Source organism: Rousettus aegyptiacus, unplaced genomic scaffold (assembly GCF_014176215.1).
Source record: "Rousettus aegyptiacus isolate mRouAeg1 unplaced genomic scaffold, mRouAeg1.p scaffold_m13_p_4, whole genome shotgun sequence".
Classification (NCBI taxonomy): domain Eukaryota; kingdom Metazoa; phylum Chordata; class Mammalia; order Chiroptera; family Pteropodidae; genus Rousettus; species Rousettus aegyptiacus.
The window spans coordinates 98,844,475-99,132,832 of NW_023416307.1; the positions used below are offsets into that span (position 1 = coordinate 98,844,475).

Here is a 288,358-nt window from a genome sequence, read left to right on the forward strand (position 1 = left end):
GAATGAGACTATATAAACACCTGGAAACTCTTGCCCATCAGGCACCTAGAAAATGGTAGGGTATAAACTCAAAGTTTGGGTGGCAGATATTGCTGGTATGTAAGCACAAACAATCCATTGATTCTCAAGGAAGGTGAAGTACTTTCCCGCTAAGAAACATCTGGTACTGTGGAAAGGATGTTTTGGGTTGTCACAATGATTGGTGGGTTGTACTGGCATATGCTTAACCTTCTACAATGCTCAGTACACTCTAGCATGACAAAAAATTGTCTTGGGCCAATGGAGGCTCTGTTGAGAAATACTGGGCCGGGCTAAGGCAGGATGTTTAGGCCTTTCGGGTTTAGAAATGGCCACTATTATGTTGGTAGGTGGCCTAGTGAAGTAATAATTCCCAGGCTCTGACTTACCGCCTCCCTTCTTCCTCAAGGAGACATATGCAACAAAGATAAAATAAGGCAAATTAGTACTTGATTAGTAGCTAGGGTCTAGGTCCCAAACACAAAAGTAGAACTTGGAATAGCTAGTCTTGACCAAACAGAAGACTCTGTTTTCTTAAACCCTGTTGAAGCAAAAAGAAAGGCCTAATTTAGCTCCTTCTCCTGAGTCCAAACTCAAGTTTTGAATTTTACTGCTTTGCTTACAGAAAAGTACAACCTCTGGACGTGGTTCCATAGTGTAGCGGTTAGCATGTCCGCTTTACGCACAGAAGGTCCTGGGTTCATGCTCCGGTCGAGCCATGGTCCATGATCTATGGCTATGCCACGGTCAACAAGCCGGATGTCTAATCTTGGAAGCTAAGCAGGGTTGGGCCTAGTAAATACTTGGATGAGAGACCAACTAGGAGGACCAGGTGCTGTAGGCATAAATAATAATAAATAAAAAATAAAAATAAAAAAAGTACAACCTCTAATATCATGGGGAAAATGTTCCAGAGACTACATCTATGGCTCACCCAATTTCTCACTTGGATGTCTAATACATCAAATGCTTGTTTATTTGCACTCCCCACCCCACCCCGCACCACCCAAGTAATCTATTTTTCCCTCTGGAGTTTTGACATGTCTAGATAATAAATAAGTTGCTTAAGCCAGAAATAGGTAGAAACCATCCTTGGTTTTTCTGTTTCCCTCACCTCCTCTATTGTCGCCTAACAAACTACCCCAAAATTTGGTGACTTAAGATAACTAATGCACATACAATCATATCATTTCTGTGGACCAAGAATACAACACAGCTTCACTGGGTTCTCTGCTTCACAGGTTCTCTCAAGGTTGCAACCTAACTGTTGACCCATAGAAGGCTGAATTGGGGAAGGAACTGCTTCTAAGCTTACTCACATGGTTGTTGGAAGGATCCAGTTTCTTTCAGGTCATTGGACTGAGGGTCTCTCTCTATTCTCTACTGGTTGTTGATCAGTTCCTTCCCAGGTGGCCCTTTCTATCAGGGTAAGCATACAAGAAGAGCTAGGGAGAGAATGCCAGCAAGATGAGAAGTAACAGTCTTTTATAACCTATTTTCCAAAGTGACAGCCCATCACTTTATCATGTTCTGCTTGTCAGAAGACTCCCTGTGCCTCCTCTCAGTGAATATATTCAAGGGTAATAACTAATTTCTATAATCATAGATTAATTTTGCCTTCTTTTTGAAACTATATAAATAGAACCATACAGCATGAATTCCTATTCAGCATTTTGTCTGTGAGGGTAATTTATGTTTTTTCCATGTATCAGTAGGCTTGTTTGTATGTATGTATGTATAGATACCTAGATAGATACATAGATAAATAGATAAACTAAGTAGTATTCCATTATTTAACCATACCATAACTTATTATTTATCCATTTTTCATTGTTGAGGATAATTAGATCATTTTCAGCTATTTATGAATACACTGCTATGAACTTTATTTTACAAATCTTTTGCTGGACATAGCACAGATCTCTTTTGAGTATATGTCCAAAAGGAATTTCTGGGTCACATGGTGAGCATATGTTTAGTTTAAGGTGCTGCCAAACAGTTTTTGAAAATGGTGGTACCAATTTGCACTCTTCCATTAGCAGTGTTTAAGCACTCCAGTTTTGTCCACATCCTTACTAATACTTGATCTTGTGTTTGAATTTAATTTTAGCCATATCTAGTGGGTGGGTGTCTTGTTATGGTTTTAATTCCCATTTCCCTTGAGTGTCTTTTATTTATTTATTGACCATCTAGATATTTTCTTATATGAAGTTCCTCTTCAGGTCTTTTGCCTATTTTGGGAGTAGGATGTGTTTTTCTTATTGATTTGTGGGAATTGTTTATGTATTATGGATATGCACCTTTTATCAGATATATGTTTCATAAATGACTTCTCTCAATCTGTGGCTTATCTTTTCATTCCTTTAATGATATCTTTTGATGAACAGAAGTTCTTAATTCAATGAAGTCCAACTTATCAATCTTTTCTTTCATGGTTAGTATATTTGATGTTTTATTTAAGAAACCTTTGCCTACCTCTGTCTTTGTCACAAAGAAATTGTTTTATTTTCTTCTAGAATATAGCTATATGATAGAACTTTCTGTGATGATGGAAAAGTCTTATATCTGTACCATCAACATAGTAGTCACTAAGCTAATGTGCCTATTGAGTATTTGAAATGTGTCTAGTATGACTGAGGAAATGAATATTTGATGTTATTTAATTTAAATAGCCACAGGGGGGCTAGTGGCCGCTGTATAACATAGCACACTTTATTGTTTTTTACTTTATATAAAAAAACGATCCACGATGGGTTTTAGATCTACACTTGAAAACTAACTGACTCATCTAATTGACTCATCTTTCCAATAGTAAATTAGTGGTGCCTTATCATAAATCAACTAACCATCTATAACAAAAGTGAAAAATGATGTCGATTGGCCCATTAGTAGACTGGACATAGCTGAAAAAAGAATCTCTGAGCTTGAGAATATATCAATAGAAACTTATAAAATGGGGGGGAAAAAAAGCAGAATGTCCAAGAAACATGGGACATATACAAAAGGTGTAACTCTCATGCACTGGGAATGGCAAAAGGAATAAAAAGAGAGAGAAAAAAAAACAGAAAAAATATTTGAAGCAATAATGACTGCGAATTTTTCAAATTAATGTCAGAAACAAAACCATAGCTATAGGTCAGAGAACACCAAGCAGGATAAATGTCAAAAAATTGATGCCTAAACATATCTTATCAAACTGAAGAAAATCAAAGATAAAGAAAAAATATTGAGATTTTCTTGTCAAGAAAAGTAGGTAAACACTGTGCTTACCTCATGTCATTACCACCTCAAAATGAAAACTACATTACAGAACAACCATCATTGAAAACCACCTGAAGACTAACTGAATAGAATTCCTATAATAGGGATGTAAAGAAGCCATGACAAGACTAGCAAGAGGGGTGGAGACATGGAAACAGCAGGGCCAAAGCCACAGTGAATAAGAACCTGGAAAGCTATGTCCTCTATCACATATCTCCAGGTCCAACACAATCAGCTACCTACTGCAGATCATTCTGTAGCTACTACCAGGCAGCCTGAGCTGGTCACAGGCAGCAGCTGAACTTGGAATACACCAGAGCCCCTCCCCAAAGGTCCCAGAACCAACACACCCAGTGGCTATCTTAAGAACACAACCGCATACCACACAATGATCCCACAAGTGACACAAGCAAAGAATGGTCCTAGCAGATACTAGCGCCCACTGGGTCAAATCCTCCTCCCTGAAGTCAGGCCCTGCACAGCACCTTGTATGCTGTGGTCACAGCCAATCCTCACAGCCAGTGAGCATGAGGGTCAATTCCACCCACTGACATGCCATCAGTGATCAACGCTCAAGTACCACAGCAGGGTGCACACTGTGCATGCAAGGGAAATTCCTGGAGCACCTGAGATAGTAAGTATAAAAAGGGACATAGAAACTATAAAAAGGAACCAGTCAAAATGAAGAATACAATAACTAAAATGAAAAATACACTAGAAGGAATCAAGAGCAGATTAGATTAAGCAGAGAATCAAATCAGCGATTTTGAAGACAAGGTAGCAGAAAACACCCAATCAGAGCAGCAAAAAGAAAAAAAAAATTTAAATGAATATAGTTTAAGGGACCTCTGGGACAACATCAAGCATAAAAATATTTGGGTCATTCAGTATGAGGAGAAGAGAGAGAATAACATTTTGAAGATCTATTTAGAAAAATAATGACAGAAAACTTTCCTAACCTAGTAAAGGAAATAGACATACAAGCCCAAGAAGTGCAGAGAGTCCCAAACACAATGAACTCAAAGAGGCCCACACCAAGACACACCACACTTAAAATGCCAAAATTAAAGACACAGAGAATCTTAAAAGTTGACAAGATTCTCCCATAAGACTGTCAGCTGATTTCTCAACAGAAACTTGGCAGGCCAGAAATGATGAAAAGCAAATACCTACAACAAAAACCACCCAGCAAAGCTATCATTTAGAATAGAAGGATAGGTAAAGAGCTTCCAAGACAATAAAAACTAAAGGAGTTTATTACCACCAAACTAGTATTAAAAGAAATGTTAAAGGGGCTTCTTTAAGAAGAAGGAAAAAAAAATCAAAAATATGAATAATGAAATGGAAATAACTACGTGCCTATCAACAACTACTCAAAATATAAAGGGACTAAATGCTTCAATCAAAAGACCTAGGGTGGCTGAACAGAAGCTGTCTACAAGAGATGCACTTCAGCTTAAAAGACACACAGACTACAGGAATGGAACAATATTTCATGCAAATGGAAATTTTTAAAACTGGGATAGTAATACCTATATCAGTCAAAATAGTCTTTAAAACAAAGGCTATAATAGGAGACAAAGAAGATTTTATAATGATGAAGGAATCAATTCAACAAGAACATATAACCCTTGTGAACATTTAGGCACCCAATATAGGAGCACGTAAATATATAAAACACATATTGATGGACATAAAGGAAGAGATCAATACTAATACAATCATAGTAGGAGAGTTCAACATAATGTTGACATCAATGGATAGATCATCCAGACAAGAAAATCAACAAAGAAACAGCAGCCTTCACACATTAGACTATGTGGATATAATAGACATTTTTAGAGCATTTCAGCCAAAAACTACATAATGTACAGTTTTGTTGAGCTCACAGGAAACATTTTCCAAGACAGACCACAAGTTAGGCCACAAAACAAATCTCAATAAATGTAAAAAGACTAAAATCATATCAAGCATCATTTCCAATCACAATGGTGTGAAGATAGAAATTAATTACCAGACAAAAACTGAAAAACACACAAACACGTGGAGGCTAAACAATATGCTACTAAACAATGAAGAGGTAAACAACTAGCTTAAGGGAGAAATCAAAAGGTACCCTGAGACAAACGAAAATGAAATGACAGCAACCTAAAATTTATGGGACAATGCCAAAGCAGTTCTAAGAGAGAAATTCATAGCAACACAGGCTTATTTCAAGAAACAAAAATCTCATTTAAACAATCTAAACTTACACTTAAAGGAAGTAGATAAAAAAAAAACAAAGAAACCCCAAAGTGAGTAGAAGGAAACAAATAATAAAGATTAGAGCAGAAATAAACAAAATAATGCCTAAAAAACAATAGAAAAGATTAATGAAATCAAGAGCTGGTTCTTTGAAAAGATAAACGAAATTGGAAAACCTTTATCCAGACTCATCAAGAAAAAAAGAGAGGGGCCTAAATGAATAAAATGAGAAATGAATTTTAGTAGTGACAACAGACACCATAGAAATACAAAGGATTATAAGGAAATATTATGAACAATTGCATGCCAACAAATTGGACAATTTGGAAGAGGATAAATTCCTAGAAACATACAATTTTCCAATGGTACATGAGGAAGAAGTGGATGGATAATTGCTATCAAAATCTAATTAGTTTTCAAAAACTCCCAACAAACAAAACAACCAGGTGGCTTCACAGGTGAATTTTACTAAACATTCAAAGAAAAATTAATACTTATTCTTCTCAAACCCAGAGTCTCATGCACATCTTTGAAGAGGTTAGGCATATGACTCATCAATCTCTTCAGTCATCTCAGCTAAAACCAGGAATAGAGATGACGTTTTCCAATAAAGACCTCCAGGAGAACCTTTTATTTAATGGAGTTAATCCCCATGACAGACATGAAAGACCCACATTGTTTTTGAGAAAGTTATATCAGCAGAAACACTACCAGCTTGGGCAAAAAGGGATAGGGAGAGCACTAAATGAAAGAAGGCTATTGGATCCCCAAAATTCTACAGGCAGTAAACAGGTTGACTCAGCTTCAAACATGTGCTCTCATTTAAGAAAACAGTAACGGTAATCAGAGTGCAAAATTACGGACCCAGAGGGCAGATATGAGAACCATAAAGGTTATTCTCAGGCATTGTAACTAATGGAGTTTGCCCAGTTGGATTTCAAAATTGCTTTGAATGAGTGATGTTTTTTTTTTTTCTGTTTTATCCCTTTTGGAATATAGATGTCTATAATTATTATCCTATGTTTGTCCCAGTACTGTATTTCAGGAACAGATAACTTGTATTCTAATTTTTATACATTTATAGATCTAGAGAAAATTTACCCCAGGATAGATTATACCCAGAGTCTCATCCATATCTTACTTAGATTATATAATTTGGGACTCTTGAGCTGATGATATTTAGATGAGATTTTGGATTTGAGTTGATGTTATAATGGTTTGAGAATTTTTGAGATGTTGGGATGAAGTAAATATATTTTGCTTATGAGATGGCTGTGAATCTTTGGGTGCTAGAGGCTGAATAATGGCCCTCAAGAGTATCCAAGCTCTAATCCTTGGAACCTGTAACTGTTACCTTATATAGTAAGAGGGACTTGCAAATGCGATTAAGTTTAGGATTTTGAGATGGTGAGATTATCCTGAGTGGAACCTAAATGTAATCACATTCTTATAAAGAGAGGTAGACTTCCTCCGCCCCTGAGTGGGTCATAGCATGGCCAAGAGAAAGGGACTAAGTTGAGCAATAGAGTCCCATCAAGGTTAGTGCAGACCTCTTTCCCAGATAGTCCTCTTAAAGGCAAATGCCTCTGGTATACATACCCTTAGTGCTGAGGGTGGCCAAGGGGCCAACTCTTTGCAGGGGGATGGATGAAGCTTGGATATGTGGGAAGGGGTGTCTATGAATGTGCCAGGGGTGAAGGAAAAAGGGGATGAGTCAAAGACCAGGGCTGAAAACTGGCTTTTCACCATCTCCATGTACATATCTCTAGGATTGTTTCCTTATTTGTAAAAAAAAAGAAAGTAGATTGTACTAGAGGGTTTCATAGTTCTGTTCAGCTATAGAATTATTTTCCTCGATATTCATCACCCTCGCCATTGGCCCTAAACTCCTTTCTAATCCTACTCCTTGTTGCTTCGGTTCTTGTGTCCTTCGCATCAGGTAAGATGACCTGATTCCACTTGTTTATATACACTTTTTTTCTGGGAGCCTTTGGTCAGGCCCCAGACTTTCTTATCAGAAATGAGATTTTTCTAATGGTTAAAACACCTAAGTATTTATCCATCTTTGAATCTCTCAGACTTAATTTGTACACTCTTTGCTGTCTTTCACTGTTATTATTAATTGCCGCATTGCGCACGACCCCAAAACCTACGGACTTAACAACCATTTTATTATGCTCACATTTGTGTGAGTTAGGAATTATGGTGGGCAGCATGGGGATGGTTTGTTTCTCCTCTAACATAACTGGGGACTTAGCTGGGATGGTTCAGAGGACTGGAGGTGGCTAAAATGGGGCCATAAGCCTGCAGCCTTGTTTCTGGATTACAACTAGATTCTTGTTCTTCATGTAGCATCTGCTGGGGCTTGAATGTTCAAGATGGCGTCTTCACTTACATTCATAGTGCCCCTGCTGGGATATCTGAGGCAGCTAGGGCTGGACACCTAGCCTTACCACATGGCTAGGTTGGCCTTCCCTATAGCATGGCAGTTAGATTTCTTGCACCAGTGCTGGCTTCCCTCAATGCACACCTTCTAATAGTCCATAGTAAAAGTGGCAAGGCCCTTTATGACGTGGCCTTCAGAAGTCAAGCAGTGTCACCTCTGCAGTGTTCTATTGGCTCCTCAGTGATAGTCCAGATTCATTGTGGGAAGGGACCACACAAGGGTGTGATTACTGGGAAGATGGCTCATTGTGGGAGGAAACATCTTTGGAAACTGGTTCTCACATTGCTAATTCTTCTCATTTATTTTCATAACTAAATTCTGAATTATTTGAAGTTAGCATCTTGACATATGTTGCTAAGCCCTTAGCTACACACTGTACAAAATTGTTGTCAAAAAACTTACTGGTGTCACCTGTAACCATTTTAGATTTTCTTCAGAGCTATGTTGAACTTGTGTAAAATTGGAATTGGACAAAATTCTACCCGAAATACCCATTGCTGTGATAAGTTATTGCCAGCACTATGCTTTTTTAACAACTATAACTTGAGTGTGGCTCAGGGATTGGTGCAAGGAAGAAAAATGGTTGTGCTTAACTATAAAGGGGTTTTATAAATAGTGGAGGTACTGCCAGCGTCGACTTACGGTCTGCTCGGTTTATATTCTGTTGGGACCATCCCTTAAACCTCTTTTACAACCCAGTATTTATCTGTAAGTTATTTGCGAATTCATCTAATTCCTCTTAGAAGCAATTTATAACTTGGAATTGCAACACCCAGGATATCCAGCCAGTCCTCTTTTGTTTACCACTGTTATGTAAAAGGATAATTTTTCAAACTTCAAAATGTACTATCTAGTTTGCATTTTATTTTTGTATTTTTATCCATTTTTGATCTAAGTTTTAGATTCTACTATTGATTTTATTTTTTGCTCTCTCAAACCAATCATCGCCTTGTTAATTTCTTAAGAGTTACAATAATAATACTGATAAGTATGAAGGGTAAAATTATAGTACAATATTCTTGACAAAATAGTCAAATGTAAATATTATAATGCTATATTAGTAAAAAGTGAAAATTAGAGTACAATACCTTTTTTTTTTGTTTTAAAATCCATCCATATTTTATGAGTACAATGAGTCTAAAAACATTTATACCAAAATAATAATAGTGGTTAAGGTATAGTTTGCAAGTTCTGTGTAAAATGTCATTAATTCCTCAAAATGGCTCAGCGAATAAACTAGTTATTAACAACTTATTCAGGAAGCTACTTCCACATAGGTTAAGAACTGTTCTTTAAGATAATGTTGTCTTACTCGCCTCTATGCATGTCACCTTCTGGAAACAGGGATCATTTCACCATTAGAAGACTTCTAACAATATAACACAATTTTGAACCTTGTGGATCACAATTAGGTTTTTAGACCAGAAGAGGGGCTAATGGAATATAGAGATAGCAGGTTATATACTTATCCTCAACAAATAGGCCATAGAAAAAAAAACTGTTTTTAAAATAGTAAAAGGCCCCACAAAAGTAAGTTTTAAGGAAATGAAAAAACAAAAAAATATATATGATTATAACTTTAAATGCTCATAAAAGATGAAAAGTGTCATTTCTGTTTATTTTTCCCCAAAAGCAGAGTTAACATGAAATGTTGAAATAATATCTTTATTTTTAAGCAATATCTATATCTAGAAACATGACTAAATCTGACTCAGTATTGATGTCTTAAAAAGTACCAATACAAATAATAAAATATTTCAGATTTACATTTGTATTGTAACAATGTACCCATGTAATCACTAAAATAAAATAACAAGATACCTAGAAATGTATATAGGAATATTAAAAGATCTGTAAGGGTGGCTAGCAGGATTACCCTGTTGGATCAGGTGAAATTTGAACAGTGGTCAAGATAAATTCACCTGTAGTACTCTGCTTTTTAAAAAATATAACAAACAGTTAACCTAAAATAAAAGGCAAAAGTGAGCAGCAACAAGTCTGGTAGTCATAAAATCTGCTTTCTTGTTATCTTTATAACAGTTCTTTAGGATGCAATGTTGATTCAGGCCCAGCACAAATATTTTGCCTAGTTTTTGTTTATTGCCTTGAAGCTCTTTATTTTGTAAATAACTTTTATTTTTAAATTACAGTTGATATACAAGATTATAACAACATAGTGATTAGACATTTATATAACTTACGAAGTGATCACCCCAATAGATGTAGTACACATCTAACAACATACAAAGTTATTAGAATGTTATCGACTGTATTTTTTATGCTGTGCTATACATCTCTGTGACTGTTTTGTAACTACCAAGCTGTTGTTACATACTTGACTTTGGTTGGTATGCCCACAATGCAATATACAGATGATATATTATAGAACTGTACACTTTGAAGCATATATAATTTTATAAACCAATGTCATCCTAATAAATTTAACAAACCAGTAAGATTTCATATAAAATGTCATAAAAATTGTCATCTTCATCAGTTCATTTAATCTCTAGTTATGAATTCTGGTTGATCTTGCTCTTTTTGTTAACAGTTTTATGAATCCAGTCTTCCTTAGAGTTCTGTAAACCTCTACCCAGTTAAATGTTTATGTTTTTAAAGTTATTAGAAATCTGCATTTTAGAGTACTTATCTGGGTTTTTGTTTTGTTTTGTTTTTAATCTCTTAGAAGGTGAAAGATATTTGTAGGAAATTTATTTTTTGCGATAGCATTTGAGTATTACAATAGTTGTCTGTAAAGATCTGGTGAGATTCACACATACAAACATACACACACAGATATAGTTATCTGTTCCAATATTATTAGTTTGACCATAAATAAAATCATTAATTTAAGATCTTATTACCATAAATCTGCTGCAACATCCACAAACCTTCTGCAACTTTCATATACCTTTCAGTTTTATCCTATTTTTTCATTCTTATTTCGAAACAATCATTTTAAGACAAAAACGTTTTCTCCCCTTCCCCAAAAGAAAACAAAATGACACATGCCCTTTATATCTTTCTCTATCCAGAAAGCACATTCTCTTTTTCTTCCTCTCAACAAGCTTATCCCATCTTTTAAATCTTCTATTGAAAGCATACATCCTATTTTCCATATATCATCATTTCATTTTACCCTAGTTATTTTTTAGTAGTTTTGTCAAAAACCTTAGTTGCTTTATAAATCACTTTTGGCAAATACAACAGTCTGCATTTTAAAAAGACTTTTTTTTCTTTCATTCTATCTTTGCTTAGCTCCTGGTATTTACATTTCAAAGACATGATAGGACTTATAACAGAGCAAAAATAACTTTAAGAGACAGAGGAAGAATATAAGTGTTTCAGCATTCTACCTGGAATACTAGATTTTAGAAATTTTATATAGTTTTTAGAATATTTAATAACACATCTATATAAACATAATAAAAAGTTGAGCATTATTCCTTTGATAGTGCTTTTCACGTAATTTAACATTCAAATAAGCCTAATTATGTTAATATTTCTCTTTTAAATGTGTGAGAAATTTTCTTCAAAGTGTTTCAGGGATCCTTCTGAAAATTTTCAAGTTCTCAAAAATCTTAAAGGTCAAGAAAAAGACTATTTAATTTTAAGAAGTTTGTCGAACACATAAAAGTTTTGAAACATTTGGTCAAGTAGATTCTTGAGTCATTGTGTAACAATATTTAATGAAATAATACTTGTTATTCATTTAATCATGGTGATGATTAAAGACTTCATAAGCAAAAACAAAAAGTTAAATTGTTGTAGGTAAAATTTAGTTTTTTTGTAATAGTTTACTTAAACAATACTGATAATAAAAAGTTTAAATAAAACAAAATCTTTGCTTTCTCTGAATATCTCTTATTAAAAGCAAACATATGAATAGTATAGGAAAGTTTTGTTCTTTTAATAGAAATAACATTAAGTTTCAGCTTTACATAAGCCCAATACTGATATTAAGCTTAATAACAATTTAACTTTAATCAGCATAACCATAATAGATAAAATTCTCTCGGAGTTCAGTCAAGATGATAAACTAGGTAAAAGCAGCATTAGTCTCCTCCCATGACTGCATTTACACTACAACCAAATTATAAAACAAACTACTTGGAGAACCAACTGAAGTCTAGCTGATTATAAAACATACATCCGAGGATAAAAAGAAAAAAACACATCGTGAACAGTGGCAGGGGTGGAGATGTGAAGTGGGCTGGTCTTGCACCTGCATGTGGCGGTTGAGTGCCAGGAAGGAGAGCGAGGCTGCAGAAGGTCCCCTGAAGGAATGAGGGGCCCTAGCCCCACACAGGGGCTCCCCAGCCCAGGGTTCCAGTCTCAGAAAAAGAAGTTCTCCTAAATCTAACTGTAAAAATCAGTGGGGATTCTCTCTATCTAGGTGAGATGGAAGGAACCTGAAAACCCAGATGTCACCTTTAAAGGGCCAACGCACAGACTCACTCATAGACACTCAACCTAGGCCCCGGCAGAGAGTCAGCAGCTCAGGAGACACAAGGGACATATGAGGAAAGACTAAATTGTGTGGCACTGGAGCGAGAGCGGGAGGGACAGCCGCCATTGTTCCTTTGTTGGCCCCTTCCAGGGCAGTCTGCAGATAGGCACCACCTTGCCTGTGTTGAAACCTCCCCGCTCATGGCCAATTCCGAAGCTGCATTGGCCCAGTGAGATTGTCCTGCTCCATTCCCCCCACCCCTCAACCCCATGTCTCCCTTGACTGCACCCCACCCAACCCACAAATTTTTCTTGGTGGGCCTGTTGCCAGGCAACCAGCCCCACATTGCACCTTCCCTGGGCTGCACATTAGTGGGCAGGCAGCGGTCCTCAGCTCACGTGGCCCACAATGGCCCACGCATTATAGGGGTGACTTTTGGTGGTGGACCACTGGTGCCAGCCCAAACTGCAGCATCTCTTGGGCATATCACTGAAGTGTGCAGGCCTGAGTCAGACAGTGGCTGGCCTCACTGTGACTCATGACTTTTGCAGAAGTCCACAGGCTCAATACTGGCAGCCATCTGCATTAGCCTGATGGAATTGGCTCACTCTTTCCTGTGTCTCCCTGAGATCTGCACCACCCAACCCACAAATTGCCCATGGTGGACCCATTACTGGACAGCCAGTCCCACCCCGTGCTTTCCTTGGGCATTGACTTTGACAGCAAACAACAGTCCTCAGCTTGCGCAACCTGTGCATTACCCATGAATCCTGAGAGAGACTTTCAGTGGCAGACCACAAGTTATGCTCCTAGCTACGGTATTTCATGAATAGATTTCGGTTGTCTGTGGACCTGAGGAGGGTAGCAGCTGGCCTGCTGCTGAGACCTTTATAGGAAGCCACAGACTCAGCACTGGAACAAAGCCCGATTCTGCATTGGTTGGGTTAAATCTGCATGCTTACCCTGATGACTCCCTGGGCCCCTGCACCACCCAACTCCCATACCAACCAAAGCCTCTTTCAGCTGTAGTCTTATGGGCAACTGGCATACAGTCTCAGGCTTTGAGGTGCACTGGTCCTTTGGCTGAGCTGCCATAGGCCTGGTTTTAGGGGTAACCAACACTGGCTTATAGCATGGTCTCTCCCACTTGCCTCTAGATCCAGCATATGAAGCAACTATTCATGGATCACTTTGTAGCTCCTACCAGGTAGCCCTGAACAATCAAAGGCAGTGGCTGAACTTGGCTTGCACAGGAACCCCTCCCAAGGGGCCCCAGAACCAACACACTCAGAGGCTGGAATCAGACCACAACAGAGCACCGCTTGACTAGCCCCATAAGTGGGACACCCAAGGTGTGGTATCAAAAAGTATACAAGCCTTCTGGGTTGAATCATACTCCATGGGGTCATCTCCAACACAGTAGCTCATACCCTGTGGGCATGGCCAATCACTGCAGCCAGTCAGTCCAAGAGTCAATCCTATTCACTGATGTACTAACAACAATCAATACTTAGCTACAACAGGAGAACGCACACAACCAACACAAGGAACACACCCAGAGCCCCTGGTACAGGTGATCAGGGAGATTGACCACTGGGACACACAGGACACCTATTACATAAAGTCACCTGGCCAAGGCTGGAAGACATAACAAATCTTCCTAATACATATATGCAAACACAGAGAGAGAACTAAAATGAGAAAACAAAGAAACATGCTGCAAATTAAACAATAGTAGAAAACAACAGAAAAAAAAAACTAAATGAAAAGGAGGCAAGCAACCTACCAAAGAGAGACACTTGTTATAAGGGTGCTCGATTAGTGCAGGGGGAGAATAGATGATCTTGGCGAAGACTTGAACAGTGAGATAGTAAGCATAAGAAAGGACATAGAAACCATATAAAAGAACCAGTCAGAAATAAAGAATATAATAACTGAAATGAAGAATACACTAGAAGGAATGAACAGTAGATTAGATAAAGCAGAAGATCAAATCAGTGAGTTGGAAAACAAAGCAGAAAACACTCAGTCTGAAAAAGAAAAAGGAAGCAAAAAAGATGAGGAAAGTTTAAGAGATCTCTGGGACGACATCAAATGTACCAACATCTGCATCATTGGGGTGCCAGAAGGAGAAGAGAGAGAGCAATATTGAGAAATTATTTGATGAAATAATGACGGAAAACATCCCTAACCTAGTGAAGGAAATAGACATACAAGTCAAGGAAGCAGAAAGAGTCCCAAACAAGATGAACCCAAAGAGGCTCATAGCAAGGCACATAATTAAAATGCTAATGGTTAAAGACAGAGAGAATCTTAAAAGCAGCAAGAGAAAGGCAGCTAGTTACTTACAAGGCTATATTCCCATAAGCATGAGTACTCAACAGAAACAGTGTATGCCAGAAGGGATTTGAAATGAATTATTCAAAGTGATGAAAAACAGGAACCTACAGCCAAGACTACTCTACACAGCAAGGCTATCAATTAAAATTGAAGGTGAGATAAAAAGCTTTCTGGACAGGAAAAAGCTGAAGGAATTCATCACCAACAAGACAGAATTACAAGAAATGTTAAGGGGACTTCTGTAAAAAGAAAAAGGGAGGAAAACCAGGTAAGTATAAATAATAAAACAATTATGTACCTATCGATAATCACTTTAAATGTAAATGGATTAAATACACCAATCAAAAGTCATAAAGTATCTGAATAGATAAGAAAAAAGACCAATACATATCCTGTTTATAGGAGACTCACCTCAGATCAAATGACACACAGAAATACCTAGGAATAAATCTAACATGTGAAGGATCTATATAATGAAAATTATAAGACCCTATTGAAAGAAATCAAAGACCATACAAAGAAACGGAAAGATATTCTGTGTTCTAGGACTGCAAAAAACAGCATAGTTAAAATTACCTTATTCCCTAAAGCATTATACAGTTTTAATGTAATCCCCATCAAAATCCCATCGGTATTTTTTAAAGAAATACAACAAAAAATCATCAGATTTGTATAGAAGCACAAAAGACCCCGAAATGACAAAGCCATCCTGAGAAAAAAGAATGAGGCTGGAGGCATCATTTTGCCCAACTTCAAATTATAATACAAAGCGACAGTAATCAAAACGGCATGGTATTGGCAGCAAAACAGACACACGGACCAGTGGAACAGAATCAAGGGTCCGGAAGTAAACCCATGTTAATATGGGCAAATGATTTTCTACATAAAAGCCAAAAACATATAGTGGAGAAAGGAAAGCCTCTTCAATAAATGGTACTGGGGAAAACTGGAAAGCCACCTGCAAAAGAATGAAACTAGACTGTTGTCTATCAGCACACACCAAAATTAACTCAAAATGGATTAAAGACCTGAATATAAGACCAGAATCAATAAAATGCACAGATGACGAAATTCAAGGACTGTGGACTAAAGTGGATTTTATGAATTTGACCTCAAAGGCAAGGGAAGTAAAAGCAAAAATAAATGAATGGGACTACATCAAACTAAAAAGCTTCTGCTCAGCAAAAGAAATCATCAACAAGGTAAAGAGAGAACCATCAGAATGGGAAAATATATTTGTAAGCAACGCCTCCGATAAGGGCCTAATATCCAAAATATACAAAGAACTCATATGACTCAATAAGAACAGAAAAACAAATGATCCAATCAAAAAATAAGCAGAGGACTTTAACAGATACTTCTCCCTAGGGGACATACAAATGGCCAACAAATACATGAAATGATACTCAACATTGCTAGCTATTAGAGAAATGGAAATCGAAACCACGATGAGATACCATCTCACATCTGTTAGAATAGCTATAATCAACAGAACAAGTAATAACAAATGTTGGAGAGGATGTGGAGAAAAAGAAACCCTCATACACTGCTGGTGGGACTGCAAATTGGTACAGCCGCTATGGAAAACAGTATGGAGTTTCCTCAAAAAACTAAGAATCGATCTACCATATGATCCAGCAATCCCTCTACTGGATATTTACCCCAAAGACTTGAAAACCCACATCCTAAAAGATATTCGCATGGCGATATTCACAGCAGCATTATTCACAGTGGCCAGGATGTAGATGTAACCAAAGTGTCCTATGATAGATGATTGGCTAAAGAAGCTGTGGTAGATATATACATAATGGAATATTACTCAGCTATAAGAAGAGATGAAATACTGCCATTTGCAACAACATGGTTGGACCTCGAGATAATCGTGCTAAGCCAAATAAGCCAGACAGGAAATGTTGAAAACCACATGGTATCACTTATATGTGGGATATAAACCTAAAACAACAAACAAATATAACAAATAAACAGACACTCATGGACATGTACTATAGACTAGTGGTTACCTGAGTGTAGGGGGTAGGTGGGAGTGGGGAGGTAGATGGGGTAAAGTGAGTCAAATACGTGGTGACAGAAAGAAATCTAACTATGGGAGGTGAACATGCAGTGTAAACATATATATGCCTTATTATTAAAGTGTACAGCTGAAACTAATTGGATTTTGTTGACCAATGTCACCATAAAAAGAAAAAGACACACAGAGACTGAAAATAAAGGGATAGGAAAAGGTATTTTATGCATATGGAAATGAAAAAAAGGGTGGGTAGCAATACTTACATCAAACAAAATAAACTTTAAAATAAAGGCTATATAAGAAATATAGAAAGGCATTTATTTCATAATGATAAAGGGAATAAGAGGACATACCCCTAGTAAACATAGGAGCACCTACATATATAAAGTTAATTATTGACTGACATAAAGAGAGAGATCAACAATAATACACCATAGTAGGAGACTTTTAACACCCCACTGACACCAATGGATAGATCTTTCAGACAGAAAATCAACAAGGAAACTATCCTTAAATGACACACTAGGCCAGATGAATTTAACTGATATTTTTAGAGTGTTTCACTCCAAAGCAGCTGAATATATTTTCTTCTATAGGGCACATGGAACATTTTCTAGGATAGACCATATGTCAGGCCACAAAACAAGTTTCAATAAATTTAAGAAGATTGAAGTCATTTCAAGTGTCTTCTCTGACCAGAGTAGTATGAAACTAGGAGTCAACTATAGGAAAAAGAACTGGAAAATAAACAAACGCATGGAGGCTAAGCATGCTACTAAACAATGAATGGGTTAGCAATGAGATTAAGCAAGAAATCAAAAGATACCTAGAGACAAATGGAAATGAAAACACAATGACTCAAAATCTATGGGACACAGCGAAAGCAGTTATAAGTGGGAAATTCATAACAATACAGGATTACTTCAAGAAATAAGAAAAATCTCAAATAAACAATCTAAACTTACACAAAAACTTACACAATCTAAACTTACACAATAGCTTACACAAAAACTTACACAATCTAAACTTACACAATAGCTTACACAAAAACTTAAACTTACATAAAAAGAGTAAAAGTAAAAGAAGTAGGAGAAGAACTGCCAACAAACCCAAAGTGAGTAGTAGGAAGGAAATAATAATAATAATGAGTGGAAATAAACTAAATAGAGTCTAGAGAAACAATATAAATATCAATGAAACCAAGAGCTGGTTCTTTGAAAGGATAAATGAAATTGATAAGCCTTTAACCAGACTCATCAAGAAAAAAGAGGACCAAAATAAATAAAATCAGAAATGAAAGAGAAGTTACTAACACTCCATAGAAATACAGAGGATTATAAGAAAGTACTACAAACAATTATATGCCAACAGATTAGACAATCTGGAAGAAATGGATACCTTCCTAGAAACATACAATTTCTCCAACTGAGTCAAGAAGAAACAGATAATCTGAACCTACCTATTATCGCCAACGAAATCAATTCAGTAATCAAAAAACTTCCCCAAACAAAAGTCCTGTTGTGGATGGCTTCATAGATGAATTTTACCAAACATTCAAAGAAAAATTAACGCCTATTCTTCTCAAACTAGTCCAAAAATTTAAAAGGTGGGAAGGCTCCCTAACTCTTTTGATGAGGCCACCATTACCTTGATTCTAAAACCAGACAAGGATAGTATTAGAAGAAGAAAACTATAGGGGAATAGCCCTAATGAACGTTAATGCAAATATCCTTCACAAAGTATTAGCAAATAGAATTTAGCAATACATTAAAAATATCATAACCATGATCAAGTTGGATTTTTTCATGGAATGCAAAGTTGCTTTAATATCTGCAAATCAATTAGCGTGATACATCATTATAACAAACTGAAAGATAAAAATTATATGATAATATCAAAAGAAGCAGGAAAAGTGTTTGATAAAACCCAGTATTCACTTATGATAAAATCTCTCAATAAAGTGGGACTAAGGGAACATACTTCACCATATAAGACAAACCTACAGCTAACGTCATACTCAATGCAGAAAAGCTTAAAAGCATTTTCCTAAAGATCAGGAATAAGACAAGGATGTCCACTTTCACCACTTTTATTCAACATAGTATTGGAAGTCCTACCTATAGCAATCAGACAAGAAAGAGAAATAAAATGCATTTAAATTGAAATGGAAGAAGTGAAACTGTCATTATTTGCAAATAGCATAATACTATAAATAGAGAACCCTAGAGAGTCTATCAAACATCTGTTAGAACTGATAAATGAATTCAGTAAAGTAACAGGATACAAAATTAATACTCAAAAGTCAGTTGCATTTTTATACACCAATAATGAACTATCAGAAAGACAGATTAAGAAAACAACCCCCTTTACAATTGCATCAAAAACAATAAAATACCTAGAAATCAAATCAACCAAAAATATAATTGTTCTCAGAAAATTATTTCGTTGAAAAAAGAAATTGAAGAAGATACAGGCAAATGGAAGTATATACTGTACTCATGGGTTGGAAGAATCGACACCATTAAAATTGCCATACTATCTAAAGTAATCTATAGATTCAGTACGATCCCTATCAAAACACTAATGGCATTTTCCAGAGAACTAGAACAAATAATCTTAAAATTTATATGGAAACATAAAAGATCCCAAATAGCCACGGCAATCTAGAGAAAGAAGAACAAAGCTGGAGATATCACACTACCTGATATCGAGCTATATTACAAGGCTGTATTAATCAAAACAGCATGGTACTGGTATAAAAACAGACACACAGATCAGTGCAACAGAATAGAGAGCTCAGAAATAAATCCACATCCATGTGGTCATTTAATCTATGACAAAGGAGGCAAGAATATACAATGGAGTAAAGACAGTCTCTTCAATAAATAGTGTTGGGAAAACCAGACAGATACATGCAAAAAAAAATAAACTAGATCACCTTCTTGTACCATATATAAGAATAAATTCAAAATGAATTAAAGACATGTGTAAGAACTGAAACCATAAAACTCCTAGACAGTAACTCATAGACAGTAAAATTTGATATTGCTATTAGTAATTTTTTTTTCCTGATGTATCTCCTTGGGCAAGGGAAACAAACAAACAAACAAATAAACAAATGGGACTACATCAAACCAAAAAGTTTTTGCATAGTGAAGGAAACCATCAACAAAACAAAAAGACAACCTACTGAATGGGAGAAGGTATTTGCCAATGATATTTCTGATAGGGGGTTAATATCCAAAATTTATAAAGAGCTCATATAACCCAACACCCAAAAAACAAACAATCCATCTAAAAAAAGGGATAGAAGACATGAATAAGTATTTTTCCAAAGAGGAAATACAGATGCCCAATAGACATATAAAAAGATGCTCACTAATTATCAGAAATGCAAATTAAAAGGTTACCAATCATCAGAGAGAGGCAAATTAAAACCACAATGAAATATCACTTCACATCTTCTAGATTGGCTATCATCAATAAATCAAAAAACTACAAGTACTGGCGAGGATGTGGAGCAAATGTACTCTACATGCACTCTTGGTGGCATTGCGAATTGGTGCAGTCACTATGGAAAACCATTTGCAGGTTTGTCAAATTTCTGATCATAAAGTTTTAAATTTTTTGCAAGATTTTCTCGGGTTTCAGGCAGGATAAACAGTGAGAAATATTAAAGTACCTACTGAGTTGTCCAAAGTTTCTTTTAGGATATTTTTTAGAGAAATTATTTTGTTTTTTAGAAACTTCGCTTATCAATCAAGGAATGTATTTCACTGTTCTGAGAGGGATGGATTCTTCTACCTATGAAATCTCTTTCTTTTGACAAACAACATAAGAGAGACAAAAAGAAGAGGAAACAAAAGGGTGGAACCGGATGAGTACATACCTATCAGGGAAACCCCTGGCAGTCGCTTACACACCAGGGCACTTCTTACAAGTGTGAGAGCTATGAAAAGTCTCTACTGAGGGATTTTTTATTTTTTTCCCCATGAGGTAGAGCTCCTGGGTTATCCTGCTGCCTGCCGGCACTATGACAATCATTCTGGGGCAATCACCTCCTCTCCCTAGAGGGAAAAACCTTTCACAATCTCAAATGGAGGTATTTAACCTCAATGAAAAAGGGAGAGAAGTCTGAACCTAAGAAGGCTTCAGTTAAGGAGATAGCAGTCCATGGAAGCAAGTGAGCACAAAAAGGACTCTAGTTACTATACCCAAATCCAGATTCTGCTGGTCCATGAAGGTGAAGCCATTGTAGATCCCACTCCTGACATCAGACATGTTAACCTAAAAATAAAAGATTGAAGGCAACAAGCATTTATTCGAGATTTTCTTTTTTAAAAAAATCGCTGTTTGGGAAGCACCGAATCAGGCAGAAACCCAAATAATGTCCCAATTAGGAGACAAAGGCACGGGGTATTTATGAAAAAGGGAAGGAGAACAAATCAATAGAAGGAAGGCATCTCTATTGGGGAAGACAAACTAACATAGTTACATTAATTCTAAAGAATAAGAATTTACTTTCTTATTATTTTTGTAATTATTAGAATTGGTTTATAAAGAGCTCTGTTTAATTGGCTTAAATGAATTAAGCACTTACGTAAATTAATTTAACAGAAATTCTTTTCAATATCCTATGATCTTGGAAATATTTAATATTAAAGATAATATTAATTTAGTTGGTTTAATTAAAACAGACATGTCTTTAGAGGTATTAACTTAATATAGTATTTTTATTTTATCTGGATTTACAAAAAAATAAGTTCATCTTATCTCTGTTACAGGGTTTCTCAACAGGAAATTAGCTTGGGATAAAAACTGACTTTGTCTAATGTCACTTAAAATGTTAATGAATAATGTAAACATAATTATTAAAAATTAACTAATTGTAAATAGTTCCTTGAGATGCAATGTTGCTTTATGCCCAACCCAAGGGTTATTTTGCCCTACTTTAATATTCCAAAGGTTGAGGCATAAGACATGCAAAATAGTTCTTCTGGGATGGCAGCTCCAATTCCATTTTAAAGTGACTTTGTTTATACTATCTTTTTACAGAATTTATAACTTATATAATTTACCACTAATTAGAAATACAAAACTAAAGTGAACTATAGCTTGCAAATAAAACACTACCAACAAAATCCTGTTGTATAGTTGCAGCTATCAGTATTTTGTAAATACATCAGATGCGATGCTGTATACATTTCTTATAAATAAGAGCAGCAATGAATGTATAGTTTGTTTATTATCTGTGTTGTAATCCTGTGTGTATGTGTGTGTGTTGCCGAACACAATAAAACATTTAGAAAGTGCACAGCTCTACTTTGTAATGTGTTTTCAATTAGGGTTTCCTCATGGATAGCATAGCTTCAGTCTGTTAATTTTCTCATATTAATAATTTAAAAATATTAATGCTTGTAACCTACAGGACTGAGGTCCTTTAGTATATGTAAAGATTCTTTTTAGAGAAGCTAATTTGGAATGATCCAGACAAAGGTTTATTTCAAGGGACCTTTTGAAGGCTTTGCTTACTCCAAGTTTATATCAATTTATTTACAATGTTGAGTGTCTATTATTTGTAAGGCTCACTACAGCCTAAAGTGGCTCAGAATGTGAAACAAGTTTGGTGGGTAGTAATATTAGAGAGAGTCAGTTCTTTGGTATATTAGAGCCTGGGCCCAGAAATCAGGTTCACTTGGGTTTCAATTCCCATTGCACTACTCACTAGTTGTATAATCTTGTGCAAACCATGGGGATATATAATGCCTACTTCATAGAGCTGTCAGGAGGGAAAAATTAGATCATCATAAAAGATTTTGTACAGTATTGGCACATAATGTTTCAATTAAATCCATTAATCCCTTTTCTGCTCAAGGAATAGTTGTGCAAAAAGTACTCTTTAAAATATCTTACACATGATTTCTTATTTTGTCTTTATGAAAATTCCACGATTTAACAGAGTGGTTTTATTTTAATTTTTTTATTTTGGTTGTTCTGGTTAATGTATTTTTTTTTTTTTTGAGTCTTAATTAATTTTCAAGACTCATGGAAAATTGGAAGTTGAAAAGGATTTTGAGGTAATCTGGTCCACTATCTGAGAGGATGACCTTTACCCCTCTTCCACTGATATTTAAAACCAGGAAATAAATACTATTTCCTGGACTATTCTAGCTATTGGTGGAATGAAGAAATAAAATAAGAGGAAAGGAAGGCCAATGGAATATGTAAGGGAAGACACTAGTGGGAGAGGCACTGTAAGAATGAGTATAGGGAGCATAAACTAAAGGGGGGAAATACAAGAGAAGGAAAAAGACAGAAAAGAGGACTTGAAACAAGTCTAAGGAGAAAAGTAAGAAAAGAGAAAGGGGAAAGTACAGAACGATAGCAATTCGTCAATACAGGCACTATTTAAGAGTCATATTTCTCAGTTCTGATAATTGTAAAATGCATGATTATTAAAAGGCATTTTGCTTAACTTTTCTGAGTCGTGTTCTTTGGTGTTCATAGTGTTGAAAGAGATAAGTTGAATGACGACGTTCTGTAAACAAAACTATTCAAGTAAATTATTAGGAAGAAGAGAGTGAAAAAGGAAGATGCAGAGAGGGAGAGGAAGCATAAAGGGAAGGAAGAGACATTGGCACAGGAAAACGGAGAGGAAGAGGGAGAAAGGGGAATTGGTGACTAAACAGGTGAGAACTAAAGAAAACCACAGTAAGGTTACTGCTGTGTTGACTGCTCTTATACATCCAGCATTGACAACTTGCCAGCTACGTACGTTGTTAGAGCTGTACGTAATTTCATGTTATCCTCACAGTATCTCTATGGGGTTAAGTCCTGGTGTTATTCTCATTTTATAGAAGAGATAATTTGAAGCACAGAGTGGGTTTGTAACTTTCCCGGGGTCTTACAGCTGGGAAGTGGCGGAGAAGAGATTTAAACGTAGGTCTACCTACAAAGCCAATGCTGTTAAAATCAGCTCTAAGAACCTTGAAAGAGGTTTGGTGGATCTAAGGTGGACCCTTGTCTGAGTTCTTCCAAGTTATGCACTGGGTTCAATTCCTACACACTAGGCCTTTTCACTCTCTGGCCACCCACAGCGTCCCGTCTCCATGGAGATAGGCGAGAGGCGGAACTTCCTCTTTTACGCACGAGCACTTCCGCTTTGAGCCGGAAACGCTGTGGCTAACCGAAAGAGTTCCTTCGCGTGGGGATTTCTTGGAGAGTTCGAGTGGTGGGACCGGGGCCGCAGTGAGAGCGACCGACTTAGGTACCGGAGTCCGGCACAGCGATGCTGACCCCCGCGTTCGACCTCAGCCAGGACCCTGACTTCCTGACTATCGCCATCCGCGTGCCTTACGCCCGAGTCTCCGAGTTCGATGTCTACTTCAAGGGTGTCGACTTCAAGTTCTATGCTAAGCCATATTTTCTCAGGTGAGTTCTGGATGTCTGGCCGCGGGGAGCATATTTTGGGGATTCATTCATTCATTAGCTGATTCGATAAACGCTTATCGAGGGAAGATAAAAGAACGAGGGAGCACTTCTCGATTTCACTACTGCCTTTTTCGAGATTTCCGCAGCTTCTTTTGGTGCTGATGATATGAGCTCCTCCAGGCGTGCGTTCTAGATGCTGCAGAAGCTTATCTTTTTTATTAAACTTTCTTGAATCCCCACATTCAAGAGATTTTGGAGCCACTTTAAAATGCGGAGTTTGGGACCATGCCAACTTTCCAGTTTCCATCCTGTCGCCCAGGTTCTCGTCCCTTCCTTTTTCTGTTCTTTTATTTCGCTCTGCACTAGTCCTCCTTGCTCCTGGACGGCGCGCGCTGACTTCCTTACTGACCGATCCATTTGACTTTTCTCAGACCAAGTTCTTTTTATCCACCTATGGCTGACGCTCCCTAGTTCCTGACATTCTCGCCTTACTTGGCCACCTTGATACCAGAGTAGCCTTGTTCTCCTACCTCTTCCTTATCTGCTACCTCTCTATTTGCTTGTGCTTCATAACTGTGATTGCTCTCCCTCAAGTCTCAGGGAGGGGCCTTCAAGCACTTGTCTGCGGCTTTTCCTTGCAGAACCATAATGTAACAGTAATAACAGCTAACACTACTCACTTTCCGTGTGAAAGGCAAGCAATGCGTTAAGTACTTTATTTATCTCATTTAATCTAGACAGCGATCCTTGGAAATAGGCATTATTATTAGCGCCATTTTGCAGAGGACACTGCCAGATGATTCTTCCTCAACATTGTCAATCCTCTTTTCTAGGAGGGAAAATTCATTCTGCTCATCTTTCTCATTCAAGATTCATTCTGCTAATCTTTCTCTGCTTTTCCTGCCCAAGTACTTTCCTAATAGAAACCTTTCTCCCTTGGTAAGCAGGTTCCTTCTCTGGGTCTGAACCAGTTTTGCTCAGATATCCATTAGGCTGGAGCTTAATCGATTACTTGAATATAGTGAACTTCTCTATATCTTTACTCATTTATTTCTTTAATTTATTTATAAAGCTTATGGTATATACCAGGCTCTATTTTCATTCAGTGTTGGGGCTGTAGTAGTGCTTCACGTAGTTTACATTCTAGTGGGGAAAGAAAAAGTAGTAAACAAGTAAACATATAACTACAACTTGCAGTAAATGTTCTGAAGGAATAGAGAATAAAAAAGAAGCCTGTGTTTACATAAAGTGGCCAGGGAAAGCCTTTCCGGAGAGGTGATATTTAAGCCAAGACATGAAAAAATTGAAGAAGATGATGATGGGTAGCAAACATTTATTGAATTTTTACTTTGGGTTAGTCCTTTATGTGGATCATCTTATTTGACGTTAGGGCAGTCCTACATAGTAGGTTCTATTACTTACCCATGTTTTAGGCAAGGAAACAGAGGCTCAGAGGAAAAATTGTTACATGAGATAAGATTGTGAAACAAAATGAATACAATAAATTTTTAAAGTAAAAATCACTCTGCTCAAATCAGGGCGTTTTGGTGAAAGCAAAATAAGTAATGTGTGAAACAATTTAAAGAGTACTGTCCACACTATTTTATCCGTTCCTTGAGTAGCAGGGTGTTGGGAATTGGGCATACCTGGGTCTCAGGACACTTAAGAGTTCTGTGACTTTGGGCAAGTTATTCAGTCTCAGTTTCCTAATTTGTAAGATAGGACTAATATTTGTGGTCTTAAAGAGTTGATGTGAAGATTACATACATAGTCCTTATTACCATGCCTGGTAATTAACCATGTGTTCCATAAACAGGCATTATTATTTATTAAGGGCCTGCTGTTGCAGTTATCTATTGCTGGATAAGCAAGCAAAATTAACAACAATTATTTAACAACAATTATTTAACTCCCTGTCCTGGTTTTTGTGTGTCAGGAATTTGGTGAGGGCTTGGCGGGACTGTTCTGGCTTGAGATCCTTAATTCAGTTGTGGTCACCTGGTGGCTGGATCTGGAACAGCAAGGGCCTAAGCAGCTGGGAACTGTTGAGGTGAGGTGGGGGAGGGTATCCCTCTTCCTGTAGTCTCAGGTTCTCCCTGTGTGGTCTCTTTCATGGTCTGATTTGTGATTCCTTCAGGGAGTTAAACCACTAACTGGGTAGCAGAAGGTTTCTGGAGCTAGTATTTCAGCCAGCAAGGCAGAATCCTTATTATCTTTTGTGACCTAACCTCAGAAATCAGTGTCACTTATGCTTTATTGTGTTGGTTAAAACTGTTCCAGAAACCCACTCAATTTTAAAGGGAGGGGCATAGACCCCACTGTTGGGAGAAGTGATGTGAGATGAGCCATCTTTGAAAATACAGTTTGCTATAGTATATCAAAGATAAATAAAAACTCGCCCCTCTCCTTGAGTTATTCAGAATCTAGCAGAGGAGGCAGATCTGTGAACAAATATGATTTTACTATTTCATAGTAAGAATTTATAGTTATGAAGAGTCTAGGGGAAGGGAGTTAATAATAATACCTTATATCTTTTGAATGCTTACCTTACTGTACCAGCCACTAAGCTCTTTGCATTATCATTTCCTTCTCATAGTAACCCTGGGATAGATTTTGTTAGTTTCCCCTTTTTACACGTGAGGAATATGAGCCTTGAAGTTACTTAACTTGTATAAAGAAAGTTACAGAGCTGGTAAATGGCAGAGCTGGGCTCAATTCAGATTCAGATAAAGTTTGTAATGATTACAACTGATTTATCCATAAACTACTTATATTGGGTTTAGAAGGGACCTAGATTCAGAAAATGCATTGTAGCTCCAGGAAACATTGGGATCAAAGGTAAGTAGATTATGAATCCCTGGGCCTATTTGGGGTCTGCCCAGTTGTTATTGTTGTTGTTGCTGTTATTACTGTTAGAGTAGGAAGCAAGGTAGGGGCAGGGTATGGGAGGAAAAGAGGCTCAGATTTTAAGTTTGGAATGGAATGGTGTTGGCTTGATGTGCCATACTGATGAGTTTAAATTCGTCAGTGTTGGGCAGCCATAGAAACTTTTTCGAATAGAAAAAGTGACAATCTTCTGTTTTAGAAAAATTCTTTTAAGACCTCAGTGGAAGGCTGAACCAGGGTAAAACTGGAAACAGGAAAATCAGTTCATTTCCTTTAGTATGAAAAAAGGAGAAATCCCAATATAGTAATTATGAGATTTAAGGAAAACACTTTGGTTTTTGCTTTTTTTTAGTAGCAATTTCCCAATAAAAACAATTGTTTTCATTGTTTCTTTATTGTTTCCCATTTTGTTTGTTTATTTGTTTATTTTTGGAAGCAAGTTAATCTACTTTTATTGAGCCCCTGCTGTGTCAGGCACCAGATATAAGTAGCTTTCTTATGTATTAGGAAGGGGGAAGTACTATAACAATAGTGATAGCTAATATTAATTGTGGTTCTCTTTTTAGTATCTGTTTCACTGGTGATTAGAGAGTATTCAAACAGATAAATCATCTCTGGTTTCTTTTTTCTTACCTAGGAAGAAATCTAAATTATTTAGTTTGTAAAATGTTAAAGAAATGCTGAGGGATTTTCTTTTAAAATGGTTGAAAGGTTTCAATGGGTAAATGTATATACTGTTGTCAATTGCCATTTATTATATCAATTGCCATTTATTATAGTTTGTAATTTAAGATTCATTAGAGCTTATGTTAAATCTGCAGATTAACCCTTCCTGGAAGAATTGTAGAAAATGGAAGTGAGCAAGGGTCCTATGATGCAGATAAAGGTATTTACTTCGGAATTTTTGTTAGTTTTGTTCTTTGTATTCTTCATGTTAGAATAACTACATAAAAATCTTTCGAGATGCTGTGAGGACCTTTTAGGTGTATTGCAAGTGCAATCTGTCCCTGTTACTCTCTGTTTCTCAGTGTTCAGGGCATGTTATTCATGGATTTCTTAACAGTAACAGTTTCTTCAGTCTTTTAAAGTATTTCACAATATTATTCAAAGTAAAGTCAAATTAAATAATCTGGTTTTATTTTCTACTTTCTCTACATTATTAAGTAAAAGACGTAGATGGTTTTAGCTGTGAATCAAATTTTTCTTGTACAGTTTCAAACTTAAAATTTAATATTGTTAACCAATGTCACCATAAAAAAAAAAATAACGTGTAGGTGAGAGAGAAGCTGTCCATAAGTGGCATTTGAACACTGACTGAATTTCCTTCTCATGATTGATAAGTTCTTCATTTCAGCTAGCCATGTATTTTTCCATTGTAAAAGCCCCTAGGATTTACCTTTGTTACTGGATATGGAATAAGAATACATTGTGGACTCTTGGGTAATTTATTCAGTGAATATTTATTGACCTTGGTAAACCAGGGTAAGAGAGGGAAGATGGGATGAAAGAGTTAAATGACAAAGTTCTATATTTCTTCTGTAAGTATATTTGTTTGAAGTTCTATATTGCCAATAATGCAATAATGTACAGTAATCAATGTGATAATGAAGTATAATGAAACTGCCTTCTTAGGTAGTAAATCTGCTTTTAATTTCAGATAAGTTGCATATTAAAACGAAATTATTAGATTTTAAAAGTACACAGGGGTTTAGGAAGATTGTATATTTGGAAATATTTGGGCTGAGTTGTATTTGATATATTAGGATAAGGGTCAGTACACGGAAAGAGGTAAAATGTTTTAAAATATAAGAGTAGTAGCTAATGTAATAAGTTCATAGGGGAGTCTAGATGAAGTTGATAAACCCAGCCGAGGGAAGAAAATAAGTACATAGATGGAATTTGTGTCTAAAGCCTTAGACAGACTTTAGGGGAACATCTTCAGATATCAAAGAGCATAAAGCCATAATTGCTTTATTTAAGATTTTGTACAATTTTGAAACTGCTGCCTTTTTTCATTGGATAAGATATCTTGATTTTTTTCCCCCTTACTTTGGAAATAAATTTTTATAAGTAGGTACTGGTTAATTCCAAGCTATTACCTTTTTAGGCCATTGAGTTTTAGATGTTTTGATATGGACTTTATTATTTTCAATAGTTAAGGTGATACTGCATAAGACTAAAGCATTCTGCAGCTTTAACATTCACTTCTTATAGAGATGATAGCTGAATCAGGGGTTCTGAAAAACCTGTTGGAAACTTTTTCTATTTTGATTTTTATTGTTTATGATAAAGGCATAATTTTGGAGTTCTTAAAATAGAATTCTATTTTAGTAAGATATATATTTCTTAAATATATTCATGTAGTCTTTGAATATTTTAATCTTGCTAAGCTTAAAACAAATTTATCTTTAAGGAATTTTTACCATTCAGTTGCCCAAAGAAACTCCTGGCCAGCATTTTGAGGGGCTGAACATGTTAACTGCTCTTCTGGCACCAAGAAAATCGAGGACTGCGAAACCACTTGTGGAAGAAATAGGTGTGTTTATTGCAATTGAGAGAAAAGGAAGAAAACAGTATTTGTAATGCTGTGTGTTTTTAGGGGAAAAGGGATATAGCAGACAGAAAATTGGAGAGGATACTTCAGGTGACAAGATAAAAGGTGATGTGAAATCATGTGAAAATAGCTCACTTGGTTACATATAATTTAAAGACAAACTCTCTTGAACCAGTAGGTCAGTCACATTTTTGGACCAATTGAAATAACATGTCTGTCTTTGGCAAAATATTGACCACTTGAGCTAAGATCCGAAGTATATAATGACTTACATGAAGTGAATAACCACTTGAGTCAAGAAATGGAACATTTCCATTCCACAGAATCCCACTTGGTATCTCCTCCTAGTTACTTCTCCCTTTCTCCTCCTGGCTTCTTTCACTTCTTTTGTGATTTTTATTCATCAATGGCTAAGGTCTATTTGCTTTCATTGTATTTGTTATTTATACATCCTATTACTGATTATGTGTGGGTTGTTTTCATTTTGGGGGCTATCATGAATTGTGGGGCTATGTATATTCTTCTACATATCTTTTGCTGCAACATAGGTAGACATTGTTTCCCATACATTTTCTTCTTCAAGTTGTACCTAGGAAATCCAGTACTTTAAAAAAATTAATATTAAACACATTTAGGTACTTCGGAGGTCTCTGAAGAAGGAGTAGAAGATGACGATGAGTTTGACTGGGAAATTGAACAGTTTCCCTATAACGAGGTATCAGAAAGTGCTCTCAACCCACAATACCACTATGGATTTGGAGACTTACGATCAGGAGTGTTTCAGAGGTTACAGGTATGTTGTCTGTCTAAAAGACCTGGGTATATAGGGTTTTACCACATGGATATTTTATTTTTGGTCTGCTCAAAAAAAAAAACCTGGGAGTTTTTTTTGTGTGTGTGTGAACATTATAGAGTTGATGTATTTAGCACACAAAGTACATCTCCTTGTATACATTCATTACATAGGTGTTTACTCCCTTCCATTGTAGTGACTGCTCTGCCCAGTCTTAGTATATTTACTAATGAAAGACGTTCTGTTACTTTCTTTTTTTTCCTACTTCATTCAGTATTCTAGACATAATTAAGCTTCTAAAATACAAAATGGAGCCCCCTTTCATACTTCCTGGAAAGCTTCGTGTTTTATACTTCTGAAAAATGAAAATTGTGTACTTATGGCCTGATGTCTTTTCTGTTTTATAGATAAATCAGACAGAATGTTCCTGGTGAGAATGAAGTTGTGTTGTTTGATCAAATTCTTTAGTTTTTGGTGTACAGTAGGCACTTTTGTCTGTTTACTCTTGATAGGGGTTAAATGTACTCTCTTGTTAAAAATTTATTGTATATAAGTTAGGTTAAAAAGTTATGAAGTCACTTTCTCTTTCTCAAATGATGTAGGAAATTCTACTTCATTTTGGGTATGTAGAGAGATTGAAATGAATGAAATAGGAGAGATTTTAGATTATTTTGTACTTACATTGTTTTATAGAAAATGTATCCCTAGAATATCAGGTTATGAAAGTGTTGGTGAACCATTAATTTGGGGTGTCTTAATTTTTTTTTAATGAAAGACACAACAGTGAACCTTTTTTTTTTTTTGTACTTCATCCCAGTCTGGGTAGAGAACGTTCATTCTTTTTAGAATGTGGTTTATTATAGGAAGACATATTTGAGTATACCAGGGAAAGGTAAACGATCTATGTTGTAGTCTCACTTCTGTTTCTATTAAGACTTGGGATCCCAGCCCACTTATTTGACCACAAACAAGTTTCACCTCCTTTGTAGAGATAACTTTGCTCACCTACTTTATAAGGCCATTTAGGAGACTTAGGGAGATAGTACATTGTATAAATTCTTTGAAAACAACTATAAGATACTAGAAATACCTCTGTCCTTGAAAAATATAAAATGCTATCAAGATACCTTAAAAATAACAAAATTGGGATTTACTTAGGAGCAAATAATACTGAAGAACTATTTCTTCAAAAACATGAGATAGGATGTGGTTCCATAGTGTAGCAGTTAGCTTTATATGCAGAAGGTTCTGGGTTCACGCCCCAGTGGAGCCACGGTCCATCATCTATGGCCATGCCACCCTGAATAAGCCCGATGTCTGATCTTGGAAGGTAAGCAGAGTTGGGCCTGGTTAGTACTTGGATGAGAGACCACCTAGGAAGACCAGGTGCTGTAGGCATAAATAATAATAATTTTAAAAACCCTGACATACTTTTCTGCTGAATTATGATCTCTCTGTATTCTCTCTTTCTAATCACGTTCTCTGATCATCTCTGAGGTAGTAAGAATAGAGTTAGTTTTGTCTACAGCAGAAAACCAAGAGAATGAACTTCACTTGTTTGGCTGAGAGCTAGTTTGTGGTCAATCTGTTTTGGGCTTACCTGTCTAAAGCTATAAATAATGAATGGAAAGGTTACATAGATTGTACATTCATTCAGACTAAAAATGCTTTCTGAGGACAAGGAACTTGGTTTCTTAATTGCTGCTGCTATTGAGGGAAGATCCTTGAAAGGAATTTCTGCCAGCTTGCTGAGAAGATGCAGGAATGCCATAATGTGAGCCTAGACCAAGTCCCTGTTAGGTCAGAAGTTCTTCTTTCTATTGAAAATGTTTACTAAAAAAGTAATTTAGGTTGATCTAAGAAAAAAATTATATTGAAATATTCTTTGTATCCTCTTGAATGCCTTAAATAATATACCCAATCCCTAGATAGCTATTACCTAGCTTAAAAAATTAAATATTACCAGCACAGTTGGAGCCCTGTGTATCCTTTCCTGATTACATCCCTCTGTTTCTCTGTCAGAAATGAACCATTGAATTTAATGTTTATTATTCCTGAGCATTTAGCTTGATTGTCAAAAATCATTAAACTCTTCTTCAAATTGTAATGAAATGAACATTGCTACTCTAAACAGCTTGAATGCATGTTTTTCTCAATGTAGAAAAGTTTTCTTATATTTAGTTTGGTGGCAAAACCTGATCTGAACTGATGCGAGTTTTTGACTAGTTTCTTTATTTCCATTTAGTGTACATATTCAAACATTTTGCTGTAGAAATAGTCGTGTATTTAAATATGGTTCTTCGAGGAGGTTAAATAAAATATGGCATGTATGTGTACCATATTACTTTTCTAAACTCTTCAAAGAGTTTGAATCCTGAAGCTTACCCTTCTTCAGGGAATTTGGGTAACGGATGTGAACCTCCAGTGTCTGTGTAGCAACAGCTAACATCTACTGAGTATGCATGTCCCTGTGCTGGGGGTTGTGTGAGCTCTTGTGTATATTGGTTCCACATTACTATCCTGTCATGGCATCATTGCTATTATATGTGAATATTTTACCAGTGGACTCTTCAATTGACATATGTAGTCTTTAACGAATATTGTGTTTTCTTACATGAATTAGATTTGAGGACTTTGATGTCTTTCATGACAATTAAGACATATCAGAACTTTCGAAAATTATGTGAATCAAGATGCCAAGAATTAAAAGATGCCCTCCTTGAGGTATTAGGGTAGATGTGTTTTATGAGATAATGCCACAAAAATCTTACATAAATAGTGTTAGTTGCAGAGTTCTTTTTGTGACACTCTATTTGTGACACTCATACAACGTGATTAAAAATTGAGTGATCATGTAAGATTAACAATATGACCCTTTTCCTATGACTATAGTAGCAAAAAGAAACTGAAACAATTCCTGCATAAATAAGAGCTTTGAAAACATCTCTTCTAATTTGAAATTATGTATTTAGGAGATATCACCATTTTCTCAAAAAGTATTTTCTCTTAGGTTTAGAGTTTCTCTGCTTCTGCCTTTAGATGAGAAAATATTCATAAAGTTTTGTTGACTACTCATATTTTACTATTATTATTCCAGTCTCTTTTTTCTCCCTTAAATGAAAAAAAAAAAGCTTTATTTTCTCTACCTATAAAAGCAATATATAGTCTCTATAAAAATAGAACAAAGAAAGTAAAACATAATTTCAATACCCAGTTATCTTCTCTTATTTGAATAATTTAACCATTTATGGAAGGACTAGTATAGTCTTTCATGTTTTTTTCCTCCAGCCACTTACACAGGGTTTGCATATGAAGTTTTGTATTTTATACTGATAAGAAAATGAAAATATTTTTGCCAAAACAAATATATTTCAACATTCCTCCCCTCTGCCTTCACACATATCCCCTTCTTTTTTCCCTTTCGGAAATTGCCATCAGCCACCAGGGTGCCTTTGGAAAACTGCCCCAGTTGCTCAAGGTCAGGGCTTCGCAACAGCTTCTGGCAGTGGTGGCTGCCAGCAGCACAGTCCTAGAGTCTCTGGCTGCCAACCCAGCAAGCTCTCATGACTGCTGCTGTCAGCAGCTGCAGGACTCTGGCTTGCTGGTCCTTTCCTTCCCTCAGCTATACTGGGAGCCTTGTGAATATGTTAACCTTACATGTCAAAAGGAACTTTAGATGGGGAGATTATCCTAGATTATCTAGGTGGACCTAGTCTAATCACATGGACCTTATACAAGGGAAGTATGAGAGTCAAAGTGAAAAAGAGAAGGCCTGTGATGATGGAAGCTGAAGGAGGAAAGATTACAATGTGGGGCGATGAACCGAGAAATGATAGTCAGCCTCTAATGTGGAAAAGGCAAAGAAACAGATTCTCCTCTGAAATCTCCAATAAGAAACCAGACTTTGGACTTCTGACCTCCAGCACTATCAGAGAAAGAAATGTGTGTTGTGTTAAGCCACTAAGTTTGTGGTAATTTCTTATAGCGGCAAGAGGAAACTTATACCCAGTCATAGGATGAAAGAGTCACTAGACTCATTTTTATAGTAAGGAAGCTGAGGTTCAGAGAGTTTGAGTATTTAGACTGGAGCTGGGCTTTAAATTCAGGTTTGAGTATTTAGACTGGAGCTGGGCTTTAAATTCAGGTTTGTCTGTTTTTGTTTTGTTTGTTCATTTATTTTGTTTTTTTAGATCCCACATTTGTCATTCTCTGTGTGACTTGTAGAAATAGAGACCAAAGGGATGGTTATTGTAGGGGAGGGGATGGGTGAAAAAGGTGAGGAGGAATGTAGTCAATAATATTGTGATAAGTTTGCACAGTAACATGTTTAATAGAATTAGTGGGATTACATCGTAAGGTATAAAAATGTCAGATCACTATATTGTACAACCTAAAGTAATATAAGTAATATAATATATACCAATTATACTTTAAAAAAATTTTTAAATTAATAAATTCAGGTTTGTCTAACACCAAAGTCATGCTTTTTCTATTTTATCTGACTACTTTCAGGAGATGTGAGGCTGGAGGGGGGACTATGTGTGTGTCTGTGAACATGTGTACATGTGCAGGGAACTCCTTTGGGCTAGAAAGAAGAAAGCAGTGACTCAAGGGTGCTAGTGAAAGGGACTTGAGGTCCATAGGCAGGAAATGGCTATCATAGTATTCATCTAGCTGAATTAAGTCCTGCAGGTACAGCGTAACTTGTCTACTCCAAGGCCTACCTCAATTCCCTTTCCAGCTTTATGGCTGGAGGAGCCAATTTCCGGTAGGTGAGGAAGGCTGAGAAGAAAGGAAGAATCTACCTTGCACTACTTGGGGAAGAGCTGTTTCTGGTGGATTAAACTGGAACTCTGAAAGTATTTTCCCATGGAAACATTGCTGAGTGCTTGTTAATTAATTTGCATTTTGAGTACTCTATTTCACGTTTATCGAATTGAATGAACTTGTGAGTTGTCTTATTTATAACATTATTATAGGAAAATACATTTTAAGTCTCCAAAAAGTAAATTGCAAAAGAACTTTTGGAATATGCATTTTTATAATTTTGGGGATAGCCAATAATCTAGTTTTTGCCCAGAATGTTTGTTTAGAAGTATTAAAATGTTCTGTATTGTGATTTCCAAAAAGGTCTCTGGGCCCTTTCATTGTATTAGAATGTGGTTAGATGGTTAGATTAAATGTTGTTGATATTACTTAAACTAAATGGATTATGGTAGGGATGAGAGTTTTTTTTTTAATGCAGAAATTTTGATTATTTGGGGAGTCCGTAAGTCTCTCCCTGACCAATTCAGTGTAGCTCATTTCATTGAAGTGATTTTGCTTTACAGCAGTGGACTTTAAGCCTGATTATTGGGCACTAACCTGTCATTTCATTTACAAATCTGTTTTAATAGTATGCCTGTACAACTCTACCAAGTTATTTCCCTTGATTTTTTTTCAACTAATATTCTTTAAGCTTCTTCTATTTTCTGTACTTCTCGCTTGGGGTTGCTAGTTAGAATGGTTGAAGACAAAAAAAGGTATGGTTTTAGAAATATTTTGCAGTGTATAGATTCCTTTACTTCATAATTCCAGTCAAAAGAAAAAAGACCATATGATGGTTATCCTAGGCAGTTTTCCTAATACATCTGTTTTCTATGGAATTTGCTTTAGGAAACATACTACATATCAATATGTATACACCTAGGTGAAGGTAATTACAGTAAAGTTGAATATTATTTAGGATTAGATTTTTAAATTTTCAAAAGAAAATCTTTTACATCAAAATTTCCCTTTGAGAAAAAGGAAGCCTCATACACTGCTGGTGGGATGCAAATTGGTTACAGCTACTATGGAGTTTCCTCAACAAACTAAGAATTGATCTACCATATGATACAGCAATTCCTCTACTGGGTATTTACTCCAAAGACTTTAAAACCCATATCTGAAAAGATATTTGCACACCGATGTTCATAGCAGCATTATTCACAGTGACCAGGACATGGAAGCAACTGAAGTGTCCTACAATAAATGACTGGCTAAAGAAGTTGTGGTACATATATATAATGGAATATTACTCAGCCATAAGAAGAGATGAAATACTACCATTTGCTACAACATGGATGGACCTTGAGATAATCATACTAAGTGAAATAAGTCAGACAAAGTTGAAAACCATATGATATCACTTATATGTGGGATATAAAACTGAAAGCAACAAACAAACATGACAAACAGAAAGAAACTCATGGACATGGACAATAGACTAGTGGTTACCAGAGGGTACAGGGACACAGGGAGGTAGATGGGTTAAAAGGGATCAAATATGTGGTGACAGAAATCTAACTATGGGCTGTGAACACACAATATGATATATATATGTCTTACTGTAGAATTGTACACTTGAAACTTACTGGATTTTGTTAACCAATGTCACCATAATAAAAAAAAAAATTGCCCTTAAAAATTTGTAAATCTGCTCATAAAGTAGAATGTACACAGTTTTGTGTGTAAGTTTTATATAGTGCTCCTTGTGACCAACTGAGCTCGCGCATAGGAAGAAGGAAAGTCTATGTGTAGATGTCTGATATTCAAAACTTTTTGTCTGTTAAAAAATGATTAAATAAGACAATTTAGGTGATACAAACTTTAACACTTCAAGAAGTGGGTGGTCTCCATTCAGAGAACTGCAAAATTAGGCAGAAGTCAGGAAGCTTTTATAGGATAAAGAATAAAGAACAAGGAAGAGAAAAATAGAAACTATTCTGAGGCCACCTAGTCAACCTTGTTTGGGGTGAAGAGGAATAAGTTAATATAGAATCCAGAGTTAGCTTGGCGTTTTGGGGTTGGCTGACTGAATATACTGCAATTCTGGTCAAGCAAAACATTTATAAGGACAGGAAAGTTATCTAAGTTTTGGTTCGCTTACATGGCACCTGGGATAGGAACTCCATCTTGGGTATAGAAATTTATTTCAATGTGCCTTTAATAACTTCAAATCTCTAAGAGTAAATGGAGAATGATGGAGAATTAAATGTTTCAGCTTGCTTGCAGAGGTTTATTCTATTCTTTTTGTTATGTTGAACTTTTATAGCCTTAACATATCTTTAAAAAGTTTGTTATGAGGATTAAATACAATAATTAATGTGAAAACTTCCAATATGGCTGGCAAGGAGTAGATACTAACAAATATTGCTGGATTTGACTCTAAATGTCACAGGAAGTATCATGGTTTACTGATCAATTAGATTCTTCTTGTGTTTCAGCTTTTTGTGTAAAATTTGGATTTTTTTCAGTGCTAAAATCAGAAATAAAAATTATTCTTTCTTGGTATTCTTAGGATGAATTCAGTGATGTCGTTGATATTAAGGATCCGGATTTTACTTCTGCAGCTGAACGAAGGCAGAAACGCCTGGCTGCTGAGCTGGCCAAATTTGATCCTGATCATTATCTGTGAGTACTGAGGGTTTTTTCAAAAATTTTTTTGTTTTTAATTACAGTTGACATAGAATATTATATTAGTTTCAGGTGTACAACATAGTGATTAGACATTTACATAACTTACAAAGTGATTACCCCAATAGATGTAGTGCTCATTTGACAACATACAAAGTTATTAGAATATTATCAACTGTATTCTTTATGCTGTGCTATACATCACTGTGACTATTTTGTAAGTACCAAGCTGTACTTTTTAATCTTTTCCCCTTTTTAACTCACTCCCCTGTACCCCTCATCAATTTGGCAACCATTAAAATCTCTGTATCTACGAGTTTGTTTTTGTTTTTAGTGTTCATTTTGTTTTCTAGATTCCACAGAACATAGTATTTGCCTTTCTCTATCTCACTTATTTCATTTAGCATAATACCTTTTAGATCCATCCATGTTGTTGCAGATGGCAAGATTTCATTCTTTTTTATGGCTTAGTAATATTCATCACATATATGTACCACTTCTTTATACATTCATCTGTTGATGGATACTTATGTTGCTTCTGTATCTTGGCTATTGTAAATAATGCTGCAGTGACCATATGGATACATATGTCTTTTCGCATTAGTGTTTTGAATTTCTTTGGATAAATACCAAGATTAAAACTGCTGGGTCTATTTTGCCTAATATTTGAATCTAAATGTCACAGATAGTGACATTTAGTATTGCTACCCCAGCTTTTTGTTTTGTTTTCATTTTTATGAAATATCTTTTTTTGTCTTTCAGTCTGGGTATATCTTTTGATCTGAAGTAAGTCTCTTGTAGGCAGCATACGTAGGGGCCTTGTTTTCTTATCCTTTCAACCACCCTGTCTTTTAATTGGAGCATTTAGTCCATTTACTTTTAAAGTAACTGTTGCTAGGTATGTAGTTATTGCCATTTTATTATTCATATTTTTGATATTTTTTCTTCTTCTTAAAGAAGTCCTTTTAACACTTCTTATAATACTGGTTTGGTGGTGATAAACCCCTTTAGCTTTTTCTTGTCTGAGAAGCTTTTTATCTGTCCTTCCATTCTAAAGGATAGCTTTGCTGGTAATCTTGGTTGTAGGTATTGCTTTTCATCACTTTGAATATTTTGTGTCAGTCTCTTCCAGCCTGCAGTTTCTGTTGAGAAATCAGCTGACAATCTTATGGGAGCTCCCTAGTAGGTAACTAACTGCTTTTCTCTTGCTGTTTTTAAGATTCTCTCTTTGTCTTTAATCTTTGGCATTTCAATTATGTTATATCTTGGTGCGGGCCTCTTTGGGTTCATCTTGTTTGGGACTGTGTGCTTCCTGGGCTTGTTTGTCTATTTCTTTTATCAGCTTAGGGAAATTTTTTGTCATTATATTTTCAATTTTCAATTCCTTGCTCTTTCTCTTCTCCTTCTGGTACTCCTATGATTTGAATATTGGAATGCTTGATGTCCCAGAGGCATCTTAAATTATCCTCATATTTTTGATACTTTTTTCTTTATGCTTTTCTGATTGGATGTTTTCTGTTACCCTGTCTTCCAAATTACTAGTTCAGTCCCCTGCTTCATCTAATCTACTATTGATTTCCTCTAATGTATTCTTCTTTTCAGTTATTGTATTCTTCATTTCTGAATGGTTCTTTTTTATGTTTCCTGTCTCTTTGTTGAAGTTCTCACTGAGATTGTTGAACATCCTTATAACCAGTGTTTTGAGCTCTGCATCTGGTAGATTGCTTATCTTCATTTTGCTTAGTTCTTTTTCTGGAGCTTTATTTTGTTCTTTAATTTGGGGCATGCTTCTCTGTCGCCTCCTTTTGGCTGCCTCCTTATGTTTGTTTCTGTGCATTAGGTTGAGCTGTTATGTATCCCAGTCTTGGTAGAATGGCCTTATGTAATAAGTGCTCCAGGTGTTTCCGTTCGGTAGGTTGTCTGTGCCTTCCTGTTGTAGTTGAGCCTTGATAGCTCTTGGCTAAGAGCTGATGCACCTCCTTTGGGAGTTGTGAACCTTTGGGAAATTTTTGAAAGTCCACATCATGAGCCAAGACAGTCATTTATATGAAAAAGCCACTGGAAGAGGCTTGGGTGAGCCTGCAAGTTGGGTGGGTTTGGGTCTCAGGGAATCACCAGGGCAGGGAGAAGGGTATTAGGTTGATGGAGACTCAGATATAATGCTTGCCTGCATGTGCATGGTGGGTTGGGGGCAGGTTCAACAAAGGAACAATGGCTTCTGCCAGCACTTCTGTCAGGGAGAAAGCTGCCCCTTCAGCCCTTGCCCCCCATATGTCCTCATCACTTTTCAAGCTGCTGCTCCAGTGCTAGAGTTCAGAGTGAGTGAGCCTGTCAATGAGCAAGTCTGTGCACAGGCTCTGCAAGAGGAGCACCTGGACTTTTTGGCATCCTTCCATCTCCTTCAACCATAATGTCTGTTGGTTTTCAGAACCAGAAGTCATGGGGACTTCTCTTCCCAGCACTGGAACCCTGGAATAGGGAGCCTGGTGTGGGGCTGGGCTCCTTGCTCCTTGGGTGACCTCTGCTATCAAGATATCCTTCCCGATTTTTAACCACCACACTTGGGTGTGGAATCAGCTCATTTTGCATCTCCACTTTTCTTATCAGACTCAAGGTGGTTTCTATATGTCCTTAGTTATGGGGCTTCTGTTCAGAAACACTGAAGGCAGTTCTCGAAGATTGTTGTTCTGCAGCTCAGTTGAAATTTTCATGTGTTCTGGTGTTATCGGCACAGGTGTCCTTGCCCCTCTCAGGATAGAAATCAAGAGTGGGCGAAACAGTTTTGTAGAAAGACAGGTTTTTTAAAGCGAAAGCTTGATGATATACCAATGGAGTACCCTCTGGAGGAAAATGGATATGGAGTCCCAAGATTTATAGGTATAGCAGTTTAAAGGACTTTTGGGGTTAGGGACCACCCCTTTCTTTCCTTTTTACCTCCCCTAAATATGTCGAGGTGGGTCTTACGCTGCACCTGTGTGGTGTACCTACCTGCTACCTCATGCATTGTATGTCTCATTAGCATCTTAAATCTCCACCTAGGGTTGTGTTGTTTACTTTGATAATGAGGAAAATTAACTGTAAGACAGCTCTTTTAACTGATGGGCATGTACAACATAGGAACTTTCTCTGGGCCTGCTTATCTCTCTCCTGTGACTATAGATCTATTAGTTTGTTGTTTCTATTTGGCCAAAGGATGTGACTCAAGGTTGTTTTTCCCATTGAAGGTTCTGGTTACTTGACTCCTGAACATATGAGGGGGGTACAGTGTTTTTCTACTCTGCTATCTGATGGAACTCAATTGTTGAGCTTTTGAGGATTAAATAATTTACTTGACATATATATAAAAATTTTTGAGTGTCTTTTTAACTATGTTAGATATGTGCTTTTTGGGTTCTAGAAATTAATGATGGCTCAAAACCTTAGCTGAAATTTGAATTAACCTACAACCATTATACCTCTGTGGTCTTTTAAGTTGTTGTTTTCTAGTCGTTCATTCAAGCAACAGAAAACTCTTTTAACATCTTTGAGTTTTTCCTCTCCAGGCTGAAAAATAGAACACTAAATTTGAGAACATTTGCACTTCTCTTAAGTAGGCTTTTTGTTGTGATTAATAGTCTTTAAGAATTTGAATCTACATTTACTGCATTTTTTGGCTGATCCAAGGTTTTCCTAACATTTTCATTCACTAGTATCAGTAATCAAGAATCTGTTTCAAATTGACAAATAATTATTGTTTCTAATAAGGTATAAATAAAAACTAATTTTAAGTTTTGCTATATTTTATTTTCCACCCGTATTGTGTTTCGTAGCCATGATACATCTTTATGAGACTTATGTTTGCCCAAGGAACTTACCTAATTAATGGATAAGTAAATAATCACTTGAGGAGAGACTGTGATATGTCTTATTGGCCATGATAGCAACACTTTTTCCAAGGATTTGATTGTCACCTGGCCTCTGCAGGTGTTGGGCTCTCCTAGGATGGTTGTTGTATGGTGACTTAGACCTCAATTATAATTCTTCCCAAGCTTTGGGCCAACAGTTTTTAAACTGTTATATATACAGCTATAATCATCATATCCCTTATATTTGTATAATGCTTTCAGCTTATCAAAGGCTATTCTGTTATTATTGCAGTTTTCACAACAGCTGGGAAAAGGAGGTTGAGGGACTTGTCCAAGGTCACACCATTACTAAGTGGTTTGGTCAAGACTTGAAAAAGAGTCTTTCCATTTATGATTTTTTATTTCCTTTTCATGTACATTATTTCATTTTAACTGCTGTTGCTCTTGTGATTAACATTCTATCTCCTATGACACAGTGGGAGACTAATTGGAATGGCAGAAATATATCTTGTGATGTGCAAATGCATTGAGTGATGTGTTGTGATAAGTGATTGATCTATTCAACATCCTAAGAGAAATTAGGTAAAAGCAGAGTGTTATATTTTGGAGGACATCTGAGAAATTCAAATCCATTTACATTGCCATTTCTAATTACCTTTATCTCTCCAGTTGTGGTTTTAAAGGTTCACTGAAGAATAATTAGAAGAAACCTATTTAAAAAAAATCATGCTGAATATTTAAAGCAGAAATTTCATTGTCAGCAACTTTCACAGGCAAGCATGAAAACTGAATGAGCTTTACAAGACTGAAATTTCAAGTGGGAGGTAGCTTAATTAGAAGAACTGCCTACTTCTTCCCTTTTAAAACTAGAAGAATAACTATATAGCCTGAGAGAATTAGGAAATTGGAATACTGTATATAGTTAGCAGTGCGATATTATAAGCAGCCCTTATTTTTCTCCATCTTCTGTTTCTTTATCTAGAAGCTCATTTTCTTTAATAGTATGCATGAAATGTTCTTTCCATTTCTCAAGGAAGAGTTCCTACATGAGTAATTTAAATTTAGTCATGGGCAAGTTTAGAGAGTGGGAGTCGAGTTAAAGGTACTTTGTGACTTTTCTGGTAGCTGTAAGATTTTGGTTAATTATAATTTTTGTGCTATTAATTACTCATTATTTATAGTAGCTGACTCACTCACCCAAATGCATTAATATTAAATGAAATGGAAGTAAATTCTTTAAAATTTTTTCAATTAAAACTTTTTTTAAGTCATTGCTTTTTTTGTTGTTCATAATGGTTAACACAGCAGAAGAAAAGGATTTACTTTAAATTCTTATCTACCATGCAGACAATACATTGAATATATAATATTATACATTTATGTATGCAATGTAATATACACATGTAATACATAATATAACATTAGTGTAATAGATGACATTTTCAAGTTGTTTGACTTGGCTTCCTTCCAAGTCATGATGTCTTCTCACGTCAGGTTTTCGGGGAACTTAAGGAAAACTCATTTTAATTTCATGCTAAAGCATAATGGTGAGGTAAATTGAATATATAGAAAAATTATATATTTCAGAGTTACAAATGAATGATTTTGGATTATTATTGTTTTTTAAATCCTTTATTGTAATATATAGATGAAGTGTGTGTTTTTTCTCCACTACGGTTTGTAGTCCAGCAGTATGCTGGGCATATAGATGATCCATTATTTTTTATTATCTCTTTCTTTCCTTTTGGAATTATAATTGTAGTCTTTCCCTTTTGCTAATAATAGCCAAGTTATCTTTTCCTTGCTGAGGGTATTTTTTACCTTCCCGAGAAAATAGTTTTTTATTTTTTTATGTTTTTAAAATTTTTATTTACCATTTCAATTTTAATTTTACATTTTTACTTTTTATTTATTTATTTATTTATTTATTTATTTATTTATTTATTTATTTATTTATTTTTTACATTTTATTTTTAAAAATTTTTTCCCGCTCCCCCAATCCATCTCCCCTCTGGGAACCACTAGTCCATATTCCATGTCCATGAGTGTTTTATTTGTCCTGTTTATTTGTTGCTTTTAGGTTTATATCCTACATATAAGTGATATCATGTGATTTTCAACTTGTTCTGTCTGGCTTATTTCACTTAGTGTGATTATTTCAAAGTCCATCTCTGTTGTTGCAAATGGTATTTCATCTCTTTTTATTGCTGAGTAATATTCCATTGTGTATATGTGTGTGTGTGTGTGTGTGTGTGTGTGTGTGTGTGTGTGTGTATCAATATCACAGCTTCTTTAGCCAATCATCTATCATAGGACATTTCAGTTGCTTCCATGTCCTGGCCACTGTGAATAATGCTGCTATGAACATCAGTGTGCAAGTATATTTTTGGATATGGGTTTTCAAGTCTTTGGAGTAAATACCCAGTGGAGGGATTGCTGGATCATATGGTAAATCAATTCTTAGTTTTTTGCGGAACCTCCATACTGTTTTCCATAGTGGCTGTACCAATTTGCAGTCCCACCAGCAGTGTATGAGGGTTTCTTTTTCTCTACATCCTCTCCAACATTTGTTATTGCTTGTCCTGTTTATTATAGACATTCTAACAGGTATGAGATGGTATCTTATTGTGATTTTGATTTGCATTTCCCTAATAGCTAGCGATGTTGAGCAATTTTTCATGTTTGTTGGCCATTTGTATGTCCTCTAAGGGAGAAGTGTCTGTTCAGGTCCTCTGCCCATTTTTTATTGGATCGTTTGTATTTTTGTTCTTATTGAGTCGTATGAGTTCTTTGTATATTTTGAATGTTAGGCCCTTATCGGAGGTGTTGCTTGCAAATATATTTTCCCGTTCTGATGGTTGTCTCTTTACCTTGTTGATGATTTCTTTTGCTGAGCAGAAGCATTTTAGTTTGATGTAGTCTCATTTTATTTTAGTTTGCCTTTGATGTCAAATTTATAAAATCCTCTTTAAGTCCAAGGTCCTTGAGTTTCGTTCCTATGTTTTTTTCTATGCATTTTATTGATTCCGGTCTTATATGCAGGCCCTTATCCATTTTGAGTTAATTTTGGTGTGCAATGATAGACAACAGTCTAGTTTCATTCTTTTGCAGGTGGCTTTCCAGTTTTCCCAGCACCATTTATTGAAGAGGCTTTCCTTTCTCCACTGTATGTTTTTGGCTTTTTTGTCGAAAATTATTTGTCCTTATAAATATGTGTTTACTTCTGGACTCTCGATTCTGTTCCACTGGTCCGTATGTCTCTTTTGCTGCCAATACCATGCTGTTTTGATTACTGTCGCTTTATATTATAATTTGAAGTTGGGCAGAGTGATGCCTCCAGCCTCATTCCTTTTTCTCAGGATGACTTTGGCAATTAGGGATCTTTTGTGCTTCCGTACAAATCTGATGATTTTTTGTTCTATTTCTTTCAAAATGCCAATGGGATTTTGATGGCGATTGCATTAAATCTGTGTAATGCTTTACGTAATATGGTCATTTTAACTATATTATGATTCTTCCAATCCAAGAACATGGAATATTTTTTCATTTCTTTGTATCTTCTTTGATTTCTTTTAATAGGGTCTCATAGTTTTCATTATGTAGCTCCTTCACAGATTTATTCATGAGATTTATTCCTAGATATTTTATTCTTTTTGTTGTAATTGCAAAAGGAATTTTTTTTTCCCAATTCTTTTTCTGACACGATGTTATTAGAAAATAGGAACACTGGATTTTTGAACACTGATTTTGTATCCAGAAACTTTACTGTATTTGCTTATAGTTTCTAGTAGTGTTCTTATGGAGTCTTTAGGATTTTCTGTATAGAGAATCATGTCATCTGCAAATAGTGAGAATTTGACTTCTTCGTTTCCTATTTGGATGACTTTTTTTACTTTTTGGTAGATTTTTGCTGATTGTTTCCATTTCCATTACTGCTGATGGGTCTATTTAGATTTTCCAGTTCTTCTTGAATCAGTCTAGGAAAGTTATATTTTCTAAGTACTGGTCTATTTCTTCTAGATTATTATATTTGGTGTTATATACTTTTTCATAGTATTCTTGTATGATCATTTGTGTCCTTTCTCTTCTTTCTTTAGTAAGTGTAGCCAGAGGTTTGTCAATTTTATTAACCTTCTCAAAGAATCAGCTCTTCGTTGCATTTATTTTTACTATTGTTTTTTTGTTTGTTTTCAATTTCATTTCTGCTCTAATTTTGATGATTTCTTTCCTTCTGCTGACTTTAGGCTTCATTTGTCCTTACTTTTCTAGTTTTTTAAGATGAAGCATTAGGTTATTTGGGCTCATTCTTGTTTTTGGAGGTAGGCCTGTAATGATATGAACTTTCTTTTTATGACCACTTTTGCTGTGTCCCAAAAGTTTTGATATGTTGTACTATCATTATCATTTGTTTCTATGTATTTTAGGATCTCTCTTTTTATTTCTTCCCTGACCCAGTTATTCTTCAGTAGCATGTTATTTAATTTCCATGTAATTCTGGTTCTTCCTGATTTCTTTTTGCAGTTGATCTCTAGTTTTAAAGCATTATGATCAGAGAATAAGGTTGGCATGATTTCAACCCTCTCATATTTGTTGAAGCTATCTCTGTGTCTTACTGCACATGGAACATCCTTGAGAATGTTCCATGTGCAGTAAAGAAGAATGTATAAACAGCTTTTTTGGGATTAAAGGCTCTGTAAATGTCAGTTAAGTCTGGTTGGTCTAATGTATCACGTAAGTATGTTATTTCCTTATTGATTTTCTGTTCAGATGATTTGTCCTTATCCGACAGTGGGGTATTTAGGTCCCCTACTATGATAGTGTTTTGGTTTGTTTCTCCCTTTAGTTCTGTTAGTAATTGCTTTATATATTTTGAGGGCCTCTGATTGGGAGCATAGGTATTAATTAGTGTTTGTCTTCTTGGTGCATGATTCTCTTTATCATGATGAAATGTCCCTCAGTATCTTTCTTTACCGTTTTTTATTTTGAAGTCTATTTCGTCCAATATCAGTACGGCTACTCCTGCTTTTCTCTGAATGCCATTTGCTTGAAATATCATTTTCCATCCTTTCTTTTTGAGTCTATATTGTCTTTGGAACTGAGTTGTATCTCCAGGAGGCAGCATATAGTTGGATTTTGTTTTTTGATCAAATCTGCAACTCTGTGCCTTTTTATTGGTGAATTCAGTCCATTTACATTTAGGGTAATTATTGATATGTGAAATCTTTTTATAGCCATTTTATCTTTTGCTTTCTAGTAGCTTGGGGTTTCCGTTTCTTCCTTGACCTTGGATTTCTGTTTACTTTATTTTGGTTGGCTCTTGTGCTTTTTTCCTCTGGTTTTTCTTGTTTTATATTACATACTTCAGTTCTGAATCTTTGTTGTGTGGTAACCATTATGAATATGTAAAGGATAGTTATGTATATATAGTTGTCTCTTTTCTTCTGTGCGTGCCTTACCTCCATTCCCCTTTGTGAATTTGGATCTTTGAATCCTCCCCTTTTCTGTCATTGTCTCAATTTGTCCTTATGTTTGCTGAATGCTCATTACTATCTTGCTATAGCAAATCTCTTCTTATTTTAAGCTTATGATGCCCTGTTTCTTGTAAGCGTGGCACTCCTCTGCTTTTATCAGCCTGCTAGTTTCTTACTCCTAATTATTATTATTTTTGTCATTTTGTTTTAGGTGAGGTGACCTCTTTCAGTATTTCCTGTAGTGCAGGCTTCATAGTGGAGAATTCCCTCAAGTTTTGTATGTCTGGAAAGGTTAATTTCTCCTTCATAGCTGAAGGAGAGCTTAGCTGGATACATTATTCTTGGCTGGTAGCTCCTTTCACTTAATAGTTTGAATATTTCATTGCACTTCTTTCTTTTTTATAATGTTTGTGCTGAGAAGTCTGAGGATTATCTAATGAGTTTTCCTTTATATGTACCGTCTTCTTTTTCCTGGCTGCCCTGAGAATTGTCTTTGTCATTGATTTTTGATAACTTTAATAGTGTGTCTTGGTAAAGGATTTTTTGGGTTGAGATAATTGCATGGTCTATTGACTTCTTGAAATCCAAACTCCAGCTCATTCCTTTGATTTGGGAAATTCTCATCAACTATTCATCTGAAAATGTTTTCTAATCCCTGCTCCCTTTCCTCCTCTTTGAGAATGCTCATTATTCTTTTTTATGTCTCTTGGTGGTATCACTAGTCCTTGTATTTCTCTTTCATTATTTTTCATTCTTCGGTTTCTCTCTTCTTCCTTCTGATTTATTTCTAGATTTCTGTCTTCGATATCACTGATCCTTTCCTCTATTTGATCGACTCTATTTCCCAAGCTTGTTATTTCATTTTTCAACTCTCGCAGTGTGTTATCTCCAGAAGGTGTATTCAGTCCTTTTTGAGGGTTTCGATCTCCTTGCTAAAGAAATCATTCTCGTCATGTGGTTATTTTTCAATTCCCGAAATTTTTGATATGAATTCTTTTGGATCTCACTGAGTTTTTTCAGAAGTACCATTGTGAATTCTCTTTATTTAAATCATGTATTTCTGTGTCTGTAAGCTTATTTCCTGAAAATTTTCCTCTTTGTTTCTGAGATGCCTTGTCACCTTGGTCGTTCATGGTGTTTAATGGACTATTTCTTTGCCTGGGCATTAATGGAGGTGTGTTCTGCTTTTTTTTTTTTTTTTTTTTTGACTTCTATAAGGAAGCTTTATAATATAAAGGTCCCTAACCTGTTGCAAAGAAGGTGTTTTTCTTTTAGTTTCCAGTAGGTGGTGTCTAAGCCTCTTGGATCTCTATTTTATATAAAGTCTTAATAATGTCTTTTTCCTTATTAATGTTTAATCACACTTGCTACCCTCAGTCTCAGTTCCTGTGAGTGTTAGAGACAATTTTGGGAGCATTTGCTTAGATTCCCCTAGGGTTCCACTGTGACCCATCTCAGGGGGTATTGGGCAAGGGGCCCCTCTTGGTTGAGGTTTGGGGGCTGTGGCTCAGCCTCGGTTTTGCAACTGTGGCTGGTAAAAATCAATTGTTGTTTCTCTGTTGTCCCCGCTTTTCTGCCATCCCATTTCTATACTTTCTGTCCTGATGACTGGGCACTGCTGCAGACCGCATGGAACTCACAGCACTTCCAGGCAGCGCTGTTTAGGGAAGTTGCCGTACCTTCCAAGGTGGCTCTCTATGCAAAATACCAAGCTTAGGAAGAAGGATTAAATAAAATTTCATGTATTCATTCTTTCCTGTATGCACTTTCTTATTTAACAAATATTTGTTTGAGTGAACTACGTGCCAGACAGTTTTGCCGTAATGAGGAGTGTGTGGTGAATATGATAAAGTCACTACACTCAGGGTGCTTACATTCTAGTGGGGAATTACACAGTATTTTGATTGTGATAAGTGCTATGAAGAAAAGCCAGATTAAAGATTTAGAGAGCATGTGGGCATCTTGCTGACTCTTCTATTTCAACATATCCAAATTGAACTCATAATTTTACCTTTAAAGTCTTCCTGAATTTTCTCCATGGTAGAGTCTCTCATTTTTCACTCCAGTCACCCAAGTTAAGAACCTGGGATTCATCTTTGACTTCTTTCTTATTTCATACTTCCAATCTATCCTGAGATTGTACTGTTTATCTCTCCCATTTCCTTTACTTCATCTATTTCTGGCTGTTGCCTTTGATAGACTTATTGCAGCAATCTCTTCACTTCCTAATTGACATCTGTACCTCTTTCCTCGACTTCTGAAAATCTATCAACTATAAAACTACCAGTATAAAGTCACATGTACTTAAAATAAAAATCTGCTTAAACTCTTACTGGGTTCTCCTTTGTTTATTCCTAATGATGACATATAAAGTTCTCTGTGATCTGGACCCTGCTTGCCTCTTAGTGTCTCTTTTGTCAGTCTCTCCTTCTGCTTTATTCTGTGGCAGTAATGAATGTTTGCATTTCCCGACCCGTACCACACCTCTTCTCACACACTTTGTATTCATGGTATCCCTTTGCCATCTGTTTTCTCCCCTGTCCCATCCTGCCTAAATTACTTGTAGTTATCTTTTAAGACTGGGTTCAGTTGTCACCCCCGGGCATCTTCTCTCTCAGACTGATGGTGGAAACCCTCCTCAGTGCTCCGTGTTATAACTCATCTTGTTTTTACAGCATTCTGTATGTCTGTGGTTCCTGTTAAATTGTGGAGTCCTGAATAGCAGGGAGTGAGTTTTGCCAATCTTCATCTCCCTAATGCTGCATACACGTAGAGGGCATTCGGTGAATGCTTGTTGATCTTAATGGCACTTAAAGACTCGAAAATAATTTATTCTGGAAAGATCCTGTTCATAAAACTCTTAAGTCATGACATTGTAAAAATCATCATAGTTTAATTACTGGGACTGTGTTAGTGAGATTTTACTCTAAATAATTAAACATTCTGAAAATTTTAGGGGGCAGGAGGCTGGGCATGGAGGTGGCAGAGATGCTATTTTACAGAGTCATTAAAAAAAAAATTTGTTCCCATAGGGAGAAAAACAGCATCTTTTCAGATGGACTCTTCTACTTTTGTGTTAAATGTCCTTGGTACTGCAGTGTCCAAGGCCCTTTTCGTTCACCCTGACAGTTTTCCCTGGACAATTCTGACCTCTTCTTTGGCCTCATAAACTGTCTCATGTGTCACTCTTGATCATCAGATTTGCATGTCTAAGTGCCTATTGGACAGTTCTCTCTATGTTCTAAAATGACACCTTAAATTCAGCATGTTCCAAGCAAAAGTCATTATCTCTGCAGTTATGTCTATTAACATCCTGTGTTCCTGTCTTAACAAAGGACACTGTTGTCCACTGAGTTGTTGAGACCAGAATTCTGGACATTGACTTTAACTCCTGGCTCTGTTGACTCTTACATCTAAGGATTCTAGCTTCTAACTATATGTCAAATCTATCAACTCTCTTCCTTGTCCACTGCTACTATCCTATTCTAGGCTACCATTATTTCTGTTCCTTCAGGTCCCTTTAAACCATTTTCCAGGTAGCAGTGAGAGTGATGTTTTGAAACACATTGATGTTAGTCTCCTATGCAAGAGCTTTTAGGCGTTCAGTGTTCTTAGGGATAAAAATCTTCTAGATTTTTGAATATAGCTTACAAGGTCATTGTTACCACAGCTCCAGCAATTCTCTATTCTCAATTTTTTTTTTTAATGTGGCTTCTTATTTCCTAGCTTTTCCTAACTTCTTTTAGCCCAGATAATTTTCTTCTACCTCTCTTAGTCTGGTTAACTGTTAATTATTATTCATCTGTTGGCTTAGATATTATTTCCTCCAGGAACCTTGGCCTGTCTTCCTAATTTTATTTGCCCTAAACTGTTGTACTATTCTATCATAGCTCTTATGCTGTACTGTAATTGTGTGACTCTCTCATGAGACTGTGAGTTCTGTGAGGGCCAGAACTGCCTGTGTCTTGTCAGCATTGCAACCCCATTGCCCATCATGGAGGTTGGAACATGGCACAGAGTTAGTACTTCTGTTGACTTATTTTCCATTTTAGCCATTTATTCTTATAGCTTATCCTTTTAAAAATTCATTTCCTAGAAAAAGTTCACGTCCTGATTTACAGATGAAAGTTTAATAGAATCTCAATCTAAAGAGTTTTCCTTCACTTTATTTAAAAAAATATTTTCAGTTACAGTTGAGTGCATTATTATATTAGTTCGGCCATACAGCATAGTGGTTAGACGTTTATATAACTTTTAAAGCAATCCTCCCCAGTAAGTCTAGTGTCCACTTAACATCATATGTACTTATTACAATATTATTGATGACATTCTCTATGCTGTACTTTACATCCCTGTGAATGTTTTGTAACTACCAATTTGTATGTCCTAATCCCTTCACCTAGCCTTACAACCCCCCTCCCACCTTGCGACCATCACTTTAAAGTTTTACTTCTGCGATAGCTAATCTTTAGCAGGATTAGTTTATAAAGCAACTACTTCATCCTAGTCTCCTATGCCTGTGCACCTGGCAGATATTGGTATTGAGAATTATTGTTTCAAGTAAATTGCTATTCAGTTTTTTTCTAATATGTACTTTATTTCCTCAGTCATAAAAATGGAATACATATATTAGTTAATAGCTTGGATTCTGGAGTAGGACTTACGAGGGTCCAAATCCTGACTATACTTCTTACTGGTTCTTTGACCTTTGGCCATGATATACAACTTTTCTGACCCTCTGTTTCTATTAATGTAAAATGGGCAGGGAGTATCCCCTTCCCGTGGGGATGGTGTGAAGATTCAAGAAAATAATGAATGAGAAGCACTTAGTGCATTGCTTGGTACATATGAAGAACTTGTTAAGTTACTAATTTTAAAAAGATTTTAATATCTGACTTGAAAAAAAATATTTAAGGTCATAAAACTAAAAGCTACAAAATATAATTGATAAAAACAACCAATTCCTTGAGTTTCTGATTAACTGAAAGATAAGTGAATTTTTCACCATGAGTTATACTTTTTGGCATTCTTTTCCTAAGAATACTAATTTCCAACTTTGAATGCAAGATAGCATATTTTCTGAATAAGTGTCCTCCACGTGTATATTTTGAATGTAACAGTTATTTTTCCAGTTAAAACTGAGAATGTGAAGTACAGGAAAATTAATTTTCTTTTGTGTACAAAGGGTGCTTTTATCTTTTTCAGTAGTTTTAAATTAAAGAACTATTAAGATTAACAGCTAAATAAAATAGATACATCTTGGTAGAAAATATGAATGTGTATGCTACAGAGTAATGTATGTAGAGGTGGGTGTGTGTGTGTGTGTGTGTGTGTGTGGCCTCTGTGTGGATATTTAGTATCCTAAATTTTCTCCTCATGTTTGATTTTTTTGTTCTTGGAGTTAAAATATGTTATTTCCTTTACAGTAACTTTACCAGAATCTGTGGTATTTGCAAACCTAGCATAAGTGCTAGGCTTCAGTCCATTGCGTATTCAGATATGCTTCATCACACACTGCTGTAGTACAGGGGATGGGACTTTAGGGTAAGACTGGTCTTTTGTATACCTTCCATTCGAAGAGATCATCAGTGTCAAGTATCCTTTTAGTCAGATGCTTACTTTTTGTTCTATGATGATTACTGATTACAAAGAAAGGAAATACAGTGATCAGTCTTTCTTTGAAATGCACTTGAATTAATCTATATTTTTAGTACAAATGTGATGTTATAACATTTTTAAAAAATGAAAACCAGCCTAATTCTATATAACAAACCCATTCAACATATTTTTTTTCAGAGCTGACCTTTTTGAAGATGAGGCAGTTGAACAGGTTTTGAAGTATAATCCTTGGTGGACTGAAATGTATTCAAAAATGATGGCCTCTTTGGGAAAGAGTCAGGAACAAGAAAATCATGCTGCATTAGGTAAGAAATTAAAAAATAGGCTCATTGGTTTACTGCTTTCCCTTGTTATTAAGCACATAATTGTAATGGCCTCATAGAGTGAAGATATTATTTTGGTTTGCTAATTTTGGAAATGGGATCTTCAGCTGAAGCTGGAAAATGCCACTCAATAATTAGAATGGTCTTGAAAATTCTTTTGAAGTATGTTTTACTTTTGAATCATTGGTGATTAGTTTATAAATTTTTTTTTGTTTTTAGTAAATTAGGGACATTAACACATAAGACATTTGTAGCCATTGAGGGATCCGCTTGAGAGTTCTGAACATTCCTCTGTGGGAAGGGCATTTGAGTGTTAATAATGGTGGGAGAAGACCTAGTTTTCATTCCCTTTGTTGAATAAATTTGATATGCCCTCCCCAATTTTGTCATAAGTGGTTTTATATAGAAGCGTGAATAGTTATCCTCATATTTGTACCTTAGAGCAGGTAGCCAGTTTTTACCAATGAAAGCTGAGCCTGGGGGGTTTTATGAGCCACAGGAAAAGGCCGTGCGATATTTAACATTTAGCTAAATTTTAACCACAAAGAGTTCTTTCTTAGATGGTTATTTTATTACTACCTTTTCTAAGTGGGAGGTTGGTATTTTAGGTCTGTAAGTTGGAATTATGACAGTTTAAAGTAGATCAAGAGTAGAATGTCCACGTTTCTGTTGTACTGATTTGGCTTTTATTTATATATTAAAAATAAACTTTCAGTGTTTAAATAAAAGGAACACACACACATTAAATGGAATATAGAATCTCCACACTACGAATTTCGCTTCCTGAAAGAAATCACTGTTGATAATTTTGGGGTATTTTTAATACTTATACCCACGTGTAAATATTCACTTTAAGAAATTTATACACAGATTCATATACGTTCTCTTTTTACTGTTCTTTCTCCAGTTTGTAGTATATGTTGCATATCTTACATATCAACACTTAAAATTCTACCCACAGCTTTTAATATCTGCCTGGCATTCTGCTGTATATTTTTATTATGATTGATAGACACTTGGGCTGTTTACTATTGTTGGAAATTTGGGTTGTTTACAGTTTTCTGTAGTGCTTCTTTTGACCACTCGGTCTGAAGTAGCTGGAACATCTCTGTTGCATGACATATTTAGATTTTTGTAAAGCAATGCATTAGCCTATTATTTGTTCTTTATCTGTTGTCTAGCATAGTGCCTGTTATACAATAGGTACTCAAAATATTTATAGAACAAATAAATATTACAGTAAATATTTTTGTAGTTTAGTTTTGTTAGAGTTTAGGTAATTTCTACCAGATTGAAAAATTGCTACTGTAATCTTTTAGAATTGATTCCTGTACAACAGAAACTTATTTATAAATAATGACTCCTATTACATTGTTTTCAACAAATCCTTGGTTTTATATTTGAGTTTAAGAATCTTTCAGTGACTTCCTACATTATATAGACAAAATTTTCAGGTATAATATTGCTAATTCCTTATAGATATTTAACTGTATATTCCATGTAGATCTGCTCAAAAAGTTTGCTTAGAGTTAAATCATCAAGGCTATCTACTAGTCTGAATAAGTTTCCCCAATTTTAGTGTAGTATTTTAATGAGGTGGTATGGTTGCACAGTTTTCTGTCCACAAGGGTGAGCTAGTTGCCCTAAAAATCAAGAGAAGGCATTACCTTTGATTAAATTCTAACTAGCTCATCTTTAATTAATGGTAGTTTGTTCTAGGTTCTGTTGTCTATGTCAGCCATGCTTTGAGTTAGTTCCATGTATGTTTTAACAGATTAAGCCAGTTCGTCCTTTTAACCACCAGCCCTCATGACCCTTCATTTTCATCTGACTCATGGCGTATTTCTAGAATGGTGCTTTCAAGAACAATCATAGTCTGCTAAGCTAGAGTGATGATTCATTCTAAAAATCACCTTTAAAAATAGCAAGGGCTTGTGCTCTAAGGTAGAAGAATTTTATGCTGTGTGTTGTACAGAAATACCTCTTCTAGATGTGCCACGCATTGGTTTAAGGATAAGATATAAGCTAAATATAGGACTTGGGGTTTAATGCCTAGCTCCACCACAGGCTAGCTCTTGTTGAGTTGCTGTGGAAATCCTATACCTACCTCACAGAGGTGTCATGAGGACTGAATAAGATGATATATTTAAAATCCTTAGCATATTGTAGTTGTTAGAAATTATTATTACAGAGAAAATTCAGTGGCAAAAGAGCCAGAAATTGAATGGCTTCTCTCATTTTTTCATACATTTACAAAGCTTTAAAGGGAAGTTCTTTGTTAGCAAGATTCTTCTTTCAATTTTTTTCCCCTTGTTCAAATGTTTGAGACACTCATAATTGGAGGAATAAATTGAAATATGTTTAACCAGAATAAAATATGGGAGAAAAGAAATAAACTAAGAATTAGACCTTAAAATTCTCAGCCTGCTCAAGGAACGTGCTGCTGCTGTAGTTTTTCCCTGCTCGTCTCCTTTTTTCTTTGCTTCTGAGCCTCCTTCCTCTCTGTGTCACTACAGTGATTTGCCTCTTTTATGCTCCCTTGTCCAATGTTGCTGGGCAGATATAACATTTCAAATGAGGAGTGCAAGTTTGACTCATCCTTGTAAAATATTAAGCTTGATTGTTTTGCTTCAGTTATGATCCTTGTCATTTTTATCATAGCCCTGAGTTAGAACATGGAGACTTTTATTAATATCATCAGTTTTGTAATGATTCTGATATTCATTCCAAAGGCGTGTAAATGGAAGTGTTAAATGCCGTGCTCCCACTGAGCTTTGGTTTCATATGAATGGACTTGTCACATTTCTCCTGTTGTCTTTCAGTGGTTAATTTCAGTCCAAGAATCTTGGCACAGGATAGCTTGTTATGACACCACATTGCATTTATAGTCACTGAACTTCCTAGCAGGGACATCATCCTGTTTGGCATCCAAACAGTGTTTGTAGTACGAACTGTCTGTCTCAGCTTTGAGAGTTGTAGCATTGTAGGGCTACACATTTAGGCAGAGGATTTGAATGTTGCACATTTTCTTCTCGTTCCCCTTGACCTGATTCCAGAAAGCATACAATGTAATAGTTTGCATTCTTAGAGGAGCCAGATCATGGATAATTTAATTGTCGACCCATGGAAGACAAGAATTTTGGGAGACAGATTTAGACAGAAGGGAAAACTTAAAAGTAACTAGACTAGAAGATATTCTCAGAGAAGTAAGATCACTTTCCATTTTGGTGGGAGCCTCTTTGCAGTCTTTAGGTGTATTGATGGGGTTTCTAATGTTGGAATTAAAATGAATTTAGCTTTCAGTTGGCTTTTGTATGACTGTAGATTATTTATAGAAGTATAATTAATTGAAGTGTTGTGAACTACAGAGCAAAGCTGCTTTGTAGTACAGCTAAGTCACACAAATGCTTGACAAATGTTACTCATGGCGGCAGTCATCCAAGTATTGTTGGCACTGTGTCTCTAGTTATTTTTAGTGCCGCTGCCCAGTTAGACCTGACTGTGTGCAAACCTCCCCAAGTTCCCTTTTGGATGATGTGATTTACAACTCTCATAAATAAAGGCTTTGGGGAGCTCAGACTTTTGGTTTTTCTAGCGATTTTCTGGTTTGTTGTTATTGTTATTTATCATCTCTGGTGCCTTTGCTTGAATTTCAGAATTTAAATATGTCTGTGTATTATAAATGAACTCCTTAGACCAAAATAGAACTTAAAAACACTCAGAAAAAGGTCATGGTGTTTTAAGGAAAGGCTAGGGCCACCTGGCGTCCAGTAATTCAGAAGAGTATGTTCAAATAGGCTTTTCTTGTCTGTAGTCATGGAGAGTGACCTATGGTATGTGGAAGCACTTGTGGGTAATGTAACATCACCTCCAGTTCCCAGGTCATCCTTTACAAATCATTGCGCCTATACAGGTATGATTAGTTAAGAATGAAGGAATCAACATGTAGATGAATCGATGTATTGTTTAACAGTCTGGGCGCACTTATGTTGTGATTCAGAATTATGTGAAAGAAGAAGTCTATTTGTCAACTAAGATATAAAGGCTTTTCTCTAGTGAGATAATATTATGAACATCTGGCACTTTTCTATTATTAGCTAAATTAATGAATGTCTCAAAAACTATACCTAAGGAAATACTGTCTCAGACCTTCTTGCGGTATACTAGGAGTCTTAAAATACTTTGTCAGGTATACTTCACTTTCGTCATGCAGTGAGTATTTTCCTTCTTAGAGTTTCCTTAAATCAGATTGCTTTAGATGAACGAAGCGCTTCTGTTTAAATTAAGGATCTTCATTTGTGCCTTTAATGAGACAGTCAACTCCCAGTTTATGTCATATTTTGTTTTTAAATGTCAGTCTTTAAAGAATCCTTCACCTGACACCTACCTGCATAAAGTTTTAGAATACACACATTTTTTTTTATGCTGCTGGCCAGCAAATTAAATAAATGCATTCTCATAGTTATTTGTTGTTTATGAAAAAGCAATGCTTGTATAAATACATTTTTTTTTACATCTTTTAAACATAGGATTTTTAACATGGTTGAAAAGATAATTATAAAAATACATTTCAAAACCTGTTTTGTTGTTGTTGTTGTTCTATGTATATTTTAATGAGCAAAGGAGTATTACTTCTAGTAATTTCAAATAAGTGTGTATACGATGTTTTTTTCCCAGAGGACAGGCTGCAAAACTGCTGAAAGAAAGCCTTAAAACAGAAAGAAGCCATGTTAAACTTAAGGCTCCTAAGAGAGAATAAGAGTGAGTTTGGAAAACTATGTGAAAAGGGGCCAGTCATCATATTCTCTTTCTTCTGGCTTTTGCTCAGTTGTGATTAGCAGGACAGTCTTCTGTTGAGCAGAGACAGAAAGGGGCTGGGTAGCTAGTTCTCGAGAGCATGGCTTGGGAATATTAAAAAGGCAATTTCATAATTTTTGGTCTCCAAAAAGGTGTTGGAAACTGCTAGGTGTCTTTTATTAGTCCTTCTACCCCAAGAAGCTTCTTGAGTTGGAGCTGAGCACGTGACCACTCAGCTAGTGATTACATTTCCTTTCCTTGCCTCTGGGTGTGGTCATGTGACTAAGTTCTGGAGAATGGGAAGTGAGTGGAGGTACTATGTGCACTTTCTGGAGCTAGTCTTTAGAAAGAAGGTACTTGCCATCTTATTCTGCTTTCCCATTGGTTAAAAAATGATAAAAACTTGGAGTAGCTGTCTTGAACCCATAGATGGGAGTCATATTATGAAGATGCAAATGCCCCACCAGTCCTTCATCTTTCATTCAAAATAGTAGCATGAGAAATAAACTTCTGTCTTATTTAAGCTAAGGTAAGAGATTGATAACACTTTTGTGTAGAGTAACTTAAAATATCTAGGTATATATGTTTCTTTAAAAATCTCTCTAGGACAATTAGTAGTTAATGTTTTTTACTTATACTGGCTAGGAATTTATACTATCTAGGAAAGAAGGTGCTTGCCATCCTGAGCCACATCTATGTTGTTAGCTGATATTTTTTTCTGTAAATCTTGCTATAAGACAAGATGTATTTTACTTTATCTGTGTGTAGTGGCGAGGAACCATTAATGCTCATGTTTGTTAATGTGAGAAGATACATACATTATGATAGTTTGCCTAAATTGTAGGAATCAAAGGAAATTTAGAAGGAACTACAGTCTCATACCTTCTTGCCTTACCAGTGTAGATATAATGTTTTTTTTTTTTTTAACCATTAGCACTTAAATATTTTAGTTTGCTGGTTTTGGTCTCAGTAGTTTGGGAAGGTATTTGGTAAGGTAGCCAATATGTAAAAAGAAATAGCTTTTCCCTCTTCTGTTATTTGTATTTAATAATGGAAGTGGGGAAATATCAAATGCTTTGAAGTAATTTTTAGCAAGAAAAGCAACAGATCTATTTTATAAAGTTGTTCAGTACAGTGGGAAAAGTTGGATTACTGAACAAATCGTGCTGGCACACTTTTCATGTGGAATTAACTGAAACCTTAAAACATATGAAAAGATGACTTCCAAGTGGATTAAAGTAGGTTAAATTTAGAAAAGGAAACAGTAAATCTAGAAAAAGAAACTTAGATACTTCAGGAGTTGGGGAAGCCCTATTGAAGGCTACAGATCAGACTTTTTTTTTTTTTCTTTTTTAGAGAAGAACATATTGGCTACACAAAAGAAACAATTCAGTGTTACAAGATGCCATGAACAAAGTCAGTAGTTATGCAGTAGATTTGGAGAGATGACTAGGGTTCATATCAATAATAGACAAAGAGTTCTTAATTTGCAAGCCATCCAATTGAAAAAATTAAGCAAAACACATAAGTGGGCAACTGACAGGAGAGCAAAGCCAAATTGCCAGCAAATCTTTGAAATAATGCTGGAGGTTTAGCAGTTAGAGAAATAGTAATTGAAGAAACAATGTTGTGTTACTGTATTAGTTTTCTCTTACTACATAACAAATTACCTCAGATTTGAAACAGTTCTAACATGATTTAATTTTTATCGGTCAGGAGTCAGGTATGGTTTAGTTGGGTTGTCTGTTCAGAGTCTTGCAAGGCTACAAACAAATATGACCACCTTTTTTAAAAAAAAAAAAAATTAGATGTTTTCAGCTGTTCTCAGGGTCCTCTTCTAAGTTTATGTGATGGTTGGCAGAATTCCACTCCTGAGACGTAGAACTGGGGCCATAGGACTGAGGCCCCTTGATCTTGTTGGTTGTTAGCTGAGGCAACTTTCAGATCTTAGGGATTCGTACAGTTCCCTCTCACATAGCTTTCTGACAACATGGCATCTTATTTCTTCAAAACTGGCAGGCAAGTCTCTGGCTCTACTCTCGTAATAAACTATAATCATAACAGTGACTGTCTTACTGCCTTTGCCATATTCTTTTGGATAGAAGCAATTCATGGGCTCTGTCCACACTCAAATAATGTAACTCATTGGTGGTCATCTTAGGATTCTCCCTACTGCAGTCATTTCCATTCACTAAGTTGGAAACAGTTAATTAAAGATGCTACATTTATTGCTGGGAGGGGATGACAGGTATGTGTAGGAAAGGGAACTTGTATTTATGACCATTAGAAAGGAAAGTTATAGCCTTTAAATAATGCAGCATTATTAGCAATGGCAGAAAACTGGAAGCATAGTGAATGCCTATCAGTATGGGGAGTGGCTGGATAGAGCATGCTACAACATGGAATATTCTACTCCTTTACGAAAATTAGCTAAGTACCAATTAACTTGGAGAAGTTTGCCAGAGACACTATTGGGTGAAGTGGGATAGATGGAGAAAAATAATCTAATTCTTTCGGTAGAGGGATATATAAACTGCCATGTATATATGTTTTTGGGTTTGTGATTACATGATTGTCAAGAAAAATGAACTGATACATACTAATTTTTTAACGTGGAGGAGGCTATTGATGAAGATGAAATGAGGGTGCCACGTGAAAGAAGAAAAGGAGAACAGACTATGTTGAAAAGAAGCATCGTCTTCCCATAAATCTAATATGTGTAATATGGTTATATTTGTGTATTTATAACTTTTTTCATGTATCAAGAATATTATACTGTGTACTAAAAATGTACTAATATATGGGAATATTCATTTTTTTGTATAGAACTTTCAAAATGGATAGCAAATATTTACAGTGCTTTATTTAGCTATTTTATGTTTTCTTTTGTCAAAATATATTAAAGTCAGTAACTCATATTTAGATGCCTTGACTATAAAACAGTGTAGCAAAAAAAAGGTAGAGGGTGTCTGGAAATAAGGAATAGATATTGTTTAGACATTTTTTTTTTTTATTTATCCCAACTAGGGTTTGAGCAAATGGATAGGCCTTAATAAAAAGTTGTTTATATATCCAGAGTTAAATAACTTTATTTCAGTTTCTATAATCAAAGTTCTAATTTTGACAAATCTTCAATATTGGGGGTTCTACAAAACTGAATGGAACATCTAGTTTTTAAGTACATTTTCTTCCAGTGTCTTTTTCTGAAGAAGAGAAATATCAGCTACGAAAATTTGTCAATAAATCTTACCTGCTGGACAAGAGAGCCCAACGTCAAGTGTACTATAGTTTGATTGATATTCTTCTGGCATATTGCTATGAAACTCGTGTCACTGAAGGAGAGAAGAATGTAAGTGCATTTGTGTCTGTGCTTGTTGGTATAGACTACTGTACTAAGTAAATTGTATTAAGATATCACTCTAATTGAGAGTGAGAGCTGTTATGATTAGTTACTTAAGGATTTCTACAGAAAGAGGTTCCATGTATGTTGGTGGTGGGTACCAACATGAAAACATAATGCTTACTTCATCTCTTTATCTTCTCTCTTGGCGTCAGGACCAAATAAGAGGGCTGTTGCCACATGATATTTGATGTTGGCAAGGGTAAACTTTACACATTTGTATTCTTTCTCTGAGCTGTCAATTAGCAGGTGCAAGGTATAGCATTTTACAAGAAAAGGAATCTTTCTAAAGAAATCCTGTTGTAAAGTACATTAGTATTCTTAAACGATCTTTTTAAAAATAATAACATAGACTTGATTTTATCTCTTAAACCACATTTGGTTTTGTAAGTGAAGAGCTAAATTTTTTTCTCACCTACATAAAAAAAAAAAAAAAAAAAAAAAAAAAAAAAAAAGAATGGAACACCAAAAGAAATTCTTTGAGGTTAACATGCCCCTGCAGCTATTTATAATTGTCATTGCTCAAAGGGTTATTCTTGAGCTGAGCATATGCTTTTCTTTTTTAAAAATTACACAAATAGTTCACATCATTAAAAAGGGAAATACACACATGAAGAAAATATTTAGAACTTCCTGTAATTTCAGTCATCAGCAAAAGCTACTGTTATAAGGTAATATATCTCTTCTAGTCTCTTTCATTGTGTACATGTTTGTATGTGTATTTACATTGGGTTATAACGTATGTATTATTTAATCTGCCTTTCTTAACATAGCATTAGCATGGTTTTTGGATTAGAATTATATGTGCTAAATAAATTTTTTGTTTTCATGATTCTGAAAATTTAAAAGGTAACTCATGAGATTTGCATTTGACTCCAAAATGAATATTAATGAGTGTATCAAGGGCCTACTATTATTGAAAATGCTTTTTGTTTCCACTCATTGTTTTTAAAGATACTTCAGTTGGAGAAAATGTTTTTGACAAAAAATACTTCATATTATTGAGATGATAAATGAGACTGTTTAGTTATATTTGGTGCAGTTTGCCATTTTTTATTCTTGTATTTGCATATATGAAATTATGAAGTCTTTCAACTTCAAAACCACCTTTAGAATATACTTATTCTCACACTCATTCTTTGAAAGGTCAAATTCTTAAGCAGCTTTTTGCCACACACAGCACTTCAACACTATCTTTGAGTCCTTTGGTAGATTATTTATAGCAAGTAACTTAGTTGAGAAGGACAGGAATTGATTGAGCAAGCATTGCTTTACTTTAATTTTTACTTTCAAAGCCCCTGCTTATTTGCTTTTGTGTTTTGGGATTCTTGTCAGTGGAAAAGCTTTATTTTGTAAAATCCCAAGGAAAGTAGACAGAAACGTGTCTTTGATAGCATCTGCATCAGCAAAGCAATTATTTTTTTTGCAATCATAGATACTTCTTAGTTCTCATATACATCCTTAGTTCTCATATACATCAACATTACTCACATACTAGTTGAATACATGGATATATTTGCTTTATTTTTAAATGACTATATCTATAATGAGACAATATTCTTTTCCCCAAAACAATAAAGGTTGAATCTGCATGGAATATCAGAAAATTGAGTCCAACATTGTGCTGGTTTGAGGTATGATTTTTAGTTGCAATTGTTTAGATTTTGTTTGTTTAGAGAGTTTCTTTTCTGCGTCATTAGTTCATTTTGGGTAATTCAAGCAATTCCTTGAATTTTTGAAAAATGGAAGGTTTATTGTACAAGATTTTTATTTTGTTTTTTGTTTTATTTACTATCTTTTAAATAAAATTCTGATTTCATTCATTACTCTTACTCTAATCATAGTATATAATGAAACCAGGTCAGGTATTTTGGAAATCAGGAGAGGGAAAAGAATGGGCACATAGTCTGTTGGAGGAGGATGTGGGATGGAGTTTGAGTCATGTTTGTAAGTTGGCAAATATTGAGGCTCAGAGCTCAAAAATGGGAAGCAAGCCTAGGTAATAATACTCCTAGCTGCCACTTACTGACCACCAAAGACTGCTGAATATTTTATACATATTACCTCACCAGTTCCTTTCAGTAAGTCTGTATGAAGTATTATTGATATTTTACAGATGAGGAAACTTCGATCATATAGCTTAAATAACTTAGGTTCTACAATTACTGTGATTAGATCTAATAACTTTTAATATTGTAATAATTGTTTTAACATATATTTTCTAGAAAATAGTTGTGTAGATCTTACCAAAAACATCAAAGGATGATATCTTTTACCAGTTTTGAACATTGTTGTACATCAAAACAGTAATTAAAAGTAGAAGCTTAAAAAAATGTCAGTTTAAACAATTAATAATTGTACCATCAAGTGAAGACAACTTCTTTTTTTTCCAGTTTAAATCCTAGATACATTTTAAATTGTAAAATCAAGGTTGTTTCATGGCATCACCTTGTTCAAGGATAGTAAATGTAAACATGTATAAACAGAAACTGAAACACTGAACTTTCAGAGACTCTTGCTACTCCAGGAATGGTCGGTCCATGGACCAACTGCTCGACCTCTGCTGAGAGCTTATTAGCAGACAGAGTATCAGTCCAGACCCACTGAATCAGAATCTGAAGCAAGATCTCCAAGGATTCACATTCATATTAAAGATGGAGAAGTGCTGTTCTCTAGACTTCATTTGGCTTCTACGTACTGTCATCAGCATAAAATGGAGAAACTGGTTTTTGTAGTAATTGCGTTGATTATGTTAAAAAAGTAGTTGGTGATTAATGCAATAGTTCAGTTATTAAAATCTAAATGAGTAAATTCACTTAGTTTTGATTTTATTTTGAAATTTTAATTGTTTTCGAGAACTTAGGACTGTCAACCTTTAATAAGTATTTCATTTTTTTGCTAGAATTTTTTAAAAGTTCATAATTTTTTCAATAAAAATGATTCTTTGTTACTCAATATTAATCAGATCTCTCATTTACTAAGGATTAATATACATGGAAATTATGCTACTCCCTTAGTTTTAATTTTATGTTTTAAGTTTTATATATAGGTTACCTTTTTAAATGAAAACTCATTTTAAAAACAATTTTATAGAAAATTGCCTTTGTATAGTGTTTTCAGTAAGTTTTGAATTGCTAATGGTATCTCTTTAATACTATTCAAGATAAAACACTTTTCCCCACAGAATTCACTTGTTTTCTTGTTGATTAGTGAAAACAAATTACTAAAGTAAATGTCATGTATTACTACTCATGCCTAAAGCAAAATAAAGGGGAGGCAGCAGGGTAACTATGAACATATTTCACTGAAGAGTTCTGCATCTTTCATCTATACTATCTTGAATGGTCCTAAAAGACAAAAACATGAAACATATATCATTTAGAAATGTCTTTTATGTGCATGTGTATATTGTTAGTGCCATGTGTTTTAGATTCATATTTGTAATTCTTCAGAGACTTAAAACTTTCCGCTACATATATGATTTTTAAGGAATATTTGTAATATGTTGATAAAATATGAGAAGTTATAAAGGCTAAGCTGAACTATTTTATTATGAGCTATACAGAAAGCCTCATTTTATGGTTTTATATTTCTCTTCTACATGGCTTAATGATAATCCAAACTTAAAATTTTTAATTGAGAATATTTTGTTATTTGCTTTTGTTTGCATAATATAGAAATGGTTACTTATTTAAATACTTCACAGACTTGGACTAATGTTCATGAAATCCTGGTGTCTTTTGGAAGAAGAGTTTTGTGCTACCCACTTTATCGTCATTTCAAGCTAGTGATGAAAGCCTACAGAGACACTATAAAGCTGTTGCAATTAGGTAAGATATTATTGTGCTTGCAACATTGAGAATGAAAAGTTACACGTTTTTAATCTCTGAGGAAGTAATGATTTTTACTTTTTTTTTTATACATAAGTAATGAAAATCATTCAATCCAACCACTTCTTCCTTCCAGGTATATAAAGTAATAGTCCCTCTATACAGATATATAATCACACAAATCACACATAGAGATGTGGTACTCTTTTTTTTCTGAAAGGAGTGGGGAGGTAAATAGAGAAGGTACATACCACATTCCAAACTATTTTGTATTGTAGTAGATTGCATCATTCAGTTTTTCTTGGATGCCTGTAATTTTCTAGGCACTGTACTAGGATTGTGGATATAATAATACATAAGATAAATTTTCTCCTCGTATGAAGTTTATAGTTTGGCTTGGAAGACAAATAATAATTAAAAAGCAGCTCCAGTATGTTATTGGGTAGTACAGTGATCCACTAGGATGAGTCATGAAACCTGTATTTGGGAGGTCAGGAAAGACTTTCCAAAGAAAAGCATAGCTACTCTGAGGACTTTTGACTATTGCTGAATCCAGCCTGAAAAGACAAATATTTGCTAGTTTTAAGGATGTAGAAAATTCTAAGCTCTGAAACAAATTCCAAAGTGCCTATAACAACATCCTTGGATTAAGAATATAATTTCCAAGATAATGACTTTGTCAGGAACAACATCCATTTCTATGTACTGTTCTGGCACATTTATTTAAAAGTCATGTTCTATACTTTATGGCAATTTCTTATATTCTCCCTTGGGGAGTCTCATTGTTTCTTTGTCCTTAGATAAAAATACTTCCGGGGACTTAATTTTCAGACTTCTTAATAAGAAGGGAATAGAAAGAGAGATCTTCCCTTTACACCAGGTGACTCTTTTGGATTAAAGGGAAGAATCACATCTCTAATGTTTTTTTCCTCCTAGAGGTGTACCTAGGTTTTTCTTTGACTTCTGTGTGTAACCTATAGTCTTCTTGCCCTGGGGAAGGGAGAATCATGTTTGAAGTAGATTTTTTTTTAAGTAGATATTAATTATAAAATGAATCATAGGTAAATGGGAGATAACTTTTTATTAATCCCATTTGTTTAGATTAGCTATATTTTATTTTGAAGGATTGTTGATTATAGGCTAGTGAAGCTACTATGTTTAAGAAATCCAACTTTAATTTAAATCTATCTTCTTTAATTAATAGTAGGAAACAGCTTTTTTGCATGTTGTTTCTTCTTGCCTTCCACACATAATATTTCTTAAATTGAAAAAAATCAATCTACTATAAATGACTGATTGTTGAACTTGAGTTACACATCACAATTAATTTCTTGTTTAAGTTATGCTAGATTATCTGTGCATTATTCATAGATTTAAACAGTGAGAATTCAGGTCGTGATTATTCTGTTACATCATGGCTTCCAGATGAAAAACTAGTAAAGCCCTCATGCACTTGCGTGTATGCTCAGGACCACACAGTTACTTTTTATTCTGGGAAATAATGTAGTTACCTGGATTTTTATTTGAAAAGTAATCAGTTTTGTGATTGCATAACCAAATATTTGACTGCCTTGATTTCCACTGTAACCAGTTACTCAAAACAGTTGAAATTTAGATTTAACTTTTATCATTATCAAGCCAGACAAGATCTAGTCTTAGCTGTGTTGTGTTAGTAGCAGAAAACCTGAGGTAACACACTGGAGGCTTGTCTGCTGAAAATGAATTTGAACCCTCTATAACCTATATACAGGATGTTCTGTGGCTAATTTGGATTGTGACTAGTTAGTGCTTTAACAGAGTTGAACTGTCTAGAATTCACACCATGTGCTCTGGGGATGACAAGCTCTCTGCATGAGGATTATAACCTGTATTTGTATAGGGGTACCATTATCGTCATTTAAGAGTCTCAATTATTTGGATACCCCCTAATTTAAGTGGGAATAGCTTGTTCTGGTATTTAATATTTTCCAAGAATGAATTTGTGTGCCTACTTACGATTCGAAATGCAATCACAATGATCACACTTTTATTATAAAGTTCAGTATCCTGTTTCCATAGTTGAAAGTAAAAAATACTTCTTTCCCCCAAAGAAATACTCACCTTAAATGGAACAAGCTTCCACAACCAACATAAGGAAGGATTTAGAATTCTACCTGATATTTCATCATAACTAATTGACTAAGGTCTGAGTTTGAAAGAGCCATGAATTTGCTTCACCTGACTTTACTGTAGCCTTTCAACTATTCTTTACTAGGATTTTGGCTATTTTTAATTTTGAATTTCTTCTCCCACCCCTTCGCCATCTTCAAAAGACTGTGCATTTCTCTCTCACTGTTGCTATTTGTCTAATCCAAATTCCTTTAAGGTCAGAACACCTACTTTGTCCCTTAAGTACTGTTTTAGCGTTGAACACTGGACCTTGTACATGGAATTGCTCTCCCTGGATAAATAATCTTGGGGCAGAGGATCATCTCCCATTTTTTTCCTCTGTTCCTATCCTATCTTCTTCAGCAACTTTCATTTCCTCCTCCTCGTTCCATTCTTTTAGGAAGAGTGGGTGGAATCTTTCATGGCAGCATCCCATAAATGCTGTTACTCATTGAATATAAAAGAAAAAGAGACTTAAAAGAGAGCAGCGTTTCTAATGTGTCTTCAGAAATTTTATTCCATTTAGAACTGGCATAGTTTCATATTTGATTATACGTTGTTCATACAGTTTACTATTTGTACCAAGATCTACATTTCATTAATTTTTATAATTTTTATATAGATATTCCTTGCTCTTCTTCCATACCCTTGAGTAACTACCGAACATGTAATATAACTATTAAATTGAAAAGGCTGAACATCATGGGGTGGAAGGGAAACAACTTAATTTTTTCTCTCATTCCTCTTTGATCTTATTCTGTCTTTTTTACTTTTTATTTCTGGAGGGAATATATATCTTGCAAATATCATATCACACACATAAACACACATATATCCTATAATACAAAGTAAGTATTCTGTAACTTTTTCTACCACTTTAGATTACGAAAGGAGTCTCATTGCAGTACTTAAAGTGTCCCCTTTGAACTTGATTAAAAAAATAAATCTTCCCTTCCCCTGCTCTAGCCTGGCTTGGGAAGCCAGCAATGGAGAAGTGGGCCCTGTTTGCTATTGTAGGAAATACCACTTGCTTCCAGAACAGACCCTCTCCTCAGTATCACAGGCTGCTCCTTGCTTCTCGATGGGGAGCTTTTATCAGGTATGGGTCAGACAAAGTCTTTGTACCCTTCAATTTCCAGGGTAGGTAGGTTACACTCTCTGGGGCCCCTCAAAACTCTCTTTCTCTTGGTTTAGGGTAACAGGAAAGCACCTCCTCCCCTCTCCCATGGAGTGTTATAGAAACCCCACAGCACTCCAACAACTTTATCCAGAGATTCTGGACTTCTTTACCTTTAAATTCTTGGAGGTGAATATTAGTCTAAAAGGTCACAAATCAATTTTTTATTAGTTTCTTTATAGATTAGCATAGAGAGTTAAGTATCTCTTTTAAAAATGGAGTTACTTGATATATTTTATCCTTTGTGAGCCTCATTGGAAATGAGTCAGAAAGAATCCTGTCTTAATATGCTAGTATAGTAATAAGCACACCTGTGGAATTAACTGCTTTCTGTGTGCCAGCACTAGGCTCAGTTCTTTAGATACCTTATTTCATTCCATCCATATTGTCATCTTGAGAATTAGGATTTACTATCCCCATTTTATGCAGATAGAAGATAGACTCAGAGAAGTTCAGTCAGTTGCCCAAGGTCACATAGCAAATAGTTGGTAGAGCTTGAATTTGATGCCAGATCTGTCTGACTCAAAGTTTGTGCCCTTTGAAGGTTTGAAATAGTTGTAAATGAAATTACATGAAGCATGAGATTTACTTTAAAATAATCCAGAGTAGATTGGGGCAAAGTGGGCAGAATACAGATGAAATGAGGTTGGCCACAAGTCGGTACTCGCTGAAACTGGGTCGTAAGTATGAGGGAGTTCACTGTCCTGTTGTCTCTTTTTGTATATGTTGTGATTTTTCCTTAATAAAATGATATATATTTTTTAAAAGTCTGGGCTTTTAACCGCTGTGCTTCTATGTTTCAAATTGAAATTTATTCACCATTTTATAGAAAATGTAATTTTTGTTTGAACAGTTATATAAAGATATATATATATTGCTAATAAAAACACACATTCGAAATAAGATTTCTTGGTTCTGTTTTGTTTTTAAGGCTAAAAGAAACCTTCTAGAAACATTTTCAGTCTGATGACTAGTAGCTACATGGCAAGCTATAACCCAAGAAACAGACTTCAGGAGATTAGTTATTGTTACCAATTAAAAGCTAGTTTTACTTCATATAAATGTAGGAGGCAGTCCTTACATATAGTTATCACTGGGCTTAATAATCAATTTTTCACTGCTTTACCAGCCTCTTCAGTAGATAGATGTAATAACACAATCAATATGAAAGAAAAGAATAACCCTGCCACAGGGCTTGGAACTGATCCTTTTCTTTAGGAAAAACGATTGTTCACGAAATTGAGGTATGGCAAGTGTATTGTGTAAGCTCTGAGTTCTGATACAGCCTTGAAGATAAATTCGTTTTTAGCAGTTGAATCTATTTAGTCCAAAGTCCGAATGCTTCTTTTTATTGAATTGTAAAGATTACCCAAACTTGAAAACTAAAAGATGAAGTCACTAGGATTTTCCAGTGTTGACCTTTATCTGTATTTAATTTGCATAAATTCCCAATTATGAACATTTTAAAGAATTGTTAGACTTTTTAATTTTTACTCCTTAAGTACATTTAGGTAAATTTATTTTGAGAGTGATTTAACAAGTATTTGTTGAGTGCTTGCTGACAAGGTTGCCGACCTGGATCTGGAGATGTGATAGTGAACAGGAGAGATTCAACTCATACCCCAGGGAGCTTAAAATTCTAACAGGACAGGTGGGTGGGGTGGGCATGGAATTACACAACTACCTGGTTTTCAAAAAAATTGCATTCATAATAAGTAGTTCAAAGGAGAAATATAGTGGGTGAAAATATAAAGCTAGGGAAACTGACTTACCTTTAAGTCACTTAAAACATGTAACCTCTTACAGAGGGGAGCTCTGCCTTATTTGACTTCTGATTCTCAGCTCCTACTATAATTCCCTATTGTTCTAAATACTTGTTAATTGGTTAATGAGTTTATTCATTAAGTTACTCATTCAACAGTTATTTTGTTAGTACCTGCTAAAAAGCTGTTGTGTGCAGAGTACTCTGTAAATATAAAGAGCAACAGAAAGATGAATTAGATTTCTGTACTGTATTTGGGAGCCTGTGTTCTAGTAGGGAAGCTAAGATATCCATCAAAACATAAAATACATAGTAGACAGTGGTAAGTACCTTAGATGAAATGCATACAAAATATTTTAAAAAGGAGCAGGTGTTGTTTTACTGGGGATCAGAGAAAGCTTCATTTAGGACTGGGACTTGAAAGATGGAAGGAAGATTCTAAATATTATAAGTGAGCAGCAGGAGGAAGTTCACAGTAGTATAATTTCATCAGTAAAAATTAGGAGTTGATATACTGTCTGACTTTGAAATTTATCCTCCAGCCTCTTTAACTAGTTGATAGTTTCTTTCCTATTTGAGTTAACTGGTCACCAGAATTGATTTCTCTATTTCTTTAATATTATCACTTAATTTTCTGCTCCACACACAGGAGATGATAATTCTTGCTTTGTTTCTTTCTGGCTCTAAATTGTTTTTCATCATTTTACTTCCTAGTCAGATCCCCATTGAAATGAAAATATTTCTAAGGAACAATCATCGTGCTTTCAGGAAATTTAAATAGCATGGAATTCAAATCAAATATTGAAGTACTTTTTCTACTTGTTTTTGCTGACCACTGACATACCAGTTAATCTAAGAAAGTAGGTGCTTCAGAGACCGGGAGTGTGTTAGCTGCAGCTGAAATGTGACAGGGAGAGTAGGTCTCCGCTGTGAGGTCTTGACAGAGCCAGTTATAGGCCCCACTCCCTGGATTTTCCTTCCATTAGGCAAGGCAAATTCCTTTTATTGCCATCTCTTTCTCAGACCCAAAATCTGTCTTCACAGACTTTTGAACGGCACATTCTTCCTATTTATTATTTATCATTGGAGCATTTGTGGCTTTATATCGCCATTTCTGTATAGATGGATGTTGTATATGAGCATATCATAAAAGGGTAGAAAATCAAATTCCAATTATCTCCATGGAATTCTTTTTCTCTAATAACTCTTTTAATCATTAAATATTGTTAATCGCTGACATTTTTTAGATAGCTCTTGGGATAATTTCTGGGTTACATTTATATAAAACATCCTTCGTTTTCTTAAAACACTCTGTATGTGGCAGCATTTTCTGTGCGGTTTACAATTAATAAGCTGCCTTTTAATTGCCAACATAGAACTATGGTTATTTTGCTACAAAAAAAAAAAAAAGTATCTTAAAATGTTAATGTTCTTTGGAAAGTTGAGTTATTTCCTAATGCTTACCAGTGGGTGATATCTCAGAATCAGCTAATCCCTTAAATATTTACTTATACATAAAAGTTGACCCTTGAATATTGTGGGGTAGGAGTGCAGGCCCCCTGCACAAAAATCCACATTTAACTTTTGACTCCCTACAAACTTAACTACTTACTAATAGTCTGCTGTTGACTGGATGCCTTACTGATAATATAAACAGTTGATTAACACATAATTTGTATGTTATATGTATTATATACTGTATTCTTACAATAAAGTAAACTAGAGAAAAAACGTTATTAAGAGAAAATACATTTATATTACTGTATTATATTCATCGATACCATAAGTTTATGTCATCTGTTTACAACATGAATCGTTATTTAGTACCTACATCAATATTGATACAAAACACTGTAGATGTTCTATGTATTACTAACCCTAGACATCAAAAATGAAAAGATAATATGAAAAAAAATCATTAATTTACAAGTATAACAATTTATAATGAAGAAGCAGCAATGTGATTGCTCTTTGGTAGCGTAGTATAATCAGTATGATTGTTTCATGGTAGCCTAGCCTGTATACTAGCGACTGGATTGTTATAAAATTTTTAACTTTTTGTAATAGAGTTGTGTACATTTTATGGTAATAAAAGATAAATAGACTAGTATTTACATATATCCTATGCATTGATGACATACCTGTTTCTTAGTTTTTCGATATTTCTGGGTTCAAGGTTCATCTGTGAGTTTTTTTTCATATTGTGGCAAATCCAAAAAGATACCAATAAATATATTGGAAAAAATTCATGTATAAATGGGTCTGTGCAGTTCAAACCTCTGTTGTACAGGGTCAACTGTACATCCAATTTAAATTCTATATTGTGTTTCCTGTACTATTTAAGATAAGTTCATTAATTTCTGCAGTTTTTGAACTGAGCAATGTAAAAGACCCAAAGATTAGTTACATAGTTTGAATATTATGGCTTTAAAAAAACTTATATAGCTAGTGCCTCTTAATAAACCTAAAGTCAGTTTTGACATTATTTATATTAATCTGAATTTATAAGGAAGTAACTAAGTCTAATCTCTTTAAGAGGATAAAGGCAGAAAATTGCACATATTTAAGATTGATTCGAGAGAACAAAAACATTTTTTATGGCTTTATTGAAGCATAATAGACAATTAGTTGCTCGTATTTATGGTGTGCGATTCAATGAGTTTTTTTTTTTCCATTATAGTTGGCATACAATATCTTCATTTTAGTTGTATAGTGTAGTGACCAGAGATCTATATAGCTCACAAAGTGATTACCCACTAAATAGAGAACCCCTCTTCCCTTACTTATTTATTATTACATTATTAACTATTTTCCTTATGCTACACTTTTTATCTCCGTCTATTTTGTAACTATCCATTTGTACTTCAAATCCCTTTGCCCTTTTGAGCCATCCCCCGAATCCCTCTCTAATTTAATAGCCCTCAAAATATTCTTCGTATCTTTGAGTTTATTTCCATTTTTTTTGTTATTGTTGTTGTTTATTTTGTTCTTTAGATTCCACATGTATGTGAAATCACGCAATATTTGCCTTTCTCTATTCTACTTATTTCATTCAACACAACACCCTTTAGGTCCATCAAGGCAATATTTTCCCATCCCTTTTAATCTCTGTGTGTCTTTTAATCTAAAGTAAGTCTATTATAGGCAGCATATGTAGGAGTCTTTTTTCTTATCTATTCAGCCTCTCTATCTTTTGGTTGGAGCACTTAATTCTTTTTCATTTGAGGTACTTGTTGATAGGAATGCAGTTATTACCATTCTTTATTCAAGTTTTTGATATATGTTTTTTCTTCTTAAAGAAGAAACACTGTAATACTTGCTTGATGTTGATAAATTCTTTTAGCTTATTTTTGTCTGGGAAGTTCTTTATGTGTCCTTCATCTCTAAATAATAGCTTTGCTGGATAAAATATTCTTGGTTATAGATCTTGGATTTTCATCACATTGAATATTTTGTGCCAAGCCCTTCTGTCCTACATTGTTTCTTTTGAGAAATCAGCCACCAGTCTTATGAGTGCTCCTTTGTAGGTAACCAACTGCTTTTCTCTTGCTGCTTTTAAGATTCTTTCTTTGTATTTAACCTTTAGTATTTTAATTATGCCGTGTTTTGGTGTGAGCCTCTTTGGATTCCTGGTTTTTGGGACTCTCTGAGATTCCTGGGGTTTTATGTCTGTTTCCTTCACCAGATTAGGGAAGTTTTTCATCATTATTTCTTCAAATAACTCTTCAACTTCTTATTTTCCTTCAGGTACCCCTATGACATAGATATTTTTACCTTTAATAGTGTCCCATAGGCTCCTTAAATTATTATTATAGTCTTGTCTTCTTTTTTCTTGCTGTTCTAATTGAATGGCCTTGGCTTCCCCATTCTCTGTATTGGTGATTTGAGTCTCTTCTTTATCCACTGTGTTGATTCCTTCTAATATACTCTTCATTTCTGATAATGTGTTTTTCATTTCTGACTGGTTACCTTTTATAATTTCCATTTCCATTTTTATGTTTTTTATCTCATTGTTAAAGTTCTCACTGAATTCATCTACACTTCCCATAAGTTCATTGAGCATCTTTATAACCAGTGTTTTGAACTCTGTATCTTTTAGATTGCTTGATATTATTCATTATTCCTGGATCTCTGTTCTTTTCTGTCATATGGTTTCAGCTTCTTTGTCTTACCATTTTGTCTGTGTTTGTGTGTATTTCTCTATGTCCTAAGCAAAGCTCCTGAGTCTCCTGGTCTCATTAGTGTGGATTTGTGTAGTAGGTGTCCAGTAGCACAGTCCTGAGAAGAGTTTTGCTGCAGACCAAATTTAGCCCCAGCCTGTGCCCCTCCAGGGCCACCTGTTAAGATTCAGCAAGCAATCCACAGATGCTGTGCTTATAGTTGCCTTGAGACCACACCAGAAACTGAGACTAGCTCTCACCAGTGTGAGTCTTGGTTCTGCTCAGCAAGGAGCACCAGATTTGCCAAGGACATAACCAGGTGTGGCTTGGGTGGGGCTCTGAGTTGGGGTAGGCAGAGTTTCAGGGAATCCTCTGGGCGGAGCGACCTCTGTTATCCAGTTTGATGACCTCTCAGCTATGGCAGCACTGCATCTGCACACTGAGAGGGGACAGGCTGAATATTGCTGGCTCTTCTGCCTGGGAGAGATCTTCGCCTCCGACCTTCACTCTGATAACTGAGTGTCCCCCTGCAAGTCCCTGGTGCCCATTATGCAGCCGACATGGCTTTGGTGCGCAGAGTGAGCAGGTCCATCACCTTGAAAGTCCACTTATGGACACAGCCCCTTTAAGAGGCATCTGCAACTACCATGCTGTTGCTATGGCCTCTATCTCACTCAGCCACTGGGGACTGGGAAGCCTGGCATCTTCTCACCATCCTATCTGCAAGTTGATTAATTATTTCTCTTCCTAGTTGTAGTGCTTCTGTTTGTCTAGATCCCAGGCGACTTTGCTCAGTCTTTGTTTCATGTTTCTGTCACCACTTTGATTTGGTCGCAACAGGGGCAAACAAATTCTCTATCATCTATGCCATTTTTTTCCAGAAGCCAGAACAGAAACATTTTATTTGATCCCAGTGAATGAAGGTTCTATTCCACAGTATTTTGAGGCCTAGATGAAGTAAATTAAATAAGGCTTTATATTTTATCTGGAACATGGAAGTTCATATTTTTGCAATTTAGAATTCCTTTAAATAGGGATTAATACAGAAAAATAACAAAGAGCAGACATTTTTTCAATAGACCAAATCTCTTCTCTATGCAAGGCATTACAGTAGTACCCCCTTATCTGCAGTTTGATTTTCTTTCGTTCCTGTTATCCATGTCAGCCATGTACTAAAAACATTAAACGGAAAATTCCAGGAATAAACAATTCATAAGTTTTAAATTGCACACTATTTTGATTTGCGTGATGGAATTTCTCTCTATCCTACTTTGTCCCACATGGGATGTGAATCATCCCTTTGCTCTCTATATTCATACTCGGCCTACTGGTTATTCACTTAGTAGCCCACTAGATTATCAGATCAACTGTCAGGGTATCACAGTGCTTGTGTTCAAGCCTTTAATTAATAGTAGCCGCTAAGCCCAGGAGAAGTAATGCTGGCAATTCACATATGCCAAAGACAAGCCTTAAATTGCTTCCTTTAAGTGAAAAGGTGAAAGTTCTTAGTAAGGAAAGAAATAAAGTCATGCTGTGGTTGCTAAGATTTATGCAAGAATGAATCTTCTGTCCGTGAAATTACCTGATTTGTAAATTAAACTTTATCATAGGTATGTGTGTATAGGAGAAAATGTAGTATATACAGAGTTTGGTACTATTCGAGGTTTCTGGTATCCGCTGGGGGTCTTGTAACACATCCCCCATGGATAAGGAGGGGCTACTGTATAACAAAATTAGCAAAAAGTTATAAGAATATGTACAACTTGGTTCTAGCTCTTAAGAAGGTTATTGTGTAAGAGGAATGATAAGATATAAGATACAAGATATAAGAATTTAGAAGATGCAAAATAGAAAGTCTGTTAAGAAAATACCTTAACTGTCACTCACAGGTCAAATCTATCCTGTATAGCCTGTGAGCTGTACATGCTTTTTTTCATCTTTAAATGTTGAAAAAACATTTTTAAAAATAGTATTTCATAACATATAAATTATATGAAATTTAAATTCTAGTGCCCATAAGTAAAACTTTATTGGAATTCAGTCATGCTTGTTTGCTTACATATTGCTTATAGCTACTTTTGTGATATAATGGCAGAGTTGAGTAGTTGCAACAGATTATGTGGCCCGCAAAGCCAAAATATTAACTTTCTAGCTCTTTACAGAAAAACGTGCCTCGCCTTTTTTGCAAGTATATATACAGGCTTGGAGAAGGGCCCTTTTTGGAGTGAGCTGAGGTCTTTGGGTACCTTCCATTCCAAATAGTGGCCAGTGTTGAAGGGGATCATTTCATCTGCTTTCTCCTCTCCATAAGATGAGATGTAGCTGATGTAGTTGGTTCCCATTAAAGTAGGTCCCTTAGCATTAGGAGAAGCAAACTGATGTGCCTACTTGATCAAGTGGCTGAATGAATGAAGATGGTAGTGTTTAAAAAAATTAAGAGTAATGAGGCCTGTGTGAACTGAAGACATATATGTCTCTAATTGTTGCCTATTATAACCATGTGGAGAGGTAGTATTGCCTGGTTTGGGAAAGTAGAAAGCAATGATTTTTTTTTTCAAAGTGGTAATACATAGTGTTTGCTTTATTGAGTTTTCGCCAATGAATACACAAACGGTCATATGTAGATTCCATAGAACTAGAGTACAGTATCACAAACAGGATAGTGACATTGGTACAGTAGAGACAGAACATTTCCATTCTCAACAAGGATCTCAATTTAAATATAAAAATGCTGTAATGTTTAAAATAAAACTGTAAGAATAGCCATGGCAGTTCTGAGAGTCCAAGTCAGCCTATGTGAGTAATTAGTTTTTGATTTTGAGTCCGAAGCAAACTAAGTGCCAAGCTGTGTTTCTCATACTTTCCTGGACTTGCTACTTTCCAGCTGCACTGAGGGCTTGTACCAGGTTGTCTGTTCCTTCAATCCTACCTTGTGACTGAGTCTCAACCCTATGTGGGTTCCCAGATTAGGTTGGGAAAGGAGGTAGGAGATGTCTTGCATTCTCTAAGTAGCTATGACAAAAAACCTTAAAAAAATAAAATAAAACAAAAGATCTCTTACCTCTCTTTACACTCACTTTGTATTGTTACTGTTATAATCCAGAGCCTCCCAGAGTTGAGGGTGGGTCATAGGACCATACCTCACCCTGATTCCATTGGGTGCTTTTGATTTTGGTTGAGGGAAAGGGCTTGAAAGGAAGAAGCAAACAGCATAGGCCTAATGAATAAGATGTAGTGGTAGTTACTACTTAAAAATTTGTAGGATTTAGAAAAGAGGAGTAGCAAAATGTATTCTTTGGGAATATAGAAGGTAAGGAAAATCAGGGAGAGGAAGATAAGTTACATATGCCCAAGAAAGGGCAAATATTCTAGTTTGGAGGCCTGGGATATGAAGGGAAATCATAGGAAATAGGTGGGAATGTGGTACTGGGGCAGGATTGTGAAGAGCCTGCAGTGGCTTGCTAAAGAGACTTGGTCTTGTTCAGTGAGGGACCACTAGCGAATTTGGTGTTGTGGTTTGTGACAGACTCATGAAGTCACATTCACCTGGAAGTAACACCAAGGTTAGAGTCATTGAAGGGAGTGAGTTAGTGATATGGAGAAGACAGACCACTATTCTTGCCTGAGGTTAAGTAGTTTGGGGAAAGATAATATAGTCTGAACCAGAGGCCAGCAATGGTATGGAGGGAGAAAGAATATATGGGTAGATGCCTCACAGGGAGTGGAGTACGAGTTGGTAAAAGGAATCCCAGGGCCCTTGACCCTATATGATCTGTTGTCTTCCTTCCCTTGTCATCTGTAAAGTGCTTACACATTGATTGTCTCATTTAATTCCCACAGCAGGTCTGAAACATTTCCCTCCCCACCAATTTACATGTGTGGAAAGGGATTCAGATTAAGTATCAAACAGCTAAGAAATTAAACCAAAAGCAAGCAGATTCTTGGCTATTTTCACTTCTACTTTTTAAGAGAAATTAGCTAAGAACTGTACAAGATTATTTATACTTAGTTTTTAAAATGGTCTTTCTTTATTAGCTTTTTATAATTTAGGACTAGAATTCTGAAATCTTAATTTCATAATCAAAATTTCCATGTAACTTTTTAATACAAATTAAACTTGCAATAAATTTATTTTAAACTCAGCCAGCAGGCACTGAGATGCTGTATTCATAAGGTAGAATAATTGAAATAAAATTTGAACCACAGAATTAGAAATTTTGGATGCTTATAAATTTTTTTTAATCCAAGTTTAGATTGCAACAGTTTCAAGAGCTCTTTTCCATGCATGTTCAATTTCTTAACCTTTCTACTTTTGTACTTTTTTTTTTTTAAGTTCTTCCTTGAACTTGGATGCCTCATTCTTAACTGTCTAAAGAAATTGAAATTAGTTGTGCTACCATTATGTAATTTTGATGACATCTGGGCATATATTTATAAACTAACACAACTACTGCTTTGACAGGTGACTTAAGGTGGAGGATTGAGTTAATGTCAAGGCTGTCCTTTCAAACCAGCAAATCTAGCAGGGATTGTTAGAGCAGAAAAGGCAAGAAGCAGCCTTGGGTTAAATTAATTCCTTGAACTTTTGATGGTGTAGTAATGTAAGAAAGTTGGCATAGCTACGTTCTTTTCTTGTCCGGGACATGATATAGGTATAAGAAGGGAATGTACAAACAAATTATGTACTCCACATTTGTCATGACACAAAAACTTAAATCTACAGATCACAGAGGTGTTATAACTAACACTTGTTAACTGAGCAATTTGACCAGATGTTTTTAAACTTAGGTCCTATCAACTCCAGACTGCATTAACAAACAAATGATATCATACAATCTGTTAGACATTATTCTAGACCAGAAAGAAAGTTGAAAAGCCATGTCCTTTCTCCTCAAGTTCACCACAAAAGGTTATACATACTGACACTGTATTTATTGCATAGTGACTAGGAGGCAGATGTACTTATTTTCAAGTCATGACTGTTATTTCCTAGCTGTGATCTTGCCAACTCCTTTGTAACGTCAAGGCTCAGTTTCCTCATTTATGAAATAAGCAAGAAAGTACCTAACTTGTAGGGTTAAATGATGCAATGTATGGAAAGCAGTTGGTGCAAAGCAAGGGGGTAGCTACTTACTACCTTAATAAACTAAACCTTGGGCAAGAGCTAGAATCCAGTTCCTAGAGGAAGTAATGCCTGATTTGAGACTTGATGGTAAATTAAATTGGATTGGTTGTTGAACCTTCCAGGGAAAGGGAACATTTACAAAGTATATGACTGCTTTTTGTTAATTTTGTTTGTGGGTAAACCAATAATATATGTAATTTTAATAACAGAATAATTTAAAAATTGATATAGGACAATAAATTTGTGCATAAAAATAGTAACTATTATTGCTTCAAGTGTGTTTCTTATTACAGCTCAGAGAGACAGCTCAGAACTGTAAGAGCTTAAATGGCATTTGAGGAATTTGAAGATAAAAATTAAATTGAAAAGCTTTCATAAAGCTAAATCTAATATATTGTTTGTTTTTAGGGACTTGGCTTTATGCTACTTCCAAACAGGGCCTGGTATTGAAGCAAATTACTATACTTCTAGTCTTTTAATTTTGATTAATTTGACACAGTTCTTGTGTTAATCCCTCTTAATATTCAAATAATGAAAATTAATGTTAAAAATAATTCATAAATTATCCCATCTGATAATGTGGTCTCCTCAAAATCCCAGGATTCTAGCCGGATATATACTAAGTTATGCATTTTAAATGACAGCAATGTTTTGTTTGTTTGCTTTTATTTTGAGGCGATTGTACATAAAGAGGAAGCAGTGCTTTTCTTTAGGTTTTTTGAATAACCACCTCTTTTTCCTTTACTCTTTTTGCTTATCGGGTTTGTAGCTCAAAACTTTAAAGAGCAGAACTAAATACCCAGTAAAACACAGCCACATAGCATTTATAATGTACCAATAGTTGAAAGGAAATTTAGTTCTTACTATAGAGCTAGCTATTTATATTATTTTTCCTGTGCTAGCTTTTAGGCAGTAAAAACATTCACTGTTCTAATAATCTAGAGACGGGAGCCCTTTCTTAAGTGCCTCCAACTATGAGCTTGTCTGTCATGAGAGATTATTGTTAAACTTGGTCTCTTAATAGGAAGATTTCAAATAGCCAGTGGATTCTAATTTAGAAAAGTTCAATCTTTGTTTCGGTTTTAAGATATATTAACCTGAGATGCCACATCTGTCTAAAACAGGAAAGCATATTGTTCTTAGTCTATCTTCCCTTTAAAGAAAAGCCAGAGAGTGAGTTTCCAGAGACTATATTAAATACTGTTTACTGTCCATCCTCTTGTTACTGTCCTTCATATTTTTCTTTATGTTGTCATTATGTTTCTCTGTTATTAGACAGCCATTTTCCCCGAGGTAAAACATTCATGGCACTTGTCATTTATATACCACGATACTAGTTTTAAACTGCTTCTACTAGTTTTAAACTCTTTTTTTGAGATCTTGGTACCAGAAGTCTTTCTTTCATGGATAGTTTTGGCTTAAGTGAGGAACAAGTCGATGATAGAGAATCCCTAACTTTTTGGAGATTGAACATCCTGGAGGCCACTTCATTGCTGCAATGAAAATAGTTACTGTGGTTACTGTGCAAGGTACATTTTTCCTGCTTTGGACCAGGCAGTAAACTGGCTAAAAATGATCACTTTCCTTCAGTGTCTTTGAGCAGAAATAAATCTGTAGGATTTAGGCCTGGGCAATTTTTATGCCCATGTGATATGTGATGAGCTCAGGAGCCAGATACTTTGAGTCCCCAAAGGCTTTTGGCTACTGGCCATGCGACAGCCTACAGGAGGGCCAGTTTTTTTCCTTTGCTGATAGCTATTAGATAACTGGTTGACAACCTGAGCGAGAGAGCAGTCAGTACAAAAAAAGACTTTAAAAAGTCACATGTTTCATGAATCTCTTGGCTATGACGCTATAATCATCTCTGGTGATTCAGTGGGAACAAAAGAGATCACATATGACCTTGGGGTAACATACACATTGTTGGGGGGAGGATGGCTTTAATGTATTTTTTTGTTCTAGATTCTCAACTATCAGTAGCCTAGATATCTTTTACCTTATTTTTCAGTTAGCATACTATAAAAGTAGTTTGAATAAGACCTACAATAACACAGCTTTTGAAGAATGCCTAACTGTCCCTTTCAAAATTGCCTTCCATGTTATTTTGTAATTTTCTAAAGCTACCTATTCTAAATGCTGCTTCTTAGTTGTTCAAAAATACATTTTAAGAAATTGTAAGTATGAATTAAAATTTTTAGCATTCTTTGTCAGTATTTCAAGGGTTGGTTATAAAATTAAGCATGCCTAACTTTGTTAACAAATAAATATTTATTGTGGAGAATTTTGAAAATAGGAGAAAGTGCAAAGAAGAATAAACAACTGTAACCTCATATGTAAAACAATGTCTGGCATATATCAGGCACTCACGATTTGTTCAATGAGTATAGCGACAAATATTGTTAATATTTAGATATATATATGTGTGTGTATATATATATATATATACATACACACACACATAAATATATATCTGTTTAACGGTTTTCTCCATGTGTATTTGTCTTTTTTAAAGAAAATATGGATCAAAACATGCAAATACAATGTAATTTCTCTTTAAATAAAAAATAGATAATATTTTTGACTTTTTTTTATTATTCTTTTGTGACAAGTAGATCTGATTTTACCTGTGGTCCTTAGCAAGGGAACAACCTCCCTTTAGGCATGTCTACTGAATGAAGCTAATTAATTTCATTAAGTAATGGTTGCTATAGATTCTCATTAAATATGTGAATCCATACCTTTCTTTTAATTTATACCTTAATTCCATACCTTTCTTTATGAAAATATCTAGAGTAGGGTCTTTTATCCCTACTCCCTATGCTTGCGTTTAGGCTTTCTCACCTCAGTTCTATCTAATTGTATTTGTCTCCTTCTCCTTGTCACAGTCTGAATTCTACCAAACTCACCTATTTACTCCCCTTATTTTCGTACCTGAACTATCTGCTCCAGCCGAATGTTTTTTTCCTATTATTTCCTGAATCCACTGCATTTTAAGTCCTACATCTACTTCTTTTCATACTGTCATCAAGCTGGCTGGCATGCCCAGCCCCTTTTCTTCACTCAATGAATTATTTGCTGTGAAGCCCAGCTCCAAATCCTGCATTTTTTGTTAACCTACCATTATTAGTAAGCTATGGAATTGTGAAAGGCAATATTCTGGGGTGTTATACTATAGTGGAGCTTATACAAGTTTCCAGTGAATAGTTTTTGTTTTTGTTTTTTGGTAAAGATCTGTTGTTGACTTTTAAAACTTTAAGTTGGTAGTTATAAAAATAAACTTTCGTCCTGTACCTCACCCACCCCCCAGAGGGAGAGGGAATGGGTGAGAGAGAGGGAGAAAGAAATTGGCATACGCTTGCCCCCTCATATTTTCTTCTCTGTGGCAAATAAAACTCTTCGAAAAATCCTTACAGTTCTCCCTTAATTTTTTGCTATTTAAATAATGTAGCTAATTTGATTTCATCACTTCTGTGATTGTTGATTGTGGAATCAAGTCCTCACTTAATGTTGTCAATAGGTTTGTGACTTTATGTGACTTTAAGTGAAAGAGGTTTAACAAAACAAATTTTACCATGGGCTAATTGATATAAACAAGAGTTAAATTCCTACAACGTTATAATGAAACAATAAAACAAAGTTGAACAAATGAAGTTATTTGAGGACCTGCTGTATTTCTTCTTCTTGTCATTAAACTGCCTTCAACATTACCTACCTTGTAATTAAAACTGGCCTTCAGTGGGGTGGAGAATTCACACTAATAATTTGGTATAGCTAACCTGGGCCACCTTGATAAGTCTGATCTCTGACCTTGAATTAACAAAACATAGTTTTAGGCTTTCTAAGTACAGTCATGTCCCAAATAATGATGTTTCAAGGATGGACCATGGTCCCATAAGATTATAATGGAGCTGAAAAATTTCTTTTGCCTAGTGATGTAGCTGTGATAACATTGTTGTGCAACATATTACTGACGTATTTGGGCTGATACTGATGTAAACAAACCTACTTCACTGCCAGTTGTATTAAAGTATAGCACATACAGTTATGTACAGTACATACTACTTGATAATGATGATAAATGACTTACTGGTTTATATATTACTTATTATTTTTATCATCAATTTAAAGTGTATTCTTTCTAATCATAAAAAAAAGTTTGCATAAAACAGTTAAGTCATGTTATGCAAGCAGCAGCTTCGTACGTCTCATGCTCACCATGTCTCTTGATTGCATCATTTTCTCTGCTTGATTTAATCTCATGTTTTATACAGGAACATGCTCTCTAGGCTTGTAGCCCAGGAGCAATAGGCTATACCAGAGAGCCTAGGTGTGTAGTAGGCTACGCTATCTAGGTTTGTGTAAGTGCACTCTGTGATGTTCGTATGATGCAGAAATCACCTAATGGTACATTTCTTAGAATGTATCCCTTTAAGCAGTACATGACAATTTATTTCTCTTAACCAATTGAGCATTGAAGTTTTTATTGGCATTTTTCTCAGCTGCATATAAGGAAGCCACAATTTTTTAAAGGAATGGTTCTTGCTTTGAACTTGCCACCTACTTAACTCTTGAATAATAAAAATGTTGTGATATAGACTGACTAGGCCAAGAAAATATGGATAGCATAGCACAGTGGCTAGCCTGTAGAGCTGGTAAGATCAGAATTTGGATCTTGGCTCCTCAACACAGTGACACTATGAGTATCTTACTGTCCTTGAGCCTCAGGTTCTGTTTCTATGACATGAGCAGGTGAGGTTATGGGGAGGATCAACTGAGTTTCCTTTCCACTTCTTTCCCTTGCAGGGGTTATTAAAGAGCTCTGACAACTAGGGAAGTCAGTCCAGGCTTCCTGAAGGATGAAGACAAGCTAGATCTTAAAGGCTGGCTAAGATTCCATTAAATCAAGAAAAGGCATTCTAGGTATGGGGAAGCAGTTGAGAAAAAGACCCTAGACAAGTCCATAGAGCCTTGAAAGCATGTGCAGGGAGGGGACTTGATGGAAGCAATGCATTAAAAAAATATGTCTGTCAGAAGACTAAAAGGGAAAAAGTCAGTAATGAGAGATGAGAAAGAGGAGTTTGGTAATCTAGGCTTAAAATGATGAGAGTATGAGTGAGAGTAAGTGGTCAGGGGGTAGTGGAGGAAGGGCAGTTACAAAGGTCATTTCCAAGAGAAAATCAGGACTTGGTGTGCAATTAAAGAAATTGGAAGAATTTAAATAGACGATTACTGTGTCATTCATTCATTCATTCATTCATTCATTCTTAAAATATTGAAATTGAAAATCTGCTGCTGCAAGATTCTGTTCTAGATATTGGGAATTAACTACCAAATAAAACAGAAGTCCTTGCTCTTTTGCAGCTTACTTTCCAATGTTAGTTGTGTTACAAATTTAGTGGGAGCAATTTTGGTATCTTGAGATGTCATTATCTAGTTCATCATTCTTTTATCTTATCTAAAAGTGGGAAATGTTGATGAAAGCACATCTAATATCTTCATGAAATCAGTATACAGTATTTTTATGTTTTAGCACTATAAAGAATAAAAAAATAGAAAAAGCTGTGTTTTACAGATTAAAAGAAGAAGTACTATAGATTTAATAATTTGCCTTCTAGTTAATAAATTTCAGGGACTGTCATGAAGTTTGGAACACCTAGAAAATTGTTGAGTTATGTAAATTTTTTGTGTAGTCTTTGGTTGGGATTAAAATTAGGTTCATTTAATAACCAGGAGGAAGTAATTAGGTTTAACAAGACCATAGTACTTGATAGCTTTTTTTCCAAGTGATTTTGTCTGCTTATTTTTGAAATAGTGCTATGATATTTTAGTTTTCAGTCTGAGTGTTCTTTAATTCTTTAAGATGAAAAAATTTAAGGTAGTACTAGATAATTCCTTGACCGAAAAAATGTTAACATAAGAAATAAAGAAGTTTGAAAACTAATTAATTTCCCATGGTATTTTAAAAGCTTGAATTAGAACATTATCTAATTAAAGTTATGATGCATGTAAATATTCATTTAATTTGGATTATTTCCTTTTGTTCAATGTACCTAGTTATGTTTCGGTGTTTTTATGATGACCACAATTAATTAGCTATAACAATAGAGTATAAGGATTATTTATCATTCTCAAGGAAAGAAACAATGAGCTTCGGACCTAATAATACTGATATAATTTCATGCAATAAATGAAAATTTAAAATATTCTAAAAAACGATTGAAACTCTGAACTGCTATAAATTTATTACTTCTCAGTGTCTGGATTTCTCAGTTTAAAAAAAATTACATGTTTTTTCTTAAGGATGATTTTATTTTTTTAAATTCCTTCAGGTAAAAGTGCAGTTTTAAAGTGTCTACTGGATATTCACAAAATTTTTCAGGAAAGTGACCCAGCTTACATCCTAAATGATCTCTACATCTCAGACTACTGTGTGTGGATTCAGAAAGCCAAGTAAGTTTTGAGTTACTTACAAATGTTATGTGTTCCCATTTCTGGAATACCTACTTACCCAGAAGGAAGAAAATGAAATAAAGTGAAATATAAATTGCAATGCAAGGGAAACCCCAAATAGCTGCTAAACACTTTGAGAAGTCACTGGATCGGCATGGGGACCTTGGTAAATTTCCTTATGGAGGAGGTACACATGGTGAAAAGATAATTTTACTAGAAAAAAATTGGTACAGCCCTGGAAAATAGATGTTAAAACAAGGAGTTATGAGTATTCAGTGCTATACTATTGATTATCCAATATGAAATCTCAGGACTAGGTATCTGAACCTATGTTTATAGTTTACTTAAGTGCTGGGTGTGTTTGTGTGTATACAGCATCTATATAAACATCTCAGGAAACAAACCTTATCAGTTCTAATCACAGTGAGAGCTGTGCATTCATTGGCTAGCCACTGGTTCACAGAGTCCATAATTCAGTGTATACAAAATACAGCCTTCGGAGCCTAGTAACATGATTCTTGGTAACACATGTATCTAACAGTGTGAACACTCACAAATGGGCTCCTTGCACTTGGTATGGAAAAATTTAAAAGAGTTTGCCATTGCCATTGCCTCACTCAAGGAACTACATTAGGTTTTAAAATGCAGTGAATTTTCATTCTGTGTGTGAAGGGATTATATAGACTTGATTCATATCAGACATGTCCAAAGTATCCATTTCAGTATCTAAAGACTATTAATTGAGGATATACAAAGAGAGCTCATGACTGGAATGATTCTTAGGTGCCATAGATAGTGATGGCACAATATCATTCGTGACTTAAAAGAAAAATGATCACGATATTTTTAGTATTACTATGATTGGTAAATTAATGCATTTGTATGGGTTTAATGCCTGTTTCAGTGAGCCATTATGTAGAATTTATTTTCAGTTTCTGTTTATGGGAAGCAATTATGTTGCAGACTGAAATAAAAAATCTTGCAGCTATACCTGTTGTAAGGAAAATGCTTAGGGACTGTTCAGATAGAGCCTAATAATATACAGCAGGTGGTGTCAGCATTTGTGTTGGAAATCTAGATTTTGCCAGATGGAAAATTACATCTTTAACCCCTGAGGTCATAATGGCATGTCATCACTTTATTAGATCCTCCTGCTAATTGAGCTTATAAAATACCCTGCTGCCATTTCCTGTTGTTTTTATAATAAAATTTAAATTGAAAGAGTCTATTTATATGGATTTAGGTTTTTCTTTTTTCTTTGAGGATGAGGATTTTATAAACATGTAAAGAGCATTGAGGTTGTGCCAAGATTGATCCCATTTCTGTAAGTTCTTCCTTTCTCTGTGGCATTCCTTATTAATTAGAAGATCATATTTCATTAAAGTAGAAGTATATGATATGAGAATTATTAGACTTTATTTCTCTTAAATTTTTTCTCCTTGGTTTTAAGTAGCAGCAAATGAAACGAAATTTTTAGAGTCTAATAATTGTTATAATACTAATTTTTTAAATGTGTTGGGAAGTGAGATAGGAGAGTCCAGCAGAACTCTTCAGATTACATTGTAAAATTTTTTTTCAACTCAACAATTTGACCATAAATTTCCTTTTCCTAAATAGTCTGAGTTGTTATCACTTTGTATGTTTTTATGTATTTTAACTCTGGTCTAGCCAAGATTTTTTTTCTCCCCTTTGAAATAAGAAATTTGTTGATTTACCTAATTTTTATTAATTTACCTAATTTCAACCTTAATTTTTCAAGCACAACATAATTGAACTTTCCAGTATCATTTTTACTGTGAACTTGCGTGGCTTTGAATTTATTTATTTATTTTTATTTTTATTATTATTTTACATTTTTTTATTATGTTTATTGGGGTAACATTGGTTAATACAATTATATAATTTTCAAGTGTACATTATATTTTGACATCTGTATATTCTATTCTATGTTTACCACCCAAAGTCCTGGTTCCTTCAGCTACCATATATTTGATCCACTTTACCTACTTCACTCTTTCCCCACCTCCCTATATATGACCCCTTTAACCATCTAGCTACCCCACTTCCCCCATTCCCTACCCTCTGTTAACCACTAGTCTATAGTACATATCCATGAGTCTCTATTTCTCCTGTTCATTTGTTGCTTTTAGGTTTATATCCCACATATAAGTGATATGTGATTTTCAACTTTTTCAGCCTGTCTTATTAACTTAGCATGATTATCTCGAGGTTCATCCAAGTTGTTGCAAATGGCAGTATTTCATATCTTCTTCTGGCTGGGTAATAGTCCATTGTATATATGTACCACAACTTCTTTAGCCAGTCATCTATCGTAGGACACTTCAATTGCTTCCATGTCCTCGCCACTGTGAATAATGCTGCTATGAACATCGGTCTGCAAATATCTTTTCAGATATGGGTTTTCAAGTCTTTGGGGTAAATACCCAGTAGAAGGATTGCTGGATCATATGGTAGATCAATACTTAGCTTTTTGAAGAACCTCCATACTGTTTTTCATAGCGGCTATATCAATTTACAGTCCCACCAGCAGTGTATGAGGGTTACAATTTATCCACATCCTCTCCAACATTTGTTATTCCTTGTCCTGTTGATTATAGCTATTCTAACAGGTGTGAGATGGTATCTCATTGTGGTTTTGATTTCCATTTCCCTAATAGCTAGGAATGTTGAGTGTCTTCATATATTTGTTGGCCATTTGTATGTCCTCCAGAGAGAAGTGTCTGTTCAGATCCTCTGTCCATTTTTTGATTGGATTGTTTGTTTTTTTTTATTCTTATTGAGTTCATTATGGGTTCTTTGTATATTTTGGATATTAGGCTCTTAGCGGAGGCGTTGCCTGCAAATATATTTTCCCATTCAGATGGTTCTCTCTTTACCTTGGTGACAATTTCTTTTGCTGAGCAAAAGTTTTTTAGTTTGATGTAGTTCCATTCACTTCTTTTAACTTTTACTTCCTTTACTTTTGAGGTAAAATTCATAAAATCCTCTTTAAGTCCAAAGTCCTTGAGTTTCGTTTCTACGTTTTCTTCTATGCATTTTACTGTTTTAGGTCTTATATTCAGGTCCTTAATCCATTTTGAGTTAATTTTGGTGTGTGGTGATAGACAACAGTCTAGTTTCATTCTTTTGTAGGTGGCTTTCCAGTTTTCCCAGCACCATTTATTGAAGAGACTTTCCTTTCTCCGCTCTATGTTTTTGGCTTTTTTGTCGAAAATTATTTGCCTATATGAATATGGGTTTACTTCTGGACTCTCGATTCTATTCCACTGGTCCGTGTGTCTGTTTTGCTGCCCATACAGCATTTTGATTACTATCGCTTTGTAGTATAATTTGAAGTTGGGCAGAGTGATGCCTCCAGTGTCATTCTTTTTTCTCAGGATGGCTTTGGCAATTCAGGATCTTTCGTGCTTTCATACAAATCTGATGATTTTTTGTTCTATTTCTTTAAAATATGCCGATGGGATTTTGATGGGGATTCCATTAAATCTTTATAATGCTTTAGGGAATATGGTCATTTTAACTATGTTGATTCTTCCAATCCAGGAACACGGAATATCTTTCCATTTCTTTGTATCCTTTTTGATTTCTTTTCATAGGATCTTGTATTTTTCATTATATATGTCCTTCACATGTTTTGTTAAATCTATTCCTAGGTGTTTTATCTTTTTGTTGCAATTGCAAAAGGAATTATTTTTTCTGCTTCTTTTTCTGACACTTCATTATTAGAGTATAGGAACACTTTGGATTTTTGAATGTGGATTTTGTATCTAGCAACTACTTATTTTCTTATTGTTTCTAGTGGTGTTCTTGTGGAGTCTTTAGGATTTTCTATGTAGAGAATCATGTCATCCACATATAGTGACAGTTCGACTTCTTCATTTCCTATTTAGATGCCTTTTATATCTTTTTCTTGCCCGTTTGCACTTGCTGGGACTTCCATCTTACATGAATAACAGTGGTGATAGTGGACAGCCTTGCCTCGTTCCTGATCTTAGAGGGAAGGATTTTAGTTTTTCACCATTAAGTATAATATTGGCCGAGGGTTTGTCATACATGCCCTTTATTAGGTTAAGGTACTTTTCTTCCATACCAATTTTGTTAAGTGTTTTGAGCATAAATGGATGCTTTATCTTGTTGAAACCTTTTTCTGCATCTATTGATATGATCATACAATTCTTATTTTTTAATTTGTTTATGTGGTGTATCACATAAATCGATTTGCATATGTTGAACCATCCTTGTGCTTGTGGAGTGAAGCCCACTCGATCGTGGTGTACCTTTTAAGTACGTTGCTGTATTTGGTTCATTAGTATCTTATTGAGGATTTTTGCATCTGTGTTCATGAGAGATATTGGTCTGTAGTTTTCTTTTTTTGTGTGTTATCTTTACCAGATTTTGGTAGAATTGGCCTCATGAATTAGGAAGTATTCGAAGTTTTAGAAGAGTTTGAGAATAGGTATTAAATCTTCTTTGAATGTTTGGTAGAATTTACTGGTGAAGCCATCAGGTACTGGACTTTTACTTTTTGGTAGGTTTTGATGATTGTTTCAAGTTCCATACTGCTGATTAGTCTATTTAGATTTTCCAGTTCTTCTTGATTCGGTCTAGAAAGGTTGTATTTTTCTAAGTACTGTTCTATTTTTTTTTAGGTAATTAAATTTGGTGTATAATTCTTATTCATAGTATTCTTGTATGATCCTTTGTATTTCTGGGATATCAGTCATAATTTTCTCTCTTTCACTCCTGATTTTGGTTATTTGTGTCCTTTCTCTTTTTTCTTTAGTAAGTCTAGCCAGGGGTTTGTCAACTTTATTAACTTTCTCAAAGAACCAGCTCTGTGTTACACTTATTTTTTATATCTTTTTTTGTTTTCAATTTCGTTTATTTCTGCTCTAATTTTGATGATTTCTTTCCTTCTGCTGACTTTAGGCTTCATTTGTTCTTCCTTTTCTAGTTTTTTAAGATGAAATGTTAGGTTGTTTATTTGGGCTCATTCTTGTTTTTGGAAATAGGTCTGTAATGATATGAACTTTCGTCTTATGGGCACTGTTGCCTTGTTCTAAAAGTTTTGATATGTTTTACTATCATTTTCGTTTGTTTCTATGTATCTCTTGATCCTTTTTTTTTTATTCTGTTACCCAGTTATTCTTCAGTAGCGTGTTGTTTAATCTTCATGTATTTGTGATTCTTTCGGATTTCTTTTTTGCAGTTGATCTCTAGTTTCAAAGCATTGTGATCAGAGAATATGGTTGGTATGACTTCAGCCCTGTTTATTTGTTGAGGCTATCTCTCTGTCCCAGTGTGTGGTTGATTCTTGAGAATGTTTCATGTGCACTTGAGAAGAATATGTAAGCATCTGTTTTGGGATGGAAGGCTTTAAAATGTCAATTATGTCCAGTTGGTTTAATGTATCATTTAAGTATGTTTTTCCTTTTTGTTTGGATGATCTGTCCATATCTGACTGTGGAGTATTTAGGTCCCCTATTACGATAGTGTTTTGGTGTGTTTCTCCTTTTTCTGTTAATAATTGATTTATATATTACGGGGTTTCCTGATTGGGAACGTAGATATTAATAAGCGTTATGTCTTCTTGGTGCATAATTTTCTTTATCACGATGAAGTGTCCCTCAGTATCTTTCTTTAGCTTTTTTATTTTGAAGTCTATTTTGTCTGATAGTAGTACCGCTACTCTTACTTTTCTCTGAATGCCATTTGTTTGAAATATCATTTTCCACCGTTTTATTTTGAGTCTATATTTGTCTTTGGAGCTAAAATGTGTCTTCTGGAGGCAGCATATGTTTAGGTTTTGTGTTTTAATCCAATCTGCAACTCTGTGCCTTTTTATTGGTGAGTTCAGTCCATTTACATTTAGGGTGATGATTGAAATATGAGATCTTCTTATAGCCATTTTATGTTTTGCTTTAGGGTAGCTCAGTGTTTCCATTGTTTCCTTGTCTTTGGGTTTCTGTTTTCTTTATTTTGGTTGGCTTTTGTGGGTTTTGCCTCCGGTTCTTCTTGTTTTATTTTATACACTTCAGTTCTGAATATTTGATGTGTGGTTATTATTATGAATGTTATAAGGATAGTTTATCTACACACACACACACACACACACACACACACACACACACACAGTCTTCCCTTTTCTTCTGCGTATGCCTTATCTCCATTTCCCTTTGCGAATATGGATCTTTGAATTTTCCCCTTTTTAGTCATTGTTATCTCAGTTTGTCCCTTTGTGTGCTGAACGTTCATTACTATCTTATAACAGTTCTCTCATTATTTAAGCTTATAATGCCCTGTTTGTAGTAAGGGTAGCACTGCTCTGCTTTTACTTGCCCGATAGTCACTTTACTTGTAATTATGTATTTTTTTTTTTTTTGTCATTTTCTTATAGGTGAGCTGACCCTTTTCAGTATTTCCTGTAGTGCAAGACTTGTACTGGAGAATTCCTTCAATTTTTGTATGTCTGAAAAGGTCATAATTTCTCCTTCATATCTAAAGGAGAGCTTACCTAGATACATTATTCTAGGCTGGTAGTTCCTTTCACTTAATAGTTGGAATATTCGATTCCATTCATTTCTGGTTTGTAAGGTTTTTGCTGAGAAATCCGACAATAATCTAATGGATTTTTTAAAACAAGTTACCGTTTTCTTCCCTCTGGCTGCCCTGAGAATTCTTAGTCATTAATTTTTGATAACTTTAATACAATGTGTCTTGGAGAAGGCCTTTTTGGGTTGAGATAATTGGGTGTTCTGTTGACTTTTTGAATTCCAAGCTCCAGCTCATTCCCTAGATTTGGGAAATTCTCGTCCGCTATTTGTCTAAAAATGCTTTTTAGTTCCTACGTCTTTTCCTTGCCTTCAGTAATGCCTATTATTTTTATGTTTCCTCTCCTGATGGTATCAGCTAGTTCTTGTATTTCTCTTTCATTATTTTTCATTCTTAGATTCTTCCTTCTTCCTTCTGATTTATTTCTAGATTTCTGTCTTTGATATCACTGATCCTTTCCTCCATTTGGTCGACTCTTATTTCCCAAGCTTACCGTTTCATTTTTCAACTCTTGCAGTGTGTTCTTCATCTCCACAAGTTCTATTTGGTTCCTTTTGAGGATTTCAATCTCCTTGCTCTGCTTATCTAGTTGTTTTTTCAATTCCTGAAATTGTTGATATGACTCATTTTCAAATTCACTGAGTTTTTTCAGAAGTACCATTCTGAATTCTCTGTCATTTAAGTCACATATTTCTATGTCTGTAAGATTATTTTCTGGAGATGTTTCTCTTTCTTTCTGAGATGCTTTGTCACCTTGGTTGTTCATGGACTGTTTTTCTTTCTGAAATGCTTTGTCACCTTGGTTGTTTAATGGACTGTTTTTCTACCTGGGCATTAATGGAACTGTATTCTGCTTTTTTCCCAGAAAGAAGATTTATTATATAAAGATATGTCTTTAACCTGCTGTGCTTTTCTTTTGTTTTCCAGTAGGTGATGTCTAAATCTCTTGGATCCCTGCTTTATATAAAACCTTAAAAAATCCTTTTTTTTTTTTCCCCGATAGATATTTAATCACGTTCTCTACCCTCAGTTTCAGTCTCTGTCAGTGTTAGCAACAGTTTGGTAGCATTTGCCCAGATTCTCCTGGGGCTCCACGGTATTTGATCTCGCAGGGTATGAAGGGTAGAGCCCTCGAGATTGGAGTTTGGGGGCTGCAGCTCAGCCTCAGTTTTGCATTCGCAGCCAAAAATCAACTGCTGTTTTTCTGTCCTCCTGCTTCTCTTTCTTCTGCCCTGATGACTGGGTCCTGCTGCCAGCCAACTGCAAGGAGCTCACAGCACGCCCAGGCAAGGCTGTTCAGGGAATTCGTTGCTTCTTCTTCCCTCTCCCTCTCCCTCCAAGGCGCTCCAGTGGCTCAGAGAGGCAGCGTCTTTATTCCTTCCAGTCCATTGCCCGACACCTAGGTTTCTGACCTGTGGTAGCTCTTAATGCACAATCCCACACTCAGACGTGCTTGTGTGCAGTTGGGTGGTTTTTGTTGAGTTTTAGATGTTCAGCTTATCGTTGTTTCAAGGGCAGAGAACTGGGGACATCTCTCACTTTGCCATATTTCCAAACTGAATTTATTATACTGCAGTGAGGGTCTGTGATTTTCATAACTCATTTCTTCCTCACCTTTCACCTTCTGGTTTCTTTCTTTCCCATATAATTTATCAGTGGGATTTAGCACCTTACTTTTCTGTTTTAAAATAATTTTGTATTTTCCTTAGTCTCTATTTTTTTTTACTATAACAATAAACATTATGTAAAATTTTATTTGAAATACCAGACAGTTGCTCAATTCTGACTAATACAAAGAACACCTTCCAATTTTACTGTTAGACATTTACTTTGGCAAGAACTTGTCAGAATATGGGTAGCAAAGTCATTCTTATAAGTTTTGCTTTAGTAGTGCTTAGTTATTTTTCCTTGTGTTATCTGTGTCTTGTAGAGTCTAATTACGGATCTTAAAAACTGATGCCCCTGTGCCCTTATTCTGAGTTATAGACTTTGCAATTTGTTTTTCTGAAAAAGGATGTTTCTTGCCATCCTTCATTGTAAATTTCATTAGAAGTTTCAAGTATGGTGGCCACCGCAGCAAATGATTTACTTGAGTCGTATAACTTATAAGAGGTCTATGATAGTCTCAGGTCTTCTGAGTCTGGATTTCATACTTATCCAGATATGCCATCTAGAAAACAGATTGTCTTTACCCAGGATATATGGGGTGGGGGTGGGGGGACAAAATAAAAGAAAAAAAGACCTCCCTTTAGAAAGCTTTTCCTATTGGAAGAGGAATTAAAGATTCATTTATCTTCCTCCTTGATGTTCTCATGGCACTTGGTTTAGAGATCATTTGGATACATCTCATGCTTGTCTCATGTTGTAGTCATTTAGGTGCATATCTCTCTTCCCTTCTAAAATTTTAAAGTTCAGGTGAATGAGCGCACCCATCAGAGCCTATCACAGTCCCTTGTGAGGACAGTAAATTTTAGTTAAATTGAATGGTACCTAGTAGAGCCAATTGAGGGAACATTTCTTTTTGTTTAAAAAAAAATATTTTAGCACTTTAAAAATGTATTTTTGTTGAAATTTTCAGGTGCATTCAGTATAAGCTTTTGCTCTTCCCCTGATTTCTTTGCTGGTAGGCTGCACTCATAAATAGCAGTGACAGTTCTGACTCCCTCAAAGTTTATCACTTTATACCCTTTTATATGAGGGTATAGGATATAAAAGAGTAGGATATATAAGGTTATAGGATAGAAAAGTATGAACTGTAAAATATGTGCCAGTTCTACTTCTCATTGGCTATAAGACCGTAGCATGTCACTTCATCACTTTGCCTAATATAGCCAATATTATCATTTTAATATCTCTCGTTATTTCGCAGTGCATTTTTAAGCCAGTGAAAATAATTAGCTTAAAATATACATAACATTTTGTAACTTGTTTTATATTATTATAGTGCCCTACAAATCATTTTTCTTCATAACATAATATCCATAGCATTGTATTCTTTAAAAGTAAGTTGTTCATCATTATTAAAGGAGTATATGCCTGCTGAAGAAAATTTATTACTATGTGGTTTTAACGCATGGTGTATTGTGAAATGACAAAGGATCGAGTAGGGTATTATTTTATTTTGCTATATGGAAAATTAATTTTTTAAATTAAGTTAAAATCTAAAATCTCGGCTATCTGATCTTGTGAAGGCTTTAATCACACTTTTTTCTCTCTCTAGTTTAGTTTTCTAAGGTTTTGGGAGGAAAAGAAAAAATAAGTCTTTGAAATGCTGAAAGTTTTTACACTGAACTGATAGTTTACTCTGATTAATATTTTGGTGCATCTATAGTTTTCACTACTTTTTAGCCTATTTTCACCCCAGTAATTGAAATCTTATTTTGTAACCTTTTGGACACTAATGTGGAAAGTTTGTAGATGGAAACGGCTCAGTCACTAAAGAGTTTTTATCTCATTTTATAAATCCTGGCCTTCAGCTTCCTCAGTTATGAATAAACCTAAGCCATTTCTGGACTGAAATCTTAACAGTTTAGAAAACCTAGGACCTTATCATTGCTTCACACTATTTCAGTTGCTTCCTCTGAGTAGTGTGTTTTGGTAGAGGATAGAATTATGTGTCTGAGAACAACATAGATCTCTGGCTTTTGGCTATCTTTTGTTCCTGGTTTATCTGTCAAAAGCCATGGGAGTGGGTTTAACTCAGATTTAGAGGTAAAATAATCAGCATTGACTAGGAAAGTAGAATTATTATTATTTTTTTTAACCACTGATTATTGAGCCCTACTATATGCCAGATACTGATATAGGTGATGGGGATACTCTGGTGAACGAGAGCCATCTTAAAGCTGTTCTTCTAGCGGGGAATATAGATGTAAGGGGAATATTATGCTGTAACTTAATAGCAACTAGTTAGGTGCTGTGGAAGCCACCTAGGAGGCCACATGCCTACTGTTGGGGTACAAAAAAACAGCTTCCAGAAGGAAGAATTGAAGCTGAGAGCTGAAAGATTGGTAAGAGTTCATCAGATGCAGGTAAGGAATCATGGGAGAAGAGTATTTCAGACAGTAGAGACAGAAGAATATACCCTTTTAAAGAGCTCAAAAGCTCAGGGTATATGGATCATAATACAGGAATGGGAGGAAAGAAGTGAGGCCAGAAATTTCATGTAGAGCCTTCGCCCCATAAAAGATGTTTGGACTTTGTCCTGGGAGAGTGTGAAGCAACTGAAGAGTTTAAGCTATGGAGTGTCTATATGAGTGACATGACAAGGTTCTGGAAAGATCCATCAGGTCATACCGTGGAGAATGAATTGGAGTGGGGCAGAGATCAGACTCAAGACTGAAAGTCTAGTTAGGAGGCAGGGGGATCCAGGCAAAACAAAAGGCCACTGTAGCCTGAGCTAGGGTACTGAAAGTTGGGAAAGAGACTAGTGGTCAGAGTTGAGAGGCATATGAGACAGGACTTAGTAATTGATTGAATATCAGGAGGGAATGAGACGAGGGAGGAGTCAAAGGCGAGATCCAGATTTTGACTTGGCCAATTAACTGGGCTGTTGGAGGTGCATTTGCTGAAATTAAATAATATTGGAAAGAGTGTAGATTGGAAGAGAAGTGAGAGGGAGGAAAGATGAGTTCAGTTTTAGAAATGCCAATTTAAGGTCTCTAAGGAATATCCATAAAGAGTCAGGAACATTTGGATCACAGCTGGAAATGATGTATAGAGAAGAGTTTGGACAAAGAAGGCATATGAAGGCAAAACATAAAAAATGGTATCTGGTTACATAGTACTGTTTCACATCTGAATATAATAATAATCAAGAGTGGATGCATTCCAGGCTGGGGAAATAACATCATGCAGAGGAGTAGACAAGTAAAACATGTAAGCAACATGGTGAACAGATTTCCTGATTGTAACCGTGGTGCGTTGGAAGGGCAAGAATGGATGTGAGGCTTTTTTGCATTCATAGTATCCATTTATTATTGGATAAGAGGGTCTATAGTTAGCTTGAGGTCACGATATTTTGTAACAGAGCCAGCTGTGAAAACTTTATTTCTCCATTCTATGTGCTGGAAACTTTTATCATTATTCTTGACTTAGAAATCAGTTGGTTACATAAGAGAAACCCACTTAGACTTTTATAGTAAAAATGGGGACTTTATTAGGAGGCTACAGGTAATCTTCTTGAATCCAGATGCTGAGAGTACAGCTGAGCCCCATAAGCCCAAGTCATGAAGTGTGGCAGTTGGCTTACTCTCTGGCGACATGTAGTCTCTCATGTTGGTTCTTTCTGCAAGTTATTGCCACTCTTCTTTCTTGATGCACATAGAAAATGGTTATTCCACAGCCCTGAGTTTGCATGTGCCTAGCTTCAGTAGAGATGGACTAGACTCCCTTGTTTATAATTCCAAGGGAGAGAGAAAGTGGTTGTCCCAGCATGGGTCTTTGTCTTTTCCTGGCCCAGATGCCTTGGTCACTGTGGGCTTGGGGTTGAGAATTCCCCCAAAGTTGTACACACATGACCCCAGGGCTCACTTTGTCACTAGTGAGTAGCATTTCTCAGAGAAGGATGCATATGGGGCATGCAGACACCTTAGGAGGACACTGCTGTAATTCCATGACACCATTCTGAACCATAGCTGAGGGAGAGCCCTGAGACCTACCATAGCCTGTGTCGTGAGTATTCATATTAAAAATATAGTACTGAGGTGAATTCAGGCATACCAAGTGATAATCAGACACTCTTGGTGGCTTTCTCTGACAAATGGTAAAACATTGTGTTACATTAGCTGCTAATGATTAGCATATAGAAATTTCAAGAAACAGTTGTGTGTGATTTCAGGCAAATTAAATCTCCTTTGAATTGAAATCATTCCTATTAAGGTGCTTTTTCTAGCATGTCAAGTTCCTCTTTAGTTTTACTGTTTTGTTTATTTTTAATTTAATTCACAAATTCATTTAAATCCACAAATTCATTCTGGAAGGGAGGAGGTTTTATCTTTGTAAGGAAAGATTAGTACATGTCAGTATCCATTCACTTGTATCCTTTGTGTGTGGTTTCATATAGAAAGGATTTACTTAGTGGTTCTTTACCTGATTACCAGGAGTTGAGCAATGCCCACTGGGGTCTTCATTAGACTTCTCTCACAAAAAATATGCCAATAAATCATAGGATTATGAATGTTCCTACAGAAATCAGACTAAAATAACCCTTCGTAAAGGTATGAATACTTACTATAAGTGTAGGTATTGAGAAAACTATCAAAAGAATTATATATCTGAATGTTAAAGTTTTGTAGGGGTTTTTGGTTGGTCTTCTTGCTTTTTTTTTTTCTTCCTGTAATTTCTGTCCTAAGGTAAGGTAAGTTTCTTAAGGAAGTTTTAGACTTCCAAAAAAAATTTGAAGGTAATACAGAGTTCCCAGATACCCCATATTCAGTTTCTCCTATTATTAACAGTTAATGAACCATTATTGATAAAATATTATTAACTAAAGTCCATAATTTTTACCTAATGTCCTTTTCCTATTCCAGGATATCATATTTTGTTTTGTTTTTACTAAGAACTAGAACTGAAATGCCCAGTTTCTTGCTTAAATGCTATTGAAAGACAGTGAGATAGTATTAAGATATTAAGATACTTAGGGGCTTAATACATATATTCTAATCAGTGTGAATCCAGATCTTGAAAAAAATAGATTTGATATATTTGAGAATTTTTAGAAATTTGAAAACATAATTCATTTATCTTCAACACATACTGTGGGCATCATAATTAATATATTAAAAATAGAGACAGTTTATAAAAATAAAATGGTAAAATTTAGATTTTCAAATTAATTTTCTTAAGGTGGAGGAGGTTAGAGGAGAAAGTGTAGTTAGGAGTTTTTGTTTAAAAAAAAAAATGATAAAAATTATCAGGTGAGTAGACAGACAGCTCCCAAACTGGAAAGTGCCTGCATTTATTGGTACATAGAGGCTTGCATGTGTCAAGTCCATTTTAGAGCTGTGGCTGGGTGGCTGTGTTAGCTTTTGTCTCTTTCTTTACCTGTTTTGGTCCCAGATACTTGGCTCAAGTTTTCTCAAATCCCTGGTTTTGGCTTGCAGGAGCCATGGCTTTTTACAGTATATAATTAACTACTATGTAAGCAAATCGGTATTTTCCTTCGCCTCCTTGTTCTTACGTATTTTTGTGCTTCAGAGTTCTTTGCAGGATTCTCTCTGGAAGAGACCCACATAGTCAAGTGAGTTTGGGTGGGGATTGACTTAGTCAAGTTTTGTAAATCAGCATTCTCTACAGAATTTTCACATCTTATTCAGAGAAGAGGCTTACATTGATTAATGTGGCATATGTGTGGTTATCATACTTAGTTCTCTATTTAAGGAGAGCTTTGTCAAGAGTGTCCTTTGAATGGAGTCACACAAAGCTTTTTTAAAAAACTGACAACTTCAAGTACAATTTCCTTTTTCTTCTGCCTATTATGATTGAAACCCAGTTCTTGTTACAACATAATTATCTCAACCAAAACCAGCAGGGATTTGTTGCCTTAATGTAGGGGTGTGAAGTCCCCTAAATAAATAGAGGATTAATTACATTCACAGCATGTTGTGAAAGTTGTGAGATTAATTGTGATCATTTGACGTGTCCCATTTCCTTCTCTGACTACTGCCCTGAATAAATAGATACTGGGCAATAATAGAACTCCAGAGCATGTTGTTGCACCTGGGGTAGGGAATGTTGTTGGAAAAGGGACTCCTTAAGGTATATTTCCAGATTTTAAGTGATACAAGATATTTATTTTAGATAATTTTATCATTGATTATACATTTACTGTTCTGAGTTAAACAGCTTTCCAAGAAATAGTTTTTATTTTAAAAATACAGATATTAACAGTATTGGAATAATTTGACAGATTATGTTTTAAGTGGATGGATATTAGCAAATTTCTGATCCATTTTTAGCTATTTTCACTAGGTGTAACTTTTTGGAAGGTTTAAACAAAAGGAAATGTGAGCCATTATATGTTTGCGATGTCTTTTCCTCATAGAACCCTCATGATTTAAACTTAAAATAATACATGAGTACTTTCATAAAGCATATTGTGTTTTCTGTTTTTATTTTATGTTTGCCTTACCTCCTTTTCCTGGAACGTTTTATGATATTGTAAAGTCATGATTTTGATTTTGGTTTATACATTTTTTATTGTAGTGGCTTCTAAAGTAAGGAGCGCTTACCACATGAAGCACATAAAACTATCTTTTTGGAATACAGAAAGACTATAACACCTTTCTGTTTATTTTTTTAAGAAGAATTAGGCTACATTGATATTTAATATATGGCTTAGCAAAAATATGTTTTGTGGCTACCAACCATCTTTCAGTGATGGGGTACTTGATCAGAAGTTTGGAAGAACAACCATCCTTTTTTTCCAAATGAAGCACATACATTTATTCTCATAGCCTGAATTCTGGCAGAGGAAAGGTTATCTCAGGAAGTTGGAGTTGGGGTTCAAAGAGTAAAGTCAATCTATGCCAGTTACTTGAACTAAGTCGAAGACAGAGAAACTCAGCTGTTGGAGCTTAAGATTTTATGCCAGATGTAAAATGTTCATACTCTGCTTCAGTTGTGTGTTCTATTTGCTTGAGGAAGAAATAGAAGCCTAACTTTTGCCTGCTGAGCCTTTGGCATGATGGCACCACACAACTTGGCCTTTGTTACTTTGCTTTGGGGATTCCCGTGTCATAATTTAAAATATTAAGAAACAAAAAGACAACTATCATCTTAAGAAAAAAAATTTGAAATGGACAACCATATGTCTGGGGATGAGGTATAATATAGATTTTAATCTCAAGCTATATGATTCCAGGAGGAAAGATTTTGTGATTTCATTGTTAATTACTGATTCAAGGGAAAAGAGCCCAAAGAAATCTAGACTGTGAATGTTCCAAAGGGCAAAGAGTCTTATTCAAATTAGTACCCTGGCAGCCAGCATGCCAGACAATTATTAATATTCAGTAAATGCTCATTGAACTGAAATTTTTCTAATTCAGTAAAAAGCTTCAATGAAAAGAAGCAGTTTTACTCTTTTTATATAATACTAAACCTAGTTCTTCTAGGCCCTTCAGTATATGTTCTATTCTTCATGTCCTAGTCATAAAACAAGAGTACATGCACTTACATAGATGCTATATATTCAGATAAATGACAAAGGAAACATAACTTTCTGTGAATGCTTATTTAGTTAGGGGTGGGAAAGTCAAAATAGGTTGGAGGAGTGCAAGAGAGACATGGAGAGAGAGAGTGCATGTGGATGTTTGGATGGTCAGGTGGGTGTGCATGTCACCTACTTGTTATTGAGCAGTATTGGCTCAGAGAGTGTGGTGCTGGAATGTGTGCAGCTTCTCTGAGGAGTCAGGCCCTAGAATTGATCGTCCCAGGATCTGCACTCATGTGTTGTCCCCATATCTAAAGACTGACAGAAGAAAGAAGGTACTTAAGCCTATAATTCTGGGACTTTATCCAAATTATTCACCTGTGCAGGTGGCAGATTGAGTGATCTGCAGTGTAACTGAAGGACATCATGTATAGCCATTCAATTTAATCTTGTTTACCATATAGTGTGATACCTGGGAATAATAAGTTTCCAAGATTAAACCACATTTATCTGAAATATTTATAATTGCTAAATCATTAATATAATTATTAAATATGATTATAATTATAAATATTTCTGTTCTTGTGGTTCATTTGTTTAGGGGAATTCAGTCTAATTGAATCCAAAATTTACTGAGCTGCTACTATATGGGCAGCATTGTATTCAGTGCTAAAGATAAAACAAGGTCAAGATTTCTGCGTCAAGAGGCCACTCTCTAGGATGGTTAATTGGAAATTGTTGTTTAGGAGGCAACAATACTATACTGTCATGAAAAATTATAACTGGAAAGCCAAATAGAAAAAGCAGTGAATGTAAAGCTATATATGCTGAAGTTACTCAATCACATTAAAAAATATGTATTCACAAAAAAATCCTAGGAAGAAGCACATTATGTTGCTAAAAGTTGTTTCTGTTTTGTGGATTCATAGTGAACATGTATTCCCTCCCCCCGCCCCGCCCCAGGTATGCCTTTTAAGAAATTTAAAGGAGTGATATAAATGCTTGTTATAATTTTTTCCTCAAGTAACAATATTACAGTACTGAATAAAATAAAAAGTGTGGTGGTCTGCATCAAGGCCCAATGAAATGAATGAAATGTATTAAATATAATTAGATAATTCATCAGTGCTTATTGAGATTTCTCCAATATGAACTTAGCATTTAAGTCGAGTGATAATTTGACATTATTTTCAAACATGGAGTTTCTCTCATTTATATAAAATTAGATGGCAGGAAAAAGACAACATTTCATTGGAAGTCTACTGTGCATGTATCTCCAAATTTTAAAACAACACATCAAACCCTAAAATATATCTTAAATATTATGGCATATTTGCCTTTTGTTTAGTTTAACTGCTGTTAGTCTAGTGATAATTATCACATTTCACCATAGATTTACATTTATGTGGTGTGCTTTAAATGACACAGTGAAGTGTGAAAAGTGATATCTGTTCTGATGATTTCATTTTCCCTAGACTCTTGCCCATAACCCTAGGCCACATATACACCCAAAGTAGTTCTTTGGGGATGTCTTTTTTTTGCCAATTTTTTTTTCCATTCTTATAATAGCCATTTAGTTGCTTGCATTTACATTGTACAATTCAATGAGTTTTTCATTTGTAGTTGACATACAATAATATACCAGTTTCAGCTGTATAGCATAGTGATCAGAGATGCACATAACTCACAAAGCAATCACCCCACTAAATCTAGTACCCCTCTTCCCCCTTACATATTTATTATGATATTAACCATCTTCTCTGTGCTACACTCTACATCTCCATGTCTGTCTGTTCTGCAGCTATGCATTCGTACCTCTTAATCCTTTTGCCTTTTTTTGTCTCCCCAACCCCCCTCCCATCTAGTATCCCTCTAAATATTCTCTGTATCTATGAGTTTATTTCCACTTTTGTTGTTGCTAATTTTGTTCTTTAGATTCCACATGTACATGAAAGGCAATATTTGCCTTTTTCTATCTATCTGATCCATTTCATTCAGTGCAAATACCCTCTAGGTCCGTCAAGGCAATATCTTTTTCCATCCCCTTCCTATTAGTCTCTGTGTGTCTTTTAATCTGAAGTGAGTCTCTTGCATGCAGCATATATAGGGGTCTTTTTCTTTTAACCATTCAGCCACTCTATCTTTTGGTTGGAGCACTTAATTATTGTCCATTTGAGGTACTCGTTGATAGGAATGTAGTGATTACTATTCTTTATTCCTGTTTTTGATACATGTTTTTTCTTCTTAAAGAAGTCCCGCCAACATTTCCTGTAATACTGGCTTGATGGTGATAAATTCCTTTAGTTTATTTTTGTCTGGGAAGCTCTTTATGTGTCCTTCAACTCTAAATGATAGTTTTGCCTTATAAAGTATTCTTGGTTGTAGATCCTGAGTTTTCATCACTTTGAATATTTTTACCAAGCCCTCTGTCCTATACAGTTTCTTTTGAGAAATCAGCTGCCAGTTTTATGTAGATAACTAACTGCTTTTCTCTTGCTGCTTTTAAGATTCTCTCTTTGTACTTAACCTTTGGCATTTTAATTATGACGTGTTTTGGTGCGGGCCTCTTTGGATTCCTGGTTTCGGGGACTCTCTGAGCTTCCTGGGGTTTTATGTCTGTTTCCTTCACCAGGTTAGGAAAGTTTTTCATCATTATTTCTTCAAATAACTCTTCAACTTCTTATTTTCCTTCAGGTACCCCTATGGCATAGATATTTTACCTTTAATAGTGTCCCATAGGCTCCTTAAATTATTATTACAGTCTTAGGTTCTTTTTTTCTTGCCATTCTGATGAGTGTCCTCCGCTTTCCCATCTTCTGTATAGGCCTTTTGACCCTCTTTTTTATTTACTCTGTTTATTCCATTTACTATATTTCTCATCTCAGATAATGTGTTCTTCATTTCTGACTGGTTCACTTTTATAATTTCCATTTCCATTTTTATGTTTCTTCTCTCTTTGTTGAAGTTCTTACTGAATTCATCTATACTTCCCATAAGTTCATTGAGCATCTTTACGACCGGCAGTGTTTTGAATTCTGCATCTGTTAGATTGCTTGACTCCATTATTTCTGGACCTCTACTTTGTTCTCTCATATGGTTTCTACTTCTTTCTTTGTCTTACCATTTTGGCTGCCTTTTTGTGTACTAAGCAAAGCTGCTAAGTCTCCCAGTCTTATTAGTGTGGATTTGTGTAGTTGGTGTCCAGTGGCACAGTCCTAAGAGAGGTTCAGCTGCAGGCCAAGTTTAGCCCAAGTTCCTGATCCTTTAGGGCCACCTGTTAAGATTCAGCAAGCAATTCACAGATGCTATGCTTATAGTTACCTCAAAAGATCACACCATAAACCAAGGCCAGCTGCCACCAGTGTGACTGAATCTAGGTGCTTCTCAGTGAGGGACACCTGACTAAGAGGACGTACCTAGACATGGCTTGGATGGAGCTGTGAGTTGGGGAAGGTGGAGTTTCAGGGAAACCTCTGGGCGGAGCAATATCTTTTATCCAGTTTGATGATATCTTGCATATGGCAGCACTGCGCAGTAAGAGGAGGGAGGGCGCCACAGAAGAACAATGGATAGATACTGCCAGCAATTTGGTACAGAGCCAGTGCGACTCCTGCCTCCGCCCTCACTCCGACAACTGAGCATACCCCTGTAAGTCCCTGGTGCTCCCTGCGCGCAACCGAACTGGTACTAGCGCTCAGAGCGAGCGGGTCTGTCACTGTGAAAGTCCGCTCTTAGGCACAGCTCCTTTAAGAGGCATCTGCAGCTGCTAGCTGCTGCAGCCACAGCCTTTGTCTCATTCAACCCTTCGAGACTGGGCAGCCTCGTGTCCTCACCCCATCCTACCTTCTGCCATTGCAGAGTGATTTCTTAGATTTCTCCACAGTTGTATGGCTTGTTCATCTAGATCCCAGGTGATTTTTCCTTGCTGTTTACTCCTTGTTTCTGTCATAACTTTGATTTGGTTTCCAGAGACATGAACAGAGCCTCTGTCATCTGCACCACGTTTTTCCCGCCCTTGGGGATGTCAGTTTTGATACCTTACTAGAGTCAAAGACAATTTCTTTGAGCAAAGAATAAAACACCTTGTGCCATTCCATGCTTTCCCGCCAATTTAGATTTTATTTCTCTCTGTAGAACATCTTATTGCTTCAGAAAAATTAGGGTTTAGTTCTTACTGGAGGAAATTGACTTTATTTTGAACTTGATGTTTAACATTACAGTTGTCAGCATATATCCTATATATTTGTTTTAGTGAACATAACTGTTAAAAGGATTTCACTTATACTGTAGAAGCTGAAACCTTCTGAATAAAACTATTGGCAAAGGATTGCCACTTTATTAAATGCTGGATTGATTATAAAAACCAAGCTTTCAAAAACTGAAGAAGTTGTGAAGCTTGCATTCTGAACATAGCAACACTACACTTCTGTACGTTTCAGAAGCTTTATTATAATCCGTGATGATTTCAGATGGAAATATCAAATCTAAAATTTTCACGTGGTAAATATTAGGCTTATCCAACCTATTTGTTAGAAAGATTCAGTCTTGCTACAGGTTTGTGTGAGAACATTTTTTTGTTTTTAAACCAAAGCCACACACATCTTCCCCTTATCTGAGTAGGACAATGTAACATGTCCATTGATCATACTTTTTAAAAATCACCTACCATCATAAGATGGGTTCTCTCACTAAGGCTTGAGAGTGAGAGGTAATGCTAGGTATTTACTTCATTTCACATCTTTGGGGGTTTTGTTATCCTTAAGTGATGCTCATGGTGATTTTTAAGTTGTTACTGCTTTAGGCTTGAATATCTATCTGTTTTTCTATCCATCTATTCATTCAACCAACAGTTTTGAATCCCTACTGTGTGCAACATTTTATGCTAAGGTTCTGAGACTATGATGCTAAACAAAAACCATACATGGCTTCTGCCCTCATGGAACTTGAGTTCTAACGGGAGACAGATATTAACTGAATAATCACATACACAAAAAAAGTAAAATTAAAACCTTGGAAAGTGCCGCAAAAGAAAAGATTCATGCCGCTATGAGAGCATGTGATAGTTGACCTAGTGTGGTAGGGTGATAAGAAGAGTGGAGAGGTGTGTCAGGGGATGCTTCCCTGGGGAAATGTTTGCTTTGAATATTGAAATGCAAGTAGGACTTCAGGAAGATGTAGTAGGTTCACCATGTACAGAGGCTCTGTGAAAGGAAGGAATTTTGTTTGTGTTCAAGAAAATGGAAGAAGGATAGTGAGGCTGAAACACAGAGAAAGGGGAAAGGTTTGGGGAGGGATCAAGATGAGGCTGGTTATTTAGGCAAAGTCCAGACTGTATAGTGCCTTCTAAGAAACACTAAGAATTTTTATCTATTTAAAGAGCAGTGGAAAGCCAGTGAAGACTTTTAAGCATGTAATGAGAGAAGATCACAGGCATTGTAGTGTGAAGAGCTTGTTAGGCTATATAAAAAGACCCTTACTCATGAGGGGTGAGTGTAGCCTCACCAGGGTAGTAGAATTTAGGAATTAAAATGGATTTTGGGAGAGAGGAAGGAGCAGTATAGAGCATGATGCTTGAGTTTGTGGCTTTGCAAGGTTGAATGAATGATGAGACCTAATTTGGGAAAAATAGTTCTCAGTCTGTTGGCTTTTGTTAGAGAAATTCTTCTGTCTTCATAACTTAGCTCTTTTTGGATCATCTGTTCTTTAGTTCATAATTCTGGGTAATGTCTAGTTTTCTTTCTTTCCTTGTGTTATTCTTTTCTTTATTACTTAAAGAAACTCTTGGGCTCAGTTATTTATTGCAGTTCCCTTTTGTCTGCCTTTTTTGTATGTTTATAGAGTTTAGTTATTTTCTTATAATATTTTCGTATGAAATGTAGGAATACAAGAAATATGGATGTACATTTTAAGGAATATTAATAAACTAAATATGTATGTACCTCCACCAGTCTTAAGAAAAATTACTTCCTAGAGGCCCCCTATGGAAACAGTCTCAGCTGTATTTCCCATCTCCCTCCGGTAACAACCACCCTGAATTTTGTGTTAAGCATTACCTTGCTTTTTCTTATGGTTTTACCATCAATGTGTGTATCTGAAGTTTAATTTTAGCTTTGCCTGCTTTTGAACTTTCTGTAAATGGAATCATACTGTGTTTTTCTATTACTTTCTGCTTTCACATAACTTTTTTCTTTTTTAAAAAATATATTTATCCATGATGACGCACAGAGGTGTAGTGTAGTTTATTTTTATTCCTGCTGTTTTTCATCCTTTTGCCTGAATATATTGCAATTTGTTTATCAGTTGTTCCGAGATTGTGTTGTTGATGAATTGTTTCCATTCTGGGTTATTAGGAAAATATTGCTCTGTACATCTTTGTTCATGCTTCATTGTGCACTTGTGCAACTTTTGGAATAAACTCTATATCTGGAAACGGAATTGCTGGGACTTAGGGGATGGTTATAGGTTAAACTTTACTGGGTAATGCCAAACTGTTTTCCAATAAACCTACCAATGTATTTCTCCTTATAATCCCACCAGCAGTATGAGAATTTCCAAGGTTCAAGATTCACACCAACACTTGTTCAAATTTTAAGATTTGACAATCTGTAAGGGTGTAACTTTCTTTTATAGTTTTCATTTTGTTGATAACTAATGGAGCAGAACATCTTTTCATGTATTTATGAGCCATTTTTGTTCCCTTTTCTGTGGAATGTCTATCGTATTGCCTGCTTTTTTTTATTAGGGATATCTTTTTCTTTTTGATTTTTTTTTTTTAGGATTTTTCCAGTACTCGGGATACTAGTCCTTTATTAGTTAAATATGTTGCAAACGTTCTTTCCCAAATTGCAGTTTATCTTTTAGTCTCCTGTAGTGTCTTCATAAACAGAAGTTTTTAATTTTAATGTTGTAGAATTTATCAATATGTTCTTTTATGGGTATGCTTTTGGTTTCTTGTTTAAGAAAGTTTTTTGATTTGGATGTCATAAAGATTTCTCATATATTATCTTCTAAAAATTTTTTCTTTTACGTTTAGCATCCAAGCCTTTGGTCCACCTGGAACTAATTTTCGTATATTTTATGAGATAGAGGAACCAGTTTTATTTTTTCTCATATGTATCCCAGCTTCATTTATCAAATTGTCCATCCTTTCCCCATGCATCTCGCCGTGGTCACTCAGCCATATATCAAGTTTACATATATGCATGGATCTGTTTTCTGGGTTTTCTATTCAGTTCCACTGATTTACTTGTCTATCATGTGTTAATACCATACTTTCTTAATTTCGATAGCTTTTTATCTTAGACTCAGCCTGTCAGATACCATGAGAAACATTCTTATTGGAATTGCTATGAATCTATTAATAAAGGTGGAGAGACTAAAACACTTAGTCTCTTCCAATGAAATGGTAAGACTAAGTTTTTCTTTTAGTCTTTCAATAAAAATGTATATTTCCCATAAAAATTTTGTATATTTGTTAGAGTTATTGCTTTATATTTTGTGTTACTATTATAAATAGTATTTTTAAAAAATTATTTTTAAACTGCATGTTTAAGCTATATAGAAATGTAATTCACCTTGCTGGAAAAACTTATTAACTCTTATGTATAGATTCTCTTTAGTTTTCTATATAGGCAGTAAAAATGCAAATAATAACAATTTGGTTTCTTCTTTTACAATCTTTATACCTTTTATTTCTTTTTTCTTTTTCTTTATTCTTTATTTTATTATACTGGTTAGACCTTCCAGTACAGTGCTGAATAGATATGGTGGTAATGTACTTTCCTATCTTTATCTTTAGAAAATGCTTTCAACAGTTCACCTTTAGATATGATGTTTACTACAGGCTTTTTAATATAGTATTTATCAAATTAAGAAAGGTTTGTATTATTCTTAGTTCGCAAGAGATTGATCCAAATAGTCACTGAATTTTATTGCAAACTTTTCCTCATCTTTTGAGATGATATTAAGGGTTTTGAACTTAATCTGTTAATGTAATAAATGACATTTATAAAATTCTAACTTAAGTTAGGCCTTGCATTCCTGGGATAAACCCATCTTGATTATGATGTATCATTTAAATTTGATGGTGCATTTGGTTTGGGGGGTGTGTGTGTGTGTGTGTGTGTGTGTGCGCGTGCGCGCACGCGTGCACGTTTCACATGCTGCAGGAGAGAAACAGACATACGGAGGCAAGGGGGGAGGGAAGGAGGTTGGCTTATGATTTGCTTTCTTGTATTGTCCTTTTTTAGATTTGTTATCAAGGTATACCAGCCTGATAAAATGAGTTGGTGGTGCTGCCTTTTCTATTCTCTGAAATGGTTTAAGTAATATTGAATTGATCTCATTCTTGAATCTTCAGTAAAATTCATCAAAATAGCTATCTTGACTTTTTTTTCTGTAAGATTTTTAAACTATTCATTCAGATTTTTCACTTGTTTATAGGACTATTCTTGTCCTCTAGTTTTCCTTTTGGTAGGTTATGTTTCTCAGAAATTTGTCCATTTCATCTGAATTTTCAAAACTTTCTGGCATAAGGATATTCTTATTTCCTCATCTGTTTTTTTCTCTACAGCATCTATACTGTCTTATTTTATGTTCACATATATTTGTGCTTTCTCTATTTTGTTTCTTTTGGGAGATATTTTAATATATTTGTCACTGATTTCTAATTTTATTGCATTTCTGTGAAAGAATTTAATTTGTTGAGATTAAATTTATGCCTAGTATATAGTTGCTTTTTTAAAATTTAAAGCTTGAAAAATAAGTTATTCTATACTTGTTAGTTGCTGTGTCATCTTTCCATTTGATGAAACTTGACGGTTGGGCTGTTTTAAGTTTTTTATACCCTTACTGATTTGGCTTTTTCATCTGTCAATTCTTAGATTCAAAGAGGTGCGTGAAAAATCTCCTACAGTGTTGGTGATATTGTTATTTTCTTCCTTTGGACTTGGAGTCAATTTTACTTTATATTTTGAGGCATGTTATTTGGTGTTATTAGTTTATAATTGTTATATCTCCCCTAGCAAATTGCAATATTTATTATGTAGCGACCTTCTTTACTACTAACAATGCTTTTTTTGTATTACAGTCTGTTTTGTCTGACATTAATATGGAGATCCTCACATTCTTTTGGTTAGTATTTGCCTGGTGTATCTTTTTTCTGTTCTTGAAGGAGTTAATTTTTGTGAACATTGCTTCAATAAATTTTTGGTGACTGGTTCGAAATTCAGAGATAAATACAAAATCTTATATTTTTTGATATGTGAAAAATTTACTATAAACATATGATATAAAGCTGTCATGAATCAGTAATTTGGGAACTAGTTGTAACTTTAGATGCTTGGGGTTTTTGGTCTTATTGTTGACCAGGTTGACATGTCTGGGTTCTCTGATTCAAGTGTGTCTATCTTTGACTCCCCACTCCACACTAAATCAATCACCAACCCTTTTAATTCCTCCTATATAAGCTTTAATACCTTTTCTTTAATTCAAGTTCATATTTTCTCATTTCCTGCCAGAATGTCTTCTGTTTTCCTTGCCACCAGAGTCTTAGTCTCCCTCTAGTTTTTTTCCTACAATAATGCCAGTCTGATCATTCTGAAATGCGATTTTGAACATGGCTGTACTCAGAAGTTCTTGATGATTCCCCCTTGCCAACAGAGTTAAAGTCTAAATGTCTGAGCTGGGTTCAAGACCCTCTCCAACCTCTTCCTCATATTTTATGCTCTATCTCTCACTCCTGCTTATCGGATATCCTTTCTCTCTCTTGTTAAACAGATATACTCACCATTTCCCCAAATTTGCCATAACCTTTGGCTTTTCATTGCCTCTGCACATCGTGTTTTCTGTATCACAAACATTACACATTTCCTGAAGTTTCCTCTAATGACCCCAACAAAGTCACCTTTGTGGTAAGGCTTAAAGCTAACACATCAGTTTTTGGGGGGATGATCATCTATAAAGTCAGTATTGAAATGTCTGTCAAAATCTTCTCCTTTGCAAGCCTTTATTTTGTGGATCAATTCCCTATGCATTGCCAGCATAATGTGATTGCTTAGCCTTGTCATGAAGGACTCAGTGCCTAGAAACTGACTAATGAATGAGGGGACCTGTTCTACTCTGAAGCACCATAGACTGTTTAAAAGTTCTCATTTAAACTAGATTGAAATCTACTTTCTTCACATTAGTTTTCTTTTTTTTTTTTTAGGCAAGGCAACCCTTGGTTGACCTCACATGTTGCATGGACTTTGTCAGCTTACAATCACTTATTTTTTTTATATATTTTACATCTACAGCACCTGGTCTTCCTAGACTAACCAGGCACTAACCAGGCCCAACCCTGCTTAGCTTCCGAGATCAGATGGGATTGGGCTTGTTCAAGGTAGCATGGCCGTAGAATTAGTTTTAACTTTGAACCCATATTAAGTTCATTCTCTCTTATCTGTCTTCAGCTCTCTAGAGAACTGCTGTTGTACTCCAAGACTTTCAGATCAAACTCTTTTGCCTTTAAGTTATTCTTACAGGTTCGAAATGTTCAATTGTTTGCCCTTCTTGGTCTTCTTTTAGATAATTGCCTTAATCCCGCCCCCCCCCCCCCACCTTTTTTGGTCATTCCCCTTTTAAGGTATCTTCCAGGTTAATTGTAATACTCCAGGATTGGCCAGAAAGTAGGGAGGAGCTGTTGCTTTCAGTTTTTGTAAACATTGTTGTGTTTTTATAGTCAAGGAGCTCATCTACTAATCTTTGGAAACCTCAACACAATTCTTAGTTTGCCATTAGACAAAACTCTTAAAATCTTTGTCTCAATTATTTCTGTTTAATTTCTCTTCTGTATTAACTGTTGAAGTACTTTGTGCTTGTCTCTGTTTAGTTCACCTTATTGCAGGTGTCTCCAACCCCCAGGCCATGGACTGGTACCAGTCTGTGACCTGCTAGGAACCAGGCGGCACTGCAGGAGGTGAGTGGCGGGTGAGCAGGCGAAGCTTCATCTGTATTTGCAGCTGCTCCCCAGCACTAGCATCACCACCTCGGCTCCACCTCTTATCATCAGGTGTTAGGGTCTCATAGAAGCACCAGTCCCTGGTGCCAAAAATGTTGGGGACTACTTCACTGGATTCGTTTTATCCTATCATTTTGGAACTGGAATTTGTCATCCTAGGTATTTCCTGATCTTTTCACTTATGTTATGCTGTTCATAAACTTGACTCCTGAAATCAGTAATCAATTTTGGAGCACTTTCTGTATGTCCAGCACCAGGCAAGACATGGAGGACTTGAATAGGGATTATATAAGACTTCTTTATGAAGTAAAATGAACATTTTATGTTTTCACCTAAGACAGTGAATAAAATGTTGAATGAAGAAGTCCGGTGTCAGAACTTTGTACTCCTGCAGTAGAAACCTTGATTCAGCTTGAAATCAATCTCACCTGTAAGTCTAATATGAGTCCATTCAGCTTTATAACCATTCTCCCCATTTGCCGTTTTTTCACCCATATTAATCTGTCTTCTCAAAACCTAGATACAGTCTTTACACAGGGCTCCCAGACTCAAGCCAAATCCCAAGGGATGACATAAATTTTTACAAACGACACCAGCTCCTGAGGATTACCACTTCATCTCTTAACTGCCTACATATAGTTCATGGATTTTGAGTTCACGGTCTATAGTTTTATCAAGTTCAACAAGATACATTAGCTCTTTCCTATAATCTCTGTGGCTGTTGGAGGCTAGAAACATTCTTCTGATTCCTTCTCCAGTTATTTTTTCTGTGATCAGCAAAATGCCTTTTCTGTTAGTATTAATCTGTGTCACAGTTTTTGCATTCCATAATAATAGCTATAATTTTATGGTACTTTGTGGTCATTTTTCTTTTCCTCATCATTCTTAGTTTGTTGAACCAACTGATAGCCATTGGTCAAAGTGACAGAGAGAAGCAAACTTCTCCATCTTGGAACTTCTAAGATACAGTCTGGCCCACCCCAGTCATTCTGTCATCATAAGCTATGGTTCACAAACCAAATTCTGCTTTTGATTTGAGAAAGTTTAGTTCAGAAAGTTGTCCTTTGCCATTAGAATGTAGCCAAGTATCATCATGGTTAAGAGTATGAGAGCCAGTTGGCTGACAAGTCATTTAAACTCTCTCTGCTTCAGTTGTTCATAAAATGGAGAGAATTAGGTAAGTTAGATGAGCTAACAACATGCAATATGTTTAAAGCATGGTAACATAGCGTAAGTAGTCAATAAATGGTTTGCAAACAGCAAAGCTCCAGTGATGCAGTGCTTGCTTAACAATAACGTGAGCCGAATGAGGCACTTAGTCTATAATAATAACAGCTTACTGCATGCCAGGCATTGTGCCAGGCATCTCTCATAATTTCACAGTTCCACATAAATTTGAGTTGTGTCTCTGTTTTATTAAAGATTCATGTTATAAATATGGAAACTGAGGCTTAGAGAGTTGAAAACCCAGACCTGCTTGCCTTCAGAGCCTGAAGACAAACATAATGCTGTGGTCAGTCAGTCCCTTGTCATCTTCCAGAGCATGTAACACTCCCCTCCTCATATTAACACTGCAGGCTCTGCTAACGTTCCAACGTGGGTTCTGTTACTGAGCATTTAGTATAGTTGGTAAGATAAGATATGCAGATGGCAGAATTAGAGGACTGTGGAGTGAACCCCTCCCTCATTGCTAGTGATACAGTCATAAAAAATGATTCAGAGAAGGAGAAACTTAGGGTGGTCTACAAGGCTTAGTAGAGCAGATATCTTGAACTTGAAGCTGAAGATGGGTGGGATCTAATCAGGCACAGAAAGGAAGGAGGAAGATGTACTAGGCAAGACCACTACTTGAAGCAGATCCTGCTGGTTAAAACACTTGTGCTGCGTGTGGGAGCAGTGGTAAACTGGCCATACTGGTATAGCAGGTTTGTGTTGGGGTATGTAGAATATGTTAGAGAAATAGGGAAATAGAACTAAGTCTGCAGAATGTAAAAGTTATAAGCTAGTGGCCCTTGGGTCACATTTGGCTCTCAGGCATTTTTAAAAACTTTGAATTGGTTGTCAGCACTTAAAATTTGGAAGATTTTATATAAAATTCTGGATTTACAGCTGCCTTTGAAATAAGGGAAGTTCTGGCAGTTGCTAGGCCCACATCCCCACATGGTAACAGTTGGCTAGAGCTGAGACCAGCTGTCTCCATTATGCAGGACAAGTGCTTACCACTCTGCCTCAACCCCTCTTCTCCAGCCCCCTCCACTAGATTCTGTCTGCATGGCTTATAAGAGCAGCAGACTTTGTGACATTGGACTAATGAGTAAGGGCTCTGATACTGGATAGGTGGATTCTGGGCTTTTTCCCTGCCAAATTGCAGGCTCCATGCAAGCAGGAGCCATGCTTTGTGTACTGCTTTACTGCTGGGGCTAGCAAAATGCCCAGCAGATATTGGGCACTCTATAAATGTGGCACCTGGATGGTGGCAGTGACCACATTCTACTGGAATCAACTTTGGAAGCTGCAGCAGACTTCTAAAATGCTTAGGAGACAACAGACTGATGAGGTACATGCCAGTCAACCTGATGGTTCATTTTGAACAATTTTTAAGGCAAAATATGGATAACCATTAAGCAGCAAATAGACTGCTTATAAAGTAGAGAACAGTCTTTCTATGTGTTGAGGAAAAAACTGCTGGTCATGCATTGCTCTGTTTCCAGCTTCACTAGCAGACATGGATAGCTACCCTGCTGGTTTCTTCTTTGAACTATACACTAAACAATAGGAATAGAAAATGCATAGGTAAGATGAGTGGCACATATTATTTGCCTCACTCAGCAGGACAACAGTACGACAAAGATCATAGCCAGAGCTGGGGGCTCTGTGTGGTTTAGCAAAAACCTGTAAAACTTAATAGCTTTTAACTAGAGATATAATCTTTCTCTCTGGCTGCTGATGCCAGCTTTTTGCCAGGATTTAGACTGTGTTCTTGTTTTGTTTATTTAGTTCCCTTTCTTCTGCACTTGGTATTCTCCCCAGCTCCTTCTGAATGCACCTTGCCATTGGGAACGCTAGAAAAGAAGAAAATCAGACTGCCTCTCCCCTCGGGCTGTGACTCTGGAAAATCAAAGCCAAGCAGAGGCAGCTCTTCTCTGCCTGCAAGCAGGGTCAACGATTTGTGTAACGTTTTCCCTCTCAGCTTATCTCTTGCGTATTTCTTGTGTTTTTGAGTAAGGGAATGGAAAGCAGAATCACTGCTGCTGCCTTTTTAAGCAGGTGGGAACTGCTGCTGTGATCAAAGCTGAGCTCCATGCTCCTGCCCAAAGCAGTCCCTGCTTTTGTATAAACTACTCATTGTGGGGCTGATTTATATCTGTAGAGTGAGCTGGCTCCAATAAAATACCCACCCACATGCCTCAACAAGGAATGGAAGGAGAAAAGCACTTATATATCTCATCCCATGTAGGAAGCATTTTGATAGCATCATTTGAATCAAACCGTAAATAGGCTTTTGCATCTAGTTCTTGTAGGAGCCAGAAATGCTCCTACAAGAGCCAATAGGTATGATTCTAACAGCCATCTAACTGGAGGTTTAAGTTGTACTGTATATTCCTACATTTAGTCAAATAATATTTTGAGCCACCTTTTCATTTTTATTTTGAGTAATCAGTAGTTTTCATAGGTAGTAAATTGGGTCTGATTGGGATATTTTGGCAACTCTTCAGTTCCAAGTATAGAAGAGTTTTTGCTTGTACATCTTGATAAAGTGAACATAGAATTTAAAAAAGATGTCCAACAAACTAGTTGATTCCTAATTTTTGAGAGTCATGGTTACTACCTTAAAATATGTAATAAATTGTAATTTCTATCTTGATAACACTCCTGGGAGACTTAATTTGCATAAATGTTTTGTGAAGGATTGGATCCCACGACATAGGAAAGATTCTCTAATGGTTCTACTGGCAAGCGTCATTTTCCGGTTTCTTGTTACATTTAATTAATAAACTCTTATTTCCAAGAGAGTTGTCACTGTTTTAGTGTGAGTCAGCACATACTGGGTCTGTGTGTCAGAGCTCTGGCCTTCTCTGAGATTGACCCTCTGACAGTAGACAGTTGCTTCCCTCTGAACATTGGTGATATATGGAGAGTCATCTGTATCTGCTTAGCTGATGTGGCTGAGGGAAGGATCAGACGGGGTCATGCATAGGAAAGCGATTCGAAGAGCCTCCTATCTGATGCCAGTATGAAGTATTAGCACTCAAGTTTGTGGTTTGTTCTATTGTCTTAGCTATGTCTAGGCCTCATTTTTGTCACAGGAAATCGGGGCTTTAGATTAGATCTGTGTGATCTAACTTTATACATGAGGCTATTTTAATTTAAATTAATTAAAATTAAATAAAATTTAAGATTCAATTTTTCAGTCAAGCTATTGACTTTTCAAGTACTCATTAGCCACACACATGGCTAGTGGATATCGTATGGGATGGCACAGACAAAAACCTTTCCCATCATTGTATAAAGCTCTACTGGACAATCATGGACTCAATTATCTGTCAGGTTTTTTTCCAGTCTGAGATTGTGTAGGCTTCAACAAGTGACATGCCCAGTCTTTAGAGAAAAATTAATTTTGTTTTTAATGCCACCCCCTACCACTCATGCCAGGAACTTGTATGTGCAGAGAATTCTTTATTCCTTGTTTTCCTGGTGGCTGAGCATGAGGCCTTCCTATGGCATCTTTTACGATCAGTTTCTTAGAAGAAATAAGTAAGTTGTAGAATGATACATTTGGGAGCCCTCAAATAGTTTTATATAGTTTATATTTGTAATATAAAATCCTGTCAAGCTAGAATTTTTCTCTTTAAACCTCAGTGTTTATTTTCAAAAGCGAGGTTGTCATTTTCCATGAACATGAGACAGCATAGGTTAGGTGTCAGGTCCAGGCGGTTATAGATATAAGAAGTAATTCTTTAGGCATGGATACATGATCTGGAGATTAGAAATAGTTACGTGGGAATTAACAGTCAGATTGCCTTTTAGGACTGGGAGCAGGGGGTGGATGTGAGTGTTGTACTAGATTTAATACACTGGAGATTCAAGCCAGGAAGAAATGAAATAGATAAAAGCAAGAATAAAGCTAGGTCCCATAGTTCAGGCTATTCAAATATATTTAGTCACTATGTCATATTTCAGTGAGGCTTTCTTGAAACACTTATAAAAAATTGAATATCTCTTGCCTCTAGCATTCCTGGGCCCCCTTTTCAGCATGGTGTTTTTCTGTAGCACTTATAATCTAGCACACTCTACATTTATTTAGTTTTTGTTTATTGTTTATCTCTTCCTTCATAGAAGTATAAGATCTGTGAACACTAAAATTCTTATCTGTTTTATTCAGTGCTTGGGCACATAGTACTTATAATAAATATTTATTGAATGAATGAATGAATATTGCAGATCTGTATTGTTTCAGTGAGATCTGGAGGTAGCGGTTACTTGTAGGAGGCTAGTGGCATAGATAGAGGTAAGGGAGTAATGGGTAGAGGTAATAGGAAGGCAGGCAAGGACTGAGATCTTAATGCGCAGAAGGGGGATTGGGGCAGGCATCTGAACCCTGGACTCAGGAGAGAGCTCCATAGAAGTTGAAGATTTTGCACTAGGATCAAGTTGGCCTAGAAGAAAGGCAAAGGGGAGAACTCTTGAGTCAAAGGACCAGTAGAGTAGGGCTTCTTGCACCTTATTTGCCTGGACCCAAGATTGGTCAGTGGGTATGTGAGAGAGGGCTGAGCAGAGTCAGGCTATCATTTATAGAATGTGTGAAATGATAGCAAATGCTTAGCCCTCAAGAGTTGACCCAAGGTTGGGAGAGAACCTCACACCACTCCCATCTCTCTTAGGTATTTGATCAGATTGAAAGTCACTGATACTGAGAACTGGAAAAGCGTAAGGTGGTAATAATCATCACTTTAACATAGTCACAACTGCCTGGAGCAGTGTTTCTCAGAATTCATTGTGCATACAGATCCTCTGGGGGGCTTGTTAACATGTGATACTGATTCTGGGATCTGGGGTAGGGACCAGGACTTTGCAGTTCTAAGTTGTGGATGATGATGCTACTGTTGGTTGAGAGACTACACTTGAAGTAGCAAGGCTTTAGTAAAGAGAGAAATTAAATATTAATTATTGATATCAGTTGCCTTTAAAAATATTTTTAAATCCCCCTTGGGTTAGGCACTGCCATTTAAGGATGTTCTGAGAAGGACACAAATAAAAAAATCAGGATGAAAGAGGAGAAATTATGACAGACACTGCAGAAATAGAAAGGGCCATACAAGAATACTATGAAAAAGTATATAACACCAAATTTAATAACCTAGAAGAAATGGACCAGTGCTTAGAAAGATGCAACCTTCCTAGACTGAATCAAGAACTTGAAAATCTAAATAAACTCATGAGCAGTAAGGAAATTGAAACAATCATCAGAAACCTCCCAAAAAGTAAAAGTCGAGGACCAGATGGCTTCACCAGTGAGTTCTACCAAATATTCAAAGAAGATTTAATATCTTCCTCATACTCATGTAAAAAATCAAAGAGAAGGCAATAATTCCTAACTCATTTTTTGAGACCAATATTACCCTGATACCAAAACCTGGTAAAGGAAACACAAAAAAAGAAAACTATAGACCAATATCTCTCATGAACACAGATGCAAAAATCCTAAACAAGATACTAATGAACCAAATACAACAGCATATTAAAAAGATTATATGCCACGATCAAGTGGGCTTCATTCCAGGGGCACAGGGATGGTTCAACATACGCAAATTGATTCATGTGATACACCACATAAACAAATTAAAAAATGAGAATCATACGATCATATCAATAGATGTAGAAATAGCCTTTGAGAAGATACAACATCCTTTTATGAACAAAACACTTAACAAAATCGGTATAGAAAAGAAAGTACCTTAACATAATAAAGGCCATATATGACAAACCCTCAGCCAACATTATAGTTAATGGTGAAAAACTAAAAACTTTCTCTGTAAATTCAGGAACAAGGCAAGGCTGCCCACTCTCTCCACTGTTATTCAGTATAACATTGGAGGTCCTATCGAGTGCAGTCAGTCAAGGGAAAGATATAAAAGGCACCCACATAGGAAATGAAGAAATCAAACTGTCACTGTTTGCAGATGACATGATTCTCTATATAGAAAACTCTAAAGACTACACAAGAATGCTGCTTGAAACAATAAGCAAATACAGTAAATTTTCTGAAAACAAAATATATGAAGGCTTAAAAATCCATAGCGTTCCTATACTCTAGTAATGAATAATCAGAAAAAGAAATGGAAAAAATAATTTATTTTGCAATTGTAACAAAAAGAATAAAATATCTAGGAATAAATTTAATGAAACATGTGAAGGACCTATATAATGAAAACTATAAGACCCTATTAAAAGAAATCGTAGAAGATACAAAGAAATGGAAAGATATTCTGTGTTCTCGGATTGGAAGAATCCACATTCCCTAAAACATTATACAGATTTAATGCAATCCCCATCAAAATCCCATCAGCATTTTTTAAAGAAATAGAACAAAAAATCATCAGATTTCTGTGGAAGCACAAAAGACCCCAAATTGCCAAAGCCATTCTGAGAAAAAAGAACGAGGCTGGAGGCATCACTCTCCCACTTCAAATTATACTGTAAAGCGATAGTAATCAAAACGGCATGGTATTGACAACAAAACAGACACACAGACCAGTGGAACAGAATTGAGTCCAGAAGTAAACCCATGTTTATATGGGCAAATAATTTTCAACAAGAGAACCAGAAACATATGGTGGAGAAAGGAAAGCCTCTTCAATAAATGGTGCTGGGAAAACGGGAAAGCCACCTGTAAAAGAATGAAACTAGACTGTTGTCTATCACTACACACCAAAATTAACTCAAAATGGATTAAGGACCTGGATATAAGACCTGAAACAATAAATTGCAAAGAAGAAAACAGAACTAAACTCATGGACCTTGAACTTAAAGAGAAATTTATGAATTTGACCTCAAAGGCAAGGGAAGTGAGAACAAAAATGAATAAGACCATGTTAAACTAAAAAGCTTCTGCATAGCAAAAGAAACCATCAACAAGGTAAAGAGGCAACCATCCAATTGGGAACATATATTTGCAAGCAACGCCTTTGATAAGGGCCTAATATCCAAAATATACAAAGAACTCATACAATTCAGTAACAACAAAAAAACAATCCAATTAAAATATGGGCAGAGGACCTGAACAGACACTTTTCCCAAGAAGACATACAAATGGCCAACAAACATATGAAAAGATGCTCAACATTGCTATTAGGTTAATGCAAATCAGAATCACAATGTGATATTATCTTACACCTGTTAGAATAGCTATAATCAACTGGACAAGTAATAACAAATGTTCGAGAGGATGTGGAGAAAAAGGAACCTCATACACCGCTGGTGGGACTGCAGATTGGTATAGCTACTATGGAAAACAGTATGGAGTTTCCTCAAAAAACTAAGACTTGATCTACCATATGATCCAACAATCCCTCTACTGGGTATTTACCCCAAAGACTTAAAAACTCATATCCAAAAAGATATTTGCACACCAATGTTCACAGCAGCATTATTCACAGTGGCCAGGACATGGAAGCAATTGAAGTGTCCTATGATAGATGATTGGCTAGAGAATCTGCGGTAGATATATACAATGGAATATTACTCAGCCATAAGATGTGAAATACTGCCATTTGCGACAACATAGTTGGACCTCGAAATAATCATGCTAAGCGAAATAAGCCAGACAGCAAAAGTTGAAAATCACATGATATCACTTATATGTAGGATATAAACCTAAAAGCAACAAACAAACATGACAAACAAACAGACTTATGGACATGCAAAATAGACTAGTGTTTATCAGAAGGTGGGGGGTGGGAAAGGTAGATGCGGTGAAAGGGATCAAATATGCGGTGAAAGAAAGAAATCTATGGGCAGTAAATACACAATGCAATATATATGGCTCATTGTTGAATTGTACACTTGAAATATATTGGATTTCATTAACCAGTGTCACCATAATAAAAATAATTAATTAATTTTAAAAAATATATTTAAAAAAGGATGTTCTGATAGGCAGATGCTTTTCACTTTGGTTTAAATAGTTTTTGAGATAACCTTAAGAAAATTAGCCTTTTTCAAATTTGATTCTCTATAGTTGAACGCTTGTCAGCGCCATCATTAAGTCTGGCTTTCAATTGCATGGCTTCCTAAGGTAGTTGTTTAATGCTCCAAGTCTAAGCGGACTTTTATGTCAATTCCTCACATGTGAGAAGTGGTTATGCCCAGTAGGATACGGTACGTATGTGCTGAGCCACAGATCAAACTGGTCTTATCAAGGATCTAGATCAGGGTTAGGAGAAGTCAGTTCTTGGGGTGCTGCGGAAAAGCTGACAGTGCCTGACTTATTCCAGAGGCTCACCATGCTTTTAAAAAAATTATCGTTCTGGAAGATTTTGAGGGGACAAAAGGAGGATCCTAAGCCATGGACATTTTGGAATTTGTTTTCTGATAGTCAAGGCCTCTTGTAAATAGATGATCTTATGTGCATCTCTCCTTCCTGCCACATTCCAAGATAGAATATTTAGTCCTTGTAGAATGCAGTCTTTTCTGTAGTCTGAGGATGTAGCTATGGACCAGATGGTGCTGTTGGCCTTGTACTATGATTCCACGGTTCTCACATCACTAAAACCTTCTTCCCACTTTTCTCTCTTAGACAGAAGTTCATGGGTCTTAAGAAAGTGTCAGTTTAGATTACTACTTTTTATAGGAAACCTTTTCCACCCTCTTTCCTTTTTTCCCCACCATTCTAAACCTGAAATGGCTGCCCATCCTCTGTGGTCTCATGGCCAGTACCGAATTACAGTCAGTTCTCATTATTTGTAGTAGTTATGTTCTCTAAAGTTTCTGCAAACATTGAATTAGCAAATTTTGGACCACTACTCCTAGGGGAAATATAGAGTTAGGTTCCTGTGAGCCTCTGGGCACATTTTCATCAATCAATACATATCTTTGTTCTATTAGTATTTCTGTTTAAAGACACCTTATTTAGTATATATTATTGATTCATTAACAGTGAACTCACAGCCAACAGCATTATAACTCATGCGTGAACAAAGCCAATCGAACACAAGTATTTTCTCCATACATTCTAGCCTCTGTGTACTTAAGAACATTAGCAATTCAGCGTTAAGCTTGGGGGCCATTTTAAACAGTGAAATCATCAACAAAAATTCCCCAAATGAAAAAAAACATGGCACTAAATTGACCATGAAAGGACACTTTTCTACATTATGACAACTGAAAGAAGAAGACAGAGTCATCTTATTAGACCTTAGCTGGGAACGTGCACATTGGACGACTACAGACTTTTGCCACTCTGCGAATGACCACAGAAACACTGAGTTTTGATTTTGAAGTTACAAGTAAATTTTGGCAAGTAGGCAAATTTACAAATATGTAATTCACAAATAATGAGTATTAACTGCACCGTACAGACAAACTTAACATTGATATATAGGGACCAGTACGCTGGAGGCAAAAAAGAAAAATATATATATATTTTTGCTTCCAAGAATTTGATATTTGAAATTTCAAGAAAAGCATTGAAGTAGTCAATCTGGGCATAATTAGGACTTTAGTGGACTTCTTGCTCTCATTTTAAGGTGCAAAGTGATCTTCATATCAAATTATATGAGGCAAGTAGACTACCTCCTCAGAGCCCACAACAAAGCCCCTGAGCTGGATGTGCCCAAGAGTACCTTATGCTGGTCCCTGTCATGGACTTACTTTACTGTAATTTGATCGTTGGTTCTTTGGTCAGCACACACACACTGAGATGATCTGATCTCCAGATCAGAGGCTGTTTATATTCACTTTTATACCTACCAAACCTGGCACATAGTAGGTACTCAAATATTTGTCAAAAGTCTGACCTTGCATCTGAGCACTTGATTTATAAGGCAGCGGCTCAATCTAATTACTTCTGGTCTTGTCCATAATTCGGAACCAGAAAATTTTGAAAGCGAAAGTATTTTCAGAACAATTGGCAAGAAAACCTGACTGACCTAAACTCATCTTTTGACATGAGGCTATTTTCACTCTTCATTTACTACACTTGGAATGACTACATTTTGCTACTGAAATATTAGTTTATTTGATTATAGGTTGCTGCTGGGAGTGTTAGTTAATGTATATATAATGTTATATATTCAGAGTTACCTTTCTGAAATGCAAAACAAATAAAACCATGGGAATTTTGAAACCCTTTTAGGTTGAAGTGTTTCAGATAAGGTATTGCTGCTGACCTGAAGTAGAATTTAGGAATTTTTTGTAGATATTTTATTTGAGGAAATTGACAATTTACTTAGGAGTGAATTAGCCAGAGGCATAAATGGACATAACCTTTGGCTGATGAGAGGAAAATAAAATAACATAATCTGCTGGCATAACTCCTGAGGGAACAGCATGTAAAGTCCCAGGGTAAGTCTAAAGCATGCTGAGAATAGTTCTTTTTGTAAGTCGGAAGCTTAGATAATAAAAATGAGTTGATTAATGACTTCATCATAAGTATAAAAAATATTTGAGTCTTTACTGTTAATCCACACGTGCATATATCAGTGGGTGAAGTATATTAGAAAAGGTGACCCCCTGAATTTCAAAATTTGAACAGTGCAACTGTAATTTTCAAATCAACTATCATTTCACAGATAAAACATACCCTTTATTAAAAAAAAAAGGTCAAAATCAAAGCAAAAGAATCCTAAATGACTGAGGTCAGCCTGATGCAGGAAAGGGCAAATTTCCCTGAGTTGGGGGGAGACCGAGTCCCACACTGAGTGAAGAAGGGGGTCCTTTAGCAGAGAGCATGGAAAGAACTCAACATACTCACCAAAGTTAGAGTCAAAAGGAAAGTTTGTTAGAAGAGGAATAACACTCCACAGATAGAGGGAGGTCTCCTCTCAGAGGCAGAGAGTGAGAGGGACAGTAAGAGAGACAGGGGCAGACACAGTAAAGGCACTGAGAGAGACCCAGAGACAGAGACAATAGAGCTGATGAGGACGATTAGAGTGAGTAAAAGGCACTGAGAGGGACACTTTGAGGAAAATATTTGTATAAATGGTACAAAGACATCTGAAGGCTCATTTTCAGGTTTTTGATAAGAAAGACGAAGTATTTATTAGAGGCTTAGAAACAGTATTAAAAAGAAAAATAATAGAAATTTTTATTTTATACTTAGTTAAGAAAGTACTAAGATTGGTCTGTAGATCAGATAGATGTCTTAGGGGGGTGGAGAATGCCTTTCAAAATAATATTTGAAATGACCTACAGACAGTGCTTTAAGCAATATCTTAGGATTAACCTTCATAGTAGTGAACTATCTACTTCTGCAAAGAACAACTTTCTGTTTATGGTATGCACACTGGAAGAGATGACTAATTGATCTTTCTCTAGACATATTTTGAGATTCTTTTTATGTTTGGTAAGACATGCCATCCATGCCTTTTAAAAGAAATTCAAGATGAGGAGTATTAGAAATCCTGATAGTTTTCCCAGAGGAAATTGGAGCTGTCCCTGTGATCCTGTGCACCGTTAAGACATATTCCCAGTCTCTCTGGCTTCATCTCCTATTTTAGAGCAAATGTTCAGAAGCCTGAAACTTTTTCAGGATTCATATTTGTTGGTTTTGGGGTTTTTGTTTGTTTGTTTGTTTGTTTGTTTGTTTAAAGCTAATCTTTTTTGATGTATGCACAGATTATAAGTACACCAAGTAATGAATTCTGATAAAGTGAAACACTTGTGTAACTACTACCAAATCAAGAACTACACTTTAGAGGCTCCCTAGAAGCCCCTTTATGCACTCTCATGTCTATCACCATCTACCGATTTTGCCTGTTTGAGCACTTTGTACAACTGAAGTAATACAGTGCATACTTTTTGTGTGTGGCTTCATTCATTCATGTTATTTTTGTGAGGATTCTAAGTCATTATTAATTTTTGAAAGTCTCTTTGGGGCACTTAAAAAAAAAATCTACCAGCAGATTGACCTGTTATTGTGCAGTGCAAATAAATTGCAAATTGAGCAAAAGATCAAGGATTTCATGAAGGCAGTGGAAGTAATATGGGAGCTGTAGTTCAACCACACACACAAATACTGACAATGAGGCTTGAAGATGTGGGATTAGTTAATAGTTAAAGGAGAAAACTCTACAGTAATAGTGACATTAGTGGCAATCTTTAGTTTGAATATCAAAGGATTGACTTGTATATCACATGATTGAAGCCCTTGAGAAAACTGATGATGCTATGGTTGGTTATTTGCAAAAATTCCTTTAAAATTCTGCTATAAAAGACCAACCTGTAGTGATGATGTCATATGATGCCTGCCATAACATAATTTTGTTAGAAGAGTCACAATTACAAATATAATTAATATTTGGTTTATTCTTTGCTCATCTTCAGAATTAGCTCGTAGCTGCAATTATAACCTGCATATTAACATTGTAAAATATTTCATAAACTTATTTGTGTAGTTTGTAGTTGTGTTTCAAGGTAAAATCTTAACCTTTTTAAAAATCACTGTTTATTATTAAAATTTTGTTTCTACCTTACGGTCTTAATTATCCTTCATTTTTGAGCATCTCCACTATCTTTTTATTTCAGCTGCGGGGCTTTTACTACGTTGAAGAGTTTCCCCTCAAAATTTGTGTGCATCTCAGAATCTCCAAATGTGACTTTATTTGGAAATAAGGTTGTTGTAGAAGTCATTAATTGTTAAGATGAGTAGGATGGCCCCTTAATCTAGTACGACCGGTGTCCTTATAAGGAGAGGGGAAGAGACGCAGAGACACATCCAGAGGGAAGATGGCCTTATGAGGAAACAAACACAGAGAGAGAACACTGTCGTCAGAGGCAAAGCTTGCTGGATTGTTGGCAGCACCATAATTTAAGAGAAGGGCACGAGTCAGATTCTTCCCTCAGAGCCCTCAGAAAGAACTCTGTCAGCACCTTGTTTTTTGACTTCTAGCCTCAAGACCTGTGAGGGTAACTTTCTGTTGCTTTAAGCCACCATTTTGTGGTAGTTTGTTATGGCAGGCCTAAGAAACAGATGTAGGTATTGTGAGTACAGTGCTGCTATAACAAATACCTAAAAACATGGGAGTGGCTTTGGAATTGGGTAATGGGTAGAGGCTGGAAGAGTTTGGGGGTACATGATAAAAGAATACTAGATTGCCTTAAAGAGACTTTTGGTAGAAATATGGACATTAAAGGTAACTCTAGTGAGGGCTCAGAAAGAAGTAAGGAGAGCTACAGAAAAAGCTTCTGTTGTCTTAGAAAAAATATAGATTATTACAGACAGACTGGTGCTAGAAATAGGAATGTTAGAGGTGCTTTTCATGAGGTCCAAGATGGAATTGAGGAATGTATTTTTGGAAACTGGAGAAAAAGTGATCCTTGTTACAAAGTAGCAGAGAACTTGGCTGAATTATGCTCTGACATTCAGTGGTGGAAAGTAGAACTTATAAGTGAAGAACTTGACATTTAGCTAAATTTCTAAACAAAGAGTGAAAAGTGCAGCCTGCTTTCTCCTCGTTGCTTATAGTAGAATACAAAAAGGGAAAGATAAGTTGAGGAAGGAATTGTTAAGCAAAAATGAACCAGCACTTGATGATTTGGAGAATTTTCAGCCTATCCAGATAGTATGCTCTAAAAACAGGGCCTAGGATGTGGCTGGACAGGCTTTGGCTAAAGAGCATTTGACTTATGGATCCACTCCACCTTCTTAGCACACGTCAGGAGTAGAGGTGGAGTCATTTAGAACGGACCTGTGGAGAACCCTTATGTCTAGTGGTGTGGATCCCCACAACATCTACCTAAAATCAACAAGGTTTTTGAAAATGTCATACCAGCAGAAACTCTGTTAGCCTAGACCAAAACAAAACAAAACAAACAACAATAACAAGAACAACCAAAAAATAAAACAGATGGGAAGAAATGAAGGAAGAATAACTCCAAGGACAGAATCGTGGATACAGAAGTCAGAGTGAGTGGACAGTGGACAGAGTATTGAGCCACAGAGGGTTACTCTCGGGCCTCAGAAACTAATGAAATTTGAGCTATTATGTTGTGACCTTGCATTGGACTAGTAACCTCTTCATCCTTTCTATTTTCTCCCTTCTGAAATGGGAAAGTCTGTTCTATGCCTGTCCTGCCATTGTATTTTAGAAACAGGTAACTCATTGTTTAGTTTCACAGGTCCGTGGAAGGAGACATTCCAGGATGGAACATACCCAGAGTCTCTCTTAAACCTAATTTAGATGCGATTTTGGACATAGAGTCGCTATTGGAATAGTTGAGACTTTGGGGGATGTTGAGATGGGGCAAATGTATATATTGCATATGGGACAGACATGAACTAGGGGCGGGCCAAAAAGATAGGCTGTAATGGGTTGGATAGTGTCAACCCAAAATCCAAGTCTTTCCCAGAACTTCAAGATGTGACCTTATTTGGAAATAGGGTTGTAGAGGTCATTAATTCATAAATTCATTCTGGAGTAGAATGGTCTCTTAATCCAGTATGACTGGTGTCCTTATAAGGCAAGAAGAAGAGACAGACACATACTGAAGGAAGATAGCCATGTAAAGGAATAGATGCACAGAGAAAACACCATGTCATGACAGAGGCAAAGCTTAGAACAATGTGTCTTCAAGTCAGGGAACACCAAAGATTGCTGGAAACACCAGAAACTAAGAAAAGGGCATGGAACAGATTCTCCTTTGAGAGCCCTCAGAAAGAACCAACCCTGTTAGCATCTTGATTTTGGACTTCTAGCCTCCAGAACTCTAAGAGAATAAATTACTATTGCTTTAAGCCACCAGTTTGTGGTAGTTTGTTATGGCAGCCATAGGAAACTAATATGGGGAGTTTTTAGAAAATTATTCTGCTGATTAATGGACTAAATGTTATTTTTCATAGCCTAGGCCCACAGAATAGTATTGTCAAGTTGGAAATAAGGTGAAAAGTTATTCCATTGGCCCAAACTTAATATGGCTTAAATAACTCATGTTACAGTATTTTCTATATTAAATTAGCAGTTTCTTGTTCAAAGAGATTGATTGTTTCTATTAATGACTGAGCTGGAAATGGTTTTTACTATTATGGAATAATAACACAATTCTGTGTTCATCTGTGCATCAATTGGTATTTGCTTTTCATGGCAACTTTCAGAGAGAGTTTCACTAGCAGCTTCTACTTAAAGCTAATTAATGTATTACCTTTTAGACCAGGCTACAATATAAATATGTTTTTGGACAGGGAATTTTGAAGTTTGGAACTGTTTCTTTTCAATAAAGAGGAATTCTGATTATATGTCATTTTCAATTCCCTTTAAAAAGAAAGTTGATGTGCTGTTTGTCCCCAGATAGAATCTGAGAGAGAGAGAGAGAGAGAGAGAGAGAGAGAGAGAGAGAGAGAGAGAGAGAGAGAGAATGAGAATGTGTGTGTCCTTTGAAACTAAAAGGCCACGTCAGTGTATTCCATCATCCAGTTATGAAATATTTCTTGAATTGCCTCACTGGTATCCTGTGCTACATTATCAGTTGTTGGCTCTAGTGTGAGTTTGTCATGGCTGGCAGGTTGGCAGCTTTGGGCAGAGGAAATGAAACCTAGTCAGTTACTACAAGATTTATAGTAGACCTGCTATTGCAGGAAGTGGTGAAAAGTTGATTGATAGTTTGAGACAAAACTCTACAGCAAGAAACAGGATGTATGCTTTCTATTTATACACAATTTTTTTTTTCCCCTACATTTCAGTGCTCCTTTTGCACTTTGTCTTGGCTGTTTCATAAGGCCATGGGTCCTTTTTTTTCCTTTCCCCAAACTTGGCCACCAAATATAAAACAAATGGGGAAATTTTATATAAGTTCAGCCATGGTAAAGGCATGTACTTTCAGCTCTTCCTCTTTTATGGTAGTTTTATCTGCTGTAATTTGTCAGAAAGCAGTCTTTAATTAATTGTTTTTCTAAATAGGATATTATTTCACATATACAAAGAAAATGGAAGTTTTTTAAAAGTTACATAGTACGATTACATTTTCCAAAACTTTAAGAAAAACCTGTTTTGAGTGTAATTTTATTAAAGTATGATAACAGGTTTCAATTGTCATATTTTATTTTAAATGCTAAATCTCTTTAGTTGGTAATAAATACATTCTTAACAGATATGTTCTTCACTTAGATATAAAATATATACTGTAAGTCCAACTAGTAACTCAGTTTCTGTATTCATTGAGATATATCAGAATGTACCTGATTTTTCTAAGCATTGTGGTTAACTAATAATGTCATTTGACTGGGCTTTTTGACATGAACTAACCTGGTCTGAGCGTGACAGCGAAAAACCACTAACTGCGATAAATGAGGTGCTTTCTGAAATGGAAAGGCCATTACAGAGGCAGACTCTAGAATTTACAAGGAGTGGCAGACTTAGAACCAACTCTAATTGTACCAGCAGTTGAAAGAACAAAAAGGCTACTTTTTCATGGCCTACTTTTTTTTCTCCAAAGAAATATTTTTCTTTTTTATGAACAGTGATTGCTAAATTATCTGTGTAAAATAGTTGAATAGAAACAAACCCAGCTTTCGTTTCTTATATTATTAGGTCACATTCTACACCAATAATATTTTGAAATTTGTAATTACTTTTTATCCTAGCATTCTTTAGGGGGAGAGTTCAGAATGCTTCTTCTGTAAACTTAATGTTATGTCAGATCTTTAATATTAATTTAGGAAACTAGCCACTTTGAGGATTAAATGTAGAATATAAGAAATAGAGATGAATCAGCATGGTGAAGAATCAAAAATCAGCATTATTTATTTTTTACATATTTATATAGATGGGTCACTTTAAACATAATGTAATGTTAAAAGTGAGAAACAGATTTTTTCCTCAAAGATTAAAATTCACATCAGCTGGTAATAGGCACAAGTTCCTGTTTTGGTCTCACAGTTCATCCTTGCTACTTTCCTGTCCGTTGGAGTTGACACTTTTTAGTCCCACCATATGTAGGGTATGCTTTATGAAAAGAGCCAGGATTATAGGTGACGGACTTTGAAATTCCAAACTTATACTGTTATAAATGATAGATATAACATTTTTATAGTAGACAAAAACAGATCAAAATAGTTTTTAACTTGAATTGACATATCTACTGTAGTATTAACTAATATGCACTAAAATAATTTAAATTTTTTCTTTCTTTTCCAAACTAAAATTAAAGCTTAGGTATATACACTTTGTTTAAGATTGCTAAGCTAAAGATATTAGTAATAGCTTCTTTGGAGAATTCTGGGCCTTGTGTAAGTCAGAACTTGGTCATTTGGAAGATGTGGAATAGAGCTCAATTGGGAAAGAGTGAAGAATGTGGTCTTAAGAAGTGAAACTTTTTAGAGTCTGGATATTCTTGGAAAGCCCTCGGGTGAAGTAAGAAGAGCACTAGAGCTCTGAGGCATCAGTTACTGTCTTGACTGCCCCTTGTTAGCTGGGTGAACTGCAGCAGGTTTCTTAATGCCTCCAAGCTTCCATTTTGTCATCTGTAATGGAGATAAAAAAAAATGAAACTGATTTATGGGGTTGCCGTTAGAAACAAGTACAATGACATTCGTCATGGCTATTTAAGATATGAGATGTATGGCAACAAAAGTAAAAGCTTTTATGTAAAATTTGTATTTCTAATATTATAATTTGGTAAGAGGCATTATCTTCTTCCCCAAGTTCATTGCTCTTTATCTCTTAAAGCTGTGTGTTACAACGCAGAGAGGATCTCCTTCAGTGAGAAAGATGGCAGTGAACTGGTTCCTAGGCTGACAGAGCCTTGAGGCAGAGATGTTTTAAACTAGTCTACTAGCTCTGACTAAATCCTTTACCAATGGTAGTCAAGGTTTCAAAATATATGGTAGATATCATCTACAACTATCTTGAACGTAAGATGATATATCGTAACAATCTTATTCCATAATTAATCTTTTAAAGATGTCTCAAACTGACCACAGTTTATCCAGAGTGTATAGTCCTTTGGTGAATCATTGACTCCAGCTGATCTCATCTTAGTTTTCCTCTTTACCCTATCCACTTTTCCTTTCCTAAGCTCAGGAAATTGCAGCACTGAAATTCAGGTTTTCCCTGCTTAAGAGAAAATAGCCCATCAGTGATTGCTGTTACCCTTGTCCCATTCACTCCATTACTTCCTACCTACCCTTGTACACTGACTGCAGTGGAGCTTCCATATCCTGATTACACTTGTGGAGAGGCAGTGTGTAGGAGTGGGGAGTAGCATGTTTGTGCAAAGGCATGATGCTAAATATTTTGAGGCAAAAGGGTCTTAGGTATATGTAAGCACTGAGATGAAAATTACCATCTTTATTCAGGAGTTACCATTGCAGCATCCATTCACTGGGGCTCTATTGAAATAAACCTCATTCTCCCAATATGGGATGGACCATACTTTTACGAATGAGTTTATCTTGTGAACTCACCCTTATCTAGTTTGTCTGAAAGCCACTAAATGTTTTGTGCACTCATTTAATCTTTGAAGTTAGTGAAACATAGAAGCCATGATAGCATGTTGACCACTTTCATTCACTGCTGCTTTTTTCCAGTTGCCACATCAGATTTTCCTCTATAGAATAGGAAAGACAGATTTTGGAAACTGTAATATAATATACTTTATGTTGCTTCTTTCAAAAACAAAATAACTAAATACATTCAAGGTAATGAAAAAGTTTATTCAATATAACGTAATGTTACAAATTTAGAAAAATATCTTCCGAAATAACATGAAATGGTTTTCTGATAAAAATAAAAAGCACTGTATGCTGCTCTCTAATATTGCTTTTTTTTCCCCCTTTTTTGTACATTTAAAACTCTTGAATAGGTGTTACATTCACATAGGTTTAAAAATAAACAATGTATGGGTTAGCCCATGGAGTGCTTTATTCCTTATGCAGCTGTAGGCTGTTCCTATGTTTGGATATGTCTTAAGTTTTCAATTGGTCTCATATTATATTGATGGAAATTTGATCGTTTCCCATTTTGAGGTATTAAAAACAATGTGATAGTAAAAAAAAAAAAAAAAACAAAACAAAACTTGGGCCTGTATTTAATTTCCAGATGTAGTATTACTGGGTCAAGGGTATGTACATTTTCAGTTTTGAAAGTTTTTGTCAAATGCTCCTTCATATGGGGTTGTATCTATTTAATCTCTCATCACCAGTGTATGAAGCCTCCTTTTCCCCCACAGTCTTACTAGCAGTATTATCAAATGTTTGGATTTTTGCCAATTTGATAAATGTAAAATATATCTCGGTATGACTTCAATTTGTATTTCTCTTATTTTACTGAAGTTGGATATCCTTTCATATACTTAAGAGGCATTTGTATTTCCTTTTGTGCGAATTGTATGCTTGCATCTTTTGCCATTTTTTGATGGGTTGTTATATCCACTTTTAAGAAGTTCGTTAGGGAAATTAGGCCTTGCTCTGTGATAGGAGTTGCACATGTTTTTCTCAATTTTGCCTTAGCCTTTTGACTTATGATGGTGCTTTTTTTTTTTTTTTTTTTTTTTTTTTGCCCTATAGAAGTTGTTGTTTTTTATTAGTTGAATTTATCAGTCTCTGCTTTTTGTTTGTGGCTTCTGGATTTTGAGTCATGGGAAGGCCTTCCTCATTGTAGGATCATAAAGGAAATCTCCTACACTTCTTTGTAATACTTTACTAGTTTCATTTTATATATATATATATATATATATATATATATTATATATATATATTTATATCTTTTATCTGTTTGGGGATTTATCCTGGTGTGTCATGTAAAGTATGGACCCAACTTTATTTTATATTTCTTTAAGCTGTGCACCTTGTTGCCCCCAGGGCAATTAATAAATAGTCCTAATATTTTTCTTAAAATGTTTTTTAAGGTCCAAAAAGTTGGCAGCTCTTGCAGAAGCCTTAAAGGAAGTATCCCTGACAAAAGCCCAGCTGGGATTAGAACTGGAAGAACTGGAAGCAGCGGCACTTCTCGTCCAAGAGGAAGAAACTGCATTAATAGCAGCCCATTCCAGTTCCAGGCAGCAGACACCTTCCACCAGTTCTGAGGCAAGCGATTTGGAGGAATCAGACAGCCCCACATCATCTGAGACTGAAGACTCAGATTCAGAACAAGAAGAGCTCAAAGATAGTGAATCCAAGATAGTCAATTCTTTGCGAGGTCCCTTTCTAGAGGAAAGCAGTGCCCTGCTTGTTGATGATGGTGGGGTGTGCAGAAAGTCGGCCATCCTGAGGTCTGGTGTTAGTCAGGGAAAGCCACTTGTCTCTTCTTTGGCTCTTGGAGGGTCTGGGCCTCTGATAGAGGAGCTTGGAGAACAACTGAAGACTGTAGTTCAGATTTCCGAACCTGAGGGCTCTGTTGCTGGAAATCACGGCAGTGTACAGGATCGAGACAGCTGGCATTCCCCAAATGATTGACTCTGGTTTTGTTCATTGAGAATTATCTTCAGATTTGGTTTTATTTACTGAATGAGGATTCATCATTTTTACTTTGTACTTGTTCTCAGTGTGTATAGCATTGCTTTTCAGTGAGGTAATGTCCATACCTCTGTTTCCTTGTTGCAACTTTAAAAATAAAGTGCTAAAGTACTATTACCAAAGTGTAATTTACATTTTAAGATGAAAACAGTAGTTCTGCCAGAATCTCTAGAATGCAGAGCTCATTAATATTTTTAATAGCTTTACCAAGGTGTATATGACTTATAATAAACTGCTCATGTTTAAAGTATGATGTAATAAGAATTGATGTAGATATATGCACCAAAGTAAATCATCACTACAATCAAGATACTGTACTTACTGTCATCTCCAACTGCCCTCATGCCCTTTGTTACCCCTCTCCCACTGTCCATTGCCACATGCCACCTACCGGCATTCTCCAGGCAAGCCTTGATTTGCTCTCGGTTACTGTACATTAGTTTGCATTTCCTGGAACTTAGTATTGAATCATGTAATATGTACTCTTTTTTATCAGGCTTAGTTCACTCAGTAAATTATTTTGAGATTCATTGATGTAGTATATATCAAGAGGGTGTGTTTTTTTTTTTAATTTTTTGCCCACATTCCTGAGTAATATTTCAGTGTATAGATTTATCCATTTACCTACTGATAAACATGTAGATTGTTTCCATCTTTTAGCTGTTACAAATAAAGCTATTATGAATATTTGTGTGCAAGCTTTCGTGTGGACATATGCTTTTATTTCTTTTAGGTAAATATCTAGGAGTGGAATGATTAAGCTATTGTGGTAGGTATATGTTTAACAGTTTAAAAACACTGCCAAACTGTTTTTCCAAAGTGGCTATACCATTTCATATTCCCACCAGTATGAGAGTTCTAGTTCTTTAACATTCCTTTTTTTTAAGCCGAGGCGACCCTTGGTTGACCTCACAGATTGCAAGGACCTTGTAGCTTACAATCCCTTATTTTTATTTTTTATGTCTACAGCACCTGGTCTTCCTAGGTGGTCTCCCATCCAAGTAGTAATCAGGCCCAACCCTGCTTAGATTCCGAGATCAGACGGGATTGGGCTTGTTCAGGGTGGCATGTAGTTCTTTAACCTTCTTAGCATCACTGGGTATGATTAGTTTTTAAAATTTTTATCATTTTAATAGGTGTGAAGTTGTTTTAATTTGCATTTTTATGACTTACAGTGCTGAGCATCTTTTCATATGCATATTTGTCATCCATATATCTTCCCGTTTTTTAAAAATCTGAGTTGCTTGTTTTCTTATTTTTGAGTTTGGAGAATTCTTTATAAATTCTGGATACAAGTTCTCAGTATGAGTGATCTTTACATGTCTTGTAATCTTTGAGTGGATGCCAGACATTTTGAATTTTATCTCGTTGGGTATTAGATAGTATTCTTATGTTCTTTAGCTTTGTTTTGGGATGCCAGTAAGTAACTTGGAAATAGTTTGGTCTTTGTGTATCTTGCTTTTGTAAGTTATTAGGCAGGGCTGGAAGAGTGCTCAGTCTAAAATGAACGGTTTTACAGTATAAGGAAAGATTTTCCCATGCCCCATGAATTATGAGTTTTCCAGTCTGGCTGATGGAAATAGGTGTCTGTGTGAGTGCTGAGCTCTGTTCCCTCTAATTCTTTCCAATGGTTATTTCCCTAGCCTCATGTATATGCTCTCATTAGTAGGTACTCTCTTGAATACTAGAGGGAGACCCTGTTCAGATATCTGGGGTTCTCTGCAGCTCTGTCCTCTCAGGTACTCTGTTCTACAAACTCTTGCTGCTTTGGTCTTCCCAAGCCCTCAACTCTGTCTGCTGAACTCTGGAGTCCACTGAGTTCTGCCTGGGTTGTCTCTGTGCAGCCTGGACAGTCTTTCAAAGTAGTAGGAGAGGTGACATATGGCTCACCATGTTTATTTTCCATTCCACAGAATCACTTTCTTTTTTTTAATTTATTTTATTTTTCAAATACAGTTGAAATACAATATTATATTACTTTCAAGTATACAAAGTATCCTTTGTTACAGCCTTTGTTTTAAAGTCTGTTTTGTCTGATATAGGTATTGCTACCTCAGCTTTTTAAAAAGTTTCCATTTGCATGAAGTACGTTTTTCCATCTCTTTATTTTCAGTCTGTGTGTGTCTTTTGGTCTGAAGTGGGGCTCTTATAGGCAGCATATTTATGGGTCTTGTTTTCTTATCTATTCAGCTACCCTGGGTCTTTTGGTTGGAGCATTTAATCCATTTACATTTCAAGTAATTGTTGCTAGATAGGTGATAATTGCCATTTTATTATTCTATTTTTGGTGCTTTTTCCTTCTTCTTAAACCATTTCCCATTTTCCCTGAAAACACTCACCAGTGGCACTTATGGCGGCAGCATTTACCCCAAGATAACTTACGAATTATAGTCCTAACCTTACCCCAAAGTTTGCCATGAAATATCTTGCTTTTATTATTATTATTTTCACATCACTCTAGTATATCAATAGTTTTGGAAATGAATGACATCATTCTATTTATAGCATTATGTTTTTAGTAGTGGCATTTCCATTTACAAAATATAGTAATTCTCAATCACTGAAAATGTCAAATTCTAGAAAATATAGCATTCCTATGCGTAATGTTAACGTTGTTCTCAGTTGTTAGCCAAAGATGAATCCAATTTATATATACATTTCTGTTACATTAGCATTAGAGACAAGTTCTTTTTAGAAATAACTTCAAGAACAGTTTTTGTATTTTCACATTGAAAACTAGTCAGATTTGCTTCAGCCTTAGAGCATATTTATATAAATTAAATTACGCTGACAGCGAGCTGCACTTTTTTTCCTAAATGGGAAATGGGTTAAAGAAGTCCCTTTAACATTTCTTGTCATACTGGTTTGGTGGTGACAAACACCTTCACCTTTTTCTTTTTGGAGAAGCTCTTTATCTGTTCTTCCATTCTACGTGATAGTCTCTCTGGGTAGAGTAATCTTGGGTGTAGGTCCTTGTTTTTCACTACTTTGAATATTTTGTGGCCGTCCCTTCTGGCCTGTAAAGTTTCTGTTGAGAAATCAGCTGACAGTCTTATGGGAGCTCCCTTGTAGGTAACTAGATATTTTTCTCTTGCTGCTTTTAAGATTCTCGCTTTGCCTTTAACCTTTAGCATTTTAATGATGATGTGTCTTGATGTGATCCTCTTTGGGTTCATCTTGTTTGGGGCTCTCTGTGCTTCCTGGGATTTTATGTCTGTTTCCTTCACCAGGTTATGTAAGTTTTCCATCATTATTTCCTCAAATAGGTTTTTCAGTTCTTTGCTCACTCTTTTGCTCTCCATTTGTCTGTCTCTCTTCTCCTTTGGGTTACCCTTATTATGCAAAAGTTGGAATGCTTGATTATCGTCTTAGAGACTCCTTAAACTATTTTCATTTATTTTTTTTTTACTTCTTTTTTTCTTGTTGCTGTTCTGATTGGGTGTTTTCCACTGCCTTGTCTTCCAAATTGCTGACTCAGCCCTCTGCTCCATCTAATCTACTGTTGATTTCCTCTAATGTATTCTTCATTTTAGTTATTGTATTCTTCATTTCTAACTGGTTATTTTTTATCTTCATTTTTATGTTTTCTAGCTCTTTGTTAAAGTTTTCACTGAGTTCATCTATTCTTCCCCTAAGTTCATTGAGCATCCTTATAACCAGTGTTTTGAATTCTGCATCTGGTAGACTTTTTGTCTCCATTTTGTTTAGGTCTTCCCTCCTTCCCCCCCCCCCCACCCCGGAGTTTTGTTCTGTTCTTTCATTTGGGACATATTTCTTTGTCTTTCCATTTTGGCTGCCTCCCTCTGTTTGTTTCTATGTATTAGGTAGGGCTGCTTTCTCTTCAAGTCTTGAAACAGTAGCCTTATGACTATAGTAGGTGTCCTGTGGGCCCAGTGGCACAGTCTCCTTGGTCAGCTGACCTGGGTGTATTGGGTATGTCCCTCGTGTGGGTTTTGTGTGCCCTCTTGTTGTAGTTGAGCATTGATTACTGTTGGCACACCAATGGAAGGGATTGACCCTCAGGCTGATTGGTTATGAGTAATGGTCTTGACTACAGCAGAGGCACTATTTTGAAGGGGCTGAGCTGACGAAGCATATTTAGCTTTAGCAGGGCTCAGTTGTCTGCCAAGTCTGCCCTTTGGGTGTGTCATTTGTAGAAGTTGTTGGGTGGTGCTTTGCTGTGGTCCGAAGCTGGCCACTGGGTGTGTTGGTTCTGGGGCCTCTTAGGGAGGGGCTCTGTTAAAGGGCAAGGTCAGCTGCTGCCGGTGCCTGGCTTGGGGCCACCTAGTATGAGCTACAAAGTAATCTGCAGATGGTTGCCACTTGTGCTGGGCTTGGAGGTTCCTGGGAGAAACTAAGCTGTAAACAGAAACTAGCTTCCACTAGTCCCAAGTTTGGGGCCACTTAGCAAATGGTACGATGCTTGCTGAGCCCAGATGCTGCTCGTTTGTGGTTTGTGAACCTTTGAGAGATTTTAGGACAGTCCCCAGCAGGAGTGAAGATAAACCGTTTGTATGGAAAACTCACTGGAAGCCTATTATTTGGGTGAGGCTGGGTCTCAGGAAATCACAGGGTGGGGCAAACCTTATTAGCCAGGTTGAAGACTCAGACTGCATGCTGTGTGATGGGAGGGCTCAACAAATGCACAATAGCAACTACCTAGACAGAGCTGCCCTTCCAGCCCTCACCCTGAATGAAGCCTAACAATTCAGTTCATCCCTATATGTCCCTTGTGCCTTTTGAGCTGCTGCCTCTGGACTGGAGCTCAGAGGGAGTAAGTTCATGTGCTGGCCCTTGAAGAGGACACCTTGGACTCCAAGAGCCCTGTCTTACCTGAAAGGAATCCCCACTTATTTTCACAGTCAGATGTAGGATTCCTCTTCTCTTCACTGAAGCCCTGGGCTAGGGAACCTGGTGTGGAACTTAGACCTCTTCCTTGCTCCTCAGAAGAGACCTCAGCAGCTGAGATATCCCTTCTGAGTTTTAACCGCCACACTGTGGGTATGGGGTCTGCTTGTTTCATGTCTCTGCCACACCTATCAGTTTTGATGTGGCTTCTTCTGTACATCCGTAGTTATCGGACTGGTGTTCAGCTAGTCTTCAGGCGGTTCTCAATGATGGTTATTCTATAGTGTAGTTGTAATTTCTATGAGGTCATGTGAGGAGGTGAGCACAACCAACATCACTGTCTTTCATTGCCTGATGTCCAATGTCTTGAAAACCATTGTTTCATGTGTTATTTCTGTTTTTCTGTTTTGGTTATGTCAGATGGAAGAATAAATCTGGTCCCTATTCATCTTGATTGGAGGTGTGTCTGTTAATATTTTAAATGTGAATTTTCTTACTTAAGTGTCAGCTCCTAGGGAGCGTGATCATCAGTGCCCATATTCTCAGCACTCCATAAATATTTGTTGAATGAATGAACAAATGAAATAAACTAATTTGCTTTGGGGAGGAAATGAAATAAAGTCTGATATGTATTAATTTCAGTAGTATTTTTATTTTAAGAAAGAGCATGATTTCTTTTACTTTAGGTTTATATAGGTGAGAGTATTTGTATTTTCAATATAAATTCCTGCTTGTGTTAACAGGATATTTGGGGTGACCTTGCCATTTGACATGCATGTTAACTCTGAGCACTATAACGGCTTTTTCAGAATCTGTTCAAGACTTTTTTTTGGGGAGTGTCAAAATTTCTTTAACCATGGACAATGCATTTCGCCTCAGTAGCACATCACCTGAAGCTAGTTTGAAAACACATTATTTGGTAGTCCTTTCATTTACTTCTACTAACATCAAGTTGAGCAAACCCATTCTTATCTAAAAGGTTAAAGCCATGGTAGTTCTTCTTTCCATCAACTTTTGTCCTTACTTAGGAATCTACACAGGATGTACATCAGTAAGACTTGTCTTACTGTTATTCCCTTCCTCAGAGAATAAGCAAACACGATCCTTCCTGGACATACTCGAAGTAAAGGAGCTAATTAAAGAACTCTTCATGAGTATTAAAGACAACGTGAGTGAGTGCCTTAATTTTAGACTCCTATGTCTGCAGCATTTCTTTTACCCTCTCTTCACAGAGGGTTAAAGCTTTGTTATATTACATTACTCTTTGCTTAAAATGGGTTAAGAACTCTAAAGCACATCTATAACTCAAAACCAGTCCAAAGATGCTGCCTTTTATTTTTTTAAACTAGACAACCTGCCAGTTAACTCTAGGGATCTCCTATAACCATATGAATTAACCAAAAACTCGGTGATGGGAGAAAAAAATAAGTTGGGGAAAGAACAGAAGACGACACCTCAGTGACTGCCTAGCTACAGCTCAGTGGGAAGAACCAAGGCTTTGAGGTTGATGAAATGAAGAGTGAGTTCCAGAACTACAGCTTGGGTATGACCAGCCCACAGGGAGTATGCCAACCTCCAGTCTCTCCCTTCATCTTGAAAATGGGACTATAATTTTTTTCTTATTTATCTTATAGGGTGATGAGGCTGTAAGCTCAAAATACTTTATACACTGGAAAGTATTAAACCAATATAAGGGTTAATTATTATTGTCTGACTTCCCATAGCTGAACAGGGCTCTATTCAGTTACTTGACAACAGGCCTCTGGGGGAGCTAGCGCTGTGGAAGTGAGTCACACCTGTTAATCGCTTCAGAGACATGCTAGTTGTAAAAGTCTACACCGTTCAACAGGTTAGATAGAAATATTAATTACATCAGTAAATCACAGCACTGCCTCATCTTCTGGGTTTGCATTATCATTGACCTATTTTTTTAATTTCTGTCTCTCCTCTCCCATTAACCTTGAGGAATGATGTGGGGCCTTGCTGTGAGCATGATCAGTTTTAGGTGCAAGTAACTGTGTTGATATCTTTCATTGGCACAGGATTAATTTACAATGAGACAGAGCTGCTCCCTGCCACATTCTAAATTGGTCGAACAGCTGGGGGGGGGGGCAGTTTTCATACCTGCTAGTGAAAAATCCACTTTGGTTCTATGGTTCAAATTCTATTACCAAGAGTTGGGGGGAAGGAGAGAGAGGATCAAGTTTTCTTAGTCATAAAACTTGAAAAATCATTTTAAATCAGGCTCCTGGATTTCTATTTTGTTATAAAGAGACTTTTATTATATGTCGTGCAACTAGAATTGACCCATATAGTCAATGGTGACAAAGCAGACACTGCTAAAATAGAAATGAGTTGAAAACAATACGGGAAGAAAACTAATATATCAGAAAACTATTAAAAATATATCAGATCTTCAGAATATTTTAATTATAAAATCTTTAAAGATTCAGAAATCTTATATAAAATAATCTGTCATTGCGTGTTAATTGAGGTTAAACTTCATAAACACAAGTCTCTGCAACCGACTAGTCAGGCATCTCCATTAAAGCAAATCAAAGATTTCAAGTGTTTTCTTAACATCATACCATCTAAATTCCCTGATGGAATTTTCGTTGGTGATCTTCCCCCTTTCCTCCCCATTTTCCGAGTATGTTATATATATTATCAATCCATACCAAATGAAGGTAGCATTGATTTGACTTGATGTAAAGCAGTAAGTGATAAATACAGCTGGAAATTGATTCTTGCCTCATCATTGACTGGGGCACAGGCATCCGTAGTTGACACACTCTTGTCTCAAGGCTAGAGAAAACAAACATATACACATGTCAAACAAATAAATGACTTGCTGTTTTGAGCTCTCTGTGGAGGCCATTTGTTTCCTAGGTAAGGAAGACTGCTCTTTAAAATCATGAAAAGATAAGCTAGAGGAAAAGGAAGAATGTAGAATTGGATGCCTAAGCACTTGGAAAAAGCAAACAAAAGATTTCTCTCCAGAAAGAATTTTGCTATGTGGATCTTCTCTCCTTTCAACTCAAACATGCTGGAAGCAGTGATTCTGCCACACGAGCCTCAGTCCTAGTTGGGACCATGTGCTGAAGGCTCTTTCTCTGGTATTTTAAGTGTTCACCGTGGTATGCTGTTCTCTTTTAAGCTATTTCTAGGGAGACATTCCCCAACTGCTCTTGTTGGAGTGAGTATTCAGGGGAAGAAGCAGCAGGAATGGCTAAGTGACTTGAGAGTCCCACTAACAGTTGTCTGGCCTCAAGTTCCAGCAGTTTGACCCCAGCCCAGAAACCCCCCTGAAAAAACAGTAGTCCCATTGCAACCCAGTGCTTCTGGTGGAGATTTGTCCAGAGTACATAGTTAAATAATTACCGTGTTTATGTTTCCTGTACATGCTTTGTGTTTTCCTACCTCAGCATGTTTGTGTATTTATTTCTTTCTCTTTTTGTTAATTTACACAGCTTTACATTTCACCCATCGTCAAGGCCGCATCCAAATGCCACCTCCTCCAGGTCATCCTTCATTTTTTTCATGGGTGGAAATAGTTTCCCTCCTCAGAACTCCCACTGAATTAGGGACAGTTCCTGCTGGAAAAGCCTTGAATCCAAGGAAAGCCAAAGGGATTAGAGCGAGGAAGAGAGAGTCCTACCAGTCTGTTCCCTAGAGCAGTGGGTTCTAGAGTTCTATATTCAGACTTCTGTAAAATTAGAATGAATGAATGAATGAATGAATAAATAAATAAATAAATAAATAAATAACAACAAAAACAAGGGGTACAGAGGCCTGCTAGCAGGGCTGCCAGTGTTTATTTTTGCACATACATCTATACAGCTAATATTCTACTGAAACCATTCTTTCATAAAATCATGTTAACATAAAAAGCAAAAGGACATTTCAGAATAAAAGTCCCCTAAATTGAAAATATTTACCTTCAAGAAAAACACCTGAGAACAAGTTACCTTTTTGATGTCTTTATTCCTAGCCTTTCTGTATGTGTGTATGTATACGAATACATACACTTAAAAAAAATTATAGTCATACAGTACATAAATATCTCCTTTTTTCTCTTAACATGAAATCATGAATGTTTCCCCATGTCACTGAACAATTTCCCAAAATAGTACTCTTCACAGCTGCATTGATACAGGCTTATTTCAGTGGTAGAAATTACTCTCAAATGTAAACTGGATCAATCAGAATTGTCCTGTTGTGTAGCGTATTTGCCAAGCACGGATGCCTAGATTCTCTAGGTGCTTCTTCAGCAGCTCTTTCTCAGTTGTGGTACAGCAGCAGCTTGGTGTTTTGTTTTTATTAAAATTATTAGGGTGACATTGCTTAATAAAATCAAATAGGTTTTAAGTGTATAATAACATGTCATCTGGTGTGTTTTAAAGACAGTATACCTTTGAATTAGAGACGAGATCGGATTTTAATAGCAGCTATCACTTGACTCATTGCATCGTGCCAAACTCTGTGCTAGGCTTGTTTCATCTTAAGTATGTCAAACAGGGCCTGTCTGCACTTCAATCCTGCTATAGACCCCACCAATGCAGGAGGCTTTAGATATGTTTAGACCATGTGACTCTGCTCTTAGCCAATTTGATGGAGGTTGAACTTGACCCAAGGACAGGCTAGAGTAGGTAGGGGGTGGTGATCTGTTGACCTGGAAAGCTTTATTAACCCAGGGGTTCTCAACTCTGGCAGCACACTTGAACCATCTGAGAAACTAAAGAAATACTGATACTTAGCCTCCTCTGAAGACAATGGAATCGGGATCTCTTCAGGGCATCTAAATAGGCAAGAGGTGGGAAAATCCATTGGTGCTCTCGGGAATTCAAATTGTGCAGTGCTCAATTTGATAACAGGATCACACCCTTAGCAGCAAATGTTGAAAGTGAGAAATACATTGAGAAAAGTCACATTTATCTGGAGTCAGTCTTGCGAATTCAACTAAGGAGAAGAAATGAGTTAGAAGGACCTCTGTAGTGGAAAAAATATACAAAGGAGGGTGTAAAGACATCAATGGTCATGGATAAGAGGGTATGTGGGCGCAGAGGGATGCAGACACTTGGAGTTAAGTCACATTACCCTCTGAGGTAAAGATTCAAACATTTCTGCCTTGAGGTCCCAAGAGCAGCTTTAGATCCCTACCTCACACTTTCATCAATCACAGTCCCATTAAGTTTGGTCGTGTGCCTATGCTTATTTTTATAGTTCAGAGAGCATCTGTTTCCCTTATTTACTATTCAAATCGGAGGCCTGCTTCAAAACAGTAAAAAGGGTTTATTAGTTCAAAAACTGAGTGGTAGAATGGATTTCAAGAGAGGCTTTACCTAGCTGCTGAACAATGTGACCTAAGCCCCGTTTCTTGTGGTTTCTGAGCTCTACTCGCCTCAGGTGTTGACTTCATCGCAATTTGAACACCTCTCAGCAGTTCCTGACTCTACCTACTTTCTTGTTAACATCCATCAGAAAAAAAGACAATCTGTGTTCCAGCATCCCCACAGCAAATTAAAATTGAATCGGTTTAGGTAAACTCTGAATCATTCACAGTTGGCCGGTGAAGAAGAATATAATGGTTGGCTTTATCTCAGTCCTGTGGCCACCCCTGGAACTGTGGGTGGGAGTGTGCTACTCAGCTCTCCCTCCAAGAGAGATCCTGCCAAGGAGTGTGGTGAGCTGTCAGCTTCTGGCTGCTACACCTTCCTTTCGTGAGCCACAGTTTCATTCTGCTCACTGGACACTCTCTCCCCAGGCTGCTCCCAGTCACTGACTGGCACAGCCAGGTGCCAGAGCTGGGACATTCCTGCCCATCATGGGATTCCCCACAGGCAGTCTTTGCAAGGACTCTCTATTGCCCTTGAAGACTCTCAGGCTGCACAGACTGGCTGTGTGGCGCTCTCCTTCCCAATCTCCCTTCCCTCCCTTCCTCTCTGAGGCTGTACTTCTTATGGCCTGAGGCCCTCCTCTCCTCTTTATCCTTTGAGATTGCACTTGTAATTCTATCTTGGTTTCTGCTTCCCAAAGGACCCACATGACCCACCCTGTTTTCTGAGCTACCCAGAATGAGCCTCTGATTTTCACAAAGGAGCTCAAATATACTTTGCCCCATAGTTGTCTGTGAGGCAGAAACTATTCCCTACACAGAAGAGGAAACCAAGGTTCCAGACTGAGTAACTGGCCTTATGTCACCCATGCAGCAAGGGTCAGTCCTGGATTCCAAACCCGATCTTACCCTCTCTGCAGCACGTGCTCTTTACCAGCATTAGGTGCTGTCTCTTGTAGAGTCTGGCGAGGTGACCTTAGTCACTCCAGGTCATCTGGCTTGGTGAGGAGAGGGTGAATCCCAGCCTGTGTCTATTACGGAAGGCTTTCTGTAAATCATTCACATGGGGGGGTGGGGCAGGGGTAGGGGCTGTCAGTGGACGTCCTGAAACCCTCACTGTCCCCATAGCCATGTTGAGCACGCAGACTTTACAGGTGACGTGTCAACATAAGGGACATCCATTACACATAAATTATCCTGGGATGGTGTTTAAGAAAAAGTCAGACGTTGCTTAAGAGAGACGGGAAAGCCCAAGCGTGGCAGCCGGTAGGCGGCCGCCACCCAGGATGCAATCACATGGCCCTGCTCCCTCTGGGCGGGGGTGGGTGTGAGGGCCCCAGTTTCAGCCAGCCGCAGATCTGTGAGGATGTCAGTTCTTTTTATGCGAACCCACCCGCTCTAATCTGCCGCATTGTCCATTGATGTCTAATTATGTGTCTTACAACCACAGAACCCTCCCCGAGCGGGCGGCAGGGCCCTCCTGGCAGAACGAGGAAGATGATTGCTCCATCTGTTACTCCAGCGCTGATGGGAGGAGGGCCAGCGAGCGCGGGTGGGGCGGGGCGTGGTGGGGCGGGGCGTGGTGGGGCGGCTGCCTCCCGCAGGTGCCTGGAGAAAGGGGATCCCAGCGGCAGGTGCTGATGCCAAACTCACCGCAGCTGAGTATATGTTTAATTACAGTCGACTGAGGGGGCTGTTTTATTTAAGGTTTAGATGGAGTTCTGAGCCACCTCAAGAAGGTAGCAGGCTGTAAGCTGCCTGAGAGGGGAGACCTACATCTTTAATGGGGTGTGGCATGCTAGGAATCTCCTGATCGGTTAAGATAATCACTTGAAAAAAATGAGTTGGCTTTATTAGTGAGAGCGCTCATTCCCACCCCCACCTTCCACACTAAGTTGTTTGGTGTAAAGCAGGTCCCTAAATCACAAGCATATCTCGTTGTCCTCCCAGTAACACTATTTCTATATCTGGCTCAAGGGGGCCACGGAAGATAGCATAGAGAAGACGATCAAAATTAGGATCTCCTTGAAACCAAATGCCAATATCAGCTTTACATTTGGCAAAATATTTTCTTCTACCTTGCCTTGCTTTCAACAGGGGCGGGCATAGGTGGACCTGTTTTAAAGTGAGAGAGAGAGAGGGGAAGAGAAAGAAAACCTAGTATCCACAATAAGTGAAAAGCAATGGAATATTTATTGTAGTCTCTGGTGACTTTAATTGTAAGGCACAACAACTATTGTAAGATTTTCTCCGTTTCTCCTCATTCTCTCACTCTTGCTCCCTACTGCTCTTTTATCACCTACTGCCTCCTTAAACGATTTAAAATAACTTGCGGAAATTAGTTTTCTCCCCATTATATAAGTACCTACATAATAGCTTTGTATTTGCTTCTTGATCTGTAAAGCCTAAACTATTTTACTATTTACCCTTTACAGAAAGAGCGTGCTGAGCCCTGGCTTAGGAGAAGTGGGACATGGATACCTACCTATCTTATAGCATTCTGGATGTTGGCTGGGACTTCTGAGGTTTTCCATGGCCTCTTGGGGGAGGCTCTGAGGGAAGCTGGGATGAGGGGGTTGAGGCTCCTGCATGCCAGTCTGGGAAGACAGTCTATGGGAGGGGACAGGGACTGTTTTTGAAGCTAATTGCTTGGCAATTGTCATAGGGCCCAGCCAGGGGCATATTTGTTCTCCAGTATGGGAAGTGATTTACATCTCTCTATCTGATTGTCCCTGGGGCTAGTATTGGTGGAATTCTGCTTCAGGATCCTCTTTACAGAAGCTCTAGCCCTTTTGTTATCCTGCAATAACAAAAGACGGAGAGTAGCCCAGTGTGCAGTAACCTGGGAGATTTCATATTCCAGAGACAAGTAACATGACAGGTCAGCCTTTCTGACTGGCTTGAAGTAAAGAGTAAATAGCCAACTAGAAATGCCTTCACAGAGCACATAACATATATGACATATGTCACCAAATAACATGGTCTTCTACTTTTGGGTCTCTTCCCATAGTATACTATGAACACCACTATTGCCTTTTATTTTGGGAGGCCTTTCCTGTCTTCTTTTTTGAGCATTTTTAAAAGCTTGTCATTCTAAGCATCTTCACATAATTGCCTGAGCACCTGGGCAATAGTGGGCATGCCTTTTGTCTGTCTAGCATTCTGCCAGAGAGATCATTCCTATCCTGCTCTATAATAGTGCTGCTCAGTCATTGTCTATCTGAAGGGCTGATGATATCCTCTAATCCCACCACAGGGATGGACCCATGACCCTGGTCCAGCCAACCAGAGTATCCCGTTTTAAAACCACAGTGACTGGTTCAGGGTGGGCAGATATCCCAAGCCCAGCCAATGAAATTCCTCCTCAGAACTTTGGCCAGAGCTCTTAGGACTGAAGCTTTTTCTTCCTGAGTCAATAAACTGGAAGGAAGCTATTTTGAGCTGCTGACGATTATCTTTGTAACCATGTGGGGAAAAACTTCCTGGAAAAGAAATCTCATATACAGGAAAACAGAGATGGAGGAAGGAGGGGAAAAAGACAGATAGAGAGACAGGGAGACAGATTGGGAGAGAGACCTGACAACATCATTTGGGACTCAGCATCCAGCCATCCTTGAAACTTGTTCTACTCTGGAACTTTCAGTTACCAAAGCCAGTAAATAGCTTTTCTATTCCTCTTCTTAAGCCAATCTGAGTAGGCTTCTGTGACTCATATTCAAATATATCTGGACCAATATAGTGGTTTTACCAGGCACCTTGGAATGTTGGTTTCTTTTCCTTGGTACCCACACCACAGCCCCTTGTCATGTAATTTGCAGTGTCCTCCCACTGCTATCTGGACTTAGAGCAGCTTGCTTTGGCTACTAGGATATTTGCACATGTGATACAGGCACAGTGGAGCTTGGCCTCTTTCTCATAGCTCTTCTGCCACCATATAAACAAGCCTGGTCTAGTCTGCAGGATGATGAGAGGTACATGGATCCTAGAAGAACTGTCTCCAGCTGAGGCCCCCTAGACCGACCAGCCTGAGCTGCTTTGGAGGCCGACTACAGCGACAAGAATGAGCCCAGCTGAGGCCAGACGAAGATCCGCCCAGCTGAGGCCAGCCCACGATGCTGGCCCACAGAATTTTGAGCTGCACGATAGGTGTTTTAAAACACTAAGTTTGGGGGTGGTTTGTTAGACAACAAAAGCCAACACATAGGTAAAATGAGAAAAAGGCATTATGAAAGGCTCTAAAAGAGTGCAGCTTATCCCCTGGTGGCTCTTTTAACAGCTAAGGAAAACAAAGGGCTGTGGTATTGAACCAACCCCAACCCTAGACCCTCAAGGAGCCCAAAACACTGAATTCTGAGCATAGCCATACTGGTAGGGACCCCACTGAGAAATGAATGCTTGGCACTGCCACTCGAGAGCCATTCTGGGTAACATTCATTGCAGTCATGCTGGCCAGCACAGATCTATCCACAGGGTAAGGGGGTCAGGTACGCATCTGACAATTTAAAATACCTTTTTGTCATGTCCTACCCTATGATGGTAAGAGTCAAAAGGTAGTAGCATATTGAATACCTTCTATTTCCTAATGCTTCTCCTATAGGCCTGACTTAGTATACTTTTAGTAAATCTCTCTTAGTACACTTTTATTCTATTATTAGGGTGATTGGCCAGTTGTAACTTACTATTATCTCCTTACATAAAATTGTTCATATCAAATACTAAAATATTACTGCTAAAATAAGGTCCGAGATGGGGTGGCCTAGGAGAATGCTGAGCTTGCTGATATATGCACATGAGCACACTGATATATACACCTATACATAGAGCAATTACTCCTGAGAGAAAGCCAAGGGCTGATTGAACAGCTTCTGAATAACAAACAGGTGAAAGAGGCCAATACAGAGAAGACTAGAAAATAGTACTACTATTAATAATAATTATTATGGCTCACATTTATTGAACACCTACTTGGCACTAGGCTCTGGACAAAAGGTTTTCTTTATAGGCCTGGCCTTCTCTTATCTTCATTGCAACTCAGGGGGATGAGTGCTATCAACCTCATTTTCCAATGAAAAAATGTAGTCACTTGACCACTTGGTTACTAATAACACAAAGTTATTAGTTCGTGTTAGAAAGTAAACTTTTTATTTTAATGAGATATTAATTATGTGGGCTAGAGAAATGGGGACGTTTCATGAAGGACACATTTCACCTGCTTTAAAAACAGATTAGAATTCACCACCTATCAGCTCTGTGACTTTGAGCATCTTACTAACTTTCCTTGCCTCCATTTATTCATCTGTAGAATGGGAGTGATAATTCCTTCCTTCCAGGTGGTTGAGAGAGAGAATTCAATGAGAAATATAAAGCTCCTAGCACAGCATTAAGCCCATAGTTAAAGCCCAACCTCTTTTACTTTTACTTCTACCGGAAGAGGCTAGATCATTTTGTTTTCCAGTGATTACATCCAGTGGAATTTAAACTCCACGAGAATTTGGGGTTTTAGTTAATTTGTTTACTCCGTATCCCCAGCACCAGAACAGTGCCTGGCACATCACATAGGTTAAATACATGTTTCTTGAATTGAATTCTCTATTTCTTTGAGTCTGTCATTCTATGAGATGTGATTAGCAGTGACTTCCTAAGAGCTGTCTGGGGCCAGAGGGTGAAGGGGACCCAGGAACAAAGCTTCACAAGGAGTAGGGGAGAGATTCACTGTCATTTCTTTCAGTAGCCCTTTGGGAGCCAGGCAAGAGGGACTGGCAATGTCATCTCCAGCCACCCTGCCTTAGAAAGCAGCTTGGGAGTTGCTAGAGATGTTGGATGAATGCCCTAACAGTAGTCAGTGTGCATGGCTCCATGCCTGGCTCTCTTTCTTCTCCCAAGCTTGTCTCAGCCTCTGCCTGGGAGCCTGTATCCATCTGTAAAGTGACCAGGCTCAGAAAGAATCCTTCTTTGATGCTGAGTGTCAGCAGGGCTCTCTAAGGGTGTGAATTATTAATCGACAAACCCAGCACCCATCTCTCTTCGGTTGGTGCTGCTCGCATCTCCCTAGGCCCAGAAACTTCCCAGGGCACCTCCAACCCAGGCCTGCCCATGGTTTCCTCATAATGAAGATGTGGCTGCTCTGAGCCTTTTGCCTTAATTGGAGAGATGATGCGGCGAACAAGAGGCTTTCAAGTGTGTATTTGAAATCAATTTGATCCTTGAAGTGGCATGGAAACAAAAGTCTGAGGGATGCCCGCTGTGAGAGGATTTCCCTGGCGCCACTCAGCTCAGTCTCTGCTAATGATTCGTAGCTAATGGACTCCTTGAACTTTTTGCTCTAAAGAGGTTGGCAGAAGTGGTGATGGGGTAGAGGTGGCTTTCTGGGGAACAAGGGCTTTTCAGAGGTGGCTTCACCCACAGATTGCAGTCTCTGATAATGAAGGTTAAAAGAGACAGTCACCGTAGCTGGCATATTTGAGGTGGCAGCTCAGGGAAGATTGGTGTGCTCCCCAGGGCCCCCAGGGGGAAAACAGTGAGATTTGAGGTTAAGTTGCCTATGAACCCAACCAATTTCTTGAAATCTCTGAAAGATATAGGTGTGGCAGGAAATCTGTAGGACAAGAGGCTGGAGGAAGGCGTTTATATAGGTTGCTGGTCATAAAGTCTCTCAATTCTAAGGGAAAAAATGGCCATTTTCCTACACTAAAATAATAAACTAGGAATTATTTGCATGCATCTTTAGTGGCCAGTGACTGACTTTCAAATCAGCATCTCCAGGGGAAAAAAAAATACAGGCTTCCTCAGAGGATGGTGTATATTCTAGTAAAGAGTTCTCTAAGAACAAACAACAATTGCGTTTGTTGTCATATAGCAGATCATTTAAAGTGTTCTTTGGTCCTATTACTCTTATTTTTAGAAATTCACCCTACATTATATATTATTATATTAAACATTATAATTCACCCATATCATATGTATATTTTTATATATTATACATATGTATTATATATACCACACATAGTATATATTACATGTATCCGTATCACATGTACATATTTGCTTATTTTATGCATATATAAACATTATAAAATGCATATTTTATATATTTTAGAGAAATTTTAGAATTTGCTATGAATAGTAACCCATTTAATTTATTACTCGCTCTGCTTTCTAAGAAATCATCATGTATACTTAGGAATTTTTGCAAAGCACAATAAACAACTCACAATTTCAGATGTAATAAAATCTTTATGAAAACTAAGTAAACCTAATATCTGTAAACATTTAATGAAACATTTATTCATTTTGATTTCGCATGTTTTTCTTTAAAATATTTTGAGCCAATACCTTTTGTTTTCCCTGGTCTCCGACACATTTATTAGACCTGGAATGTGGTGTGTGGGTCCTAATGGATAAAACAGGCTTGCTTGGGCAGGGCTGGGTCAACGGGGAGCTTGGAGGAGATGCTCTTAGGCTCTCCAGGCTTCAAGAGTCTTATATCTTGCAGGTCTTATTGGCTATTTCCCTTGATTGAAATAATAAACTTGGCAGTGTTTGTGCTTAGGTAAGGAGGCCTGCAACTCACTTTCAAATCAGCACCTCTAGTGAGGAAAACCTGGGGATGTGCCAAACCCCATAAGCCCTGCTAAGAAATCTAGTGACAACCGTGGATATTACTCTTCTGGCACAAGAGTCAAGAAATAACAAGGGAAGGTGTGGTACCCTCACCTAGCATGGGAAGTCTCAGGGAGTTGTTTGTTCAAGCTTCACTTCACTCAGCAAAGGGATAGTCAAGAAGTTTTTTTCATAACCAAACTGAAGTGGACAGAGGGGAAGAACAGATGGAAAGGGAGCTTTGTCATTATCACCTGATCAGTGGTCTCCTTTCATTAACATTTTATGTCTTGGCATTCAACAGCAGCAGCATTCAACACTAGCATGGGGCTGACCAGGTTCTGAGTGTCAGGGGACTTCAGAGGTTCATGCCCATGGGTCCCAGTCTGGCTTGACCATTCAGTGAGTGCAGCTGGCTATTTGGGGAAAGAGATACAGGAGGAATGGGGAGGGACTAATGCTGAAAGAGCACTTGCCGATTACCAGGCACTGCACCGTGTTTGATATTTGCTGCTGAACTTTATGCCTCAAGAATTTTGTGTCCTTTCGCAGCTGAGGAAAAGGAAGCTACAGAGGGTTGAACCAATCGACCCAAAGTCACACAGCTAGGAAGGGGCCGAGGTGAAATTTGAACTCAGAGCAGTCACAATGAATGTTTCTTCTACACCCTGCTCACTCCCTGAATTCCTAGAATTGTTCAGACTCTCAGAAGTATTGGTGAATTTCTGGTATGCCTCAAAAATAGATTAGCTGTCTCTTCTAGGTCAATTTTTCCTTCCCCAAAGCCAATAAGAGAGAAGTGGTGGATGTGCTTGCTGATGGCTGCCACAAGACTTCTATGTAGGGCAAAGATGCCCAGCAGAAAAGTCAGGTGGGGGCTTTTTAGCTCACATGTCACCTGTCTATTCAGTACCCTGGTGTTGGACTTTGTCAGACCAGAAAAGGGTTGCTTGCCAAGTCCTGCATCCCTGAGACCACATCCACCCAGGAAGTGCCTTTTAATAAACTGCACAAAGGCATTGCCTTGGTTTGAGTTTTCCTGGAAGCAAACCTGGAGACAAATACCAGAGCGCAAAGTCTTTTTTCTGGGAGATGGTCCCAAGAAGCACTAGTAGGAAGCAGGGAAGTAAGACAAGGAAGGGACACAGACTTTCCAGGTGTGTATCAAGACAATCATCATTGTGCACAATCAGAGCCCAATACCACTGGAGCACTCTGGGAACACTGGAGAAGATTCGCCTGAGTCATCCTTGTCCCAGTATACCATCGGCTATCACTAAGGGCAATTCCAGGGGCTATCTGCTTGCCCTGCACACAGGCTGTGTGCCTACAGGGTGGCAGAAAGCCCTCCTGCAGAGTCATGGTTGTTCCTAGTGAGCTGTACTCATTGCAGGTATGTGCGGAGGGCATCTGGGCAGGTGGGGACGATGTCCACCCAGGTATCCTCGAGGCAAGCCTGATATCATGGCCAGGACTTTTGTCCTGCTGGATCTAACTGGCTCCAGGAATTGTCCCTGTCCAATCCCTCCATTCATCAATTACAGTATGAATGTACACATTCACCTTTAATGTTGTCCTCCCATAGTCTAAACTGGGATTGCTTCTGTAAAAAAATAAATAAATAAACCACCACTACTAAAGTACTATCAGGACATAAAGCCTCACAACTTTATAATCAAGTCTAAGATCTATTCCTGGCTCTGACATGTGTGCTGTTTCCTGTAGCCCTTCTTCGTCTTCTGCCTCTTTCTCTTACTCTCCTCTACCTTTGGAAGCCATAAGGAAATCGAGATTTCCTGGCTTCCTGCATTCCTGTTTTTAATCTACGGACCTCCGGAGGGTCGTTGGCAGAAGGAAGTGGCTTCCCTGAAACCACACAGAGCTCAGGAGAGAGGCCTTTGAGGGAAGCAGAGGCTTGGCTTCGGGCCTTGCCTTGAAGCTGTGTTTGTCTCACAACCCACCACCTTCTTTTACGTTGTTCATTTATTGGGAGTAGCCAATGGAAATTATGGGGAGGCTCATCACCCCCAGCAAAACTGAATTCTTGCCTCTGCTAAATCCCTAAGCCTCAGAACTCACAGCCCCTCCCCAATACTCTTCCTGGACCACCTAGTTCTAAAGTTTTGCTTGTTCTCAGGCTAAATCACCACCTTCAGGAAGAACTGGAGCAGGAGTTCAGCAGAAGTATGAAGAGTTGATTCAAATCAGAAACTCCAAATGCAGAACAGTGACCATTTGAGTTTCAGTTTCTTCCAGCCCCGTTGCCATTGTTTACTGGAGCTTTTTGATTCTAGTACTTTCCAGTTACTCTTTGCAATTTTTGCCTAGAACAGAAACAACTCCTAAGGAGGGGACAGCTGAACCCTGCTGCTTCATTTGGCTCTGTCAATATAATGAGGTGTAAATTCCACAGATGCCGCTCGGGCAGCCACATAGTAATTTATACCAATTGGTGTGATTAGAGAAAGCGCTCAATCATTCTGTAGTCTTGTCACAATCTGTCATAGTCCTAATTAGATGAACTTCCCCCTGTGTATTGAGATGAACTCAAGTGTTTGTTGTTGTTGTTGTTGTTATTGTTGTTTTGGATTCTTCTCAAAAGCCCAACATAAGAGAGATGAGCCTAAGGAGGTAAGGCATGGACCCCCTTATGGGAGTGAGGACACGTTCCTGCCATTCACCCAGGAAGTAGATTGGTTGAGAGGTCACAGACATGTGCTTGAAGCTGGACTCCTTGGGCATCAGTCCTCACGCTGCTCCTTATAGGCTGGTGGCCTTGGAAAAGTTACTCCACCCTCAGTGCCTCAGTTTGTTCATCTATAAGTAACATAGGGTGAAAATCATGTTACCTTTCTCATATGATTGGTGGGAGGGTTTACTATTCATAAAGTGCTTTGCGGGCCCCAGGCCTGGCTGGTCCCAGGTCTGGCTGTGATCCAGGTCGCAGCTAGGAATAGGACCCCGATTTAGAATGTTACATTAGTGTAGCAGGGTGCCTGTGCCTAATATATGTGAAGCATGATTCAGCTTATTGTATCACACATGTGTGACAGAATGCCACTGCTTTTCTCTGATATATGTGGAGCCCATGTGGTCCCCTAAGGCAGAAGCATGTTCCTTGTAAAAGAAGCATGCTCTCTGCAATAAAGTAGGTGCCTGCCATTTCATTCTTATGTCAGGCCCTCCTGTGCTCTTCCAAGTGGGCGTCTCACCACGGAAACCTTCCCTTTTTGATCAGCTCAGCGCCAGCATGTGGCATAGCAGGCAGGATGAGGTGAGAATGGCCCCCAGAGCTACAGACAGTTCCTGGGTGGAGCATACCCCGGTGGAAGACATGTGGCCCCCTGCCTCCCAGTGGTATCCCGTGGCTGCATTTCTGGCTACATGGATGCACCCAGAGGATTGGGATGAGGTGAAACCGTGTCGGGAGGATGTCTGGAAAGCCCTGGAAATGCTGGAGCCAAATGTCCCTGCTGCGCACCGGGAGGCAGTGGTTTGGGTGGCTTGGATGTTCCTGGCGGTGCTGCGGCAGGCCAGCCTGGAGGGTCAGGACCAGGCTCAGTGGGTGCAGCAACTGCAACATCAGGAAGAAGCGCCGGAAAGGCGCTGGCGGCAGCAGAACTCCTGCTGCAGAGCCCTGATGGGTCGCTGCCATCATCCTAGTCTGGGATCCCGCCAGCGATACCGCAGCAGGCACGGCCCGTGTTACGGCAACAGGTCGAAGTAGAGCAGCCATTGGTCTCACAGGGGCAAGCTGGCGGTGCCCCGCCACCCTCCAGGTTAGAAAGCACACCACCTCGATCCAGCACCCCCTGCTGAACTCTGGGACCTGACAAAACAGGTACAGCAGAGCGCTGGGGAGATGGTTCCGGTGTGGCTGCTGCGGTTGTGGGATGACGGAGCTGAAGGGACTGAATTATCTCTGGAAGAGATGGCTCAGCTGCCTCTGTAACGGTGATACCATCCCTCAGGCAGCACCTCCAGAATGTGGCACGAACGGCGTGGGGCGCAGGCAATTGCTCCCTGACTAACTGGCTCATGTCTGCTGCATGGACAGTGTGGGCCAACCAGGGGGATCTGCCAGAGACAGTGAGCAGATGGATCATGTACTTAGATCTGGTCCAGATAATTTGGGAAATGGGCATGCAACAGATGATGTTTTGCGCCCAGTTTACAAGCCCCAATGAGAGGTATTTGCAACCCATATGAAGGACTTAATCTTGACTTCTGGCCTGGCCAGTACTCTTGGCACTATGGTGGTACTGCTGGCCCCTTACATGGATAGGTGGAGCCACAAGGAGACATCCGTCATGGCTAGGTGGGGGGATATGGTTGTGAAACGCACAGAGTGTTTATTATAGGGTCTTTCTACAAACATAGGCAACTCTAATCATTGCAGTGTCCATTTTGTTAATATTTAAAGCAGTGAATAACTTACTGTAATGGGATCTAAACTAATGAACTCCACTTACAATTAAAATGTTTTAGAAAGCTTCCTTTCTCCTGGGTCTCCCCAGGAGGCTCAGCTCCAACAGGAAAGGAACCACTCTGCCACTGGACAGATTGCTCGTCAACTATGTCAAGTGTCAGAAGATTGGGCCATTGCTTTAAAGTGCTTTTAAGAAAAAAAGGCCAGTGGAGAGTGTGGAATGCCAGCATCTATTTCCATAAATTATTGGATATGAATCTAAAATCATCTAGTTGGAGAAGTGTTGCAGTTGCACATGCTAATTGGAGAGGCAGTGAAACAGTGTTAGGACTGCAGAAAGCAGACCAATCGCTGATGTTCCGGTGCCGTTGGTCGTCAGAATGAGGTAGACATGCAAACTGAGGCAGCCACACAGATCCAAATGGAGTATCAGCTAAGAATGTCACCGGGAATTATGCTGAAACCTTATCTATGTTATCGCCTTTAATCTGCATTGCACTCATATGTGGTTGTTACCACCTTGCCTCAAATAGATCACTAAGGCTCTGAGAGGGTTAGTGATTTGCCACAAGACTTCTGGCTCATAGGTGGCCGAGGTGACTTTTGAATCTAAGTGTTTTGAATTCAATCATGCCAATATGTATTCTTGTGATTCGTAAACATTCTTCACTTCAGTTATCATTTTTTCAGTGTTTATACTCTAATAAAATTATTCAAATTGATATAGTAGAAAGAGCATGACCACCCCCATTTCCATCCCACAGAATTAATACTCAGCATTAGGCAATTGACAGATAATTGAATTGAGAAATTACGATTCTTCCTTTCCTCCCTCCCTACTTGTCCTTTCTCTCATAAGTATCCTTCACGTTTTTGCTCAGACATCATCTACTCAGTAAAACCTCTTGTGGCTATCCTACTTAAAATTGTAAACTAAATGAGTTCTAAACACTCTTGTCTGTCATCCTATTCTATTTTTTTTTCCCCATAGCACTTATTATCTTTTTAACATATCATATAATTTATTTGTTACCTTTGTTATTCATTGTTTATCTCTCTCTAAAAGAATTTAAAATATCAAGAAGACAACAATCTTTGTCTGTTTTGTTCGCTGGCGTATTTCAAATGCTTAGTATAATGCCCGGAAGGTAGTAGATGCTTAATAAATATTTGTTGAGTAATAAATGGATGAATACCTGTTATATGGCCACTTATAGTTTAATGAAAACTAACAAGAAAAGCAAACAAGTATTACTGTGCACATCCATGTTCTAAGTGTTTGCACATATTCTGTTCTTTAATTTTCATAGTAATGCAACTGTTATTATCACCATTTTACGGATGAGGAAACTGAGGCTCAGGAAAGTAGAATACTTTGCTCAAGGTTACACAGCTACTTTTAAAATCAGTTTTGTTGAGGTATACATTTCTATAATAAAATGTATCCATTTTTAGTGAACTCCTCCCAGCCCCTAAATCTGTTTTCTGTCCTTATACTTTTGCCTACATAATATAAAACTGAATCATAGAGCAAGTACTCATTTATTCCTGGCCCTTTTGCACAACACAATTATTGGAGATTAATTCATGTTACTGCATGTATCAATAGTCTATTCCTTTTTTTAGTACCAAGTAGTCTTATGTTATATGGGAATACCATAGTTTCTTTATCCATTTGCCTGTTGATGGACATTTGGGTTCTTTATAGTTTTTGGTTATTAGAAATAAAGAATATTCATGTACAAGTTTTGTGTGGACATTTGTTTTCATTTCTCTTGGGTAAGTACCTAGGAAAGAAATTGTTGCACTGTATGGTCACTCTATTTTTAACCTTGGAAGAAATAGCCAGTTTCCCAAAGTGTTCATATCACTTTGCATTCCCATCAGCAGTATATAAAAGTTCAGATTGTTCCACACTCTCACCAACATTTAGTATGATTGGTCTTCTTAAATTTCGGTCTCAAAATCAGTGTTCAGCATTATCTCATTGTGGCTTAATCTTTTTGTTTCCAAAAAAATCTACTGATGTTGATCATTTTTCATGTGTTTATTGGCCAATGGTGTATCTTCTTTGGTGAAGTATTTGTTCATATCTTTTGCTAATTCTTAATTGGATTGTTTGTCTTAATATTATTAAGATAAAAGAATTTTTTATATATACTATTTTTTTGCTCATATACATATGTAATGTGAACATTTTTGTCCCCAATATGTGGCATGCCTTTTCATTGCCTTAACAGTGTGTCTCAGAACCATTTTTGAACCAAGGTCTTCATTTCCATTTTCCCAAGTAAGGTCCATCTTGAGGAGTACCACCCTAAAAGGGTAAGAAAATAACCATGAAAAATAACTGAAATACCCACAGGAAAAACAAAATCCTGGCCTGTGTTTAGAAACAAATTACCTTAACGCAAGGCGGAGACAGAGTTAATTACTAACCCAGGATCATCGTTATATTAATTAAGCATAAGAATAATGAAATCGTGCACCTCTTAGGATTTTGGCTTAGCTATTTGTATGGTACCAAGAGGATTTTAGGGATAAATATAAATGATAAAAACCCAGGGACTTTTCCTGTCTCACTGGGTTGTTCCTCTATAACCCCGCACGGGCTGTGATGAGATAGAAACAGCCACACAGGGTTGAGGGGAGGGTCAGAAGCTCTGGGTGGGTGACTTGGGGAAAGCACTCTGCTCCCCGGGCCCCCAATCTCTTCAGATAGGAAGGATTTGATGCAGTGGTGTGCTAGTGAATATTTAATGCTTAATACATGCCTCTCCCTGACCCCACAAAATACATATATATGCATATATATACTTGCATATGTTGCATGTGTTTATTATAAATTTTTATTAATAGTGATCCATAATATATAATTTAAAAGTAATAGAATATACTGTATTATACATTTCACATAGCCAATTCATTTTCCCGAAATGCTCTCATATCTATCCAACTAACAGTTGCAACTGACAAATGAATGCAGTTCCAATATGAATATTGGTTGATATTTTTCCTTATGTTAAAAGGTAAGATGAAAATGAAACAACACAGACATTTGTCAGAACATTACACATTCATCGTTGCCATGAGTGACTTCTTTGCTGAATTAGATAACAATGTTTGAATACTGGAAGAATATTTTTTTGATTTTTGTTCTATTTACAATGTAACAACTATACATATGATGCACTTAATTATTGACATTTTTTTCATCACTTTCTTAAGTCTAGACAATCAACAAAACAATAGATTAGGCTCTGAATTGTAGTGTTTGCCAATCTCTGTGGAGTAAATACTCCTACCTTGACCTATTTTAAGCTACCCATATGTGGTTTTAGGAAGTTTTGTGCAGTTTTACATCATTACGTGTATATTATATATACAGGGACAGTAAATATAACCTCAAAAACACACATAATAGTAAAATGTAGTAAAATACTTAGGAAGAAGTGGTTTTGAGTATTTATTACCTTTATTTTTAATGTAACTTATTTAGTAAAAGTTTATACAATTTAATTTTAAATAATAGTTGTGTTTAAAACCAGCTTATAAAATTCTTGAAAATTTTACAATCATTTCTCAGGAGCACATGAGCCATTTGCAGCGCACTGCTGGTGTGATGTGATCTGACCCAGTGTCCACTGTCAGATTTCTAAGAAGGGCCCATGTTTCAAACCTTTCCTCTCCTAAGTCACTGTCTCTCCAGGCAGGGCCAGGCCTGCTTCCTCTCTGAGGTGAGCAGGTGTTGAGTGGTGTAATAGTCTGATTTGGCTGCCATAACAAAATAGCACAGACTGGGTGGTTTAAACAACAGAAATTTATCTTCTCACAGTTCTGGAGGTGGGAAGTTTATGATGAAGGTGTTAGCAGCATCAGTTTCCTTTGAGGCCTCTCTTCCTGGCTTACAGGTGGCCACCTTCTTGCCGTGTCCTCACGTGGCCTCTTTTCTGTGCACCACACTCCTTGTGTCTCTTTCTCTTCCTATGACACCAGTTCTATTCGATTAAGACCCCACCCTTATTACCTCATTTAATCTTTATTACTTCTGTAGAAGCCCCATCTTCAAACACAGTCACAATCAGAGGTTAGGGATTCAACATATCAATTTGAAGGAGACACAAGTCAGTCCATAACAAGCAATGTGGTGTTTCTGCTATGCTAGAGAAGAGAAATAGAAACAGAGAGATGACAAGGCAGTGCTTGATGCCAGAGGCAAGGCTAGGGGTCCTTTACTGCATTTTCCAGAGTATGGTCAGGGCCAGAGGTAGGAAAGGCAAGGAAAGGAGGGAGAAGGGAGAAAGTGTAAAGACAGATTCTGCAGGCCTGAGAGCCAAAGCCGCAAAAAGGGGAGAAGTGATAGTGCCCTTGGCTCTCACACTCCTGTCATAGCCAGGACCCTTAACACTGGATCAGCGTCACCCTGAATGGGTAGAGGAACACAGAAGTCAAAGCCATGGATTCAGAGCTAAGCTTTCTGGGGTTCAAGTTGCAGCTGCACCATTTACTACCTGGGTGACCTTAGGCAAGTTACTGATCCTCTCCGTGCATCAGCTTTCTCATCTAAAGAGTGAAAATAATCTTGGTGTCTTCCTCAAGGGTTACTGTAAAGATTAAATCAATATGTGACCTATAACTGTGTGTGTTTATTTATTTGCAAATAGCACATAAAGAGCTCTCCATTCCCGGCACACTGTTAGTGATAGGTCAGTGTCTGCTATTGCAGCCGCGCTGGCACATGCAGCCGTTTCCCTTTCTCGAATGTGTGTCATTCAGAGGGTGGACCCCTTGTCTCCCGGGTCTTTGAAACCCCAGCTCCTAAAACCATATCTGGCACTTAATAGATGCCCAGTAAGTGTGTTGAATTAAAAATAAATACCAAAGGGTATTATATTGATTAAACAATCTGGAAACAACAATATATATTCATTCATACATGGAATCATCCAACTATTTACTCATTCATTTAATGAATAATTTCTAGCAGCTTTATTGAAATATAATTCTCATAGCATACCATTTATCCATTTAAGGTATACAATTCCATGGGTTTTTTTTTTTTAGCATATTTATAGAGTTGTGAAACCATCATCGCCATCAATTTTAGACTATTTCATTGCCCTGAAAAGAAATGCCATACCCATTAGCAGTAATTCTCTGCTTTCCTCCAAACCGTCCATCCTTAGTTTCACTGATCTACTTCTGTGTCTATAGGTTTAGCTATTCTGGATATTCAAATAAGTAAGATCATATAATATGAGGAGGGGGATTTGTGACTGGCCTTTTTCACTTAGCATAATGTTTTCAAGGATCATCCATGTTGTAGCGTGTACTGGTACAACAAATAATTTTTAAATATCTGATGAACACTGAGATAAACCAGACAGAAAACCTGCCTCAAAAATCTTATAGTCTAGAAAACATAGGTTCACATAAAGAACTGCATACAATTGTTTATAACAGTTTATTTATAATAACAAAAACTAGAAATAGCTCTAACTTTTCGTCAGCTGTGAATGGTTAAACAAACTGGTATATCCATACAATAGAATACTGCTCAGCAATATAAAAAAACAATATTAGTACACAATATATGGATACATTTCAAAATCATTTTCCTAATTGCAAGAAGTCAAACACAAAAGACAAAAGATTCTATTTATATGAACTTCTAAAAAACATGAATGACACAAAGCAGATTAGTGGTTGCCTAAGGGTGAGTATCACAGGAGCTCAATCACAAAGGGGCTTGAAGGAATTTCTACTGTGAACGTGCTGCTCTATATCTTGATTGTGGTGGTGATTACCCAAGAGTACAGAATTACCAAAATTCATCAAACTATATTTTAAATGGGTAAATTTTTTTAAAAGAACAAAAAAATCAAAATGTATAGTCTATATGCTATTCATTGGTACTTTGAGTGCCAAATACTATCAGAATTTTACAGTATTACCTTTTTTAATTCTCACATTAACTGAATGGGATAGATGCTATCTGCTATGGACTTACTTGTGCCCCTGCCCCTCCCAAATTCCTATGTTGAAACCCTAACTCAACATATGATGGTATTTGGAAGTGGAACCTTTGGGAGGTAATTAGGTTCAATTAGGTCATAAGGATAGGGACTTCATGATGGGATTAATGCCCTTATAAACAAATGAAGAGACATGAACTCTTTCTCTCTCTCCATGTGCACACACTGAGGAAAAGCCATATGAGAATGTACTGAGCAGGTGGCCCTCTGCAAGCCAGGAAGTGAGTTTTCACCAGAACCCGACCATTCTAACACCCTGATCTTGGACTTCCAGCCTGAAAAATTCTGAGAAAATAAATTTCTGTTGTTTAAGCCAGTGGTCCTCGATCTTTTTGGAACCAGGGACTGGTGCTCCTATGGTGCTCCTGATGATCTGAGGTGGAGCTGAGGCGATGTTGCTAGTGCTGGGGAGTGGCTGCAAATACAGATGAAGTTTTGCTTGCTCACCGCCACTCACTTTCTGCTAAGTGGCCACATTCCTAACAGGCCACAGACCAGTACCAGTCTGCGGCCGGGAGGTTGGGGACTCCTGGATCAAGCCATCCAGTGCAGCTCAAGCCAACTAAGAGACTATTATAATCTCCTTTTTACAAAAATGAAAATTGAAGTTTGGAAAAGTTACTTCTTTTATTAAGCATATTTGGAATCTATTCAGACTTCTGATAATCTTTTTTTAATTTCCCTCAGAAACCATCCCTCTCCCAACTGTCACCAAATGTGGTTAGGAAGTGGTTCTATCCCCAGCTCAGAGATAAAGCTCATGACTTGCCCCAAGCCAATTATGATCCTCTGACCCCAAGGATTGGTTCAGGGGTGGGCAGTAATCCCATCAGAACCACCGAAATATAACACAACTTCTACTAGGACTGCTAGGACCGAGGCACTTTCATGGTGGACAGCAACATGAAGGGATGTAGGGCAGTAGCTATGGCTGACTACAAGGAAAAACCCCATCTAGAATGGAGCCAACAGTCTAAAAGCAGAGTCATAAGAAGTGAAGAGGAATAAAACAGGTGTGAGCCCCTGAATCAAACCAGAACCAAAGCTGGTTTATGCCTGGAGTATTCAGTTATACTACCAGTAAATGCCCTTTTTTGCTTAGTCCAAAGAGGTGTATTCAAGATCACACAGCTAGTTTGTGCCAAGGAGCCTGAGTTCAAGCCAAGATCCAATTCCAGCGTGCCCACTCTTTTAGCCATTTAGCTGTAGAGGTGAAGAGAAGAAAGAAGGACGTGATGTAAAAAGATGGCAACTTTGGAAGATTCTGCAACATTAGGAAACTAGAGCAAGGACTTGGCATCAACTCCACGTGTCTCTGAACCTTGAGTCTGCCACTATGAGCTAATTCTGTGCCAAATTTCCCAATCCCTTGGAGTCTCAGTTTCTCCCTCTGTAAAATGGGGATAACAAAGCATCCACCTCCAAGGACATCATGAAGTTTCAGCAAAAAAATGAAGAGAAAATATTTAGCATAGTATCTAGGAAATAGCCCAAACTAGTAACTGTTATTATTGACTGAAACCTTGTTGTTAACTGTGAACCCATTAGTGTCTGATTATACTGTAAATGCTTTGTTTGTTTTGTTTTTATTGAAGGGGATTAAAATCTTTGATTTTTAAAAATGATTTTAGTAACACCAGGCTTTGCCAGGGAAGCTTAGAACTAAAAAGCTGCGAGGATCAAAGGACAGTAGTACTGTCCATATCCTTATCTTTCCCACCAAATTTTAGTTTCTCCTGGATCATTACTGATGGATCTGATTGCCTGGTGGTGCTCCATGTTAGTCCTGGGCCTGCCCTTGTATCCTGCCTCTGCCACTACAAAGTTTTGTGACAAGTTAATTTATTGTTTTCAGCTCTGATTTCTCATTTTCCAGATAGGAAGACACTATCAGCAACTGCAGGAGCTGGAGTAACTATGAAATGAGGCTTCTGACTTTGCAGTTTCCTCTCCCTGAGCCTCATCCCTCTTTTCCCCATCCTTGCTCCCCTGTACAAAGTGTGTTCCCCAGACGAGCAGAGGCGGAGGGAGAGAGATTGACTTGAACAGACTCCAACTAGGCTCTACTGCATCCCAAACTCTGGGGCTGGGGCCCAGCCTTGTAGATTTAACAAGCCCTCCAAGGGATTCTGGTGCCATCAAGTACGGCAGCAGGGTCCTAGCTAAATCTCTTGTATTTTTATTTCAGCTCTGCAATTGCATGATCAAAAAGGCCTTTCCTGGCTTTGTTCTGCCCACTCAGCACATCTAGTACTTAAATTGAAAAAAAAAAATTCCCCACACTTTAAATTATTTACTTTGATAATAGCTGAACAGGTAAATAAGTCTGTGGTAATTTATGAAAACAGTACCTTCCTGTTATGGTTCAAAGTGTACACACTGAGGCCAAACACCAGTTGTAAATTCTGGCTCTCCCACCTACTTGCTGTGTGATCTCCATCACTTCTCTGTGCCCTTACGTTCTCAGTGGTAAAATGAGGCTAATGGTAGCTCATAGACACAGGTTGTTGGAAGGCTTAAAATTAATCTATGTCAAGTGCTTAGCTTGAAGAAGAGCATGTTTTAGCAACTATGTGCAGCCCTGTGCTAAGCATTTCTCATTCTCTCATTTATTCTTCTTACCTTTTCAGTGAGGTTGACATTCCTGTTTGCCCATTTTAACAGATAAGAAAACCAAGGCTCGGAGAATTAAGCAGTTTGCTCTAAGTCCTCACATAGCAAGGAAATAATCAAGCGAGGATTGAGACATTCTGTTCTGAAGCCTGGCTATCCTATCTCCCTTTTAGACAAAACGCTCCCAAGAATATTCCCCAGATCCACGTAAAAACGTGCTCATTTCAGCTGCACTGTTGTCTGTGTTCTTAGATTGATCCACAAGCTGAGAGTTGGGTTTACTTAATGAAAAATATAAAAAAAATAGAAAGATGCCGGCTTTATCAGCCTTTCTAGCCCACCTGTGGGACTGGGCTCAGTTCGGCAGAATTAGCTTGATTTGTGTCTCATTTCCTGGGATTGATCAATATTTGGCAAGTGTCTTCCCGTTTTTATGTGGCTGAATACAAATTAAAAACAAATGTGTGTGATACAGTGAGTCTAACGGTAGAATCCGGGATGCCTTCGGAGCTCACCTCCTTCTGGAGCCCATTGACATCGCAATCTGATGCCTGGAGCCCATTGACATCGCAATCTGATGCCTGGGAAGTGAATATTAGGGTATGTGTTTCAAAGAGTGATTTTTATCAAGGACGAAGTGTCCACTTTAACCCTCAGCATTGTGGACACACTAAGGCCAAACCAAAGCAATATTTTCAGCATGTAGACGTTGAAAAAGAGATGGTCTCAAGGTCAGGCCATCTCCAGGAGAGGATAGTGGCCTGACAAGGCCATAACCAGGAAATACTATGTTGTGATTCAGTTATCACAGGCCCCATGGGCTCCGAAACTCGGTCCTGACTGTAGGGATCCTGGGAGGCCAACACCAGCCAACAAAGCAAATGAATGAAGGTAGTGTAAACAGCTGTCACTTCCCAGACAGCTGCTGCACACTCAGCCCTTCGAAGGCCATGCCTCTGACCTCACAACTCATCTACCTTTGTGGTGGCACTTTCCGGATGAGAAAATAGGCATGAGAGACGAAGCAGCTCAAGCTCCCCAAGCTGGTAAGTGGCAGAGCTGAGATTTTTTATCCAGGTTGATCTAGCTCCCAGGTCGACATCAAGTGATTCTTGACAAGAAATAGAAAGGGCTGGCCAATGGGAACTTTGTAGCTCTCCCTAAGGAAGAAATACAGCCGGAAGTTGTAAACTGTGTGCTATAGTCTAAGCCTGCTTACAAAGTTGTTTTGTTTGGCTTGAGGAGTGTTTTAAAAAAATGCTTGAATTCATTACCAATTTTTAAAACTAGAGTTTTCACATAGGATTCAGATTTCTGGCTTCTCTGGGAAACCAGAAGATCTGGAAATAGCCAGTAGAAGCTGAGGACAATTGCCTCCTTTAGAAGGAACAGAAGCCTCCTGGAGTGCCTCAGCCCCAAGTCAGCCTGGGGCCCGCTGTGTGGGAAAATAGACAACCCCATAGCTGTCAAAGATGTTAGAAAGGACAAGGGTCTCAAGGTCTGGGCAGTTCTTGTTAAATGCTATTCTTGCTAAATGTTAAAATATAACTCCGTATTGTTTAGATGCAGCTGTAAACAGGATGAGCCTGACAGGAACCCAACCAGATAATTGTAGCCAACTACAAAGAAGAAACCAACTAGTAATTGACCAAATAGTGTATATTATCAATGGTTAAGCCTCCTATCTGGGAGACAGCTTTGGATGTGAATTCCCTGTCTCCTTTATTTGCTGCAAGTAAATAAAACTACCAGATGCAAACTACGTCTCATTCTTGACGTCTCCTTCTTGAATGAAACACCCCAAGTGGCAAACCTCTTGAGTTCAGTAACAAGAAGGCTGGAGCTAGCCAAGGGAAGTTCTTGGACACCAGTGTGTAAGGGTACTAGCCTATCAGATCTTAATCAGTGTATTAGTTTGTAGGACTGCTGTAACAAACTGCCATTGACTAGGTGGCTTAAATGACATGAATTTATTTTCTCACAGTTCTTGAGGCTAGAAGTCCAAGATAAAAGTGTCAGCTTCTGAAGCTACTCTTCTTGGCTTTGAACATGGCTGTCTTTTCACTGTACTTTCACTTAGTCTTCCCTTTGTGAGTGTCTGTGTCCTATTCTCCTTTTCTTAAATGACACTAGTCGAATGGGTAAGACCCACTCTAATGGCCTCATTTTAACTTGATTGCCTATTTAAACACCCTGTTTCCAAATACTGTCCCATTCTGAGGTATTAGGGGTTATGCCTTCAATACACAAATTTAGGAAGAAGACATAATTTATCCCACAATAATCAAGTATTGACTGTTTCCTCATAGGTGCAGACCCAGTTTTGTAACCTGAAGTTTTTAGAATGTTGGAAGCCTTCTTTATATAAAAAAATGCACTTATAAATTTATGAATGTAAAATTAGGTGCAGGGAGCAGAGCTGTTGGTGCCTGCCCTTGTACCGTAGGCTATGGGGATATTCAGATGCCAAGGCTGCTTTCTCCAAAGCCTTTTGCTCTTAAAAAAAAAAAAAAAAAGTGCTTGGGAAATAACCCACTGCCACCACCAGAAGCCCAGAAACCTTCAGCAGTGACTCCCTCAGCCCTGGGTGGGGCCACTCTGAGGTGAATATTCTACGCTGTGCATTAACTATGTCTTTGTTTCATGTGTTACTCTTGTTTTGACATCAGGTGCCTTGCATGATTGCCCCACCCAGGGTTAACCAATTCCTGGAGATAATGAAAAATGCACCCTGGAGTGCATCTTTAAAATGACAACCAACCAATCCAGAGTCGATACCCCCAAACACCTCCTTTATTGGGCTCTGATACTTCAGGTCACTCTCTCTGTGCCCTAATCACCTTAGGGCCAGATACAAGACTAGCCTTATGCCCCAGAGCCCACTGAAATTATTCAAACCAGCCAATCATAAGACTTTACCCTGCCTCATCTGATCTTTCCTGCAGAAACTGCAAGAAAGGCTCTTCACAGTCCCCATCTCTCTGCTTTCTGACCAACCTTGGTGCTTCCCCATGTGGCCTAAAATGATGTGGCATGTTCCTCCATTTGGGAACTGTGAGTAACAAGCTCTCTTTCCAATGGCAGTTGTCTCCTGATCTGTTGGTCTTGCCACAGCTAAATAATAATGAAACTCACACTTTAAGACACTCTGTACCCCGCAGGCCCCCTTGGAATGAAGCTCCAGGTGCCCACAGCAGGACCTGGCTTGATAATGCAGACTTTGTTGGCCTCTTGCCCTTCCCCATTTTATTTCCCTACTTGCCAGCCAGTGTTTCTTGCGCCTCCCAAATAAACCAGCCTTATTTCTATCCTTGTCCAGTGGCTTCTATCCAGTGGCTGCTCCCAGGTGAACCAAATTAAATCAGCATAAAAGTGAATATTTATTTTAAACACAGAGGGGATATAGAGGTGGTAGCAGCAGCCTTCACTGATGTTCACTGAAGTATCTCACACTGGCGAATTTTAGGTAAACATGGCCACATGAACACGGTGTTAAGGCTTCCCCCCCCCTTTAAATATAATTTATTTTGAAATAATTTCATATTAATAGAAAAATTTTCTAAACAGTAAAAAGAATTTCATATATCCTTTACCTAGATTGTCCGATGAACATTTTGTTACATTTATTCTCTTGTACTCATGCTTTTTATACCTATGCATATATAGAGACATGTATTCTGGTTTGTATTTCCCCCATGCAAAGATACTCTTTATATAAGCAGGATACAAAACCTCCAATTCAGGAAATCAGCATTACTGGTTCATAGATATTCCAGTTTTGTCTACAACAATGACTCTTCTCCTTCTCGGTCCAGAATCCTATTCAGAAATACACGTTACATTTCTCGTTATATTTCTTCATATTCTTTGTTTATTTTTGTAGCAGGGGAAAAAAAGAAACATAAAAATGGTGAGTTCCAAAGTAATACTAACCATATTTTCTTATAGAAAGACATGGCAGTAAATAAACATATATTTATTTATTTGCTTATTTGCTTATTTATTAATGAAAATATTATAGACCCTCATAAAGAGAGAAAATGCATTTGTGAGTGAGTGAATGAGTGTGTGTATAAAAATTCATAGGTAAAAATTCTCAGAGGAAAATTTTGCCTTCCTCTAATTCTTTTCTTTAACAATAGCTTGCTTGGTGTATATTCTCCCAGATATTTTCCTGAAAAAAAATTTTCCCGTCTGCCTAAACCCAGTCCCCTTGGGCAACCATCAGCTTGTTCTCTATAACTGTTGGATCTGTTTCTGTTTTGTTTCTTTATTCATGTGTTTTGTTTTTCAGATTCCACATATAAATAAAATCATATATTTGTCTTTCTCTTTCTGACTTATTTCATTCAGCATAATACCATCTAGGTCCATCCATGTTGTCACAAATGGCAAGATTTCATTATTTCTGTTTCTGAGTAATATTTCATTGAGTATATATACCACACCTTCTTTATCCATCTATTGGTGGACACTTAGGTTACCTCCATATATTGGCTATTACTAGTAATGCTGCAGTGAACATAGGGGTGCATATATCTTTTCAAATTAGTATTTTTGTTTTCTTGAGATAAATACCCAGAAGTGGAATCTCTGGGTCATATGGCAGCCCTATTTTTAATTTTTTGAGGAATCTCCATACTGTTTTCCATAGTGGCTGCACTAATTTACAATCCCACCAACAGTGTATGAGGGTTCCCTTTTCTTCACATTCTCATCAGCACTTATTATTTATTAATTTATCGATGATAGCCATTCTGAAATGTGTGAGGTGATAGCTCACTGTGGTTTTAATTTGCATTTCCCTAGTGATCAGCGATGTTGAGAATCTTTTCATATATCTGTTGGCCATACGTATGTCTTCTTTTGAAAAATGTCTATTCAGGTCCTCTGTCCATTTTTAATCATATTGTTTTTTTTTTTTTTAGTGTTAAGTTGTATGAGTTCCTTATATATTTTGGATTTTAACTCTTCATAGGTTGTATCATTGGTGACTATCTCCTCCCATTCAGTAGTTTGACTTTTTGTTTTGTTGATGATTTCCTTCGTATCTGACCAGTTTTCCCAACATCACTTTTTGAAGAGACTCTCTTTACCCCATTGTATATCCTTGCCTCCTTTGCTCCTTTGTCATAGATTAATTGAGCATATAAATAAGGATTTATTTTTGGACTCTATTCTATTCCATCGAGAGATATATATATATATATATATATATATATATATATACACACACACACACACACACACACACATACACACACACACACACACACATGCATGCTAGCACCATGCTGTTTTGATTGTTGTAACTTTGTAGTATAATTTGTTTCAGGGAGCATGGTAGCTCCTACATTTTTCTTTCTCAAAATTTCTTCGGGGTCTTTTGTGGTTCCATATATATTTTAGAATCAGTTGTTCTAATTCTGAGAAGAATATTGGTCTCTTAATAGGAATTGCATTTAATCAGTATGCTGCTTCAGGTAGTAAGGACATTTAAACAATAGCAATCCTTTCAAATCCATAAGCAAAGTATATCCTTCTATTAGGGCTTTTGGAAGGGGCCCACATAGGTGAGAGCCCTGAACAGATTAATTAGTTCACAATAAATCTGCTTCCTGAACCAGACATAAGCTCCATGAGTACCAGCACAGTGCCTAGCAAAGTGGCTGGTTCATAGCAGGTATTCTATACATAATAATAATAATAATAATAATAATAATAATAATAATAATAATAAATGAGTACCCTGACAGTGATATGCTGCTGGGAAGAGGTATTCCCACCTCTCTCCTGGGTGGTGCTTGTTTGGTATCCTTTAAATTCTCTTTTTGAGGCTTTCTACTACAGATGCTTCTCAACTTACAATGGGTTACATCCTGATAAAACCATCATAAGTTGAAAATAAATTGAAAATGCATATAATACAACTAACCTACCAAACATCATGCTTAGCCTAGCTTACCTTAAACATACTCAGAATACTTGCATTAGCCTACAGTTGAGCAAAATTGTCTAACATGATGAATACGCTGTAGAGTATCAGTTTTTTAACTTCATGATTCGTATGACTGACTGGGAGCTGCAGCTCACTGCTGCTGCCCCACACCATGTATTGCTAGCCTAAGAAAAGATCAAAGTTCAAAATTCAAAGTACAGTTTCCACTGAATGCCTGTCACCTTCACACTATCATAAAGTCAAAAAATCTCATGTCAAACTATTTTAAGTTGGACCATTATAATAGTAACCAACTCTCTTCCAAAGGGACACAATTGTTTTTTTTTAAATAGTCTTAATTCTTACAGAATTAGGAAGTATCTTGCGTGCCAGTATACTTCTTTAGAACCACCTTGTGGTTTGCTGATCTAATTCATTGTTTACCAACTCTATGGTTTAACTTCCAGATTCTATCTTTCTTGTTTCTAAGTTTTTTGGTGGGGCAGGATAGGTAGGAATGACATCTTGGTCCCCATACAAGGGGCAATGTATTGGATTGACTAATATATGATGTGGAGCTGCACAGACCAGTTGGAGGCCACTCGACTCCCTAGCAGAGTGATTTTGGGAAAGTCTCTTAGATTCCCCAAACCTCAGTTTTGTCATCTGTAAGATGGGGATAATGATGGTAACCAACCTCCAGATTAGTGAGAAGATTAATCAAGATAATGCATGCAAACCCTGAACATAATGTCTGATTCATAGTTAGAGCTCAGTAAGGGAGAGGGGACTGTTTATGAGAAATGTACTACTATACCCAAAGACTGTTAACTCTATGAGGCTGAGTTTCAGTGCTATCCACAGGCCTTGGTCAGCACAGAGTTGATTCTGCAAGTGACATTTACCAGTCTCCAGGAGGCTGTGAAGCAGTCGGTGGATGCTGTAATGTAAACAAGTCATCATAAATGATGTGCTTTGTTTCCTCTGGGGGTGGTTTCCAGGTGACTCTATCAGGGCACCAGCCCCTCCTGCCCAAACAGTGGGACTTCCTGAGGGAAACAGTCCCTCCTGTGGTCAGTCCATCTGGAATGAATTACTTGCTTGAGGAACACTGTTTACCACCTGTAGGGCAGAGAGGGCTAACCTAGTAGGTGGCCATAGGAGCAGAGAGGCAGCAAATAAAAAGAGAAATCAAGAGAGTAAGAGAGTGAGCAATGATAAGCTCTCTTGGCAAGTTTAACATGACAAAGTTATAGTCTGTCGGAACCACAAGATTTACAAAGATGAGAAATGTGTGTGAAGTACAGAAACAAAAAGAAAGGGAAAGTAAACTGGGAAGAGTGTAAAGAAGGGAGGAGCAAAAGAAAGTAGAACCACAGGAAAATGGCACGAATCCAGAGGTTCTGTCCTAAGGAGAATAAAAACCTAGCACTATAGTAAACAATAGAACCTAGGTATACATGCCACTATTTTCCACTTCTCTGTCTGTGACAGATACCATTAATCAATCAAAGCACTCTTTCAACTGAGCTCAGATATACCCTCAGAATCCTCAATCAGATATCCAAGTTACTACTACTAATCATCCACTAGACTTGGTGTTTGCATTGAAACCCACTTCTGTCCGGGGTACAAGCTCTTGTCACATGTATAGAGAGAGGACTCGGACCCAAAGAGCAGACTAAGGCACAAAGGACACAGAGCTGTAAGGAGGGAGCATTAGGATTGGCACATTCTTGGCAGAGAGGCAGAAAGGCAGAAAGAATGGGCTCTTCACAGTGCCAGAGACTGAAGAGCTATCTCCATTCCTGTTCCACTTCTCAGACAGTCCTGTTTCTCTCTGATGGTAATGCAGACAGATAAAGGGCCCAGACTGAAACCAGATCCTCAGAGTTGAATATAGGAAATCTTTGAAGATAGAGCATAAGGAGAAAAGGACTTGTTCTAGCCGTCTCCAGCAGTGTCTGGAAACAGTAGGTGCTAAATAACAAACTGTTGAATTGAGCAAGGAATGCTCAGGGGCAGTGAACTCATTCACCAACGTGGGAGTGATGCACCATTCCTGGAGGGCGCTATGGTCCTATAAATAACCTTTAAAAAGTGCAGAACTTTTGACTTAGAAATTCTGTATTCTAAGGAAATAGCCCATAGAAGTGTACAATAGTTTATTTCCAAGAATGTTCATTTTAGTGTTGTTTTTAATATTGCAGAAATGCTGGAAGCAACCTAAATGTCCAACAGCAGGGTATCAACTAAATGAATAGCAATATATTCAGGCGATGGAAGACTACACTAAGCTATTTAATATGATGCTGTCTAGGAAGGTCTGATGACATGACTATATTTATGATCTATCACTAGTGACTACAGTAAACTATAAAAAGCAAGTACTTGATGAAAAAATGAAATATATTTATGTACACTAAAAATATCTGGAAGTATATAGGCAAAGTATATATTTTTAAATGTTTATCTATAGGCCTTTGGATAATAGGTGGTGATTATTTTTTCTTTCTACTTTTCTATATTTAAAAAATTTCCACAATAAACAAATTACTTTTATAATAATTAAAATGTTTGGAAGTGATTGACAAAGGCATATATACTTGGTCATTTTATACCAAGATATGCACATATCCACATATTTGAATTCTTGGGGTTACTAATAACGATATGGAGATAGCCAATACTTAATGAACATGAACACTGTATATATATAGGTGCCAGGTGATATGTTAAGCTCATTTCATATTTGCCTCTTTTAACCTCACAGCAATTTTAGGAGGGAAGTTCTACTGCTTTATTTTAGATATGAGGAAACAGAGGCAGAGGCATGAGTTACCAAGGCCCCCAGCTGCTAAGGGGTGGGAGCAGGACTCAAAGCCAGGCAGGTAAGCTTTAGAACCCCCATTTTCAACCTCCTAGCTACATTGTTTCCAACAAAAGAAAATCTTAGTCAGAATTTTTTGAAATTCTAATATTGAACCAAGAGTATTAAGAAATCATATTAGCAGCAATTTCGAGAGCCCCAAATTAAACTAGATTCACATGTTTGTGTCTCCGTGCAAGTTCTTGTCAGGACAAAAAAAAAAAACAACAACGAGGGAATTAAAGTGTCTTGAAAAGATTCCTTTTATAATTAAGCCTTCCTTTCCTGCTTTCTGTTACCCACTCTGACACATTACAGCAATAAACGGTGTTGGAAAATTTAGCAGCTCCTGTATTCTGTCGGGGTGTGAAGGATGAGAGCTCTCACGCAGAAATCTCCCTGCTTTCATTGGCTGTTTATAGGTGCTGCATGGGCATCCTCAAAACTGCCCACTGGATTGGAGATCCACTTGGATAAATATGTTTTTTTGTTCCTGAATGGCATCTGCCATTTCAATATCTCTGCAGATCATTTTGAAGAAGCTGGGCCTTACGTTTGGACAGATGGAGAAAAATCTTCTCTGCCATCAGAGCTGATCCCTGTAATTGCTCATCTCCCTTTGAACGAATGAGAGCTGCCACTGAGGGAAGGAAACTTTCAGCACCTTTTCTGGGGGAGCCTGCTCTGGAAACTGGGCTTTCTTTAAGCAAGGGTTAAGGATAAAGGGATACCCTCGACTCTCATACCCAGGGTTGTAGTTGGGAACTGGGAAAAGTGTAGTTGCAGACTTGCCAGAGCGAAGGGTTCATGGACCCCGAAGGAAGGAAATGTGAAGCATGGAAAGAACAGGCGCTTCATAACTTGAATCACTAGCCACAGGATGAGGCACTTCACCTCTCTCTGTCTCAGCTTTTTTTTTATCTATAAAGTGGGAGAAATGTGTGCTTTCTATGTTTTCCCTGCCTTCTCCTCCCCTCTTTTCCCATCCTTTCCTCTCCTTTTTTTTCTTCTGCTTTTTCTCTCTGTCCTCCTCCTTTCTCTCTCTGTCTTTCAAGACTAGGTAAAGCAGAATATGTACATGTGAAAAAATGCCTGACACAGAGGACATAGGCAATAATAGTCAGTGAAGAAATATACGTTCATCGTTATGGCTGAGGGCTCTAGAAGCCAACAAAGATAAAAATGTGGTAGATTAAAAAACTCTTTGATACTCCTGCCATCAAAAGGTTGAGTCCATGTCCTCTCTCCTGAATCTGGCTGGGCTCTCTTGACAGTCTTGAAGTGATGCTGTACCAGTTTGTGGCCTAGGCCTTAGGCAGCTTCCACTTGCTCCCTGGGAACTCTGTGCTAGCCCTGAGCTGCCACATAAAAGTGCAATGACCCTGAGATAACTGTGCTGGAGAGATCTCACCTGTTCCTCCAAGTGACAGTCCCAGCTGAGCTGCGAGCCCCCCTGACAAGGCATCAGTCATACAAGACAAGCCATCTGGAACCCTCCAGATGCACCCTTCCACCAGCTGAATACTACAAAGTAACCCCAGTCTATGCCATGTGAAGCAGATCTCTGCTCAAATGGTTGTCGTTTTAAGCCGTCGTGTTTTGGGGTAATTTGTTACACAGCAGTAGATAAACTGGAAGGAACACCAGGATTTGAAGGCCTCCTTTACCACTTGTAACCAGCTGTTTGATCTTTAGATATTTACCTCTCCAAGTTTCAGTCTTCTACCTTTAAATAGGGATAGGGTCAGTCCCTGCCTTAGGATTTTAGTGAAGATTAAATGATGCGACTCCAGCAAAGCACTTGGGGCAGTGCTCTCTACATAGTAAGCTTTCAAAGGTGCTGTTACCATCATTATTCCTTTCTCAGGCTTTGTCAGCAGGATAAGGAAGAAGGGGCAAGAGTAAGAAATTGCTCAGACCTTGTACATTTGAGGGCAGTGGGCCCTGGGCAGCTGTCTATTTTTCCCACTGAATAGAATTGTCTTAATCATACTTAATCCTATTCTCAGGAGAGTTTACAATTGAAACAGTCATTTATTTAATTTCTTCTGAAAGATTAGCCCTAATGAAACCTTATAGTTTGCAAGGGAATTAAGAGACTGTTCTACGATGTTAGTGCACATGTGTGGAGTTGTTGGCACGGTACCCTTATTTTCTATCTCCCTTTGCTCCATGGACTGTTCTTTAAATCACTGCTGATCTGGTTGCAGGTGGGCACCTTGGATGTTTGTCTAGGCCTGTAGCCCAGAATTTTACCACCCATGGCTATGCCTGCTCCCCCACAGCCCGCTGCTCCTGAATCGACTGACAGCCTCGGCTTACTCTTACTACTAACTGTAAGTTTTAGAGACTTATCAGGCTGTCTTGCTGAGTGGTTTCAGAGAAGTTGGGACCTGTGATATGCCAGGGTCTGGGACTGAGGTAGAGGGAAGCAGAATACCGCAGAAGAAACACCATGAACGTTGGGTGTGTCATTAATTAATTAGTTCGATGAGTATCCCCCAAAGTGACAGGCACCAGGCTAAGCAATGAGCCAGGAACATTTGAGTCTGATGCTCAACTCCTCTACCTAAAAGTTAAATGACATCCACACAGCAGAATGGCTAGAACAAAAACAAGAGACAACTCAAAGTCTCAAAGCAACTGGAACTGTCCTACACTGCTGGCAGGGGTGTGAATGGATCCAATGACTTTGGCAAGCAGACTCTACTAAAGGTGAACATTTCACTCTCAAGTACATACTGACAGAAATGCATACACATGTGCACCAGAAGATACGTTCAAGAGTGCTCCATAGCCACACCAATTGTAAGAGCCACCAATTGACAACAATCCCAAAGTTCAACTATAGAATGGTATCCATTCCATGAAGTATTATGCTGGAGTGAGAATGATCAAACTAGTGGCTACACCCAATAACATGAGTGAATCTCAAAGACACGATGTCATAGGAGGAAGTCTTAGACAAAAGAGTAAATACGGCATGATTTTATTTATATGCATGTTAGAACGGGCAAAATTAGCTTACAGTGTAAGTCAGGGCAGCAGTTGCCCTTGGGGCTGAGTGAGTAGAGGAACAGGAGAGCAGCCCTGGGGCACACTGGTAATGATGTTCTGTGTTTAGCCGAGATTCTGGTGACTTGGATGTGCTTGCTTGGTGAAATCCATTTGACTGGTTCCTTATAATGTAAAGATTTTTCTGATGTAAACTTTAATAAAAGATTAGAAAAACCCTAGCCAACCTTAATAAAATTGTCTTGTCTCTTTAAATTTGGTTTCCTTATCTGTAAAATATGGATAATATAGCCTTCATCTTAGGCCTATTGTTACATCGAGATTTAATGAATGCAAACATTATAGTGACTTATCTAAAACACATTAAGTGCTTCATAAACGATGGTTAAAGTTATTTTTATTACTAATAATTTATTTTTCTTAGATTTCTATGAATGCCTAATTTTCTTAAAAAAAGTTTAGGGAGAATGTCATTTTTCTTCGGGTGAGGAATAAATTAAAAAACAAAAACAGAAACCCAGCTCTAAAAGAGGACTTTCTGTGGGTTGAAGTTATTTGTGATGGGTGTCAAGTCACTGCAGAAAATGAAAAATAACTCCTTCATTTTCTTTCTATGATCCTCAAATCCCCTTTCCTAAGTACTCTCTGAGGGTGAAACTGGGAAGAGAATGTCATGCCACCTGGAAGAAATTCCAGCCCCGTCCTTTCTCCACACTTTTAGAGAACGTGATTGAGAGCAGATTTTTCAATTCCTCAGGAGCCCAAAACCTGTTGCGATAAAGTTTATACCTCGGTCAGAATTCCCCCTCAGCTTCACAGGCCATGTGCCGTGACAGGGTTTAATAGTGCTGGCCATGCTCTAACATAGTCTAAATGTGATCGTCAGCCCCAGGAGGAATGGCCTATGCTTTACTGCTGAGAGCAAGTCTAAAGCCTTAACACTCTGGATATTGCATTTCATCAACTTAGAAAGTAAAATCCTGGAGTTAGCCATTGGCGGCTGAAAAACAGACACAGCTGGTCACAGCTGGGAGAGTAGAAAGGCTGTGGAAAGAGGCCCAGGCTCTGGACTGCTGGAAGACCCAAAGAACCAGCAGTGTCAGACCACAGCTCTCTCTGTGAAGGGACTGCACCGATTCCAGTAATTTCCTCACAGGCGGAGAGACAGACCAAGCTGCAGAGGGTGGGGCGGGGGATGGTGTAGGGGGCAGCATCTGCAGAGTCCAGGATAGAGATGTTAAGTGTTCTGCTGAAACACTTTGGCAGACATGACTCCAATGTCCAGACAAGTATAATGTGATTTAGTCACAGAGTGACAGAGGGTGGATGTTTCTTTGCCCCATGGGACACCAGCCATCTCTCTGCCATAGGAGGACAAGACTCAGGAGGCCTCATCTCTATGGCCTCAAGGAATTGCTATGCCAGCTCCAGGCCCTCCCTCCCAACACAAGACAGGGACAGATTAGCACGGAAAGTACCTAGCTGTGTTTGTGAGGGTGAAGAGAAACCAGAATTCTTATAGTTTATGGATGTTATCGTGTTCCTAGAGGGCAACTTAGTAGTACGCATTAAGCCTTTTAAAAGTGTAGCCCTCCGATCTTAGGTACTTATCCTTAGGAGTTTTGAGTAAAGTGCAAAGATATTTAGTGTTATTTCAGTTCACTAAATATTTGGTAAGTGCCGGTAAGTGACTGAGACTAAATAGGTGCCAGGGTGCTGCTAAGACTTCACACACATTCTCTCGCAGACTGCTGAGGGCGACCCCCTGAGATGCCACTATCACTGTCTTCATTTTATAAACAGGAAACCAAGACCTTCAAAGGTTAACTACCTGACAAAATCACAGAGCTAGTTGGTGGCAGAGCTGGGTTTGAACCAGATGCATCTGATTCGAGAGCATAAATGTAACCATTTCATTTCAGAGCTTTCAGCAATCCCAGTGAGGCTGACTTTGAGTAAAATCTATACGTATACATTGTTTCTAAAGGAGAAGGGTGGAGCACCATGGGAACACACAACTCAGATGTTCCTGAAGTTGCTGATCATCTGTCCAGCCAGAAAGGAAATCTCAATGTCTGACAATTAAGGTTTGGCTAAATAACATATGTCCATACTTTGAAATACTGAGCAACATGGAAGTGAATGTCACCAGGCTATGTTTATTGACATGGGAAGATATTCCTGTCATATTACTGAAGGGAAAAGGGTGATTACAGCAAAAGGACAAAAAAAATCTCTCTGTTCTGTGTATGTGTGTGTGTTTGTGTGTTTGTGCGTACGTGTGTGTGTATGCACAGAAATTAAACAGTAATTGTTTTCTCTGGGTTTGGGGATTATTTATAGTATTTTTCTTTCTCTCTGACCTTTCTGATGGGGGAGGTGCTAATTAGCATATATTATATGTCTAATTGCAATAACAAGCTACTTCCATATGGGGAACAATAGCTACTGCCTCTTCAAATGCACAGATGGCTTGGTGGTACAAAAGTGCCTTACTCTTTATTTCTTACAAAAGAGAAAGGAGTCACCTGTAGACGATGAAGGTTGGTCCATGTACATGTAAAGCAGAGGTGCTCAAAGGGTGGCCCACAGATTTTCTACATCTGAATCACCCAAGGCTCCTTGTTAAAAATGCAGCTTTCTGGTTTCCAACTTGATATTAATAGTAATTCACATTTATTGAGCACTTATTATGTTCTGGCCACTGTTCTAAATGCTTTACACTTACTAACTTCTTTTATCCTCACAAACTAGGGTGTGTACATGATTATACCCACTTCCCTGATGAGAAGGCCAAGGCACAGCCATACTCTAAGTAACAGTGCTGGGTGGCAGAGGGGGCTCCAGCTTTGGTACTTGGCTTCAAGCCCAAACTTGCAGTCACTGCCCTCAGTGTGGGGCTCAGGAATCTAGATTTTTAACAAGCTCCCAGGGGATCCATATATACACTAAAGTGACATACTTCTACTTTAAAGAATCTTTTCTCTCAGAGCCACTTGTATCGTTTTAGATTCAGAAACAGCTGATACATTTACTTCACATTGGCCCTGAACGAACTTCAAACTTCGGGTCTCCTTGAAGTCGTTAGAATAAAAATGTTGATTAGAGATTCTTGTTGTAGGCAAGTCATCAAAAGTGAAAAACAGACAAGCTTGACAACTCACTAGCCCAATTGCGTGCCCCCTTCCTCCCTTCTTTCAAACACCTTCTTTAGAATCCAGCTTCTAAAATATTAAAGTTTGGGCTGTTCAATCTGCAGTTGGGAAGGGGCGGGGGGGTGTACATAGGTTCCAGAGGCCACCGGAAGGCCCTCCCTCTCTCTGGAGACTCTGAAATGACTTTGGAAAAATACCGTCTGAAAAGCCAGGGTTGGCTGAGAATTGAAGGCCAACATTGTTTAAGGATACTTGATTCCCAACTCCTACTTTTACTTTTAAAGGCTAACCTAGCGCTGTTTCATGAAGTTGTCCTGATGTGTTACCATGCCCACTGGCTCAAATGGTGATTGCGAAGCTTGGTGGAGTTACTGTGTTCAAGTATCAGCTGGGAGGTGCCCTAGGTTGGGTGGCCCAGTTCCAGGGGCCCTGTTACAACCCTGTGAACATTGTTGGGCTTCAGGGATGACTCATACACAATACAATGTAGATAGTGAAGTGCTAGAACTTGCCCAAGCACCTCTGTTTTAAAGTCAAGGTGGCCACGTTGGGCCCCAAAGGAGCCAATCAGACACCCTCAAAAAGTGGAAATGATGGCCCTTAAACACAAGCCTTTCCGACCCAAATCAGTGAACCACAATGACACTTCCAAGTATCTACATTCCTCCAGTGCTTTTGATATAGAAGCTGCAGTGCTGGACACAAGATTAGGGTACTAGTGAGTGGTCGGCAAAAAAAGAACTAGAAGACTTGGTCCCTCTGTTGAGGCTGGAGAATGGGGCCTGTGGGCCACTGTCGAAGGAAGGTTGTGTGATCATGACTTGATAGAGCCTGCCTATCCATGTAGTCACCAAAGGTATAACCTTTGGTACTCCCCTTTGGTAGTCAGTCAGATTTTATTATTCTCATTTCACAGATCAGGAACCTGAGACTCAGAGCCTTAATTAAGACCACATAGCTAGGAAGACACAGTGGCTCTGGAATGTTTGAATCTAGAGTTTTTCTCCCTTCTGAGTCAGTGAGTGGTGCTTGAGAACAAACATCCCTGGGCAGGTTAGGAGAGAGCAGAGTGGTTTTTCTCTCTGGGGAGATGTGAGTTCCACATTTCCTGGAGAGCTTTCTCACAGCTCCTCTCAGACACCCTGATGATGACTTGCATCTGCCTGGGAGTTTTTTAGATCCCTCCTCTACCTCAAGGCCTGATTTGACTGCTCCAATTTACATGAAATTAAGTGAAAGAATGATTAAGGGAAGGAATTAAAAAGAAAATAAAATGCTCCTGAACATGAAAGAAATCACAGTTTTTGTCCAGAACTAAAGGCTTTTTACAGGCATGCAGAAACAGAATCTGATGATTTTTGGCAGCTTTTGAACAAATCAGAGTATTGGAAGAGTGGATGAAAGATTGTCAGAGAGAATGAAATCCATGGGCTCCCTGAGTGCCTGCTCTCTGCTGTGTCGTGAAGCCGAGGGGTAACAGAGGAATGTCATGTTGGAAAACATAGCCATTTTCCTTGCAGTCTCAGCTTGAACAACACCTGCCCAGGGAGCCTTCTCAGACCATAGCCCAGGCTGGCTGGCACCCCTGTCTTAGGTGTGTAAGTCCTCTACACTTGACCTTTGTAACCAGTATTAACACTTGTAATTTTTTGTTCAGCACCTGTCTCCCTCATTTGACTGTGAACTCCATGAGGACAGAGGCTGGTCTGCCTTGTTTGACGCTCGTATTACTTGGGAATTTTTTACTTGCAAGAAACAGAAGATAAATCCAAGTTGGAAAAAGTAACATTTTTCTGCCCAAGTTTAGGTTTGGCTTCAGGCAAACCTGGATTCGGGAGTTCTGAATAAGTTCAGATTTGATCTCTATGTCACTCTTGGTTCCACTGCCTAAGACGCTTTCAGGAAGGAGAAAATACGTTTTCTGGCGACTAAAGCAAAATTCTCAGGATCAACTGATTGGCTGGGCTTGAGTAATGTGTCCATTTCTGAACCAGTCACTATAGCCCAGAAAGTATTGTGCTTTCCGATTAGCTAGTGTAGCCTGTACAGACCATTACCCACCCCAAAGCTGTTCCCTTTTCCTTGATAATAAGAAGCCATTAGGTATCTAGCAGGCTGGCAAGATGCCCAAGGAAGGTGACTCCTCCTCAACTCAGGAAGCCATCCTGTCTTCTTCGGCTGATGATTGGTTTAAAAGTGTGCTCCGGCTCACTTCTGACAAATAAGACATGATATAAAGTATACTGGAGGCTTCTGGGAGAAAATTTCCCCCCTAACAATTAAGATATGTAGGGGGTACTATCTTCCTTCTGGTCCCTTTTTGCCTTTGGATGTTGTGAGAGGATGGAAGGTTTGGAGCTACTGCAACCATAATGCGGGGTATTGCTAATATATTGGGGATGGCAGAATAGAAAATGCTTTCCCCTGGCTTCAGTGCTATTTCACCTCTACTGGATTGCACCAATGACCTACCTTCCTTCCTTCCTTCCTTCCTTCCTTCCTTCCTTCCTTCCTTCCTTCCTTCCTTCCTTTCTTTCTTTCTTTCTTTCTTTCTTTCTTTTTCTTTTTTTTTTTGAAGGACTATGCACAGGCTTGTGGGCCAGTTTGCCTGCATGTACAGAACACCAGACTATCTGGGATTTACATTCCTCCCAGGGAAGCCTTTACCAATGACTGGTGCCGAAGTATGAAAGTCCAGCTCCTTTGCTTTGACTTGGGACAAATCTTGGGGTGTACTTTCCACTCCAGAGCTCCCTGCAGGATCAGGCTGAGGCTTGGGCTTACTGGAAACCAACCTCTGTGGTGTCTTCTCTGTCCTGCTTCCGCAACTCCCCACCAGATGCCCTGGGAGCACTTTCTTAATCAGTCGCTTGCACACAAATCGTTAGCTCCTTCTGGGGGACTTGTTGTTTCACGAGAGTTTGTACATCACAGCTGCTCTGTAAATATTTGTTGCCTGAGCGAATGAATACATGAATGGATGAACAAGCTGGGGAAATCACAGGCAGGTGGAATCTGAACAGATTATTATACTAATTACAGGCTGTCTACTTTTTTCCCCTTTGCCTCTGTGAAACGGTTTGGGCCCTTGGAGAATCTCCCCAAAGCTTTTGAAGATCACAAAGTGTGTCTTCTCACCAGGCTTATATGCTTCCTAATTGGGCAGGGCATTAGAAGGTGAGGTCATCTCCCCCAGGGAAGGAGGAGAGGCCTTATCACTCAGGAGAAGGGCTCTGGGTGGGGACAAAACAAGCCAGAACATCTGCAGTGTCTGTCATTACTAGAGTAGCTAGAGGGATTGACCATTCTGGAATGAATCAACTAAGCCTTTGACCTGAACTCCAGTTTAATTCACTCTTCCCCTCCATTAGCTACAGGATGGCTGAGGCAGAAGGGGAGGGATAAAAATTTATTTTTATGGCATTTTTATTCTGAATGACTTGCTGGGTCAAATCCACTCTCCTTTCATGAAGTATGCATTAGAGGAATCCATTTGTTTTTCTCATGGCTTTAGTTGAGTTCATCTCTTAAAAAGATTTTTTTTTTTTTAATTGGGAATATCAGTTAAAAAGCTTACTTCTTGCCATATCAATTGACATAGTTTTGATTAGGTCATTCCATAAATGAGTGCCTGTTGGTAGAATTTTTAAGCTAGCCCTATCCCCTTATTTTATACCTGGGAACTATAAGAACCCAGAGATGGGTAATGACATGCCCAAGTTCACACAGTCAGTGAGCAACGACAGCTACCAAAAGACAAAGATGGCAATATATTTAACTCTCTTATTTTCAAGTCCAGTGTTATTTTCTGCAAGGAAGCCTAGAGAAGTAATATAGTTGCCATGGCTTGCAGAAAAATTGCTCCAAAACCTAGTGGCATAAACAGTCGTTATGCTCATGGATTCTGTGGATTGAGAATTTAATGGAGCACAATAAGGATGGCTTCTTTCTGCTCCACAGTGTCTGCAAACTCAGCTAGAAGAGCCAAAGGCTTAGAGCTGGGTTCATCTGTAGCCTTGTTTATTCACGTAGAAGTTGATGCTGACTGTCTGCCTACTGAGACCTTAGCTGGAGTTGTTGGCTAGAACATCCATACATGGCCTCCCTATGTGGTCTATAAGCCTCCTCACATGGTGGGCTGGATTTCAAAGGAGAGATTTGAGAAAGGGGGATGGAAAGAGAGATGGAGAGAGAGGGAGAGAGAGACTGAAAGATTGGTAGAAACCATATTGCCTTTTATGGACCCAAAGGTCACTCAGTGTCACTTCTACAACATTCTGTCGATCACAGCAATTACAAACTCCACCTGATTTCAAGTGGAGGGAATGCAAACCCCACATCTCAATAGAGAGAGCAGTGTCGGTTGCAATAGCGCATATCGAATGGGATATGTATTGGTGCAGCCATTTTAGGAAAATGCACTCTGCTACAAGAGGGCTAGAGCTAGCACACATTAAATTTTGCCTAATTGTTTATATAGTATCTATCTTTTCTACTAGATTATAGTTTCCTAAAAGACAAGGTATGTGTCTGCCTTGTTTGCTGTTATATTCAGTGTTCAGCACAGCTGCAGCTGACTCAGGGTAAGAACTTAACACATTTTTGCTTGGAAAATGTGTCAAAAAGAAAGTCTTTATTGACTGAAAATATACTCATAGATTTCCCTTCACCTGTGTCTTCCATGTGCCCCTAAAGGTGAATGAATGAATGAATGAATGGATCAATCAATCAATCAACCCCCTAGTGAAGATGGTGTTCAAGTTTTTCATGAAAAGTAAAGGTCACAGGTGAAGGGAAATCTATGAGTATATTTTCAGTCAATAAAGACTTTCTTTTTTCTTTTCACGAAAAACTTGAACACCATCTTCACTAGGGGGTTGATTGATTGATTGATCCATTCATTCATTCATTCACCTTTAGAGGCACATGGAAGAGATACTTAGCTTAGTCTCAGAGTGGTTAAAGAAGGTGTCCTGGAAGGAGTGATAAATAAAAGAGGATACCTGGAGGATGAGCGAGAGGAAGCTAAGTGAAGAGGCAGAAGGAAGGGCACTCCAAGGAAGAGGGAATAGTCTGTGTAAAGATGGAGGCAGGCAGTTCTGTGTGGCAGGCTGTGGGATTTGAGAAAATAATGGCAAAAGGTAAGTGAGTCTGGAGAGGCAAGCAGGGCTTGGGTTGTAACTAGGCCTTCAGTACCACTTCAAGGAATTTGACTTATTCTTGAGAGTGGTGGAAAGCCACGAAGGAATCAACCCAATCATATTTCAGTTTAGAAGGACCTGTCTGACTTCAGGGTGGATGTTGGATTAGAGTGGGACAAGGTGGGAGGTGGGAGGCCAGTTAGCACACTGTTGCCTGAAATCTTGATTTGAGATGATAGAGTCAGAGCCACAGTAGGAGTCAGTGAGGATGGTGGGAAGTGGGTGTATATTTTCAAGGAAGAGCAACTGATTGAATGGAAGCAGAGGTGAAAGAGGGGCTGGTCCAATTCTTGATCTCCAGTTTAGTTAAGAGGTGGGTGGTGGTACAAGGCACACAAGAGAAGAAACCCTGAGGAAGGAGTAGCCCTGGAGTAGGGCTGTGAGAAATTCAGTTTTTTGAACATGTTGAGTCCCGGATGCCAGGAAGATGCCCAAGTGGAGGTTCCAGGAAGCACTTGGATTCACAAAACTGAGCCTTAGCAGAGTGGTCTGGGCTGCGAATCTGGACTGGGGACTGACATAGAGATGGGAACATGGAGAAGGCAGGTTTCAAGAAGGAAGCTGTCAACAGTGCCAAATGATCTGGAAGGTCAAGGAAGGAAAGGAACGACACAAAAGGAAAGGACTACACAAAAGAAAAGTCATTGGCAACTTTAACAAGCACAGTTTCCCTGAGAGATATAGGAAGAAGCTCTGTGGCAGAGAGTTGAGAGGTAAAGATGGGGTGAGAATGATAGATGGATGAATGATGAGCATTCTAGTAAAGTCATTATATGCCATCTTTTAGGTATGGTAATTCTGGAGACACCAGAATGTATTTGCGAAGTAAGCTCCCGAAGAAGATTAGCCAGGGAGGGACCTTTCCCACCAAGCGCTCTGCTCAGAAAATAATCAAAATAATCAACGTGTGGGCTGTCCTCAACATCCCTCCCTGGCAACCAGCATTTGTATTTAAATCCCTGAGGAGGGTTGCTGTTATCTTGCAGCTAACAACACAGCTCTTTGGGGGACATATCTGCTGATTTGTCTGCACAATAGCCACTCATCATCTTTTGGCTAATAGCACCCTCATTCGGGTGGCACTGACTTTTAATCCTTGGTTGCAGGGGTGGCACAAGTCCCGAGCTTTGACAAAAAGACTCAGGCCTGAGAGACTTTGGTAGCTATTGGGAAAGAGAAGCACCGTTTAGGCAGAGATGACTGCCATATGAAGACAGCCTGCCAGCACAGAGAAAGCAAATCCAAAGACAGAGAAAAACAGTCTTGATGACAATTCTTGACCTTCTGGATCCATCCATACCTGAAGCTATTTAATCCCTGGGTTTTTTAATTACATGAGTCAGTAAATTTCCCATTTTTGCCTGTCAGAAAGCACTGTGTGAATTCCAGTGCTGAGTTGATGGTTCCAGCAAGAGCAACCTGCTGAGGCATGGGGGCCCAGGGGTGGCGGTGGGGTTGGTGGAGGAAGCTTACTTGATTTCCTCGCTGGACATGTTACCCAGCTGGTTGTTTCTGACTTGAGAATATCTTCCTCCTTTTTGAGGTCATTCTTTTCATTGTTTCCATTTGTATTCCTACCTTTTTGTACATCTTATGCTGCTCAAAAACATTATATGAGATGCACCGCTGCTATGCTGGAGGCCCTCTCTCACCCCTAGAGGCAATGCACATGTATTTTTAACACCAAAGGCTCCCAGAACCCAAGTTGAAAGGTGGGGCATTTGCATTTGCAGCGATGCCGTTATTATGCAGTATCTGTGCCTCCAGTGACTTGCTGACAGCCAATGCCAGATTCCAGATTCACCACTCTTCAGCCCCACCACCCCATGTGTAAGGTAACCAACCACTTCAGCAGTACAAACTCTAGTTCATTTGTGCACAACATGAATTTAATTATGCCAGGGAGACTCCTGGAGGCTGGACCACATTTTGCTGTGTTAGCAATAAATATTCCTTCATCTTTTCTATACAATGAGGGAGGAAAACAGTGGTCCAGAAGCCTCTGGGGGTGATGAGGGGACTCTATGGGAATGGAGGGACAATTTCCTGTTCTTTCCACCCTTCCATGTCAGCCCTCATTTTGGTTTTCTTCTTTATTTGCTTCAGAGCATGCCTCCTACCTAAAATCTTCAATTCCATGGATCACATTTTCTGCCCTGCTTCCAGTCTGACGGCCTGTCGTTGGCATGGTCCCACAGCATGACATCTCCTGGTTATGGTGGGGACTGCATGTTTCAGTGCCGGGCTTGTCAGAATCGTCCTATCCCTCGTCATTTAGAATTATCAGGCGTAGGTTAGTTCCTTCCTCCTCACTCCCTTTCCCCATTCCCTGCCTCCTTCTCTCCCTCTAACTTTTTTCTCCTCTATCTCCCATCCTCCTCCTCTTACACCCTCATCTCTTTCTCCTTTCATTTCTCTTTTCCTCCCCCCTCATCCTCCTTTCCTCTTTCACTTTATTTACTCTTCCTACATCTCTCTCTCTCCCCGACCCTTTCTTTCTTTCTCTCCTTCCTTCTTTCTTTCTCTTTCCTTCCTTTCTTGTTTCTTTTTCCTTTTCTTCTGCTTCACTCCTCCCTACAGGACTTTCACCCTGTGGGTCCAACAAAATGAGAAAGATGGGAAAAATATTGAAAAGCAGGCAGGCTCAGCCGATAAATCCTCTAATACTTGTAATAGTTTTATTTTCTTCACGTTCGTTTTAGTTTAAGAGTTCAATCACCATCTTTGAAATACTTGTAATTTACTCGATGGAACCTTAATTTGAGGCTTAGAAAATACCTTTTTTTCCCTTCCCTCCCTCCGTCTTTTCCTTCCTTCCTTCTTTTGTTCATTTGTTCCTTTGTTCCTGCCTTCCTGGCTTCTTCCCTTTCTTCCTTTCTCTTTCCCTTTCATTTATCCAATAAATGATTTTTGAAGGTCTATTTTGTGCCAGGCCCTGAGCTACATGTTAGAAATAGTGAAGAGAAACAGGAACATGATCCCCGCTCTGACAAGCTTAACAGTCTAGTGAGAGAGAGAGAGAGTTTTTCACCATTAATCACCCATAGATGTATTCTCATAACCTCACTGAGTATTCTGAATTTCCATGAGAGTCTAAATAGAGGAACTGATCCTGACTGTGGAGGTGTGGAGCTCCTTGAGGAGCTGATTTGAAAGATGAGTTTTCTTGTGTGGAGAGAAGAGGAATCAGTGCTCCAAAAAGGGAAGAGAATATGCAAAGGTCCTGAGGTGAGAAGAAGCAAAGCACTTTCACGATGCACGAACAGTGTGGCTGGGACAGAAAGTGGAAAATTTGGAGCCATAGGTTGGAAGGGGCCAAATGTTCAGAGCCCTACCCGAGGTAAGAGTTTCTGTCTTCACTCCGAAAGCAAGGGGATGCCATCGAAGGGTTTCCCTGTGGAGATGGATATGATCACCGTAGCTGTTGTTGCAGTCAGGTTCTGGCTGGGAGATTCTCTGGGTGAGCCCTTTCTAACTTTGGGTGAACTGGGTGGGCTGAGATAGGGCAGTTAGATTAGATGCAACTTTGCTCTCAGGACCTTTAGACCTCTTGTGTGGGTAAGAGGATCCTATGAGATAAGGGGAGTGGGAGGAGCATCACTGAGTATGAATAAGAGCCTTGGAGCTGGAGTCAGGCAGATTTGGCTTTGCTATTTACCAGCTATAAGATTCTGGGTGGGTTTGTAGCTTCTCTGAGCCTGTTTCCTCATCTTCAAAATGAAGATAATAATAATAAATGTGCTGTTTTTGTCTGTTTATCATTATTTTCTCAGGAAATTACCATTGTGAATGGTTCTGATGGGACTGGCAATCACAGTGCTCCGCATACCCTGTCTCCAGGGATTGTTCTAAGGGATGACCTCAGTAGAGCCAGAGTCCCTCTGTAGGATCTGATACAAGGCTGCTGAAAGAGAGAGTCCCTTTGGTTTTAGATTGAGAGCTATAAGAGACTTGAGCTACTAGGGTCCATTAGCCAGGGTTATTGTTTTGGTAATAATTCATAGCTATAAGAGACATACCTAGGGAGTATGCTGCTTCTCACCTCTGGTTTGTAGTCTCATATTGCTCCACAAAGGGCTATATGTCACCTCAGCAATCCTATGTAAAAAGCCTCAGATAGTAACTTGAGTTCCCCTTCCCTACCTCCCCATCTCCCTCCAAAATTTGTGACTCCTGTTTCCCCTGGGGCTTTCTTGAAGTGACAGTGGCTGCAATGGGAGAACATGATGACCTGAAGGATATAACTGTGTTTAGATCCAATTCAAGAAGGCCAGTCCCCTCCTACTCTATAGCAACTCATTTCCCATTATCCTTTTTACAAAGTGTATTAGTTATCTATTGCTGTATAATGAATTAACCCAAAACTTAGTGGCTTAAAACAACCAGAGATTGATAATCTCATGGCTTCTGTGGGTCAGGACGTAGAAACAGCTTTGTTGGGTGGTTCTAGTTCTAGGTCTCTTATCAGGTTGAAGTAAAGACATTGACAGGGCTGCTGTCTTCTGAAGATTTCACCAAGGCAAGGGGATTCACTTTCAACATGGCCCACTCATGTGGCTGTTGGAAGACTTCAGTTCCTGGCCACATGAACCTCTCCACAGAACTGCTTGAGTGTCCTCATGATGTGGTAGCTGGCTTCCCCCAGAGCGAGTGATCCAAGAGAGAGGAAGATAGAAGCTTTAATGTCTTTTCTGACCTAATCTTGGAAGTCACAAACATCATTTCTGCAATATTCCACTGACAGTACGGGTCAGCCCTACCCAGTACAGAAGGAGGCTACTCAGGATATGATCATTCGGGTTGGTTGCCACACTTGTGAGGAAGGCAGTGGTGTTCTTAAGTATTGTTAAGTGTCTAATGGGAATTCTTTTCCCCAAGGAGGCCTTTCGATGTTTAGGATAACATGGCATCTTTGAAGCACCAAAAAAAACACCCCTTCTAACAACTTGTGCCTGAAAGAGTTTTTTTCAAAGCTTGCAGAGAGCTTCTTAAATAAACTAGTGAAATGACTAAACTAATTTGCTGGTCTATAATTTCCTGGCACATCTGGAGATTTCCTAATAAATACTAGCTTCAGATTGGCACTTTGCCAGCATTATGGCCCTCTCCAGAGCGACATACAAGGGATGAGCAAAGCATCTTGGAGGGTTGAGAAGGTTGGTACATTACAGGAGAAAGAGTGCTGGACCTGGAGGCTGGATGTTTGAGGTTGGGAGCTGGCCTTGCCTCTTCCTTGCCATCATATTTCAAGCAAAACACTTCTTTTGTGCTTTTGTTTCTCCCTCTGGGAAAAACAGTAATAATGGTGATAACCCTGGTTCTCTTTGACTCACAGGGCTATTACTAGGTTTGAATGAGCTGCTGTAGCATTTGTAAAAGGATGATCCATGGGACACTGGCTCCATGGGCTGTTAACCCAAAAGGGATTCTGTGCTGAAGTGAGCATGGAAAACTGTTAAACAAAATGCAATCATTTCCTGCCTTCCCTGACCGCAGGCTAGACTCGATTCATAGGCATGCAGCCCCTCAGGGCTCCATGCTCAGAAGGGCACTACACATCGGTTTTATGCCCTTCAGTTATTGGCTTGAATTTCATAATAATTTTATTTTTGAAGTTGTGTTTTGTGAATAAAGTTTGATGGAACAATAGAGCAGGTGCTGGGCTCCTAGAGTCTCAACTTACAACTGTCCCTTCTTTACTGCCTCCCTAGGATGAGTCCTCAGCTGTCTGCTCCCCTTCCTTGGTGCCTAGGCCTCACTAGCTCCCCCTTCTTTGCCCTTCCCAGAGACCATGCCATCAGGGCACCAGACCATGGAACTCGGGGACAGTGTATGTGAGGGTAGGGGGCATTCTGCTGTCACCCTCTGCCTCCCACCAGGGCTAGTGCCCATCTCACAGTATCTCAGGGCAGGACAAGGTGGCAGCTATCCCAGTGGTGGGCCAGCAGTGTCCCGACATGTTTGTCAGGCAACTCAGTGAGGGCCTCTCAACTGCCTCTGACCCAGACTGCCAAGGACTTTGCAGTCCTTTGAGGATTACCCATCTGCTGCGGGTCGGGGTGCCCATTAGGTCAGCTTCCCCACCACCAGTCAGGGCCATGCATTCTTACTTTGCATTGGGTCCCACAGGACTTCTCAGTTCTTTTAATACAAAAGCCACTAAAGTGTAGTTGTTCAGATTGCAGACTTGTGAGCTGGACTGTCTAGGTTAGGGTCATGGCTTCACACCATGCCAGTATTGTCAGCTTGGCCCATTTACCTAACCTTTCTGTGCCTGTTTCCTCAGCTCTAAAATAATGATCGTGTAGCTCCTACCTCATAGGTTGTCATGAGTATTAAATGAGGTAGTACTTGCAAGCCATCTAGACTAGTGCTCATCACATATTGGGTATTAACTGATAGAATTTAATGCTTGTTTCCCCCAGAGGTCTGCAGTGTTTCTGGAGTAGGCATGTTATCCTTACCATCCACTGCTATAACCCTGGTACCCAGCAATATGCCTAGAACAAACTCAAGGAGTACTTGTTGAATGAGTGAAGTTCCAAGAGTAGCTTCCTGCAGGATACCCAGCCCATCCCCCTTTTTTTCCAGAGAATCTTACAGAATCAGTTTTCTATAGACTGCTCAGTTAGGAAATGCTAAGTGTGTCTCCATTAAGGGAAGCACCCACAGGTGCAGGGAACAATTATAAACACAGCTCTTTGCAAGGTCCTTTCCCTTCCTTTACATCCTTTTAGGCTCAGCATCTTGACCCTGCTCCTTCAGGATCTCCTGACATTGGGGACAGAGCATATAGACACACAGAAACTCTGGCCCACCTTCTCCCTGGGCCCATCTCTTCTGCTAGGAACTTACCCCTTTCCAGCAGGCCAAGCAGGGCATGGTAACTCATTCCTCCTCCTTAGCCTCCCGGTCCTTAACTGGGCCCACATGACTCCTGACACCCTGCTTTGGTTCCTTTTCTTCCCAAAGCCCTCTCTTGTCAGTTGACAGTGTTGTGAGCACACTTTTAAATTTTTGCTCTTCCAATAATTTCCCAACCAGGTTTCTGCTCTTTTTAAAGCTATTTATTTTATAATTTCCAAATAATTTTTTCTCACTTGCCATGATTCTTCTCCACCTCTACTCCGCAACTTTTTTCCCAGGGCTTTCATTTTTTTCGGCCCTGAATCCATACAACTGTGTGGGGCCCTTTTAATAAAGCCTGATTTAGCTACAGGGAGAACTACCATCTTGATTAGGGTTGCTTCAAAAGCTGGCTTTGAGATCAGGGCTTGGGTGTAACTGTTTATCTGGGAAGTGATCGAGGAAGTAGGGTGAGGAAGAGTGAGAAGGGGAAGAAAGAAGAGCTGAGAATGATGTCTTATTTTCTGGTTGCCCTCTGGGTAATGCGCAGGGAATTTAGACATGGAATGTACCTTTGCATCGTCCCACTGGAGGGAGGGGAGACTGGGGCATTTATCCACTGACTGCCACCCCCCACTGTTGGAGGGTTGCCCCTTGGGAAAAGTAACTTCCCTGAACTTCTCTCTATGCTTGTGCAGCTACGTGGTATTCCTGGCTTTGGAGAAATGCCCTGCTAGTTCTAGAGGTGAGATTTTGAAAACATCCTCTGAATTCTCCATCAGAATTCATTTGACTGGTACACACAGATATTTGCTATGGCCAGTTATACATTCATGATCCCTGGAACTGAGATTGTCTCTTGGGGTGTGAATTCCCTCATTTCTTCAGTTTCTTCATAAGCCTCTGATTATCAAGGTGTTTTGATGCCTTAGGACAGGTTCCAGGTAGTTGGCACCCTTATGAGAGGGACCGTTGGGTCCCCAAAAAGAAAGGAACGTTAGGCCAGCAGTTCTACAATGTGTTTTCATCTCTGGGTAACAATCTGTCAAGGGCAAGATGTTGATGTTTCCAGATTAGATGAAGGAAAGCATCTACCTCTGACTTCTGGGGCCCATGACTGCATTTGGGTGGTATCTTAATGGCAAAACTAGTGCAAGGCATGCTTTCAGATATTGCTTTGGGGCTTTGAACGCTAGGATTAGCATATCCCTCTAGATAATTTTCTACTCTGGCTTTCTTTTTAATCAGAATCCTGCTGTTCCCAATGAAAGCTGATAATAGCTAACACGTTTTTAGCACTTCCTCTGTACAGGCACAGTGAAAAGCACTCTACATGCATTAGTTTATTTAATTCCCATCTTTTATGGAGGCACAGTGAGGTTAAGTGACTTGCCCAAGTTCACACGGCTAGAAAATGGGCAAGCTAGAATTTGAAGCTGCGCAGTCTGACTCCAGAGCCCACATTCTTAAACTAGTCAATTGTAAACCAAGTAAGAGATAACTAGTTTTCCCAAAAGTTCATATTTTTGGCTTTAAATGGTGTGGGACCAAGTAGTGCACTCAATCACTGCAGTGCACAGCTGAAAAACCTTTTTATCACTCTCAGAAATGAACATTGAACTACAGCGCCCCCTGGCTTACATAGCAATGCTGATTGTTCACTCTAGGGTCAAGCTGACCCGCTGCAATTTAAGAAAACCTTTACTGGGTACCCACCATGTGACAAGCCCTCTGCCAGGCACTGGGGATAAAAAGTAGCTTAGATATAACTTCTACCTTGTAGGAATTCCTGTGAAGTCAGGAGAGACACAGCCAGAAGGTGTGCCAGTATAAGGAGAGCAGAGCTCTGGTGGACCCTGTGGGGGAAGGGAATTTCACAAGATCAGGAGAAGGTTTCATCTTCTTCATCTTGATGTCGCCTTGAGGTCCCTTGCTTGACTTAGTGCCATGATTTCCTTTGGTCCTTCAGCCCACTGAAAATTATGTGTCTTCCTTTCTCTTCTCCCATTGTGCTCCCAGATGGCCATCTATCTGATCTCAGAGCCTCATTTAAAATCAGGGGTTAATGACTCCTGAATTTTAACAAGGTTTCAGTATTGTAAACTAGGAATCACAAACATGAGCACTTAAGGGTCAGTCAGATAATGTCGATGAACTAAGCAAGCCAGTATTTGCACGTTATACTGGCTTGAGTGAGATAGGCTCTCACTTATTTTTTTCTGAAACACATCATCTTCTGGAACTATCTTTCCCTTTTCTTTTCACTTTTAATAAAGATCAAATACAAATAAATATTTCTCTAAGGAGAAAAATGACAGTGCAGCATCATGATAAATGTCACATGGAAAACTAAGGGGACTTGTGACATAGGCTGCCCCAGAAGCAGATTCTGGGTGTAGAATTTGAGTGCAAGTGGTAGTTTATTTAGAAGGTGATCCTGGAAAATGTTGTAAGGGCACTGGGAACCAGCACAGGAAAGGGAAGGCAGACAGTCAATAAAGAGTGCATTATGGGACATGTTATCATTGTGAACAACTGGGACTCAAACTCTGCGAGCCAGTGTGAAAGATGCCCTTCAGTTATTCTATATGAGGAATGTTATACATCAGCTCCCATCCATTGTTGGTTGGTGGCTGTTGGGGTGGTAGTACTTAAATTCTCTGGCCCACCTGGCTAAGCAGGCTCCAGGAGGGTCAAGAAAGACTCCAAGCTAAGGAATGCAGGTTCTGGGGCTTGGAAGTCAAGCCATTGGACCCCAAAATGGGAAGAACCTAGGGCACAACAGCATCTGCCACAAGCATTGACCATGATGAACTGAGGCATACTTATGGGTGAATTTTGCCAAGCAAAAATGTGGGCCCAGGGTTGTCAGAACTTGGGATTTCTTGGTTGGATATTTGTGAAGTTTCTCAAATTGTAAATATTGATTACAAGTCAAAAATTTAAAAAATACCTTATAGGAGACAAGCAAAGCATGTCTGTAAGGCTGAATTAGTTTTTCATTTGTTTGTTTGTTTGTTTGTTTGTTTTAGGAATCATACAAAATATATTATTTATTATATGCTTGATATATACACATGATCTAATAAAATATCAGAAGAGACAGCTTAATATCTGAATTAAAAAGAAGTATACAGTAATAATCAAAGTGTACATTAATCATCAAAATTCTCACATTACACACATTACATATCCAGCATTTTACAAAGGATGCACATTTTAAAATCTTTTTTTCATTTTTCCCTCCAGATTTATTGAAGTATAATAGACAATTAGTTGCTCATATTTACATTGTACCATTCAGTGAGGTTTTTTTTTTCAATTATAGCTGGCATAAAATAATATATTAGTTTCAGTTGTACAGCGTAGTGATTAGAGATATATAACTCATAAAGTGGTCACCCCACTAAATCAGGTACCCTCTTCCCCCTTATAAATTTTTTTAACATTGTCGACTATTTTCCTAGTGCTATACTTTATATCTCCATGACTGTTTTGTATCTGTACATTTATACTTCTTAATTCCTTTGCCCTTTTTCATTATCACCCAAACATCCCCTCCCATTTAGTAGCCCTCGAAATATTCTCTGTATCTATGAGTTTGTTTTTGCTGTTGTTGTTTATATTGTTCTTTAGATTCCACATGTATGTGAAACCATGAGGTATTTGTCTTTCTCTATCTGACTCATGTCATTTAGTGCAATACTCTCTAGGTCCACGTCAGTGCCGAGCTGATCAAGAAAGAAAGGTTTCGATTGTGAGATGCCCAGTTGAAAGAATGCATGAGGAGCCAACATGAGAATGAAAAGGCAGACACCAGCTTTATTGAGGGGAGCATGTGCTTCTGTGCTAGGGACCGCATGGGCTTTATATATGTCAGAGAACAATACCGGCATTCTGCCACACATATGTGATACAATAAGCTGAGTCATACTTACATTACTTTGGCACAGGTGCCCTACTACATTAATGTAACAATCTAAATTCAGAGTTCTATCCCTAGCTGTGAGCCTGGATCACAGCTAGGCCTAAGACCCACAGTCCATCAAGGCAATATCTTTTCCATTCCCTTCCTTTTAGTCTGTGTGTGTCTTTTAATCTGAAGCCAGTCTCTTATAGGCAGCATATGTAGGAGTCTTGTTTTCTTATCCATTCAACTTCCCCATCTTTTGGTTGGAGCACTTAATTCTTTTCCATTTGAGGAACTTGCTGATAAATATGTAGTTATTACCATTCTTTATTCATGTTTTTGATACATGTTTTTTCTTCTCAAAAAAGAAGAAATACTGTAATACTGGCTTGGTGTTGATGAATTTCTTTAACTTATTTTTGTCTGAGAAGCTCTTTATCTGTCCTTTGACTCTAAATGATAGCTTTGCTGGATAAAGTATTCTTGGTTGTAGATCCTGGGTTTTCAACACTTTGAATATTTTGTGCCAAGCTCTTCTGCCCTGCAAAGTTTCTTTTGAGAAATTGGCTGCCAGTCTTATGGGAGCTCCCTAGTAGGTAACCGATTGCTTTTAAGATTCTCTCTTTGTATTTAAACTTTAGCATTTTAATTATGATGTGTATTGGTGTGGGCCTCTTTACGTTCATTTTTTGGGGATGCTCTGTACTTCCTAGGGTTGTATGTCTATTTCCTTCATCAGGTTAGGGAGGTTTCCCATCATTATTTCTTCAAATATATAACTTCTTGTTCTCCCTCTTCAGGTACCCCTATGACATGGATGTTATTACCCTTAATTTTGTCCCATAGGCTCCTTAAATTATTATATTCTCAGTTACTTTTTTCTTGTCATTCTGGTTGGGTGTTTTGGGCTTGCCCATCTTCTGTATCAGTATAATGATCCTCTTCTTTCTCCACTCTGTTGATTCCCCCTAATATCTTCTTCATCTCAGATGATGTCATTTTCATGTCTAACTGGTTCCCTTTTATAATTTCTATTTCCACTTTTATGATTTTTACCTCTTTGTTAAAGTTCTCATTGAGTTCATCTACACTTCCTTTAATTTTATTATAACCAGTGTTTTGAGCTCTGCACATGTGAGATTGCTTAACTCCATTTTCCCTTTATTTCTGTTCTGTTCTTTCATATGGTTTACACTTCTTTGTCTTGCCATTTTGGCTGCCTTTCTGTGTCTGTTTCTATGTACTAAGCAAAGCTCCTAAGTCTCTTGGTCTTATTAATGCAGCTTTGTGAGGTAGGTGTCCAGTGGCACAGTCCTGAGAGGAGTTTAGCTGCAGGCCAAGTTTAGCCCCAGCCTGTGTCCCTCTAGGGCCACCTCTTAAGATTCAGCAAGCCATCCACAGATGTGTGTTTATAGTTGCCTCAAGAAGCCAGGCCAGAAACCTAGATCAGCTGCCACCAGTGTGAGTCTTGGCGCTGCTCAGCAAGTAGCACAGGAGTTGCTGAGGACACAACTGGATCAGGCTTGGATGGGGCCCCGAGTTGGGGCAGGAGGAGTTTCAGGGAATCCTCTGGGAAGAACGACCTCTGTTTTCCAGTTTGATGATGTCTCAGCTATGGCGGTGTTGTGTCGGCACACTGGGAGCAGGGAGGGCTCAACGGAGGAACAATGGCTACCGCTGGCACTTGTGCCCAGTAGAACGCCTTGCCTCTGACCCTCGCTCTGACAACTCAGTGTCCCTGTGTAAGTCCCTGGCATCCCCCAAGCAGCTGACCTGGTGCTGGCACTCAGGCGAGCAGTTCTGTCACCACGGAAGTCCAGTTGTGGACATGGCCCCTTTAAGAGGCATCTGCAGCTGCTGGGTGCCGCTGCAGTAGCCTCTGGCCCACTCAGCCACTGGGGACTAGGCAGCCTCGTTTCTTCGCCCTTTCTTACCTCCAACTGTTACAGGGTGATTTCTTATTTCTCTCCCTAGATGTAGGGCTTCTGTTCATCTAGACCCCCAGGCAACTCTGCTTTGTGTTTTCACCTCAGTTTTGATGTGGTTACAGGAGGGAATGAACGAAGCTTCTATCATCTATGCCATTTTGCCCTGTTCCCTGGATCAGGTTTACAAATAGCTATATTATGAAACCTGAGCTATCTTAAAGGCTGATCTTAACTTCAGACCATTCTTGCTCAAGGCAAGCTCCAAAGATGAAATCTGAAAATAGAAGATGGATATATTAGCTAGAGAGTAGATTGAATTGATGTAATAAAGAGACCCCTTCAATATAGTGTTGGTAACCAGATAGAAGTGTGTTTCTTTCTCACGTAACAGTCTGAAGGTAGGTGGATGGTCCAGGACAGCTCTGCGACATGAGGTTGTCAAGGGACCCAGATTCTTTCTCTTTTGTTGCTCAGAGTATTGTCTTCCTCCATGTGGTCACAACTGGCTCACCTGTTCCTTGTCCACATTTCAGCTAGTAGGGCAAGGGAAAGAGTCTCAGTAATTGCTAGTAGGGCAAGGGAAAGAGTCTCAGTAATTGCACAGTTCGCTTCTCACATTCCATTGAAAACTTAGTCACATGGTTATGTCCAGCTGCAAGGGATGCTGGAAAATGCCCTTTCTCCTTCCCTCTCCTCCTCCTCCTCCTCCTCCTCCTCCTCCTCCTTCTTCTTCTTCTCTCTCTCTCTCTCTCTCTTTTTCTCTCATTAGCTATATGTTTAGCTTAAACTTAAAGTGTGTATGAAAATTATATTATTATAGAATTAGGGATGGGCTGATACTAGGGGATAATCAGAAGCTTCTGTTACAATGAAGGAAGGGTCTGAAAAGAGGATGAGATTCAACCTAAAGCAAGATGTACCCGAGAAATGTTTTTTTTCTCCTGAGAATGAAGAAAGTCTGGCTTTCCTCATTAGCTCTTATTATGTTTAATTTGTCAGCCATAATATTCGTTTTAGAAAACTAGATAGGATAGCAGACCAAACCTGAAAAAAGTCAGTGTGAAAGAAGTAAACATAAAGAGCCCCTACTAGATACAATTTACTTTCACATATGTGATATCATGTAATCTTCATAATCATCTTGCGAAGTACGTATTATTATTCTCCCATTCAGAAGAAAAATTGAGAGCCAGAGAAGCAGGTTGATATTCAAATTCTCTAACGAAGCTTAGGGCATGGGTACTGACCAATCGGAGCTGCTGTCCAGGTTTGTCTCATTAGAGAAGCAAAGAGCCTTGGTCAGGATTTGAAACAGGGCCCCTATGTCAGCCAAACTCACATTATTTTCACTGCAATCTGATACCCTTATACCAGATGCTCCCCCAGAGACAGTGACGCCAAATCTACTGGGTTGTTGAGAGGGATAAACAAACTGTGATGAATGAATCTTCTCTCCTAATATGAATGCCTTATTGTTGTTATTTTTTATGCCCTGACAGAGTATTTAGGGCCTCTATTGTTGCTCTGATTCTATCTGGTGAATTAATGAAAATGAGAACTCCTAGCCCTAGTGGAAAGTTACAACTGGGATTTGAGTTAATGAAGAGTTGAAGATTCAGCAAGTGGCACTTGGTTTTACAACTAACCTGGACAGAGCTATTAATTCTCCTGTAATTAAGTGACTTGTTCTGTGACACACTGTTGTCCCAGAAATACTCATATGGGTGTACCTCACATTAAACAAGCCCACTCTATGAAAACTGAGACTTGTTAAAAAGATGAATGGAAGGTAATTATTTAATTAACCACAAAAGACTTTGTTTTGCAAAATGGGATTTCTCTAATAGCTAGTTTTGAAATAACACTGAAAATTTGATTCTGGAAGAGAGAGAGGATACGAAAATATGTCAATTTTTTTCCTGGGAATATTCTAGAATAGGTTAAATTTCAAAAACTCTGTAATGATGTGTCAGGAAGAACTTGTGAAATCTGAATTGGGTTGGGGTGGTTTGTGGTGGATACATTTCAGGTGCCTGCCAAACCCTGTCTCTCCTCTGAGGATCTAGTTACTCACAACCACACTGGAGAGCAGAAGTAGGTCTAAGTAGCCATGACTATGCCAAGTGATCCCCATGACCCGCTTCTTACCATTAACTGTATCAAATGTAAACTTCTGACCCAGGCATCAATCTGTAGGTTCAACTTCTGCCTTTAAAACATGTGAATTAGAGGCATATAGCTCCAGTTAGATAGTGCTCAGTATTTGAACTAAGAGATCATGTATATTCAGGTTGTGTCAGTGACTAATGCCACATGCACTCTCTTAATAAGTCAGAGAGCACATCACTCTATAGAGGGAAAAAGTGAACAGTCTGACAATTAAGCAGTGGCAGGGCCTATCTACCTTGATTTCCTGATTTTGGGTTTTCATGGGATTGCCCATCATGCCTTTAGAATAAGCATGTTCAAGGTCCCCATTCAGTAAGGATTTCAAACTAATCCCAGCTTATCTACCTTGGGTAGAAAGAAGTGAGACATCATTTTTATGCCACCATCTGCTCTCAGTGGGTTCAGTGGTCTCTGTGGGCCCCTCTGTCCTGGAGATCTTTGTCCTGGCTGTTGATGGGGGAAGGGTGTTATTTATGGGATACTTCACTGCAAACTAAAAGACTGATGGAGTTTAGTGGCTTTTTTTTCAGTTAAAAGAGATGCCTTGATGTCAACTCAAGAAACTCTCAGATCCTTCAAACAAAGCTGGTGGAGGCTGTGATCTTCATTCTTCCACTAAGCTGCTCCAAGTATAAGTCATCTTTGCTTTGTTTCTCCATGGAGTAACCAACTTAGTTTTTGCTGAGTTAGATTGGGAATGAAAGTGGGAAAGAGGTCCTCAGAATGAAACAAAGAATTTTGGTGAGTAAAGAAAAGTGGGATGAACCCACCATTAATGCCTCAAATGTTACCCTACCCCAGTAGCTTTAGTGAATTTCTTTTCCTTGCAACTGAATATGGCATGCAACATTCCCACACAATCATCTGTCCCTTGCTTGTCCCTCTTGTCCCTTGCGAATTACTATAAGAAGTAGAAACTCTATCTTGTTCCCCAGAGGTCTTGGAAGTACCATCTCCAGATTTACTGTGTGGTCCAATCAAAATTCATTGTGCCTTGGGATTTAGCACTTGTCCTTTGTATAGTCATAGGTCATTACAGAAACAACCAACTTGCTTTCCAATATCACGAGAATATTTTATAAAAGGGGCTGGCTATCTCCTTGACCTCTTCACCTGATAACTTCTTCCTTTTCAATCCCTTCTGGTTGAACAACCTTTATCTGCCAGTCCTTTCTCCTTCAGTTAAAAGTACTCATTATGTGGGCTTTGTTGGTACTTTCTATATTCCAGCCACTGTGCTAAAAGATTTACAGACTTTATGCTGTTTAATTGTCACAGAATCTTAAGTGATAGCTACTAAGGACTATCCTCATTTTATAGATGGGGAAATTGAGAGGCTAAGTGACCCATCTGCTTCTATTTATCACCCTGTTTTATTTGGCTTTACCTGGCTTCTCTGGCATGATAGTAAAAAATTCTGCCATCATTTTCAGGGCTGATGGGGAGAAGGCTCAGGTGTCCCGGCCTGGCAGCAAGGCCTCCAGAATGTGGCTCTTTCTTTTCTCCTACTCAGTCAGCACAGCTGCCAACCTGGAACAAAGCCCTTTCCCAGAAAGCCCAGGAGAAAAGCCAAATGTTGACTCACCTGCCAGACATGGGGATGCTGCAGCCAAAATGCCTCGAGGCCTGTGCAGGAGGACTGGCAGGGCAGGCGCCTTGTGGGCCAGAGTTACAGCTCCATGGGGCAGCTTCAAAGAGCCAGGCCTTCTTTCCTGAGCGCTTCAGGTTCGAGAGGCTAAATAGATTCAGATGGGCTTATCCCCTCCTGCTCCTGCTCCATCCTTTAGCTCTGAAAATTTCTGAAAGAGACTGTCTCTTTCACATTAACATTTGGGTGGCAGACAGGATTCTTAGAAAGTCCCCCAGATTTTATGTCCTCACCCTCACCCTGGTGTGCACTCCTCACAGAATCCCCAGGACTGAGAATATGACGGATTTTACTGCCATGATGAGGTTATGTTATATGATACAGTTGATCTTCAGAAATGGAGATTATCTAGGTGGATCTGATCTAGTCACAAGAGCCCTTTAAAGGCACTTTTCTTGGTGTGCAGCAGAAAAGCAAGGGAGAGGTTTGAAGCAGGAGGATTTGACCCATCCTTTCTGACTTGAAAATGGAGTGAGCCCTGTGGCAAGGAATGCAGGCAGCTTCTGGAAGTTAAGAATGGCCCTCAGCTCATAGCCAGCAAGGAAACAGGGACCCCAAGCCTACAACTGCAAGTAACTGAATTCTCTCAACCACCCAAATGAGGTTGCAAGCGGATTCTTCCTCAGATCCTCAAATAAAAACTCAGTCGATTGAGCAACTCGACTTTAGCTCTGATACCCTGAGCAGAGAACCCAGCTGAATATGCTTAGACTGAAATCTACAGAACTGTGAGCTAATGGGTTTTGTTTTAAGCTGCTAAATTTGTGGTAATTTGTTATGCAGTAATAGAAAACGAAAGTACCTTGGATACCTAATAGGCATCTGAAACTTAATATGTAATTCACTTCTAAGATCTACTCTTCCCTGAACCTGCTCCTCACAGACTTCCCCATTTGGTCAGCCTTGACTTCTATCTTTCTTGATCTATTAGCAAATTCTTCCAACTCTCCTTTTGTAATATATCCAGACTTTGACCATGTCTCACCACCCCAATTGCTCCGTAGCTCTGTAGTCAGTACAGTGGGGTGAGGTCCGTGCACCTTCCAGGTAGGAAGGGAAGGCACTCCTGGCTGGTGATTGGCTGCCCTCTTCTTCAGATTTTATATCCACCCCCTCAGGGAAACTGATAAATTGAAACACAGGCAAAAGCAGAGGGTGGCAGAAGGGAGGGCTCGGGTTGAGAGGACTTTCAAATTCTGGCCACCTTTGGCCTTGGGAGCCCTCAGGCCAACTGCCTTGCACACTTTTGGGTAGAACACAGTTTTCACCTGGGAGGAGCTCTCAAGCCAATTTCAGAACCAATTATGCTCAGGGGTTATGATGTGGAATATCTTCTGGGGATTGGGATTTTATTTATTCAAAGTTTTGAGCTAAGAGTGAAAATTTATTATTGATGTTAACTAGGGAATTCCCAGAAGGCCTAGAAGAACTCACGGGTAACCCAGTCTCCTCAAGTGGTTAAGACTTACAGCTTTCAAGTCAGCCAGAGCGTGAGTTTAGTTCATCCTCCCTAGCTAATTTTCCTGGGCTCTCAGCTCCCTCAGTGAGGATTAAATGAGGTCAATTTTATTTCTGGCCAAATATTTAGCACAGTCTCCAGTGTACAGTAAGCTCTCAATAAATGGTGGCTGTTATGCTGACATTTTGTTTGTAATTCACTTCTAAAACTAAAACATAGATAACATGCTGTGTGTGCATGTGTATGTACATGCACTTTCATCTATATGGTAGGGGCAGTTAGCTTACATTTGAGAGATCACAGTCCCACACTCCAGAGAAAGTTATCATAAATGCTTAAAATATCTGTCTTAGCATCCATGATTGTGTTAATTAACATAATAGATTTCTAAAATTGTTTTTCATTGATAAAAATAATAGCATTCAGGAAAAGTGGATGACTAGAGACAGTTCATGGTGCATCTATCTTGCATGAACTTTGCAAATGAATCAAGCAAGACTTGTTTATTCTCTTGGAAAGGCACTAAATTCAGAGTCCAACCAGTCCTGTGTCTATCAGATATTAAAGGGTTAATTTTATTACCTGCCTGACTAGGTTAGCTAAAAACCGCACTGACATCTGCCTCAGATGAACTTTTAAGTAAGTGTCTATGTAAGTGTTTAAAAGGACATACTGCTGAGATGTCCTAAGGCTCAGAGAGTTGAGTGGCTATATATGTGTCTGCTTGTTAATAGTTGTTTCCTTATTGGTAGAATTCGGTGTGAGGTGGATTTTCTTTGTATCATATCATCTGGCCAAAGTCAGAGGAAGAAATCTGTAACCTTCATGGACTTCTAACTATTGGAGGATGGGGAAGCCACCATCAAGCGCCTTATAATTTGACTAGCCGAATTGCTTAGGATAGCTTGCAACAATTGCTTTCAAATAGGTAACAATGGAATCAAGGAATAACTGGTTTCCTCTAGCTAAAGAAAAATGTATAATGATAAGAAGTCAGAAATTGTGAGAATAACCCTCTGTAATAGAATGTCCTGCAAGTCCAACTCAGAAGGGGTGTGTGTGTGTGTGTGTGTGTGTGTGTGTGCGTGTGTGTGTGTGCATGTGTAGATGAACAAAGGAACAGGTTGAGGACAGGAGATGAGGAAGGTAAGTGGAGAATTCTGGTATCATTTTTCTTCCAGGAAAACCCATAGAACTTCCCAGAAGTAGGGGCTGACTGGGATGAGCTAGAGTTTGGGCCTTAGACCAGAATTCAAATGCTCCTCTCTTTCTAAGGGATCTCTGGGTGAGTTTCTTAACCTCCCTGTATCTGCTTCATCTACAAAGTGGATATAAGAATAGTTTCCATTGAGTTGTAAATAAGACAAATGGCCTTGAAATCATTTAGCAAAATGTCAGGCAGAGAGTGTGTCTTCAATAAATAGTTTCCCTCCTGAATATTTACAGAATGTCAGGGGTTCTGAACATGGTACCGGTTATAGCAGCAAACAGGTATATATGTTTCCTAGAGCTTACAATCTAGCAGTGATGATATATTTTATGAAGCCATCTCAGGAGAGTCTCCTGGTGTGTCTGTTAAAAATACAGGTCCTGAGTACTGTCCAGCCCTCCTGAATCAGAGAATCAGTGGGTGGGCCTGGGAATCCATTTTTTAGAAGCTCCCCAGGTGACTCTGATGGGCAGCCAGGTTCAGGAACCAGTGACTTAAACACTCTAATTTTCTAGCAGAGGCTCGGGTTTGGCAAAACTTCAGTCTCCCTTAAAAGACTCGTGGCCTTGAATCTGACCTGACTGTGCCCATGTTCTTGGGAGGCACAACCCACTTCATAGCCTGAACCACTCTACTGCAATGGGGGTAGGAAACTGATTCCTTGTTTTGCTTATTTTATACACAGTGCTCGTACGTCATCAGAAACTCCAAAGGCCGTGCAGTGGATGGAATTGGCACACTATAACTCCAGCTGTGCAGTCTTCAGTAGCTAAAACTTCTACACCTGAGTAAGGCCCTGCTCTTCCGATCAGCCTCTAAAAACAATGAAAATCTAGTCTATATATGACTTTGGAATCATTTTTCCTACTCTCCTCCCTCCTTCAAATCATGTGTTGTGCTTTTATTTGCTTTGATGTATTTACTTCCAGTCTTTTTCCCATGTATGTAATATGTACAGGTGTGATTTTTTCTCCACAAAATCAAGATAGCACTGTACTGCTGTTTTCCCACCTGCTCTTTTCATTAAATAACATGTTTTAAAGTAAAAAATTAACAATATTTTGTCATGCCATTAAATAATTCTCTGTAACAGTGGTTTTCACATTGGGTTGATAACAACCTCAGGGTTCCTAGGAGGTGCCTGGTGGTTACCTGAGGTGGGGAATGCCCTGAGGCTGAAAGGGAAGCAAAATGGACAGGGCTCTGGGCCCCAGAACCCTGTTTTGGTCACAGCAGCTCCTTTTGTTCCTGGTTGTAACCAGAAGAGTCATATAGGATTCCATCAAAAAAGATTTGGAGGCTTAACATATTTGAGAACCATTGCTCTAAGTCATCATTAAAAAACAAAACAAAACAAAACAAAAACACAAAAAAACTTAGTTTCTTTCATTCGTTTTAAAAAATTTAAATGGAAAGGACTCTTTAAAAAATATAACACAGTATGTGGTACTTGTTAAAAAACAAATTTTATTATGTATTTTTTAAAAATAGACAAATGATATACGGCCTTTTGTAAAAAGATCAATTACAGCTTTGGTTAAAACCTCATTTACTCCCACCCCCAAATGACCAAGGAGGCTAGCACTGCCCAGCTCCAGAGGACTCTGTTCACAAATAACACCCTGTTAAGATGGATTTCTCATTCCAGACTCTTTTCTGCATATGAATTTCCTTGGATACCAGTGAAGCCAAACCTGAAACTAGGATTTGCATACAAGTGTTTTATTTGGAAGGCAAAGTGACCAACTATCCTGGTTTGTCTGGGACTGGGGTGTTTCCCAGAATGAGCTGGTCACTCTAGAATGAGAAGTGATGCCAGCAAGCATTGATAGAGGAGTAGGGAAATGAGATGGGCAAGGGAGTGTAGTCAGTAATGAACGAGCTAGTTCTGTGGATAACTGGGACTTGGGCCTATGTGGGACCTCTGGGAAGCACTGCAAAACACCCAGAGTCATCCCACCCACAGGGCTTTTATCCACCAATGTGTTCCTCACTGGTTGATATGGGAGCACTACTCTGACTCCAGGCTCGCCCTGGAGAGGCCAGGGGCAGACAGACACAGGAGCAGGCATGCCTGGGAGCAGCGTCAGGGCACTACAGCATGTGCTATCGGAATATTTCTGTGCATATGTTTTTTAAAAGTAAAAAATAGGATCACTCCATTTTTTGTTTACAGGCATGTTGACTTGTGTAAGGTGTCTAAAGGAAAGCCTTATAGGCCACAAATCTAATACTGCAGTCATTTAAAGGAATCAGTCTTGGAACTGCCCTTTAGGTTAATGATATCACAAGGCTCATGTAAATGACTAGCATTGGAACCAGATGAAATAATACTAATAAAATACCTCAGACGATTTCTCTGCTGGATTCAGCTCAAACTATTAGCTGAACCATTAGAAGAAATTAATAAGGAAAGTCTGGTGATTCCAATTCATGCGGTGCTGTTGTCAGCCAGCTGCCCTCAGGAACATGTGCTAATCTCCAGTACTGACAGCCGCTGGACAGCCTTGCAGGAGCTCCTGCCTGCCATGGGGCTGCGCGGGTGCATGCTATCAGGTGTGGGAGCCTGCCTCCTCCCGCTGCCCCACACCATGCTCAGCAGCTTTTTGATTGTTCTGTCTAAACAAGGAAGCAAAGAATAAATTCATTTGTCATGTCTCCGTGGTTATTTGACACATGATTGCCTTTTTGAAGAATTCTTCACAAAATTGGCTCTGGATTTGGCTATGACATTCATGTCTATGAAGGAAACAGAGAGATGGGATGATTCTTCTGGTACAAAACAATTTGCAGATGCAAACCCAAACCCTGATGTATCAAATTGGATACTGCTAAAAATTTGAACATGATTGGCTTTTTGATGATATTGAAGAACTGTCATTAGTTTTTTGAAGTTTTTAAAACAGTACTGTGTTTTAAAAGAGCATTCTAAACCTGTAGAAACATATGCTGATATTTACAGAAGAAATGATATGATTTCTGAGATTTGCTTCAAAATATATGGGTAGAGATGGACAAAGCTGGATTGGCTGTGAGTTGAGGATAAGTGCATGGGTGTTCCTGCTCCTGTTCAGTCCACTTTTGTATTTGCTTGAAATTTATCATAATGCAAAAAGGAAAAACTGTTTTTAGCATATTTGATTATAGGGGCAATATATCTATATGTGAGACATGAGACTAAGAGATATGCATGGCAAAACTCCATTCTAATCTATGTACATCCCTCTGTAGAGTGGAAAACTCCTGTGTCACAATTATGAAGAGATTTGTCAATACACACAAAGTTTTGTTTAAAAAACGAACGATAGCTAGGAACTGAATCTGTTTTTCTTCGTTTTCAAAGGATACAATGAATGGATATGACTGGAGGGTAAACTCTGTAAGTTGTAGGAGAGTTATATGCCAGAGAATTCTACCCTATAGACAGCGATGATGTACATAGTGATGAGTGTGTGTGGCGAGGGTGGGTGGGAATTGCAGAGTTATTGCAGGGCAGTTCAGAGGGTCTCAAACAGAACTGTCCAACTAAGGCTGGGTTAGGTGGAATTTTGAGATATTAACCATACCCCATCCTCCCAAATCCCTCATTTGTGAAGCCAGACAACTTGCCCGTGTTGTCTAAGAAAAGACAAGATGCTACAGAATCCAGGGAATGGAAAGGTTAAAGTTTGGCATTTTGAATTTCAAAGCTATTGTCCATAAGAAAAAAATTTGATTAGTGAGAGTCATTGTTTTCCTCCCTCTGACAGCCAAATAATGACAGTTAACTTTAGTCAAGCATTTTTGATGTGCCAGGCACTGTTCTAAGCATTTTACAATGATTCTCTTTTCTAATCCTCTAATAACCCTACATGACCATTGATTTTATAGATAGGGAAACTGAGGCATGAACTGGTTAAGTAACTTGCTCAGAGTCACACAATTTGACTCAAGAGCCCATGTCCCTAGCCATTCTCCAGGTACATGAGGGAAGATCCCAGTAAGGGATCAGTTGGATAGAGATGGTTAACCAGAGAGTTTAGGTAGAAGAAGCCTGAGAAAGTCTTAGGGTGACAGGGAGAGGATAAACAGTGCATGGAAGCCTCGAGGAGACTGGAATCACCCCTGCTTCCCATGCCTTGGTACTCCTGAGGGCTGCCAGAACTTGAAAGCGAACTGGGGAGAGTCAGAGAAATTCCTAAATGAGAGAAATTTTGTTTCTGTCATCTCCAGGACTATGGACCTGGCAAAGAAATTGATTTTAGGTGTCAGAAAAATGGAGAAATGTTCATTCATGGTTGAGTTTGCAGCCTGTAATTCTACATGCATAACAGTGTGGTCAAGTTTTTGCTGTTGTGATTAATAAGGCATCCTGAAGGAGTCAGGGTCCTTGTTACAATATTAGATTTTCAAGTCACACTACCTTGAGTTTAAACCCTGCCATTTAATTGCTCTCTGTGGCCTTGGGTTGAGCTTCGATTTCTTATCAGCAAAACAGGGATGAGAGTACTGCCCATGCCCACCATTCAGGGCGGTGTAAGAATGAGTGAAACAATGCCAAACAAAATGTCATCTCAGTGCCTGGCACAGGGCTGCTCCTCAGTGCATTATAATCAAGTGTCTCAATTTATTGGTGGGATAAATAAGAAATGGCTTTATTGTTTCTAATAATTGTCCCCAACCCAGCTATGTGACATTTTCCATAAGGAAACATGTCCTTGGTAAAAGTTCAGCTGGATTTTATAATTTACCAGTTTTTTTTTTTTTTTTTTTTGCTAAAACCATCACTTTAGCTGTTTAGGTTCTGTCCTATTCATTTTAAAACTTCACTGTCATACTGAATTGAAAGCCCCTTTCCTGCTCCTGCCCTGGGTCAGTCATGACTGTGATTCTTAGGGAGCAAGAATGTTCTCTTATACAATTTGCCATCCATGCCCCTCAATTTGTACTGGCTCATGTAGGAGGAGGGGCCACAGAAAGGAGAGGAAGCATAGTCCACATCTCCTGCCTGTATCTGGTAAGCTCACCCCCAAAGCTATTGTTGCCCCAGAGTTGTCAGCTTTGTGTAGTTGATCTTTCAAGGGACTCATTCCCCAGCATCTACCTGGGCAATGTTCGTCCCTACCTGGATCTGGCCACACCTTCTAGCTGACCCCAGGTGAAGGGTCCTCGTTCATCTACTTTCTCTGGCCAACTCAAGGCCTCCGGGCATGTATGAAATCCAACTTCTGTACCTCTTGCAAACTAGGTACTTAGAATGGAGGATCTCCTGGCCCCTTGTCTTCCTAGTGGACTCCACTAGGCTATCCTACCTAAACGATAGAGGACAGAGGAAAGTCAGTATATCTTCCAACTAGAAAATAGAATTTCAGTCTCTTTTGCTTGCAGCTACCTCTAGTCACTATGAGGATTTACTCTAGGCCCCCCTTTCCTGGTTTGGTGGTGGGAACACACTTCTTCATCGAGGGGAAAAAAAGAAAAGGAAAGGGACTCTCTTCAAAAATGCTGCACTGCCCTAAAATATGACTTTCTCTTCTCACAGTGGTGGCACCGATGATGGTGGCGGTGGTGGCAGTGGCAATAGCAGTGGTTGCAGCAGCACCGGTGATGGCAGTAAGGAGGTGATGATGTCGGAGGTTATAATGGTGCTGGGGGTTGTGGTGTTAGAGGTGATGGTAGTAGTGGCATTGGAGGTGGTGGTACGTGGCCATGGGGTGGTGATATTGGAGGTGATGGTTGTTGACGTAGTAGAAGTGGTGGTGATGGTGGTGATGGCAGTGGTATTTGTGCTGATGGTAGTGGAAGAAGTGGTGGTAGGGATTATAGTAGTGGATGTCATGGTAGAAATGATGGTAATAGTAGAGATAGTGATTTTCTTAAATAATCACGCAAAAGAAAGCCCTGAAGGGAGGTGGTTGGTCCTTTTGGCTTTCAAAGGTCAGATCTCTGAACTTGTAATGTGAGCATTAATATCCTTTATCCTCCTCACACTTGGGCCTTAGCAGTTTTGGAACAAGAGGAAAAATTCCTGTAATCATCTCATTACATTCAGTATAGTGCTACTAATATAAACAGTTCTTTCATAGTTGTTTTAAATGTAATACTGAAAATAAGGTATCTCTTATTGTTTCCTGAGCCAACAGAAGCTAAAAGTATAATGACTAAGGTGTTAAATGTCTGTGAAAGTGTTAGATGTTAAAAAGAGTTCTTTATATTTGAAAACTTTGGAACTAAGGCTTTTACTGGGCTGATCACAGCCTCTTGTGGTGGGTAAGAGGTCTGTTCTGCTGGGGTGTAGGCTGTGATCCCAGAGAGAACACAGATAAATGATCAGAAAGAGGCTGAAACAAGACACCTGGTCTTTTTAACTCCACAGTTCGGTCAACAGGGTGAAGTAAGCTGGAGGTGGTTGACTATATGCAGAGGGAATTCAAGCTTTTATTTTTTACTAGTGTCTTATGATAGGTTACTTTCTTCCTATGCAACTGGGACTTCCTATAGACTAGGGTTTCTTGACCTCTGCATTTTTAACATTTGGGGCCAGATAATTGTCTGATTTTGGGACTATTCTGTGCATTGTAGGACAGTTAGCAGCTTCCCTGGCCTCTATCACTATATACCAGTGTCAACTTCACTGGAATCACCCCAGATATCTCTTAATATCACCAAATGTCCCCTGGGGAAGCAGTAATTACCCCCAGTTGTGTATTACTGCTTTAGACTCTACCAAGGCCAAGGTCGATCCTTCTCCTGGAAGGGTCTGGATATTGATGCAGGCCGGATATTTCTGAGCTATGTATTCAAGTTGCATACCAAATTTAAATTCCATTATATTTCTATTCCCCATCGTGTGGAGAAAGATAACCGTAATCAGGCTCCCTCCCACACCTGTAACTAACTTCAAGTGGAAGAAAACTCAGCACTTCTCCCCTTATGTAACCATATGCCCCGTAAGCATGCCCAGGCTTCTAACTTGGCAGTGTGCCACTGTTGTTTAACCAGTGCTTAAAAGGCGCGCCGCCATGCGGAGGGGTGCCGTGCCATTGCTGGAGACCTGCCGCTCTGCGAGGCGGGTTGTGCCCTTGCTGGAATAAAGAGTTATGTCGCGGTTGCCTATGGCTCCCCTCATTTTCTTCCAACTGCCAGAGTCTCGTACCCCTTATCTCGGAACCGCAAATCTACAGCAACACACCCATTCCTATAACTCATTTCTATATACTCCTTTTTGAGCCTTCATTCTTCCTGATGACATCTGTGGGGGAAATTCCCTCTTTTAAAGCTCAAACTCAGTTAATTCAGGATCTTTTAATTCTTTTCCCCTGTATTTATAAAAATTTTAGGGATTTAAATATTGTGGCATTGAGTAGGGAGGAGTGGGAACCAGTTTCTGTTCTATGCCATATATTCTGAAATATATAATGGTTCCTCCATGGGTCACCAGTGACTTCCATTGGTTCTATGGAACAATGGTCACATCTGTTCTTATTTGACTTGGTTTGATGTCTCCCTCGTCCTTTAACAACTTTGTTCTCCTGGCTTCTATGACCCCCCATAGACTCTGGGTCCCCCCACCCCACCACTTAACTGCTGCTCCTTCTTTGCACCTGTGGCTAAATCCTCCCCTCCTATCATCTCCAAATGTCAGAGCACCCTAGATCCACAGCTTCTAAATACCATACTTTTCGCATGACTCTCCATACCCTTATAGTAAATTGTCCATCTGATATTTCCACTTGGCTATCTTATTGATGTCTCAAATTTAGCATGGTTAAAACAACCCTTGTTCTCTTTTCCCCAAACCTGCTCCTGCTTCTCAGTCTTCTCCATCTTAGAGAAGAGTGTGCCGTCAGCTGAGTTTCCCAAGCCAAAGATCAAGCAGTTATCCTCAGTAGGTCCCAACACACACTCCATCTAGCAATACATTCTTTTGAGTCTATCTCCAAAACATAATATAAATCAGTTCACTGAATTTCCACTGCCACCACTTTGGGACAGTTTGCCATTGTCTCTTGCTGGCATTCTCACAATAAGTCACCTAACCGATGTTGCCTTGCTTCCTCTCTTGCTCTCCCCACCTCACTTTTCACTACACAATAGCTAGACTAAGCTTTAAAATATATATAAATCAGATCATGTCACACCCCTTAAACCTTTCGATGGCACATTATCACACTTTGAATGAAAGTCCGACTATTTCCCCTGGCTTACAAGCACCACCTGATCAAGCCCTTGCCAACCTCTCCAGCTTCATTCTCTAGCACTCCCCTTTGCTCTGCTTAATTTCAGTCACAGTGGCTGCTTTAATGATCCATTGCTACAAAATAAACCATCCTGAAACGTACTGGCTTAAAACAGCAACCTTGAGTTATTTCTCATGATTCTGTGGATTGGCCGAACTAAACTGGGAGGCTCATTTCTGTTCCACTATGGTGTCAGCTTGGGTTACTCATGTGGCTGCCTTTGGCTATGATCTCTGCCAAGGCTGAAACTCCTCTCACATGACTGGCTACTCAGCTGGGGGTTGGCCAGGCATCTCTTTCTCTCCAGTAGTATAGCTGGATCCCTTTACTTGTTGGCTCAGGGCTCCAAGAGAGTGAAATAGGAAATTGCCAGAATCCTAGGCCCAAAACTAAAACAATGTGAAAACATTCACTTTCTACTGATCAAAGCAAATAACAAGGTGCACCCCAATTGAAGGGGAGGGAGATAGAGAAGTTGATAATCTTGAATCCACAGCCCCGGCCCTCTCCCTGTTACTTTCATGTGACAAATTCATTTCTCTCTTGGGTTCTTTGCACCTGTCTCTGCCCTCAGCATGGCAGTGGCCTGCCCCCTGATTGAGATAGCTGGCACCTTCTTATCATTCAAATCTTAGCTCATATACACCTCCTAAAGGTGACCATCCAATGAAGGAAGCCCTCAGTCACTATCATGTTACCCTTTAAACATTATCTTCAGAGTATTATCACTCTCCGACTTTGTTTAATCGCTTATAACTTGTCTCTTTACACTGTATCTTTAGCTCCTAGAACACTTGGTACAGAGAAGTAAAGGCCCCCGGTCAGTACATCTTGAATGAATGAATGCGAGAGGCCTCTCCTTGCTGTGGGAATGAGAAACCCATCCCTCTAGTCACACAGACCTGGGTTCTGCCCCTCTTCACTGTGGGGTTGTGAGGGAAGTTACCTAGCTTCTCTGTGCTTCAGGCTCCAGCACAGGGTAAAAATTACAAATCTCACCTCATCCTCATAGGGGAAATGTAAAGACTGATGAGAATGATCAAATTTTTCAAAGAGTTTGGCACTTGGGAAGCCCTCATTATTATTTTAATGCAAACTCCAATTGACTCCCTCCTCCTTCTTTTCCCTAAGTTCCAAAACCAGGAGAGAAAAATTCCATGTTAACTCTAGAAGGCAGGAATCACATTTCGTTATATCCTTAAAATGCTTTCACATGCCTGCCCACTGGCTTCAGCCAAGAGAAGATCCTTAATTGTGTCTGGTGGTGGAGCTACGCTGGCCAAGGTCTAAAAGGAAGGGGTAGACGGTCCAGAGCCCACTCTCAGATTTCCGCAGAAACTTTGCACTTCTGCTGCAAGGGCCACCAGACCTCTGACGAGTTCCTTTCAGATTCAAATTCCACCAAAAGCCTTGCTGGACCCCAGCTTCCTCATTTTTATTAAACTGTTCGGGTTCGTCCCATAAAGCCTTTTGAAACCACTGTATTCAATTTACCACCTAATTACTCTAACCTTGTTTGTTTAATGAAGCTTACATAATGATTCTAGTGATTTTTATGAAATGTTAAGTGATTTTACTTTCACTTTATAATTTGTGATTTTTATATTAATGTTTTATAATCTTGGGTTCTTAATCATAAAGTCGTAAGGAACTTAATTGATTTGAAACTAACCATGCCCTGAAGTGTGTACATGTCGAATTGATTCAAATTGATCCAGTGAGTTTAAATAAAGCTTGGGCCAGAGAGCATGATGGCAGCTGATGGAAATTTTCCTGAAGCACTTGACTTGGGTGACTCAATTATGCTGCCAACTCGGCACAGTAAATTATTGGATAAATACTTTTTTTTTTTGTATTTATCACAGACTGAAAAGATAGGACAATTTTTTTTTAAGGTCTAGGAAAAGTTAGAGAAGTATAAAACGTTCTGTTTATATTTCTTCCTTCTGGAAAGCTTTGGAGAGCTCATGTTTTGAAGACAGGCTGGTTTGGGAAAAAATTATATTTTTCTTATATAAGTATGTGTATATGTGTACATATGTATATATACACATATACTTATGTGTATATATACATATACACGTGTGTGTGTGTGTGTGTGTGTGTTTGTGTGTGTGTGTGTGTTTTGTTTCAGACCCTGGCAGCCAACATCACTGTCTCAAATTGAAAATGGTTGGAAATTAAGTACTAATAAATAGAAGCACTGGCAAAACACAGAGTCATTTGGGATGAGTTTATTTTTTTAAAGTTTTTCTTAAGAATGATCGATACAAGCACTTTTCCATAAAGAACTTTTTCGAAGCAAATGAACTCACAGGAGAAATCCTCAGTTTTCCAGAAGAGCATGAGCTCCATTATGCATTTCTGGCAAATGACAAGTCAATTTAGTTCTAATTGGCTCTAATTGGCACTCCTTCCCCCCATAGGCTACATTCTTCTACCTGCCTCCCAGCAGTCCTCACAAAGGTGTGAAATCCTTTCCTGGCTTTGAAAAATATTAGACATAATTTCCCAGTGGATCCCTGTAAATCAAATGGAACTGATTACTGGGCACAGGGAAATGAGCCTGACTCCAGGAAAGATGCAATTCCCAGCACTCAGGGTTCCCTAAGGGCCCAGTGTGAACAGTTATACCGAATTTTCCTGTAATCTGATCTCTCCAAAAGCATTTCCTTTGTAAGCAGTTTTGATGGTTTCTGCTTTCTTATCTCTAGTTCCCATTTTTTTGCAAGTCAGTTGTTTTTCTTTACTCTCACTTTTCAAGAATCTTTGACAAATTGTCTCTTGGATGAGACTGTCTACAGACAGTCTTTCACGCCTTTGCTCACTGTCACTAGTTCCCCCAGAAAGGACTCTGCATGGCCTCCCTATCTTGGTCTTGTGTTTCACACCATACTCCTTGCTACACACCCCTTGGAGGTGGTGTCCCTATATGCTTTAGTACCCGCTGTGTGCCTAGGGCTGAGCACAGCATTTGATATAGATAGGGAATACCTCTGATGGACAAGGACTTCATTGGCTCAAGGACTCCCTGTTGGCCTTGCAGGGCTTTCTTAGAACTGCATTTTGATTTAAGACATTTTCATTCGACCTTCCTTCTGTCTTTCCAGGTAGACCTACATCAGAGTCTGATGGGTCCCAACCTTTCCTGGCTACCTCCCCATTTTCCCTCAGGGTTATTTCTCTTGATTATCTCTCAGACATTTTATCTTGGCCTCTTCTTCCTGGAGGACACAGACTAATGTGCATATCTCCTATTCCCTGTAAGCTTCTTTTGCTCATCATTAGATCTGTGATTTTCATCCAAGTGGTGGCATGTAGCAGCAACTTGTCCTTTTTCTTTATTGCTGTGTAGTATTTCATTATATGAGAATGCCTACAAATTTTTAGCTCTTTCAGACTTGATAGGCATTTAGGTTGCTGCTATTTTTTGGTTATTATGAGTAAAGTTTCTATGGATATACCTGGACTTGTCTTTTGGTGAACACGTGCATTTGTTTCTTTGTAGTGGGATGGTTAATGGATGTTTAGTTTTAGTAGATTCTTCAAAAATGGTTTTCCAAAGTAGTTGTACCAATTTACTTTCCCAAGCTCATAAAGTATTTACTGAATGAATGAACTCAGGCCAGAGGGGTGTTTTTAGAGCTAACTTCATCCTAGGCACTCCCCTGACTACACACACATGCGTGCGTGCACACACACACACACACACACACATACACACACACACACACAGCTTTTCCATGATGCCCCATTGTTATAATTTCCAAATTCTAAACTTACAAGTTGTACAAGGCCCTACATGTTATAGCCTCTGTATGATTCTCCAGTTTCATTGCTCACCATAGCCAGCACCTTGGCACCCACCACCTACCACCTGTCACCCACCACCAGCAACATATACTTCAGTTACATTTAACCTCCCATCTTCAGATATGCCACAGTCTTTCTTCCCTCCAGGTTGTTGTATATATTGAACTTTCTGCCTGGAACAGCTCATCACCGCCACCCCCCACCCCCTCCCCCTGCCGACCCCTAACTTTGCCTAGTATATAAGTAAGAAATACTTTTGATTGCAAGTAATGGGGGGAAAAATTGGACTGTAAGGAGCTCAAATAGCAGCTAATTTTTTTTTTCCATGTAACAAGTAATGTAGAAGTAGGTGGCAGCTAGCTTTGCTTCAGCAGCATAATGATGACAGGTCTGGCTCTGTGCCATTTTATTTTGTCTCAGCCTTGTTCCTTCCTGGCCATAAGATGGCTCCAGGTAGCACATCCATATGCAAGACAGGAAGAATGTGAAAGGGCTAAACTATCCATTTCTGTCTCTTTCATAAGAAAAGTAAAACTTTTTCAGAAAACCTTTTGGCCAACTTCAGTTGGAATTGTATTGGCTGAACTTGGTCACACAGACCCCTCAAACTTTAAGGGAGTCTGAGAAGCTACTAACTCTTCAAGCCTCCATAGTGGAGGACAATAAAGAAGAAATGGCTTAAAAATAGTTTAGAAATGGCTATTTAGTGACTACCCCCACTATCTTGCTCTTTAAGCTAAATCTGATACACACTCCTGATCTCAGTTTAGCTGTCCCTTCTTCTTGGAAGCTTTCTTTAATCCTCACCTTTTTAGGACGAATTTAGATGTTTCACCATCAAATTGATCTCTCAGGTTTTCCCTGCTCCTAAATTTTTTTGCTGAACTTCACCTTGAAGTGTACATTAAATCAAGCCTTTTAAGAAGAAACATGAAATTATATACAACCCTGCTCACAAAGTCAGCATTTTACCTGTTTTATTGTCAAGTTCATGTGCAACCACAAAGCCAAGAGGGCTTCTTGGAGGAGTCTCCACCATTTCCCTCCACTGAATAAACTACCAGGAAAGTGTTAGTAAACTTGTCCTAACATTTGTACCTGTTAAATACTGGCTGATCATACTGGATATTCACAGCCTTTTTGCTTTATTGCTATATGAAAGCTTTGAAATTCCTTCTTTTGGGGGCAATCTAGTTTAGCAGGTAACACCTTGGACTCTGGACCCAGAATATTGATTTTTGATTCTAAGCTCCTTCCCTAGAAACTACACTCAGCATCTCAGCACCGTACTTTTCAAATACAGTCTATGACTTTAGGCAAATCAGTCTTTGGGCCTCAGTTTCTACATCTGTAAAGTGAGGACAGTAACAGAACTTACCAAAGGTCCACATTGGCTGCCCTGATTCCCTCTGAGCCATAGTTCCATTTGCTGCTCTCACCAGCTCCCCCTGTCTCCTCTCTTCTTTAAATTTAGTGAAAGGCCTAATCCAATCCCCGCCTAAATCACTGACTTGCATTCCCTTGGAGAATTTACAGTCAGGTGGGAGAGCTCAGACAAGCAGTGAAGTAGCTAGAAAACAGTAGCCTACAGGATTGCGTGCTTGCTCTGCGCTTTGCATGTACGCGGATTCCCCACTTTTCGGAAGTTGCGACACCACTTTGCATTTACAAAAGACCTACATTAGTACCTGTATTTGATAATGTAAAGAAACCCGAAGACGATTTCACTTGGAGAAAGGGGATAAACGAAATTAGCGTTCAGCGTTTGTTTTACAGTAGCCCTCACAGAGGCAGCGCGCACCTCGAGAGTGACGGGGCCAAGCTCCTCCCCAGGGAACTACACTCAGGATCTCAGCATTAAGCCGCCAGGGCTTTGAACTGTGTCTGCGTGCATCTGTGCTTTATCTCCATTTATTTTGTACATCATTAGGAAGATTGTTCAAAGTGATTGCTTTTTCACTTTACACCATTTTGGCTTATGAAGGGTTTCATAGGAAAGCTTTACTTTCAGAGAGTGCAGCAAACCTACATTAGTTCGTGGCTTGCTCACACTGGGTCATTTCATTTTTCCCTTTTTGTAGATGAGGAATCTGAGTCTTTGAGTGGCTTGTAAATTTAGAGTGTCTCAACAAGGGATTAAGTGCAGGTGTGTCTCATTTAAAGCTAGAGCACCCAACCATCCCACTAAGCTGGTTTTATGACATAGAATAGGCTGCACAGCCCCAGAGAGGCATACCCTGCCTGTCCTGGAGTTCAGGGGTGGAAGAAGTCCCAACCAATTTTGGAGTTTCAAAAAAGCCTTACATATGAGACACATTTGGAGAGGTAGAAAAGATTTTTGTCATGTGGCTGGGAGAAGAGGTAGGAACAGCGACTTTTTAGATAAATAAAATAGTGAAAGCAAAGACAGATTTCAAAAGCACGGGATATTTTGAGGGCAATCACAGAGGAGCACAGGCTCAGACCTTGACAAAACCTTGGTTCAAATCCCAGCTCTGCCAATTACTAGCTCTGTGACCTTGGTTAAGTTGTTTAATCTCTCTGTGCCTCAGTCTTTTTTGTAAAATGAGAACAATAAGAGTACCTCCCTCCCTTGAAGTGGTTTGGGAGAGTGAAATGACACTTGGGGTCTTGTACAGTGTACATGCTCAGTGTTACCCGTGTTCAGTACAGTACAAAGGCTGGTGGTCAGCAGTGTTACTTGCTTTCAGAGGAAACAACTTTTGAGGTTTCTCTGTGCTTGAGGTAAAAAAGTTGGAAGTGCTTGTTTCTCTTGATTTTCTCTCACAGCAAATGATAGCATGAATCACGCTTTGTGCAGTCTCTCATATTCTTCCTTTTGCAACTTGCCTGCATCAGCAAAATGCAGATGGAAACAGAACTATTAAAAAAAAAATGAATGGCACTTATCTAAGTACCTGATTACAAATATTTGGCTTCAGCAGATATTTCAGGCCCTTTCCTCAGGGAGAGACTTGGAAGTTGCTTTCTGGAAGAAATGACACAAACTTAATGTCCAGCCACTACTCTTTTTTAATAAGACCCCAAAGTCAGCCCCATAGGGGAGAAGGAAAGAAACGTGGGTGATTAAAAAAAAACTTTTATATTTCCCTCTCTGTTGAGTCAGCTGGCAAGTGGTCAGCAAACTGCTTTTGAAGGATCTGAGACATCTCAGACCATCCTTTATGACTAGCTTTGTGTTTGTAAAAATCAATGCTGAATTTTGCCGCCATCCTTAACCCTTACCCTGTTCCTGCTCCCATTTTCCCCTGGGAGATCTAAGAAGAATTTAATCCATATGGTTTTGATTCTCTTACTCATCGAAATGCAGTTTTTCAAGAGCCATTTGATCTCCAAGATGTTATATGAGTGTCTTTTTATATTTTATTTTATTTTTTCTCTCAGAAGAGAAAAACCAATGGTTTGCCAAAAGAAAATGAGCTCCAAACCCTTGGGGTCTGAACTGGGTTCAAGCATTAATTTCAGGACAGCCAAGGATAATGTTGCTTAGTCAGGGGACTTGAATATTCTCTTCAGAAGCTAGGTGAATCCAAGCAAATTGGGGGGATTTATTTTGCTTTTCTTTCGTGTGTGTGTGTGCACATGTGCACTGCTCACTCTTCTATCCTAATAACCGAATAATAATTATAATGTATAAGTAGTTCTTGAGTGCCAAGCATTGTGCCAAGTGATTTATGAGAATGCTCTGAGTCTTTATAATCACTCTTTGAGGGATGTACTCCCTCCTTCCTTCCTCTTTTCCTTCATTCATTTATTCTATCATTCATCTAATATTTATTGAGTATTAAGTTTCAGGCACTATTCTAGGGTCTGGAGACACAATAGTGAGTGAGACGCATTACATACCTGCATTTCTGGAGCAAACATTCTAGTTCAGGTGCAATTAAGCAAGCAAATATGATAGTTTCAAGTAGTAATCAGTGTTATCAAAAAAATAAAACAGACAGAAGTGGCAGAACCACTCGACTTGTTTAATTTGCATAGGTGGTCAGGAAAGGCCTCACTGAGCTAAGGTCTGAAGGACACCAAGGATTCAGTTGCAAAGATGTGGGAATGGGGTCGTCCTGCAGACGGAAGGACAGAGACAAAGTCCCAAAGTGCAAACATGGAAGGCCAGTGCCCTGGGGCAGCAGAACGGACAAGGCAGAGAGTGGAGTTGACATGGTGGGAAAGGAAGCTAGGTCAGATGTGGAGGGCTTCGTGGACCACGGCAGAAGCCTCTGGAATTTAGGCAGGTTTGACTAGGACCTGATTCTGTGTTTACACCATTGCTCTGGGTGCTGGGTGGAGGAGAGATTGGAAGGGCCAAGGCAAGGAAAGTGAAGCAAAGAAGCTATGCATCAGGGTGTGTGTCTCCCACCTCTACCAAATTCAGGAACCAAACAGAGTCAGACAACTGCTCACAGTAGGGCTCTCTGTGCTGGCTCCGTATTCTGGATGCAGAAGATACATGTCTTCGTTAATGGTGATTCAGACAGATATGCTCTCAGAGAAATGGGAGAGAGGCAGTTGGATTTTGGATATATTTTGCAGGTGGGCTGGCTCACTGGAGAAAAGGAAGGAATCAAGGAGGGTAGGCAGGTTAAGGCTTGAGCCACCCAGGCAGCTGATGGGGAGGTCTTCAGAAGCCCAGATGAGCCGAATCACCTGACTGGGATTCCATAGTAAAGGGCAGAGTGGAGATTTGAGCTTAGAGCCTCTGCCTCTTAGATGTGATCTTTTAACAGGGCTTTCATAATTCATTGATATGCCCTTAGACCATCCCAAACATTCATGCTTGTGGGAACTCAGGACATTTTCCAGCTATCACTGTGGTTTCTAAGGCCCTTTAGGTCTCTCTCTCTCTGCTTGTTGGTATAACTCTCTCACATGAATTCATAGATAATGTGGACTGAGTCTAGGCAGCCTTTATTTCAGTTTTTTTAAAACAAGCAGAATAAGCATACTTTGCTTTATTTTAATTTTTTTATTTTCCACAATTTGCTTGTGCCTACTGTACACACTGTAAGAGTTTACTAAATGCTACTGATTAACTAAGTACACAAATGATTGCTGCTACTTTTATTTAATGGTCAAGAGCTTTAGAAAGCTTTCATTCGTTCATTCATCCAACATTCCTGAATACCATTCCAGATGTTATGCAGCATGTTAGGAACTCAGAATGAACAAAGGCAAATCTCTGCTTTGAAACAGCTTCTACTCTGGTTAGGTGCGTATGCGTGTGTATAGAATATGAGGGACTGGTGTGTGAATAAATATTTTGATATGCAAAAAAACACTAATGAAGATAATGTATGTGCAAAATATTTTGAGTAGATAAAAGAGGATAATATTTGCTCTTGGGGAAGTTGGAGAGGTGTTGATTTTATTAGGGATGGCTTTAGGGAGAAGGCAACATTACAATTCAGACTTGAGAGACAAGGAGAGAAATTCTCTAGGAACTGAGTGGAAAACTGAAAATGATTGTATTGGGAGCCACGTTTTCTACATTTGTGCCCCTTCTCTGAGAAAGAAGTCTAGAATAGTGAAAACTGCTGGGGCAGAGTGGAAGGAGGAGATTACAAACATGTTCCCAGATTTCACTGTGGCTTGGGAAACTTTGGGATTTCTGCGGCCAGTTTCTGGGCTGCAGAAAGTCTCTGGTCTATTTCGCAGAAGATGGTATTGATGTGGTGGACAGGGGCTGTTTTTCCCCTTCATCTTTTCCCCATTCTTTGAGCAGCAGCCCAGATACTTCTACATCTTGTCCATACCTTTATAAATGGTCTCTCTATTATGCTCTCCTCAAAGCTTCCATTTGAGTGTGCTTTCTTATTCTACTGGCCTTCACTGATTCACTTGGAAGCAAGACCTAGGATAGAGCCTGGCACATAGCAAGTACTCCATATAGTCTTCTGCTGCTATTGTTTTGTCATCCACAGAACAAAGAATGAAACACAAGATGAATGTGTGGTTTGACCATAGATTTTATTGTCCAAAGTCTTCTCTTCTTAATTAGATGATGTGGTTTTACTCTCGTGAATCAGGAGTGGCCTTAATGAATAACTGGCCCTCCCATCTAAGTATTGCTAGAAAGAATGACTTATGTACACAATCACCAATCCCGAATCATCACATTAGACTTTCAGTTCTTCAGTATCTTGACTTCCCTTTATAATAACCCTCAGGACTCTAAACTAGAATCCAGGAGGTTTCCTACTTATGCTAATCTAGCTTAAGCAAACCAACAGTAATTAAAGCTTCCAGTAGGGTCCATGTATGTTATGGACTGATGGCCAACAAATTAGTACATTGAAGCCTTAGCCTTCAATGCAATGGTATTTGGATGTGAGGCCTTTAGGAGATAATTATTTTTAGATGAGGTCATGAAGGCATGGCCCCCATGATGGGATTCACGCCCTCATTAGAAAAGGAAGAGAGACCAGAGCTCTCTCCCTTTTTACCATGTGAGGACACAGTGAGAAAGTCACTATCTGCAAGCCAGAGAGAGAACCCTCGCCAGGAATCAAATTGGCCAGGACCTTGACCTTGGACATCCCAGCCTTCAACACTGCAATAAAATAATATATGTTGTTTAAGCTGCTCAGTCTATGGTACTTTGCTATAGCAGCCTGAGCTGACAAAACAATGTAAATATTTTATATCTGTAATGACAGCGTGAATTCTTCTGTACTGAGAACTCACTGTGGACCAGGCACTGGGTTAAGTGCTCTGTATGAATGGCCTCCTTTAATTCCCAGAATAACACTTATGGCTACTTGTATTAGGAATTATCTTCAGTTTCTTGATAGAGATCAGAAATAACAGTGATTTTAACAGATATTAATTTTTTTCATATATAAAAGAAGCCTGAAACTTGGCAGTGTGGGCCACAATCATCAGAATCTGAGGCTCCTTCTGGCTTTTTTAGTTCAAGTTCCATCTTCAAATTTACCTCACGATCCAATATGGCTGCTGTAGCTCTCACTATTATGTCTACATTCCTGACAATGAGGGAAATGGGAAAAGCCCAAATATTTAAGTGACAGCTCTCTTTATAATTATGTTTTACAGTGATTTCCCAGAAACCCACCCGAGAATTTTCACTTCCATCTCATGGGCCAGAGATTGCTCCCATGGCCATACATAGCTGCAAGGGAGGCTGGTCAAGGTAGTCTTAACTGGGCTTACTGTAGCTGTCAGTAATGCCAAGACTTTGTTACTAAGAAAGAAGGGGAGAATGACTATGAGGCAAGTCATCTCTGCTATAGTGCTGTTGTTATTCTCATTTTACCAATGAGGTAACTGAGGTCTGAGAGTCAGGTATCTTGCCCAAGGCTAAACCAATGCTAAGACAGAGCTAGCTCTTGGTCAGAGGTATTAAGAATTGCATTCATTTTCTTTACCTCTATAATGCCCACTTTTTTTTCACCTCTACACAATAATAGTAAAGTTTGCTTAAGAAGAAAGGCAGGAGACTAAGTAGGCAGCTCCATGCATGCTCAGATATCTCCAGTGCTGCTGTATGGACATCTGCTGAATGAGTCCAGAGTTCTAAACAACTCTGGTTTATGTCCAAAACTAAATCACAGAAGGCATTTAAGAGGGAACCCTTATGTAATTAGAGGACTGTCTTAACTTGTTTGCCTGTCTCTCTTTCCTGATAGACTGTAGGTTTTGAGGGGGCCTGTCTTGTTCACAGTTGTATGCCCAGTAGCCAACACAGTGCCTTTCACACCACAGGGACCAAAGAGCATTTTTGAATAAACAAAGAGAGTGAGTAGACTGATGAATTTATATATAGTTAACAATCTTGAGAGCAAGTCATCTTATTTTTCCTTGACAGTAGTTACCACCAGTTGATTAATTGTGTTGAAACAGCCCCTATAAGAGGTAAAGTCTCTCTGAGAAAACCACCCATTGTCAATTGTGAATCTAAAAGCATCTATCTGTGAAAATTAGCATTCGTATTCCTCATGAGAACTCTTTTTTTGGTAGTTTTTTTTTTTTTTTCTGATTGGCCTATATAAAGTATGCTGAGAAATTATGTTAATGCTGGTATCTCTCCTACCACATCCTACTGAGGATTGAGTCTATTTTTCAAAGACAAAACTGAGTTTTAATTTAGGGTTCTTGTGACATTTTCTTTTTCAAGCACATGAAGGATGCTTCTGTGAAGGGAGAGGTCTTGGGAAATCTTTCACAGATGGCTACACTTAACACTTGGGTGAAGTAACCCTCAGCATGCCAACTTTCAATTAGAAGTAAATAAATGGAGACAGCTTTGCAGTGTGACCAGCAGTTTGAAAGATCAACCTGGGGCCATGGACCTGGATTTCTACTGCTACAGCTTAAAATTTTCATTTAGATTTTTTTTTTTTGGCATTTTCTGAGCAGTTTTAATGTGCTAGGCTTAACCTTTAAGACCTTCTCTCCTTCTCTCTATCACTTCTTCCCTCACCCGGGTTTCAAAGAATGCCATGAACTTGGAGGTACCTGTGGGGAATAGAGATGTGCCTTCTTTTCACATAAGTGAATTCTGAACAGAATTCTCTAGACAGAAGTTAGGCTCTACAATAGCTGCCATCCAACAGGAAGGAACTCTATGGCCCTGGATGATGGAGGAGCTGGGTCAAATAATAGTCTTTTTTCCCCTCTGTGATTGTAATTCTGTTTGAAGTTAGGACAGATGTGGAAATGTGTTTCCTCTGCCCACCACATTCTAAGGCACAGGTGACTTAGCAAAGGCTTGGTTAGAACATGCTCTGGGGAAGGACACCTTGCCCTGCTGTTTTCCCATATTTTGATGTCTAAGAGGAAGGCCATTGCATCATTTTGAGATTCTTCTATTAGGGAACTGTATCAGTTAGTTTTTGCTGCATAACAAACCATTCCAAAACTTAGTAGGTTAAAACAAGATCAATTACTTAGCTCACAATTTTGTAGGTGAGAAATTTGGGCTAGCTTCAGCTAGTCAGTCCTCTAGTCTGGGTTCAGCTTGGCTGATCCCAGATGGGCATGGTCAGCTTATCATGGTCTCAGCTGGGATGACTGGAGACACGTAGAATCTCATCATCTAGCAGGCTAGCCTGAGCTTGCTCATGTGGTGGTAGTAGGATTCCAAGAGAAGTGCAAAAGAGTGCAAAGACTCTTGAGGCCTAGACTCGTAATGAGTATGTTACTTCCAGTATTCTATTGGTTGAAGTAAGTCAGAAGTCTAGCTCCAATTCTAAGAATGGAGAAATGGATTCCGCCTCTTGATGGGAAAGACTGCAAAGAATTTTGACCATTTTTTGCAATATACAACAGGGTATGATTTTCCAATGTGCTTTTTCAAAGCCGAGGGTTTCTATAGAAAAGCTTCAGAGGTTATGATAGGGTCAAGATTCAAGTTTGGGCTGCCCCTTCCCACTTTCAACCAGAGTAACTCACTTTTATCTTCATAATATATTGGACTTCAAGTAATATCTCATTTAAACATAAGTTGTCATGGTTAAAAAACATTTGAATACAAATTAGTTAGAAGTAACTGTTAGGATTTCCACTGCCTCCTTCTGCCCTCTGTGACTCATGGAATTACCCTTCTCACTTTCTGGTGAAAGAGAACTAGTGCCAAGAAGGGGGAAGACTCTGTCCTTGGCCATTCACTCATCATTCTCCCCACTGCCAATCCCCATGCAATCTCAGTTCCTAGTCTCTAAAAAGTAGGTGGAAGAAAGTAATGAATAGGGGAACAGTTCATACCATGAAACCAGACTTTCCGGGTTCAAACTCTAGTTTCCTTAGTTAAAATGTAGCCATAAGATAATGTCTTCAAGTACAATTTCTTTATAAAATGGGAATGAGGATAACAGTGCCTACGTCATGAGGTTGTTGCATGAACTGAGTAAGATAATATAATTTGTATAACATAAAAATTACTTAGCATGTTTACGGTGATGATGATAATGATGATGATAATGATGATGTCTCCAAGTTCCCTTAAAATCCTAATATATTATGTAGCTATGAAATTCTGGTTGGCAGTGATGCTTTTATACTCTAACTAAGAACTCAGTTTCCAGTTATTAGGTAATATGGTTTGGAATTTTTGTTTCTAGGAATGCATTAAAAACAAAAAATCAGAACAAACCTCTGCCTACGGGCCTGCAACCAAATGGTAAAATTCAATTGTTAAAGATTCATAGAGAGAGATGCATATATGTGAATAGGAGAGGGGATGGTTTGGGCTGGCCATTGGAAGAGAAGGAGACCAAGAAGCAAAAAGGTTGGTGCCTGGACAAAGGAGGAGATGGGAGAAGAGCAAAAAGGTACTAGGCCTACTTTCCTGCAGTGCCTGGAGCTAAGGGTCTATATTTGTTGCACATGGAATGATAATGCATCCTCCAGCTTTGTCCATCATGATCCTCAAATGATTCGAGGCGACCCCTCTCCCCCCACAGGCTATTCAGGAATATTCAAAACTACAATAGCTGCCATCCAACAGGAAGGAATTCTATGGCCCTGGATGATGGAGGAGCTGGGATTTTCTCAAACTCCCCAGGGGTATGTAGCTTTGGCTTCTCAAAAGGAAGAGCCTGCCTTGCCTCTCCCCCTCCCCTATGTACATGCTGACACTGAGTAGACTATTCATAAGTTGGTCTTGACCAACAGGATCTGCCACAATCACTGAGCTACTGAGGCTTCATTTTTCTAGGCCTTGACAGCCAGGCTCCAGCTTCCCAGGGCATGATGGGAAAGGTAGGGCAAAATGGTCTCAGACTGATTCTTCAGATGCCACACGCAGACTGAGATACACTGAGGGGTGGTGGTGCCTCAGCTTCAGAGCCAGGAGAGCAACCTAGACCAGGGTTTTGTAAAACCCTGTGAAACCCAGCAAATATCTGTCTTCCTCAGGTAACAGACAGAGGTGTTCTTGATTATTAGACAACTATCGATAGAGAAATATCCTACCCCCCCCCTTTTTTTTTTAATAAACATAAACTAGGGATTCAGGTTGACCTTATTGGAAGAAGCCTTTGCTTTTTAGAAAAATTTGCTTAGAATTCTTTTACCTGGAAAATCTCCTATAATATTTAAGAGTATCACATTTTCTTTCCTTTTTTTAAAAAATATTTATCATTTTTACTAAACAAGCAATCTGTGTGCATTATGGAAAAATATGGGAAAAGACACTTTTAATCAAGATGGCAGAGTAGGTAAACACTGCCCACCCCCTCCTACAATCACATCAAAATTACAGTTAAATTACAGAATAATCATCATTGAGAATCACTTGAAGACCAGTTGAACAGAAGTCCTATTACCAAGGATATAAAGAAGAAGCCATGTCGAGACTGGTAGGAGTGGTGGAGATAGGGAAGGTAGGTCCCACATCCATGGTATGGCAATTAAGAATCAGGAAGAATATATGAGATATGGAGGACCCCCTTGAAGATCAAAAGGTTCCAGGCCCACACTGGGCTCCCGAGCCCAGGGTTCCAGTACTGTAAAGAGGAGTCCCCATAACATCTGGCTATGAAAACCAGTGGGGATTCCTTCCAGGTGAACAGAGAGCTGCTGAAGATGGAGGTGTGCTCTTAAGGAGCCCTCACATGAACTTGTTTGCTCACAAACTCACTTGCTCTAAGTTTACGGGAGCAGCATCGCAAAAATGTCAGGATCATATGGGGATAAACTGAATTGATGAGCTTCAGGGAAAGGACTGGAGGGGCAGGGGGCAGGGCAGCTCTCTCTTTGAACAGAAGTGCTAGCAAGTACCACTGCATGTTTGTTGAACCCTCCCCAGACTCAACCAGCAGGCACAGGTGGGCACCAAATCTGAGCTCCCCTTTAACCTGGCTAATGCTATTCACCCCATCCTGGTGATTACCTGAAAACCCACCCCACCTGATTTGCACATCGGCTGAAGCCTCTTCCAGCAGCTCCTCTACAGAAGTGGCTTGCCTTGGCTCAAGCTGTGTACTTACCCCAAATCTCTCAAAGGCCCACAAACCCTGAATAAGAAGTAGCTGGCCTTAGTGTGCCCTGTACCTATTGCTAAGTGGCCCCAAATATGACGAAGTGGTGACTAATCTCAACTTACATTGTAACTCCCATCAGGTGGCACAAAGCCTGGCATAAGCTTTGGTCAGTGCTGACTTGGAATATAGCTTTAAGTGACCACAAGCCTGATATAAGTGGTAGCTGGCTTCAGCACATAGTGTGGTGCCCACCAAAGGATCCCAATCCTGACACTAGTGGCAGCCAGCCTTCATTCACAGTGTAGCCTCTCCCGAACACTTTCAAACCCAGCATAGGCAGTAAACAACCACAGATCACTTTGTAGCTCCCACCAGGTACCCCAAGCTGGGCACAAATGGAAGCTGACCTTGGCTTTCACTGGAGCCCCTCCTAAGAGGCTCCAGAGCCAACACACCCAATGGTCAGCTTCAGATCATACCAGAGCATCACTCAAGCAGCTCCACAAATAACATACCTGAAATACGGACTCAGCTAGCACCAGAGCCCTGATAAAAAGGCTCCAACTCTGTAAGATCAACCTTCCAAAAAAGCTCATCCTCTGTAGTCATGCCCAAGCATCATAGCCAGTAAGCCTGAAGGTGAGGACTGGAGGGCTGGGGCTCAGGGCAGCTGCCAACAGTAACTAAGGTAGTACTCCAGCTGAAAGGCACATACAAGCCAAACAAAGATTATCCCTGAAGGACCCAGCTCAGAGGAACATGGAGACTGTGCCACTGGGCTTCACAGGACACCTACTAAATAAGGCTCCTCTACTAAGACTGGGAGACATAGAACATTTACTTAATATGTAGAAACAATCAAAGGGAATCAGCCAAAATGTCAGTCCCAAGAGGAGAAAAAGAAAAATGTCCTGAGTGAAAGAATGAGACAAAACTTCAGAAAAAGAACTAAACAAAATGGAGACAAACTAGCTACTCGATATGGAGTTCAAAGCACTGGTTAGAAGGATGCTCAATGAACTTAGGAGTAGAATAAATGAACTCATTGAGAACCTCAATAAAGAGATAAAAAACCATATAAAAAGTCCAGGAAGCACAGAAAATCCCAAATAAGATGAACACAAAGAAGCCCACACCAAGACAGATCATAATTAAAATGTCAAATGTTAAAGACAAAGAGAGAATCTGAAAAGCAGCAAGAGAAAAGCAGTTTGTTGTGTACGAGGCCATGCCCATAAGACTGTCAGCTGACTTCTCAAGAGGAACTTTTCAGACCAGAAGGGAATAGCACAAAATATTCAAAGTGATGAAAAGCAAAGACCTATGATCTAGATTGTTCTATCCAGCAAGACTATCATTTAGAATTAAAGGAGAGATAAAGAGTTTCCCAGGCAAGGTAAAGCTAAAGAAGTTCATCACCACTAAACCAGTATTACAAGAAATGTTAAAGAGACTTCACTAAGTAGAAAAGAAAACACCAAAAAATGTAAATAAGAAAATATAGAAAAGAAAAAAATGCTACCCGACAAAGGCAGACACTTAAAAAGCAGTGAATTGACCAACTATAAAACTAGAGCAAAGGTAAAAAGACAAAAGTAGAAAGAGTATATGAATTACAACCATTAATCAAAGGATACACAGAAACACAGTCAATGGCCATGCTGCCCTGAACATGCCTGATCTCATCTGCTCTCGGAAGATAAGCAGGATCGGAACTGGTTAGTACTTGGATGGGAGACCACTTAGGAATATCAGGTGCTGTTGGCATTAAAAATAATAATAATAATTATTATTATTATTAATAAATGTTAAAAAATAAAAAAGAACCACACACAAACAAAAGAAGTCAAAAAACAATGATAAAAACATAGACATGGAGGGGTGAGTAAAAATTATACTGATTTTTGAATGTAGGAAAAGTTAAGTGACCAAGAACTTAAAACAGACTGCTATAAACAGAGCCTGATGTATACAAAACACATTGTAACCACAAACCAAAAATCTGCAAAGAAATAGACAAGAAATAAGGAAAAAGGAATCCAAATACAACATGACAGAAATGTCACCAACATACAAGAGAAGAGAGCAAGAGAATAAAAAGGGAACAGGAAAGAACTATAAGAACAATTACAAAACAACAAAATGGCAAAAACTACACACCTGTCAATAACTGCTTTTGATGTAAATTCACTAAATGTACTGATCACAAGATGTAAGGTGGCTAAATGGATCAAAAAAACAAAACCCATGCATGTGCTGTCTACAAGAAACACACTTCAGATAGACACGCAGAGACTGAAAGTAAACAGATGGAAAAAGATATTTCATGCAAATAAAAATGAAAAAATCTGGGGTAGCAATACCTACATCAAACAAAATAGATTTTAAAACAAAGAATATACCAAAAGACAAGGGCATTTCATAAATATAAAGGGATCAATCCAACTAGAGGACATAACTCTCATAAACATCACACATCCAACGTTAAGAGCATCAAAATATATAAAGCAAATATTGATGGACATAAAAGGAAAGTCAACAGTAATACAGTAATAGTAGGGGAATTGAACAAGGAAACAGTGGCCTTAAATGACACATAGATAAGATAAATTTAATTGATACTTTTAAAACATTTAAAACAAAAGCAGCAGGATATACATTGTTTTCAAGTGCACATGGAGCATTCCCCAAGATAGATCACATATTGTACACAGCGAAAGCAGTTCTAAGAGGGAAATTCATAGCAATACAGGCTTTTCTCAAGAAACAATAAAAATCTCAAATAAACAATCACCTAATAAATAAACTTTATACCTAATGAAACTAGAAAAAGAACATACAAAGCCCAAAGTGAGTAGAAGAAAGGAAATAATAAAGATCAGAGCAAAAATAAATGAAATAGAGTCTAAAAACACAATACAAAAGGTCAATTAACCCAAGACCTGATTCTTTGAAAAGGTAAAAAAAAATGTTAAACCTTTAACTAGACCCATCAAGAAAAAAAGAGAGAGGGCCCAGGTAAATAAAATCAGAAATGAAAGAGAAGTAATAATCAACACCACAGAAATACAAAGGACTATAAAGAAATCCTTTGGACAATTATATGACAACAAGTTGAACAACTGGGAAGAAATGAATAAATTCCTAGAAACATATAATCTTCCAAGACTGAATCAGAAAGAAACAGAAAATCTGAATAGACTAATAACCTCTAACAAAATTGAATAAGTAATAAAAAAAACTCCCAATGACAAAAAAGTCTTGGACCAGACAGCTTCAAAGGTCAATTTTACCAAACACTCAAAGAATAATTAATACCAACTTTTCATAAATTATTCCAAAAAATTGAAGAGGAGAGAAGAATCCCAAAATCATTTTAGAAGGCCTGTATTACCTTAATAACAAAACCAGGAAAAGACATTAAAAAAATAAAAAGAAAATTATAGGCCAATATTCCTGATGAACATAGATGCAAAAATCCTCAACAGAATATTAGCAAACTAAATTCAGCAAAACATCAAAAAGATGATACACCATGATAAAGTAGAATTTATTCCTGGGATACAAGGTTTGTTCAATATCCACAAATCAATTAATGTGATACACTATGCAAATATGATGAAAGATAAACATTGTATGATTAGATGCAGAAAAGACATTTGACAAAATCCAATATCTTTTTATAATAAAATTTCTCAGCTTAGTGGGATAGAGGGAACAAACCTCAGCATAATAAAGGCATATTTAACAAACCCACAGCTGACATCATACTCTATCATAAATTGAAAACCTTTTCTTTAATATGAAGAACAAGAGAAGAATATTCTTTCATCCATTGTGTTCAACATAGTTTTGGAACTCCTAGCTACAGCGAAAAGATAAGAAAAAGAAGTAAAAGGCATCCAAATAGGAAAGGTAGAAGTCCAACTGTTATTAATTGCAGATGACATGATACTATGTAGAGAACCCTAAAGATTTCACTAAAAACTAAGAGAACTGATAAATGAATTCAGTAAAATAGCAGTATACAAAATTAATATTTAGAAATCAGTTGCGTTTTTATACACTAATAATGAACTGACAAAAAGAGATATTGAGAAAACAACCCCATTTACAATTGCATCAAAAAGAATCAAATACCTAGGAATAAACTTAACAAGAAAGTAAAAAAACCTTTATTTGGAAAACTGTACAACGTTCAAAAGAGAAATTGAAGAAGATACAAAATGCTCATGTATAGGAAGAATTAACATCATTAAAATGTCCATATTACCCAAAGCAATCTATAGATTCAATGCAATCCTTATCAAAATACCAATGACATTTTCCACAGAACAAATCTTAAACTTATGTGGAACCAAAAGACCCCAAATAGCCAAAGCAATCTTGAGAAAGAAGAACAAAGTGAGAGGTATCATGCTTCCTAATATTAAGTTATACTTACCACAGGCTGTAGTAATCAAAACGACATGGTACTGATATAAAAACAGACGCATAGACCAACAGAACAAAATAGAGAGCCTAGAAATAAACCCATGCCTACATGATTAATTAATCTATGACAAAGGAGGCAAGAATATACAATGGAGGTAAAGACAGTCTATTCAATAAATGGTGCTGGAAAAACTGAACGGATACATGCAAAAGAATGAAACTGGATTACCTTCTTACCCTATATACAAGAATAAATTCAAAATTGATTAAAGACTCAAATGTAAGACCTGAAACCATAAAACTCTTAGAAAACATAGGCAGTAAACTCTCTGATGTTGCTCTTAGCAATATGTTTTTGGATATGTCTCCTCAGGCAAGGGAAACAAAAGAAAAAATAAACAAGCGAGACTACATCAACTAAAAAGTTTTTACACAGTGAAGGAAACCATTAAAACAAAAAAGATAACCTATTGAATGGGAGAAGATATTTGCCAATGATATATCTGATACGGGGTTAGTATCCATAATATATAAGGACTTCATATAACTTAACACCCCCCCCCAAAAAAAATATTTGATTAAAAATGGGCAGAGGACCTGAACAGACATTTATCCAAAGAGAACATACAAATAGCCCATAGATATATGAAAAGATGCTCAGTATTACTAATCATGAAGTAAATGCAAATTAAAACCACAATGAGATATTACCCTCACAATAAATCAAGAAACAAGTGTTGATGAGAAAGTGGAAAAACAAAACCCTGTGCACTGTTGGTGGGATTGTGAATTGGTGCGGCCATTATGGAAAACAGTGTGGAGGTTCCTTAAAAAATTAAAAATAGAACTACATATGACCCAACAATTCTACTTCTTTGTATTTATCCAAAGAAATTCAAAACACTAATTCAAAGGGATATATGTATGTCTGTATTCATTGCAGCATTATTTACAATAGCCAAGATATAGAACCAACTCAAGTGCCCATGAATAGACAACTGGATAAAGAAGATGTGGTACATATATAAAATGGAATATTACTTGGCAACAAAAAAGAACTAAATCTTACCATTTGCAACAACATGGATGGGAGAAAGACAAGTATTATATGATCTCACATGTAGAATCTAAAAAATGAAATGGACAAACAAAACAGAAACAAACTCATAGATGTAGAGAATAAATTGATTGTTGCCAGATGGGAGGGGGTAAGGGGGATGGGAAAAAGGTGAAAGGAATTAAAAAATATAAATTGCCAGTTATAAAAATAGTCATGGATATGAAAGCATAAGGAATACAGTAAATAATATTGTAATAACTATGTACGATATCAGATGAGTGATCAGTTCATAAGGTATATGAACGTCTAATCACTATGTTGTACACCTGAAACTAATATAATGCTTTGTGTCAACTATCATTGGAGTAAAATTACAAAAAAAAAATCTGAGAAAGAAGAGATAAATAAAGGTTTTGTTTGCTTTGAAAATTTACTTGTAAATAATTGCTATTAAATTTCTCTCTTTCTCTCTCTGTTTCTCTCTGGCTTTTTGTTGAAAGCATATCCTATCAATATCGTTATTTACATAATTTCCTCTTGTTGGGCATTTAGGAGTGTGGTTTTTACAGGCTTCCAGCACTTGCAGATATCCCTATGGGATTAAGCTTCAGTTGTCTACGGTGGTAGGTAGCTCGCCGATAACATCTTTTATTAAGAGCCTGTCCTTCACTTTTGTACTCGTTTCTCATTCACCTTCCAAATAAACCACATGCCCTTGAATTCTCATCTCAGGGACCGCTTCTCAGAGAACCCACAGCAATGCAGTGATCTACAAGCTTTGGGTTTATAATATGTCTCGCCTTTCCAGTGTTTGACTTGCACATAATTTCTGAGAAACAAATCTCTTGCCTGACTGAGTTCAGTTTGGCGCCACCTCCTGGGTTTGGTATCTCAACCTTTGACCTTCAAGTTTCTCATTCTTTTGCTAACCAATTTATGCTAGACTTTCACAAGGCTGACTTGTCACTGATGGCTAATCCTTGTGTTTCTTCTTGCCAACTTGTCCCTGAATTAATCCTCTCTTACAATTCTGCTATCTCTTCTCTAGGCTTTTCTTTTTAATAAATATTTACCAACTTTTGCTTCTCAGCCTCAGGCTGGAAGCAGGAGGCCCCACGCCTCACTATGATATAGATAAAGAGTTTGTTTTGAGATTCTAATTAAACTACTTCAAAAGCCCTGCTTTTTCTTGTAATCCTTTCTGGAAAAAAATTTTGTTATTGGCCTGTCCTCTGAGGGGTGATGTCTCATCTAAATAGAGAATTTTTTTTTTTTTTTTTTGGTGAAGCATTGCTTTCCTTTCCACTTCTCCAAATTTGACAGTTGGAGGGTCCCAAGTCTCAGAACCCTGCCAAAGGGTGCTTTAGCATGTATTTATCTAAGCTAATACTGAGTACTAGCTTGGGTCTTGATGCTATACTGCTGAAGGACATTTGTAATCTGAGAACTTAATCCAAAGATGTGAATGTAAAAGTGGGAATTCCAGGCACTATGATCGGAAAAGTTTTCAGTGACCTACCAAATAGCAACATTCGCACTTTGGCAGGAGGATGCTTTGTCCTGGGATAAAAATTATAGTGCTTTCCTTCCCTTCCTCCCTTCCCTTCTTCTTCCCTACTCTCCTTCTTTCCCTTCTGTCAAAAGTAATACAGTTGACTCTACCAGTTATTAGCTCTGTGATTTTGAACAAATTACTTGTTCTATTTTGTCTATTTTACCACACGTGAAACTGAGATAATAATAAGATTGTTATTATCCTGCCTTATGGAGTTTTGTAAGGATGAAATGAACTAATACTTGTAAAGCATTTAGAATAGTACCTGGCACAGAGTAACCCTTCAAAACATATTTGTTCGTATCAATTCATTTATAAAATAAATAAAACACTTACTTCTTGGCAGGTCCTGAAGCAACAGGGTGACCAAATAAGTCCTAAAGGTCTAGTGAGGAAGATAATTTAGGATATGGTTATTCAACTTGCCTCCAAGAAACCACAGTTTTATGTTCTTCACTACGTAGAAGATTTGGACTATTTTAGGTAGGAAGGAGAGTACTCCTCCAGGAGACTGATCATGATTGAGTGCAAGCAACTATGTCATCTCAACATAAGAATGATTGAAGAAAGAAAAGAAGAGGTAGATTTCAAATAATTAATAATTTGGGCACTGGTCTTAATGGATCTCAAGGTTTATTGGGGGAGGAAAAAGAAGGATGAGGATGAGGATGTGGATAAAAGAGATGCTAGAATGGACTAAATTGGGGCCTGGGCCCCTGGGATGGATGACCATGAAAAGGGTTTGAGCAGTGCTGGGTAGACAGGAGAAAGGGCTTTGCAAGGGGTACTAGTCCCATGCTCAGTGTTCCATTAGCCTACAGGCCTTGCCGACCAACTTCTCACTTTCTCTGGAGCAAACATGGCTGAATAAGAGCATGGATTCTGGAGCCTAAATATGGGTTCGAATGTTTGCTTCACTACTTACTGGCTGTATACTCCAAAGATGGCCACACCCATTCCATAGGCTCTTCCCACATGTAACTGGCTGAGAGGGGTGGCTACGCTCCCTCTCCTTGAGTAGGAACAGGGTCTTAGGACAGCCCTAACCAAAGGAATAGGCAGAAAGGAACCTGTGTGCTTTTAAGTCTAAATCATAAAATGGATCTAGGTTCTACTTGCAATCTCTCTCCCTAGGGACATTTGCCCTTGGAACCCAGCCACCATGGTATAAAGAAGTTGAGCCTATTTGGGGAGTCTGCATCCAGGCATTCCAGCTGATAGTCCTAATTCAGCCCGAGGTAACAGCTAGCATAAAACACCAGGTATGAATGAAGGAGCTTTCAGATTATTTCAGGCCCCAGCTTTTTAGGCTTCTGTCTGAAGATCCAGATGGCATGCAGCAGAGATATGGTATTCATATAAGGTATCCCTGACTGAACTCCTGACCCACTGTGAAAGATAATAAATAATCATTGTCGTACTAAGTTTGGGGGCGATTTCTTATGTAGCAGTAGATAATTAACATAATAACTATGTACCTCAAGCAAGTTACATAACTTCTCTATGCTTTAGTTTCCTCATTTATGAAATGGTGTTAATAACAATATCCAGTGTACTGGTAAACTAGCTCTCCAGAAAAAAAAAGAAGCCATGATTTTTAGCATTTGCCGATTTCTGTGGTATAAAAGTTCCACAATAATTGATTTCAAGGAATCAATGGTTTAAAAGCCAGATAATAAAGTTCCTAAATATTTAACAATTGGCTCTCATGAACCAGTATAAGACACCTCCAACATACTACCAAAATATCTACCTCATAGCAGTAAATGATTTAATATCTGTAAATAATTTAGATGGAGCACAGTGTAAGTGCTCTGTGTTTGCTATTAAAGTTTCTGCTGCTGTTGTCACTATTGTTATCACATGTGTCCCAGTTGATCTGTAGATATCTGTGGCATTGCTCCATTTACAGAAGGCTTCCCCAGTATTGGCTGGCCATGCTGACTGCGTCAACTCTGACAGAACCAGGAGAGCTCTACCCTACAATGGCCCAGATTACCCTGGATTCAAAGAGAAACCTTGGGCACATAGCAAGAAATGTAAGAGTCAAGGGCTGGTATATAAATCTTTTATACCTGCACTTGTTAGGAGGAGCCTGAACTGGGCAGAAATGAGACTCCTGAGTGGGGTAGTGGTGAGTGATTCCTCATCACGCAGATGACACAGTACTGTTTAGTACATGATTAGATGGGCTAAACTTCAGGTGCTATAGGAGTCCATGGCAGGGGCTTTCATCCAAGCCTCAGAAGGCTATGGAAAGGATCTCAGAGAAGGTTGAATGGGAATTGCCCAAGTTAAAGAGAAAGGGAAAGGAATTCCAGATGGAAGAGCTAGCTTAAACAAAAGCCTGGTGGAGAAAAAAAAAATTCATTTCTGGAGATTTGCAAATCTGATTGTGATAAGAATGTAGAGTGGTAAGATCAAGGACATTCTACAGGACCATTCATCTATACTCCTCAAAATGTCAATATTATGAAAGAGAAAGAAAGGCTCAAACACTGTTTCTGATTAAAAGAGACTATACAAACATAACGACTAAATGTAATGCACAATCATGAACTGGTCCTGAATAGGGAGAAACAGGGGCACTATAAAAGACATTATTGAAACAATTTGTGAAATTTAAATATAAACTGTATATTAAATAATAGTGTTATATTTATAGTAAATAAAATTCTATTTTCTCTTATATGAAAGAATGTCATTGTTTTTAGGAAATTATGCTGAAATATTAGACATAAAGGAATATGATGTTTACAGTGAACTCTCAAAATTTTGGGGTAAAGTTTTTTATTTATTTAAACAGAGATAGTAATAAAACATGTATGGCAAAATGTCAGCAATAAAACCTGGGCAAAGGAGTTAAGGGAGTTCCTTCTATTCTTGCAATTCTTATATAAGATTAAAATGATCATTCAAAATAAAAAAAAAATTTAAACGAGTGGAGAAAAAGACAGCATAGGCTAAGAGTCAAGGAGAAAAGAAAGTCAGGAAGTTTGGCTGCTCATTTTATTAGAAAGGGTACTGAGGCATGAAAAGGCTAAATGGCTGGTTGAGGGTCATTGAGCAATTAGCATGGGCTTTGTGCCCCTAACCCTTACTTTTGAAACCCATGTCTTGGCTCTTTCTAGTAAAATATAGAGTCTCAGGAGGGAAGTGTGTGTGCTAATAAATGACCTCTGATGTGAAGAAGACCTCAGGGGTGTAATTTCTGCTTGCTGTGCAGGAGTCATCCACATTGCTCCTATCATTTGAGATAATCATTAATATGAGTTGTACGCTGAATTCCCCGTGCACTGCCCTGAAATTTACCCCATATGTTTGTAAAAGTTGATTACATCTTTGGGACCTTTTTCTACTATGAGCAAAAGCTATAAAGTTTCCATTGTTGCAGCTCATTGGGCTCAAGTATCTTTTCTAGTGCACCATAAAAGGATCTCTGCATCTGATATTTGACTTCAAACAAACATGCACAAATAATCTATCAATTTTAGATGCTGTGTAGTGCCATCATCTCTTAGGAAATTAGGATAATATCATTCCTCCTTTTCAAAGAAGAACAACTCAGTACAGAGTAAGGGAATCCTGGTTATCTATGGAACTAGAACTAAGAAGGAATCCACACTTTCACGTACTTTTGGCAGAAGTATAAATTGGTACAACCATTTTGAGAAACTGTTTGACAGTAGCTAATAAAGCTTAATAGATGCTGAATAAAATCAATCGATGCTTGCACACTTATCTGAAAAATGAGTGCATGTATCCACCTACACACATATACAAAAATATTCATAGCAGATTTAATGATAATAGCCAAAAAATGAAAACAACCCAAATGTCCATTGCCACTAGAATGGATAAACTGATATATTCGCAGTTGGAGTACTACTGAACAATGAAAAAGAACAAAATACTGACATACAACATGGCTGAATCTCATAGCCACATGGATGCAAAAGAACATTCGGTGTCATTCTATTTATTTGAAATTTAAGAACAGGTAAACGGCATTTGTGATGGTAGAGGTCAGAACAGTGAATATTAGGGGTGTCGATTGGGAGAGGATATGAGGGGGTCATCTAGGGTGCTAGAAATGTTTGATATCTTCATCTGGGTGGTGGTTTTACGAGTAAGATTTGAGAGCTTAGCTGCATGTAAATTATACATTAATATAATTTTTTTTTTTTTTTAAAGAGAGTTTCTTTCCACTGGTAGAATTGTTTTGAGGGGCTGCAGCAGCATGAACCATCCCAATGACCATGCAGCAACCTGGGGTTCATTGTGTTCTTAGGCCACACTGGGAGATAACCAATCACACGTGATCTTGCTGACATAGGCTGGTTAACAATCATCAGTCGCCCAAGGCTCAGTCAGTGCTGGTATGCCAAGTCAGTGGCCTCAGGACTGCTTCCACCTGAACTCCAATGTGTGAAAGAATCACCCAGCCATGTAGGTCTTATGTGGGCCCTGAGAATCTATATTCCAAGGTAATGCTAATGCTGCTAAACCAAGTTTGAGCATCGAGGCTCTAGAGGCAGACAGGCCAGGGTGAGAATCTTGGTTCTGCTCTATAATCTTTGACAGATTGCTTTATCTCTCTGAACTTTAGTTTCTTCTATAAAATAGCGGAGAAGGGATAAAGGAAGGATAGGCAAACAACCATTTCCCAGAATGTTGTGGCTTAAATGGAGTAACAAATGTAAAGTGCTTAGCGCAGTGCCTGGTCTATAGCAAGCACTCGTTAATTGGTAGCTCTTGTTATATTTATTATTTTTAATAAAGAAATTTTGGGTCATGATTTGAAGAAAGGTAAGAATGTATGGTTTGTAAGGGCAGGAACTGGTGAGTATTTATTTTCCTTATAGACTGTTGAAGGAGGACATGTTTTCTTCTCTTATCTCCCATTTCATCCTATAATCCTTCCCTTGGTCTCCACTATCAAGATGAATTTTCTCTTCACTCTTCCTACTTCAATCCACCTCAAATATAGTAAAGACAGAAGAACTCAGGCAGAACCGAAGCCAGAGTGTCAGATTGTGCCCAGGTGATGTCGTTGTTAACAAAACATCCTCTCTACATGACTATTTCTAGAGGAGCAGCATTGGCCCCTGGTAATTGAGGTCAGTGGCTAGGTCTCCACACATACCCATGCTCAGTTGCCCTCTTCATAATTCACTCATGTTTCTCTGTGCGCAAGGGCACCTCTGGAGAAAGTCATATGTTCCTCAGTTTGTGGGGCTGTCAGTTGTATTTTTCAAGAACCAAATTAATTTCTTGTCAAAGAGGGAAAAAGGAAAATGCTTGGCTCTGTGTTGTCTGGAGGGTAACTTACTTGGACGGGGTCTGGGATTCAGGGGGCACCTCTTTAGTCTGGAGATGAAGGAGCCATTTGACTAATTTTGAGTAGCTCTGAGGCTGGGTGAGTGCTAAATTGCAGTTTGGTTCAATTTTATAAAGTGAAATAATGTTTAGCGAGGTCCAGGCACTAGATCAGGCATGGAAATTTCAAAAATAACCAACCAACCAACCAACCAACCAACCAACCAACCGAAGACACTCACAGTGAAACAGGGAGACAAAAAAGAAGCAGGTGTGATACTCTGAGATAAATGCTGAGAATGGGTATACATGGATCTCATGGGAGCACAGAGAAGGGAAAGACAGGAGAGGTATAATAGCCGGTCTACAAAAATGGCCTCCCAATAAACTACACTTCTTGTACATTTATGCCTTTGTGTAGGCTCTCCTCATATTGAATCTAGGCTGGCCTGTATAGCCAATAGAAGTCAGTGGAAGTGATCCCTGTGTGACTTCAGAGGCTAGGTTGTAAGAAAACTTGCAGCTTCTGCTTTAGTCTCTTGGAACACATGGTCTTGGAGAAACCAGCTATCATGTAAAAAATCTGACAATGTAAAGACCACCATACTGCGAGGAAGCCCAAATGAACCAGGAGAAGACAGAGAGATACCTGCTCAGCATCCACCTTAGTCAAGCAACGGACAGGTGCTGTGAGGAAGCTATCTTCAGTGCTCAGTTCCCTTGAGTCTTTAGACAATCCAGCCCCAGTCATCTGACTGTGACCACAAAAGAAACTCCAAGCAAGAACCACTTTAAGCTCAGGCAATCCACAGCACTTTGAGTAACCATGAAAAATAATAATAAATTGTCGCTTTTAAGCAGCTAAGTTTGGGGTGGTTTTGTTACATAACAGTAGATTACTGTGAGAGAAGAGTATCTGGCAGAGGGATACCTGAGCAGGGAGTTGAAAAGTAGATTGCTAGATGAGGAGAGATATTGCATGGAGAGGTGCATCTTGGAAAACTACATTAAAAGGAAAAGCAATGGAGAATTAGGAGTGGTTAAATATTAATAGAGAGAAAAGTGCCAGGCAGAGAGAAGTGAGGGATGAGCCAGTAGAGGTGGGCAGGGACTGGAATCAGATTCAGCGCAAGGGTTTCTAAATGACACACCATGTGATTTATGGGAGGTTCGTGTTTACAATTTTAAGAGGTAGAGAGTGAGCATCCTCTAGAAATCTCTCCATGGCTGCTGTTTTTATTGTCCTTGGCAGCTACAACAAAACCACTCCACAGGCTTGATAAAAGCAAGCACTCTATGGCCTCATTGGCTCAAAGAAAGGGGGGAAAGGGTTAAGCACTTCAACTGCTCTTCCCAAGCCTGGTAAATGTTATGTGCCCAAGAAGTCCTAGATTCCATTTTAGCAGCAGCCAGAAAACACTTTCTTGAATTGGTAATGTATCCCTAAAGTACCTGTTCACCAGAGTTTGGAAGTGTGTGATGTAATTTATACTAACATCAAGCCAGGTTTTCCCTGAATTCTGGGTGTCTCACTTATGTACACTTCCACCTCCACCTCTAGCTAAAAAGAGAAGAACCAAAGGGAGGGAGGACGATCTCCACAGCCGCTGCTCCCCTTTATCATCCCATCTATTTACCTTCTCAAGCCTCCAGTTTTTCTATTGTAAAATAAGAATTAAATGAAATGCTGTGAGTCAAGTAAGCAGCCTGGAACCTATCCATAGGGCACACATAACAAATGCAGGCTATCATTAATATGATTCTTGTCTTATACACTGATCTTACCCAAGCCTGCTTCTGGGGCAGCAGATACAGAATAAATGAGCTGTCCATAGCTGACATCACTAATGGACCAGTCACTCTTTGCCCCATCTGCAGATGGCCTCCCAGTCCCTGGAAGCCACTTATATTAATTAATAGCTAATATTTCTTGAGAACTAAATATGCTACAAGTGAGTTTTCCCCTTTACTCCTCATAAAAATCCTGCACATTGGGAATATTTTACATGTGCAGAAATTGAGGTGGAGCGGGGATAACTTGCCCGAAGCTACATAGCCAGGAAGGGCCCAGATGGAATCTGAACACTCCAAAGCTTGATGCCTAACTACTGTCCCACACTGCCTCTCAAAGGAATCCATCATAGAAGGGAGCCCTTTATGCCGGAAATGCACACTAGCTCATTGTTCTCAGAGACTGAGATAAACTCTACCTTGTTTTTGTTTAGTCACAACCCTTCAATTAGCATGTCTGGGACCTTGTTGTTTCCTTCCAAGTCTAAATGTGAAAGAAATAAAAGAAGGAGCCTTCTAATCCTGGTTTCCATAGTTACCAGTGGGAAAAATCCTCAGAAAACTCCATATTGTATTCTGAGGTTTTGAAGAATGAGAGTGCCCACCAGAAAACAAATCCAATGAGGACGGGGACTTTGTTTTCTTTACCACTGTATTCTCCGTACTTAGAATGTGTGGCCCATAGTAGATGCTCAATAAATATTTATTGACGAGGTGTAGGGCTGACTTTTCTATCAGGCCCAATAGACACAGTACCTAGGCCCCAGACACTGTTAGCAGCCCATGATAATGTTGTGATTTTAATATTTTTTAAAAATAGAAGAGAAATTAAATATAATAATAGTGAATACATAATAATAAATCTAATCTAAATTATGTTCATTCTGCCCTCCCCAAGCTGCTAAGAGGCATGGCAATACCACATACTATAGTCCTCCTCTCTTGTGTGTCACAGCTGATTGGACAAGAGTTGTGCACGCTTGACAAGAAACAGCCAATAGGAGATTCTCAGGGGCAGGAATGCTATCCAAGAGGTGCTACTAGGAGCAGTGGCCAATACAAAGGGATTTGAAGCAGAAATATGAGGAAAGAATCAGTAGATTGAGGAGAAACTAGAGGAGACACGAAGAAATGGAAACAAGTAAATAGAGTTGTGGGAATGGTGGAATAGAGTGCAATCCCCAACTCTTTGTTGGGGCTAGGTGATCTGGTTCCTAGATGGAACTTTAAACACAGGATTCATCTGCATTTACCGAGGGCCTTTTATTTTCTTGGCATAGGGCTAAGTGGCTTATCTACATCACTCATTTAACCTCGCAACAACTCTGGAGAGGTGGTTTTTATCTTTATCTTATTTCCCAAATGTGAAAAGGAAGCTTAATTCATGCCTAGCTCATAGCTATTAAGTGGAAGAACCAGGCCTCAAACCCAGCCAGTTGGATTCCAAAGTCTACTAATAAACTATCTTGCTTTGCCAAATCCTGAAGTCCATTCCAGTCTCCATGAGGCTCAATAGTTCACCTTTCTTGAGTTCTCTTAACATCCCTGTCTCCCAGTGTGCAATATATGTTTTCACAATCTATTCCTCCTCTTTCCCCATGATCTGACATAGTCTGAGTATGTGTTCTTTGTCTTCAAAAGAACAACAGTCCAGGAGACACTCAAGAAGAAGAGAGGACATGGGGCAAACGATAGGTAGTAGACATGAAAAGAGAAGCCAGTGAGGAGCTGTGATTGGTGAAGAGAAGCAGCCCCAGCTGCCAGGGTGAGAATCAGTTTCAGATGGTTAGGAAATGACCAGATAAAAAGAACCTGCAGAGCAAGAGTGAAGAGGATGTTTTCTCTCCCCTCATCCCCTTTTCCTACAATGGGCTTAAATGGGAAGACATGTGTGCAAAGTGATGTTTAAGAAGCTTCATTTGGTGGCTTAACCAGGATGAATTTCTCAGAGAGTTGGGGAAAGAGGCTATTTTAACAAACATTGGAGAAAGATAACCCAGTTTAAACTTGGGTGGTGAGTAGCATGGGGTAATTAGATGTAGTAATTAGGGGTGATTAGATGTAGACAGAGTGGGAAACAGTGGAAGAGCCTTCTATGATAGTGTCCAGAAAAGTGCTCTGAAAGCTCGGAAGCACCAGATAACAGTGTCAGGGGTTCCTAGTTGTCCATACCATCCTTTTGCCCCTACTTCTTTATTATAAATCTCAAATTTTAAGCTGAGCCCATGGCTGTCCAGAATAAACACTATCTTCTCCAGCCTCCCTTGTAGTTCAGTGTGGCAATGGGCTTGTCTTTCACGGCTTTAGCCCTGCAATAGTATCCCAACCATGCTTGTCATTGGCTGGGTGTGGCCATGGGGAGAATGGTCTTAGTCACTGTGTGGTGGTGGATTCAGAGAGCAGCAGCTGGGCCATCAGTCAATTGGCCTCCTCACAGCAGGAGATCTGAGTAGAGCATTTCCATAGGTGCCACATGCTTTCCCTCCATTTTTTACATTTTGCTTCTTCTGCGCTGGTTCCATAATCAGGTGGAGTCACCCCTAGCGATGAGAAGATGGCTGCTGCACTCTAGTATCACATCTCACTGCATAAACCAATAGGAAAGAGTATTTTCCTTTTGCCCTAGCAAACGTCTCATTGCTTCTTATTAGTTCTAACTGTGTTTTATGCCCACCCAATCACCATGACTAGGTGAATATGGCTTGCTGATTGGCTAAGGGCTAGACCACAAGCTCCATTCCAGGAGGGATGACACTTTACTTAGATGTAATGGTTAGAGAGTAGGGAGTGCAGGTCTTCAATCAAAAATGAAAGAGGGGGGAACTCATGCTTGGGAGACAACAACCAAAGGTCCTCAGAAAATACCATTCAGTGTCCTCACACTTACTTCTGGAGCCCTGTTTTCAGAGAGCATTCTGCTAAGTTACTTCTGAAGAGTATATATTGAGAAATGCTGCATCTTAGAAATATAAAAAGGGTATTATATCTGCAAAATTAAACCTTTTTGTTATTCTTTGGAAATAGGCCATTAGAGTTATGGGTGTTAGCATAGAGAAAAATATCTCCAAATTAAATGGGGTCAGAAGTTGATTGAAACATCCAGTTGTCCTTTCTTGATATATTCTATTTTCTTAGAGATTTTGTTACAAAAGAGAGGGAGAATATGCCAGATTTTATGCATTTGTAAGAGAATAGATAATGAGACCTCATACATTTACCCACAGTGTCCTTAATCACTTTTCTATTTCTTTTTGATGTTCATTTTATTTTATTATTTTTTTAATTAAGTTTATTGAGGTGACATTGGGTAATACATAATTGGTTAATTGTATAATTTTCAGGTATGCATTATAATTTGACATCTATATATTCTATTGTGATGACCACCCAAAGTCCAGTTTCCTTTGGCTACCATATATTTGATCCCCTTTACCTACTTCAACATCCCCCTACCTCCCTATATTTGACTCTCTTTACCATGTCTACCTCTCCCCTCCTCCCCTACTCCCTACCCTCTGGTAACCACTAGTCCATTGTCCATATCCATGAGACTCTTTTTGTTTGTCCTGTTCATTTGTTGCTTTTAGGTTTATATCCCACATGTAAGTGATATCATGTGATTTTCAGCTTTTTCTGTCTGGCTCATTTCGTTTAGCATTACTATCTCAAGGCCCATCCATGTTATCATAAATGGCAGTATTTCATTTCTTCTTATGGCTAATATTCCATTGTATATATGTACCACAGCTTCTTTACCCAATCATCTATCGTAGGACACTTTGGTTGCTTCCATGTCCTGGCCACTGTGAATAATGCTGTTATGAACATCGGTGTGAAAATATCTTTTCAGATATGGGTTTTCAAGTCTTTGGAGTAAATACCCAGTGTAGGAATTGCTGAATCATATGGTAGATCAATTCTCAGTTTTTTGAGGAACCTCCATACTGTTTTCCATAGCGGCTGTACCAATTTGCAGTCCTACCAATGGTGTATGAGGGTTACAATTTCTCCACATCCTCTCCAACATTTGTTATTCCTTGTCTTGTTGATTACAGCTATTCTAACAGGTGTGAGATGGTATCTCATTGTGGTTTTGATTTGCATTTCCCTAATAGCTAGCAATGTTGAACGTCTTTTCATGTATTTGTTGGCCGTTCGCATGTCCTCTAGGGAGAAGTGTCTGTTCAGGTCCTCTGTCCATTTGTGATTGAATCATTTCTTTTTTGTTGTTGTTATTGAGTTGTATGAGTTCTTTGTATATTTTGGATATTAGGTCTTTATCAGAAGCGTTGCTTTCAAATATATTTTTCCATTCGGATGGTTGTCTCTTTACCTTGTTGAAGGTTTCTTTTACTGAGCAGAAACTTTTTAGTTTGATATAGTCCCAATCACTTATTTTTGCTTTTACTTGCCTTTCCTTTGAAGTCAAATTCATAAAATCCTCTTTAAGCCCAAGGTTCTTGAGTTTAGTTCCTATGTTTTCTTCTATGCATTTTATTGATTCCAGTCTTACATTCAGGTTTTTAATTCAATTCGAGTTAATTTTGGTGTGTGGTGATAGACAACAGTCGTTTCACCCTTTTGCAGGTGGCCTTCCAATTTTCCCAGCACCATTTATCGAAGAGGCTTTCCTTTCTCCACTGTACGCTTTTGGCTTTTTTGTCAAAAATTATTTGCACATATAAATATGGGTTTACTTCTGGACTCTCGATTCTGTTCCACTGGTCCATGTGTCTGTTTTGCTACCAATACCATGCCGTTTTGATTACTATCTCTTTGTAGTATAATTTGAAGTAAGGCAGAGTGATGCCTCCAGCCTCATTCTTTTTTCTCAGGATGGTTTTGGCAATTTGGGGGCTTTCGTGCTTCCATACGAATCTGATGATTTTTTGTTCTATTTCTTTAAAAAAATGCCGATGGGATTTTGATGAGGAGTGCATTAAATCTGTATAATGCTTTAGAGAATATGGTCATTTTAACTATGTTGACTCTTCTAATCCAAGAACACGGAATATCTTTCTATTTGTTTGTATCTTCTGTGATTTCTTTTAATAGGGTCTTGTGGTTTTCATTACATAGGTCCTTCACTTGTTTAATTAAATTTATTCCTAGGTATTTTATTCTTTTTGTTATAATTGCAAAATAAATTATTTTTTCTACTTCTTTTTGTGATACTTCATTATTAGAGTACAGGAATGCTATGGATTTTTGAATGTTGATTTTATATCCAGAGACTTTACTGTATTTGTTTATTGTTTCTCGTAGTGTTCTTATGGAGTATTTAGGGTTTTCTATATAGAGAATTATGTTATCCACAAATAGTGACAGTCTGACTTCTCTGTTTCCTATTTATATCTTTTATATCTTTCTCTTGCCTGATTGCACTTGCTAGGACCTCCAATGTTATATTGAATAATAGTGGTGATAGTGGACAGCCTTGGCTTATTCCTGATCTTAGAGAGAAGGTTTTTAGTTTTTCACCATTAAATACAATGTTGGCTGAGGGTTTGTCAGCCAAAATGGCCTTTATTATGTTAAGGTACTTTTCTTCCATATCAATTTTAAGTGTTTTGGTCATAAATGAATGCTTTATCTTGTCAAAGCCTTTTTCTGCATCTATTAATATAATCATATGATTTGTATTTTTAAATTTGTTTATGTGGTGTGTCACATTAATTGATTTGCAAAAGTTGAAACTTTCCTGTGCCCCTGGGATGAAGCCCACTTGATCGTGGTGTATAATCTTTTTACTATGTTGCTGTATTAGGTTCACTAGTGTCTTATTTAGGATTTTTGCATCTGTGTTCATGAGAGATATTGGTCTGTAGTTTTTTTTGTGTGTGTTATCTTTACCAGGTTTGGTATCAGAGTAATACTGCCCTCATAAAATGAGTTAGGAAATATTGCCTCCTCTTCTATTTTTTTGAAGAGTTGGAGAAGAATAGGTATTATATCTTCTTTGCATGTTTGGTAGATTTCACTGGTGAAGCCATCTGGTCCTAGAATTTTACTTTTTGAAAGGTTTTTGATTATTGTTTCAATTTCCATACTGCTGATTGGTCTATTTAGAATTTTTAGATCTTCTTGATTCAATCTAGGAAGATTGTATTTTTCTAAGTGTTGGTCCATTTCTTCTAGGTTATTAAATTTGTTATTATATACATTTTCATAGTATTCTTGTACGATCCTTTTTATTTCTGCAGTGTCTGTCATAATTTCCCTCTTTCATCCCTGATTTTGTTTAATTGTGTCCTTTCTCTTTTTTCTTTAGTGAGTTTAGCCAAAGGTTTGGTAATTTTATTAAACTCCTCAAAGAACCAGCTCTTTGTTATATTTATTTTTTCTATTTTTTTTCAATTTCATTTATTTCTGCTCTAATTTTGATGATTTCTTTCCTTCTGCTGATGTTAGGCCTCATTTGTTCTTCCTTTTTCAGTTTTTTTTTAAATGAAGCATTAGGTTGTTTATTTGGGCTCATTCTTGTTTTTGGTGATAGGCCTGTAATGATATGAACTTTCCTCTTATGACTGCTTTTGCTGTGTCCCAAAAGTCTTGATGTCGTACTATCATTATCATCCATCACTATATATCTCTTGATCTCTGTTTTTATTTCTTCTCTGACCCAGTTTTCTTCAGTAGCATGTTGTTTAATCTCCATGTATTTGTGTTTCTTCCTGATTTCTTTCTGCAGTTGATCTTAGTTTCAAAGCATTCTGATCAGAGAATATGGTTGATATGCTTTCAACCATCTTATATTTATTGAGGTTATTCCTGTGGCCTGATATGTGGCCTATCCTTGAGAATGTTCCATGTGCACTAGAGAAGACTATAAGCAGCTGTTTTGGGATGGAAGGCTCTGTAAAATGTACTTATGTCCAGTTGGTCTATGTATCATTTAAGGATGTTATTTCCTTATTGATTTTCTGTTTGGATGATCTGTCCATATCTGACAGTGGGGTATTCAGGTCCCCTACTCGATTGCGTTTTGGTCTGTTTCTCCCTTTAGTTCCATTAATAATTACTTTACATATTTCAGGGCTCCCTGATTGGGATCATAGATATTAATAAGTGTTACGTCTTCTTCGTGCACAATTCCCTTTATCATAATGAAATGTCCCTCAGTATCTTTCTTTACATTTTTTATTTTGAAGTCTATTTCATCTGATGTTAGTACCACTACTTTCACTTTTCTCTGAATGCCATTTGCTTGAAATATCATTTTCCACCCTTTCACTTTGAGTCTCTATTTGTCTTTGGAATTGAGATGTGTCTCTTGGAGGCAGCATATGGTTGAGTTTTGTTTTTTGATCCATTCTGCAACTCTGTGCCTTTTTATTGGTGAGTTCAGTCCATTTACATTTAGGGTGATTATTGAAATATAAGGTTTTCTTATAGCCATTTTATCTTTTGCTTTCTGGTAGCTCAGTATTTCCATTGCTTTCTTGTCCTTATGTTTCTGTTTTCTTTATTTTGGTTGGCTTTTGTGGGTTTTGCCCCTAGTTCTTCTTGTTTTATGTTATACACTTCAGTTCTATATATTTGGTGTGTGAGTACCATTACAAATATGATAAGAATAGTTATATATATATATATATGCTGTTGCCCATTTTCTTCTATGCGTGCCTTATCTCCATTCCACTTCGTGAATTTGGATCTTTAAATTCTCCCTTTTTCAGTCATTGTTATCTCAATTTGTCCCTATGTATGCTGAACATTCATTACTATCTTGCTATAGCAATTCTCTTCTTATTATTTAAGATTATAATGCCCTATTCTTAGTAAGGATTGCTCCTCTGCTTCTATTTTTCTGATAGCCATGTTATTCCTAATTATGTATTTTTGTTGTTGTTATTTTGTTTTAGGTGAACTGACCCCTTTCAGTATTTCCTGTAGTGCAGGCTTCATAGTAGAGACCTACCTCAATTTTTGTATGTCTGAAAAGGTCTTAATTTCTCCCTCATATCTAAAGGAGAGCTTAGCTGGATACATTATTGTAGGCTGGTAGTTCTTTTCACGTAATAGTTTAAAGATTTGATTCCATTCCTTTCTGGTTTGTAAGGTCTGCAGTGAGAAGTACGATGATAATCTAATGGGTTTTCCTTTGTAAGTTACCATTTTCTCCCCCCTGGCTTCCCTGAGAATTTTGTCTTTGTCATTGATTTTTGATCATTTTAATACACTGTGTCTTGGAGAAGGCCTTTTTGGGTTGAGATAATTGGGTGTTCTGTTGACTTGGTGAATTCCAAGCTCCAGCTCACTCTTTAGGTTTGAGAAATTCTCATCCACTATTTGTCTGAAAATGCTTTCTAGTCCCTGTTCCTTTTCTTCACCTTCAATAATGCCCATTATTTTTATGTTTCCTCTCCTGATAGTATCAGCTAGTTCTTGTATTTCTCTTTCATTATTTTTCATTCTTAGATTCTCCCTTCTTCCTTCTGATTTATTTCTAGATTTCTGTCTTTGATATCACTGATCCTTTCCTCCATTTGGTCAACTCTATTTTCCCAAGCTTGCTATTTCATTTTTCAACTATTGCAGTGTGTTTTTTATCTCCAGAAGCTCTATTTGGTCCTTTTTGAGGGTTTCAATCTCCTTGCTCTACTCATCTAGTTGTTTTCTCAATTACTGAAATTGTTGATATGACTCGTTTCAGAACTCACTGAGTTTTTTCAGAAGTACCATTCTGAATTCTCTGTCATTTAAGTCACATATTTCTATGTCTATAAGCTTATTTTCTGGAGATTTTTCTCTTTCTTTATGAGATACCTTGTCACCTTGGTTGTTCATGATGTTTAATGGATTATTTCTCTGCCGAGGCATTAATGGAAGTGTATTCTGCTGTTTTTCCAGAAATATTTATTATATAAAGGTCTCTCTTTGTAGCCTGCTACAAAGAAGGTGCTTTTCTTTTGGTTTGCAGTAGGAGGCATCTAAGCCTGCCTGTTGGATCCCCGCTTTATATAAAGCCTATATAATGTTGTTGGGTTTTTTTTTTTTTTTTAACTTTCTCATAGTAATTTAATCACACTCGCTACTCTCAGTTTCAGTCCTTGTCAGTGTTAGCAAACAGTTTTGGTAGCATTTGCTCAGATTCCCCTGGGGCCCCACAGTGTTCTGTCTTGGAGGGTATGGGTGGATGGTCCTTCTGAGTTGGGGGTTGGGAGCTGCAGCTCAGCCTTGGTTTTGCAACTGTTGTTTCTCTGCGGTCCCGTCCTGCTTCTCTGCTTTCTTTCCTGATGACTGGGCCGTGCTGCCCAGTACTTCCAGGCAGCTTGGTTCAGGGAAGTTGCCACACCGTCACCCCTCCCCCTCCTCCTGCAAGGAGCTCTGGTGAGGCAGCTTGTTTATTTGTCTCAGTCCACTGTCTGACACCCAGGGTTCTGACCTGTGGTAGCTCTCATGCGTAGATCCCACGCTCAGACATGCTGGTGTGCAGTTTGGGTGTTTTTTTGTTCAGTTTTAGATGTTCAGCTTATTGTTGTTTCGAGGTGAGAGATCTGAGGACATCTCTAACTCCACCGTGTTTCCCAGAATTCCTTAATCACTTTTCCATTGCATCCTTTTATTTACCTGGTAGAAATTGATTAGGGGTCTTAATTCTCCTTTTGTCATAGATGACACCTATGGAAGAAAAGGCAATGCCCTTCCCCTTCCACCTTGCTCTAGGAATTAATACCCAGAAGTGGTCCCAACAGAAAGAAGCAATCTAGATCTAGCAGTTGTGAGTCAATAGTGCTGGGTGGCCAGTATTTAAAAATATTATGTCCCAGGTATATAGAAAATTATTTCATATTCAATTATTCTGAAAAGTTACTAGAGAATAAAAACAAGTTAAAAAATTTATCACAAAAAATTGTACTTAGCAGACTATTTTAAAGTTTACAAAAGACAAATCATAAATACTATTCTTAATGTTTTATAATTTCTCTTTAGAAGAAATGATTATCAATAATAAGAAGAACAAGAGTAACAGCAACAGATATCATTTGTTGAGTATTTTCTATGTGTCTCGCACTTTGCTAAGTACTTAATATGTACTATCTTATTTATTCTTCACAACTACCCAACAGGGTAAGTAATATTATCATTTTCATTTTAAAGATGAGGAAATTAACGCCCAATAAAAGTAAGGTTTTCTGGGTAACTTTATTGAAGTGTAGCATACAGAAAAGTGCACAAATCATAAGTGTACTACATAACTAATAAGTAATACAGTCAGAATTTGAACTCAGGTTTGTCTGATTTTCATACATATGTTTTTTAAATTAATGTACTACCCTGCCACTTAATGTAGGATCTTGTCTCCACCTAGCATACCTGTATCATAGAGATGCTGGGAAAATCAAATACATTAATATACATGGAGACATTAGATATTTCCCTATCTGCAGGGATTGGCCCATTGAAAGCCATGGGTTTTGTTTGGACTAAATTCTTTACATTTATGATCATCACTTTGAACTACATGTGGAATGGCATGGCCAAATATCTCTGGCTTGAGCAGCCAGACCAGCACTAATGACATGTACCAGGGTTTTGCCAGCTCTGGCCCCCATATGACCCTGACTACTTACAGAATCTTCTTCTAACAAGTATTTATAAAAGTCACCAGGGTGTTGTGCATGTGCTCACAAATGTGACCAGCAGCACCTTGTAGCGTATGCCATTTTCTTTCCTTTTTCCTGCTCTGGTCCTCTTTTTCTGGGCTTCGTACCTGTATGAGGTACTGTCACTGCTTTCGATGGAGGGTGCTCTCCCTCTTCATCTCTAGTTTGCTGGCGCACTCTAAGGAACTGAAGCTGCTGTGTTTTGGGGAGTCCTCAATAGGCCACACAGAAGCAGGGAGTCTAACTCTCATCTCCATATAGTATAATTATCTGTCAAATAATGTGAAGAATTTGGGTAAGATTTTTGGGGTAAACCTTATTGAAGTGTAGCATGCATACAGAAAAGTATACATATCATAAGTGTTTGGCTCCATGAATTTTTTATAAAATGAACGTGCCAGATAACCAGAACAGAGATCAAGAAACAGAACACTTCCAGTATCCCTTTCCAGTTAGTAAGGGTAACCCCTTAGCCCCTAAGTGTAACCATTATCCTGACTTCTAACAGTATAGATTCATTTTGCCTATTTTTTAGTTTGATATAAATAAGATCCATAGAGTATAGACTTTTAAAAGTCTGGCTTCTTTTGCTGAGTGTTATGTTTGTGAAATATATTTATATTAATGAGTATAGCTGTAGTTTATCATCTTCACTTCTGTGTGGTATGCCATTGTATAAATATAACACAATTTAGTTATCCATTCTACCATAGTTAGATATTGGGATAGTTATGATTTTGAACTATTATTAATGGTGCTTCTCTGATGTTCATGTTTATTGGTAAAGATATTTATGCAAATATATGCATTTCTGTTGAAGATACATAGTTGTATATGTGTGTATGAATGAGTGGAATTACTGGGTCATAGGCTATGCATATATTCTAGCTTCCATAAGTACTGCCAAACAGGCTTCCAAAGTGATTGTACCACTACAGGTTTGAAGATTCCCCTCAATGGTAAAGAAATTTCCAAAAATTTTTATAGTATTAGGAATTTTTGTTTCAGTTTTTGTTCAGGGATACCCAAAATATCTAACTTTTTCCCCAAAGCAAGCTGTCTTTTTCCATCACCTCTTGAGTGTATCACTTAGAGTTTGTGGTTACAAGCAACAGAAATCAACTATAGCTAAATTATAGGAGATTCTCACAGAATGATGGAAAGTAATTCGCTAAAGTGAATTCTGGGTATCGTTGGAATATAAAATACATTCTGAGCCAAAGGATAAGACTTGAATATGGGAAGGAACCAAGGTAACTTTGGAGGCTAGCAATATGAATAACAGCAGCAGTCTCCAAACAGGAATGTGTTAGCATGCTTACTATATATCGAATGTCCTCATTCTTGGTCCTTCATTATGCAGTCGTCCAAGAAAGAAAATCCAATGCACTGAGTTTACATGGTGGGCCTGTTCTCTGGCCACATTAGAGTACGGAGACAGAGGGCCTGTCGTTTTAAGCTCTAATGTGGGAGGTGGTTACCAGAAATTTTCCTGCATCAAGAAATCTGGATATGGCTAGAATGGAAAATGGATACTGGACAGCCAAGAAATAATGGCTATCCACCAATCAAAGAGTGATACATGCACGAGGAATAATGGCCAAGAGGAAGCAAAGTCACACTTTTTGGTAGCTGAGGCTTGGGTCCCAAACTGCAACACAGACAACTCTAGTGGCTCAACTGGACCACCTGGAAAACCTTTTTTCCCAAACTGGTGTTTTAGTTTCCAAGGGCTGCCATTAAAATATTACCACAAACTGGGTGGCTTAAAATGACAGAAATTTGTTCTTTCATCATTCTAGAAGTAGAAGTCTGAAATCAAGGTGTCAGCAGGGCCATGCTCCCTCTGAGGGCTCTAGTGAAGAATCTTTCCTTGTCTATTTGCCTCCTCCTAGTTTCTGGGGTGGCTGGCAATCCTTGACATTCCTTGGCTTATAGACACATTACTTCAATTTCTGCCTCTGTCCTCATGTGGGCTTCTCTCCATGTGTATCCTTGAGTGTCCTCTCCTCTGCTTATAAGGACACCAGTCATTGTATTTAAGGCCTGCCCTAATCCAGTATGACCTCATGTTAACTAATCACATCTGCAAAGATTCTATTTTCAAATAAGATCACATTTTTAAGTTCTAAGTAGACATGGATTGGGGTGGGGGGACACTTTCAACCAACTATAACTGGTTAGATTTTAGACCAGCACAACTGGTAGGCTCTGCTTCTTTTAATTCTCCCAACTGCATGCTGGTACTTAAGTCTGATATATTTTGCATTCTGGCTCTATGGGAGGTAGAAATTATAATCATATCCTTATCTTTTAATGCATTATAACTCTACTCTACTGTAAATCTGGTCCAAACAGATCCTAGAACCAATGAATCAGATGGGCATGGCTCAGTGGTTAAGAGCCAGAACCTATAGTCCGACTGCCCAGGTTCAAACCCCAGTTTAATCTTTTTACTATCTGAGTGACACTCTTTGTGCCTTGGTTTTCTTCTATATAAAATGTAATTGATGGAAAAAGTAGTGTTTCATAAGGTTGTAGTAGTAAAGTTGTAGTAATAAAAGTTAAATGAGAAAACGGAACTAAATTCTTATCTCACTGCCTAGCACAACATAAGTATACTAATTAAATGTTATTATTAATTTGTGTCTTCCTGAAGGGGTGAGGATGAGAAAGCAGGCTTAGAAACAATTTCCGCTCAGAAAGGCCTTACAGAGTTTTACTAAAACCTCGGGTCTTTACTCTCTCCTATAGTCTCTTTACCCTCTCCTCTCTCTGCCACTAGTGCCCACACAAGTCCATGGGATGCCAGACTAGAATATAAAACCTGGTTATGCACCCATCTTAACAACCGAAGCTTTGTTACAGGGCTAACTAAGCTCAAGGCTTCCAGCTCTGTTGTCCTGTAGGGTGGATTCTGTCTCAGAGATCATCCAAGCTCAACTACACATAGACTTCCAGAGGCCCATCCCATCGATTTACTAACCACATCAGGCAGGGCTAGGGCTCAAGCTTGGTCATGTATACCCACTAACAGCTAAATGCACACACGGGGTTTAGTTATCCCTCAGGCTGGGATCACAGTTTAGCTGAGGCATGAGAGGCTGGAGTAGATCCTGGAGGATATAAATTGGGCCAGGCAGGGATCACCCAGGAAGTGGATTTGAACTTTTTTTTTCTGTCTGAAGGCTCCAGCACCCTGGCTTCATCTAGTGGATGGCAAATAAGACTGGCTTTATAGTCTGGCCAGGGGCCAACTCGCTATTGATTTTTCTTGCTAGGAGCTGAGGCTGAGACAAGAGACTGCTTTCTGCTTCAGCCACAGGGGATGGGTGGAAGGGCTCCTTTGCAAGAGCCTGGGACCCTAACTGAAGGCAATGGAGGAGAGGACACATGTCAGAGGCAAGGTAATAATTCTTTGCAGCCATTATGTGTCTTGTGTACTATGGTGGATGGCTGTGAAGAAACAGCCCTGTTGCACTCCAGCAAAGGGCCCAGTGGGTTTTTTGTTTTCTTATAGTTTGCAAAACTATTCTTTAGTGTCTGGCCTCACAATGAGAAAGAGTTTGAAACCTTCAGCTGCTTTTTCTTTTCTTGCTGAGGTAATGGGAGCAGAGCAGAGCAGAACCACAGTTCCATGTTCAGGATGGGCCCCAAACATTATAGAGCCTGGACCAAGAGCGCAAATGGGGCTCATATATACTATGTCTAAGCATTTTAAAATGATAATTTTCACGTGCACAATGTTATGTAAACCAGGTTCTACTCTCCAACCTTGAAAAATATACCTTCCTAATGCCCTGCAGTATCAGGACTAAATATAGATTTTTCAAGATCCTTGGTTTCTATACCAAATGTGGAATCTGGGGAGAGCCAGCCACTGGCCCCCTGACTACTTGTCTTCTATTTCACCCCTGGCCCCATTCTGCATCGTGAAGACCATCAGTTGCTCTCATGTTTGCTCGTGGACACTCCAACCTGCATATCTATGCTCCACTCCCGCCTCCCTACAAACAGCTGCCTGTAATCAACTCTCAAGCTTGGAATGTGCACACTGGTGGGGTGATTTAGTCTCTCAAGAAAGAAAGAAGGGAAGGGGCTCACTCATGTCCTGAAAACAGGATCAGGGCCACTTAGGCAGGAAAGTATGGAAACCCAGGTACCCAGGGTAGAGTCTAGTAAGACAGAGCATAAGGCCCAGAGGGAGACATCTCGTTGGTCCCCTGGATGCTGTGGGGATGCACAAGGCCAGAGGAGTGCCAGAGGGGCCCTTTAAAGCAGAAGGCTAGGGCAAGACCCTCTTGCCTGAGTCTGAAAGCTGTTCTGTCCATGCTAACAACATTGAAATTCCAATCTCGTGCCAGTTTGAAGACCAGGCTCACATGACAGGGAGCATGGTTTCTGAAGTTTAGGGGAGAAGAATTCTTGATTTTCCTTTCTCTCAAGGCTCATCAAGATAGTAGGGACTGCTTCAGAATCAGAGAAATCAGAGGAGAAAACTTGCTGCAGTGTTGAAAGAACCAAATGGCCATGCCTTCATTTTGGCCTTCTCTAGATCTAAAGATTCCTCTGAAGGCAGCTTTTTCCTTCACCATGCATGTTTTCTGTTGTTTCCTAATCCTCAGCTTGGTAGTCCCCTGAGTGCTGTATCCATATTTTTATTTGTTCTTTTGTCTGATGAGTTTCTTCCTACATGCCTGAGCTGGCACCAGTGAACCCGTGAAATGAAGCTCCTTCCCCATCACAAAAAGATCTATGACGTTTTTCTTTAAAAAATCTTTCAGCCTCATTTCTCTCCTCTTGCCCACTACCTTCCTCTTCTTCGGGTTCCGTTATATATATATATATATATATATATATATATATATATATATATATATATATATATATATATATATTTAGCAGCCTTGGTGTTTCCTCATTTTTTATTGTGAAGTTGACTGTTATGTAACAGTCTCATGGACCTGCTCTCAGAAGCTGAAGTGTCTGTTGCTATAACTACAATCTTCATAAATTCAGCCTTGCTTAAAATTATGCATTTTACAAACTCCCCAAGTGAAGATGCAGAAGGGCTGGGCTAGCTGAAGTTTTAACCTTAAAGTTCAACTCTAGACCCCCAAATCTGTAATTTTTATGTTAAAATGTTTACAAAGGAACCTGGGTTCCTTTTCATTTCTGTAGACACTTTAAATGGTAAATTTTATTTTTACATCTGGAATCATGGGCATTTTACTCTCCCAGGAAATAAATTTCACTTTGCCACCAAATCCTATAAGAAACAAGATCGATCAGGTTGAAAGAGAGAAAATATGTGATTTTGAACTAGCCAATAACTTTCATGTCCTGTCTGTTTCCTTGCTATGCCTGTGTTTCAGATGTGAGCTCCTGTTCTGGAATTCTGTGAGGAAACCAGGTCATACAGGAGAGAGGTTAAGGGGACCTTGCAAACTGCTAATAAGTGATTGTTACAGAGCAAAAGAAAGCCAGTTCTAAAAACAATAAGGAACCAGGAATCCAATCACTACCTCTCATTCTTGCTGCCACTGCCCTAATTCCAGATGCCAGCTTCTCCTCACACAAATACTTCAACGGCTTCTGTAAGACGACTACTACTTTCCCAAGAATATGCATTCTCTTCTTCTTTCATGGAAAACCTCAGCCTAGTTGGGGATGGCAACATGCCCAGCTAAAAACTACCTTCCTATACTCTTCTGGAGATTAAGGAAAGTATTGGTTATCTATTGATGTGTAACAAATCACCGCAAGCCTGACAGCTTAAAATAACACACAGTATTATCTCAGAGATTAAATGGATTAGGAATCTGGGCACAATTTACCTGGGTTCTTTGTTTTGGGGGCTTTCACCAGGCTGCAGTCAAGGTGTCTGTCAAGGTTGTATCTTAACTAAAGGTTCGACTAGATGAGGATCTGCTTTCAAGCTCATGTGGTTGTTGGCAGAATTCAGTTCCTTGGAAGGCTACTTGATAGAGGGTCTCTGTTCCTTGCTGACTGTTGGCCAGAGGCTGCCCTTAGTTTCTTGCCATGTGAAGAAAGAAATATTTTCTCCAATATGGCAGCTTGTACCATCAAAGTGTGCAAGTAAAGAATGCAATAGAGTCTGCTAGCCAGAGGGTACAATTTCTTGTAACCTAATCATGGAAGTGATATCCCATCACATTTGCCATGTTCTGTTGGTTAGAAGTGACTTGCTTCTAACCACCATGGCACAATGCCATTGTTTGAGGTTCTGGGTTCAGCTATGCTTGACATGCTCTAATCCCTGGACTTTTCAGTGATAAGAGACAATAACCTTCTCCCTGCTTTTTAGCTTAAGACTATCAGAGTTGTATTTTCCATCACTTGCAACCATAAAGCCTTATACAGTAGGCTTTAATAAATGTTTAATGAGTGAATTTAAAGGAAGTGCTGAAGAAGTGATAAGCAATGTTAGAACTCAGAAGGCTGGAGATCCTAGAAATAACACCTGGGGGTTGGCAAACCTTTTTTGTAAACAGCCAGTTAGTAAATTTTTTAGGCTTTACAGACCACAGTCTCTGTTACAACTAATCAACCCTACCACTACAGTGTGAAAGCTGCCAGATGATACACAGATGAGCTTGGCTATGTTCCAACAAAACTTAACTTACAAAATCAGGCAGTAGGTGAGATTCATCTCATAAGCTGGAGTTTGCTAACCCTCGCATAAAGGTACTGGAGAGTGGGGAAGGGACTATTAATTGTTTCACATTAAAAAAAAAAAAATCTGAGTAGACTGGTGACTTTGCAAGGTTAGGTTACGTTCCTGCTCAGTCTCCCCCTGTCCATCGATCCTCTCATCCTTTCCTGGTCCTTTCAGTGCCTGAAGGACTTTGGCAAAAGGGAGAGAGCAGCTAGGTCTTTTGAGACTCCAGGTTCAGCTCACCCTCCATTGCTAAGCTGTTAGTGCTGTCATCCTGAGGCTTTCTCTGTTCCTTTTCCTTCTCATCTTCAACTGTTTATCTTCCTTCCCTCTTTTCTACACTCATTGACATTTTATTCCTTCTCTCCTTCCCCCTTCTTCCATCCATACAGGAAAAGGAGATAATGACCCCCAGAAAAGGGTTCTATGAAAAGTAACCTCACAGGGTGATCTGTTCACACATTCCTACCTGGGGAGGTCCTGGTGGATAGTCATGCCCCAGGCATATAACTTTTTAGTAAAAGGTGTGTCTTTGCCTTAAGCAAACAATGTCCATTGTTTCTGTGCATTTAAGTTAACACACCTTTGAAATAAGTGATAACCACCCTCAGGAGAGCACATAATCTTGTTAACTATCCTGTAATTCAATCCTTCCCCTCCCCCAGTGCTTTCTCTCACCTCCATGTAACTCTCAGTTCCCTCCTTAATTTCAAATGCATAAAAGAAGCTACAAAACTGTTATTCTTGGAGCATTTGAAATCTTGTTCCTTGGCATATTTTGTCAGTTTGGCTCAAATAAATTCCCATAAAAATTCTCTATAGGTTTTCTTATGTCGATAGGGTGCAGAAAAAGTAGGGAGCAGAAGATAAAGAGAAAAATAAATGAAATCAGAATGGTTCCTTCCCCTGGGGCCTGACAAACCTTGCACGCTTCTCCAAAGTGCTGAGGGAGTAAAGAGGCATCTGAGCTGTTCTCCAGGGGAGAGCAGGGAAGAGGATCCCCACCCCAGGGCGAAGCACACAGGAACATGGGAATTCCTGACAGAGTGGATGCTTTCTGCTAGAGGTCAGGGACCATGCCTCCAGTCCATCCTCAGGGTCCAGTATGTGCCTGTACTGGGTATAATAGATGGTAGATACAAAGCAAATAGCTAGGGAAGGAATGAATGAATGAACAGAGACCTTGCAGCTGGTATTCTGAGTGATTTCTCAAAAGAAGGCTCACTTTGTTTTCGGGCTGCTAAAGACTCTGCTTCCTTAGTTTAGCTACATACCAGCTGCAGATTCCCTAAGCTGGAGGCGGGAGGGGTGACTCTTTCCTCTGTAATCTTTTTAAGTGACTTCTTTGGAAAAGGCTTTGCATGCATTAAACACTGGGTTGGCAGAGTCTTGAGCATCTTTCAGAGATGGTGTCAGGCAGCTGCTGCCAATAGGGAGTACAGAGGCTGGGTAAAAAATGGATGAGAGGTTATCTTCTCTCCATGGAGCCAATAAGGGTCAAGGCCAAGGGCTGCTCAGAGAGCTGTCCCAAGTGACCAGGCCTCCCATGGTTTGCAAAAAACACTGAGTGGCCCTCTTTCCTCTGTATCACGTAGAGTGTAGCCCTTCAATCAGGAACACAGCCTTGGCACCTACATGGCTGCATGCAGTTCACAGTCCCACAACCTACCTTATTAGCTGTGTGACCCTAAGCAGGTTGTATCCCTCCTCTGTGCCTCTGTTCTCTTATCTGTGCTGTGCTGAGGACTTAAATTTTATCAAAGGGAAAGGTTCTAAAGTTAGCTGGAAACCATGTATAGTCAAAAATACCCTTGAAAAATGCCTTAAATCACCAAAAATTCAATTTATGTGATTTTGTGTATCTATGATACTACACAGAATTTTCCAGGCCCACTAAACGACCAATGGAAATTATGAGTGCAAGTGTTTGGGAAGCCAAATCATTCTGTCCTCCAGATATTTATCAAACCCAGGGGAATGAGTGGAGGTCTGCAGGAAGACGTAGAATGAAGATTTCTCAAGTGCTCTGGCTTGACTGAAGATTTTCTACATTCTAGTTTCCTAGTTAAGTGGTCTACAATCTTCATATGTGTTCATTCTTTTGCCTATAATTCAAAAGATCAAAGAAACAGTGGTGTTTCCTGGGTTGGGGGTGGGGTGGGAGTTAGGAAAGTGAAAAGCCCTCAAGCATTGGCCCATAGATTAAATGAGATACTGTATAGTAGATGTGAGGGCAAAAAGTAAGTGCTCAGTAAAGGAAAGGCTTTAGTCTAACTTTATTATTGTTATTGTCTTAAGAACCTCAATTCATCCTGGCCCATAATTATTTAGAGAGTGTGGTGGATGCTGTCAGCTCCACCCATATCTCTTTGCCATTCTTTTGCACACCATCTCTCCAAGTGCTCTCACTCCTCCCAACCTGCACCTGAGCCCTTAGGCACTCACGGGCTGTCCTTGGGCTGCTGAAGCCAGTTTAGTCTGTGCCACTGATGACCTGGAAGTGATTGGGCGTTTATGGCCCACCCCATTCCCTCACCCTGGTGGTCTTGAGGGGGATCATCACTCTGAGGTGAGATCAACTGTCTCTACCCTCCCCTACAGGATGGGTCTCTTTATTTCCAGTCCCATTTCTCACTCCCCCACTTGCTAGTAAGTCACTTTCACAGGAATCTTCACTTTATCAGTCTGCTTCTGGGAACCCAATCTAAAACAAGGTGATATGAGAATTTTCCATGCTTCAGGGATAGAAATCAGTATGAAGAATTGTGGGTTAGAAGCATAGGGTAAAGAAGGAAGCACTGGGAAAGAAAGGGAGCCGGGTACAGAAATATTTGTGGTGGAGGCAGCTTTCGGTATAATGTGCACTCACTTAGACTTGATAAATGGAGAAACTAAAGGCCAAGAAGAAAGTAACTTGACTGAGGATAACAACATCACTAGGGCAGAACATGGCAAGGCATCTGGCCCATAAAAGTGGCCAATAAATGCTTGTGAACTAAACGAGTGAGTAGGTGAGTAGACAGGACCTGAGCCAACAGGCTCAAATGTAGCTTCAGAGAACATTCTGCGTTGAAGCACCTACCCTCTGCTCCTCATATACCCGAGGACCTCTAGTTTTGAGACGCAAGCCCCAGCCAAGGGCCCAAGGTGGACACATCAACATGCCCTACCATCAGCCCAGGGAGGTTATTATTTTTTTTCCTTCCTTCCTTTCTTTGTGAGAAGGACATTTCACAGAGAGATCAGAATTCATCTGCCTTGAGCTCCTCAATCTTTGATCTGCATGTGAACCTCCTGGTTGTTCAAATGCAATTCTGAGTCTGTGGGTCTGGGGTGGGCCTGAGAGTCTGCATTTTAAACAAGCCCCTAGGTACTCCTTCTCTGCGAGCCATACTTTGCTTAGTAAGGTTCTAAGTATATGCCTTTATTTGCACCATCCTCTCCTCCCAAGAAAACCCTTTCTCCTTACCCATCCTTTATGATTCAGTTCAAATGTCACTTCCAATCCCCTTGAGTCTTCCTCCTTCTTTCAATGGGAAGAAATCTCTTGCCATGTCAGTTTTTCTGTGTCTCTTAGAACGTTAATGCCCTCTCTTTTATAGCATAGTTATTTGTGTTCTAGACTGTGATTTCATTTTTAAACTCATGTAGCACCTCTTCTACTCCTTGGAGCACTACAGCAATTGTTCATTTGTACGTGCCAGGCATTGGGCGCAATCCCTAGTGGGCATTATCTCAATAATTCTCAAATAGTTGTGTGAGGTAGGTGTTAATATCTAAGAGGGTCAGAAACATGGGGTGAATTGCTTGAGGTCATAGCTAATAAGGGGCCAAACCCACTAAAACTATCTGTCTGCTGCCATAGCATAAGCTCTTATGCATTTTGTATTCGTTGAATGAGTAAATAAGTAAATGAATGAAGGGGTGAATGAGTGGTTGGATGGATGGATGAATGGGGATTTCAGATGAAAGAACCGATATTGTGTAAAATACTCTGCACGAAGCTAAGAAGTACATGCGCTTTAGCTTGGGACTGGGTTGAGTCTCCCCAATCCCTTCTTCCTTCTAATCCTAAGGTTTCCATGACATTCTTATTCATAACTGAGACCCTGCCCATAAAGAACAGGAAACTGACATTCAGCCCTAGCTATTGCATTTTCTGACACCCTTGAACTTAGTCCTCAACATCTCATCTGTCTCTAAATAGGATCTCCTTCCTCCTCAAGTGTGGAGAAAGAGATCCCTGCCTCCTGGAGGTGGGGTGAGTGTGGGTGATGATAGGCAAATCTGCCTTTTAGAAAAGCATAGCAGCTGACATGGAAGCAGGCAGCTGTTGGCCTTTATTTCACTGGTTCGGCTTATCTCAGATCATCTCTTCAATAACAGGCTCTTAAACAGCTTCTGACAACCAATTCACATCGCTGCTGCTGCTGCTGCTGCTGCTGCTGCTGCTGCAGTAGATGGGAGGTGGAGGAAAAGAAATACCATATTTACCTGCATATAAGCTGCAGCCTTCCAGTGGCTACTGGCTCCATGAGGTGAACCAACCTGCTGCCCCTGTAGGTTTGTGGGGAAGCCAGACCATTTTTTCTAGACCTCCTAGAAACTTCCATCTTCCAATGATGGGTGTGGATCAGGGGCTCTTACCAAAATAGAGGATGAGGAAATGTGGTAGTGAACAGTGCTGAGGGAGCCAGAGCTCTCAGCCCTGATGTTCACAAGCTGTGTGATTCTTCTCTCTGAGCTACAGTTTCTGCACAGCCTCACCTTGAAGGATAGAGGTGCTGGCTAAATAAGGGGGCAGTGCACACCTGCCTATGGAAAGCCCTCAGTAAATGGAATCACACCATGGCAGGGCTGCTTCCTTGAATTCATTCTCATACCCCAAACCCCAGGCTCCCGTGTCTCCTACTCGACCTCCAGGAACCTTCCTTCTGGGAGCTCTCTGGGCTGGGATCTAGTGCTCTTCATGGCTGAGTTTCTTTATCTACATTTCACAGCATCATGGGCCCTCTATAAATATGCAGGTAAAGAATATCAGAAGGAAGAAACATTTCAGGAGAGGGCAGGGAGCTATGAAGAAGCATACATGTATGGAAAGGCCAGCAGTTTGAGTGGAAGTGGATAGAGCGATCAGGCTGGAAAAAAAAAAAAAAAGCATTTGGGACCAGTCCACAAAGGGCAGGCAGCCTGAGACCCACAAAGGAGTTAGGACTTGATGCAAGAGAATGATAAAGAGGCTAGTGAGTAGTTCAGATTAGGGTTTAAAAAGATGACTCTTTGGCGGCTATGTGTAAATACTGTGGGCATGAAGGACAGAGTGGAGTGAAAGAGAACAGATAAGAAGCTGTTGCTAGAGTCAGGGTAATATTTGAAATATTTAACTACTGGCGCCAGAGCAATGAGACTAGTGGTAAGTCATTAAGTCAACCAATCAGAAAGGGCTGCAGCAAGACCTTGATGCCCCTGTTATGCTTGGCATTAGCCCTTTAGCTGCTAGACCGTGACAATCTAGAAGCTCCAGGAGAGGGACTTAGGTGGCATAGGTGGGGGGACCTGAGTACTCCCAGGCAGTAAATACTTACCAACAGATTCTGCAATACAACGGTAATGGTATCAGGCCTGGTTCATACCTAGAGGATGGAGAGGCGGAGACAGATTTTAGAGTTTGCTCAGATAAAATTAATAAGAGAGTTCAGCGACAGCTTTGGTTTCACATCATCATAAGGAAACGGCCTTGTTCAGAGCTCTGGGGAATAGGCCAAAGAGGCGGTGTCACCCCCATGGCCCGGTTGCTTGATTACTTTGCATCTGATATCCATGCCTTCATCTTCTGATATCATCACCTCATTTCCCTTTTGGGAGACATCCTCCTTCCACTCTTAGTCCCTTTTGTCCCAGGGTACATATGTTACTTAGATCTGGCCAGTCAGCATTTCCATCCCCTGGACAGAACAAGTGGTTCAGCAATGAGGCTGTGATCCAATTTGGCTGAACAAGTTCACCCCAGGAATTTGTTTGGAACTTCTGGCAGAAAGAAGCCGTATTTCTACTGAACTGCTAAACTGGAGGGTTTAAACTTGGAGGGAACTTGCGTGAAAATGAAACCAACACAGAGCAAACTAGGATTGAGAGTTTGAGTTCCCAATGAAAGAGCTCGAGCCCCTGGATCCAGCTGGCCTGCAGTTCACCTTTTACCTTAAGTTACTTAAGCCAACACATTTTAAGCCAATTTGAGTAGGGTCTTCTATTATTACCAATCTCATTATTTTCCTCTGAGAATTAGGAGTCAAAACACAAAGACCGATGTCCATTTATATTAGCTTATACTAAGAGGCCACATAATATGCACAGGTTGGGGTGGCCATGTGCTCATCTTAAACAGAAATACCAGAGAGAGGGAAATAGTAGAAAGGAACAGGAGTGAGAAATAGAACAGATGAACAGAGAGAGGAAACGATGAGAGGCTATGTGGCCACAGAGGAAAATGAGACCCCTACTCCTGGGTCTTCATGCGCCTGCATCTAAACCCACAGGGAGCCTGGCTACATCTCCTGTTCTTAGTTCCTCCCCCAGCCCTTGTATCCATCTAATAAATTGGCCTCCTGGACTACGGTTAAATTAAATAGATTTCTTCTCCTTGCTCCCAAATAATTCACAACGAACACAACAGCTTACTGGATAGGGGAGACAAGGGAAAGAAATGAACCAAGGATGATGTCGGCAATTCTACCCTAGAAAGAGGAGAGGAAAGGAGGCACAGGTTGGGACTGGGGGTGAACCAGAATTAAAGTCAGGTTTTGAATAGTCAGTTAAGCTTTTTTTGTGTGAGCCTGTAGCTTTCCCAACTAGAAATAATGCAAATACCTCCGTCTGGAAACCCAAAATCCAGGAAGCTCAAATAATCAGAATCCCACAATTTTACCCTGGGTGGACACTTAAGGGTTGTTGTTTGCCACCTGCCTACATTCGCGCTAATCTTATCCTGGGGTCCAAGCTTCACTTCTAATTGCTCATGCCCTTAGTCAGCATCCATGAGGTCGCCCTCCTCCCTTTGCTGGCTCTCCTCATTCCTATCCGCTCCTATCAATCACACCACAGACACCAGCCTTTCCCAAGAGTAATTAATTGGTTTCAATCTTTTATTCCCTAAACTCTTGGGTAAAGACCTACTTGCAGCCCCTGTTGCAGCCCCACATGTTATCTTCTTGGCACTCATTCTTCCCACATACTCAGCTGGCTTTCTGTTGCAAGTGCCTGGGACTCTCTGCTAGGGAGCTTTCTTTGGCCAGGGGAATTCTTGGAAGTGGAGTCAGGGGCAGGCCAGAATGCTGGGAAGTTAACCCCTCACCCCAGGGGCAACCCTAGGCCAATGCCAGCATTCCTTGGATAGGACAATGTTGACACCTGTCCTACACTCTCTCTTATGGTCTGCTCCTGGGGAAGCCCAATGTAAACTCACATTGATATATCCCTAGTTTTAGCCATTGTCATTTCTCACTTGGATTCCTGTCTAGCTGCCTTACAATTCGATTTATAGCAGATAGAGCTTTCTAAAATGCAAATCAAATCATTTCCCATCTCTGCTCCTCATTGCCCTTGGGCAAAGTTTAAACTCCTTCTGTGGATGACAGAAGACCTTCCCCGTCCCTGTCTTCAATCCAGACCTATACCTGTGCTCTCTATGCTTCCTAGAATCATCTTTCTGTTTCTCTTCTCCCACCTAGGCCTGGCCAATGCTGCCCCTTGTTGTTAGGCCTCAGCTCCCCTAGAAAGCCTTCCTGACTCTAGTCAGAATTGGATTCTATATCTCTTTGTAGGCCCAACACCCTACTCTTGCCCTCTTCACCCTGCGGCACAGCTGTTGGCTGTCTGTCCTTCCCCCTAGCGCAGTGATTCTCAGTCCTGATTGTGTGTTGAAAATGACTGGGGGCCTTTACAAAATGCAAACCTGGACCCCACCGCAACTAATTAAATCAGAATCTCTTGAGGCAGGGCCCAGCATCCACTGCGCTTAAAAGTTCCCCCCAGGTGATTCCACTGTGCTTAAAAGTTCCCCCAGGTGATTCTAATTCATGGGCTGGGTGGAAAACCACATTCCGTATGATCGCTCTGTCAACGTGGGGGCTGGGTCTTATTTGTTTCATCTCCAGTCCCTGGCATATAGTAAGAGGTCCCTTGTAAATTATAGTTGTGAATCTGAACGACAACTAGAGCCAGGCATGCTATTCTTATGTGCCAGGCACTGTTCTAAGAAGATGAATAAATAAATGAGTGAATGTATGTGCTAGTGGATGAATGAATAAAAGGCCCACTCACATGCATCTGGGAACTGGAGGCTCCAAAGAAATATCTGTGCCTGAGACATGTAATTGTTTAGGAGGTAGCAAATAGCCTCTTGCCAAAGCACAGATTAAGTAGCCATCTAGTCCAGGGATGCAACCATGGTGGTTGCTGATGAGCTAGCAAGTCACCAGTAAGTTCCCCTTAATAGTAGCCACAGAGATGAAAACCTGGGGATGTTGGGAGATGGGGGCTGGGTAGTGAGGGAGAAGGGAGCCAAAGGTTCCTTCATTTAGAAATAATATTTTTCAGGGAGAGAGGGTCTTTCAAATGCATTGTTTCTGGGGTTGCAACCAAGAGTTGGGTCCAGCCCCTGTGGGATTGAAGTGGGGTAATTGGGAGTTGCAAGCCTGGGTTTTCAGCACTCCTTCCCATGAAAGTACACTGGAAAGTATACCAAAGAGCCTTGAAAATCCACTCCATCACTGGCAAGAATGAAAATACATGGTTTAATAACAACAGCTGATTCAATTTCAAACAAGTGGCTCATACCCACCTCTAAGTAGCTGCTATTAAAAGTCCAGGCTCTGGCCCTGTTTTAAATGAGGCCTGAGGTAGAAAAAAGAAAGACGCAGTTGTGGGAGCTGTGTGTATGTGTGTGTGGGGGGGTGGTTTTGTTGAAGCCTGTTTCAGTCTGATTTTTTAAAATGGAGTCAAAGCAATATCTTGATGTTGCTTTATTACTTTTTCCTGCACAAAGCAGGCTCTAAATGGCATTAGCTGTAATGAGACAGCCCCCTGTGCTGCCAGGTGGGGGCCTGGTGGGGAAGCGATTTAGGGAGCAGGGCCCTACAGGACTGGCAGCAGTTCTTGGAGCCAGCTTCTCAGGCTCTGAAGTACCTCTGTGAAGGCCCCTGCAGCCCTTTGTTTTGTCTCCGTGGCCAGAATGAGCCCAGGCAGAGCAGGGTGGCATTCTGAGTAGCCCCAAGCCCCAGCTGCCAGTTCCTTGGTTATCTGAATTGAAGAGGTCAGGGGTTAATGAGAGATCAGAGTCCTCAGGTTAGAGAAAGACAAACAAATCTCCAGGACCTTTGGCTGTGCTCTTGATGCGTGTAGGCCATGACCTCTAGTACAGATGGGGAGTATTTTATATGCGACCCTGTTCCTTTCTGTTACCATGTAAATTGATTGATTTTTTTTTTCTTTAATCAAATTAGGGGAATTTCATGGAGGGAGAAGGATTGGACAGGTATTGGATTTTGTTGAAGGCTCAGGAGCAACAACTCCAGTTCTGGCTTCCGCTTTAAGAGAAGATACCATCGATGAATGTGTGCCTCAGTTTCCTTGTTTTTAAACACCAAAGTTCAAGAGGTGATACAGTGAAAAGGGATCTGAGAATCTCATGAGCTTATTCAGAAACCAGGAGATAAAATCTGCTATTGTGAAGGGAGGAGACACATTTAAGAGTTTGTTATTCTGTGGTTCTAATAAGCTCCTCACCATTAAAGCTCATCAATCAGGAAGCTGGTATGGAATCTCCACTGGGTTCTTAGCCTTGTGCAGAGAGCGGTAAGGGTTACTGAAGGATAAAACAAGATAATGCTTCTCAAGGGGCATTTTATGTGGTGTGAGAGCCAGAAATACTCCAGTTCATCATGGTACTGATAATTCCTAGCTGTGTGGCCTCAAGCCAGCTTCTCCAAGCCTCAATTTCCTTATTTGTAATAGGGGAGCAACTTTAGTGTACCCCAATACCTGTGTTTCTTCACGTGGGGACTTTCTTTGGCTGCTCACACTCATTTTATCTGGCCTCACAGGGATTAGAAATGCCCAGGAATTATTCTGTACCCCTGCTAACCACACAGGTTTCAACCACTGTCTGAAGGGAGCTGGTGAATAAGTACCCTAATTCTCTCCCTACTTGGGTACGATGACTCTGAGGTGTATGTTCTACACCATTTCTCAGAATTTTTCCAGCAGTATTAAACTCCAGTTTCCTATGGGGTTAACTTGTTTGATACCACTACCCTACCAATATTTCTTTCAATTCCTGAATAAAATACTTGCACTCAAGTCCCTGTCTCAGTATTGGCTGCTGGGGAAATGAAGTCAGTGTGGGTGATGATAGAAGAAACAAGGTTATTGTGAGGTTATTGTAATTATTGAGCAGTGCTAGTCCATGTGAAGGCACAGAGTGAGCCCTCAAATAAATAACTATTATTAACAAGTCTCTTAAAATTTATCTGAAAGAGATGGTACTTTACAATAAGAAAGCAAGGCTGCATATAATTGAGCAGTTCAGATGCACAGAGGAGGAAGTGGAGTTCCCAAAAGACAGGAATGCCTAGATGGGGCATCGTGAAGAAAGTGGGAGATGAAAACAGAGGAGAAATTGATATAAGCAGCCTCCATGGCCTTTGAAAAGTGGCTGCCTCCTTGAGTGTCCTCAAAACTTCTTTATTAAATGTCTCTTAAGCTTTCAACACACCTTGAGGCCCCCTGTCAGCATTAAAGTTTTGAATATTTTGAATAGTGTTCATGTTTCTTATTAGAGTATAAAGCTCCACAAAGGCCATGTCTGGTCAGCACTGGCACACAGCCTCACATATTAGGTCTACAATAAATGAGCAAATGAATAACTAAATGAATGAAGAATGAAGGGATAGGCATAGTCAAGCTGCTCAATCTAGCTAGTTTGGAAGCTGGTTAGAGCAGACCAGGTTAAGGTGTTAGCAAAGGGACCAGTTTGGCAGGAATGGAAAAGGAAGTATTCCCACAAAGGAGGCTTAGGGCAGATTGTGGAGGGCCTTGGATGCTGATTTAGGGGACCGGGCTTTTATCCTGACCATAATTGGGAGCCATCAGAGGTTTATAAGCTATGAGGTGACATGGCAGAAACTGTTTTTTAGGAAGACTCTTCTGGCACTTTCCTTGGCTGTAAAATGGAATTTTAATACTATTTACACCATTGGGTTTCTATGAACGTAAACAAGATAATATATTAATGGTTTTAGCGCAGTGCCTACAATATAGTCTTAGAAAGCTCTCAATAAATATTAGCTACTGTTCTTGGTTCTCCTTATTAGTGTTTAGTGATTGTAAAAAGAGAAAAGCAGAAGGCCATAGCCTGAATCCATGGTTAAGAGGTCAACCATGACCAGAAAGGAATAGTTAGAGAGAAGGTAGGTATAGCAGATACTGTTATGTGCTGCCCAGATCCCCTTTTAGGGAAGGACCAATTCCTCTAGCTGCTGTTGTAATGGCTGAAAAATGACTGCTAGAAATGTATTACTTGCAGGAAAATTACTGGTTGGCTGTGTCCATGGGAACATGGCTATGTCCATGGGAACATAGGCTGTCACCCATAGGAACATAACATTCTAACAATAAGCTTTCTGCTTCTGTACCCCCGCTTACGCACCTGACCTGTGAGTTGACAGGTAATGAATAGAAGAAAGATAGACCTTTGTGTTTAGACAGAATGAAGAATGAGATTTTGGGCTTAAAACCCTCTACCTCTACATTTTGGGGCTGCTTAATTTGGGGTCTGCGTACCCCTGGCAGACCCAGCTAGCTGAATAAAGAGTGTTTCCTATAACTCACTCACTGAGTTCTGGTGGTCTGTGTATCTTTTGGGGGCTGGCGGCCACAACACTGGGAGTGATATTGGAATGGCTTCTGGTTGAAGAGCATGCAACACCCAAACTCTCCCCACCTTCCAGGAGCAGCCCTCATTCCATGCTGATCTGCTGGGACCATAAAGATCTGGCTCTTCTACTCCAGCTCAAGTCTCAAATGGCTGACCCCGCTTCCCATGGGACTAGCTAAAGACTTTGCTGAGACTAAATCACAGCTCAACTTCTCCCTTGCCCCAATCCTGCTTTCTGCCCCTGCCTTTAACAGGTATTGATGTTGAGAACCCTCCCTAATCATCATCATCTCAGACTCATTTCCTAGGGAAATCAGCTTGTGGCAGTAGGAGAGCAGTCCTAGGAAAGAGAGAGATCCAGGAGAAGGTGGGTGGCAGAACCAAATACTGTCATGAAACCAGGAGAACAAGATCTAACGAAGGCTACTGAATTTAGCGACTAGGGAGCCAGCAAGGATGGCAGAATTAGTGATTCCAATTAATGGGAGAGGCCAAGAAGATAAAAATGTAGTGAAATAAGACCATAGGTACAGAAGGTCTAGAAGTTAGACCAGGAAAGAGGGTGGACCATGAGAAGATAGCCTGTCAGGTAGCCTCTTCATCTGGCTTATTTTGTGTTATACCCAATCTAAGATTCCCATCAGAAACCCCTCTGGCCACATGCTTAAGAGACCTCAAGTATCTCTTTAACTGTGAGATTTAAAAACAAGTATTTGTTTTTGTAGGATTCAGAAACCAAGGCTTAGGCTCATCATTTCCCCAGCACTGAAAAGGCTAGGCAATCCCAATTCTAAGCATTTTGTAAAATGAAAATCATGTGTCAGTCCAGCCGAACTTTTCTCACTCTCTTTCTTCCTCCACCAGCTCTTTAGTCTGGGCCCCATGCCTTTCCCCTTTCAGCCTCTCCCAACTCTCATTTATTAGTTCAACAAATATCTATTGACACCAATGAAATTACATCAAGTCAAAGCAGCTCATTGAAATTCTTTTCCCTTCCATTTCCACACCAGGCTGAGATAAAAAAGCAAAGAATAAATGCAGAGCCCATTACCTCTCTGATAGAACTGGCCCTCCCCACTTCCTTGTGGACTGATGCTGTTCCTGCACAATTGTTGTGTCTTCTACTATTACCCACTCAGGTCTTCTCTTAAAGATGCTTATGTAAAGATGGCCCTCCTAATGGGACTTCTGTCTAGGTTTAAAACAAAGTTCAGACCTTCATACACTACTGATGGGAATGTAAAATAGTACAACCACTTTGAAAAGCAGTGTGGCAGTTTTATCCAGCCATTCAACTCCTAGTTATTCACCCATGAGAAGTGAAAGAGTATGTCCATACAAAGATCTATGCATGAATGTTCATAGCAGCTTTGTTTCTTATAGCCCCAAACTAGAAACAACCCAAGTGTGCAACAGCTGATGAGTACATAAACAAAATATGTACATCCATACAAGGAAATACTGCTCAGCAATTAAAAGGGATGATCTGCTAACACTGGCAACAATGTAAAAGTCTAGAAGATGCAAACTAGTCTGTAATGACAGAAAGCAGATCAATGGTTGCCTGAAGGAGAGGTTGGGAAGGAAGAGGAAGGAGAGACCGAAGAGCAGGAGGGGATGGATAGGCTCATTGTTTCGATTGTGGTTTTAGTTACATGGTGTGTGAATGTCTCAAAACTCACCAAATGCACCTCATCAAAGCTATTTAAAAAAAACTTTTTAAAGCCAAAGTCCATGAAAAGGAAGGTATTGTGGCTTAGTTGAAGAGTAAAATCTTTCAGAGAGAAAGCACTTTGTTCCTGGGTTGGCATGAGCTGACGTTTCAGCCTCTTTTTCCTGGAGATTTGACCAGATGGTATCGCCTAAGTGAATTTGCTTTTTATTTGATGCTTATGTTCTAAGCTAAGATTGTATAGGAAATCTTAGGTTTGATATACAGAATAAACAGTGGAAATATGGGTAATTTTTAAGAGAAAAGAGTGTCCAACCCTATTGGTTAAATTCCTAGAGTTTACTACATGGTCAACTAAATTGGGCTTATTTGTGCCTGTCTTTTCTTAAATGTTTAGAAGAATTCATATACTTCTTTAGAAATAAATATGTATTTATATTGCTTTAAATGAATGCATGGCTTTTGTTGTATTGATGAGCCATGATTTATTTAACTTTCTTTAGGAAACTTCTTATCAGATGTTTAGGTTATCCCTAATGTTTTACTGTTACTCATCAGAGCAGACAATTTGGTCAAGAGCAGTTTGGCACAAAACAAGTTGATTTAGCCATCAGTGTGGTTGGGATGTTGAATTTATTGATAATGAAAATTTTTGGTCATTATGTTTATACAAAGAGGAGGAGATTTTTTGGGGGGGGAAGGGGTAATTATGCTCGGAATAATTTTTAGAACTTTTTATACTTTCAGCAACATCATCTATTTTTTAAATTAAAGTTTTGTTGTTGTTCTCTATCTTTCTACTTTTAAATGTTTCCATATTTCCAATCAAGGGTACTCTGTTTGGGATTGATTAAGAAGGGAACAACCAAAGCAACCATCACCTAAATGATGTAAGCAACTTAAGTGTTGATCATTTCATGCCTGTGTAGAGCACTGAAAATTTATGACATGTTCATCAGTGATTAAAAAATTAATCTTAGTTTAATTTACTAAATAAAAACTTTCAGGAAAACATGGTTAAAAAAGCACAAAAAGAATTAGTTACTAAAAATAAAACTGTTTTTTAAAGATGCAAATAAAGGTCCTACTCTTAGCTCTATCCAGGTTGAGAAAGTGAGAAAGCAAACTCTGACATCTAATAACTGCTCCAACACCCATACCTAGGCTACATTGTTCTCTTGTTAGACAGACATGATCTCACAGAACATCAACATCAGACAAGGTCACTCTGCAACCATGATAAAATGAACAAAAAAACATGGTCACTGTGCAACCCACTAAATACCAACCATCTCCCCTCAGCTAACACAAGTGACTGCTGTTGCTTTGCTGATTATAGCTTTACTCTGCCTTCTATATAGATACGATTTATTGTAATACTCAGTCATAGAATTGCTCCTGCTTTCTGACAGCACGTGATCTAGAGAGCCTGCTTCCTTATACCTTCCTCAAAATTACCCAGCCAAAGCCTAAATCCTTTATTAAGTTCTAACATCTAGGGTATGACTTCTTCCTCACTGCAACAATAAACCCAGCTTCTTCAAAATCAGGTGTGTTCCTGGTGGCCTTTGGCTAAAAAGCATCGGCAAGATTCTTTTCTTTAAGTCTGTGTTCTTTTTATTTATTTGTTTTCCTTCACTAGCAAAGTCCTGCACTTTATAGGCAAAACAGAAAAACCGGACAAGTGGAAAAGAGAGAGATCAACAGTGATTCAACCCTCCCAGAGACAGCCATTGTTAACATATTGGTGTATACCTTTTCTGATTTCTTTTCTGGACATGTATGTTATTATTTTTATCTTTAAAAAATAGGTCTAAATTATTTGATTTTGTAATCTAATTTTTTTCAACTTATATCATGACAGTGATAGTTATATTTTACATAGCTTATCTAGGTTCTGGTGCCCAGGTGTTTGGTCAAACACTAGTTTAGATGCTGCTGTGAAGGTATTTTGTAGCTGTGATTCTGAGAGAGAGAGAGAGAGAGAGAGAGAGAGAGAGAGAGAGAGAGAGAGAGAGAGAGAGAGAGAGAGAGAGAGAGAGAGAGAGAGAGAGAGAGAGAGAAATATAGATAGATATAATAAGCATCTATTTTATGTTTGTGCTACCATTTTAACCAGCTTCCTACTGATGGACATAAAACTTTTCTGTTGGCAGCCCAAAAGCATACTTCAATGGCTGAAATGGAATTAGAAATTTTAAAAGCAGAAAAAAGTAAAACCCCAATATTTCTGAAAGATATTTATATATTTTGTGCCTAAAGATACAAAAAGATCATAAAGCTTCCCCACTATGAATCAAAATTATGCATATCCATGATTGGTAATATTTTCAACCAAATTGTCATAGAGACCAGATCGCTGTTTCACTCAATGTGTTTTTGACAAAATCAAATGAAGTCACTTGAAATGAAATATTTGCATACATCCTGAAATTATTTCCTTAAATTAAATTCTCAAAAGTGGAATTGCTGAGTCAAGCAATATACACTTAAAACTTGAGAACTATAATTCTCCCTTGGGATTTATTTCAAATCGTATGTTTATAAGACAAAGTGTTTAGTACCTTCTATATGCCAGACTGTATTAGCCCTGGGATACAGTGACTAGTAAGCTATATCCTTGGCTCCAAAGGGTTTATTGGCCAAGCCTCACTTGCCTTTATGCTTAGCGCAGTGACCCAATAGGAGACACTCAACAAATATTTGTTAAATGAACAAATTGATGAATGAATATCAGTTGGCTTTTGCTTAGTAGCAAACTACTTTACTGGCTTAAAACAACATATAGTCATTATTTTTCATGATTCTGTGGGTCAGTTGAGCGGGTCATCTTGTCTGAGCTGGCTTATCTTCTCTCTGTGGTCAGCTGAAGGCTCAGCTGGAACAGCATGATGTAGCTTAGCCTAACTCATATATCTGACAGTAAGCAGGCTAGCTGCCCTTGAAGGACCTCAGCTGGGATGGTTCGTCTCTGCTCCATGAGACTCCTCATCCTCCAGCAGGTAAGCCCAGGCTTGTTCACTGGGGACTCAGGGTTCCAAAGAGCAGCCAAAGAGGACAAGTGCCAAGGCGTGAGCACTTTTCAAATCTCTACTTAGATCACATTTGCTAATGTCCCATTGGTCAAATCAAGTCCCATGGCCATGTCTAGAGTTGATATACATGGGTGTGGACATAGGAATGGGACTATGGTGGCATTTTGGCAGTTTATGCAGTAAAGGAGTGCTTCTGATTCTGAGCTCATAGTCTGTGCCCATTTTCCTATAGGCCTAGTCAGAAACTTGGTTTTTAGTTTCTGAAATTACACATAGGGACCTGAACTCTTCCACCAACATGCGTTTAGTTTGACCTGCAAAGAAATAACCCAATGTGTCTGATTCTAGAGGTCATGGCTAAGAAAACCGTTTCTGGGGAGACTGAATGTGAACCTTGAATGCGTGATCACCACCCTGTGTTCTGACCTTTCTCTTAACAAATGTAGAGAATGATAACCCACTATTGCTGGGGCCACCAGTGATTTATTTGATTTCTCCTCATGAGTACAACAAAGTTCAGCCGTTACCTTGGTGCTCTATCGCATAGCCTCTTGGCTCTGCAGACATCATTTTCCCACTAGTTCAGCTCTCAAAAGGTGATTTAATGTGAAATTCCTTCTCATCAGTTAAACATTGCCCTCAGCACGGCTATAAGAGAGAATGCTCGGGGAGCAAAGGAGTGTCTCTCATTACAAAACCTTGTGCAGATTTTCAAAGAACAGTTGCCAAATGATCCCTTCACTGCCACTTCTTTCCTGGAAACCTCTGCCTCTTTTTAAACACATGTGGCATGTTCAAAACAGGAGAAAAGAGTTGGTGGAAATCTCTCGCATTCTTTACTTGAGGGCACAGAGGTTAAGTTGGGAAATAGCTCTCTAATGGAAGCCAGATTTGGGGAAAGTGAGGAAACAAATTTAAAAATCGTGTCTCCGGTGTGGATGAGAGGGCCACATTTTGATGGTGTGGGCCCTGTGACGTGGGGCTGTCTGGGTCAGTTGGGCAAATATGATGATCTTAATAGCTGCAATTTATTCTCCCCTTTGGGGCACAGGGTTCAGGAGACTGTTCCGTGAGCTGTTTATCATCTGGATTGTTTGATTCTGAGAAAGTTTTTTGATGGTATCATGTGGAAAAGTACTCTCTGAAAATGCAGATTCAACCAAGTTTAGATTCTAATTCTTCCCTTTCCTGTTGCCTCTGTCCTACAGCACCACACACACACACACACTCTCTCTCTCTCTCTCTCTCTCTCTCTCTCTCTCTTTCTCTCTCTCTTCTATGTTATACTAGAAAGAATGTAGAACAGTGCTTCTCAAATTATCTGGTGTAAAGAATAAATTTTTTAGCTTTCCAGTCCACTGCAGACCAATACTTTCATAAAATACAATAAAAACAAATAGAAAAATGTATATATAAATATATAGAACAAAGGCATATAAAATATAAGTCCAACATTTCTATTATTAGGTTGAGCAGGTATCAAGTATTCGAATTTCTAGAAAGGTTTTTAAATGCTCACTCTCAATTTCTATACTTAATTTGTTACAAGCTGGTAACTAGTGGGTGAACCATACTCTGCACAACACTAATGTACAACCTCATTTCAGTGGTCTAACAAAGGTTCATTCGTTTATCCACACACTTATCCTGCACACGTTTATTAAACCTATGTTTCGCACCAGTAACTCTGTGAAACAGCGCCAGTTAAAGATGAGAAAAGGAGCCCTTCCGATGTGCAGGGGTGGACACTGAAGCAAGCATGCTCGTGAGGTGAAACTGTGATGGGTAGGTAGCAGAGGCTGGTGGGAGGAGCTGTTTACCCAAGTGTAAAGACTCAGGGATGGCTTGCTGGAGAAGGTGTCATGTAAGCCATGTCTAGAAAGAGGAGGAAAAATTGGCTCAGTGAAAAGAATTGGCTCAGGGAATGTGAGAAGAACCAGGAGAAAGAAGTCCTTTCCAGGTAGAGGGAATGGCATTTGCTGATAACTCAGTGTGTGTGAAGAACAGGCAGTTGGGTTTGCTGGGTATAGAGGTGGAGGACTGGAGAGTCAAAGTTAGGAGCTGAAGCACTGGGGGTCTCGAGGCAGGGAAACCCCTAGGAGCAGATGTACATTTTAGAAGGCTCCCCAAGACTGCTGTGTGGAGAGGTTGGATGGAGGCAAGGCCTGAAGCCCAAGGCCAACTAAGGACTGCCGCTGACATCTAGCTTTAAACGATGGGTCCTGGGCCAGTTTGTTGATGTGGCTCCGAGAGGAGCTGGAAGTCTGCACAGATAGATGCAGGACTGACTAGACTGAAAGACAGATTCTTTATAGAAGAAAGAAAAAGGGAGCTTGAGGAGACCTTGGAGCCCAGAACAGCATTGGGTGTGGGCTGCCCAGTGCTGGTCCAATGAAGGATGGGGTCAAGCCAACCTACTGGTGCTGTTTCTCCAGCCTGGCACTAGTCAGAAACCATGTGGCCCAGATGAATGGCTTTCCTGGGCTTATGTTAGACCCGCCCCCCCATCCAATAAATGCTTGACCAAAAAAAAAAAGGAGTCACTCCATATCATATTGAAAAATGTCAACTCAGACCAATAGGTCTGCCAGCCTCAAAGCAGTAACTCTATCTCTTGCTTTCTCTGAACAACAGCCACAGCTACTCCAAATCCAAGGTTTGATGTCTGCTACGCATGCCATACACCTATTTCTGTCTTTGTTCTTGATGGATACTGTGACTGGAGAGCCTTGTGCTTGGTGCTGAAATCATACAACATTCCGTTGGCATCAGTTAAATTATTAATCTCATACAAATAATTCATTTGATGTTTAGGAAAGAATTGAACCAGAGTTTGTTGATCTCTAATTTTACATGCTAAGGCGGCAAAATTTGGTAGTGCCAGAGGTCACTGGACAGAAATGGAGGCAGTGTGATTTCTATAGGTGGACCCTTTGGCAGGGGGTCCTATTCCTCTCTCTAGGGGCCCCTTGGGACCCCTCCTTTTCATCAGAGATCTTACAGGTGCTACATCACCCAAAAGAGCCAGGGTCTCAAGAATGGAGCTAGACAGAGTGTGTCCTTCTGCTGCAGTTGCTTCAGTTGAAAATTTAGTTCATCAAAAGACATTCGTCACAGTCAGCCCACAAGTGAAGTTAGCACCCTGTGGATAGTGGGGTATTAGGAGAGGAAGGAGAGGGGCATCTCTAACTAAATATAAATGATGGGCCTATTTATTAAGTGTCTCTGCAGCTGGATTTAAATGTCTCATCATCTATCTGGAGCAGTAGGACTTTGATTAGATTTTTTCCTTTAAAAAAAAAAAAATCCAAAGTTGCTTGAGGACCTAAAATTCTTGTTTCATCAATGTATCCCCAAGTCTAGAATTTAGTAAAAGTTTGAGGACTACATGAATGGATGAATTATAATTCCCCCCACTGTTGGAAATTCTTGTGTACCTGGCTTTTGTTTGTTTGTTCGTTTCCCCCTCTTGTTTTCTTTCCTCTGTGTGAGCAGGGATTGTATCTGTCTCGATGAGTATTATTTCCCCAGCACCTAGCACAGGATCGAAACCAGTTGAATGACTGAACGAACAGATGATGTAAAGCAGATACTAGGCCTTATATTGGTGGTGCCCAGCCCCACTGCCAATTACCCATGTGCCTTTTTCTGGCTGCCACAGTCACCACTGCACACACTCATGGGAGCAGCCCCTCACTTCTGACTACACATGTAGAAATATCCTGGGTTGTTCTACATCACTCCAGAGTTCCCCAGTGAGATCCCTTTCCTCTCAGAGGTAGCTAGCTGGCTCTTTAGTGGAGACTTCCCCTCATCTTACTTCTCCATTGTTGTTTGCCAGGATCACCGCCCGCCCCCCTCCCCCAATAAACAACTTACAATAAACAATCTTTATCTCAGGATCTGCTTCTGGGGAAACCCAAACTAAGACAGGTGGATATTTTGCCTCCCAGTGATGACAGCCTCACCGAGAGAATGTACTACCTCTCTCAATGTTTTCTTTAAAAAATTTCAAACCAAAGGAAAATTGAAAGAATATATGGCTTTCAGCCAGTTTTTCTAATCAATAGCACTTTCCCACAATTGCTTTATCTCTTCTCCCTCTTTCTATTTCTCTCTCTATATATATATATTTTATAAGTATTGTATTATAATTATATAATAATATACACCATATTTAAATTTTGTTATATTTTATGATGTATTATATTCAGGACAAATATATGTGTGTATATGTATATTTAGACTCTTCAGTGGGAAACATTAGTAAATAAACATGCCTTTCTTATACGAAATCCTGATACATTCCTGAATCATATGAAATTTCACCTGTAAATCTTTTAGCATGTGTCTACCATAACAAAGGGCATTCTCCTACATAACAAGAAATTCTACGATCACACCCAAGAAACTTAACATTGATACAATAATACTATCTATTATACAGTCCATGTTCAAATCTCCCTGGTCATCCAAATAAGTCCTTTACGGCTGTGGAACAATGTATCTTTACATCATACCATTAGCCCTTCCCCTCCCTGATCCTAACACAGTGCCCACTGGATACGGTGAATAGCAGTTAAACTCAGGTCGATAAAACAGAATAGGATGGACTCCCTAAAACCAGGAGGTGGAGAAGTTTTAGTCCTGTGCTTCTGGCAGAGGGACAGATATTGCCACCAGAGTGTGGAGGTATTGCAGAGCTCCCTGACTCTAGGTAAAATAGCTGAGGGCACACAATTGGGGCCCCTTCAAAACCCTCCACCCTCATCCTTCAAACCCCTTTCCCATAGAGCCCAGGAACAGGGAGGGGTGATTCCTCCTTCTGGGCTGGCCAAGCATGCAGCTATCAGTACAGTTCCTAATTTTTAATGGTTCTGCCAATTACCAGAGTTTTGTTTTAATTGAAAGGAAAAGAAAGCATAACCCAAGGGCGAGGTTTGGGATATCAAATGACTATTTTTGTTGTTCAGGGATCGTTATATAATTCGTGGGGCCCAGTACAAGATGAAAATGGAGGTCCTTTGTTCAGAAAGTATTATGAATTTCAAATGTTGACACCAGAGCATTAACTCAAAAGCAGGGTCCTTCTAAGAGCAGGCCTTGTGTGACTGAACAGGTCAGACATCCATGAAGGTGCCTCTGTTGGCATTTGGGTATGGCCTGGTTCACTGAAGGCCTTTTTGAGCTTAAACATTTACGCTGAGAATAGTGAATATTAATCAAAGGTTTGAAGGTCTTGTGGCCAGTGGAAGGAATTAAAACTAAAGACTTAACCCAGTGCCAAACTGTCAGCAGTGATAATACCTCAGGATAATAGCCTCTATGTTCTTATAGATGCAACTGCAGTTATCATATACTCACTCTGTCACCTTGTAGCACAAGTCAGGTCTAAGAAGTTTTTCCCGCCATAACCCTGCTCATTTATACACTCATCAACAAACACTTTCTCACATGTAGCTTAACCCCTCCCTTCTGTTAGGGCTAGTGTGACATTAGGCTATTGCTCCTCCCTGTTCCTCCTGTTCCTTTCCATGATGTCTCACTCTTCAGCTCCACACTGCATGGAACACTGCTGAAGTGGCATTGGCAGTATCAGGGAAGATGAGGTTTCCTGTCCCTCCTCCCTCCTTTTCTACACTGACGAAATTCTCAGAAAATGAGGCTATAGAGACTAGGTTTGCATAATAACCCATCACAGTTCTGTAAAAGGGAAGGCTCATTTCTCTTGTTTGGCTGTTTCCCTCTGAGGCTCTAAAAGACAGAATTGCTGCCACTATTTCATCTTGTAACCAGGACCCTGGGAGGAAGAGAGGAGAAAGAGGGAATACGATGCAGGGAACTTGCAGGACTAGGAACAGAGGATAGTGGGAGGAGGGGATTCAGGGAGACCAGAGTCCTGAGGGATTCCAAATGTCCATATTTATGCACCAAAGGATGATTTGCTGGAAAAAATTTAAAAAGGTTTTGCTCTTCTGCTGGACTATACACATACACATCCAGCTCTAAGTCTTTCTTGTAGTAGTCTATAAATTCACCACAGACTTGATGGGCACAAGAGGGAAAAGCAGGGACCCTTGGTGGCAGCCAAAGTAAATGCTGTTGCTGTGATTGGAATTTGACAGCATAGCTGTGAAGGGTTGGAGGCCTAGCACCCTCCTGAAGGTGTGTGGTTAAAAGGCAGCTGTGAGTTGTGTCCCGAATTCCTGTCCTCCACAGGGAGAGATATAAAGAGATTTCAACAAGTCTGGAAAAGGTAAACAATATCAGAGGGAGAAACTCGATACTAATTCTAGTCAACAGGAAATGGCTTCCTTTTGGTATGTCGGACTCAGAAGTGGTCAGAATCAGTGAGTAGAGCCCTAATTTTTCTTTTCCTGGGATGTAATAAAAAAAAGCACTTCCTGGATGTAAATAAATTCCTTGCCCTCCCTGCATTATCAGCACTACTTAGAGCAATGATCATGGCTGAGTGCTGCTATGAGCTGGAGCTCTGCAGGGCGTGTTACACTTGTTGCCTATTGCAGGGAGATTTCTAATGTGTTGTCCTTCTGTCTGAATCTTGAAGGAACTGGTATCTGGAACAGAGAAGAGGTGGGCTCTAGGGATTTGGAGTTAAGAAAGAGGACTGGGACCAACATATGTTATCACTGGACCCACAGCAAAACCTTATCAGGCCTGCAGACTCTACCTTTCAGAGCCTCTGTGTGTACCAGTGTTGTTTTCTGGTCATTGGCAGACCTTCGCTAACTTTGAAAGCCAGTTGACCTTAAAAAAGGTAGGCAATTAAATTCAGAGGAGTGAGAGAACAGACAGATTCATAGCTAATGGGTGAGTGATAGCCAAGGTTATGACAGGAGAGGCCATACAAGCTCGGAGGGCTGTGGTAGGAAGATGATTCCATTCTATAAAAGGAGAGACATGCTCACTAACACTGAGAAACCAAATAGCCCTGAGAAGCCCAAAGAGTACCAAGGAAAAGGGTGTAAGCTGAGAGGAAGCAGGGTGGGGATGGTGTGTGTGTAGGGGGGGGGAGGTGTTACTAAAAGATCACATGCAACTACCACATTAAACAGAGTCAATGTGTTTCTCAAGCACCTATGAGGGCCATGCAGCTGCTCCAAGATAGACTCAGAGAAGCAATGCAGAATCACTGCCCTCAAGGTTCTTATACTCTAGGAGTGTGCAGGGAGGTCGGCCTCAACCAAATGAAAGATGAAGCCAAACAGGAAATCTGCCAGTTATCGGAAATTTACTGATCCCTCCTATGTGGTGCCCTGAAGATGATAGGCCTAGAAGGTGTGGGAACAGATAAATATTTTTAAATATTTAAAAATAACATATATTTTAAATCATAAATACTTTTAAAAAGGTTATTGTATTCTCAATCTCACCTGGATAGAAAGGCCATGCCTGGTTATCATGTTGTAGGGCAGATGGGCCCCAGGAAAAGTCTGGAAATGGAAGCAGAGCTCATTAGGGGCAGAGACTTCCACAATAACCAAGGAAGAGTTCCCTTCACTCCCTGGGGCCAGCACTAAGTAAGTTCTTTTGTGCTTGAATGCTGAGGATGGGGAAGTGTTGAATGAGGGGAGATAGAGGATGAAGTTCCCACACTTCAATTAATAATGGTCTTGGTCTGCTTTTTAGTTTTTACCACCCATATATGTATCTCCAAAACCTCTTCTTTTCTTCACCTGTCTTTTCAGGTAACCAAGTAAAAGCAGACCCAGAATATCAGGCTTTTGCCCACTGAAACCAAGGAGACTGAAGACACCACCTTTTCTCAAACTTAGCCTCACTACTCAAAGAATAATGACAATGAGCTATCACCTCACACCTGTCAGAATGGCTACCTTCAACAAATCAACAAACAAGTGTTGGTGAGGATGTAGAAAAAGGCAACCTTCCTGCATTGTTGGTAGGATTGTAATCACTATGGAAAACAGTATGGAGTTTTCTCAAAAAATTAAAAATGGAACTACCATATGATCCAGAAATTTTACTTCTGAAGAAATCGAAAACACTAATTTGAAAAAGAAATATGCATCCCTATGTTCATTGCAGCATTATTTACAGTAGCCAAGATATGAAAGCAATCTAAGTATCCATCAATAGATGAATGGATAAAGAGGTGATATCTACATACAATGGAATATTACTTGGCCATAAAAAAGAATGAAATATTGCCATTTGCAACAACATGAATGGACCTAGAGAGTATTATGCTGAGTGAAATAATTCGGAGAAAGACAAATACCAAAAATTTTTACTTATATGTGGCTTCTAAAAAAAACAAAACAAAACAAGATAAATGAACAAACAAAACAGAAAAAAATCTCATAGATACAGAGAATAAATTGATTGTCTCCAGATAAGAGAGGGGTTAGGGGGATAGGGGAAAAGGTGAAGTGATTAAGAAGTACAAATTGCCAGTTATAAAAGTAGTCACAGGGATGTAAAGTACAGCATAGGGAGTATAATTAATAATAATGTAATAACTATGGTATCAGATGGGTACTAGACTTACTGGAGTGATCACTTCATAAGGTATACAAATGTCTAATCACTATGTTGTACATTTAAAACTAATATAATGTTGTCTCAAGTGTGCTTGAAAAATAAATTTAAAAACTAAATAAATAAACTTCTTTTAAAAAAGGGGTGGTAAGAAGACCAATAGCATGAGCATTGCCTGAGAATGTGTTAGAAATGCAAACTCTCAGGTCCCATCTCAGACTTTCCGAATCACAATCTGCATTTTAACAAGATCCCTATGTTATTTGGGTGCACATTAAAATCTGAGAAGTGTTGGTTTATAGCACAAGCTTACTAATAGAAAAGGCTAATGGTATATGACTGTGAACAAACCATATAGCCTCCGAACCTCAGTTTGCACATCTATAAAATAGGCATCAAAGACTAGAATCTGCCTAATAGGGTTGTCTTCAGAGTGAAATAAAATGAGCCACATGCAGATTTTAACACAGGATACCCAGCATAAGTGCTTAAAATATTGTCACTATTGGCCGTATTATTTATTACCTTCTGGCCATGTGACTTTGGGTCAGTCACATCATCTTTTCTTAGGGTCCAGCTAAGGGCACTGTTTACTGGGCCCTCATTAAGTTCTTGCTTCATCATAACCCATTTTCCTTGGCTTAATCATTACTAGAATTACAAAGGGCTAGAGGTAGAAAGCCTGAGAGTTTCTAGTGAATGTATTCTCTTTGCTCTCCGCCTGAGGAAACCGAAGCCTAGGACTTGCCCTGCTTGGAATCACAGAGCTGAGGCCTGGTAGAGGCAGGCAAGGGCTACATTTCTGAATTCCCTATCCAGGAACTCTCCACCATAATAAAAACAACAGCTTCTGTGTTTTAGCACTTACTGGGTGCCAGAAACTAGATTAAGGGGTTTATCAAAAGAAGCATCTCATCCAGTCTGCACAACCATCTTCCATTTCAGACGAAGAACACCAGTTCTCAGAGTTAACTAAATGTGCCCAAAGCCAACCGAACTTGAAGGGCAAGCAGAGGTGGATCTTGGGGTGGAGTCTGGTTTGCTGATTCCACTGTTCTCAGCAGATCCTCCTCTTATACTCTATAGCCTCCAGGAAAGCTCCCTGCAGGAGAGGCAGACATACGTGTGTTCACGTCTGGGTACCCAATTTTCTGTTTCTTGGCCTGGGTAGTCTATAGAGGGGTATTCATTTTATTATTGCTCTTTAAAATGTACAAATATGCCTTCACACAGATACACACACACACACACACACACACACACACACTTGTATACATCAAATGTTACATGCCCATCACTTAAAAACAAATAGAAAAAAATAAAAGGAGAATATTTTTGATGTTTGAATACATCCTCGGAGTGGTCACAAAGCAGAAAGAAGGGGGCTTGGGCTTGCTTGACATAAAAGAAGGAAAAAAATACCTAGTGTGTAGCCTAGAAGCCCTAGGGTTAGCACCTTGACTCAAGACCAGAAAGCTAGTGCCTGGCAGGAACTAAGGGGCTAGGGAGAGTAGGGCCTAACACTTAGAAATGTTTCTAAAACCAGACCATGAGGAAATAATCTGTCTTTTGTTTCCCAAGGCCCAGGTTTGGACAGGTGAATTAGCTTAATTTCTTTCACTGGTTTCTCAGGACATCAGAGGACACTAGATTATATTAATGGCAGAGTCATTTATGGCTGTAGAAATTCAGAACTCCCCTAAAAGTCCAACAATAGGGATTAATTTAATGTTTTGTGCCTCCAAATGAGAGTTGGCCACTAACAGCTATTTAAAAACCAGGACATAGTGATCATACAAGGACTTTGCAGCTGTGGCCCTCTGCCGACCAGGTTCTCTGTGCTGGGCACAGGTGTCCGTTCGGTATCGTTCTCACAGTACATTCCCAGCCTGCAGATGAGGAAATGGAGGTTTAGACAGGTGGAGTAATTTGGTTAACATCCCATAGCTGTGACATGAAAAGACAATCATGGCATCTTAAAATTTGAAAGCAGCTTATAACACAGGTATGCAGTATAATTTCAGTTTTATACACAAGGTTCAATAATGGGGGAATTGGTGATATAAATTACTTCATATGTGAGCCCAGTTTATAGACAGCTCTGCAGCCATTGCAAATCATGCTGTAGATTTCTAATAGTTGACATACGAAGAGTTCATGACATATTAAATTTTAAAAAAGGAGGATAAGGCAGTATTTGCAATATAATTCCATTTATTAAATTGTATGTTTGTAAGTGTGTGTGTAAAATCAGTAATTTTAAACTAAGGGTAACTTTGCCCTTCAGGAGATGTTTAGAAATGTCTGAAGACATATGTCACAAATATAGAAGCTGGGATGCTGCTAAACATCTCCGAATGCATAGAACAGGCCCACAATAAAGAATTATCCTACCCAAATATCGGTAGCTGTATATACACAGACACACACACAGATAAGGGTGGGGAGCCTAGAAGGAATATTTTAGGATGTTAACAGTTATTATCTTTAGGTACAGGTTGAATTTTTTCCATATCTCTATTTTCTAACTTTTTTTTTTTTTTTTAAGAGCATGATTATGTATGGAGGAAGAAAAGAAAATTATAATTACAATTGCCTTAGAAACAGTTCAGTTGAAGATAAGCAGCAGAGGGGAGGAAGGTTTAGGGGGAAAGTTGACAAACCAATACCATGTCAAGCTGGGCCTCTTATGGAATGGCTTCTCTGATTCTGAAGTTCGGGTAAAAAAACAGCACATGAAAACCACAAAAACCAGTGGAGAGATGTGTCTGAGGCCTGGAGTCTGTGCATGAAGCTGCAGCCACTCTGGGAAAGGTCAGATCCGTGAGAGATGGAAGTGAACTTGCAGGAGGCACTGTGAGCACACAAGGGCTTTGTTACAGTTATTAATAATGGGCCTCTAACACCCTCACCTGCTCCTCATGCTGTGTGATGGCTGTATTTGCTCTTTGCCCTTTTACAGACCAATAATGCCTCAGGCTAGGCGACAGCTCTGTAACCACCTAGGTCACGGCTCCTTATGGGAAATAAAGAAAGAGAGAATAGTGACCCAGCTTAAAACAGAAAGGCTCTAGCAGCTGCTTAGCAACTCTTGTGTGGGTGGGTTCTCTCCCAGGGCTGAGGAGCAGACATAAACCATCCCATAAAAAGAGCGCAAGAAGGGCTCAGA

General features: G+C 38.7%; 1 protein-coding gene and 3 pseudogenes across 5 annotated transcripts; 3 read left to right on the plus strand and 1 right to left on the minus strand.

Moving 5' to 3' along the window:
- The first annotated feature begins 23,960 nt into the window (after positions 1-23,960).
- Positions 23,961-135,081, plus strand: SHQ1 (SHQ1, H/ACA ribonucleoprotein assembly factor). Of its 5 annotated transcripts, none has more exons than XM_016148054.2 (11): positions 23,961-24,219; positions 27,927-27,991; positions 29,519-29,641; positions 30,295-30,452; positions 37,774-37,886; positions 53,002-53,129; positions 61,139-61,293; positions 62,925-62,978; positions 65,051-65,174; positions 85,876-85,996; positions 133,777-135,081. In XM_016148054.2, exons 1-11 carry the CDS (start codon positions 24,077-24,079, stop codon positions 134,321-134,323), a joined length of 1,731 nt encoding a protein of 576 aa, XP_016003540.2. In that variant the 5' UTR covers positions 23,961-24,076; the 3' UTR covers positions 134,324-135,081. The 5 variants fall into 5 exon arrangements, with proteins under 5 accessions (XP_016003540.2, XP_016003550.2, XP_016003557.2 ...); XM_016148079.2 differs by having other exon boundaries at positions 24,081-24,219; positions 29,536-29,641; XM_016148064.2 differs by lacking the exon at positions 62,925-62,978.
- LOC118602191 lies at positions 31,735-31,850 on the plus strand (annotated as a pseudogene).
- A 262-nt stretch (positions 135,082-135,343) lies between the features above and the next one.
- Positions 135,344-135,458, minus strand: LOC118601871 (annotated as a pseudogene).
- Positions 135,459-230,233: 94,775 nt separating this feature from the next.
- Positions 230,234-230,352, plus strand: LOC118602751 (annotated as a pseudogene).
- The last annotated feature ends 58,006 nt before the right edge of the window (positions 230,353-288,358 follow it).

What these genes read in the sequence shown, in the direction of transcription:
- SHQ1 (XM_016148054.2), top strand. Translation starts at nt 24,077, where the DNA reads ATGCTGACCCCCGCGTTCGACCTCAGCCAGGACCCTGACTTCCTGACT. An exon ending in GAGTGTTTCAGAGGTTACAG is followed by an intron (nt 30,453 to 37,773) that starts GTATGTTGTCTG and finishes TGGTATTCTTAG; the next exon opens with GATGAATTCAGTGATGTCGT. An exon ending in TTTGATCCTGATCATTATCT is followed by an intron (nt 37,887 to 53,001) that starts GTGAGTACTGAG and finishes ATTTTTTTTCAG; the next exon opens with AGCTGACCTTTTTGAAGATG.